Genomic DNA, 261,439 nt, shown 5'->3' with positions numbered 1-261,439 from the left:
TAAATCATAGTACTCTGGATATTTAAGTACATTTGAAGGCAAATACTTTTGTACTTTTACTCAAGTAAAAGTTTAAATGGACACTTACTTTTACTGGAGTCATATTTTACAGAGTGAATCTCTACTTGAACTCAACTATCAAAACATACATGTAAAAAAAAATAGAAACATCAAGTATTTTTATTTAGTTTATTGCACATTTTTTCAATGTTTTACATGAACTTACCTTATGTTAACTTTTTGCACAACCTTCAATGTTTACATTTTGTGTTTTATTTACAAGTACACTCCTGTGTCCAGTTCTGTCTTGCACACTTCACAGTATAATATATAGCAGGTTTACTGGCGGCGCTATTTTGTGTTTTGTGTATTTGTCTGTTTGTCTGGCAATGTTTGCACCAGGTTGCACACGATGCACTTTATGTGGCGAGGACACTTACTAGTCCTTAGCTCTGTGTTTTCTGTTATGTAGCTTTATGTTGTTTATGTAGCACCAGGGTTCAGAAGGAACGTCTCATTTCACTGTGTACTGCGTCAGCTATATATGGTTAAAATGACAATAAAAGTTTCTTGACTTAACTTGATTTTCATAATTTCCTCAATTTTATGATTTTAAAAATGACATGCAGGACAATCACAAATAGCTTTTTTATCAAAGCAGTACTCTGTTTAACAATAAACAAATGTAACAATAAAAAGACATGCATCTTCTTTAGCGCAATCTTAAAAATGAACACAACACACCACAGAACCACACCATCTGATTTATGTACACATAGTCCAAAAAATAGGAATAATCATAGTATTTTTTTCAAGGTTTCATGCTAATTTTATGGTTTAATGGTTTTACAGTAAAAAAAGGTAATTTTAAATCAATTAGTATAAGTGATTTTAAAGCAGCCACAACCTTCACTTTTCTAGCTGATGTAGCCTTCGGGTCTTAAAAGCAGATAGTCTTTTAATATTTTTGGGATAGGAAGCTTGGGGATTAATAGGTAACAGTATTTCCCAAAGTGCTTTCTTATTGCAGATCTGCACAGGTGCTGCAGGCAGCGTGGTTTAAATTCCAGAGCAAAAAGAGAGTCATAAAATGACCTGTGAAGCTAAAGAACAATAATCCTATCAACATATAATGTGTTTTGTTATAAAGAGTTTTTGAATTCTTAAAAGTACTTACTTTGAAAATCTCTTCAGGTATGGCTTCCACCCATGTATATGTTACAGGAACAAGCGTATAGGAGTTGAACAGAATCTCCACTGTTTTCGGAGCAGCTGCACAGGCTGTTAATACCTTAATTAACAAGACCACATAAATAAAGCATGTCTTTTATCAATTATATTGTAGCTACTATAGTTCAAAATGTAAAAAAGCAACAGAAGTAGATACAGTAAAAAAAAAATAAAAACAATTTCAAGTTTCAGACCTTGAGCAATGCCTGTGGCCACACTTTAATTGATCCATGGTTTAACAGGGTCTGAACCACAATATCTGGCTGACACTCCTGACGTAATATAGCATTTTGTAGCACATTCGACAATGGTGAACAACCATTGTAATCAATGGCATTGATGTCTGCCCCATGATCCAAAAGAAGCTGCACCAATCTGATCTGGACATTGCGAGCTGCCTTGTGTAGAGGAGTGCGTCGTTCATTGTCAGCTACATTCACATTAGCTCTGTATCTCAAGAAAATAGTGCAGACTTCAAGGTGTCCCTCATCCTGATCTTCTCCCAGCTTTTGCTGAGCTTCCAAACATGCAGCCCCTAATGGCGTTTCTCCTGAGCTGCTGGTGTGGTTGATCTTCGCGCCATATCGCAGGAACAGCTGGGCGTGGTGTGGCAGCCCATGCCTCGCAGCTATAATTAGTGGAGTTTCCTCTTCTTCTTCAGTAGGAAGGTCAACATTAGCACCATGACGCACCAAGGCTTTGGCACATCTGTTTTGGACAAGTGATTACTATTATATCAGTTTTATTATGGTAAATATGAAGTACTTTGTAACAGTCACAAAAATAGTGTCTCTCTTAGGTTGTAATGATTGCAGTCATATATTCACCAAAAATATTGACATTTTAGATGCATGCTTTCATAGTAGTTCTCTGAAAAGTGTTAAAAATGTGATCCAGGTGTGGTAAAGAAAAGATCTAGGTTTTATTTAGGGTTAACCTAAAGTGAATTTGTGTGCAGAATGTACAATGTATTTAAGCACAAAACTGTCCCTGAAACGGAGCATTAGATGTACATTTGAATCAGGTCTCGGCCCATGCTTCGCATAACTGACCAAATGGCATAGATTATTCAACATAAATGATTTGAATGCTTAGAAATAAATGAAATTACACCTGAGTGACTGAGGTGTCCTGCACAAATGTAAAGGTGCCAGCCCCTCCTCTGTCAGCTGATTGGGATTGGCTCCATGCTCTAGGAGCAGCTCTGCACATTCAGTGTTGCCATTTGTGCATGCCTCATGAAGCGCTGCCTTTCCTCCTGCACTGAGATTAGGATGTGCTCCATTCTCAAGCAGGTACACAAGGCAGTCAGTAAAACCCTGTGCTGCAGCAATGCACAGTGGACTTGTCAGCTCTTGCTTGTATTCCAAAGACCAGAGGCCTATAATGGGGTATAATTACTCTGTAAGTTTATTAATTAAAAGCAATAGTAATTCATGGGAATAATTTGTAATAGCCTTCTTCTAGGTCATGCAGGTGTGTCTCAGTTATGCAAGATTTTGAACTTGGACTTAAGTGCAATTTTGTTGAATGATATCATGAGAAGAACTACACCACTATCTGATTATCTCATGTAACCAATAAATGTCAAATTTAATTTCAGCCCAAAACAATTTTCCCCCACGATTTTCCCTAACGAATGACATTGCAGGCCAATATTAAATTACAGAAATAAACAATAATTATTTTTGAGTATTATCTATTTCAGGTGCATAGCGCAGCAGAGGACAGCATGCAGCAGAGGACAGCAGAGGGGAAAAATTGGAACTCACAAGCATTCTTGCATGTGTAATTCCAAGCATGTGATCTCTATTCATGTGATTTGACTCATAGCCTGTTTTAATTGAGCATTGCTTTGTCTGGTTTAATTTGGTCTGTTTGAAGATCCTGACTCTTTAAATTGGATTATGGTTTAGATTAGTCCTCATCAGCATGACTTTCAAAACACAACCTGCATCCAACCCTCTTCCTCATACACAATGATTCTGGAAAAAGTTATTAGAAATTATATGCTTTTTTGCATATAAATCACAACTAATTTCATCGCATGATAGTGTTAAAATAAAAAGCTCTCCATGTTTTCTGAAAAGATGACCCACATTAAGTATCTTAAAAAATTTATAAGACATGCACACTCAACAATGACATATTTACATGTATAAAGAATACATGGCTCTAGTTAACAGTTGATTACACATAACACTGTAGAGAACACTGCCATCTAGTGTATAAATGTCCTCTGCTTATGAAGTTAGTGTCTTTTATTTATTTATTTATTTTGTTTATTTTATTTAACCTGTTGCTAATACAATATAAAATCTTCTTATGCACTATGCCATTTAAAACACAATAAAAGGAAAAAAAAATTTGCATTAGATAGGGTGTGTGATTAGCTATTCCTATTGTATCAAGAAACCAATTTATGTATAATTTTTCATTATGACTTTAATAATAAGTTAATGGCGTCTATTCTGGTGGTAATCCCTGTGCCAGCAATGCTTTTGATTTCTATCACATTGTCATCACATTTTACTTCAGTGCCAAATGCATGCTTGATAAAACAGACCATGGAAACACCCCACCTCAAAATGGATGTTTCTTTCTGTATATAGTATGAAATATTGCTGTACCTCTGGTCTTGAAGTCTCTCCCCAACATATTTCTCAGCCTTCTTCTTTCTTCTCAAATTATACTTACTTGCATACACTCTTCAATAATCAGATCCTCATTCACTGATTGTTTATTGCTTGTACTATAGTTTTTTAAATTGTCAACGTCCCAAATATGTTAAATGCTTAACAAAAAAATTAAAGTTTTGTTTGCTTTACATTTTCTCCCACATTTCCTTCCACAAATAAACATACATTTCCTTTAAATTCATTGTCTTTCTATTTTTTACCATTATTTTATTTATTTTTTTCAATTATTAAGATTTGCTTTTTCTTCATTCAGCTCAAACTCACCAAGTTTCTGTGCAGTCCACCTCAGTTCATCACTTTGGAACACTAGAATCATATTGAGCTCAGCAGGATCAGAGAAGCCATCCTGTAAGTCCCTCCAGTGGTGACTGAGCATGTCGACTAGCACTGGGGGGCACAGAAAGTCTATCCCTGGCTTCTTGATGCTTCTTATTTCTTTGATACTTCTAGCCTTTGTACGTTTTAGTGCACACTTTTTTGTGTCTGTGAGGCATGTAGAGGCAGGTACATGCCGCATAATGTACGTCTGTCCATCCTGGTTGATCATAATTATGAAAGAGGAAGCTTGTCTGTGTGATTCTTACCTGCTTGTCTTCATATTTATATTCCTATAGTTTTTTTACACTATGTATTTTTAGTTCACATGACGTGATTGTAGGAAGGTCAAACAATTCCAGTGACAGACATGGACAATCATTTTATCCCTCAGTGTTTTGTATTGGAAACAATATAAATAAATGGGCAGAGCATAGTTGTAAACATGTAAGGTTAAGTGGAGTGCATTGGTGCTGATATCACCGTTGCATTGCTCTGGAAATAGTAACACACATGTGAATAAATACCACTGGGACAGAAATGTAGCCCAATCAGATTGGCCAAACAGCTGCTGAGGAATATAGACTGTGATCCTGGCACATATGCCACATTCTGACCTCTCATTTATCAGGACTTAAAATAGTCAAAATCACATTTCAGTGAAAAGTGAAAGCCTATATTTGACATGTAATTGCTTTGCATTAAAAAACAAATTAAAATATTGTGCATTAGTCAGAATTAGTCACTACAGTAAATCATTAACCATCACGGGATGGGAATGTTTATATATATATATATATATATATATATATATATATATATATATATATATATATATATATATATATATACACATACATACAGTATAAATAATATTGTCATATCCTGTAATTAATAAGGGTTTTCTCTTTGCCACTATAAACATTTTGCTACTCAAATATAGCAGCAACTGAAATATGTACAGTATATGGCTGTGTTTTTATCATGCTATTCTAAATTTAGTCCACCCTTTGCTGTAATAATAAGCTCCATTCTTCTGGGAAGGCTTTCCATTAGATTTTGGAGCATAGATGTGGGGATTTTGCCCGCCACAAAGCATTAGTAAGGTCAGGCATCAACACACACACACACACACACACACACACACACACACAGACAAAGATGCACACTCTAATCTTTCCTAGATAGGTTAAAAATGTATGCATTAAAACCCAACTGTACAAAAACAATAAGTACAGGAATACCTGACAGATATTAATTAATGTAAGACATTCAATAGCTGTGTATTAGCTGTATTACTAGTAGCTCTGTGTATCAAAACAGACATGTAAGAGAAGCTCCCTTCAAACAGGATGGGCAGCTAAACAAGAAGAATCCATGTCTATTAGGTTCTATAAAAGAGTGGTTACAAAACCAATGGGTTCCTGCCTACTGAAATCACAGCAATGGTAATACTCTGATACTTAGAACCAACCTTATAGCCAGCCTCTTAAGAAAAGTTCTGCTTGTACATGTTTGACAGGATGTCAACAGTCTTAGTGTCCTTCTGCAATGTTCTTCATGGTGTAGACAGATAGATCTTACTGAATTTGGAAGGTTTAAGCCTCTGGACCTCTCCTCCTCATATAGCACATTTATTGGAGGCATACCAACATGTTAATCCCTGCATGCTTTCTACATGGGCTGTTGGACTTTACAGTTAATTGCCATTTTTAGACAATGACACTCAAAACAATACAAAATGATGGTCACTATCATTCCTGCCTTCTAGTCGGCCCCCAGCAATGAAAAACAAAAGCATCGCAAGGAAGCAGAGTAGCGAGAGACTACTGTAATATGTACAGTACCAGTTTTGTTTGGACACACCTTTTCATTCAGTGTTTTTTCTTAATTTGTTATTGTTTTTAACTTTGTACTTTAATGCTGAATACAACAGCATTAACCACGCAAAAACATGTATGAAATGATGTAGTAAACAAAAACATGTTAAAATAACACAGAACAGTTTTTGTATTTTCGATTATTTAAAGTATTCACCTTTTAACCCAGCAATTAGGGTTGCACGTGCCAGTCCTAAACCCGGATGAATGGGGAGGGTTGTGTTATGAAGGTCATCCAGCATAAAACATGTGCCAAATCAAATATGTGGCTCACGAAAGATAAATTAATTCACCACACTGCCACAGGTATCATTAGCCAACAAGGTACCAGTGGAAATTGGGCTACTGTTGGCCGAAGGAGGAGAAGGAGAGGAGGACGACGTCTACAGAGACAGCAAGGAAAGGAGAAGTGGAGAAGAGTGGAGGTTCGGGTTGGTACTTTAAATGTTGGTACTATGACTGGTAAAGGGAGAGAGGGAGCTGATATGATGGAGAGAAGAAAGGTAGATATGTTGTGTGTTCAGGAGACCAAGTGGAAAGGGAGTAAGGCCAGGAACATTGGAGGTGGGTTTAAACTGTTTTATCATGGTGTGGATGGAAAGAGAAATGGTGTAGGGGTAATTCTGACGGAAGAGTACAATAAGAGTGTAGTGGAGGTGAAGAGAGTTTCTGATAGGGTGATGAACGTGAAGCTGGAGGTTGAAGAGATGATGATAAATGTCATCAGTGCTTATGCTCCACAAGTGGGTTGTGAGATGGAGGAGAAGGACAAATTCTGGAGTGAGTTAGATGAAGTGGTAGAAGGTGTACCTAGAAATGAAAGATTGGTAAATGGGGCAGATTTAAATGGGCATGTAGGTGAAGGGAACAGAGGTGATGAGGAGGTTATGGGTAGGTATGGTCTTAAGGAGAGGAATGTGGAAGGGCAGATGGTGGTAGATTTTGCTAAAAGGATTTGCTAAATGGCAGTGGTGAATACTTATTTTAAGAAGAAGGAGGATCATAGGGTGATGTATAAAAGTGGAGGAAGGTGCACACAGTAGCATGTAGGAGATGCAACCTGAAGGAGATTGGAGACTGTAAGGTGTTGGCGGGGGACAGTGTAGCTAGACAGCATTGGATGGTGGTCTGTAGGATGGGTTTGAAGGTGAAAAAGAAGAGGAGAAGAGTGAAGACTGAAAGAATAATAATATGGTAGAAACTGAAGGAGGAAGACTGTAGTGTGAGATTCAAGGAAGAGGCCAGACAGGGGTTCGGAGGTAGTAAGGAGATGCTGGATGATTGGCCAACGACTGCAGAAGTGATGAGGGAGACAGCTAGAAAAGTACTTGGTGTGATCTGGAAATAGACAGGAAGACAAAAAGTTGTGGTGGTGGAATGAGGAAGTGCAGAAGAAAAGTAGGCAGGAGTACAAAGAGATATAAATAAATTTGACTTGACTTGTGAAGAGATGGAGACGGTGAAGGTGTTCAGGTACCTCGGGTCAACATTGCAAAGTAATGGAGTGTGTTAGAGAAGTGTAGAAAAGAGTGCAGGCAGGGTGGAGTGGGTGGAGAAGAGTGACAGGAGTGATTTGTGATAGAAGAGTATCTGTGAGAGTGAAAGGGAAAGTTTATAGGACTGTGGTGAGACCTGCGATGTTGTATGGATTAGAGACAGTGGCAGTGAGTTAAAGACAGGAGGTGGAGCTGGAGGTAGCAGAGCTGAAGATGTTGAGGTTTTCGTTGGGGGTGATGAGGATGGACAGGATTAGGTTTAGGAGGTTTATGGATGTGGTGAGGGAAGACATGCAGATAGTTGGGTTGAAAGAGGCAGATGTAGAGGACAGGGAGTATGGAGACGGATGCATGCTCGTGGTATTCTCTCAGTCAGCCTCATAAAGTAGTCACCTGGAGTGGTTTTCAACAATATGGAGGACATCCAAAAGGTGTTGAATGCTTCTCCTTCTGTCCAACTCATCCAAAACCATCTCAACTGGATATTGATCAGGTAATTGTGGAGGCAAGGTCATATATTTCAGCACTCCATCACTCTCTTTTTTAAACACTGCTGGACAGTAATGAAGTAATTGTAATTCTTTACTGTACTTTAGTAGCTTTTTTAGTGTATTAGTACTTTACTGAAGTATTTCAATTTGGCAAAAGACATTTACTTTAACTTCACTACATTTTAAAGACAAATATCTTACTTTTTACTCAACTACATTTTGTAAAATCAATTGTTCCTTTTTATTTATGAGTGTATACAAACTCCCTTTTACTTTTAATTAAATAATAATTTACCTAGTGTTTTTCTAGTTTAACTCAAGTACATGGTTTGTGTACTTTGTCCACCTTAGACAAAAAGCCAGAGGTGTGTTTGGGGTAATTGTCCTGTTGGTAAACAAATTATGGTCCCACTAAATGCAGATGAGATGGCATGGCATTGCACAATATGGTAGCCATGCTGATTAAGTGTGCCCTTAAATTTGACCACGTTATCAACAGTGTCTCCAGCACCTTCACACCTTCTCCTCCATGCTTAACACTGAGAACCACACATTCAGGAACTGTCTGTTCAACAACTGCATGTAATAAACGTATCCTCTGCTGCAGAGGTAGTTCTTGGTCTTTGTTTCCTGGGACAGTCCTCACGAAAGCCTGTTTAATCATAGTATTTGATGATTTTGGAGACTGTAGTTGGGGATACATATATGTTTTTGATCATATCTTAAATTAATGATGGACTTTTCTCTTTACTTAGGTGTGTTTCTTGCTAGATTATGGAGTTGGATTTGGATGGATTTGTACACTGGTTGTGGTAGCACTAATAGGAATATTGACTTTACTCAGCCTTTGCACAAAATGGTCTATAACACAGCAAGAGATGTCACAAATGAATTCTTCAAGAAACACACATGTGAACTGAAAACCATTCTAGGTGACCTCATTATGAATCTGTTGAGAGCTTGCATTTTCCAAACAGTCATCAAAGCTAAATTATATTCATATTTTGCATGTCTTCGGTATTTATGTTCAACGTTGAAAATAAGAAGAAAAGACACTGAAGGTGTGTCCAGACTTTCGAATGTTACTCTATATATAAAATAAGTTTATACATAAATATGTGACTGAGTAATGCTTTTTAGACAAAAAAACAATGCTGATTTATTTGGCTTGTTTTTCCAAATAAAAGGCTTTTAAATCCCACCAAAGGATAAATAAGTGCTCAAAGTCATTGTTTTGATTTTTTCATCCATTTAACAGTGTTGTTTTTTTTTACATTAATTATTGCATATAATACTGGGGAGATCTTCACAGGATGTCTCCTCTGTCCAAAATAAAGGCATAGTACTATTAAAATGCAGTAAGGTGATTGTAACAAACATTATATGAAATATAATTGATTGACTCTATCAGCAGTAGCCTGACTTCAAATTCATGTTTTATCAAATCTGTTGGAGCGCTGGCTAAACAATCATTATATTAACCCTGTCAAAATAATACAATTGTGTATATATAAACGGGGACCTAATGATAGTGGGGAATATTGAATATTAAATATCAGAATGTTAAACATTTACTAATGTTTTAAACTAAATTGAGTAGCAGTGGAATTCTAAGACTTACCCACCAATACAGCTGGTGGAAGCTGAACATTAGGGTCTTTTATCCAATCATCATTGGACAACTCAATAACAGCATCTGGATTTTTCTTTGTCAGCTCTTTGAGGAGGTTTTCCACACATTTGAAGTCCTTCCTGTCCTGGGCATCTTTTAGTGTCCGTACAATTTCTGAGTGAAGTGAGAAATCCACCTTTATTCCTGAAGACATAATTGTACAGCTGTACTTTTTATTTGCTGTAATATTTAAACATTAGTTCATTAAAAATGAGACTGAAATGGTTTTAACATTGTGAAGATTTGTTTTCATTCACTGGACATGCAGCTAAGAATAGCACAAATCGAAAGTCAGCTGAGCAGATGTCTCAAAATATCACTGGTCTGGTTTAGGCTACCCAAACACTACAACATTGCAACATGTACTTGGTACATATAATCTTCAATTCTATACACAAAGTACCACTGTTATACTCAGAACTGATAATCTTGCTTAGTTGTAGTTCATTTTCTTAAACCACTTGGTCCAAAAAAACAAAACAAAACAGGATTACATATACATTTAGTCAGACATAATGTATACTGTAGATACAATATTCGATCTAAAGAACGCATTAATTAATTTGTACTACAACGAAATAAATATATAGAAAATAAGTAGAACAGGATAAAAATGTTTAAACATTGGCCTCTGCACAAGTGTACATGTTGCTGAGAAAACCAGCGTTATTGAGGGTCCATAATGACATTCTTGGAGCCTTGGATGGTAAAAGCTCTGTGGTTTTGGTGTTACTGGACCTTACCGCTGCATTTGACACCGTGGATCACGCCATCCTCATCTCTCGTCTTCAACATGTTGTTGGTCTGCAGGGTGCAGTACTAAATTGGTTCTCTTCATACCTCACTAACAGAACTTTTTCAGTAATGCTGGATGATCATCCTTCCTCGGTTGCTCCTCTGTCATTTGGTGTGCCCCAAGGATCTATTCTTGGTCCTATTCTGTTCTCACTCTATATGCTGCCACTTGGTCAACTCATCTCCAATCATAATGTTCAATTTCATTTCTATGCTGACGACCTCCAGATCTATCTTCCTGGACCCTCTCCATAGATGCCTTCAGGATGTTAAATGATGGCTTTCCCAGAACTTCCTTCATCTAAATGATAACATCCTGTTTAGCTCGGACTTACCCAGCAGTTCTCTGAGTTTTGGTCTTCTTACACCTCAGTTTGCACCTACCGTGCGTAACCTGGGTGTTATTTATGACCAAAGTATGCACTTCGATAAGCAGATCAGTGCAGTAGTGAAGGCGAGCTTTTATCAGCTAAGGCTCCTCAGCAAGGTCAAACCATTCTTGTCCAAAGCTGACCTTGAAAAAGCTATACATGCCTTCATCAGCTCGAGGATTGACTATTGTAATGCCCTTTACACTGGACTTAACCAATCACTTTTAAATAGGCTCCAAATGGTACAAAACGTCTTCTCACCAACACCTCCAAGTGCTCCCACATCACCCCTGTCCTCTGCTCGCTTCCGGTGCAGTTTAGGGTGGAGTATAATGTCCTGCTGTTTGTGTTCAAGGCAATCAATGATCTGGCCCCGCCATACCTCGCCGAATTATTAAAGGTCTACTAACCAGCCAGAACTCTCCGCTCCTCAGGACTTACCTCTCTGGTTGTTCCAAAATGCAAGTATAAAAAGTTGGGAGGCCGGTCATTTGTTATTTATTCAAGTATTTATTTATTTTTTTATATATTACTTTTAAATCAATTTTTATTTTATTTTTAATATTTATTTTTTGCTTTACTGGAAAGCGCCTTGTGCTCCTGTTGGTGGTTGTAATGCGCTTTATAAATAAAGTTTGATTGATTGATTGATTGAAAACCTTGAAAACTACATGTATAGGCAGTTTAGCCAGCTCATTAGAGCTTATTAACAATAAAAAAAGAAGATACCAAAGGAAAGAAATTCGATAGAACAACGTAGCGTCAAGGAAGAACACCTCTCCTTCCAACAACCAGGTGCTCTGTCTAACCATGGCTGAAGTGAGAAAAACTCACCTAATTTACGGAAGTCTGCTGGACTAAACAACATTCCTGGCAGAGAGCGAAGGGAATGCGTAAAATAACTAGCAGATGTCTTCACTGACATCTTTAACCTCTCCCTGAGCAGCGCCGTCTTGTTCCTACATGCCTCAAGACAGTGATCATTATCCCCATGCTAAAGAAGTCTACAGTCTCCTGCCTCAATGATCACTGGGGCCCCTCACAGCTGTGTGCTCAGCCCACTGTTGTTCACTCTGCTGAATGCACAGCTCGAACCACATTATCAAAGTTGCCGATGACACAACTGTGGCGGGTCTCATCAGCAAAAACGACAAGTCAGCATACAGAGAGGAGGTTCAACAGCTAACAGCCTGGTGTAGAGCCAACAACCTGTCTCTAACCATTGACAAAACCAAATATATGATTTTTGACTTTAGGAGAGCACAGAGCGACCATTCTCCACTGAACATCAATTGATCCTTTGTGGAGATCATCAAGAGCACCAAATTTCTTGGTGTTCATCTGATGGAAAACTTCACCTGGTCACCAGCTCCATCAGCAAAAAAGCCCAGCAACATCTCTACTTCCTGAGAAGGCTGAGGAAATCCCATCTCCCTCCCCCCCATCCTAACCATGTTCTACAGCAGGACCATTGAAAGCATCCTTAGCAGCTGCATCACAGCCTGGTTTGGGAACTGCCCCATCTCAGACCGCAAGACTCTACAGAGAATAGTGAGGTCTGACGAGAAAATCATTGGAGTCGCTCTCCTATCTATCATGGACATTTACACCACATGCTGCATCCACAAAGTCAACAGCATTAGACGACCCCACACACCCCTCACACACACTCTTAACCCTTCTGCAATCAGGAAAAAGTTCAGAAGCTTCTAGGCCTCACATCCAGACTGTGCAACAGTTTTTCTTTTCAAGCCATCAGGCTCCTTAACACACAGAACTGAACTGGAACTCTCTCACACAAACACACTTTCTCACTCAAATGTGTGTTACTGAACTGTTACAAACCGAAACTCAAACACACACTCAAATACACATCCATCACACTTTCTTTATTGCCTCTGTTGCTGTTTTGCACAATATTCTGTGTTTCTATTTTCTAGTACACACTTGTTTACAGTGCTCTTTTGCACATTGGACCGTATAGCACATTATACAGTAATATTATCATATTTGTTTAGTTGACATACGATTTTGACGTTGATGTCTGTTTTACCAATAACTGTATCAGAGTGACATGTTTAGATTATGCATCTGAAAATTAAATGTAATAGCATAAATTGACAAAAGCAATAAATGTACATGAACCTTAAACAAAAATAATCTATAGCAGGGGTCTTCACCTTATATTGCTTGAGGTCCATTAAATGAACCTTCCTTGCCAGCTGAGGTCCGGACACTTCTTCTTCTTCTACTACCTTTTCTTCTTTCGGCTTCTCCCATTAGGGGTCGCCACAGCGGATCATCCATCTCCATACTCCCCTGTCCTCTACATCTGCCTCTTGTAACCCAACTACCTGCATGTCTTCCCTCACCACATCCATAAACCTCCTCCTTGGCCTTCCTCTTTTCCTCCTTCCTGGTGGCTCCATCCTCAGCATTCTCCTACCGATATACCACATGTCCCTCCTCTGCATATGTCCAAACATCTCAATCTCACCTCCCTTACCTTGTCTCCAAAATGTCCTACATGCGCTGTCCCTCTAATAAACTAATTTCTAATCCTGTCCTTCGTCACTCTTAACGAATATCTCAACATCTTCAGCTCTGATACCTCCAGCTCCACTTCCTGTCTTTTACTCAGTGCCACTGTCTCTAAACTATACAACATCTCAGGTCTCACCACAGTCCTATAAACTTTCCCTTTCACTCTCACAGATACTCTTCTATCACAAATCACTCCTGCTATCACTCTTCTCCACCCACTCCACCCTGCCTGCACTCTTTTCTTCACTTCTCTAACACACTCTCCATTACTTCGCACTCTTGACGCCAGGTACCTGAACTCCTCCACCTTCTCCACCTCTTCTCCCTGCAACCGCACCACTCCACAGCCCTCCCTCATTTACGCACATGTACTCTGTCTTACTCCTACTGACTTTGATTCCTCTTCTCTCCAGCACGTACCTCCACCCCTCCAGGCTCTTCTCAACCTGCTCCCTACTCTCACCACAAATCACAATATCATCCAAAAACATCATAGTCCATGGAGACTCCTGTCTGACCTCGTCCGTCAACCTGTCCATTACCACTGCAAACAGGAAAGGGTTTAGAGCCGATTCTTGATGCATTCTGACAGCTTGAACCAGTCTATCGTTCCTACTGCACACTTTACTGCTGTCACACTGTCCTGATACATGTCCTGCACCACCCTCACATACTTTTCTGACACACCTAACTTCCTCATACAATAACGTATCTCCTCACTTGGCACTCTGTCATACGCTTTCTCTAAATCCTTGAACACACAATGCAACTCCTTTGACCTTCTCTATACTTCTCTATCAACATTCTCAAAGTCTGTGGTGCTCTTCCTCTGCATGAAGCCATACTGCTGCTCACAGATGGTCACCTTGTCTCTCAGCCTGGCCTTCACTACTCTTTCCCATAACTTCATGGTGTGACTGATCAACTTTTTTCCCCTGTAGTTACTGCAGGTCTGAACATCTCCCTTATTCTTGAAAGATCGGTACAGAACACTCCTTCTACATTCCTCGGGCATCTTCTCACCCACCAAAATCCTGTTAAACAATTGTTAAAAACTCCACTGCCATCTCTCCTAAACATCTCCACGCTTCTGCCGGTATGTTATCTGGTCCAACCGACTTTCCACTCCTCAGCCTCTTAATCGCTGCTCTCACTTCCTCTTTACTAATCCTATCCACTTCCTGCTTCAACATCTCCACACTATCCAACCTTCTCTCCCTCTCCACATTCCTCTCCTTGCCACATCACCACTGGCTTGCTCATTAGAGACAAATTTACAATTATAAAGAAGCCACCTAAATTATTATCAATTAAATTTTTTTAAATACATATATGTGCCAAGCTGTTTGACTGGTACAAAGGACTGTAACCAATTCTTTGCTCTCTAATGAAAGCAATATTTTCCTTAAATAGAGAGTAACTTCATGAGAAGAAAAAACAAACAAGTCGTGGTCAGTAAGCATTACTGATCACTAGTAATCGGAGAAGCAGGTATCTAGATATATATATATAAATCCCATGATTTGTTGCCAGCAGGACACTTAATGTTATTTTTCTTAGTTTTAATTTAAAATCAGAAAGCTGAGATTTTTTTTTAGGTTAAGATGAATTGACAGTAATTTGTGATCTTGCAGCATTTACCACCTCAGACATATTGCTTTGACTACTTGCCTCCTAGGTATTGATTTTAAGATATTACATAGACTCACATAGATTTACTATAGATTTCTCATACACTCATAGATGCACTGCAGTAATTAGTTATGATTACAACTCTCATCTGAAAGTGAATAGATTCATACATTTGCTCTACAAGTGACCTGATTAAACATAGAATTTTGTTTTGACCTATAAACTGTCATCAAATCCGCACTCCATTAATTTGACAGTAGACTTTGCAGTAATATAATCCGTTTTTGCTTTGGAGGTTAAATGCCTCTCGAATATGTTACTTACCCATAAAATTGGTGATTTTGTACAAGACCCCTCTTCATTTCATCTCAATATTAACTAAATAAATTAATTTGGTTTGTATAATGCTTCACCTGAAAAAATAGAAGATTATTGGCACAGTTCACAAATAGTACTTGGAGCCTGTAGTTTGGCAGCTGGCACAGAGACTGACTAAATGCATTGTTTGACTGAAGCAGATAAGCCACAGTGTCACATGAATCGTTAATGATTCATAGTTTTGAACTCTCAGACATGAACATCTCCTGGAAGCCCTATCTCTCATAGGCTCTTAACTAGACTCATTCCATTCAAGGTTGTCCAATTTTGGACAGTTGCACTTTATTAGATAATAATTATAAAAAAGCAGACTGTTTTTTGCCTTCCTAGAATGTGAATGTATATGGTGCCACAAATGATTATTCCACATTCTTGTAGTTTTGTGCTAGACCATTTGTCCTCAGATGTAACCCTAGGTTAGGGTTGCAAAAGCCAGCGCACTCTTAGTGCCAGTCCCAAGCCCGGATAAATGGGGAGGGTTGCTTTTGAAGGGCATCCAGCATAAAACATGTGCCAAATCAAATATGCGGATCACAAATCAGAAATTCATACCAGATCAGTCGAGGCCCAGGTTACCAATGACCGCCACAGGTATTGTTAGCCAACAGGGTACAGGTTGAAATTGGGCTACTGTTGGTCGAAGGAGGAGAAGGAGAGGAGGAAGACATCTACAGAGACAGCAGAAAAAGGAGAAGTGTAGGGGAGTGGAGGTTTGGGTTGGTACTTTAAATGTTGGTACTATTACTAGTAAAGAGAGAGAGGTAGCTGATATGATAGAGAAGAGAAAGGTAGATATGTTGTGTGTTCAGGAGACCAAGTGGAAAGGGAGTAAGGCCAGGAACATTGGAGGTGGGTTTAAACTGCTCTATCATGGTGTGGGTGGAAAAAGAAATGGTGTAGGGGTGATTCTGAGGGAAGAGTTTAGTAAGAGTGTAGTAGAGGTGAAGAGAGTTTCTTATAGGGTAATGAATGTGAAGCTGGAAGTTGAAGGGGCGATGATAAATGTCATCAGTGCTTATGCTGTGTGAGTTACATGGAGAGGTAGAAGTTGTTTTCTATGAATGAAAGATTACTGATTGGAGCAGACGTTAATGGGCATGTAGGTGAAGGGAACAGAGGTGATGAGGAGGTGATGGGTAGGTATGACCTTAAGGAGAGGATTGTGGAAGGGCAGATGGTGGTAGATTTTGCTAAAAGGATGGAAATGGCAGTGGTAAATACAAATTTTAGCAGGAAGACAATAGGATTAGTGAGGATGAAGTGTGAGCAGCGATTAAGAGGATGAAGAGTGGAAAGTTGGTTGGACCAGATGACATACCGGTAGAAGCATGGAGATGTTTAGGAGAGAGGAGAGGCAGTGGAGTTTTTAACCAGGTTTTTCAACAAGATTTTGGAAGGTAAGAGGATGCCTGAGGAATGGAGAAGGAGTTTGCTGGTACCGGTTTTTAAGAATAAGAGAGATGTGCAGACCTGCAGTAACTACAGTATGGTTTCATGACAAGAAGAGGTCAGAAGGAGTTGCATTGTGTGTTTGTGGATTTAGAGAAAGCGTATGACAGGGTGCCGAGAGAGGAGTTGTGCCAGGCTGAGAGACGAGTTGACCATCTGTGAGCAGCAGTATGGTTTAATGCAGAGGAAGAGCACCACAGACTTTGAGAATGTTGATAGAGAAGTATAGAGAAGGTCAAAGGAGTTGCATTGTGTGTTCGTGGATGAGAAGAGGAGTTGTGGTATTGTATGAGGAAGTTAGATGTGTCAGAGAAGTATGTAAGGGTGGTGCAGGACATGTATCAGGACAGTGTGACAGCAGTGAAGTGTGCAGTAGGAACAACAGACTGGTTCAAGGTGGAGGTTGGATTGCATCAAGAATTGGCTCTGAGCCCTTTTCTGTTTGCAGGGGTGATGGGCAGGTTGACAGACAAGGTCAGACAGGAGTCTCCATGGACTATGATCTTAGCGGAATATATTGTGATTTGTGGTCAGAGTAGGGAGCAGGTTGAGAAGAGCCTGGAGAGGTGGAGGTATGCGCTGGAGAGAAGGGGAATAAAAGTCAGTAGGAGTAAGACAGAGTACATGTGTGTGAATTAGAGGGGGGGCAGTGGAGAAACAGGGAGGGCTGTTGCAGGGAGAAGAGGTGAAGAAGGTGGAGCAGTTCAGGTACCTGGGGTCAACAGTGCAAAGTAATGGAGAGTGTGTTAGAGAAGTGAAGAAAAGAGTGCAGGAGTATCTGCAAGAATTAAAGGGAAAGTTTATAGGACTGTGGTGAGACCTGAGATGTTGTATGGTTTAGAGACAGTGGCATTGAGTAAAAGACAGGAGGTGGAGCTGGAGGTAGCAGAGCTGAAGATGTTGAGGTTTTCATTGAGAGTGACGACGATGGACAGGATTAGAAATTAGTTTATTAGAGGAACAGCACATGTAGGACATGTTGGGGACAAAGTGAGAGAGGCCCGATTAAGATTGTTTGGACATGTGCAGAGGAGGTATAAGGGGCATATCAGTAGAAGAATGCTGAGAATGGAGCCACTAGGAAGGAGGAAAAGCGGAAGGCCATGGAGGAGGTTTATGGATGTGGTGAGGGAAGACATGCAGGTAGTTGGGTTGAAAGAGGCAGATGTAGAAGAAGAAGAAGAAGAAGAAGAAGAAGAAGAAGAAGAAGAAGATTTATCCTTAAATGTCTATCTGCAGAAAAAACACTGTTAGGTTCACAGTATGATATCCATCTCCAGTTGTAGAGTGAAAATTACAGTGTCTCCTCAAGACTACTACAGCATACAGTGGTTTGACAGTATATCAACAATATATTGCATTATGCAACTACTAGTAAAAGCCATGCTACTCTGAGGAGTGCTAATTCAAGTGAAGTGCTAATTGAACATAGGGCTATGAATAATTCGAGGCACAGAACAAAGTAGTGTTGCCAGGATTGTATCAGGCTTTAGATCTAGTCTGCCATTAACTGAGGTTTAAATTAAGAATGTGAAGCAATGTGTTGTATTTTGGAGTCAGTTTGTCATATGATAAACCAATACGTATTTCCTTTGCAATGGACCTTGTTTTTCAATCTTTTATTTAAGTGGCAGTAAATCTTTATAAACAGACTTTGTTGACTGCCTCATTGCAAAGTAGCACTCAGTGTCTCTTACCAGAATGTATCAAGTCTTTTGATTCTGTGATTTATTATCTTGTTTTTGACTTTGTAATGCTTTCTTGTCTTAAAATCTTTTGTAGATTTGCCTATTGCTGATAGCTGTTGTTTGCTGATCAACTGATCCTGCCTCTTCCTGATTATAATTTTTGCATCACATTTTTTATTTATTTGCCAATTTCTTAATAAAATCCATACTGTACCTGCATCCAACTCTAATTCAGACACACAGCTGATTTACTGGCAGCAGCAAAACCAAAAAACACAAATCAAAGCTCACAGAGTGATAAACTTTGTTTTGACTCACATAAAAAAGCAGCAATCCTAAAAATGCTGTCTTGCAAACGCAATAAACAATCACTCAGACTGGTGAAGGGCATTGCAGCAACTCTAAGAGACATTAATTCCATTTTAATGCAAATATGGCAATGATTGTAAAAATGTGAAGGTAAAATTTGCTATGTAATCTGAACAGAGGGCTGAATTTCTTTCTTTACAAATAACAGATAGATATTGACATAAAAAGACATCGACATGCATTAACCTTGTCTTCACTAGAGTCTTTGTTTAGGGCTAGGAGGAAAATGCACTGTGATGAATTCAGGAACAAGCTGAAAAGCCTATAGCAGTGGTCCCCAACCCCCGGGAATGCGGACCGGCACCGGTCCGTGGGTCAATTGGTAGAATACATAACACATTATTTCTGTTTTATTTATTATCAGATTCTGAACGATGATTTATTTTGGAAAATTACCGGATTCTCTCCGCCACATCTGTCTATGACTCACTCACTTGGTCACATGTCTTACCTCCATCTGCTACCTTCTTAAAGGTGCTGCTCCGCCCGCTAACACATAATACATTACCGCTAAATTGAAACCCCCAAGCGAGCAAAATAAACAAAAACAACACAAAAATTCACTTTAACAATTTTATATTTAAGTTATTATAATACCAGTTTTTATGTCGTTGTATGATTTTATTTTGTTGTATTTATCCGCTACACCTTAAAGGCCGTGAAAATATTGTCTGACATTAATCCGGTACGTGGCGCAAAAAAGGTTGGGGATCACTGGCCAATAATACAATTACAAGTGTAAACTCAAAATGGTAACTGTAAGGAATCCAAACACTCAGGAATCTTGGACAGGCACAGGATTAGCTGACTGAATTAGCATTGGGCATAAAGTGTTGCACAGCATTCGAAGCAGATGTTGTGACAAACTAAATTGATTTGTAAAACAGCTTTCATCCTCCAAAATAACAACATTCCATTCTGTAAATATCTATTTCCTTCTTAAGCTCTCTCTACCCACACCTCCTACCACAAATGCTGCATTTGCAAGACCACCAGCATTGGGGAAAAACCAGACCACCCCTCATATGGCTATAGTTTCCAGAGAACAGCTGGCAGTAGTTTCTTCTCTTATATACTACTCTGATGTGAAGTAAATGTGCACTGTTCTATGTACCTATTTATACTAGAATTGATTGCCTTTTTTTTGCATTTATCTGAAACTCTATTTGTATTTTATTCAGTTTCATCTACCATTCTGCTTCATTAATATATGTAATAGACTGATAGGGAAAAAAGCTTTGTAGGACTGTCCAAATATTTTTTCAGTGTTTTCTTTTTATTGAAACCTTTCCTTCAATACATTTTAATACATAATATTTTAGTATGAAAAAAACATGGGAAAAAAAAAGTAATGGTGATACTACAGAGAATGGAACAAGGAATTACACACATTAGTGTATTTACTTCATTTCAATTCTGTTTTACAATTGAATGGACAATGATTATTGTCCCAAAGAAGCTTTATGTTGAAAAATATGTTATAAAATATACATTTATATATCAGTGCCTAAATGTATAGTGTTGTTTATGTCTGTACTTTTGAAATTCACCAACAGCTGGAACTAATTTTGTTGTGTCAACACTTGCCAATAGATCTGATTCTGATAAGTTTATCCCTAATGAGCAGGTCAGTGTTGACAGTGAGAAGGAAAAACTCCCTGAAATGAAACAAAGAGGAAACCAGATTCAAAATCTGGGTGGCACCAAATGTCCGAATGTGTTTTGTAGATTAATACTTTTACTTTTGATACTTAAATAAATTTAAAAGATACTACTGTATTATATTGCCATTCCAGGATAATAATTATGGATAAGGGAATGTTCGGGGAATAAGAACTATAGGTGTTACACAGATGAATGAGGAGGGTATAAAGACTGTGTTTTTGTTTGGGTACTTTCACAGAACTGCCTGGCTTTTTTCTGCTGATTAACTTGGTTTAGTTTATGTTACTATTGATAATAATCGGCCACGACACGATCAGAGTAATATTTTAGCAAGTGTTTGTAATTGAAAGGTTTCCTTCATCCATCTTCCCACACATCTATTTCTCTTCCACACTCCAGCCCAGGCGGGGGCGATAATGTACCAGTGTTACGAGTAAAAATCAAGAAACACAAAGAAGTGCCCGTTGTGGGTACTGTTAGTTCTGTTCAATAGGTGGCGATACTCACGAATGTGATAGTGTTCGTAAAATAAAGAAGAAAACGACAACATCCGCTAGCAGTTCGCTTTAGTTTACCGGTTAGCAGGACCACAGACGTCTCGTGTATCGGTGTAAGAGGTTTCTCAAAGATGCCAGTGGCAGTCATGCTGGGAGAACATTATGAGAAGCTTCTGGAGCAGTGTGAGACTCAGGAGCTGGAGGTAACACCGAGAGGAGAGAAGCCTGGTGTCCGGGTTCCTCTATGATTTTCACTTACACAGAGCTTCAAATTCGCCTGTTCACTTCAACCCCATGTTCATGAAGTGTGACTTCAGTGTCATTACAGCATCAGCCGGCCTTATAGTTAGTGAACTTAATATTTAAACTATTATTTTGAAATATATACTCTGGACGAGCTATTTAACATAACAGATGTGATGGTATGGACAGGAAAAGACAGATTTGACAGTGTTTGAATGAAGAATGAAGGCAGATCTCATAATACAGAGGAAAGAGAGCCATAATATAAAGCTTTTGCAAAGAAATCCTACATATGGAGCAATTTTACATGCTTTAGTCATTTTCATTGTTATTTCTCTGTGGACACAGGGGTGTCAGGAATTAGGACTGGGATATACTGTAGAAGTATAGTCTGAATGCTGCACAGGCATGAGCAATACAGGAAATAAAACACACCATGACCCCCCAAAAAAAGCAAAGTAGAATTTATGGTTCAACATGTAAACAATCCTGAGCAGCAGTACACACATTTGTTAAATATTAATTTGCTCTATTAAAGTGATCAGTCTGTAGGAATGAACTGTTCCTGAATCTGTAAACCTCTTGCAGTTAAAGGAATGTGATCTGTCTATGGGAAGGATGAGAGAAATCCAGTTCCTTGTGCACATCTTAATGTGGAACCCCTTAATGTCAGGAAAATGTAATCCAGTACAGCAGTGATAAGAGTTACAAACCACATGCTTTGACACACTATGAGGTGGAAATAATTGTTGGGATCTTTATCATAATACATATTCAATGTGATCAGTGAGATTTTTAGACAGGATTAACTGCATAGGAAATGATACTTGATTACATCATATCAATCGTGTTTTTCAAACCAAATCAAATCAAATTTATTTGTCACATACACATACATACAGGGTACGACATGCAGTGAAATGCTTATTACGACGGTCCGGCATGAGGGAATAGGATGGAGAGAAAAATAATACATAATAATAATATAATAAAAAGACTGATAAATAAAGTATAAAAACTATATAAAATAAAATATAAAAATATAAAAATATATATATATATATATATATATATATATATATATATATATATATATATATATATATGAGAGAAAAACTGTCTTAATAGTTAAAAAATATAAGAAAAACATTCAAAATAGACACTAATAATCATTTTTTTCCCGTTTTACCCGTTCAATGAAGGGTTTTCCGTTAGAATATTTTCAACAAGATTTAAATGAAGAAACGTAAAACAACCATTGCTGAATCAGAAACACGTTTGGATTTACCATTTCTTATAAATTACCAAGTGCATTTATAAATCTTGACCGAAATTGGATTGAATACATGAAGTGTCTGAACAGAACGAGATCAACTCCATAGCGTTGTCTGAGGCATCATGTTTACCAGAATTAGATCGGCCAAAATGTCCCACTTTCATGGAAACATTGTAGATTAAAGAAGCGTGGGGATGGTGGTGTTTAAAAGAGAATTAAAATCTCTGTTTTTATTTATTACAGAGTGCAACCACAACATATTTTAATGATGCATGTTTAAGTAAAGTTAGATGCATGTTTTTCGTTTATTCAGGCTGAAACTGATCATTCGTCTGATTATAATGAGTTTACAGATACTGACACCATGTCATGTTTTATTGTTTTATAAATAATATTTTTAAAGTAGGTTTAGCCGTCCCTCATCTTTGTCCACAATTTATATTGACATGCACGATATCTGCTATTACTTGCTCCAGGCTCCAGGTGGCATTGCAACTCCACAAGTGTATTGCCAGCTGCTGTCTCTCTACCTGCTACACAATGATATGTGAGTGCTTGATCTTTATTATTATTATTATTATTATTATTATTATTATTATAAAATTTTTTAATTACTGTTTTTATTGCTTATTATTGCTATTTTTAATTTTAATTTTTTTTACAATTTCACAGGAACAACGCCAGGTATCTTTGGAAGCGGATTCCACAAGCAATCAAAACGGTAACACATTTAGATATCTGTTCTAATGAGAGCCTCAGGTTGGCTATTATTAAAAGAATAAAGGAAGGTAGCTAGCTGGCTGTTTGTTTACACGTTTATTTATGTATAGAAATCATGGAGGGGTCTGAAATTGTCATCGTAGGTGCATGTCCACTGTGAGAGACATAATCTAAAAAATAAAATCCAGAAATCACAATATATGATTTTTAAACTACAGTGGAATCCGCTTATCTCGCCCTCGGTTACCTCGACAACCCTATTAAGTCGACGTTTTTTAAGTGGAACCGCCAAATTCTCGCTTTTTCTAATCATTTTTTATCAGTTATGTCGACTTTTTTTTATGTCGCTGAACCCTGATATCTCGAGCACAAGGGGGAAAAAATTTGCCATTTAACGTCGGTTATCTCGGTGCAGCCGCAGAAGAACTCGCGAAAGTGGCGGAAAAATCAAGTCTTACAGCTGCTACAGGTGTTGTATTGTATACTGGTGAATCTCTGCTGTTAGTTAGTGCTAGTGTCCGTAGTGTTAGTAGGGGCGCGGCGCGGTGCACTTTGGGAAGAAAAGAGCAGCCGCTGAGAGAGTGCCGGTGGGAAGGCACGTACCAGGATACACATAAGCGATAACAACGACCGCCGTGAACCAACATATACCAACAATAATGGACAGTGAGAGTGTGGAAGTTTAAATAAGAGCTGGTGATGATGCTAAACGAGCACCATATGTGCGCGATTGAAGCCGGGAGCTTCAGAGAAAGCGGCCGAGAAAGCACCTGACACGCTGAAGGGGGCCGAAAGGGGCGTGGCAGGTGGATTCCTGACAGATAAACATGTACTGTATGTATTTTTATAGCATGAGTTCATCAAACAAATCGCTGCAACGCTGTTGTGTAAAAAACCCTTCAAAAACACGTGCATGCACATTCTCATTTATTAACGCACATCATGTACATAAAGAAATTTAAAGCACGTTAATATACTGTTGCCATTTTGATTTTCGTTTATCTCGATCATCGGTTACCTCGATGCTTTTTGGCGACCCCCTAGGACATCGACATAACCGGGTTCCACTGTATTTATTTGTATGATACAGCTGCAAATAAGTATTTGAACACCTGTCTATCAGCTAGAATTCTGACCCTCAAAGACCTGTTAGTCTGCCTTTAAAATGTCCACCTCCACTACATTTATTATCCTAAATTAGATGCACCTGTTTGAGGTCGTTAGCTGCATAAAGACACCTGTCCCCATACAATCAGTAAGAATCCAACTACTAACATGGCCAAGACCAAAGAGCTGTCCAAAGACACTAGAGACAAAATTGTACACCTCCACAAGGCTGGAAAGGGCTACGGGGAAATTGCCAAGCAGCTTGGTGAAGAAAGGTCCACTGTTGGAGCAATCATTAGAAAATGGAAGAAGCTAAACATGACTGTCAATCTCCCTCGGACTGGGGCTCCATGCAAGATCTCACCTCGTGGGGTCTCAATGATCCTAAGGAAAGTGAGAAATCAGCCCAGAACTACACAGGAGGAGCTGGTCAACGACCTGAAAAGAGCTGGGACCACCGTTTCCAAGGTTACTGTTCGTAAAACACTAAGATGTCATGGTTTGAAATCATGCATGGCACGGAAGGTTCCCCTGCTTAAACCAGCACATGTCCAGGCACGTCTTAAGTTTGCCAATGACCATTTGGATGATCCAGAGGAGTCATGGGAGAAAGTCATGTGGTCAGATGAGACCAAAATAGAACTTTTGGGTCATAATTCCACTAAATGTGTTTGGAGGAAGAAGAATGATGAGTACCATCCCAAGAACACCATCCCTACTGTGAAGCATGGGGGTGGTAGCATCATGCTTTGGGGGTGTTTTTCTGCACATGGGACAGGGCGACTGCACTGTATTAAGGAGAGGATGACCGGGGCCATGTATTGCGAGATTTTATGCAATGAATGGGAGGTGAAAGCCGAAGTGAAAGCAAAACAGTTTATTGCAACACAGGGCAAAGCCAAACACAAACTTGCCTTGAAAGTGAATATTCCGGTGGTGCGCTCTGGGAGCGCGGTCCACTAAGTCCCAAACTGAAAAGAGGCAGTCTGTATATATAATCCACGGGTGTGCGTGGTAGAAGCGCGGCGCTGAACAGCACACGGGAGAATGTGGGATGAGCAGCAAACGCATAGAATTAACAACGGCAGGATCGGGGGAATCCGGGATGCGCTTTGGGAAGAAAAGCGCAGCCGGTGAGAGAGTGCGGAGTCCGAGTGGGAAGGCACGTGCCGGGATACACATGAGCGATAACAACGACCGCCGTGAACCAACATATACCAACAATAACAGATGGTGAGAGTGTGGAAGTTTAAATAGGAGCTGGTGATGAGTGCTAAATGTGCGCGATTGAAACAGGGAGCTTCAGAGAAAGTTTGACAGCCGATGAAGGGGGCGTGGCAGGTGGATTCTGACAGTTAACAAACATTTTTGTACATTTTATAGCATGCCTTCATCAGTTTATTGCCCTGTGTTGCAATAAACTGTTTTGCTTTCACTTCAGCTTTCGCCTCCCATTCATCGCATAACATTTAACAACAAAAGGCATATGTGCACCAACTAACAGCAGAGATTCACCAGTATACAATACAAACCACCGTCGATTCTCCATACAAACCTTTATTATATTCTCCAACATTGCAAACACAAAGATCGCTCACAAAATCACTAAAAACGTGCGGGGTGTAGTTCTTTTCACAAAAAGCTAACCAGTGTCAACATTAAATTCTCAAGTCATTTCACTCTGACACACAGCTCTGAAAAGTGTCCTACACCTGTAGCATCTGTAAGGTTCCACTTCAAAAATGTCGACTTAATAGGGTTGGCGAGTTAACCGAGGTCTAGATAAGTGGGTTCCACTGTAATATTTTTAAACAAACTTACTTCAAATAACAAAATATAATTTTTGCATTTTTATTTGCACAGGCAACCCCAGAACTGGCCGCTATTTGGACAGTAGGACAGTGTATTTGGCAGAGAGATTTCCCAGGCATCTACAGTGCAATTGCTGCCCATCAGTGGTCTGAACCGGTTCTCCTGTAATGGAGTCTCTAAGAGGTACTTTTTTAAAAGCTATGTGTATGTATAACTGTGCACTTGGAGTATGTTGATTATAAGGTCTTTGACACCATACACCAAATACTAATAAGCGATCTATAGAAGGTGATGTGATTTGTTTTCTCTTGATTTGTCTTTGCTGCTCATGAATGCTCTTTTGTAGGCTGTAGACGTTATTTGACAAAGTTAACAGCAAATATCAAAAGAGAAAAGCACGGTCAACGTTATTTAACAAGAAATGTGATGTCAGAGCATTCTATTGAAAATATGAAAAAAGTTTATTTAAATTGTTATTTATTTTCAACAACATATTTCATGATGATCTACACTTCCTGTGTTAAGTCGGTCAAGTGCTCTGTTTTTACAGAGGTCAATTTACACATAATGACTTAGAGATTTATTTCAACTCTCATTTGCTATATATAAGTTTTCACTTGGTCAGTATTTCATGGTGTTGCCATTCCTCCTGACAGGTCTGGTGTAACTGAGTTTGGTTTGTGCGGCTTGTTGCTCAAATACACCTTTTCAGTTTAGTTCACAAGGATTCAGGTCAAGGCTTTACTAATGTTTTTTTTTTTTACTTTGGAGACTTGCTTAAGAAGTCCCTGGCTATCTTCAAGCGACAGGTGAAGACCTTCATCTTCCTGAAACACTTAACAAAACAAACTTGGAAAGTGTTAGTTTAAAAATCTGGCTGATTTATTGTAAGTTCCAGTGTAGATTTATTCATTGATAGACACTCTAAGAACTTTTTTACGTTGCTCTGGAAAAGGGCGTTTGCTAAATGCCGTAAATATAAAAGTAAATCCCTGTCCTGCTGGAGGAACCAGTTCAGAGCAAGATTTAATGTCTCAATGTCCTGTAATTTTTCTTCAGAATTTCTAGATAATCCTCATTCCTCATGATGCCTTGACACAATATGTGAGTGCTTTCCCAGTATTTTTCAGTCCCCACGTTGTTCCGCCCTGATTATTATTATTATTATTATTATTATTTATAATAACCTGCAAGTTCAGGAATGCTACAGACCAGACTGTAAAAAAAAAAAAAAAAAATTAAATTCTATCTAATGCTGCATTTGGCTAGACATTTGTCTATAACTCCTTATTCTTGACATCTGACCAGAATTTATTTGGAAACATTGAACAGACTCCTCTAAGTTCAACAAGAGTTCAGCAAATGATGTATGATCAACACGGCAGCACACATCACCAGCAGTAAACAAAGTAGCAGATCTTATCTTTAAATGACTTATTGCGTATATACAAATATTTGTTTTTGATCAATCAACTTGCTGCCGATATTTTTTTGGCTTAATCTACAACGCTGACTGTACAGTCCAGGAAAACTATCACTCATGTCAGTTAGTTGATAACAAAAGAAAAGGTAAAGGCATTCATGTTTTTCCACTTTGTAGCTGAAATGCACAGAGGATCCATTTTGTATTGTGAAGCAGCTCTGATCTGAACACTGTTTCATTTTCATCTAAATTTGTAAATGTTTGATGAGTGAAGACATTCACTGCTTTATCGGTTAGACAGCACAGACAGAGGAAATATTCAGGCATCAGAGAAAGTTTTTTTTTTATTCTTTGTGTGTTGGATCACTGAATGGCTTAAGAAAACCTTCTTCTTCTTTCGGCTGCTCCCATTAGGGGTCGCCACAGCGAATAATCCGTCTCCACACTACTCTGTACTCTACATCTGCCTCTTTTTTTATTTATTCGTGATCTGCATATTTGATTTGGCACATGTTTAGGCAGGATGCCCTTCCTAATGCAACCCTCCTCATTTATTAGGGCTCTGCTTGGGACCAGCACTAAGAGTACACTGGCTTGTGCAACCCTGATGGCTGAGTTTGCTCAAGGAAACCTATATTATGATTATACAACACAATTCCAAACCATCATCTCAAGCATACACTACATTGTTTACAGGTTTTTTTAACACTCAAGTTCTGCACATAAACGTTATATCATAAAACAAGTATTTGCGCTAAACTGAAATTCCATACGCCAGACTACAGTGGTAGTGTACATCATTCTCTCATGCTGAAAGAAATCCCTAACCCTAACCCATTCCACCTCACACTGGTAATGCACAGACAATGAATTTGTGTGATGGAACACAATAATTTAAATTAAATGTAATAATATTCATATATATTTATATTTCAGATTTTAACATTGCTACAAAGTTAGTTTATAGAAATCCCGTTTTTACAATGAACAAACCAGAGGTAAAAACACTGACATGTCAAGATGAGAAGGAGGCATTGAGAGCTGTACCACATCACCATATTTGGCAACAACCAAATAGCAGAATGAAGCACCCCAGCAGGGTTGAGAGAAGGAATGACTTGGTGTGAAACTATTGTGTCATATGTCTTGTGGTAAACTCTAGAGACTGTTGTGTATAAAAATCTAAGCAGATCAACAACTTCTGACATATGCAAACCAGCCCTTTTTGTACCAACAACATGTCACAATCACAGGCACAGAGATCATGTTTTTCCCTCTCTGATATTTGATTAACTGAAGCTCTTAACAGGTATCTAAATGATTTTGGGCATAGCTGCTGCCACATACTAGGTTACTAGGTTAAAGTGCAACGTACTGTTCCTAATAAAGTGGAGATTGAGTGTATATTATCATTATGTCTAAGTAAGAATTTTTGATCACAAATAAACTGTTCACCTCATCTTTTGCAATCAGCACTTTGTTTGTGGTTTATCAAACCTCATCAAATTAGCTTCAAAGTAAATTAAAATGTTTTTTTATGTCCAATTTCCTGCTGATTTTCAGTGCATTCTTCAGCAATCACAACATCCCGAAATAACCGTGACTGACTGATGAAAGTTCAAAGCTTGTACACAGGTCTGGGTGTGTGGCTGAGTCATGTTACACAAAGTGTCCTGAACAGAACAGTTTAGAGCAGCAGATGGTGGTGTAAACCCACGTCGAGGCTTGGGGACATGTGCTTTGCAGCTCCTTCGTTTGGGATTTGTTATGTTTTTCTGTGCTTGTGCTAAACTTTGGGATTTTTTTTGGCGGATATCTGTTATCCATCAGTGATGTCAAGTTTTATGCCTGCAACTGTTTAAAACTGTTCAGTTCTTGCTCTTAACAAAGTTCAGTCCTTCTGCACTTAGTTATTTCACAATTATACAAGTTGAATGGAGACCCTTGTGTAGCATTTTAAAGTGTGTGAGGTTATTTCTCATTTCAAAACTCAGTCCTGCAGTTTCTTGCTTTTGTTAGGTAGGTTTTCTGCAAGACCAGGTTTTCTGATAAATTATATAGGTAAAGCATGTGTGTTTACCAAGGAGAAATTATTACATGTTTGGAACAAGAGCACAACATTTCTCTGAATATTAGTTCTGTGCTAAGTGGAGGAATCACTTACACACACTATTCACTTGATCCTCATGTGCGTGCATGTGATTCACCCAGACTATGGCAAGAAGTTAAAAATAGTGCTTTGCCCAAGTAGCAGTGTGTTCCCTATGTATTTCTGTAGACGTTAAAATGTTTGTTTGTTTCTGAACTGATTGAACATTGGTCAGTTTGACATAATGTGACGATGAGGATGTTTATGTAACAAGTATACTGTTTAGTAATATTTACACTTTTTTTCACAATTATTTTTATAGTGGAGATATAAACCATAATAAAACTAGTTAATATATTTTTCCACTTCTTTAAAGTCAACAAAAGATGGTAACAAAAGATGGTCACTATTTAATGTTTATTGTTTTTCTATTTAAATGTAAGATCTGCCTTGTTTTTTTATAGGCAGTGGTACAAATGCAACAAAAATCTTTTGAACAAAAGTAAACATTTTAAAGAGTTATTTGTAATGGCTATTATTATAAACATTTGACAGGCTTGAGTCCAAGGTTCAACAGATGGTCCTTGTTCATCACTTCACAAATATTTATTCTGTAGAAATTTGTCACATTTGTCCCTGGAAGGGCTAAAGTTGTGTCCCTGACTTTCGGAGCCATGTGACCTGTGGAGGCTGATGGGAGGTTGGGGGTGTTACTTCTCCAAAAAGAGACTCAAAAACAAACCATCTGCCCTAATTGGTTGGTGGGATTGAGCGTCACTGGCAACAAGACGATGGTATAAAACCGTTGGCCTCTGCGCCTCAACAGAACTGACAGCTGATGGGACATACCTCTGTTGTGTTGCTATAATTACAACAGACATCGCACCCAGCATTAGACACCAGCGGTAGTTAAAATGGAAATCCAGAGGACTGGCTCCCTGATGGGATCACCGAACTCCATGGATAGTCTGGAAAAACAACTTAGTTGTCCAATCTGTCTTGATATGTTCACCAAGCCAGTAGTGATCCTTCCCTGTCAACATAACCTGTGTCGTGGATGTGCTAGCGATCTTTACGACTCGCGAAACCCGTACAGATTTTCAGGCGGGGTGTTCAGGTGTCCAACATGTCGTTTCGAGGTGGTTCTTGATCGTCATGGTGTACATGGACTTCAAAGGAATCTTCTAGTTGAGAACATTATCGATCTTTACAAACAGCAGCAAGAAGGTAGTGGAAACACCACAGCACCTGTAAAGGCTAAAGTCTCCACTGAACCATTATGTGAGGAGCACCAGGATGAAAAGATCAACATCTACTGTGTGACCCACCAGACTCCCACTTGCTCGATGTGTAAAGTGTTTGGACAGCACAAGGACTGTGAAGTTTCCCCAATTGCTAGTGTTTACCAGGCTCAAAAGGCCGAGATGAGCAATGCCATTGATACCCTGGTTGCAGGAAATGGGCGGCTGCAGGCCCTGCTAAAACAGATGGAGGAAGCTTGCAAAGCTGTTCAGGACAATGCTCAGCATGCTAAGCAAAGGCTAGGGGAGCGATTTGATGGTCTATATGTAGCTCTAGAAGAACGAAAGAACACACTCTTGGAGCATATCAGCAAAGAGCAGGAAGAGAAAGTGGCATCCTTAAGAAAGCTAGCTAGACATTATGGAGACCGTCTTCAAGCAGGCACGGATCTCACTGACACAGCAGTCCAAGCCCTTGAACAAAGCAGCGCTGCAGAGTTCCTGCAGTCCTCTAGGAGTCTTATTGCACAGACAAAGGATACAGCCAAGAGTTCTCTGGCTGAAGAAAGACCTGAACCTGGTTTTGAAAGGATGGACCATTTTACTCTTTTTACCGACCATATTGAAGCATTGTTGTCCAAGATGGACTTTGGTGCAGACAATACTGGAGAAAGTGAAGAGGGAGAGGAAGAAGAAGAAGAGGAGTGATCTAGATACTTTGTGGTTGAAGAGTTAGAGTCTAAAAGTAAAAGTAAAGGACAGCATCAACGATGTTGCTAAATAATGTATTTTAACATATTTAAGAAGGTTTTACCAGGTGTGCTAAAACTACACTATGAGTAGGAATATGATTAAGTGCCATTTTATACTTTTATAATGAGAGTTTATATTTGTGTCTCTATGAGAATCATATGTTGAGAGTATACTCTGTATTCTGAAATAATGGAAATGATTATATTGTTAAATTAATATACAATAAAATAACACTGTAAAGGTTGTTGTATAAGTGTATATGACTGTATTTCATTGTTTGATTTCTTTGGCTATTATGCTGCATTAGAGTGAAATCTTTAATAAAACATAGATCTGAGATCTAGATGCATTTTCATTTATGTGTAAGAAGTGTATTGATAAAGAAAGCTTAGTTCTTTTCTCTCTTAAAATCACTTTTATTTGAGCTTGGTTTACATAGGACAGACATCATGGCCTATTTTTAGGAGGCTTTGGAGTAGTATGTCAGTGTAGGACAGATGAACCAGCTCCTATTTCTGCCCTCTGATTCTCGAGTAACTTATACACCAAGTTAAAAAGGGATCATAAGCAACCAGATTTTTTTAATCATGTTTTATTAACACTTTGTTAGTTGAGTTGAAAAACTCACCAAGCAGCAATGAACATTGAGTTGACCTGAGAGACAACGAAAGGCAAAGCTGCACCAAGCAACTCAAATTGAGCTTGTGTGAGTCATATAGGTTATACATGTACATGTGTATTATGTGACGAATATATTTCTGTATACAGTACAGTGCAACCTCGATACTCACGAGTAACAACAAAATGGCGAGGTTTTGACTGTCCTTTTGATGGTTCCTTTTTCAAGGGGAATTGTACATGTACTGTAGTGTAAACTCACTAATAAACTGTAAACTGAATTAAACTGAATTACTTGTAATGTTTTATTTACTACTTTGATTGAATAATAGAATATTTTTTCAAACATTTTTGTCATTCATTAGTACAAACTCTGTTTAGAAATGTGTTTAGAAATGTTACTGTACTTTATGATCCGATTCCAAATGATAACTCGCAAACTATCGAGGTCGCGAGTGTCAAGGTCACGAGTTTCGAGGTTTCACTGTATATAAAACACAAGTAGACTTGCACTGCGCAGAGCATTTTTGAACCTTGCACACCAATAAGGTCATCTGGATTTGTGTTTTATCCCCAACCAGAGTCTACCCGTAGGAGGGCATATGGCCTTGTAGCTCAAGCATACACCTCAATCAGTGCAGAGGACTTTGCCTCCTTTGTGGGATATTCTGTGGAAGAAGCTGTAAAGGGTAAGATATTATTTATAATCAAACAGCACATTCATTTAGAAGCGCATTACAAATGTGTCATTATGTAAGTGCAGAAAATGTTATATAAAATATAGTAAACATTTAGATATTTAAAACTCTTTTATGAATTGTACTAATTATACATAATCTAAAAATATAAAACCACAATTCCAAAAAAAAAAAGTTTACACTGTGTAAAATGTAAATGAAACCAGAATTCAATGATTTGCAAATCAAACAAACCCATATTTTATTTAGAATAGAACAGAAAAAAACATATCAAATGTTGAAACTGAGGAATTTGAGGGTCCTGGGTCTTCTTTGTTGTATTATTCATGCTTTTTTGTTGTATTATTCATGCTTTTTTGTTGTATTATTCATGCTTTTTTGTTGTATTATTCATGCTTTTTTGTTGTATTATTCATGCTTTTTTGTTGTATTATTCATGGCAAATGGTTTCACTTGTCCCTTGCACATAAAGATTTTCTCCAGATTCAATTAATCTTTGGATTATATTTTATATTATAGATGAGGTATTCAAAGTCTTTGCAATTTTATGTCGAGGAGCAGTATTAAAAATTGTTCCAAGACACTGTTTTTCGCTTACCCGTTATATTTTACCTGATATTATTTGCCCTGATCGTGTTACTGACCTGTTGCCAATTAACCCAAATAATTACAAAATGTTTCTCTAGTTGTTTCTCACAATTATTTTTCCAGGCTTTTGTTACCCCGTTCCAACTTATTTTTTAGATGAGTTGCTTTATTTTTCTTTCAAATGGTACATTTCCTCACCTTAAACATTTGTTCTATTTCATAAATCATAAAGTATTATTATTTTTTTTATTTTATTTTACCCAGCATTCGACTTTATTACACTCAACCTATTAGTCATCAGGACAGATAGCAGAATACTTGATCCCCATTTTTTGGATTTATGTTTTTCAGATTCCCAACCCACACTTTTTTTTTTTTTTCTTTTTTTTTTTTTCTTTTCACTTTTTATTGTAAAATAACAGTAATTTTCCATTATGTTCTTGTTTAAGACAAGACTTGTTTTTCTCTCTCTCCTTTAAATTTGCTGTTGTGTTATGGTGTGACATCCTTTTACAACTTGCTATAATTAAAAAAAAGGCAACATTTGCATGTTTGAAACAAATCTTGTTTGTTCTGTGTCAAAAGGCGTTATCAGTCATGGGTGGCAGGCGGATCCCAACGCCCGGATGATAATTCCACAGAAACCAGGTGGGGGCACTGTTTCTTTTTGGTTTTAAGAAAGTTTTTTTCCTCTTTTGCCCCTCATGTAGGTCTGAATCATCTGTATGTAATGTTCCAGTTAGACTCCCCCTCCTATGTAGAAAAACAAACTGTTGGTTGTCCATGGTAACCACATAAAGTATTGCCCACACACTTTACCCTTTTATTCTCTGGTCTCTGGTTTAATTGTATTCATGACTCTGCTGTTCTGTGGATATTTAACAAGGTTAGTTTAACACACAGTTCAGCTGTATGTGTTTAATTCCATCATGTTCACAGGTTTCTATGTGGTCAGAGGTGATTGAGAATGTGGAGGTTTAATGAAACGTATTATCTCATGTCAGGCTCATGCTCCCTTCTTTGCTGTTCTTTCTCTTCAGATCCACCCCGGTTTCATTGGTTCCAAACGAGCAGCAGCTGGCCAGACTCACTGACTACGTGGCCTTCCTTGAGAACTGATCCCCCCCTACTCTTACCCCCACCCTCTTTTAATCTTCACAGCTAAACTTTGTAATTTCGAAGGTCTTAAGTATGTTCTTCCTGTTTTTGACTGAGTGACATGCAGGACTTTCCCAGATGCTAGTCACACTATGCATGTGTTGCTTGATTTGGATTTCATTTAGCAGTGGTTTAACTTTATTTAGCCCACGCTCCTTTTTTTTTTTTCTTTTCTCATTAATTTGCACAGAACAATTCCTTTGTTCTACACGTCACGATGGTTTCCATGTTTTATGGTGAAGAATTTCTTCTTAAAGCTCAGGCTATGATGCCCGGGCGAAAAAAATTATTCATTTTGTATTCGTTTCTGAAGGTACAATATAAAAGTATAACGAGAGTGCACATTTGGCAAAATCAAACCATGCGCGTGTTAGGTGTCATACATACACTGACGTTTGTGCACTAGGAATAAACCCAGTAGTGTTCAGTGCTACATGTATTGAAATAAGGTTTAATCGGCCAGAATTCACTAAAGAAATAAAGACCATATCCAAACTTTCTTTAGGGAAGTTCTTTTTTACCGGTTTTCCTGCCTGAGATTATCAGAGTTCTTGTTTGTCTGTTGAAGTTTTTTTCAACCACAGGAAAAGGACAAAATAAAAATGAAACATTGACACTCTAGAAATGCCATTTTACATATCAGGATGTTTTTTATCTTCTGCATTTATTTTCTGAAGGGGGCTCGTGTGGCTTGGACATAACAAAAACATCTGGCGTTGACAAGCAAATCTGTCTTCTAGCTTGCAAAATATAGATGTGTTTCCATGTGATAAAGGCATTATGATTACTAGAATTTACTAGAATGGACTTTTTGCAGGTTCAGCAGAAGCAATAGATGTTACACACATATCTGTTTTCAATGATGAGTTCATCAGTTCATGAAGTAATGTACAGTACACATTTACAAAATCTGGCAGTTGAACTACTCTGTTTTCCCATGCACACCTGCAACATGTTCACTATGTCATACACGATTGCCTGTGCTATAGTTTATTATGCTATAGTAAACCTAGAGACAGCGCTACAGAGTTTGCAACCTTAGAAACACTCTTAATGGTTAACAGTAAAAGAGATTTCAGCATGGCATTAAACGTCTTTATGAATTAGTGGCCTTCAATGTTTGAGAAAATACGCATTGGATGCCAATTTATTGTACTGCAAATCATAAAGTGATCAAAGAAGAGTGCAGCTGACAAGGACTTTGAACTCCGAAGATGTCATGGGGTCATAGACAGCTGAAGCATCTGGTACATGTGTGTGTGTGTGAGTGTGAGTGTAAAGGATGTTCTGCCACAGGATTTTATTTAAAAAGTTTGTCCAATATGGTCTTGGTTATTGTAGACAAAAGTATATGCATCACCCTTTGAATTTTATCTGTTGCAAGATGTTCATTATAAAAAAAAAAAAAAAAATCTAAATTAAAATTAGCTAATTACTAGTTTAGGTTCCAATTGCTGTTCAAAAGTCAAGTACTGTTTAAAAAAAAAAAGAATTGAGTGTCACCCTGATGAGGATGGGCATCCTTTTGTGTCTGGTTTCAATCAAGGTTCCTTCTTTCCACAGTATCTTCTCTGGGCGTTTTTGCCATGATCACCTCTAAGTTGCTGATTAGGGAAGAAATTTTAGTGATAAATGTATTCTTTTTAAATGTATGTCAAGCTGTTTATGTAACTAAACTAAACAAATAAAAATGGATTCCTTTATTATTGCATCAATATAAATGCATTCTATATATTTCACATTGCTTTGTAATGGTTTATTCTTGGAGCTGCCAGAATAATTGTTCCAAAAGACAGTTATGCCAATATATAAGATGTAACAACGTGTCAAGGAAGTCATAACTAGCAGACACTTCATTTTCTCATTTTCTGTCTGTGTCCTACAAAGGAGTAGAGTTTTAATGTAGTTAAAATTGTGCTACATCAGTATTTTCTGCCTCAGTTTATAAGATCTTAACAGTTTTATAATTTTCGGTCAAAGTGCTGACGATGCAGATTGCTTGTATATACAAAGAAGCATTAATATCCAATTTTTTCAGAATGAATGAGTAAACTCTCCCTTTACTGCATCATACAGGAAAATGTTTCCATGTGGAAAGATGAGTCACGGGCAGAAGCTGGAACTAAGTAATGAGCAGAAACAGAGTTTGAATGATTTTGGGTATGGACAGAGTTAATCATTACATTTTGTTCCCCTCTCATGCCTGTTTTAATAGCCATAAGTATTTTAAATGCATTAATTTAGTTTCTTTATCTCTCAAACTTTATATGTTACAAAAGTATAAATCTGTAAGTGCCTGGCTTTACATATGTGTAATCACATCCAGATGATTCCAGCTGTGTAGCTTGATGTTATTCAGTGTGTAGGCTATTCTCTGCACTATACTACTCTCTGTGCTATACTAGGGAAAGGTTTGCTATTGAAATGCTCTGGAAAAGAAACAGTTGCACTCTACACGATTTTGGGCCATCTTGCTTTTAAAGTAAATACAATAAAACATTCAGATAAACAGAAGTGAAGGCATCTACCTTATATGGAGAGTTATTCTAACATCCTTTATTCTTACATCCTTCCTAATAATCATAATCAAACTAATATTTACATGAAACCATGATACACTCATTTATGTTCATTAATTATTGAGTATATCGAGTTGAACTTTCTTATACTTAATTTAGACTAAGGCTGTCAAAAGTAATGTGTTAATTATGCGCAATGCAAATTTATTTGAACGGCTTTAATTGTATTAACGCTATTAATGCAGCACCCATTTCTGTTTGACCATTTTTTATCATTTTATTTATAGATATAAAAGAGGCAAAATTAAAACCTTAACATTTTAAAACGCAACCCACATCTATTCACGGCGTCCTTTCTGTACTTTTTCATTTTTAATCACTAAAAATTTGTTTTACTGATGCGCCAAGTCTCAAATCAAGCACCTAATCAATATTTGTCCGTACCCACCTTTATTAGAGTATTAAAAACTTGAAAAGAATTAAGGTACATTTGAAACCAGAGGTGGCAAAAGTACACACATCCTTCAAGCAAGTAGAAGTACAGATACTCATGTTTTAAAATACTCTGGTAAAAGCTGGAGTCCTGACTACACATTTTTACTCAAGAAAAATAATGACGTTTGGGCTCTGAATTGTACTTAAGTAAAAAAAGGGTTTTAACCATCACTACTGTTCCCCTTTTAGTGTCACACTGGTAACTGTACGGTGGCCGAGAAGTGCAAAACACATTAACAAATCAGAAAACAAATGCAAAAAAAAAATAACAAATCCGAAAACACAACGACAATTCAGACAAACCGGAAAAGGTAGGTATAGTTTGTGAATGGAAACTTAACAATCATTCGATGAGACACCTGTCATCAGACTAGAATACTAGAGCACAGGCAAAACGTCTAAAGCGCAAGACAGATTTCATTATTAAAGAAAGGAACATACAACACAACAAAACCTGATCAGGAATGTCTCTGTTATCAGTCATGTTTACTTCACTGACTCCCTCTGTCTTATCCACGTTAACCCCAGACTTCTTGTTGCCTTTTGCCCGTTCATTGTTAACTTTGTAAAACCTCTGTAGCCTACATATGTGGTGAGTGAAAGCCAAGCAATTATACACCAGTGGGAGATTTAAAAAGCCACAAGTAAAATGAAATGACAAGAAATAGGTTGACAAGCTGAAAACGGTGCACAGTGAGAAGAAATATTGATCATGTCACCAAATAGATTAAAACTAAAGTAATGAGTCTGGTTTGATAATGTAACTCTTGACGATTGTGTGATTAATCACGATTCAATTTTTTATAATCAATTTGCCTGTAACCTGTAGTCCTGGATCAGTGTTGCAGACTGTTAACGTCAAGTACAGTCCAAATTCATCCTCAAAGCTCCTGTTTTACAGAGAGAATCTTATCCGGAGTACACTGTACAGTGTGATTAGGGTGCAGTTGAGGACCGCGAAAAGACTCGCAATGGCAGCATAACTCAAAGGGAGCTCCAGAAGGTAACACAGAGATCACACAGTGCAAACTCGAGTAAACATGTGAGAGAAGGGGTTGACAGCATACAATTATTCCAGTTCACACTTTATATCCATGTACCTCCAGATCTGTTCCTTTACCTAAGATCAAACGATAAAAGGCTTAAATATATACATATGTTTCAACACTGAGACTGTGAGTCCTGAACATTAATTGGAAGGCTTTTCCATAACTGTGGGGCTTTGTAAGAGAAAGCTTTGCCTCTGCTGTAGTCTTCATTATTTAAGGTACCAACAAATAGCCTGCACCTTTTGTTCTAAGAACTCAACTCAACTCAATTCAACTCAACTCAACTCAAGCTTTATTATCATTCTTCCACAGACGCAGTATACAAAAGAATTAAGTGGCATTACTACGGACCAAGGTGCATAGAGAGAGAAACAGTAAGAGTAGCATTAAACATAAATAAATAAAGAGTAAACATTAGACATGGCATAGTTAAGGTGTAATACATATGAGGTAGATGTGATAGATATGAGGTTGGAATGTAGGTAATGTAAGTAAAGTGCAAGTGCACAGTCAGAGTGACTGTGGGCAAGTGGGTGCAATGTCCCCATGTGCAATGTATGCAGATGTGCTACAGTGTCCAATGTGCATTTTTAATGCACAGTAAAGTGGCTGAATGTGAGTGTGGACTTCTGAACCAAACTAAAGCTTATTTATGCACTTACCTGAACATCCAGACAGTAAAGCGATACAGTAATCTAGTTTTTCTGCATCCTGTGATAAAATTATATTTCTGAAAAGAAAACATTTTAAAGAAGCGTTATCATACATCCTACCAAATTGCAAAAAATTGTTCAAGAACAAGGTTTTTACTTGGCCTCCTAATTCCCCAGATCACTACCTAATCTACCATATTAGATTAGGTAGACTCATCCATAGAGGTTCCATCTCACAACTAACAAGACTTAAAGGATCTGTTGAAAAATGTTGGTGATACAGCTGTTTTGGAAGCTCTTTGAAGAGCTACACTATTAGGCAGGTGTACAAGGACATGAAATAAAAGTAAAACTACTCCAATTCATTATTTGGTATGGCCACCTCAGTTTTATATAGGTAGGTACACTGTTGTGTTTTTAAATAAATGTTTTTTTTTTAATTATTGAATTAAACTCGAAAACCCAGCCATTAGGGGGGCACAAGCCAGTGCACTCTTAGTGCCGGTCTCAAGCCCGGGTAAATGGGGAGGGTTGCGTTAGGAAGGGCATCCAGCGTAAAACATGTGCCAAATCAAATATGCGGATCACAAAGGAGAATTTCATACCGGATCGGTCGAGGCCCGGGTTAACAACGACCGCCACAGGTATCGTTAGCCGACAGGGTACCGGTGGAAATTGGGCTACTGTTGGCCGAAGGAGGAGAAGGAGAGGAGGAAGATGTCTACAGAGACGGCAGGAAAAGGAGCAGTGTAGGAGAGTAGAGGTTCGGGTTGGTACTTTAAATGTTGGTACTATGACGGGTAAAGGGAGAGATAGCTGATATGATGGAGAGGAGAAAGGTAGATATGCTGTGTGTTCAGGAGACCAAGTGGAAAGGGAGTAAGGCCAGGAACATTGGAGGTGGATTTAAACTGTTTTATCATGGTGTGGATGGGAAGAGAAATGGTGTAGGGGTGATTCTGAAGGAAGAGTACAGTAAGAGTGTAGTGGAGGTGAAGAGAGTTTCTGATAGGGTGATGATCGTGAAGGTGGAAGTTGAAGGATGATGATAAATGTCATCAGTGCCTATGCTCCACAAGTTGGCTGTGAGATGGAGGAAAAGGAAAGATTCTGGAGTGAATTAGATGAAGTGGTAGATGGTGTACCTAGGAAAGAACGATTGGTGATTGGGGCAGACTTTAATGGGCATGTAGGTGAAGGGAACAGAGGTGATGAGGAGGTGATGGGTAGGTATGGTTTTAAGGAGAGGAATGTGGAAGGGCAGATGGTGGTAGATTTTGCTAAAAGGATGGAAATGGCAGTGGTGAACACGTATTTTAAGAAGAAGGAGGATCATAGGGTGACGTATAAGAGTGGAGGAAGGTGCACACAGGTGGACTATGTGCTATGCAGGAGATGCAACCTGAAGGAGATTGGAGACTGTAAGGTGTTGGCGGGGACAGTGTAGCTAGACAGCATCGGATGGTGGTCTGTAGGATGGTTTTGGAGGCGAAGAAGAAGAGGAGGAATGTAAGGATTGAAAGAAGAATAAGATGGTGGAAACTGAAGGAGGAAGAGTGTAGTGTGAGGTTCAGGGAAGAGGTCAGACAGGGGCTCGGTGGTGGTGAAGAGGTGCCGGATGATTGGGGAACTACTGCAGGAGTGATGAGGAGGCAGCTAGAAAAGTACTTGGTGTGACATCTGGAAATAGAAAGCAAGACAAGGAGACGTGGTGGTGGAATGAGGAAGTGCAGGAGAGCATTAGGGGAAAGAGGTTGGCAAAACAGAAGTGGGATCGACAGAGTGATGAGAAAAGTAGGCAGGAGTACAAGGAGATGCGGCAGCAGGTAAAAAGGGATGTGGCAAAAGCCAAGGAAAAGGCATATGAGGAGCTGTATAAGAGGTTGGACACTAAGGAAGGAGAAAAGGAGTTATACCGATTGGCCAGGCAGAGGGACCGAGCTGGGAAGGATGTACTGCAAGTTAGAGCAATAAAGGATGGAGAGGAAATGTGTTGACTAGTGAGGAGAGTGTGTTGAGAAGGTGGAGGGAGTATTTTGAGCAGCTGATGAATGAGGAAAATCACAGAGAGAGAAGGTTGGAGGATGTGGAGTTGGTGAAGCAGGATGTAGATAGGATTAGTAAGGAGGAAGTGAGAGCAGCGATTAAGAGGATGAAGAATGGAAAGTCGGTTGGACCAGATGACATACCGGTAGAGGCGTGGAGATGTTTAGGAGAGATGGCAGTGGAGTTTTTAACCAGATTGTTTAACAGGATTCTGGAAGGGAGAGGATGCCTGAGGAATGGAGAAGGAGTGTGCTGGTACCGATCTTTAAGCATAAGGAGATGTGCAGACCTGCAGTAACTACAGGGGAATTAAGTTGATCAGTCACACCATGAAGTTATGGGAAAGAGTAGTGGAAGCCAGGCTGAGAGAAGAGGTGACCATCTGTGAGCAACAGTATGGTTTCATGCCGAGGAAGAGCACCACAGATGCCTTATTTGCTTTGAGGATGTTGATGGAGAAGTATAGAGAAGGACAGAAGGAATTGCATTGTGTATTTGTGGATTTAGAGAAAGCGTCGACAGAGTGCCAAGAGAGGAGTTGTGGTATTGTATGAGGAAGTCAGGTGTGTCAGAGAAGTATGTAAGGGTGGTGCAGGACATGTATGAGGACAGTGTGACGGCAGTGAAGTGTGCAGTAGGTACGACAGACTGGTTCAGAGTGAAGGTTGGACTGCATCAAGGATCGGCCCTGAGCCCTTTCCTGTTTGCAGTGGTGATGGACAGGTTGACGGACGAGGTCAGACAGGAGTCTCCTGGACTATGATGTTTGCAGATGATATTGTGATTTGTGGTGAGAGTAGAGAGCAGGTTGAGAAGAGCCTGGAGAGGTGGAGATATGCGCTGGAGAGAAGGGGAATGAAAGTCAGTAGGAGTAAGACAGAGTACATGTGTGTGAATGAGAGGGAGGGCAGTGGAGTGATGCAGTTGCAGGAGAAGAGGTGGAGAAGGTGGAGGAGTTCAGGTACCTGGGGTCAACAGTGCAAAGTAATGGAGAGTGTGTTAGAGAAGTAAAGAAAAGAGTGCAGGCAGGGTGGAGTGGGTGGAGAAGAGTGACAGGAGTGATTTGTGATAGTAGTGTATCTGCAAGAATGAAAGGGAAAGTTTATAGGACTGTGGTGAGACCTGCGATGTTGTATGGATTAGAGACAGTGGCATTGTGTAAAAGGCAGGAGGCGGAGCTGGAGGTAGCAGAGCTGAAGATGTTAAGGTTTTCATTGGGAGTGACGAGGATGGACAAGATTAGAAATGAGTTTATTAGAGGGACAGCACATGTAGGATGTTTTGGTGACAAGGTGAGGGAGGCGAGATTGAGATGGTTTGGACATGTGCAGAGAAGGGACATGAATTATATTGGTAGAAGAATGCTGAAGATGGAGCCACCAGGTAGGAGGAAAAGAGGAAGGCCAAGGAGGAGGTTCATGGATGTGGTGAGGGAAGACATGCAGGTAGTTGGTGTGAAAGAGGCAGATGTAGAGGACAGGGTGGTATGGAGACGGATGATCCGCTGTGGTGACCCCTAATGGGAGCAGCCGAAGAAGAAGAAGAAGAAGAATTAAACTCGAAAGGACAGGCACTCAAGCCACACACCAGATGAAAAAATAAATCTGAAAATGGAAGCAGAGTTAGCATATGTGGATAATTACTCTTTTTTGGGAGTTTCAAATGGATTCAAAAAGTCAGAGATTAATTTTATCCATGTGCTGTCTGCATTCTTTACTCCTTTCTCCTAAAAGCCAAAATAAAACCACAACATGTTAAAAGCTGTATTGTGAGTGAATTTGTTTGCAGCATATGAACAAAGAACAAAAAAACAAACTAGCAGAATGTTCTTGTAATTTAGCGTGATTTTTAAGCCTAATGATTACTCAGCTTAATTAAAAAAGAAATCACAGATCAGTTTGACGTCTGTTTAACATGCAATCTTAACCACAACAGACTACACTAGCATTTTTTTTTTTTTTTGCTTAATCAAGATGTGAGATGTGCATTGACTCAAAAGCTGGCTTCTGCAGTCTCTTCTGTAGTATGTTTGGACAGTTTTTTTTTGTTGTCTTCACAATCTGCACATCTGTTCAACAATTACATGGTGTTTATAGCTAGTTAGATTTGTCTATTTCTTGGGGGATGAAAATGGCTACATATGTTTGACTGCCAACATTAAATCATAAATTTGTTATGCAAAGAACATAATTCTGTTCTTATTTTTCGTATTAGCATTATGTATGCTTTTTAGTCTTTAATATATGAATTCAGAAAAAACAACCTTTTATATCAGTAATTATTTTTACTCACTTATAAACTGTTAGAAGTGTGCAAAAGATACATAACAGATCTTAGTTTGCATTTAATAATATATTTTTTTTATGTTAGAATTATTAATAGTTGACTATGTAGAGTAAGAAATGTTAGCAGTAATGAGTACCGTTTAAAATCTTAAATGTCATAGATGAAAAGTTAATTTCTCCTGTCTTGAGCACATAAAATAAATAAAGTACTTAAGGCTTTATGGGATCTGCAAAACCCAAAATGCCTGAGCAGTGAGTCATGATTCAGAGGCCTGGAGGAAGTCAGGGTGAACAGATGTGCTGCAGAAAGACCAATTTCTGATTATAACAAAGCAAGCAGAGGAAAAACATTATGTAACAGCATTTGCCTTGTGATTTCTTACTTCTTGGATGTTACTTACTTTATAGCTCTCTTTTTATCATTTAAAAAAAAAAAGAATCTGACTGAGTATTCATGATATAAGGCACTAAATATACTGGATTTACACACTTTTGGCATCTGGGCAGTTCGTTTCTCCAAATATTCAGCTGAAATTCGTCATGCCGCTTCTAAAATTTGCCAAAAGTGTTCTTTGCTAGTTAGATATTTTTTTCTGACTTTGTGATCCAGCTCATCCCATAGCAATTACATAGGATTTGCAGTGTAGTGAATTACTTTTTTTGCATATTTGCCACAATTAAATGATTTAGATCATTAAGCTAATTTTAAAATTACACTGAAAAACCCAAATAAATACATGGATTTTATTAATTAAGGGGAAAAAATATGTCCAAACCTGCCTGGCCCTATACGAAAAAGTAATTGCCTCTAAAACTAATAGCTGAATTTGCCACCCTTCAAGGCAACAAATGCAATCAAGCTTTTGTGAGTCTTTTACATGACTGTGGAGGAATTCTGACCCACTCTTATTTGCAGAATAGTTTTAATTCAGCCACATTGGAGGGTTTTTGAGCATGAGCGGTTCTCTTACAAGTTTATGCCACATGCCGCATTTCAATTAGGTTTTAAGTCTGTACTTTGACTAGGCCACTCCAAAGCCTTCATTTAATTATTTTTTTTTTAAAACATATAGAGGTGACCTTGCTTGGTGTGTTTTGGATCATAGTCTTGCTGCATAACCCAAGTACATTTGAGTTTGAGGTCATGGAACAGTGCCCGGACATTCTCCTTCAGGATTTATGACTTCATATAGAAAGTCATCCAGATCCTAAACCTGCCCCAGACCATCACACTACCACCACCATGTTTAACTGTTTGTATGATGTTCTTTTTATGAAATCCTTTGCCAGTTTTTGTAACAGGGTGCACACTTTCCAAAAAGTTAAATTATGGAACTTTGGATTCATTTGTCCAAAGAATACAGTATTTGCTCAAAGGTCTTGGGCATAATCAACATGATTTTTGGAATTTTGTGTTGTTTTTGGTCAGCAGTGGGCTTTGCCTTGAAACTCTCCTATGGATGCCATCTTTACCCAGTCTCTTACTTACTGTGTATAATGAACCTCAACTGAGGCAAGTGAGGCCTGCGGTTAGATAGATAGATAGATAGATAGATAGATAGATAGATAGATAGATAGATAGATAGATAGATAGATAGATAGATAGATAGATAGATAGATAGATAGATAGATAGATAGATAGATAGATAGATAGATAGAACTTTATTGTCATTGCATTGTACAGGTACACAGCAACAGTTTGCTGCAGTTTGCAGTTTGGCATCTACCAGAAGTGCAAAATGTACAAGTCGTGCAAAAGTGCAGATAACTATCTAGCATATTTACAGCAAGTGGTATATATAAAAGCATATACAGTGGATAAATATAAAGTTTATAACAGTGCAGAGATGTGTGGACATCATTAAGAATGACAGAATTACAGAAATGGTTCTAAGGCTATGGCATTGAAGAGGAATGTGCAGAAGTAAAAGGTTACAAGATTAAAAGATTATGGCATTTAAGGAGTTAGCAAGCTGACTAAACAGTCTTATACATATATAAGATAAGTACTTATATATATATATATATATATATATATATATATATATATATATATATATATATATATATATATATATATATATATATATATATATATATATATATATGTATATATATATATATATACAACTGTATATATATATATATATATATATATATATATATATATATATATATATATATATAAATACAGTTGTGTTCAAAATTATTCAACCCCACTGAAATTGATTGTTTTGGTCGGTTTGACATTGATTATGATCATTCAGTCATCCTGCTTACAATTAAATCAAAGAGGCACGTGTAGGTCAGACAAATATAACATAACATTTATAATGAAATAACCACAAATGTCTTTTCTGAGCTCACATCATTATCAGTTTTATTCAACCCCAAGTGACATTCAATCTTAGTACTTAGTACAACATCCTTTTACAGTTATAACAGCTTTTAAGCGTGAAGCATAGCTTGACACAAGTGTCTTGCAGCGATCTACGGGTATCTTCGCCCATTCATCATGGGCAAAAGCCTCCAGTTCAGTCACATTCTTAGGCTTGCGCACTGCAACTGCTTTCTTTAAGTCCCACCAGAGGTTCTCAATCGGATTTAAGTCTGGTGACTGCGATGGCCACTTCAAAATGTTCCAGCCTTTAATCTGCAACCATGCTCTAGTGGACTTGGAGGTATGCTTGGGATCATTGTCCTGTTGAAAGGTCCAACGTCTTCCAAGCCTCAGGTTTGTGACGGACTGCATCACATTGTCATCCAATATCTCCTGGTACTGAAGAGAATTCATGGTACCTTGCACACGCTGAAGCTTCCCAGTACCTGCAGAAGCAAAACAGCCCCAAAGCATGATTGACCCCCCGCCATGCTTCACAGTAGGCAAGGTGTTCTTTTCTTCATAGGCCTTGTTCTTCCTCCTCCAAACATAGCGTTGATCCATGGGCCCAAACAGTTCTAATTTTGTTTCATCAGTCCACAGAACACTATCCCAAAACTTCTGTGGTTTGTCCACATGACTTTTGGCATACTGCAGTCGACTCTTCTTATTCTTTGGGGACAGCAAGGGGGTGCGCCTGGGAGTTCTGGCATGGAGGCCTTCATTACGCAGGGTGCGCCGTATTGTCTGAGCAGAAACTTCAGTACCCACATCTGACAAATCTTTTCTCAGTTCCTCAGCAGTCACACGGGGACTTTTCTCCACTCTACGCTTCAGGTAGCGCACAGCAGTCAAAGTCAGCATCTTCTTTCTGCCACGACCAGGTAGCGTTTCAACAGTGCCCTTTGCCTTGAATTTGCGAATGATGCTTCCTATGGTGTCTCTTGGTATGTTTAACATCTTTGCAATCTTCTTATAGCCATTGCCCTTCCTGTGAAGAGTAATCACCTGTTCTCTTGTCTTCCTGGACCATTCTCTTGACCTCACCATGTTTGTAACCACACCAGTAAATGTCTAGAAGGAGCTGAGTATCACAGTCATTTTAAAGCTGCCTAATTGGTGCTTATTAGGCTTTCTTGCTGCTCCCTGATATCCACAGGTGTTTTCAATACCTGATTGAAAACACTTCATTGAACCTCTGTTCTTCAGAGTGGTAGTCTTTAAGGGGTTGAATAATTATGTCAATGAAGAATTCACAAAAGAAACATTTACTACTGTATTACAAAACTAATTGATGTCATTTTAGTTGCATATGGTTCTTTAAGAAGTCCTTGTAGGATTTCATTCTGAATACAATTACAAATGTACACTAAATTCCCTAAAACCATTTACAGCATTGGGGGTTGAATAATTTTGAACACAACTGTATATGTACTGAGGAGTAAAAAAAATACTATGTAATATGTACATGTATTGTACAGAGGTTATATAGTGTTTTGTTTTGTGTTTGTTTTGTAGTGATCTAGCGAGACGCTGGGCCTTGCGTTGTGCACGTGCCACCATCTTGGTTATTATTATAGATGTTGTTCTGGGTTCTTTTATAGGCTCCTGGATGACTCTGGTTGTGCTCTTGGAGAAATTTTGGTTGGCCTACCACTCCTGTAGAGGTTCTCCACTGTTGCAAGTTATTTCTTGATTAAACAAATCCAACCTCCACCTTGAACCAGTCTGTCGTTCCTACTGCACACTTCACTGCTGTAACACTGTCCTCATACATGTCCTGCACCACCCTCACATACTTCTCTGACACACCTGAGTTCCTCATTCAATACCACAACTCCTCTCTCGGTACTCTGTCGTACGCTTTCTCTAAATCCACAAACACACAATGCAACTCCTTCTGACCTTCTCTATACTCTTTCCCATAACTTTATGGTGTGACTGATCAACATTATTCCTCTGTAGTTACTGCAGGTCTGCACATCTCACATAACTATCTCCTTGTACTCCTGCCTAATTTTCTCATCACTCTGTCTATCTTATCCTGATTGGCCAACCTTTTTCTCCTTATGCTTTATATATGTACTGTGAACTTGATTTACAGATGAACAATAATATACAGATAAATATATATGTACTATGAACATGATTTACAGATGTGAACGGAGAACATAATATAATGCTATTACTATAAACAGAAAACGGGTATATATACAGTGGTAATAAGTTAATGGTGAGCACCAATACAAAGTGAGCAGTGTGCAAATGAGCAAAGTTTTGTGTAACCAGTCCATTAATGCAATAATAAAGTGTGAGGTAAGAAATAAGCAAGTGTCTAAGTGAGCATAAGTTTTTGTGTAGACAGTCCATTAGCGAAATAACGAAGTGTGAGGTGTGGGGGGAATGTGGTAGTGTATCAGCGAGGGGCAGAGTTCAGTAAAGAGACAGCTCTAGGAAAAAAGCTGTTCTTTAGTCGGCTGGTCCTGGTCTGGAGGCACCTGAAACGCCTGCCGGAGGGCAGAAGAGAAAACATTCTATGGGCGGGATGAGAGGAGTCCTTAAGAATGCTGCAAGCCATGTGCCATGTAAACTGCATCTTCTGTGCTCCTATTGCTGGGGTAGGCAAACTGGTGAGGGTCTAATGTGGTGTGCCAACACCAGCCGCTCAAGCACTTCATGACAATGGGTGTCAGTACCACAGGGCGGTAGTTGTTCAGGCACGTTGGGTTTGAGTGTTTTGGCACTGGCAATAATGAAGGTGCATTTAAAGCAAGTGGGAACAGCTGCTTGGGCAAGAGACAGGCTGAAGATTTCAGTAAAGACCCCAGCGAACTGCTCAGCACATGCCCTGAGTATGCGTCCAGGGATGTTGTCTGGTCCAGCGGCTTTGTGTGCGCTGATCTGGCTCAGTGCTCAGTGCAAGTACCTTTCTAGCTGTCTCCCTTATCACTTCTGCAGTAGTTGCCCAATTATCCAGCACCTCTTCACCACCACCAAGCCCCTGTCTGACCTCTTCCCTGAATCTCACACTACAGTCTTCCTCCTTTAGTTTCCACCATCTTATTCTTCTTTCTGTCCTCACTCTCCTTTTCCTCTTCTTCAACTCCAAAGCCATCTTACAGACCACCATCTTATGATGTCTAGCTACACTGTTCCCTGCCAACATCTCTTTCAGGTTGCATCTCCTGCATAGAACATTGTCCACCTTTGTGCACCTTCCTCCACTCTTATACATCACCCTATGATACTCCTATTTCTTAAAATAAGTATTTACCACTTGTCTAAGTTTTGTGTGTGTTTTGCCTTGTTTGTGCAATATAACCAAAAGAAACAAGCATTTGTTTCAAAAACCAAATGTGTTTCCAAACTTTTGGCAGGCTCTGTAGAGCATGAGTATATTTTGTTATTAAAACAATTGTTTTCAATAGCAGAATTATTTATATGTTGAAAAGTCCAATTATATCATTGTCAGAATATATATATTTACATACAATACAACATATTTTGTTACTTTTTTAAAATTTGTCTTAGTTTTTTCTCTTTTCATAAGTGGTAGGCCATGCAATTCACAGCTAGGCCTTCAACTGTGTGTCCTACCCGATTCAGTTGACCTATAAATAAGATCATTACGATGCCACGGGTATAGAAAACATTGATATTATGTGGAAACCCAATGAACAAAATTCAACCTGTCTCCTTTCACTTTAGCCACAGATGTGCTGCCAGCATATATTGTTTAAAGCAGAAGCATAAATATTGACCTTATAGATTGACCCTGGATTTTCTGGCTATTTTTATGCATTTCTCCATGCATTACTGTATTTATAGGGATGTGAAACAAAAAAAAATTTACAGAAAAGAAAACATAAAAGTATAAATTGGGTTTTGAACTTTCCTCACAATGTCCAGTTTTTCTTAAAAAAAATTCTGTCTTATAAATGCTCTTGTAAATGTACCTGAGAATAAATCAATTAATTCTCCTCTGTCAGCCATTGTTCATTTAAAAAAACCAACAGCGACTAATTCCGCATAAATATATTTGAGCTTGTGCAGTTTGCTACAGATGCAGGCTGGATAGTGTGCTCTCAATCAAAGGCTGTAAAAACGCAGATGTCACCTGCTAGATGGCCTTATTGCCACCAAATCAAAACCTGATTGGTTTAAACAACATCTTAGTTTTCATGTATTTTACACTACCAGGTGCCATGATTTTTAAAGACCTTACATCACATAATATGTCTGATTGGATAGAAACTCTAATGTAAATAGACACTACTTGGAGCAACATACTTGAGAGAAAAGAAGACAATAGACTATTTGGAATGATTTAACCTATAATAATGAACACTAACTATTAAAACTTGATCCAGTGATTGTGATAGTGTGTAGGCCAGCGGAGAAGGACTGCTAGCCCTATGCAAGCCACTGCTTTTCAATATTTACTTTATTTTGATTTGTGGGTGGCATGGTGTTGCTTAGATACAGTTAAAACCTCATAGTTCCAGTGTTCTAGGTTCAACCCTGATTTCTCGTTAGTGTTAGTGTAGGTTGTGTGCATTCTCTGGTTTACTCTGATTGTCTAAAAACATGCAGTTAAGCATCTTAACTATGTTTGATTTTTCCTAGTGTGTACATGGTGCTGCTGCTCCGAATCAGGAGGAACAAATGAGATGGTTGTGTATTCTTGTAAATCTGCATTTGGCATGTCCTAGTGGAAGAGGACCGCAGGGCAGACCCAGGGCCTGCTGAACTTATTCAACTTCACAGTTGACTTGGAAGCATCAAGAGTGTGGGAATACTGAACAGTTCAGCTAAGTAAAAAGGAGTATTTATATTTTTAGTAGTTTTAGTAATTTAACATTTGACGTGTTTTATGTCTAGAACACTCTTATGAGTGAGAAAGGTGGAGAAGAAGTGAAAGATATGTGTATAATATGCATTAATATAATACTTTTGGCTATGACTAAAGGTATTGGCACCACTAGCGAATGTATAAATGCTAAATATTAACGGCTACATTTTTGGAGATTTTTGCATTGTTTTACTAAAGACTAAATTTGGACAGTCTGAAACTATCATTTACCAAAAACTGTCGGTTTTAAGTTTTTTTATGCATGGACAAGCATGCATACTTTTGAAGATGAGAGAAAATCCAGGATGTGGGTTTGGTTAAAAACAATCTTTTCCAGCAAATCGTCCCAAATAAATAAATGCTCGAAGAATAATCAGTGGGAAATACACTATACAATAGATTTTAAAATAAATGTTTTTTCCATTCAATTTTTTTCTCCCTGTAAACTCCATCTGGCTTTCATCCATCACTTTTTTTTTTTTTTTGCAAAGTTCCAGAGCCAAGTCCAAAGTGTTCACCATAAAAGGGCATTCCATTTAAAGCAGGTCACTCCTTTCGCAGTCTAGCTCAACACATGCTGTGGAACAGATTTGTTCCACAGTTCTTAAACAGGCCATCTAATACACAGTAATGGTAAAAGGCACTCTTATCCTGTCTGAGGTTTGCTGTGTTACAGATTTCCCAAACCCTGAAGGCAACTCCCACTAGTCTAAAAAAAAAAAAAATCTAGGCTGGGTATCATAGAAGTACTAATTTATTAATGTCTTCTGATTTCTTTGTGAAACACAATGATGTACCTTACACACACATACACACACACACACACAACAAAAATAAGTAGATTACTCTAGATCAGTTTTGACTTTTTACTGTTTTTTGCATGTTGCACATTATTTACCAAAAATTTATACAGTTTGATGTTGCCAAATTCAGTTAAACACCTATTACAACATTCAGAGAGGGTTTTTTCAATGAAAACATTTTGATAATTTATGAATGAATGTGGTTCCAACACAGAATACAAATAAGGCATTGTGCAAACAAGCAGTGAAAGCGTAATAAGGGGACTTGAGAATGTCTTTGTGTGTTAAAACAAACATTAATGACTAAAAACTAAGCAAAAAACACTACCAACAGCAAAAACAACAACAATAAAAAACAAGATGATCCCAATAACCACCAGAAGATAGAATGATAAGCTTTCATCAAGCAGTTCATATATGTAAATGAAAAAAAAAAAACAGCAATAACAAAATATCTTCTTTTTCTTTCTTGCTTTCTTTTATTTAACTAATTAAGGCATTGTACTGTATTTGGGGGAAATATACTGTACAACGTACAAACACACAAAAATGCTATCTAGCACCAGTACAAAAATATCATGCAACAACATCTTTGGCATTTTTTCCAAAAAAAAAAAAAAGAAGGAAAAGAAATTAAAATGCCTATTATAAAGGTTCCTCTGGCAGAATCCAGTGCAGGCAGCTTGGTTTTTTTTAATCATTTTTCCCTCAGAGGTGAACCTTGAATCATCAGTGTGCCTTCATGTCCTCACTGCAGCAATGACTTGTGCCTGCTCAACAGTGACTGTTGAAAAAGAAAAAAAAAATCATTATGATTTGCTCATGTAGCAACTTTTATTTAAAAAAAAAAAATCAAATATATATATATATATATATATATATATATATATATATATATATATATATATATATATATATATATATACACGGTACAGTACATTCCTAAAGTAATTATTATATTCGGTTAGCACAAAGAGCTTAGAAAGTATTAAAACTAATAGTAAATTATAACCAAACCATTGGAGACCTTCCACTCATGATTTTGTTGAAATATCTGTATATGTAACTTTTCATTTGAAATGACCTTTTAAGTTTATGTTTTTCATGCGGTTCCAAATATATGTGACTTGTTATTGTCTATGAAATTGTGAAATTATAAAACTTCACTTTTTCATAGACAACACGTGTGCACATGCAAATGTCCTGCCAACCTGGAAACACTTCCACAGCTTTTATATCTGACTCACTTTGTCCAAACTGTATCACGTCCAGGCTAAACAGAAAAAAATGTGCTGCTGTGTGGAATTAATTATACTACCAGTGGCTCTGTGTTTGCTTTCTGCTGCACAAGAGTGGAAATGTATGTGCATTGAACAAATCATATCCATAGCAAATATAATCAGTGTAAGCAGCACTTTTCTTTCATGTTTTAGTTCCCATCTAAACAAGTAAAACAAATGTTAACAAGACCAGATTAATGGAGATATGAAATTAAATATTGTACCTAAATGGATCTTTTTCAGTAATCTTTGTTCTTTTTCTTATTAAGAGTAAGAGTTAGTGATCAGTTTACCAGTTGAATTGCTTAGAATTCTCCAAATCTTAAGATCCTTCTAAAAAATAATGACTCTAAACTCTAATGTTATTGCAACTGGTCACAGCATTGTTTCAATATTTTTTGATTTCTATGAAAGCTAAAGCAAAAGTATTTCATTCAGGTTTACATGCTGAATGAAATGCTGATAAAAATGAATCAGCCAGAGTTTTGGAAAGAGAGGCCAGTGCAATTTCTGATTTCAGCATATCTTTGTCAGTAAATTAAAAGTGCACTCTTGATATAAATCTCACACCATAACATATACATTATAAATCTCATGCAAAAAAACAGTAAAAAACACATCTATTTTATATTTCCTATTATACGCTTATGATAACAAAGATATTTCTTTTTAATGATTTTAGGAAAAAATATTTACATTTACACAATTCAGTCAGTTAAAGATCAATGTGGTATATCTCACCGGCATTTCCACATGCTTTTTCACACTCCTGTTGTGTGTCAAAACGATTGAGGTTGCCACCACAGCCTCCATACCAGAATCGTGTACAGCTCTTGCTGACGGAGTCATAATGCCATTTAAGTACAAACTTAGCACATGTACCTTCATCCTTGGAAAGTTTACAGATGTCCAACACTGACGTTTGGGCAGCTGTTTAAAGAGAGCAGAACAGAGAAAAGTGAGTATTACAAACAGTGATAGCTTTAACAAGTTCACCACAAAATATGGGCCAATGGGTTTGCATTACAATGTCACTATAAATGTTGTGCTGAATAACCACAGAAAATGATTTTAGGATTAGCTCTCTTTCAAGAAATGGAAGACTGGAAATTACTGTGAGAAGATGACCTCAATGTTTTTCCCTCCTACTCCTTAAACAAAACGGACTAATTCTTACCACTTCTGAAATGTTCTCAACATATGATGTATATCGTCCCATCCCCTAAAAACGGTCTTTTCAGTGAGCAGCCGTTATTTTTTTCCACAAGCAATAAACATTTATATGATGAATGAGAGCACATAGGGCTTATTGTTAGCTGTGGAAATTCATGGTGGCTCCAAAATAATTTCTTCCATAGAGACTAAATTACTCAAGAAATAACACTTCAAACTTCGTTAAAAAAAAAGAAAAGAGAACACTATACAACTAATCTTTTAGAAAAATTGAAGTGAAACATTTTAGTTTTATGAAACATTCTAATTTCAAAGCCCATATTATATAAACAGAATGACACCAGAAACGTATGCAAACTTCAAAAAAACATCATAAAAGCACGTTTTCTTTTGATTTTACATGCCATAAATAGCACTCATGTAATCAAAAGAAAAACTTCTGTGTAAATGCACTATGCTATCACTTAATTATTTGATATGCATGGTTATAACGTGTGTATAAAGACACAATGATTTTCCAATTGCCATAAATGATAATTGTAACTGGGAGAGAAATCCTAACCTGAAACTGGTATGTCCTGTGGTTTGATTGTTTCAACACTTTGCTGGTCCACTGTGGAGTAAGAAAATAATTATAAAAAAAAATTCTTTTGATATTAGAAAGATTAGAGAAATACCAGAAGAAAATATTTTGACGTTTCAGGGAGACTAACGTCCCTTAAATGGGCCTTACATTTACACTGGCCCATCTGAGTTGCTGCAGTGTTATTGCAATGGCAATTACGTTTAGTAAATTTAATTTAAGTGCGTTTTTGCTCTCTTATGCTGCTTTGACACAATTATGTCACTGTTCAAAAACACCCATGTATTTTTAACTGTATATTCATCAAGTAAGGCCTTCCAAAATCTCAGTGCATTTCCCTAAGGCTGTAGACCCTGAAGCACTTGGTTCTGTGGGGCAAAACACCTACCTTTATTGAAGCAGTGTTTAAGGCATTGTGCCTCAGTCTCAAACCTATTTTCATTGCCTCCACAACCTCCATACCAGAAGCGGGTACAGAATCCATTCTTTTTGTCAAAGTACCACTTAGCCTCATAGTCTTTGCATGGTAGTCCAGTGTCAAAGTCAAGTGAGCATGGGTCTGCAAACTCATTAACTAGAACATGCAAAAAAGTAGGTGTTACAGTAGATTATGAAAAGGAGTGTGTTAGTGATGTCAGCTGAGTTTTTCAATATGAAGGACATTTAAAGACAAATATTACAAGCGTGTGCATTTAGATGAGCTGAAATGCTAATCTTATGTTAGCATAATGTAACTGTTTCATTAGGTTTTCAGTAGAGGAGCTACATTCTACCATACTTTTCTATAGAAAACATGCCATTCTAATTTTCCATAATCAAACATTATTTGAATAACTTATTTGATTAAACATATGAATTTAACCACACTTAAATCCTGACCTATGTTTGTACAAAAAGATTAGAGAAACATGAAATAAAAACTGAAACATATACACATACAGTCCTCTCCAAAAATATTTTAATGGAAGGTTGATTTAAAAAATTATTTAATTTTTGCTATACACCAAAGACATTTTGGGGTTTTTCGGTAAAAAAGATTATTGAGATAAGAAGTCCGCTTTTATTTTTAGAAATAGGTACTAAACAAAACACCTATGTTCGGACATACCCATTTTTCAAGTGTTCAAAAAACATTGGAACACAGAACTAACAAGTGTTTAATAAATAATTAAGAGTTAGATTATTAGGCATTATAAATATCTAAACATATGCTCGGTTGTTCAACCATGCTTTCGCCTGTGAAAACTGCATTTGTTAATTATAACCCAATATGATGACCAGAGAGCGATCTATTGGAGAAAAGAATGGCATCACAGGACCACCAATTTGTTTATGCTTAATGTAATATTGCAAACCATTAAATTGCAACCAAATATTAAGTATTATTAAAATCACTAAAATATGGCACTAAAATACATCACTAAAATAGAGTGGTCTGCTAGATTGTTATCACCCAGATAAAAGAAATATCAGGAAATGAAAGCTGAAATTAGAATCTATCATATGATAGGATATATCTCACACTCAAAATGTCTTATAATCATAGCATATAGCAAACAATAAAGAAGGTGGTGCAAATCGTACAAATAAGTGTGTCTAAAACATTTCACAATATTGAAAGTGTCTAGACATTCAGCTCATCTCAAACCACCTGATCACATGACAGTTTAAAAACAAGAAGAATAATTGTTTCCTTTTGCAAAAATGCAAAAAAATTGTATCCTTTAGCTAAAGCTATGTAAATCATGCAGCAAACCCACCACCTGCAACTCATTTGACTTTTGTGTTTGTTTATTGTAGATAATTAGAGGACGTAGTGCATGCAGCTTACAAAGATTAAAGATTTTTTTAGGTTATTGCTGTAACATGTTAGTGGTAGTGGTAGTGATGTGTGCAAAGGTAGTGGGACATTTTTGCATTTCTGTTTTCCAAAAGAAAAAAATTTGGTGATAGGCTAATGTGGTGTTGATCCATGTGTGGAATGACCTTACTGCTTTGGTATGCCTAATGCCTTTACCACAGAACACAGCTGGTGGGAAAGTCAAGAAAAGTTATATTGCATTATATAGTGCAAATTAATTTATATAATAAACATGCTGATGTATTGTTATTAACTGCTATGAATTATTTGCGTTTCAGGCAGAATTTGATTTTACACACAGATTTCAAGAACCTATAAAGCTTATAGGAAACTGTTAAGAAACTGCTGTAGTTTGGGAAGTCACTCTTCCACTGATCATGATGGTCATTTAGCAAGTAAATATATAAAAACCTTTCTCTGAGAGAGGAAGTAAGCATTTTCTTAGTTGAGAAGAAGATGGCTACCAAAACAATGAAAAGTTTTCTTTGTAAAATAAGTAGACATGATATGAAAAGCAAATGTTTTTGTTGTAAACTTTTTCGCAAACAAAATAAACCACAGATAAAATTGCTAAAATGAATCTCTAATACATCATGAATTCTGGTGATGTATTAACTTGATGCGATTTGGGTTTTAATTCTGAAGTTTTAAAATGTGATAAAATCATCTTTTAACAATTTGGGGAAAAGTTTGGGATTGTATTGGTTAGTCATCGAAAGTGGTTTGATCATCATCTGTCATAATTCTAGACAGTCACAAGCTAGTTAAACTAATAACACATAAAGAGTAGCATTTTACAAATCTTTATTCGCAATATCCGCCAATATTTCCTGTAGCTGCTTAATGACGAATAATGATGAGGAGAGAATTTTAGACCATTCCTCTGTACAAAACTGTTTTAAATAATGAGTATTTTTTGGCCTTCATAATTTAAAAAACATATTGAGGTTATTCCACAACATCTTAACTGGGTTAAGGTCTGGGCTCTCTTGAAGTCATTAACTGTTGCCTTGATATCATCCTGTATGCCTTGATGCAGGTTTTTTTTTTTTTTTACCTCTTTCAGGGCTGCTCATAGAGCTTTGGTGTGACCTTCAACAGTTTGTGTCATTATGGATCAATGATCATCCAGGTCTTTAAAAATTTTAGTTTTTTTATCCAGGTTTATGCATCATTATAATCTGTATTCTGAGGTCCTACAAAAGCTGATTGGATTCTCGGGGTTCTTGAGAAAAAGAGATTTGTCAGTAACCAGACGTTTTGCCTCTATTTAAAGAGCAAAGCAGCCGTGTAACACAAACTTCCAGTCTCAACTCCTGAACTGAACACCTGACTCGAATTAGCAACTGGCAAAATTGTGAACTCAGAGGTTTACCTGATTTTTTGCAATAAAGCTCTGAAAAAAAACACCACTCTATGTGTGTTATTAGTTTAGTCAAATTTTCTATATTGTGACCTACCTGAAAATAAGACTACATGATAATTCAATGTAAGTATCCATGTAATTTCAAAGGGGTTCACAAACTTTATCTTTCAACAGCTTCTTTCTAGCCTGTAACGTGTTTTAAGCACTATACATTACATTTTATTTCCATAGATGCTGCTTTATAAAAGGTTAAATAAAATTATACACATTGCAACATAAATAATCTTTCGGCTTCTCCCGTTAGGTGTCGCCACAGCGGACCATCTGCATGTTTGATTTGGCACATGTTTTTACGCTGGATGCCCTTCCTAACGCAACCCTCCCCATTTATCCGGGCTTGGGACCAGCACTAAGGCTTGTGCAACCCTAATGGCTGGGGTTGGTTCCCTGACCGGGGATCGAACCCGGGCCGCAGCAGTGAGAGATTGCAACATAAATAATGATTTGCAAAAATATTTGTTTTAATTACTTCGGATCTCAGTGAATCTAACTGTTCAGAAAATCTGTCCAGAAAGACAATCTTGGTGTTATTTATAGTGAAGAATGCCACATTATTATATTATATATTTTATATTTATGTGTATGTATATTATATATATCCATTTATTATTATAAGAAAAAGCTAATACTGACCATAAAGTTAAATTTACTCACCAATTTCTGGTTTGCTCAGTGGAGATGTAGTCAGTTCACCTATGGAACTTGTGGCAAGATGTTCTGCCTCTGTTAAAAACATATTTTCTCATTTACAGCATAAACCTAACAATGGTGCATAGTTGTTTTCAATGGTTTGGGCACCCCTGGCCTTATAACAGTATTTTTCTTAAAGTGAAAATAAGTAAATATTATCAAATATTTTAAAACATAATATGTTCTGCAAATATTATGCAAACATACTTTTTTATTAAATGTAAAACAATTAAGGCAAAGTTTTGGAGCGTTAAACATTATAGAATTTAGTTAACTCCTTAAGCCTGTTGTCAGATTAAAACCTCTCACTAATATTACATCCCCATTTAAAAAAATGTCTGAATCTTAAAAACTTGTGTTAAAACAAAAAACTATGAGCTGACAAAAGAGTGCTTTAGTACTATGTTGTTGCTTGCAGAAATCTGATCTGCAGAACATTAAATTGTTGGAACTGTGCAGCAACACTCTTTTGTCAGCTCATAGTTTTTTGTTTTAACACAAGTCACCAAAGAATGAGTCACCAAAAGGAAAGTGATTTCATCACAAAAGTCAACATAGGAAGTTTGCATAAATAATCTCGAGGCAGTTTGGTGCTGTGTACTGATAACGAAATAAAAAAAGGAAACTATCAAAAGCTTTGAGATTGGCTTTCCAAGTGTTCTGAACTTCGAATTTCGAATATGCTGTTCATGCAAGATTGTTAATAATATCTTAAATTTAAAAGGAGAGTGCTTTAGGGTGTCGAAACTTTTGAACATGCCACAATGAATGGATTCAATAAACATATTTATATCAAAATATTTAAATAAAATAAAAGTATACTGCAGAGAATGCATTCACTTTTTGACGTTACAACAAAAACAAAAACTAAAAACAAAAGTTACACAAAAGTGTAATTTGGTGAGAGTTGGTTAAACATTTGCCTATAAAATTATTAACCCGAGAGAGAGAGAGAGAGAGAGAGAGAGAGAGAGAGAGAGAGAGAGAGAGTAAAGTACTAATAAATTGATAAATTAAATTAGATTTAGGGTTTTGTTTTGAAAAATACAAATGGAAATGGTTTATACCATACATGCAGTTTATACATCGCATTTAGTTTACTAACTTACAAAATGTACAAAGTATTGTAAATAAAACTTGAATCAAATGCAAAAATTACTTTGACAGCAGATATTGAGAGCAGCATTAAAATGTACAGATCGTAAGCTTACTTGTGGTAATTATGCCTTTGTAGGTGCTGGTAGCCTTTTCTTTAAGACTGTGGCTAATGACTACCACGTGATAGGTTTGACTGGGTTCCAGGTCTTGGAGTGTAAGATGGGGACCGGTCATGTTCCTCTTCAGTATTAAGCGATGATCCTTTAGGTGAGTCACTGTTACTTCATGGATTGCTTTTGGATCATTACTGACCCATAACAAAGTGAAACTTTTGGAAGTGACATTGACTAGGTGTGGATCCTCAGCATTTATTTCTGGGAGCACAAAAAATACAGATTAGACAGGTTTATATATATATATATATATATATATATATATATATATATATATATATATATATATATAAAAAATATCAATATAATGACCAAACCTTTCAGCTTTTGTTCCTTATCCTCCTTCTGTCCCTGATCATCATGTTTATTGTTGTTCCTACAGTAAAATTTTGTAAAAAAGTAGAATATAAGGATTCTGCTGTATAAGTAAAATGTTAATAATTCTAACATTCTGAATCTTATGGGCATAAATTACTATTTCTCTTAGGAATAATGTCAGAAGGCTTACTTGTAAGTGCTTGCTTGGTCACTTTGGTACGACTGGCAGTGCTTTGACATTTCAGCAGACATGTAGAAGGCATTCTTCACTGTGTTGTGTGTTTCAAAATGTAAAATTAAAAACATGACTACTCATTAACTCTCAATTTTGCAAAAGAGTTATACTTACAACTAAGGTACTTGGGCAGTAGTTGGGCAAACCTCTGAAGCTGATCATTGTAGAAACCTTGAGGTCCATCTATACTCTTGTAAAATACATCTGAAGGTTCACTAGCAACCTGGGCCAGGATACGAGCATCTCTGGCACTGATCTGCTTACCTACTCCTATCACCACAATGAAATAACCTTTACATTTTACATCAATGGCTGCCTTAAGCAGTTTTTCTTCATTCTCTGCCACTGGTCCAGTCACAAGGAGAACGAGCACCTTCAGTTGGCGTGGATATGGTGCTTTCTCAAACACATTCTCTACTGTACTCTCTAGTGCAGCTGCCAGAGCACGACCCCCTTCTAGTTGTTGCACCTTGTGCAGTAAGAAGCTCTGGATATCAAGAACTGACTTGTGGTCTGTCAGGCCAAATGCCATGCGAATAGGTATCTTGCTATCATTGTACAAATACTCATATGGGGAATGCTGAACCAGTGCTACTCTAGCATGATTGGCACTTGTGGCTGGTTCTGCTGAGATCTCCAGGTGATTCACCATGTCAGCAATATATCGTTGCATTTCTGTAAAGACAGTCGGCCAAGTGCTTTCAGAGCTGTCAATGATGAAAGCCATATCAACATCTAAGTCTGTGGTTGAGGCCCTTCTTCCCCTACTTCCTGCGGAAGGCCTATAATCACATTGCTGATTAGGAGTACATATATCTGCAGAAAAAAAACATTTCAGTGACACCACTGTTCATTAAATGTTGGTATATGTTTTTAGGTTACTGTACATAAGCCATGTATTTAAAGGTGGATGCTTTTTATTTTAAAATGCACTGCATGTGATAAAGCTTTACCTAGGCAGATGTGGCAGTCATGTATCTCCTTAATAATTGTGTTGATATTTGCACTTCCTGAAGAGGGCAGGTCTTTGAAATATGCTAAAATTGTGTTATTTACCTGAAAGATAAACCAATATAAGAAAAATTAGGAAAAAAAATTGGAGTGCATTTAACAAGCAAGCTTAATAATGTCTTTGTGTATAATTTGTCTTAGGACAGATTTATTTGCATTGTCCCAAGAGTTTTTGGTGCTGACCCCACCTGCAGGAATTTCTGTGTCGGACGAGGCATGAGGAAGACACTAGTGATTCCAGCATCGTAGAGTCGCAAAGCAGCATTTGTGAACTCTGTTGTAAAATCCACAGGTTCATTCACAAAGAATACAGCTAACTTGCGCACCAAGAAGCCACTGCGCACCCTCTTAAAGGTGTTTTGGGCCAAAAAGTTCATAGCTGATTCCAGGTTGCGCTTTTTATTTGTTCTCAGAGACTGCAAGCCTTGCACTCGTTCCAACAACATGCGTTTCCTAATGGCATCCGAAAAGCGTATGTCAGTGGTGACTTCACTGTTGTAGAGTGTTAGGGCTACTCGAGCTCCACGTGGACAGTTGCTCTCAGTGATGGTAATGCCATTCACCAGACTGTGTGTGATGTTTTTCATGACATCAAAATTAGCCCTTGATACCCCAGTCGATGTATCCAAGGCAAAGGCCAGCTCAGTGGGATACAGGGGACATTCCAGAGCTCCTGAAGAACAGAGAGTTTCATGGTTTGAGAATTGTCAACCTATAAAACTAATAAGCCAGTTCTTGTTATGTGTTTAATTAAAGTGCTGGTTCACTTACCATAACAGCATGCTACAAAAGAAAACAAAAAGTCAGGTTAATTTTTTTTTTACAACAAGAAACACTCTTGGAATGTAATACTACTACTATATTATATACATACGACAGTTATCTCTGATTTTCTTGACCAAGGCACAAGCCTGCAAAAAAACAACGGATGTAGTAGTTTAGCAAAGAATTCCCATGTTTTCCCACTATCATAAAGTTCAATTAAAATAAGGACATATCCTTACTGATTCAGCTGGTCCTCTGGGTCCCTTTTGGCCCTGTGTGAACAAAAACATTATTTTCCAAGAGAATTCTTTATCTGTTTTAGGGCTGTTTAATCTGTTTAATCAGCACTGGTCACATTCCAAAACATTTTTCTTGTCCCTCTTTGCGTACTGATTGCAAATTTATAGTTTGTAATTTGCTCCAATACAATTCAACATTCATTAAAAAAACATCCTGATTAGTCACTATGAATTGACTTCCTTACTGATAATAAAATTCATTAATTTAAAGAAGAATACTTACATAAGGTCCTGGATAGCCAACCTCTCCCTTCGGTCCAGGATCACCAGCACCTCCTGCAATACCCTAGAAAATAAAGTGCACAATTTATTACATATACTATATAGAATAGATATAAAAATATATTAAATATGCAGTAGTTGTAGAGCTCACTCTCTGGCCACTGTTTCCTTTGGGTCCTGGTCCGCCACTGGTTCCAGGATCACCAGATGCCCCCTGTGAACAAAGAAAAAACCCACTAGTTTATAATCTTTGTGCTATTTTAGAGACATTTAAGCAGCCAGGGAAAAACACTTATAGCTTTGTTGTGATGACCAGATCTTACCTTCGGACCTGGATATCCAGGGAAGCCCGGATCACCCTGTAAAAACACATCATTAACTTTTTTAATAATTGATGGTGTTTCATGTATTACATATGATTTCCTCTATTTAATATAATTATAGACAGGTATACAAACACAAAATTGTATTTCTTTAATGGTTTATTGCCCCTTAAAATTCTAGCATTTCTTAGGAAAAACATCCTATATTAAATTAGCTGGTGCTGACAATCATGCAAAAGCATGTAATTATGTCTTACAGACCTTTCTTCCATCAGGACCAGGTTTTCCAAAGCCATCTCGCCCATCTTCTCCCTAGTAAAATGACATTTAATTTTAACTACTTTGATATGAGGCATGTCAATAAAGACATGAAGTAACATCATGGAACATACAAATGTTCCACTTATACAGTGTTACTTACTGTAACATATTCCACCATTCTCATTATAATAAAATATACATTACTAATTTAATGTTTGCTATCACATGTTTAAATGTCTGAACATGGTTTTACAGACTTACAGGTTCTCCTCGAGGTCCAAGTGGTCCTATAGAACCCTTAGGTCCTGGTTCTCCAGGTTCACCCTACAATCAAATTAGAGAGACTACTCACCCAAAAAAACTATACAGTGAATGCTTTGGGGTGAGTTTCGGGATCCACAGGATGAAATCATTAGGTAATTTATTAGATTAGAATCATTCATAGATGAAATATCAGTACATTTTCCATTTGCAGCTATGTGACATACCTTCCGACCAACAACGCCTCGTCTCCCCTTTTCCCCAGATGGTCCTTGAGGTCCTCCTGGGCCCTAAAAACATACATCCCTGTTACAATTGCAGTTTTTCATGGTGTAAAAAAAAATCCCTAGGTAATTCATGTTATTAATTTTTCATCACCTTTAATGTAGAACAGCAATCAACAGAATTCAAGTGGACATCAAACATAAAAGTTTGTTAAAACCTGCTATCATAGTGATTTACCCATGTATATAATTAAAACCTAAATTAAATATAAAAATTGGTGAAAAATCTTCCAGTGTGATGAATATAACATACATCGACCTCGCATAACTTTATGACCACCTGCTTAATATTTGTGTTGGTCCCCCTTTTGCTGTCAGAACAGTTGTGACCCGTTGAGCATTAACTTTAGCAATTTGATCTACAGGAGCTCGTCTGTTGAATCAGACCACACGGACCAGCCTTTGCTCATCACGTGCATCAATGAGCCTGTTGCACACTGGGAACATCCCACAAGAGCTGCAGTTTTGGAGGTGCACTGACCCAGTTGTCTAACCATCACAATTTGGCCCTTGTAAAACTCGCTCAAATTCTTATGCTTAACAATTTTTCTGCTTCTAACATGTTGACTTTGAGGACAAAATGTTTACTTGCTGTCAAAAGTACACTATATTGACAAAAGTATTGGGTCACATGACCTTTCCTGCTATATGTGGTTCTTTTCCAAACTGTTACCACAAAGCTGGAGGCACTCAATTGTATAGGATGTGCTATAGATTGGATGTGCTATACTAAAATTTCCTCTTTACTTGAACTTGGAAACCCAAACCTGTTCCAGCATGGCAGTTCCCCTGTACACAAAGTGAGCTCCTTGAAGATGTGGTTTACATGCTTTGGAGAGGAAGATCTTGAGTGACCTGCTATTGAGTTTTGATCTCATCCATACTGAACACCTTTGGGATGAATTGGAACACTGACTGCACCCCAGGCCTCCTCACCTACATCAGTAGGCTTTTGTAACACCCTTGTGGCTGATGAACATAAATATCTATAAGCACACTCCAAAATCTAGTGGAACATCTTCCCAGAAGAAAGCAAATTGGGACTAAATGTGGAATGCAATTGTTAAAACAAATCACATAATATACTTATGACCAGGTGACCCAATACTTTTGGCAATATAATGTATCATATCCACTAACAGGTGCCATGATGAAGAGATAATCAGTGTTATTCACTCGTTGTTTAAAATGTTATAATATCATGATGTTATGCTTGGTCGGTTTAAGTTTTTATATTAATACTTATAAAATATTTATAAATGCAGTTTCACAAAATAATGAAAACATTTACGACTAATTAAAAAATACCCAGAAGTACAAGAAGTTATGTTCCTAGCCCGAGATAGAACAAATGAAGAGCAAATAAATGTCATTTTATGATTTAGTGCAAAAAAATTCGGAGATTTAATCTACACCAAATACAAAGAGCACTGTAGTGATGTGTTGTATTTTTAAAGAAATATAGCACCTATAGAGTACAGATTTACAGAATATCAGCATTGATGTGATTTGGCTTCAGGTAATCAGAGACATGGTGATATTTGTCATGTTATATCAAATGCAAGTGAAGACTTCATATTTATAGTTGAATCTTAAAAACATGAACACACAAAATAACTTGAATAAAAATAACAAAATGACAAAATAAAGCAAACATATGGAGCTTAAGCAAACATCAGGACCATAAACTGTAAAAAATTTACATGACTGACATCAATGACTAGGAAAAACAACCATGGAAAGACAAATGTGAGCCGAACAGTGCAGTGCATAGTAAGGATATGTGCTAATTATCTATAAATCAGATGCAGAGAAACCCCCAACATAAGCTATACAATAATCAGTTTAACAGCACAATTTCATGCACTTACTCTTGGTCCTGGATTTCCGTCTTCTCCCCTGGTTCCTGGAGCTCCAACTGGCCCACTGGGACCCTGCCACAAGAACCATATACAAGTCAGCCTTATTTCTTATTAAGTCATTAGTGTCAAACCACCTAAAAATAATGTAAAGTCTTCTTTTCTTCACAGAAAAGAAAGAAAATCTGAGTCATATGTCATTAATTCTAATGATACAAAGGTTTTTGGTCTTCTCTTCATTTCTCTGTTTTTTGTGTTGTTGATATATAAGCATCAAAGGATGTCTCCCTGTCCTAGCAGAGGATTGGAGCGAAGATTTAATTGCATTACTTCTCTTATTAATGCTAGCACAGTCCACAGGAAAGATCTGTTGAAAATTTCACTTTGAAAAACAGTATCTATTACAAAATAAAAATGCTTATTCCTACTTGCTGTAAAACTCTTTACATCTCGAACACTGCAAAAATCTGCCTTTACAACTAATAAAATTCATCTGCAGTGGGAGAAACCTGGAAAACCTGAAGGAAGATCCTAGTGGCAGTTGAAAAACCTGCCAAATTATAACCCTTGCTTCAGCTGAAGTGACTTATAAAAACTCACTCTAGACCCTCCAATTCCGTTCTCCCCTGCAACGCCATCTGCTCCAGGCTTTCCAACAGAACCCTAAAACATGGAATTGTACAATCTTGTAAAATCTGGTAAACGTAATCATGTACAAAGTGTTTGGTGATAAAAGTAACAAAGCCAAAGTTAAATTTACTTACAGCTTGTCCAGATGGACCCCTCCTCCCATCAGGACCCTGAAAAAAAGAAGTTTGTAAGATAAGTTGAAAATAAGAGAAAAGAAAAGGGAAGAAAAATAAAACGTAATAATATGTAAGAAAAGAGAGAAAATCAAGAGAAAATGAAAGAATTAGAAAACTGAATGTGAGTTAAAACTGGAGCTTTAATGTTTTTTTTAATGGAAACATTTTAACTAAAATTCTTAGCACTATTTATATAATTTTTTCAAAATTATTATTATTATTATTATTATTATTATTATTATTATTATCATATCAGTAATATAATATTATACAACCATTTTGTTTTCTAGACAGAGAAAACATACCCGTCTTCCTGCTTCTCCTGGACCTCCTTTCTTACCATCTTCTCCAGGCTCACCCTTGGGAAATAAAAAAGTTGGCAGATTTAAGCAATAAATATGGCAAAGATCATTAAAAAATGTTTTTATCTTTCTCTCATGCAGACACACATGTAGTGTTAAACAGAATAACAAGGTGTTAGATCATCTATTATACGTGTCAGATTAAAAGCACATATTCCGAATTATTATCTCTTTCAAGCCATTTTTGTTGGTTGTGTAATAAAAATCATTAAAAAAAATCACAGATAAAAAAGAAAAAAAATCCCCATGGGTTTTACACATATGACATAATAGCTATAAAAGTGTATATTGCATATGTGTGTGTACTGGAATGTGTATGCAACTAGTTTATGTTGTGGATGCATGGAAAAAATAAGAGATTTTACTGGTGGACCAGCATCGCCTGGATCTCCTTTTGGTCCTCTTAGGCTATTGTCCTTTCCTGTAATGCCCTATTTAACAAAAAACATTTATAGTATGTATTGTTTTTTTAACACCAGCATGTAAACTGCATAATGCAGAACATTATTTGTCTAATATATTTAAGGCATATTATGATTTTAAATGGAAACACACAGGAATGGAATTTTCATTGAAAACGAGTTTGTACAACAAAAAATGTACATGCATTACAACTGATGTCATATTTTTGAGAAAACATTTAAACAACATTTTGCTGACTCAATAAATATTGATCTGTTAAACAAATGGCATTAGTACTGTGAATTCAGCACTCTTAGTTTGCAGTTAATAGACTTATTATAAATATTGCCTTATTATAAACTGCCATTAAAAAAATTACACAGAACTTACTGGATCTCCATGGATGCCAGTCTGACCAATATCTCCTGCCTGGCCTTTGGTACCTTTAGGACCCTAGATTTACAAAGGTTGTAAAACACCATTTTTATTTAAAGGTGAAAGATTAAATATTTCATTATTTTTAGTCATAAAACAAATTAAATATTTAAATAAATAAAATTAAAATACCCTTTGTCCAGGGTTGCCTCTGTCACCTGGTGGTCCGGCAACTCCACTCCTGCCCTAAAAAGTGTATATATTTTAATCAATACAACTTCATATCTTAATAATGTAATAAATTAAAATTAATGATTGCATTAAATACTCTATAACCTTAAAAATCTCAGACATCAGAACTTACATCGTCACCGTTGATGCCGTCTAAACCAATCTCTCCAATATCTCCCTGGAATAATTCAATAAATACACATCATATAAAATAACATATCATCTAATTATATGAAAAAACATATATCAATTAATATGATTAATTTTAATAATATACATTTTTCTCTTTTTAAAACGAATTCATTACCTTTTCACCATTGTATCCATGTGCACCCTGAAAGGCAATAAAAACGTTAATTATGCTTAAAAATATGAGAGATTGTAATTGTGCTACATTTTAGAGGTTTAATTTAATAATTTCAATAAGATATTTTCACGTGGGTGATTAATGGTGTTTAGCTCTGGATTAACTACACAAGTAAAAATAAACACACCTTAGCACCTCTTGGGCCTGGACATCCTTGAAAACCTTGAGTTCCATTCACACCTGGAGGACCTCTTTCTCCCTGAAAGATTATGTTTTGAGGGAAAATACTAATGAAATATTGACTAATAAAATACTCAAATAATAATTCTTGTCATGGATTCACTAATAGTGAAACACTTTAAGCATCAATATTAATGTTACACACCGGTCCACCTTCATCTCCAGGATGTCCTCTGTAGCCCTCGCTTCCAGGTAATCCCTTATATGAAAAAAACCCACAGGCAAAACTGACATAAATAAATATGATGGATAAATAAGACAGTCTGTAGACAACTCAAGGTGAGGGAGGCGAGATTGAGATGTTTTGGACATGTGCAGAGGAGGGATATGGGGTATATCGGGTGGGAGAATGCTGAGGATGGAGCCGCCAGGAAGGAGGAAAAGATAAAGTCCAAAGAGGAGGTTTATGGATGTGGTGAGGGAAGACATGCAGGTAATTGGTTTAAAAGAGGAAGATATAGAGGACAGGGGGTATGGAGATGGATAATCCGCTGTGGCGACCCCTAATAGGAAAAGCCAAAAGCAGAAAAAGTAGACAACTCAGTCATTTCACTGAATTAAAATATTAGTTAAAACAGTAAATGCTGGACCTTTGTTCCGGATGGACCAATAGCTCCTCTGTAGCCTCTCTGGCCAGTGCACTTGCATGGGACTGAGCAACACTCCATTTCAGCAATATTGTCCTACACAAAATGATAAATGTACATTAAGGTATTATTTTTAAAAGAAACATTTTAGAGTATTTTTTAAGCAATTTATAAACATTCGATTTATAGACAAAGTTCTAAACATACCAATTCCTCTACCAGTTCATATTCCAAGTCTATCAGATTCACACGCAGAGGTTTGGACCTAAAACCCCGTCCAAATTCCAGTAACACTGCATTCTCAAAGAGTGGAACCCTCTCCAGACCAACCAAGATAAAAGCATGGACTCCTAGAGAATATATATCTATAAACAAACTGTACTTGCACAGCTTATGAAGGACATTTGCTTCTAATGCCTATTTGATATTAAACATAATAGAACAGCACAAAATCACAAATAATATCTAGTAATGTTTATTTTTTATATTAGACACAAATAGAATGGCAAGCCTTATTAATTTACTTTTGCTATACACTGAAGAGTGTATAGCATATATCTACTGGCCTCTGATGAAGGTTGGTTTATAAAAGTTAGTTAATCTGCAATACACTGGTTCACATTATAATTTTGCATAGGGTATAAAATACTACCAACAACCTGATAAGTTCTGATACTCATTCCTCTGTACCTCAATAAACCTTTGTTCTATTAAGATGCACAATGTCTGCTTTAATCAATAGGTCTAGGTCCTTTATCAGTGAAGTGTACACTAGTGGACATACATCTTTACCACAATACTCTCAAATATGCTATTTCTTTTTAATGTGTGTTTAGAAATCAAGAGACAGGCTTGATATTTAAATCTAGGATGAAAACCTATTTTTAGTCATGCATTTATTAAAAATAGTGGTCTGCTTGCTCTCCCCTTTTGTTAAAATGCGATTGCTGGACTTGCAGTTCACAGATTCATCTAAATCACATTTTATTTTTTAGATAAGAGCAGAACTTAGAGACTTTCATACATGAAAATTTGTATATACATTTGACTTATTTTTTTATAAAGCTGCATTGAGACAATGTATAATAAAAGCACTATACAAATACAAAGTTTTATTTAATTGAATTTAACTAACTGGAGCATTCTGTGATGGCTGGTCCTGCTGTGGCTCCTTTTTCCCCTTCAAACCTGACTGATTCATCCTGATGCTCTACATAGTTTTAGTTCTTCTGCATTTTTGACTATCTGCTTTTGTGGATGGTCCAACATTACCATGGATCTCACCTCGATTAGATTTGTACAGTACATACCAAAAAATTGCTGCAGCATTAATAAAGACTGTGCTGTGATAATTCCAGAGTGCTCATTCACAATTGTTCATATTGAACAATTGTTTTTAGGGATTTTTATTTTATCTTATTTTGGCAAAATGGATTTTTGACAATGACTATTCTAGTTTTAAAAGTTTATGAGTGACTATATACATATATAAAAAAGTAATTTTTAGCATCATATAGGTTTAGTATATACAATACATAATAAAGAAAACCTAAATTTTCTTACCCCCAATACGCATCGCCTCAACTCGCTCTTTCATTACATTATATTGGGCATCCAATCCATCAGTGAGGTGAATAACAATCTTAGCAGGCAAATAATAAGAACAGTAAATTTATGTTAGTTCTCATATCAAAATTCCCCAACACTACATAGCAGTGTATTACTTAAAATATATTTGATTTTTACAAAACAAATTGTAAGCTTACAGCAATTAAATTCAAAAGCATATGCATGTATACCTTAACCCTGTCTGCAGGACGGTTCTTGAGCCTTGCAGCATAGGCATCAATAGTCTTTCCATTCAATATGTAGGGTCCTCGGCTCTGTAAAGACCTGAAGGCTTCAATGAGCTTTGTGTTGCTATCTGTAAATTCAAGATGAACAGGCTCCTGTGCAGAGTCCAATGCTGATATTCCCATCTGCACTGATGGAACCTGACCAGAAGTGCAGCTAATGGCTTCCATTTGGGTTATTCGCTGCAGAATGTCAGACATCTTGATGTCTAATGATTTCTGAGTAGCAAAGATGTTCTGAGCAGACACATCAAAGCCCAGAAGAACATCCAGGTTGCAAGCTAGCATTGTTGGAAAAGTGATTTTTTCATTACTGAATTTATGATGAAATACTTATTGAGAAAATTTTATGTAAGCAAGTGAGATGGGTAAATTAAAATGTTTTCATTGTGTCTCACCTTTTGTTACAGTTTTATCACCTGTACAGAGTTTTCCCATGACATCATCTACAAGAGTATCCAAAATCCGCTCATTTAATTCGGATAGCTCTTGGTAGGTACTGGCCCGGGCCACAGTGGTGGGCTCACTGCCCAAGTCATTTATCTCATTCTCATTGTCACCCACACCAATGGCATAGACACGTACACCAGTACTTTTAAGGGCTAATGCTGCAGATTTACTATCATCTTGTGAACGTCCACCTGTCAGCAGCATCAGGATCTGGGGAATTCCCTCCTCCTTCCGGCTACCTCTCTCCTTCACAAAGTGTTTTTGCTGAACATGCCTAATGGCATTTCCTGTATTGATTTTCCAACCACCCTTGTATTCAGTTTTGGTAATTGCCTTCAAAATGTCATCCTTGTTGTTATATGTGTTAAAGTAGAAAACATCTGTCACATCTGTGGCATAGTGAGCCAGCCCGATCTGAAGGTTGTCACTCTCTGTGACAAAAAGGTCAATAAGCTCTCTGATAAATTCCATGGCCACATTAAAATTATTTTTCCCAAGGTTCATTGAACCATCAACCAAAAAAACTATGTCAGCAATCTTGGGCATTGGACCAGAAGCTACAGAAAGATGTGAGAGAACAAACCAATGTTATACATTGTTATAAATTGAATATTGTTAGTAACAAAATTTTAAAACAGTTGTACTTACGTGTAGGGGGTGCAGGGGTTACAATCTCAACTGTTCCACTGAGTCTCGCAAGAAATTGGCTCTCTATATTTTGCAGTGCTGGGAAAGTTGCCACTTGGAAGACATCATCTAGGGTGGTTGCAATCTCCCTGAGTTGCCTTGAATCTGCTGCCCCAGCACCAATTCCAATACAATTCACCTGAGATCTCTTAAGAACTGATCCATAATTAGAGACATCAGAGGTAGATCTTCCACCTGTGAGTACCACCAAATGTTGAGAGGCTTTGTCCAGCCGAGCTCCTGCAGACTCCTTTAGTTCATTATCAATCACATACTGAATAGCCTCTGCTAAGTTTCCACCACGACCTTTCATTTGACGCAATCTTTTAATAGATGAAATTACTGCCTTCTTGTTGCCATGGGATATAAGAGAGAACTCAGTCTTAGGTCTCTCTGCATACTGTACCACAGCCACACGCACTTGGTCAGGGTGTATACTGAGTTGTTGAACAATCTTCAGGATAAAGTCACGGATGTGAGCAATTCCGTCTGGACCAACATTATCAGAACCATCAATAAGGAAAACAATGTCCTTTTTTCCAAGATTTAGTCCTAAAGAAAAGCAAGCACTTGAGTACAACAAACCTTTACAGAATTTACATTTATAAAAAAATATACAGGTGGTTATGTTCCCAAACCGCCCACGATAAACTCGATAAACAAATGCCACAAAAAATATGCTATTTTATGTATATAGTTCTGTACTGTATTAACATTTTACTTTATTTTATAATGAATAATTATATTTTTATTAATAAATTTCATTATTTCAACATAAAACTCCATTAAACAATTCCCTATAAGTTTTCTGGTCTATCATGCTATCCTTGAGAGACCGGTAAAATCAGCTAAACAAATTAGTTATGTAGTAAATGCAACTATCCATGATAACCGGGGATTAGTGTAGCAGCTATTGATTTCGGCTCAGTAAAAGTAACAGAAAAATAATTCTCATGCAGATTTCTTGCTTTTGTTATTTTGCTCGTCCGTTATGCTAAAAACTTATTTATAGTTCAATTAAATACTCATGTTGCATATAAAAAACACTGATGTACCTATATCCATTGTTTCAATAGCTTCTTCAATCTCTTTAGTAGTCAAGGTTTCAATGGAAGTTAAAAGTTGCTGTTCAACTCCTGGTTTCTGTTGGAAGTCTCTAATGATATGTGCCTGTTCTGGCCTTAAAGAAATCAGTTTCAGCTCTTCAGAATCAGCATTTTCCGACCCAACAGCCAAAGGAGCCACATAACTCAACTTCAGCTGGTTAGCAGGACCAGACACATCATCATTAGATTTTCCTCCAGTCATTAAGATAAGAAACTGTGGAACACCATCTTCAATTCGGCTGCCAGCTGATCTCTGGTAGATGTTTTTTGAGACCCAGCTCAGTGCTTGGCCAGTATTAAGTATTCTGCCACCTTTACTTCTCATTCTTCTGACTGACTGGCGAACCTCTTCCTTGGTTGAGCGCTCATTGAGAAGGAATTCCAGTTTGGGGTCTTCACTGTACTGTACTACTGAAACCCTCACTTTGTCCAACCCAACATCTAGCTTCTCCACAATATTCAGAATAGTGTCTTGAATAGCAGGGAAATCTCTCTGCATCATAGTTGTTCCATCAATGAGGAAGACCACATCCTTCTTTTCATTGGTTGATACTGTTGTTACTATTTTTGAGAAACACAAGACAAACACTTATGGCATAAAATTCCTTTTTGACATATCAAAAAATTACACATTAATTTATTCATTACATTTGACACATCTTATTGAAATAACACATTTACATTAGCAGGTAAATTGTTTAATGTTTATATGCTTACAATAATAATTATATCAAGACAATTTATGTCATAGTTTGCATACAGTAGTTATGCTATATACACAAAGTGTGCCACAGGCTCACACTTGTAAAAATAAACTATATGTTGTAACAGAAGACTTCATAGCAATCCACATGCTTAATAAATACAATGCAAATAATAACTATATAATATAATAATTTTCACATAGAACAATAATGGCATCATTACCTGTGTGATAAACAGGTTTCAGTGTCCTCAATTTGTCATCAGTCAACTCTTCAAGTGTATTAATGAACTGCTCTTTCACAGTATAAAGGCCAGGCAAATCTTCCACTTCGTAAGCAAATGTGGGCACATAGGAGATTAACCGAAGCTCTTGAAGACCAGTATCTCTTGTCCCGATACTGAAAGTTACAATTCCTAAATCTTTCAATTTATTTACTGATGCTGCTACATTATCCGTTGCTTTTCCTCCTGAGATTGCTATAAGAAATTGGGGGACACCCTCCTGCTTCCTGCTCCCACGAGTTGAATCAAGGACATTAAGACGGACAAAATCTATGGCCCTACCCAAGTTTCGTTTTTTGCCTCCCTGTTGTCTGATGTTTGTGATTGCATTTAAGACCTCCTCTTTTGTCTTGTGGGAATCGAGGTGCATATCCACATGTGGATTGTCTCCATACTGCACTACGCTTACTCGAATTGCATTTTCACCTATAGTTAGTTGGTCTACAAATCCACGAATAAATTCCTGAATGATGGGAAAATCTCTACCAACACCTTCAGATCCATCAATCAAAAAGATGATATCCTTCTTAGGACCATAAGATATTCCTGAGGAAAAAAACAGGGAAAAATACAAAATATCAGTGATTTTTCCTAATTTTCATTCAGTTTATATACAGATCTGGTTCACACCGCAATAATGGTCAGATTATTCTGTACAATACTCTTGACACCATTGTGTTGCTGCTGTTGAAGCCATCCTGCAACAAGGTAAAATTAATTATAATTGTTCATTGACCAGGCATAACATTATGACATTATAACATTATGACCACTGAAGTGAACTGATCACTAATTATCTCTTCCTTACGTGCCATGGGTGGGATACTGTTAGTGGGTGGGATACTTTGGGCAGCAAGTAATAATTTTGTCAAAATGACAAAGTTGATGAGTAAAAAGCAGGAAAAATGGGCAAGCACAAGGGTTTGAGTGAGTTTGACAAGGGCCAAATTGTGATGGCTAGACGAATGGGTTAGAGCATCTCCAAAACTGCAGCTCTTGTAGGGTGCAATGGTCAGTATCTATCAAAAGCGGGAGTGAAGGCTGGCCAACATGGCCAGTTAATACTGTTATTGCTCGACAGGTCAGGACTGTTTTGGCAGCAAAAATAGCACTAACACAATATTAGACAGGTGGTCAGTATGTTATGCCTGATCGATGTATAATGTATTGGTAAAAAGTACTGAACAGGAAAAGTGGTCCAGAAGAATTTCCAAAATATTAGATGTGCCATGGAATACCATCAGCTATCATTAAAATGTGGAGAAACTTGGGCACCACAGTAACAACACGAAGAACAGGACCTTCCTTCAAAATTAATTTATAAACATACTGAAACTTTTAGGAATCTGCAGGAATATATGGAAAATAAAAAACATTTCCGGCATGGTACAATCTCTTCTAAGTTTCTAGGGGATATGATGGCTAGGTTCAAGCACTCTCACTCCAGGAAAAAAAAAAAAAATTTCTATAAAAATAATAATAAAAAAAAAAAAAAATATATATATATATATATATATATATATATATATATATATATATATATATATATATATATATATATATATATATTTTTTTTTTTTTTTTGGGGAAGAAAAAAAATTATATGAAAAATGAAAATGGTCTGCTCTAATGAGAAGGGATGGACATAAAACAAATGACTTCATCATCCTGCACAATAAAGACCAAAACATAATGCACAAATCATATTCAGAAAAGGAATCACTTTAAGAGATTATGATAAATATTTTGGAATGGGCAAAAGCACCGGTAATCATCGTACAATAATTGTACCATGTAAAATAATTGAAAAATCTGGAGATGTTTAACTAAAGTTGATCGATACGTTGCAAAAAGACAGAGTGCTGTATTACAAACATATATGGCTAACAAAATATGCTTAAACAAAGTATACAAAGGGTGTGCACACCTACAAAAAGGAGAATAATTTTAATATGTAGTTTAAATAAATATATAGCTTGTAGGTTGCTATTTAACATTGAAAGTGGATGCAAAATGATTAGTACAGCCGTAAACAACCAACAGAATCAGATTATTTTACTGATTAGTACTGGACATGTGAATAATATCATGTTTCCAATCAAAACATAAAAACTGTATGAAAAAATAAATAAAAAAATATTTAATGACAGCCTATGACATGTACTCAATTCTGACATTTTATTTAACACACATAGACTTTATTTATTTAATTTAGAAAATAGTAAATATACCATTTCTTAAATGAGACAATGCAAAAAAAAAACGATTAACTAAGATCACATATGTCTGTAAAAATATTTAATACAAAAAGAAAGAAATAAAAAAAAGTGATAAAGAAAGAAACATTTAGGTATTTGTCTCTGGAGTCATTTTGATCGCTGCTGTTAAAGTTTGTCTTACCTATAACCGTAGGCATCACTGGCTTTATGTCCAGAAGTGCACTGCTAAGAGAGGAGTAAAATTGCTGCTGGACATTGGCTAGGTCAGAGAGCTCAGAAACAGTGTGAGCATATGAAGGACCATTTGCAATTTTCTGAATTTCACTGCTCAATTTCCTGGGGCCAACACCAAAAATTAACACTCCAATCTCTTTGAGGGCAGAGGCAGGTTGATCAACCTTATCTGTTGACCTTGATGCCCTGAGCAGTATGAGAATATTAGGCACACCATTCTGACGTCTACTGCCAGCAGAGGCAGTGAAGACATTTTCTCTCACATATTGAAGAGCTGAGCCTGTGTTGACACGCCTTCCACCTTTTGGCTTTACAGTGCTGATAGCATTAAGGATTTCCTCTTTTGTTGAATACGTATTCAGATAGAAATGCACCTCAGCATTTGTACTGTACTGTACCACTGAAACACGGTCCATGCTCTCCCCAATGTTAAATGTTTCCACTAATCTTTGTACAAAGTTAAGCATGGCAGGAAATCCATTCCTTGCCCCGTCTGACCCATCCAGCAGGAAAACAACATCCTTTCTGGAAACCTCATAATCAACTAAGAAAAAAACAAATCCATTAACACCACAAGTAGTTTGGTATATACAGACATTTTCATTAAGTAATATACCAATTCCCTTTTTTTATAAATGTCAGATATGTTATTGAAGATGACACACAATTTGATAATAAACACATCCATGTAAATTAATATAATCACTTGGTTTTACACAGTCATACCAAGAGAAGGTGGGAAGGATGGAGTGAGGGGAACTGCCAGAGTGTCTATAGAAGTCAGAAGTTGTTCCTGGACATTTTGGAGATCAGTAAAATCTGACACAGTCAGAGAGAATCTGGGGTCAAATGAAATTCGCTCGAGCTCATCAGAGTCCCTTGATCCTATCGAAAAAATCATGATACCCAAATCCTTCAGTGCCGCAGCTGGGATATCGACATTGTCAAAAGACCTTCCGGCACTTAACAGGATCAGCATCTGTGGCACACCCTCCAGACGTCTGCTACCCGAAGAGGTAGTAAATACGTTGTCTTTGACATATTGAAGAGCTGCCCCAATGTTTATTGGGCTTCCACCTTTGTGCCTCAAAGCACTGACTGTGCCAAGAACATCCTCCTTTGTCGTGTATGTCTTAAGATAGAAATGGACATCAGCATCTCTGCTGAATTGGACTACAGACACACGGTCTTTGTTCTCACCCACTTTCAAACTCCCCACCATGTGTTGGACAAAGTCTTTCATTGCTGCAAACCCATTTCTATTGCTGTCCGACCCATCCAGCAAGAACACAACATCTCTCCTCGGTACATGGGTCTCAACTAGGGATAATCACGGAAGAAAAATGCAGAACGTTGTAAACAAGGTCGCAATAGACTTCTTGGGCTAAGCAACAGCCTGCCATGAGCTGCACAGATTATACTGCCTGCTCTACATGTCTCATAAAAATTTGGAAAAACTTTGGGGAAAAAATAATCCTATAAAGTTCTTCTTACCTCTTGTGGTTGGAGATTTACTTGTGACTCCTACAAATCCAGTGTTAATGATGGAAAGAAGCTGCTCTTGTATATTGGGGAGGTAAGTAAAGTCTGTCACTGAGAGTTTGGCACTAGGGTCATTTGAGATCTTTTGCAATTCATCGGTATCTGAGCCTACCAATCCCACAGAAAAGATCAAGATTCCAAGCTCTTTCAGGGAAGAGGCTGGTACGTCAACGTTATCAAGAGACCTTCCTCCACTCAACAAAATCAAGACCTGAGGAACACCCTGTAAACGTCTGCTTCCAGAAGACGCAGTGAAAACATTGTCCCTTACGTACTGGAGAGCCATTCCTGTGTTGAGAGGTCTCCCTCCTTTATGTCTCAGACCTCTAATTGCATCAACAATGCTCTCCTTTGTTGTGTATGTATTGAGATAGAAATGCACCTCTGGATCTCTGCTGTATTGGACTACAGAGACGCGGTCTCTCCCATCTGACACATGCAACCTGTCTGCAAAGTTTTGAACAAAATCGCGAATTGCTGGAAAATAACTCCTTGTGCCGTCTGAACCATCGAGAAGGAATACGACATCTCTCCCCTCAAGCCTTTGGTCAACTACAGAAAGTGAAATATAAAACATTTTATATCAACCCTTCTTGGACAATTTTCAAAGTAGCCTCTATCCCATTCACAGTCTGTACTGTAAGATAGTTGACCGTCTTATCTTTCTTTTTATGCTTTTCAACCACTTTGGTGGTCTTAGCTTGGTGACCATGCAAGATAGCTGAGACCTGATCGCAAGGGAGTTGCACAAAACTGCATTTTGGCTAGAATTGCAGACATGGCCTCTAAGATTTAGGCTGTAGGTGATAGCAACTTTGTCAACAAAACTGGGATAATCTTAGAATTGACTAAATCAGGCTACAACTGTGACAAAGCATCTGTACAATTACTTCATGTGTGATAGATAATTGAAATAACTAATATGGTATGATGGAATTCCATAAATGATTGTGCAGTCAGAGTGATCACTGCTGTTAAAGTTTGTCTTACCTATAACCGTAGGCATCACTGGCTTTATGTCCAGAAGTGCACTGCTAAGAGAGGAGTAAAATTGCTGCTGGACATTGGCTAGGTCAGAGAGCTCAGAAACAGTGTGAGCATATGAAGGACCATTTGCAATTCTCTGAATTTCACTGCTCAAATTTCTGGTTCCAACACCAAAATTAACACTCCAATCTCTTTGAGGGCAGAGGCAGGTTGATCAACATTATCTGTTGACCTTGATGCCCCGAGCAGTATGAGAATATTAGGCACACCGTGCTGGCGTCTACTGCCAGCAGAGGCAGTGAAGACATTTTCTCTCACATATTGGAGAGCTGAGCCTGTGTTGACCCGTCTCCCACCTTTGTGCTTTACGGTGCTGATAGCATTGATGATTTCCTCCTTTGTTGAATACGTATTCAGATAGAAATGCACCTCAGCATTTGTACTGTACTGTACCACTGAAACACGGTCCATGCTGTCCCCAATGTTAAATGTTTCCACTAATCTTTGTACAAAGTTAAGCATGGCAGGAATCCATTCCTTGCCCGTCTGACCCATCCAGCAGGAAAACAACATCCTTTCTAGAAACCCCATAATCAACTAAGAAAGAAACAAATCCATTAACACTACAAATAGTTTGGCATATACGGACATTTTCAGTAAGTAATATACAGATTAACTTTTTTTTTTAACTGTCAGATATGTTATTGAAGATGACACACAATTTGATAACAAACACATTTGTGGAAATTAAAGTAATCAATTGGTTTTACACAGTCATACCAAGAGAAGGTGGGAAGGATGGAGTGAGGGGAACTGCCAGAGTGTCTATAGAAGTCAGAAATTGTTCCTGGACATTTTGGAGATCAGTGAAATCTGACACAGTCAGAGAGAATCTGGGGTCAAATGAAATTCGCTCGAGCTCATTGCTATCAGAGTCCCTCGATCCTATCGTAAAAATCATGATACCCAAATCCTTCAGTGCCGCAGCTGGGATATCGACATTGTCAGAAGACCTTTCGGCACTCAACAGGATCAGCATCTGTGGCACACCCTCCAGACGTCTGCTACCCGAGGAGGTAGTAAATATGTTGTCTCTGACATATTGAAGAGCTGCCCCAATGTTTATTGGGCTTCCACCTTTGTGCCTCAAAGCACTGACTGTGCCAAGAACATCCTCCTTTGTCGTGTATGTCTTAAGATAGAAATGGACATCAGCATCTCTGCTGAATTGGACTACAGACACACGGTCTTTGTTCTCGCCACGTTCAAACTCCCACCATGTGCCGGACAAAGTCTTTCATTGCTGCGAACCCATTTCTATTGCTGTCTGACCCATCCAGCAAGAACACAACATCTCTCCTCGGTACATGGGTCTCAACTAGGTGTAATTACGGAAGAAAAATACAGAACGTTATAAACAAGGTCGCAATAGACTTCTTGTGCTAAACAACAGCCTGCCATGAGCTGCACAGATTTTACTGCCTGCTCTACATGTCTCATAAAATTTGGAATAACTTTGGGGTAAATATAGACCTAGAAAGATTTTCTTACCTCTTGTGGTTGGAGATTTACTTGCGACTCCTACAAGTCCAGTGTTAATGATGGAGAGAAGCTGCTCTTGTACATTGGGGAGGTAAGTAAAGTCTGTCACTGAGAGTGTGGCACTAGGGTCATTTGAGATCTTTTGCAATTCATCGGTATCTGAGCCTACCAATCCCACAGAAAAGATCAAGATTCCAAGCTCTTTCAGGAAGAGGCTGGTACGTCAACGTTATCAAGAGACCTTCCTCCACTCAACAAAATCAAGACCTGAGGAACACCCTGTAAACGTCTGCTTCCAGAAGACGCAGTGAAAACATTGTCCCTTACGTACTGGAGAGCCATTCCTGTGTTGAGAGGTCTCCCTCCTTTATGTCTCAGACCTCTAATGGCGTCGACAACGCCTCCTTTGTTGTGTATGTATTGAGATAGAAATGCACCTCTGGATCTCTGCTGTATTGGACTACAGAGACGCGGTCTCTCCCATCTGACACATGCAACCTGTCCGCAAAGTTTTGAACAAAATCGCGAATTGCTGGAAAATAACTCCTTGTGCCGTCTGAACCATCGAGAAGGAATACGACATCTCTCCCCTCAAGCCTTTGGTCAACTACAGAGAGTGAAATATAAAACATTTTATATCAACCCTTCTTGGACAATTTTCAAAGTAGCCCTCTATCCCATTCACAGTCTGTACTGTAAGATAGTTGACCGTCTTATCTTTCTTTTTATGCTTTTCAACCACTTTGGTGGTCGTAGCTTGGTGACCATGCAAGATAGCTGAGACCTGATCGCAAGGGAGTTGCACAAAACTGCATTTTGGCTAGAATTGCAGACATGGCCTCTAAGATTTAGGCTGTAGGTGATAGCAACTTTGTCAACAAAACTGGGATAATCTTAGAATTGACTAAATCAGGCTACAACTGTGACAAAGCATCTGTACAATTACTTCATGTGTGATAGATAATTGAAATAACTAATATGGTATGATGGAATTCCATAAATGATTGTGCAGTCAGAGTGATCACTGCTGTTAAAGTTTGTCTTACCTATAACCGTAGGCATCACTGGCTTTATGTCCAGAAGTGCACTGCTAAGAGAGGAGTAAAATTGCTGCTGGACATTGGCTAGGTCAGAGAGCTCAGAAACAGTGTGAGCATATGAAGGACCATTTGCAATTCTCTGAATTTCACTGCTCAAATTTCTGGTTCCAACACCAAAATTAACACTCCAATCTCTTTGAGGGCAGAGGCAGGTTGATCAACATTATCTGTTGACCTTGATGCCCGAGCAGTATGAGAATATTAGGCACACCGTGCTGGCGTCTACTGCCAGCAGAGGCAGTGAAGACATTTTCTCTCACATATTGGAGAGCTGAGCCTGTGTTGACCCGTCTCCCACCTTTGTGCTTTACGGTGCTGATAGCATTGATGATTTCCTCCTTTGTTGAATACGTATTCAGATAGAAATGCACCTCAGCATTTGAACTGTACTGTACCACTGAAACACGGTCCATGCTGTCCCCAATGTTAAATGTTTCCACTAATCTTTGTACAAAGTTAAGCATGGCAGGAATCCATTCCTTGCCCTGTCTGACCCATCCAGCAGGAAAACAACATCCTTTCTAGAAACCCCATAATCAACTAAGAAAGAAACAAATCCATTAACACTACAAATAGTTTGGCATATACGGACATTTTCAGTAAGTAATATACAGATTAACTTTTTTTTTTAGCTGTCAGATATGTTATTGAAGATGACACACAATTTGATAACAAACACATTTGTGGAAATTAAAGTAATCAATTGGTTTTACACAGTCATACCAAGAGAAGGTGGGAAGGATGGAGTGAGGGGAACTGCCAGAGTGTCTATAGAAGTCAGAAATTGTTCCTGGACATTTTGGAGATCAGTGAAATCTGACACAGTCAGAGAGAATCTGGGGTCAAATGAAATTCGCTCGAGCTCATTGCTATCAGAGTCCCTCGATCCTATCGTAAAAATCATGATACCCAAATCCTTCAGTGCCGCAGCTGGGATATCGACATTGTCAGAAGACCTTTCGGCACTCAACAGGATCAGCATCTGTGGCACACCCTCCAGACGTCTGCTACCCGAGGAGGTAGTAAATACGTTGTCTCTGACATATTGAAGAGCTGCCCCAATGTTTATTGGGCTTCCACCTTTGTGCCTCAAAGCACTGACTGTGCCAAGAACATCCTCCTTTGTCGTGTATGTCTTAAGATAGAAATGGACATCAGCATCTCTGCTGAATTGGACTACAGACACACGGTCTTTGTTCTCGCCCACGTTCAAACTCCCCACCATGTGCCGGACAAAGTCTTTCATTGCTGCGAACCCATTTCTATTGCTGTTTGACCCATCCAGCAAGAACACAACATCTCTCCTCGGTACATGGGTCTCAACTAGGTGTAATTACGGAAGAAAAATACAGAACGTTATAAACAAGGTCGCAATAGACTTCTTGTGCTAAGCAACAGCCTGCCATGAGCTGCACAGATTTTACTGCCTGCTCTACATGTCTCATAAAAATTTGAAATAACTTTGGGGTAAATATAGACCTAGAAAGATTTTCTTACCTCTTGTGGTTGGAGATTTACTTGACTCCTACAAGCCCAGTGTTAATGATGGAGAGAAGCTGCTCTTGTACATTGGGGAGGTAAGTAAAGTCTGTCACTGAGAGTGTGGCACTAGGGTCATTTGAGATCTTTTGCAATTCATCGGTATCTGAGCCTACCAATCCCACAGAAAAGATCAAGATTCCAAGCTCTTTCAGGGAAGAGGCTGGTACGTCAACGTTATCAAGAGACCTTCCTCCACTCAACAAAATCAAGACCTGAGGAACACCCTGTAAACGTCTGCTTCCAGAAGACGAGTGAAAACATTGTCCCTTACGTACTGGAGAGCCATTCCTGTGTTGAGAGGTCTCCCTCCTTTATGTCTCAGACCTCTAATGGCGTCGACAACGCTCTCCTTTGTTGTGTATGTATTGAGATAGAAATGCACCTCTGGATCTCTGCTGTATTGGACTACAGAGACGCGGTCTCTCCCATCTGACACATGCAACCTGTCCGCAAAGTTTTGAACAAAATCGCGGTGCTGGAAAATAACTCCTTGTGCCGTCTGAACCATCGAGAAGGAATACGACATCTCTCCCCTCAAGCCTTTGGTCAACTACAGAGAGTGAAATATAAAACATTTTATATCAACCCTTCTTGGACAATTTTCAAAGTAGCCCTCTATCCCATTCACAGTCTGTACTGTAAGATAGTTGACCGTCTTATCTTTCTTTTATGCTTTTCAACCACTTTGGTGGTCGTAGCTTGGTGACCATGCAAGATAGCTGAGACCTGATCGCAAGGGAGTTGCACAAAACTGCATTTTGGCTAGAATTGCAGACATGGCCTCTAAGATTTAGGCTGTAGGTGATAGCAACTTTGTCAACAAAACTGGGATAATCTTAGAATTGACTAAATCAGGCTACAACTGTGACAAAGCATCTGTACAATTACTTCATGTGTGATAGATAATTGAAATAACTAATATGGTATGATGAATTCCATAAATGATTGTGCAGTCAGAGTGATCACTGCTGTTAAAGTTTGTCTTACCTATAACCGTAGGCATCACTGGCTTTATGTCCAGAAGTGCACTGCTAAGAGAGGAGTAAAATTGCTGCTGGACATTGGCTAGGTCAGAGAGCTCAGAAACAGTGTGAGCATATGAAGGACCATTTGCAATTCTCTGAATTTCACTGCTCAAATTTCTGGTTCCAACACCAAAATTAACACTCCAATCTCTTTGAGGGCAGAGGCAGGTTGATCAACATTATCTGTTGACCTTGATGCCCCGAGCAGTATGAGAATATTAGGCACACCGTGCTGGCGTCTACTGCCAGCAGAGGCAGTGAAGACATTTTCTCTCACATATTGGAGAGCTGAGCCTGTGTTGACCCGTCTCCCACCTTTGTGCTTTACGGTGCTGATAGCATTGATGATTTCCTCCTTTGTTGAATACGTATTCAGATAGAAATGCACCTCAGCATTTGAACTGTACTGTACCACTGAAACACGGTCCATGCTGTCCCCAATGTTAAATGTTTCCACTAATCTTTGTACAAAGTTAAGCATGGCAGGAATCCATTCCTTGCCCGTCTGACCCATCCAGCAGGAAAACAACATCCTTTCTAGAAACCCCATAATCAACTAAGAAAGAAACAAATCCATTAACACTACAAATAGTTTGGCATATACGGACATTTTCAGTAAGTAATATACAGATTAACTTTTTTTTTTAGCTGTCAGATATGTTACTGAAGATGACACACAATTTGATAACAAACACATTTGTGGAAATTAAAGTAATCAATTGGTTTTACACAGTCATACCAAGAGAAGGTGGGAAGGATGGAGTGAGGGGAACTGCCAGAGTGTCTATAGAAGTCAGAAATTGTTCCTGGACATTTTGGAGATCAGTGAAATCTGACACAGTCAGAGAGAATCTGGGGTCAAATGAAATTCGCTCGAGCTCATTGCTATCAGAGTCCCTCGATCCTATCGTAAAAATCATGATACCCAAATCCTTCAGTGCCGCAGCTGGGATATCGACATTGTCAGAAGACCTTTCGGCACTCAACAGGATCAGCATCTGTGGCACACCCTCCAGACGTCTGCTACCCGAGGAGGTAGTAAATCGTTGTCTCTGACATATTGAAGAGCTGCCCCAATGTTTATTGGGCTTCCACCTTTGTGCCTCAAAGCACTGACTGTGCCAAGAACATCCTCCTTTGTCGTGTATGTCTTAAGATAGAAATGGACATCAGCATCTCTGCTGAATTGGACTACAGACACACGGTCTTTGTTCTCGCCACGTTCAAACTCCCCACCATGTGCGGACAAAGTCTTTCATTGCTGCGAACCCATTTCTATTGCTGTTTGACCCATCCAGCAAGAACACAACATCTCTCCTCGGTACATGGGTCTCAACTAGGTGTAATTACGGAAGAAAAATACAGAACGTTATAAACAAGGTCGCAATAGACTTCTTGTGCTAAGCAACAGCCTGCCATGAGCTGCACAGATTTTACTGCCTGCTCTACATGTCTCATAAAAATTTGAAATAACTTTGGGGTAAATATAGACCTAGAAAGATTTTCTTACCTCTTGTGGTTGGAGATTTACTTGTGACTCCTACAAGCCCAGTGTTAATGATGGAGAGAAGCTGCTCTTGTACATTGGGGAGGTAAGTAAAGTCTGTCACTGAGAGTGTGGCACTAGGGTCATTTGAGATCTTTTGCAATTCATCGGTATCTGAGCCTACCAATCCCACAGAAAAGATCAAGATTCCAAGCTCTTTCAGGAAGAGGCTGGTACGTCAATGTTATCAAGAGACCTTCCTCCACTCAACAAAATCAAGACCTGAGGAACACCCTGTAAACGTCTGCTTCCAGAAGACGAGTGAAAACATTGTCCCTTACGTGCTGGAGAGCCATTCCTGTGTTGAGAGGTCTCCTCCTTTATGTCTCAGACCTCTAATGGCGTCGACAACGCTCTCCTTTGTTGTGTATGTATTGAGATAGAAATGCACCTCTGGATCTCTGCTGTATTGGACTACAGAGACGCGGTCTCTCCCATCTGACACATGCAACCTGTCCGCAAAGTTTTGAACAAAATCGCGAATTGCTGGAAAATAACTCCTTGTGCCGTCTGAACCATCGAGAAGGAATCGACATCTCTCCCTCAAGCCTTTGGTCAACTACAGAGAGTGAAATATAAAACATTTTATATCAACCCTTCTTGGACAATTTTCAAAGTAGCCCTCTATCCCATTCACAGTCTGTACTGTAAGATAGTTGACCGTCTTATCTTTCTTTTATGCTTTTCAACCACTTTGGTGGTCGTAGCTTGGTGACCATGCAAGATAGCTGAGACCTGATCGCAAGGGAGTTGCACAAAACTGCATTTTGGCTAGAATTGCAGACATGGCCTCTAAGATTTAGGCTGTAGGTGATAGCAACTTTGTCAACAAAACTGGGATAATCTTAGAATTGACTAAATCAGGCTACAACTGTGACAAAGCATCTGTACAATTACTTCATGTGTGATAGATAATTGAAATAACTAATATGGTATGATGGAATTCCATAAATGATTGTGCAGTCAGAGTGATCACTGCTGTTAAAGTTTGTCTTACCTATAACCGTAGGCATCACTGGCTTTATGTCCAGAAGTGCACTGCTAAGAGAGGAGTAAAATTGCTGCTGGACATTGGCTAGGTCAGAGAGCTCAGAAACAGTGTGAGCATATGAAGGACCATTTGCAATTCTCTGAATTTCACTGCTCAAATTTCTGGTTCCAACACCAAAATTAACACTCCAATCTCTTTGAGGGCAGAGGCAGGTTGATCAACATTATCTGTTGACCTTGATGCCCCGAGCAGTATGAGAATATTAGGCACACCGTGCTGGCGTCTACTGCCAGCAGAGGCAGTGAAGACATTTTCTCTCACATATTGGAGAGCTGAGCCTGTGTTGACCCGTCTCCCACCTTTGTGCTTTACGGTGCTGATAGCATTGATGATTTCCTCCTTTGTTGAATACGTATTCAGATAGAAATGCACCTCAGCATTTGAACTGTACTGTACCACTGAAACACGGTCCATGCTGTCCCCAATGTTAAATGTTTCCACTAATCTTTGTACAAAGTTAAGCATGGCAGGAATCCATTCCTTGCCCGTCTGACCCATCCAGCAGGAAAACAACATCCTTTCTAGAAACCCCATAATCAACTAAGAAAGAAACAAATCCATTAACACTACAAATAGTTTGGCATATACGGACATTTTCAGTAAGTAATATACAGATTAACTTTTTTTTTTAGCTGTCAGATATGTTATTGAAGATGACACACAATTTGATAACAAACACATTTGTGGAAATTAAAGTAATCAATTGGTTTTACACAGTCATACCAAGAGAAGGTGGGAAGGATGGAGTGAGGGGAACTGCCAGAGTGTCTATAGAAGTCAGAAATTGTTCCTGGACATTTTGGAGATCAGTGAAATCTGACACAGTCAGAGAGAATCTGAGGTCAAATGAAATTCGCTCGAGCTCATTGCTATCAGAGTCCCTCGATCCTATCGTAAAAATCATGATACCCAAATCCTTCAGTGCCGCAGCTGGGATATCGACATTGTCAGAAGACCTTTCGGCACTCAACAGGATCAGCATCTGTGGCACACCCTCCAGACGTCTGCTACCCGAGGAGGTAGTAAATACGTTGTCTCTGACATATTGAAGAGCTGCCCCAATGTTTATTGGGCTTCCACCTTTGTGCCTCAAAGCACTGACTGTGCCAAGAACATCCTCCTTTGTCGTGTATGTCTTAAGATAGAAATGGACATCAGCATCTCTGCTGAATTGGACTACAGACACACGGTCTTTGTTCTCGCCCACGTTCAAACTCCCCACCATGTGCCGGACAAAGTCTTTCATTGCTGCGAACCCATTTCTATTGCTGTCCGACCCATCCAGCAAGAACACAACATCTCTCCTCGGTACATGGGTCTCAACTAGGTGTAATTACGGAAGAAAAATACAGAACGTTATAAACAAGGTGCAATAGACTTCTTGTGCTAAACAACAGCCTGCCATGAGCTGCACAGATTTTACTGCCTGCTCTACATGTCTCATAAAAATTTGGAATAACTTTGGGGTAAATATAGACCTAGAAAGATTTTCTTACCTCTTGTGGTTGGAGATTTACTTGCGACTCCTACAAGCCCAGTGTTAATGATGGAGAGAAGCTGCTCTTGTACATTGGGGAGGTAAGTAAAGTCTGTCACTGAGAGTGTGGCACTAGGGTCATTTGAGATCTTTGCAATTCATCGGTATCTGAGCCTACCAATCCCACAGAAAAGATCAAGATTCCAAGCTCTTTCAGGGAAGAGGCTGGTACGTCAACGTTATCAAGAGACCTTCCTCCACTCAACAAAATCAAGACCTGAGGAACACCCTGTAAACGTCTGCTTCCAGAAGACGCAGTGAAAACATTGTCCCTTACGTACTGGAGAGCCATTCCTGTGTTGAGAGGTCTCCCTCCTTTATGTCTCAGACCTCTAATGGCGTCGACAACGCTCTCCTTTGTTGTGTATGTATTGAGATAGAAATGCACCTCTGGATCTCTGCTGTATTGGACTACAGAGACGCGGTCTCTCCCATCTGACACATGCAACCTGTCCGCAAAGTTTTGAACAAAATCGCGGTGCTGGAAAATAACTCCTTGTGCCGTCTGAACCATCGAGAAGGAATACGACATCTCTCCCCTCAAGCCTTTGGTCAACTACAGAGAGTGAAATATAAAACATTTTATATCAACCCTTCTTGGACAATTTTCAAAGTAGCCTCTATCCCATTCACAGTCTGTACTGTAAGATAGTTGACCGTCTTATCTTTCTTTTTATGCTTTTCAACCACTTTGGTGGTCGTAGCTTGGTGACCATGCAAGATAGCTGAGACCTGATCGCAAGGGAGTTGCACAAAACTGCATTTTGGCTAGAATTGCAGACATGGCCTCTAAGATTTAGGCTGTAGGTGATAGCAACTTTGTCAACAAAACTGGGATAATCTTAGAATTGACTAAATCAGGCTACAACTGTGACAAAGCATCTGTACAATTACTTCATGTGTGATAGATAATTGAAATAACTAATATGGTATGATGGAATTCCATAAATGATTGTGCAGTCAGAGTGATCACTGCTGTTAAAGTTTGTCTTACCTATAACCGTAGGCATCACTGGCTTTATGTCCAGAAGTGCACTGCTAAGAGAGGAGTAAAATTGCTGCTGGACATTGGCTAGGTCAGAGAGCTCAGAAACAGTGTGAGCATATGAAGGACCATTTGCAATTCTCTGAATTTCACTGCTCAAATTTCTGGTTCCAACACCAAAATTAACACTCCAATCTCTTTGAGGGCAGAGGCAGGTTGATCAACATTATCTGTTGACCTTGATGCCCCGAGCAGTATGAGAATATTAGGCACACCGTGCTGGCGTCTACTGCCAGCAGAGGCAGTGAAGACATTTTCTCTCACATATTGGAGAGCTGAGCCTGTGTTGACCCGTCTCCCACCTTTGTGCTTTACGGTGCTGATAGCATTGATGATTTCCTCCTTTGTTGAATACGTATTCAGATAGAAATGCACCTCAGCATTTGAACTGTACTGTACCACTGAAACACGGTCCATGCTGTCCCCAATGTTAAATGTTTCCACTAATCTTTGTACAAAGTTAAGCATGGCAGGAATCCATTCCTTGCCCGTCTGACCCATCCAGCAGGAAAACAACATCCTTTCTAGAAACCCCATAATCAACTAAGAAAGAAACAAATCCATTAACACTACAAATAGTTTGGCATATACGGACATTTTCAGTAAGTAATATACAGATTAACTTTTTTTTTTAGCTGTCAGATATGTTATTGAAGATGACACACAATTTGATAACAAACACATTTGTGGAAATTAAAGTAATCAATTGGTTTTACACAGTCATACCAAGAGAAGGTGGGAAGGATGGAGTGAGGGGAACTGCCAGAGTGTCTATAGAAGTCAGAAATTGTTCCTGGACATTTTGGAGATCAGTGAAATCTGACACAGTCAGAGAGAATCTGGGGTCAAATGAAATTCGCCGAGCTCATTGCTATCAGAGTCCTCGATCCTATCGTAAAAATCATGATACCCAAATCCTTCAGTGCCGCAGCTGGGATATCGACATTGTCAGAAGACCTTTCGGCACTCAACAGGATCAGCATCTGTGGCACACCCTCCAGACGTCTGCTACCCGAGGAGGTAGTAAATACGTTGTCTCTGACATATTGAAGAGCTGCCCCAATGTTTATTGGGCTTCCACCTTGTGCCTCAAAGCACTGACTGTGCCAAGAACATCCTCCTTTGTCGTGTATGTCTTAAGATAGAAATGGACATCAGCATCTCTGCTGAATTGGACTACAGACACACGGTCTTTGTTCTCGCCACGTTCAAACTCCCACCATGTGCCGGACAAAGTCTTTCATTGCTGCGAACCCATTTCTATTGCTGTCCGACCCATCCAGCAAGAACACAACATCTCTCCTCGGTACATGGGTCTCAACTAGGTGTAATTACGGAAGAAAATACAGAACGTTATAAACAAGGTCGCAATAGACTTCTTGTGCTAAGCAACAGCCTGCCATGAGCTGCACAGATTTTACTGCCTGCTCTACATGTCTCATAAAAATTTGAAATAACTTTGGGGTAAATATAGACCTAGAAAGATTTTCTTACCTCTTGTGGTTGGAGATTTACTTGTGACTCCTACAAGCCCAGTGTTAATGATGGAGAAGCTGCTCTTGTACATTGGGGAGGTAAGTAAAGTCTGTCACTGAGAGTGTGGCACTAGGGTCATTTGAGATCTTTTGCAATTCATCGGTATCTGAGCCTACCAATCCCACAGAAAAGATCAAGATTCCAAGCTCTTTCAGGGAAGAGGCTGGTACGTCAATGTTATCAAGAGACCTTCCTCCACTCAACAAAATCAAGACCTGAGGAACACCCTGTAAACGTCTGCTTCCAGAAGACGCAGTGAAAACATTGTCCCTTACGTACTGGAGAGCCATTCCTGTGTTGAGAGGTCTCCTCCTTTATGTCTCAGACCTCTAATGGCGTCGACAACGCTCTCCTTTGTTGTGTATGTATTGAGATAGAAATGCACCTCTGGATCTCTGCTGTATTGGACTACAGAGACGCGGTCTCTCCCATCTGACACATGCAACCTGTCCGCAAAGTTTTGAACAAAATCGCGAATTGCTGGAAAATAACTCCTTGTGCCGTCTGAACCATCGAGAAGGAATACGACATCTCTCCCCTCAAGCCTTTGGTCAACTACAGAGAGTGAAATATAAAACATTTTATATCAACCCTTCTTGGACAATTTTCAAAGTAGCCCTCTATCCCATTCACAGTCTGTACTGTAAGATAGTTGACCGTCTTATCTTTCTTTTTATGCTTTTCAACCACTTTGGTGGTCGTAGCTTGGTGACCATGCAAGATAGCTGAGACCTGATCGCAAGGGAGTTGCACAAAACTGCATTTTGGCTAGAATTGCAGACATGGCCTCTAAGATTTAGGCTGTAGGTGATAGCAACTTTGTCAACAAAACTGGGATAATCTTAGAATTGACTAAATCAGGCTACAACTGTGACAAAGCATCTGTACAATTACTTCATGTGTGATAGATAATTGAAATAACTAATATGGTATGATGGAATTCCATAAATGATTGTGCAGTCAGAGTGATCACTGCTGTTAAAGTTTGTCTTACCTATAACCGTAGGCATCACTGGCTTTATGTCCAGAAGTGCACTGCTAAGAGAGGAGTAAAATTGCTGCTGGACATTGGCTAGGTCAGAGAGCTCAGAAACAGTGTGAGCATATGAAGGACCATTTGCAATTCTCTGAATTTCACTGCTCAAATTTCTGGTTCCAACACCAAAATTAACACTCAATCTCTTTGAGGGCAGAGGCAGGTTGATCAACATTATCTGTTGACCTTGATGCCCCGAGCAGTATGAGAATATTAGGCACACCGTGCTGACGTCTACTGCCAGCAGAGGCAGTGAAGACATTTTCTCTCACATATTGGAGAGCTGAGCCTGTGTTGACCCGTCTCCCACCTTTGTGCTTTACGGTGCTGATAGCATTGATGATTTCCTCCTTTGTTGAATACGTATTCAGATAGAAATGCACCTCAGCATTTGAACTGTACTGTACCACTGAAACACGGTCCATGCTGTCCCCAATGTTAAATGTTTCCACTAATCTTTGTACAAAGTTAAGCATGGCAGGAATCCATTCCTTGCCCGTCTGACCCATCCAGCAGGAAAACAACATCCTTTCTAGAAACCCCATAATCAACTAAGAAAGAAACAAATCCATTAACACTACAAATAGTTTGGCATATACGGACATTTTCAGTAAGTAATATACAGATTAACTTTTTTTTTTAGCTGTCAGATATGTTATTGAAGATGACACACAATTTGATAACAAACACATTTGTGGAAATTAAAGTAATCAATTGGTTTTACACAGTCATACCAAGAGAAGGTGGGAAGGATGGAGTGAGGGGAACTGCCAGAGTGTCTATAGAAGTCAGAAATTGTTCCTGGACATTTTGGAGATCAGTGAAATCTGACACAGTCAGAGAGAATCTGGGGTCAAATGAAATTCGCTCGAGCTCATTGCTATCAGAGTCCCTCGATCCTATCGTAAAAATCATGATACCCAAATCCTTCAGTGCCGCAGCTGGGATATCGACATTGTCAGAAGACCTTTCGGCACTCAACAGGATCAGCATCTGTGGCACACCCTCCAGACGTCTGCTACCCGAGGAGGTAGTAAATACGTTGTCTCTGACATATTGAAGAGCTGCCCCAATGTTTATTGGGCTTCCACCTTGTGCCTCAAAGCACTGACTGTGCCAAGAACATCCTCCTTTGTCGTGTATGTCTTAAGATAGAAATGGACATCAGCATCTCTGCTGAATTGGACTACAGACACACGGTCTTTGTTCTCGCCCACGTTCAAACTCCCCACCATGTGCCGGACAAAGTCTTTCATTGCTGCGAACCCATTTCTATTGCTGTCCGACCCATCCAGCAAGAACACAACATCTCTCCTCGGTACATGGGTCTCAACTAGGTGTAATTACGGAAGAAAAATACAGAACGTTATAAACAAGGTCGCAATAGACTTCTTGTGCTAAGCAACAGCCTGCCATGAGCTGCACAGATTTTACTGCCTGCTCTACATGTCTCATAAAAATTTGGAATAACTTTGGGGTAAATATAGACCTAGAAAGATTTTCTTACCTCTTGTGGTTGGAGATTTACTTGTGACTCCTACAAGCCCAGTGTTAATGATGGAGAGAAGCTGCTCTTGTACATTGGGGAGGTAAGTAAAGTCTGTCACTGAGAGTGTGGCACTAGGGTCATTTGAGATCTTTTGCAATTCATCGGTATCTGAGCCTACCAATCCCACAGAAAAGATCAAGATTCCAAGCTCTTTCAGGGAAGAGGCTGGTACGTCAACGTTATCAAGAGACCTTCCTCCACTCAACAAAATCAAGACCTGAGGAACACCCTGTAAACGTCTGCTTCCAGAAGACGCAGTGAAAACATTGTCCCTTACGTACTGGAGAGCCATTCCTGTGTTGAGAGGTCTCCCTCCTTTATGTCTCAGACCTCTAATGGCGCCGACAACGCTCTCCTTTGTTGTGTATGTATTGAGATAGAAATGCACCTCTGGATCTCTGCTGTATTGGACTACAGAGACGCGGTCTCTCCCATCTGACACATGCAACCTGTCCGCAAAGTTTTGAACAAAATCGCGAATTGCTGGAAAATAACTCCTTGTGCCGTCTGAACCATCGAGAAGGAATACGACATCTCTCCCCTCAAGCCTTTGGTCAACTACAGAGTGAAATATAAAACATTTTATATCAACCCTTCTTGGACAATTTTCAAAGTAGCCCTCTATCCCATTCACAGTCTGTACTGTAAGATAGTTGACCGTCTTATCTTTCTTTTATGCTTTTCAACCACTTTGGTGGTCGTAGCTTGGTGACCATGCAAGATAGCTGAGACCTGATCGCAAGGGAGTTGCACAAAACTGCATTTTGGCTAGAATTGCAGACATGGCCTCTAAGATTTAGGCTGTAGGTGATAGCAACTTTGTCAACAAAACTGGGATAATCTTAGAATTGACTAAATCAGGCTACAACTGTGACAAAGCATCTGTACAATTACTTCATGTGTGATAGATAATTGAAATAACTAATATGGTATGATGGAATTCCATAAATGATTGTGCAGTCAGAGTGATCACTGCTGTTAAAGTTTGTCTTACCTATAACCGTAGGCATCACTGGCTTTATGTCCAGAAGTGCACTGCTAAGAGAGGAGTAAAATTGCTGCTGGACATTGGCTAGGTCAGAGAGCTCAGAAACAGTGTGAGCATATGAAGGACCATTTGCAATTCTCTGAATTTCACTGCTCAAATTTCTGGTTCCAACACCAAAATTAACACTCCAATCTCTTTGAGGGCAGAGGCAGGTTGATCAACATTATCTGTTGACCTTGATGCCCCGAGCAGTATGAGAATATTAGGCACACCGTGCTGGCGTCTACTGCCAGCAGAGGCAGTGAAGACATTTTCTCTCACATATTGGAGAGCTGAGCCTGTGTTGACCGTCTCCCACCTTTGTGCTTTACGGTGCTGATAGCATTGATGATTTCCTCCTTTGTTGAATACGTATTCAGATAGAAATGCACCTCAGCATTTGAACTGTACTGTACCACTGAAACACGGTCCATGCTGTCCCCAATGTTAAATGTTTCCACTAATCTTTGTACAAAGTTAAGCATGGCAGGAATCTATTCCTTGCCCGTCTGACCCATCCAGCAGGAAAACAACATCCTTTCTAGAAACCCCATAATCAACTAAGAAAGAAACAAATCCATTAACACTACAAATAGTTTGGCATATACGGACATTTTCAGTAAGTAATATACAGATTAACTTTTTTTTTTAGCTGTCAGATATGTTATTGAAGATGACACACAATTTGATAACAAACACATTTGTGGAAATTAAAGTAATCAATTGGTTTTACACAGTCATACCAAGAGAAGGTGGGAAGGATGGAGTGAGGGGAACTGCCAGAGTGTCTATAGAAGTCAGAAATTGTTCCTGGACATTTTGGAGATCAGTGAAATCTGACACAGTCAGAGAGAATCTGGGGTCAAATGAAATTCGCTCGAGCTCATTGCTATCAGAGTCCCTCGATCCTATCGTAAAAATCATGATACCCAAATCCTTCAGTGCCGCAGCTGGGATATCGACATTGTCAGAAGACCTTTCGGCACTCAACAGGATCAGCATCTGTGGCACACCCTCCAGACGTCTGCTACCCGAGGAGGTAGTAAATACGTTGTCTCTGACATATTGAAGAGCTGCCCCAATGTTTATTGGGCTTCCACCTTTGTGCCTCAAAGCACTGACTGTGCCAAGAACATCCTCCTTTGTCGTGTATGTCTTAAGATAGAAATGGACATCAGCATCTCTGCTGAATTGGACTACAGACACACGGTCTTTGTTCTCGCCCACGTTCAAACTCCCCACCATGTGCCGGACAAAGTCTTTCATTGCTGCGAACCCATTTCTATTGCTGTCCGACCCATCCAGCAAGAACACAACATCTCTCCTCGGTACATGGGTCTCAACTAGGTGTAATTACGGAAGAAAAATACAGAACGTTATAAACAAGGTGCAATAGACTTCTTGTGCTAAGCAACAGCCTGCCATGAGCTGCACAGATTTTACTGCCTGCTCTACATGTCTCATAAAAATTTGGAATAACTTTGGGGTAAATATAGACCTAGAAAGATTTTCTTACCTCTTGTGGTTGGAGATTTACTTGTGACTCCTACAAGCCCAGTGTTAATGATGGAGAGAAGCTGCTCTTGTACATTGGGGAGGTAAGTAAAGTCTGTCACTGAGAGTGTGGCACTAGGGTCATTTGAGATCTTTTGCAATTCATCGGTATCTGAGCCTACCAATCCCACAGAAAAGATCAAGATTCCAAGCTCTTTCAGGGAAGAGGCTGGTACGTCAACGTTATCAAGAGACCTTCCTCCACTCAACAAAATCAAGACCTGAGGAACACCCTGTAAACGTCTGCTTCCAGAAGACGCAGTGAAAACATTGTCCCTTACGTGCTGGAGAGCCATTCCTGTGTTGAGAGGTCTCCTCCTTTATGTCTCAGACCTCTAATGGCGTCGACAACGCTCTCCTTTGTTGTGTATGTATTGAGATAGAAATGCACCTCTGGATCTCTGCTGTATTGGACTACAGAGACGCGGTCTCTCCCATCTGACACATGCAACCTGTCCGCAAAGTTTTGAACAAAATCGCGAATTGCTGGAAAATAACTCCTTGTGCCGTCTGAACCATCGAGAAGGAATACGACATCTCTCCCCTCAAGCCTTTGGTCAACTACAGAGAGTGAAATATAAAACATTTTATATCAACCCTTCTTGGACAATTTTCAAAGTAGCCCTCTATCCCATTCACAGTCTGTACTGTAAGATAGTTGACCGTCTTATCTTTCTTTTATGCTTTTCAACCACTTTGGTGGTCGTAGCTTGGTGACCATGCAAGATAGCTGAGACCTGATCGCAAGGGAGTTGCACAAAACTGCATTTTGGCTAGAATTGCAGACATGGCCTCTAAGATTTAGGCTGTAGGTGATAGCAACTTTGTCAACAAAACTGGGATAATCTTAGAATTGACTAAATCAGGCTACAACTGTGACAAAGCATCTGTACAATTACTTCATGTGTGATAGATAATTGAAATAACTAATATGGTATGATGGAATTCCATAAATGATTGTGCAGTCAGAGTGATCACTGCTGTTAAAGTTTGTCTTACCTATAACCGTAGGCATCACTGGCTTTATGTCCAGAAGTGCACTGCTAAGAGAGGAGTAAAATTGCTGCTGGACATTGGCTAGGTCAGAGAGCTCAGAAACAGTGTGAGCATATGAAGGACCATTTGCAATTCTCTGAATTTCACTGCTCAAATTTCTGGTTCCAACACCAAAAATTAACACTCCAATCTCTTTGAGGGCAGAGGCAGGTTGATCAACATTATCTGTTGACCTTGATGCCCCGAGCAGTATGAGAATATTAGGCACACCGTGCTGACGTCTACTGCCAGCAGAGGCAGTGAAGACATTTTCTCTCACATATTGGAGAGCTGAGCCTGTGTTGACCCGTCTCCCACCTTTGTGCTTTACGGTGCTGATAGCATTGATGATTTCCTCCTTTGTTGAATACGTATTCAGATAGAAATGCACCTCAGCATTTGAACTGTACTGTACCACTGAAACACGGTCCATGCTGTCCCCAATGTTAAATGTTTCCACTAATCTTTGTACAAAGTTAAGCATGGCAGGGAATCCATTCCTTGCCCCGTCTGACCCATCCAGCAGGAAAACAACATCCTTTCTAGAAACCCCATAATCAACTAAGAAAGAAACAAATCCATTAACACTACAAATAGTTTGGCATATACGGACATTTTCAGTAAGTAATATACAGATTAACTTTTTTTTTTAGCTGTCAGATATGTTATTGAAGATGACACACAATTTGATAACAAACACATTTGTGGAAATTAAAGTAATCAATTGGTTTTACACAGTCATACCAAGAGAAGGTGGGAAGGATGGAGTGAGGGGAACTGCCAGAGTGTCTATAGAAGTCAGAAATTGTTCCTGGACATTTTGGAGATCAGTGAAATCTGACACAGTCAGAGAGAATCTGGGGTCAAATGAAATTCGCTCGAGCTCATTGCTATCAGAGTCCCTCGATCCTATCGTAAAAATCATGATACCCAAATCCTTCAGTGCCGCAGCTGGGATATCGACATTGTCAGAAGACCTTTCGGCACTCAACAGGATCAGCATCTGTGGCACACCCTCCAGACGTCTGCTACCCGAGGAGGTAGTAAATACGTTGTCTCTGACATATTGAAGAGCTGCCCCAATGTTTATTGGGCTTCCACCTTTGTGCCTCAAAGCACTGACTGTGCCAAGAACATCCTCCTTTGTCGTGTATGTCTTAAGATAGAAATGGACATCAGCATCTCTGCTGAATTGGACTACAGACACACGGTCTTTGTTCTCGCCACGTTCAAACTCCCACCATGTGCCGGACAAAGTCTTTCATTGCTGCGAACCCATTTCTATTGCTGTCCGACCCATCCAGCAAGAACACAACATCTCTCCTCGGTACATGGGTCTCAACTAGGTGTAATTACGGAAGAAAAATACAGAACGTTATAAACAAGGTCGCAATAGACTTCTTGTGCTAAGCAACAGCCTGCCATGAGCTGCACAGATTTTACTGCCTGCTCTACATGTCTCATAAAAATTTGGAATAACTTTGGGGTAAATATAGACCTAGAAAGATTTTCTTACCTCTTGTGGTTGGAGATTTACTTGCGACTCCTACAAGCCCAGTGTTAATGATGGAGAAGCTGCTCTTGTACATTGGGGAGGTAAGTAAAGTCTGTCACTGAGAGTGTGGCACTAGGGTCATTTGAGATCTTTTGCAATTCATCGGTATCTGAGCCTACCAATCCCACAGAAAAGATCAAGATTCCAAGCTCTTTCAGGGAAGAGGCTGGTACGTCAACGTTATCAAGAGACCTTCCTCCACTCAACAAAATCAAGACCTGAGGAACACCCTGTAAACGTCTGCTTCCAGAAGACGCAGTGAAAACATTGTCCCTTACGTGCTGGAGAGCCATTCCTGTGTTGAGAGGTCTCCTCCTTTATGTCTCAGACCTCTAATGGCGTCGACAACGCTCTCCTTTGTTGTGTATGTATTGAGATAGAAATGCACCTCTGGATCTCTGCTGTATTGGACTACAGAGACGCGGTCTCTCCCATCTGACACATGCAACCTGTCCGCAAAGTTTTGAACAAAATCGCGAATTGCTGGAAAATAACTCCTTGTGCCGTCTGAACCATCGAGAAGGAATACGACATCTCTCCCCTCAAGCCTTTGGTCAACTACAGAGAGTGAAATATAAAACATTTTATATCAACCCTTCTTGGACAATTTTCAAAGTAGCCCTCTATCCCATTCACAGTCTGTACTGTAAGATAGTTGACCGTCTTATCTTTCTTTTATGCTTTTCAACCACTTTGGTGGTCGTAGCTTGGTGACCATGCAAGATAGCTGAGACCTGATCGCAAGGGAGTTGCACAAAACTGCATTTTGGCTAGAATTGCAGACATGGCCTCTAAGATTTAGGCTGTAGGTGATAGCAACTTTGTCAACAAAACTGGGATAATCTTAGAATTGACTAAATCAGGCTACAACTGTGACAAAGCATCTGTACAATTACTTCATGTGTGATAGATAATTGAAATAACTAATATGGTATGATGGAATTCCATAAATGATTGTGCAGTCAGAGTGATCACTGCTGTTAAAGTTTGTCTTACCTATAACCGTAGGCATCACTGGCTTTATGTCCAGAAGTGCACTGCTAAGAGAGGAGTAAAATTGCTGCTGGACATTGGCTAGGTCAGAGAGCTCAGAAACAGTGTGAGCATATGAAGGACCATTTGCAATTCTCTGAATTTCACTGCTCAAATTTCTGGTTCCAACACCAAAAATTAACACTCCAATCTCTTTGAGGGCAGAGGCAGGTTGATCAACATTATCTGTTGACCTTGATGCCCCGAGCAGTATGAGAATATTAGGCACACCGTGCTGGCGTCTACTGCCAGCAGAGGCAGTGAAGACATTTTCTCTCACATATTGGAGAGCTGAGCCTGTGTTGACCCGTCTCCCACCTTTGTGCTTTACGGTGCTGATAGCATTGATGATTTCCTCTTTGTTGAATACGTATTCAGATAGAAATGCACCTCAGCATTTGAACTGTACTGTACCACTGAAACACGGTCCATGCTGTCCCCAATGTTAAATGTTTCCACTAATCTTTGTACAAAGTTAAGCATGGCAGGAATCCATTCCTTGCCCCGTCTGACCCATCCAGCAGGAAAACAACATCCTTTCTAGAAACCCCATAATCAACTAAGAAAGAAACAAATCCATTAACACTACAAATAGTTTGGCATATACGGACATTTTCAGTAAGTAATATACAGATTAACTTTTTTTTTTAGCTGTCAGATATGTTATTGAAGATGACACACAATTTGATAACAAACACATTTGTGTAAATTAAAGTAATCAATTGGTTTTACACAGTCATACCAAGAGAAGGTGGGAAGGATGGAGTGAGGGGAACTGCCAGAGTGTCTATAGAAGTCAGAAATTGTTCCTGGACATTTTGGAGATCAGTGAAATCTGACACAGTCAGAGAGAATCTGGGGTCAAATGAAATTCGCTCGAGCTCATTGCTATCAGAGTCCTCGATCCTATCGTAAAAATCATGATACCCAAATCCTTCAGTGCCGCAGCTGGGATATCGACATTGTCAGAAGACCTTTCGGCACTCAACAGGATCAGCATCTGTGGCACACCCTCCAGACGTCTGCTACCCGAGGAGGTAGTAAATACGTTGTCTCTGACATATTGAAGAGCTGCCCCAATGTTTATTGGGCTTCCACCTTTGTGCCTCAAAGCACTGACTGTGCCAAGAACATCCTCCTTTGTCGTGTATGTCTTAAGATAGAAATGGACATCAGCATCTCTGCTGAATTGGACTACAGACACACGGTCTTTGTTCTCGCCCACGTTCAAACTCCCCACCATGTGCCGGACAAAGTCTTTCATTGCTGCGAACCCATTTCTATTGCTGTCCGACCCATCCAGCAAGAACACAACATCTCTCCTCGGTACATGGGTCTCAACTAGGTGTAATTACGGAAGAAAAATACAGAACGTTATAAACAAGGTCGCAATAGACTTCTTGTGCTAAGCAACAGCCTGCCATGAGCTGCACAGATTTTACTGCCTGCTCTACATGTCTCATAAAAATTTGGAATAACTTTGGGGTAAATATAGACCTAGAAAGATTTTCTTACCTCTTGTGGTTGGAGATTTACTTGTGACTCCTACAAGCCCAGTGTTAATGATGGAGAGAAGCTGCTCTTGTACATTGGGGAGGTAAGTAAAGTCTGTCACTGAGAGTGTGGCACTAGGGTCATTTGAGATCTTTTGCAATTCATCGGTATCTGAGCCTACCAATCCCACAGAAAAGATCAAGATTCCAAGCTCTTTCAGGGAAGAGGCTGGTACGTCAACGTTATCAAGAGACCTTCCTCCACTCAACAAAATCAAGACCTGAGGAACACCCTGTAAACGTCTGCTTCCAGAAGACGCAGTGAAAACATTGTCCCTTACGTACTGGAGAGCCATTCCTGTGTTGAGAGGTCTCCCTCCTTTATGTCTCAGACCTCTAATGGCGTCGACAACGCTCTCCTTTGTTGTGTATGTATTGAGATAGAAATGCACCTCTGGATCTCTGCTGTATTGGACTACAGAGACGCGGTCTCTCCCATCTGACACATGCAACCTGTCCGCAAAGTTTTGAACAAAATCGCGAATTGCTGGAAAATAACTCCTTGTGCCGTCTGAACCATCAAGAAGGAATACGACATCTCTCCCCTCAAGCCTTTGGTCAACTACAGAGAGTGAAATATAAAACATTTTATATCAACCCTTCTTGGACAATTTTCAAAGTAGCCCTCTATCCCATTCACAGTCTGTACTGTAAGATAGTTGACCGTCTTATCTTTCTTTTTATGCTTTTCAACCACTTTGGTGGTCGTAGCTTGGTGACCATGCAAGATAGCTGAGACCTGATCGCAAGGGAGTTGCACAAAACTGCATTTTGGCTAGAATTGCAGACATGGCCTCTAAGATTTAGGCTGTAGGTGATAGCAACTTTGTCAACAAAACTGGGATAATCTTAGAATTGACTAAATCAGGCTACAACTGTGACAAAGCATCTGTACAATTACTTCATGTGTGATAGATAATTGAAATAACTAATATGGTATGATGGAATTCCATAAATGATTGTGCAGTCAGAGTGATCACTGCTGTTAAAGTTTGTCTTACCTATAACCGTAGGCATCACTGGCTTTATGTCCAGAAGTGCACTGCTAAGGGAGGAGTAAAATTGCTGCTGGACATTGGCTAGGTCAGAGAGCTCAGAAACAGTGTGAGCATATGAAGGACCATTTGCAATTCTCTGAATTTCACTGCTCAAATTTCTGGTTCCAACACCAAAAATTAACACTCCAATCTCTTTGAGGGCAGAGGCAGGTTGATCAACATTATCTGTTGACCTTGATGCCCCTAACAGTATGAGAATATTAGGCACACCGTGCTGACGTCTACTGCCAGCAGAGGCAGTGAAGACATTTTCTCTCACATATTGGAGAGCTGAGCCTGTGTTGACCCGTCTCCCTCCTTTGTGCTTTACGGTGCTGATAGCATTGATGATTTCCTCTTTTGTTGAATACGTATTCAGATAGAAATGCACCTCAGCATTTGTACTGTACTGTACCACTGAAACACGGTCCATGCTGTCCCCAATGTTAAATGTTTCCACTAATCTTTGTACAAAGTTAAGCATGGCAGGGAATCCATTCCTTGCCCCATCTGACCCATCCAGCAGGAAAACAACATCCTTTCTAGAAACCCCATAATCAACTAAGAAAGAAACAAATCCATTAACACTACAAATAGTTTGGCATATACGGACATTTTCAGTAAGTAATATACAGATTAACTTTTTTTTTTAACTGTCAGATATGTTATTGAAGATGACACACAATTTGAAAACAAACACATTTGTGGAAATTAAAGTAATCAATTGGTTTTACACCGTCATACCAAGAGAAGGTGGGAAGGATGGAGTGAGGGGAACTGCCAGAGTGTCTATAGAAGTCAGAAATTGTTCCTGGACATTTTGGAGATCAGTGAAATCTGACACAGTCAGAGAGAATCTGGGGTCAAATGAAATTCGCTCGAGCTCATTGCTATCAGAGTCCCTCGATCCTATCGTAAAAATCATGATACCCAAATCCTTCAGTGCCGCAGCTGGGATATCGACATTGTCAGAAGACCTTTCGGCACTCAACAGGATCAGCATCTGTGGCACACCCTCCAGACGTCTGCTACCCGAGGAGGTAGTAAATACGTTGTCTCTGACATATTGAAGAGCTGCCCCAATGTTTATTGGGCTTCCACCTTTGTGCCTCAAAGCACTGACTGTGCCAAGAACATCCTCCTTTGTCGTGTATGTCTTAAGATAGAAATGGACATCAGCATCTCTGCTGAATTGGACTACAGACACACGGTCTTTGTTCTCGCCCACGTTCAAACTCCCCACCATGTGCTGGACAAAGTCTTTCAATGCTGCGAACCCATTTCTATTGCTGTCCGACCCATCCAGCAAGAACACAACATCTCTCCTCGGTACATGGGTCTCAACTAGGGATAATTACGGAAGAAAAATACAGAACGTTGTCAATGAGAGATTCCGTCTGACACATGCACCATCTCCGCAATGTTTTGAACAAAATCACGCATTGCCGTAAAATAACTACTAGTGTCACCTGAACCATCCAGTAAAAGTATTATATCATGCTTTACATTTATTATTCCTAGAACATGAATAGCAATAAGTAATTACATTAACAATATGGATTTATTTTTACATCTCCGCTTCTCAAGCAACAGAAAAGTAAATTTTTTAGCATTGAGATTACTCACCAATCTCTGATTCCTTTTTTGTTGTTCCTTTTGACCAGTCTTTTGTCAATGCCTCTATTACTTTCTCTTTTATACTGGGTAGGTGATTATAATCGTTCACCGACAACGATGATATTTCAGCTGAAATCTTTTTTAGCTCCTGTGCATCTGAGTTTTGTATGCCTACTCCAATTATCAAGACTCCAGATTGTTTGAGAGCAGTAAGTGGCTCATCGATACTATCTTTTGATTTTCCCCCCACCAGGAGAATTAGTATTTGAGGGACTCCTTCATACTTTCTACTGCCCGAATTTGCAGCAAATATATGATCATTAACATACCAAAGAGCAGAACCTGTATTCAGGGGCCTTCCTCCTTTGTGTGTTAGACCCTTAACAGCATTCAATACATCTTCCTTTCTCAGAAATGAATTTAGATGAAAATTCGGAACCGCTATGTTGCTATACTGAATTATTGATATTCTGTTCTCATTTGGTCCAATAGTGAGATTTGCAATAATATTGTACAAAAAATCACGTAATTCTGGAAATCCTCTTCTAGTATTGTCTGAGCCATCCACAAGAAAAGCAATGTCTTTTTTCAGATCTTTACTTTGAAACTGATTTGCTGAGGAGTATAAAAGTATAGGGAAAAAAAATTAAAATTATTTCATAAGTTTGATCAGCTACATTGATATGTACAAAGTCTACAAATTCTCTCACTCTATTCCTTTCACCTACCACTTAATCTTGTTAAACTCACTCACTCATTTATTAACTCTATCATGACCAGGGTTGCATTGGATCTGGAGCCTATTTTTGTGAGGCAAAAATTCACCCTGCACCCTGCCATGCACACAAATATTTACACAGAATTTTACATCTGAGCATGATTTAGAACACCTACTGGCCTTGCAAAAACCATCACAAAAACCCCTCTAAATAATATAAGCTCTAAACAAAATCTCTTTAAATAATGCAATCTTTTTAAATTGATCTTCTGTTCTTTCTGCCTATGACATCAATGTAGACTTCTTTTGATTTAGTTTCTTTTATAAGGTTTGTCATCATATTTTGTTGAATATTTAAAAATTTCTGGAATTTAAGGACAGCATATGTGCATCATATCTTAGAGGAAATTAAGGCATTATTTCCTCAGGAAATTGTGCAAATCACTACTGCAACCTTATGGAGGGTGTGAACTATGTACAAAAAAATCTATGTGCTGTATTTATACAAGACTTCTTACCCTCAAATGTTGTAAATTCCATTGAACTTCCTTTAACACCAGTGATAGAGGCAACTACTTGATAGATGTTTTCAAGGAAGTTAAAGTCAGGGATTATGAAGGCATATGTTGGGGTAGAAGACATTGTTTGCAATTCCAACGCATCAGCATTTCTTGTCCCAAAGGTAACCACTATGACATTACTTTCCCTTAATGCTTGTGAAGCACCTCTGATATCGTCATTTGATCGTCCACCAGAAAATACGTAAAGTATCTGACGTGCTCCCTCAAGATGTCTGCCTCCAGATGATGGAATGAATATATAATCTTTAATAAACTGGAGGGCAGCACCACTGTTCAGTGGCCTCCCTGCTTTGTGTTTAACAGATCGTACTGAATTCTGCACTTCGTTTTTGCTTGAGTATGAGTTGAGATAGAAATTGGCAGTAGCATCCCGACTGTACTGGACGAGGGCAACCCTGTCACCACTTTCTTCTACATTTAGATCTTCAACAATTGTTTGCACAAAGGCACGGATTGCCTCAAAGCCATTTTTAGTATCATCAGATCCATCCACAAGAAATACAACATCACTTTTTATAGTGTCTAGAATAAGAGAATGACAAATTACACAATATGAATAATTACAGTATAATGTACAAAAGAAGGTAAATGAAATAAATAGAACACTATCTCTTACCTAAAGCAGATGAAATGCTGGGTGCCACTTGTGTGTTTGAAACCTCTTTTATTAAAGACAAAACTTCCTCTTTAATTGTGAAAAGGCTATCAAAGTTAACAATAAAAAAATGATTTGGTTGGTAAGATATTGTTTGTAGTTCAAGAGTATCTGCATTTGGTGAACCTATACTTAATGGAAAGACTCCAATTTCTTTTAGGGCTTCAACTGGACCTCTAATATCATCTCTAGACCTTCCAGCACTCAGCATAAGCAAAATCTGTGGAACACCCTCTAAACGTCTGCTCCCTGAAAGGGCTGAAAAGACGTTATCCTTTACATATTGCAAAGCTGCCCCAGTATAACGTAGTTCTCCACCTTTGTGGTGCAGGTGTTTTATACTGTCAAAAACTTCATCTTGTGTTGAGGAATGTGTATTCAAAAAGAAATCAACTGTTGCTTTGTCACTGTATTGCACCACAGAAATGCGATCTTTGTCTTGGCCCAAGCTTAACCTTTCTGCCAAAAGCAGAATAAATTGTTTAATATGTAAGAAACTTTCCTTAGTGCTGTCAGAGCCATCGATTAAAAAAACAATATCTTTTTTTTCCCCATTTGCTGTAGAAGACAAAAAAATAAAGTCAATCCACACAAAACAATTGATTGAGAATTAGAAATTAAATCACACAATTATGCTTTCTATTATTTTCTATTTAGTGTGTGATAGTGAGGCTCATGGATATTCAGGGAAAATTCAGACCGTGAATGCATTACCCAAATTTCCTAAACCATTTTCCTATTAGTTAGTTGTTTTATTATCCTGAATAATTTCTGATTGAAATGAAGTGTGCTGTAGTGCTAATAGAATGGGAAATGGCAAAAGGCTTGGATTGTCTGAATAATCTAAAATGTAATGTAATACTGAATTAAGTAATATAACAACTAATGGTTTTAAATGTTGAGTGGCTTAATACATGATTGTTTTAGTGCTGCTGCTGGACCACATCATCTTGAGATCTTCCACCAGGTGCCAGAAAAAAATCTATGAAACATATGTCTAGTCATATATGACATACTAAAAATGTTCAGCTACAGTGTTAGAGTTGGTTTAGCAGGATTTGGAAGTTTAGCCATTTGCTTTAAGATTGGGTCATTTAGAAATGGGGCTGGAATTGGGCCAGGGTTAGTGTGATGCACTGAACCTTAAACACTACTCTCTATTTAATCCCTCACTGTATTTTTAGCTATTGACTGAAATGGACACATTATTAAATACATTTTAGTGTGGTTAGACACATTTAAGTTAGACAATGTTAATGTAAATCATCTTGAATGTAGGTAAAACATTTGTGAAAAGTTTCACATGTTTTTCTCATGGAAAATAAACAATGATTAGGAATTTCTACACTGTAGAAATGAATTACCAAAAACAAACAGATAGCAAAGAAATGTAAGCGGATTATATGCTCCATCTTTGAAACATTTTTGTAAACCCAGGCGGAATAAAAAAGAGTTTTGAAATCCCCAGAAAGCTGTTCATTTCATGACCTTCCACTAGTCAATGGCAAAAATATATTACAGAAAAAGTAATTTTAAGATTTTGTTCTAATTAACAAGTCCTGAAAATGTTATTTCCATGTAGATAAGGTAAATAAGGTAGATCAGTTTACCCCAAATGCATTCAACTTATTTGAATCTGCATTCTCAAATGTAACACAGAAGGACAGGCTAAAGGGTATGAAACATCAGAAAGACAATCCAAATTGAATGCAAATCCAAAACAATGTTGAAATAAAACAGACACACATCAGGCAGTCAACAAACCCAAGAGCAGTATGAATATGAACCAAACTAAAAAAGAAAAAAAAAACAGAAAATAAAAATCTGAATTAAACTCTGGCCCAGCTGCAGTGTAGGACAGGACAAATGTTTGCACAACTCCCATCCTTGTGTTAAAGTGCTCATAGTGATTACATAATTTTGTTTTGACATTCACTGAGATGATATAAAAGTGAAATTGTAAAATCAGGTTTTCTTACCTGTTTTAAGAATTTTAACCAGTTCTGTCCTTGGCAGACTCACATAGCTATTAAGCTTTTGCCGGACTGTATCAAGCTGGCTGAATTCTTTCACACTGAAGGCAAATGATGGATTATGAGAAATAGCTGCAATCTGTTTGGAATCCGCATTTTTCACCCCAATACCAAAAGGCACAACTCCTTCAGTCTTTAACACACTGGCAGGTTCATTTACACTGTCCCTTGACTTTCCTCCAGTCAAAACAATTAAAAACTGAGGCACATTTTTGTCTGCTCTGCCCCCAGCAGATGTTGATAAAACTGTGTTCTTCATGTAGGTTAATGCAGCTCCTGTATTCAGACTCCTGCCACCAATCGGGCTAAGCTGCGGTATAGCCCTCAAGACTTCTTCTTTTGTTCTGTAGGTGTTTAGGAAGAAATTAGGAGTTGATCTCTCACTGTGCTGGACAACAGCGATTCTTACTTTATCACTAGCAATGTCCAGGGGCTCAATAATCTTAAGTATGAAGTCACGAATGTATGGAAAATCTCTTCTAACAGCATCAGAGCCATCTATCAGAAATGCAACATCTCTCTCACCATGGTCAGCAGTTGCAACATCTGAATAGAGAAAAAAAGAAAGTTAAAATTGCTCCATTATATATATATATATATATATATATATATATATATATATATATATATATATATATATATATATATATAAAAGAAATCATAATCAACACAAGCTAGAACTCACCAGACACTACAGTGGTAAGCGGTGTCATAATAATTTCAGCAACACTTGGCAATTGAGCAAAGTCGTCGTTATAGTATGCCAGACTTTCAACAAAAGCAACTTTCTTTAGTTCACTTTCTTCCACCTGGCCAACTCCAACAGAAAAAGTCAATATTCCAGCTATTGCTACTTGGTCTGCAATGCTGCTGACCTCATCTTGAGATGGACTAGCAGTGATTAGTACCAGAACCTTCTGGATCTCTGGTCCCCTCCGAGAACCAACTGATTCCTTGAAAAGGTTTGTTAGAGCAAAACGAAGGGCTGCCCCAGTATTCACTGCATTTCCTCCTATTAATCTTAACTGAGCAATGTTATCAAGCACTTTTTGTTTGCTGTCATGAGAATTCAGATAGAATTCTATCCTTTGCTGCTCAGCAAACTGCAAAAGGCCAATGCGCACTCTCTCAGGTCTCACATCCAGCTTGTCAACAATACTAGTAATGAACTGTCGTACAGCAGGCAGATTAGCATTTCCAACATTGTTGGATCCATCAACCAAGAAGACAATGTCCCTAATTATTCGCTGGACCTGTATGGTTGTTGTTTCTGTTACTGTAAAGATAAAATGTAATTAGAATTTTATTAGTGGTTATTTGAATAGATTCTGAAAGTAGATTTTACAAATATGGCCTTTTTTACAACAGTTGCTAAATTAGAAAAGAAAAAAACATTATATACAGAATTTTTAAACAAAAGAAGAAAAGAATAATTTAAGGTCAATAATATGTAAGGTTAAATTTAATTATTTAAAGTTAATAAAACAGATATAGTAATATTTAGAAAGTAAAGTCAAAATGGATATGACATAATGTACATTTGTGTGTTTAAATAAGGGAAATTAAGGAACAGACTTGTTTATAAAGAGTTTGTTTGCACTGGACAATGATATGCCTAGGTGTCTATCACACAGCATCAGTGCACCTATGACAAAGCACCTGCACAGATACTATGCATATATTTTCCTTTTTAGCCTAGTTGCAATGTCAGAAAGAAAGAAAAGAGAAGAAAGTAATAAGAAGAGACATCTGGCAAATATGTTGGATATGGTGCAATAACCAAGTGGAAGCAAAGGTGCACTGATCACGACCTGACATAAATTTTTTATGCAGTTAAAACAAGTACTAGGACATGGTGGCCTGAAAAGCTTCACATCAATTGCACTAACCAGTATTTTTTAGTTTACCATAATATGTAAATGTCAATAAAGTACTTAAAATCAGAACTAAGGGTTTTTTAAGTAAAAAAAAATATATATATTACCAGGGTCAGTTGGTGGAACAACACCTGCAACTGTTGATAGTGCAGACACAACCTCTTTGGGGTTGCGTAGTAACTGACGAAAGTCCTTAAACATGAAGACAAGTTTATTAGCAATTGCTAACTGTTGAAGTTCAGATTCTTCCGCAGCCCGTGAGCCAGCAGCCATGGTCAAGACGCCCATATTTTGCAGGGCCTCAGCTGGTTCCACGACACTGTCTTTGGACTTTTTGCTTGTGATCAGCAACACAAGCTGGGGTACACCTTCTTGAATTCGGCTTCCTTTTTCAGGGATAAGCATGTTGGTTCGTACAAAGTCAAGTGCGGCACCTATGTTTACATCAAGTGATGGTCTTGGTCTGATTCGGGCAAGATCAGAAATTAGGGTCTCTTTGATGTCATGTGCGTTCAGGTCAAATTCAAGTCTTGGTATGTTGGCAAACATAGCCACTCCAATTTGCACCTGATTAGGTCCAACTGGAATTGTGTCAATGAAATTTTTAATGAATTCACGGATAGCATTGATTAATGTGGAGCCCATGGTGCTGTCAATGAGAAATATTATGTCTCTTTCCGAAACAGGGATTTCTGAAATGAAAAATGGCAAAATAACATTAAATATTATCTCAAAATATATTCCCAATGTTACAAATTTGGTTTCCATTTAAATTGGGTAGGTTATTAGCATAACCCTTAAAAAAATATTTATTATTTTTTATAAGGTTATGTTTCTGTATATAGCATTTGCATTGATATACAGTAACAGACAGTAATATATTTCTTTAGATATTGATAGTGATATTATTATTGTTATTGTTATGAAACATTTACATTTTATTCAGCATTAGAATGAAGCTCTATGCAGATGTAACTAAAGAATTACATATGGGGTTTCTCAGTAAAGCACACAGCTGGTTCTAGATTTATGCAAGTAGAATATTTATGTATTATACCAATATTATATTGATTGTTAAGTCCAGCACCACTGTCTAGCAGGTGGCTGTGACTACAATACTTATGAAATACATATTTGTATAGAAGTAGTAAAAATTATAGATTAAATGCAATATTAAATACAATATATGGCCAAAGGCAGATGGAGCTGCTAAACCAGCATTTACATATTTGATGGTTAAATATTCTATTCAATGTTGGTTCAATTCTATTTTTCTTTTTTTTTGGCTAACAGCCAGCAGTCTTCTGAGGTTTTCAGCAGATTTTGCAACCATGCTATGGGGATTTGCCTTGGCAAACCATTTTTTCATTGACATCGCTTTGTACAAAGTGGGGTTGTCATGCTGAAACAGTTCATTCCAGGGAAGATACATTTATCCTAAATGAGGCCAATTCATGCATCTCAATCTATTATTAAGCTCTGGGTTCTCCTTGCAACATGTGTATTTATACTGAGCTCATAATTACACAAAGGTGACAATCAGCATTCAATTAATTTAGGGGTTTCAAGCATAAGTACAGAATATAATAAACTCAAATTAAATGTAAATAATGATTATAATTGTTGCAAAAGAATTCCTAAAATATGAATGGTTCAATTCTGACATTATTTGTTCACTTTGGAATCCCCCCTCGAATGATTACATACCTGTGATGTCATTGTGAAACACAATCGTGCGCTGGGCCACCCCATTAATATATGGAAGTAGCTGATCACCCAAACTTGCCCCTGCTCTGACATCAGGGATAAATAAAACAAAGCTTCTGTCACTTGTCATAGCCTCCAGCTGGGCTCTAGCTGAATCACCAATCGCAGCACCAAAAACAAACACGTTGGCCTGCTTTAGCTCTCTCTGAATCTCACTGACATCATCAGTGGACTGCCCAGCACTGATAATTACCACGACTTGGGGCACTCCCTCCTCTGCCCTGCCTCCTGCCTCTGGGCCCAACAGTTTTTCATTCACCAACTCCAAGGCTGCCCCCAGATTAGAATCATATCCACCGGTGAATTTAACATTTTGCACAATATTCTGCATGGCCTCTTTGTTGTAATTGTCACCAAGATTGAACAGTACCACTGGGGCAGCACCATACAGCACCAGGGCTACCCGGACCATGTCCCTGCCCACATCAAGCCCTTCGATCACTTTGAGCACCAACTCAATGATGATATGGAAGTTGGCGGCTTCAATGTTGTCTGATCCATCAATTAAGAGCACAAGGTCTGCTGATTCTTGGGCTTTGAAAGAAGACAATAACACAAAGAAACAAAGAATAATGCTAGATGTGGGGTTAAAAACAGAAGAGAGGAAGAGTAGACAAGGTGCAGGCACATGACTACATGTCTAGATATACAGTAGTCATGGATATTACATTACAAAGCATTACATAAACACACCATGCTGCATGAGGACTGAATGATTCAATGAAGACACTAATTTATGATAAATTTTGATTTTAATTTTGTGCAATTTGAAATTGTGCGTTTTGATTTAAATATAGATCTTGTTTATTTTTATAGTGTTACAAGCAGAAATAACCTAACAGAGCTGTAGTTGAAAGCAAAACCAATAAAATAACCTGTTCAGTTACTATAGATCCTATAGATTTCCTTTTATTATTAACAATAAAAATACACCCGAATGTCAATGCCTGAAATACAAAATTTTAAATGAGAATTTTTTGGTGCATCAGTAAAGTACTTGATATATTTTTTATACACACGTGGTGCGTCAGTAAACTAAGGTTTAGTGATTAAAAATAGATTTTCTGTGGAGTTTATTATTATTTTTTATATATCTGAGTAAAAAAAGAATGTTGTGAATAAATGTGTGTTGCTTTGGAGTTTTAAATTTCACCTCTTTTATATTTATTTACATTTTAATTAAAGCCATGTGTTAATAAAATAGGTGCCGTTAAAATAAATTTGCCTTAAAGCGTTATTAACATGTTAAATTTGACAGCCCTAATTTAAACCAAGGAAATGTTTTGAAAAAAAAAATTTAATTGAATGGAATTTTGAATTTGATGGCTGCTAAAAATCGCAAAAGAAATTTGGAACAGGAGGAACAAAAGGCTGGAAAAGTAAGTGTTACTCAAAACAAACAACTAGAGGAACATTTTGCAACTAATTAGGATAATTGGCAAAAGTTCAGTAACATGATTTGGTATAAAACGTATATCATTGAGAAGCACAGTCTCTCAGATGTAAAGATAAGTGGCGGTTTACCAATCTGCAAAAAACTGTCTACAAATTGTCGAACAATTTCAGAATAATGTTCTTTAATGTCAAATTCTGAAGACTTTGAATATCTTATTATCTAGAGGTACATAATATTAAAAAGATTATGACAAATAATATTGGATGCCTGTGATCCTCAGGCCTCAGATGGCATGCATTAAAACAGGCAAGATTCTGTAATGGAAATCACTGATTGGGTTTATAAACACTGCTAGAAATCATTGCCTATGAAAACAATGAAAACCCTATAAAAACTAGTCACAGTGTCAAGCAGATTAAAGCTCTATTATGCAAAGAAGATGCCATATGTTAACTTCTTTGGGCCAAAGTGTATTTAAAAAAGACCTAGGCAAAGTGGAACACTGTTCTTTGGTCGGAAGAATCGATATGTTAAAATCCTCCATTAAAAATCCATCCTCCACTAAAAAGGAGAAAGACATCTAGCATCCAGAGGGCTTTGCATATTTCAGCAAGACCATGCTAAAATGCATACTGCAACTATTACAAGTAGCATGGCTTCATAGTAGAAGAGTCCAGGTGTTGAACTGGCCTGCCTACATTTTAAACTTCATCAGTTGAAAACATTTGTTGCATCATGAAAAAAATAAATAAGTTGTTGAGCAGCTAGAATCCTGTATTAGACACAAACATTCCTCTACCAAAACCCCAGCAAACTGGACTGATCAGTTCTCAGATGTATACAGACTGATGTTATATTTACAGGGGATGCTACACAGTGGTAAACATGGCCCTGTCCCAAAATTGTGGGATGTGTTGCAGCCATCAAATTCAAAATGACCTTTTTAATATTTCTTAAAATTGTACATCTTCTTAGTTTAAACATTCGATATGTTTTTAATGTTATATTGTGAAATCGGGTTGCTCCAAACATCTTGGAGAACTAATCGCAGATCTTCTGTTGAAGAAAGCTGCCTTGAACCCTTCTGTCTCTCAATGTAATCTGAGACATCTTAATGTATCCATGATATACTAAATAGTGTAATTGTAATGTGTAGGCTATTTGATTTTCTTTTGTATTTTATTTTAAGATGTTGGATTAATAATGTTGGATTAATATAATAACAATAAGTGATTTAGAATAAGTGATTTAGATCACATTCAGTGATTTAGATTTGTTTGATTTCTTTTACAGCAGATTATTATTATTATTTATTTATTTATTTATTTATTTATTTTTATTTCATGTTCTGATTTTCCGACTTAGCAAACTAACAGATTATTGTAAAAAGCATGTAGTCTATGTAACTGGAAAAAGGGTTTACTTTAGTAACTTAATCATCTTCATTCTGTATTCAGTCACATCATGCAGACTCATGTTACAGAATTTAAACATAACATTACCAGTCATGACACTGTCTTTCATCTTTACAAACCCAGCGATACCAAGACAAATGAACATTGAATGCTGATAACACTTCAATCTTCTTTAAAACTAAGCCTGCATCCAAAAGGTTTTTGTGAGGAGCTAGTAGCAAACTTGACTCCCATAACACAGTGGTTAAATCTTTTAATTCAATACTTTAATTCTAAATTGTTCACAACCATGATTTTTGAGGTTACCAAGCCTGATTAACTGTGGTGTGACCTACCATTACCAAAAGGCCCAGATACATAAAACTATACTGATATTAATTCTATGATGGTAGGAAAAAACTGATCTTTATGTTATGCAGCAACATGAGCAATTAACTAATTATGTGCAATGCATTTTCTAATGCTTGCCTTCTCTTTTATCCCACTTTTAGAGGGACAATGCACAGTTTCTGCTAGTAAATTTATCATGCACATTTACAACATAAAATACAATTGCTCTTAATTCGATAATGGTCTAATGTTTGAGGCTGATATCGTAACAGACCAGTGTACAACCCAATAATTTCTTTAAACTTCTGATGAAAATCTTTATTTTGTATTTTACTGCTACTTTGTAAAGATGAAAGAAAGTTCATCACTGTATTCATTTGCAGAAGACAATCTTCACAAATATGCTTTTACCAAACACACATACAGAATAAGACATTGAGCTCAGAAGACAAAAGCTGTGGTGGATAGTTAGCCATTACCAGTAGCTTGAATTTGTAAAGTTATACTGTATTTATCTAAATATAGACTTCTTTATAGAGTCTTATATTTTTTTGTGGTAGAAAGTGAACAGTTAGACTGAGTGAGAAAGAAAGACAAGACAGATGACATGTAGATGGTTGAAACCCATGGTAGATGGTTAAGACCCTAATACTAGATTTTTTATTTGGCTGAAATACCATTTCCATAGAAAGTATGACAATATAATGCTACTGTAATAAAGAGAAAGAACACTAAATATGAATAATTAAAACAATAAATAGGATCTTAAATGTTCTACCAATATATAAATGTGTTATTAACTATTACACAAAAGATGAGTTTCATCTTGCAGCAAAAAAGTGACATTAGCAGTGCAGGGAAAAGGCTTGCATGTAATTCAGTATTAATAATTTTCTGTTTTCAAATTCAAAGTCCTCAGGCCTTGTCCAAAATCTGTACCATCCCAATGTCATTTAGTTTCAATTGAATGTACCACCACAATTGATCAAAACCTTGGACTGTGTTAGGGTGGACTTACCATCCTGAGCATTAAGGTTTGGGAGAATGCCCAAAAACAGGACTCCCATAAGGGTGTACAGCAGCAACCAGTTTGTCCCCATTGTTCACAAAAACACCAAGAACACACCTGCAAAATAAAAGTCTGTCATTTAGAATTAGAATGTCAATTTTGGAATTACTATTAAGCAGAATTATCTGGTAATGCTCACACATTTCTGTAATTTTGGGATTTAATTGCAATTTAATTATATTCATATGACCTCAACATAAACTTTATACTGCATTTAGAGTCAAAGAGATTTGATGAAATGTAAACATTGTCTATAAACAGTGTTTTTATGAGGTATCTAATGAATCTGCCTTAATATTTATATTAAAAAGGTTCTGACTCCACTTGGTTCTTCAAGTTTAAATGACTATAATGGCATAAGCAATAGGCATTTTAAACACTCGAGGAAAAAATTGGAGGGTAGACCTTCCGAGTGCAATATCAGTATATTCTTGAGGAATTCTTGAAAATTCCACACTGGAACAATCAACACAAGAGAATTTGCAGGAGACACAAGAACATAAATTCTGGCTGTTTAATGCAACTATCTGAGCATTCAGATGCTAGTAAAGTGATCAGCCCTCATTTGAGTAAAAAAAATACAAATTCAACAAGTTACAAGTGTCATACACACTTTGGTTGGGAATGTCAGCTATGAGGTAATGCAAAAGTGGGGCAGTAGGAATGGTTGTAGATATATTACATCAATTTCCTTAAAACAGGTAAATGTTACCTCTTAATGTCTAAAATCATGAAGATTGTAAACTGACTAACATGTTTTTGTCTCTACCCTCTAATCACACTAATCTCATATTACATCATATCTAATCTAAATTTACATCATATCTAATCTAAATTACACAAATCTCATAAACATTATATTGAGAGGACACCAGGTGTGATGTCACCTCAACACTTGCTTGAACAAAAAAACAAATAGTGCTCGATATGGGACTAAACAAGGAGCACCATAGTGACTAGGCAAATTGCTTGGTCCAGCTCTGTGTGGAACATTCTTATGAGTCATCTGTAATTTCACAAGTTTTAAAAAGCTAAAAAGCAAGTTCCCTTAAGGAACTTGAGCTGCATCGAAAACGCTTTGGAAACGACTTGAGTTGTTTATGCTCTGACTCACATAGGCAGTCCTGAAACCCAAAAGCAGAGCATTGCCACCCAGACCCCTTAGATGATAATTCTCCAGAGCTGCCTCCGCAAGACGTTTTGGAGACAAGGTAAGGGAGGCGAGATTGAGATGGTTTTGACATGTGCAGAGGAGGGACATGAGGTATATCAGTAGGAGAATGCTGAGGATGGAGCCACCAGGAGGAAGGAAAAGAGGAAGGCCAAGAAGGAGGTTTATAGATGTGGTGAGGAAGAACATGCAGGTAGTTTGGTTAAAAGAGGCAGATGTAGAGGACAGAGGGGTATAGAGATGGATCATCTGCTGTGGTGACCCCTAATTGGAGAAGCCAAAAGAAGAAGAAGATGACTGTATTTTAATGTTTAATTTCTACAGTATTGCCCATTGAAAGATATAATACTTCATAAGACAAATCCAAAAAAATAATTTTGTGAACTGTTGGCCTTTTTTAAAAGAATGTTAATTTACTGTATATGTACTTAATACTTGGTAGGGGGCTTTTAATACTGCCTTAATCCGGCGTGGCATTGAGGTGATCAGTCTCTGGCACTGCTGAGGTGGTATGGAAGCCCAGATTTCTTTGACAGTGGCCTTCAGCTCATTTGCATTTTTTTGTCTCTTGTTTCTCAATTTCCTCTTGACAATACCCCATAGAGACTCTAGGTCAGGTCTGGTAGGTTTGCTGCCCAGTCAAGCACACCAACATCATGGTCATTTAACCATCTTTGGGTGCTTTTGGCAGTGTGGGCAGGTGCCAAATCCTGCTGGAAAATTAAATCAGCATCTCCATAAAGCTGGTCAGCAGAGGGAAGCATTAAGTGTTCTAAAACTTCCTGGTAGACGGCTGTGCTGACCTTGATAAAACACACATGACTCTACAAACCACCACTGACTGTTCAATACTGGACTTCAAGCAACTTGGATTCTGTGCCTCTCCTCTCTTCTTCAGACTCTGGGACCTTGATTTCCAAATTATATGCAAATTTTTCTTTCCTTTCATCTGAAAAGACAACTTTGGACCACTGAGCAACAGTCAAGACTTTTTTGTCTTTTACCCAGGTAAGACACCTCTAGCATTGTCTCTGGTCAGGAGTGGCTTGACACAAGGAAATTGTCAGTTGTAGACAGAGGATAAGTCTGTGTGTGGTGGCTCTTGAAGCATTGACTCCAGCTGCAGTCCACTCTTTGTGAATCTCTGCCAAATTATTGAAATGTCTAATGCCTACCACATTATTATCCTTTCATTCAACTTTCCATTAATGTGCTTGGATACAGAACTCTGTGAACAGCCAGCTTCTTTAGCGATGACCTTTTCAGTCTTACCCTCTATGTGCTCCATATACTTCAACGCTCTTCTCTGTTCTGGCACCGAGGTGGTGGAATGAACTTCCCCTAGATGTCCATACAGCAGAGTCTCTGAATATCTTCAAGCGACGATTAAATACCTACCTCTCTACCTGAAACACTTAAAGTAGCACTTTCCAAGTTTGCTCTGTAGAATTAAGGAGTTATATTTATATTAAGTTTGTAATCTGGCGTACCAGTGTAGATTTATTCATTACTAGAGACTCAAAGCACTTTTGTACGTCGCTCTGAATAAGGGCGTCTGCTAAATGCCGCAAATGTAAATGTGATTGTAAATCTGCAGGTTGTAAATGATCGTCTTCTGGACAACTGTCAAGTCAGCAGTCTTTTCCCATGATTGTGTAGCCTGAACCAGACTAAGACACCATTTAAAGGCTCAGGAAACCTTTGCAGGTGTTTGAATTTATTAGCTGATTAGAGCTAACTGAGTCTCCAATATTGACCCTTTTCACAATATTCTAATTTTCTGAGATAATGAATTTTGGGTTTTCATTAGCTCTAAGCCATAATCATCAAAATTAAAAGAAATAAACACTTGAAATATATCAATCTGTGTGTGATGAATTTATATAATATACGAGTTTCACATTTTGTATTGAATTACTAAAATAAATAATCTTTTAAATGATATTAAAATTTATTGAGATGCATCTGTGTATATATATATATATATATATATATATATATATATATATATATATATATATATATATATATATATATCAATCGTTTAAAATATTGAATCGTGATTATTCCCAATTGTCATGAGCAAATTAAATGCACATTAGTATCTGTTCTAAATGTACCTTAAATTAATGAAAGTTTAAATTAATTAAATTAAATTAAGTTTTTAATACTTAATACTTAATACTTTAATACTTAAAACATGGGAATGGACAAATATGGATGCTTTATGCAAATGTATGTTTATCTGTAGTGAAACCATAGTCAGCATAGAGCATAAAGACAAAATATTCTTGTAAATGTTTCAAAATTAATTATGGTGTTTTAAATTACGTAAATCATCAGGACACCAAACAAAACTTTTGCTGAAGAAAGTACTTGCTTCAGTACATATAGTTCTACATATAATTTATTATGTTAAGATCTTTTAAAACTGTTTATAAATTACTTGTTTAAAAGCAGCACCAAGAATTCTGTATCTATCATCAAGTAATAAAAAAAATCATAGGAACTGTCAATGTTGATTCTGGTACTGATTATTCTCTTGTATTTAAGCTTTTTCTTTACAGCACAGTAGGTTTTTTGTACACTGTAGACACACTGTTTTTATTTACCAACAGATGGAAATAAAAACACGAATAAATTGACATTGGGTCCTGCCAATAAAAAAAGAGGCCTGCAAACAAGCACTTCAATATTGATTTTTTTCTCTTCAGCCCAGACCATGAAGCAATTTTACAAACAGGGTTTGGAACACAAGCCACATAAAAAAAATCCAGCTTTAAGTCTATTATTAGGGATCCCTGATTAGCTGTATTAAGCATTAACTTCTATTGAACAATAAATTGGATCCTTTATCATTGCACTACAGGTTTTATCAGTTGATCTGGATTTTTTGCTTAGCTAAGCAGATTTACTTATGTATGTATTTACCTTGTAATATTGTACAATCAAAACGAGAGGATAACAACTTTAATTTTAATATAATGTTTAGTATAATGTAACATTTATTTTCAGCCCACAGTCCTCAATCAAGTTTGACACACCCCATAAAAAATGAAGAAAACTTATCATAGTACCATAGTCATAAGCCTTAAAATAAACACAAAATTCGATTTACTAAAAACATTTTACATTGAAAAGAAAATGTGAAACAATGAAAACATAAACAATGACTAGAAATGCATATGCTTCCAGACATGCGTACACTAAAAAACCATGTCCCATTTTAATATGCATTTGGCTTAAGTCAACATTACTCACTACAATCTTTTTTATTTTTGTGGGTTTTTTAAAGCTTTGTTAACTTTGCAAAATAATATCTAATTTAACCCAGTAAAGTAGTATGCTAAAGTAGATTATGCTGCAACTTTTACATTTAGCCATTTACAAATACAACCCCAATTCCAAAATTATTGGGACCCTGTGTCAAATATATATATATATATATATATATATATATATATATATTATATAGCTTCTTCATTGCATGATAGAGCTTTAACCTGCATTAGTTCATTAGTTGATGACATGGTGAACTCACTGCTCAAGGTGATTCTAAGCCCATGCTGTGATTTCCGTTACAGAATCACACATGTCTTTAATGCAGTGATAGAGCTTTAACCTGGAGGACTGAAGAATACAGGCATCCATTATCGATTTTTTGTTGATCAGTTTATAAGGTTTGCAAATCATTGCATTCTGTTTTTTATTTACATTTTACACAGTGTACCACTTTTTGGGATTGGGGTTGTATTTTGATACAGAAGTTATATATTTAATAATAAATATTTATTAATAATTTAATAATAATTTTTTTTTTTTTAACTAGTGAATCATAGTTTTTCATTCTAAATGAACCCAATGGATTTTGGCTGTATTTCCAAAGTTTAATTACAATCTAATGCTTTTGGAAAGTAGATTTTATTAGCTATACCACTAATAGAACTCACTGCACCCCTAAATGGTATGGAAATTTGTTTTAAGACCTGAGATTCTTGAAATTAATAAGTTTTAGAGAATCCTGCAGAGTACTGACCAAAATTGTTGAGTAAGTACAAAGTAGTAAGTAAAAGCTCAAAAAAAAATTTGTTTAATATTTTTGCAATTCAAAATAATTAAATTAATAATGAAATATTCTCTAAAAAAACAATTAAATTAATTTACTAATTTCAATTAGTCTTCCTAGTACAGTTTTCAGTGTACAAAGCAGTAAACTTGTATTGAAATAACTAAAATGAATAACTCCCCAGTTGCAAGTCAAACTCTACAACACCCCCTACTGTCACAAGGATAGAAGTACAGTTGTTGCCGCCCCATGGCCACACTTGCACAGTCCTGATTATAGTCATAAAAAAATCTGTAACTTGTAAACCAGTAAATTGTAACTTGGTTATCATTCACACAACTGTGCATGCATGACTGTGATATCTTATGGTTTTCATAGATTTTTGGTCTTTTTAGCTACTTTTGTCACCTAACCATTTGTAGAATAGCAAATTGTATTACTTAAATTGTCATAATTTAATATGAATATCTCACCTCATAACGACAGCCTAGCTCCAAAATATAAAATTTAATAATTCAGATATCTCTGAAACATGTAGGAAAATAAAGCAACTTGTAAAAAAATTCCAATACTTCTTAAAAAAAAAAAGGACTAGTGGGAGAGAGCTACTCAAACATCTGTTTCTGTTTACCATGGCTTTTTATTCTTCCCTCTTAACTTTCCCAGGTTTCTTTGGCCATCTGGATAAGGATATGGAAAAAATCTCTCATGGCAGTCTCTTTATTGCCCAGAGCATTATTTAGCCAGCATACGTAGTGGCACACAATAAGTAGCACATCGAAACGCCAAAGATTATCTCTACCTTCTAGCACTTGCAATATACCAGATGTAGATGTTTTGGTTTAAAACTGAGCTTGGTCTCGTAATAAACAAACAAACAAATAAAAAAAATTATTTAGGCAAGGACATTAAGCTATTTTCATTTATTCTATTCAAATTCTTGCTTTTGCAACAACTTTTGCAAAAAAATAGATTCAGCCGTGGAAATTATGTGCATGGAGCTTTTAACATTTATGACATACCAGCATATGCTGCACTGCTTTGTGCTGCACACAGAAATAGACTTTACAGGGCAATGCTCACTTTTTTGCAGTTTTAAGACTTGTAGTCTTAAATTAAATTACAGACTATATGCATGCTATTAAACAAATACTCCTGTGCATTCAATAGGATTTACTTGCTTTAGTAAACCATACCTTATTTGCCACATGCTATTACTTTTACTTACCCTTAGTGATAAATGGTGTATTCTGCAGAGGATTTTCAAAAAATCTGCGAGTCACTAATATATTATCTTCCTACTGTGTCCCATTAGTCAGTTTGATGCATTATTAACTCCAAGGCAGTGATAAATAGGATGGGTCCTAAGAAATTACTGAGAGACACCAGTGTATGGCACCAAGTTACTCATCAGGTCATCCAGTTCTGTTCTCCAAAAGTGAAGTTGCACAGCCTCCAACCCTAAGACACGGCACATGGAAAACTGCCATAGAACTCTTCTGCACCTCCCACTTTCAGTGGAAGGAAGGGGACGCAAACTCAAAGAGCAAAAAAACACAGGGAAAACTTTCAAATGAGAAACAGAAGCCTGTATGAGGAAAGTTATGTCACAGCCAATGCATCCTTAAACTCTTTTTTTTCCAGATGACGTTAATTCTCTTTGGGTTTTGTTAAACTTCTAGGTTTTTGTACAGCATATTTCTAGAATAGTTCAGAACTGTAGACAATGTCTTCAAACATTTGTAAATGATGTTCATTTTAATACAACTGGAAAAACATGCTTCCATAAATGCATTTCTCAGTGAAAATTATTTAAATTCAGATTAAAGTATAAGACCTTCACAAGCATGCAGTAGAAGCTCTAATAGTCATATGTCCTTATTCTCCTTATAAAGAGCTCAAAACAATTCCACAATGAAACAATATCCTCTTCACCCAATTATCTGTCCTTGTCAGGGTTTTCTGGGCTCATAGCACTCTTTTCCAGTTACACGGCACGCACTTCTGGGTCGGCGGCCATCTTGCCATTTTTCCTGTGCCACCCAGTATTAAAGCACACAAAGGACATATACTTTGGGTCATATTATTCTACTGGCTCGTCATGTCTTTGGGAATATTCTTGCCACCCTGCCTGCTCTAGATCCTGTACCTGATCCCTGATCCCTGTTCTGCTCTGCCACCCTAGTTACTGTTTTGAACTCTGGACTGTTTTTTGGTTTGTGTTTTGGACTGTTTTCAGATCTCAGGTTTTGGTTCTCCATGTATTGCTCTGTCTTCTGGCTCTCGAATTTTGGACTGTTTTTTCAGACTCCGTTTTGGCTCTTGGAATTTGGACATGTTTTTTTCCCCTTGCCTCTTTTATCATTAAAAACTGTTTTCACTATTCCCCTGTCATGTCCTGCATTTACACTGACCGCTCCTGACAGTCCTAATGTGAGCTGATCTTCTGTGCCACTGGATATTTGATCCCACTGACATACCCTGGTCTAAGATCCACCACAAAACACAAGAAGGAAGTAACTGTCCCACTAGTATTTCCTTGGCTGTGTATTATTGTAATCCACTCTAGCTGAACAAATACCACAAAAACCACTAGGAGCAGTCTCCCATGAACAGTCAGTAATCTGCACATGGTTTAACAGTCCATTATCATTCCTGTCTCAATAAAATATCACTTTGCCTCTCACACTGTAGCTCTCACCTTAAGTGTTTTGAAAGACTGGTCAAAGACTTTATCAGCGTTTTGACACCATATACCCATTACAGTTTGCATACCATCCCAGTCACTTTACTGATGATGCCAATGACACCTCGCCTGCATCCTTGAAAAATATAGACAACCAAAAAGGGATATTAAGTTAAGATGTTGTTTTATGATTACAGTTCAGTATTTAACACTATAATCCCAGCAAGCCCAGCACCAAGTCGGAGGACCTGGGACTTGTCCCATGCTTCTGTTAGTGAATCTTAAAATTGATGACCAGCAGGATGCAAACAGACTGACCTCTTTTTCATAAACATTCTAAAAGCAAATGTGTCTGTGGTGCTCTTCCTCGGCATGAAACCTCACTGTTGCTCACAGATTGTTACCTCTTTTCTCAGCCTGGCTTCCACTACTCTTTCCCATAACTTCATGGTGTGACTGATCAACTAAATTCCCCTGTAGTTCCCTGCTGCTGCATCTCCTTGTACTTCTGCCTACTTTTCTCATCACTCTGTCGATCCCAATTCTGTTTCGCCAACTTCTTTCTCCTTATGCTTTCCTGCACTTCATCATTCCACCACCACGTCCCTTTGTCTTCCTTTCTATTTCCAGATGTCACACCAAGTACTTTCCTAGCACCTCTTTACCACCAATAAGCCCCTGTCTGACCTCTTCCTTGAATGTCACACTACAGTCTTCCTCTTTTAGTTTCCATTATCTAATAATTTTTTCAGTTCTTGCTCTCCTCCTTCTTCACCTCCAAATATTTCAGCAAGAGTGTATTGATATTGAACATTGATATAATAACAGCCAATCATGGCTTGTCCATGATTGCTCTTATATATGTTAAACGTTAAATACTTCACACTCAGCTTTTATGGCAAAAAATAATAAATTCCTTAAACAGCTCATTTATATTTTAGTTTTTTATAAAAAAAATACTTAATTTTAATTCATTTGCCACTGACATATTTCATAGATTTTGCATTGGATATGTATTTTGTTTTCAAAAAAACGTTTGTGGAAAAAAAACATTTGTTTTACTGTGGGCTTCTTAAATACACTTTCAAATACTAATTATTTTTAAAGCACCACTAATCACTTTTTCATATAGATTGTGGAAGAGAATTCCAAAGATGAAAAGCAACCCAGACAGAAGGTACACCAAGGGAAATGGATAAAGAAGATATGAGAGTACACTTTGTGATGTAAGTATTAAGCAAATCAGAAAGATATGAGGATGCAAGATTATGAAGATTATACAGGCAGCTTAGTTTTGGACCAATTGAAGTTTAAAACGAAGTTTGTGAGGTAGCCCAAACAGAAGAGACTTACAATAATCAATGTGTGAGGTAACAAGAGCATGTACAAGAAAAACTGTGAAATTGGATATCAGGAACGGACGAAGACGGCTGATGTTCAGTAGATGGCAGCATGCAGACTGAGTAATATTGTCAATGTGCTTTTCAAAAGACAATGTACTATCAAGGATTGCCTTTCCTCACAGAAAGTAAAAAACTATTGAATTTTGACTAATTAGATTTAGTGGCAACCAGAAGAATCTCTGTTTTGTCATTATTCAGCTTGAGAAAATTGGGTGAGAACCAAGATTTAATCTCTTCTAAACAATTCAGAAGAGAGGAGAAAAGAAGAGTGCAATCTGGCTCTGAAGACAAATAGTATCATCTGTGTAGCAATGAAAATTAATGCTATATTTACTAAAAATATAACTAAGAGGTAATAAGTAAATGATAAAAAAAGGGCCCAAATCGGAGCCTTGATGAACACTACAAATGTTTTAGTACCACAGACTTCTTTTTTTTAATCAAAAACAGAATCATACCCTAAAATACAATCAATCAATCAATCAATCAATCAATCAATCAATCAATCGCAAATTTGGCTGTCATTTCCCACCCATTAATGTGGCCAATAGTCAAAATCGGCCAATGCATCACTGGCAACCAACATCATTGAGCACCTTCACCACAGCAGATGTCTGCACAGAGCTCACAACACCATCAAGGACTCTTCACATCTCAGTCACAAACTGTTTAACCTTCTTCCATCGAGATACAGGAACATACGTACCAGAACCAGCAGGTTCAGGGACAGATTTTTTCCATCCAAAGTTACACTACTCAACTCTACACTACACCTTTAGATCACTGTATAAAACTTATGTACATTTATACATACAATGTACATATTACATAATGTATTTTTTATACTCCTCATTCTCTACACATAGTGTGCCTCACATACATCTGCACTATATTTAGCACAATATTTAGTGTACTTGTATATTCAGCTTTTGCACTTTTTTTTTCAATGCTATAGCCTTATATCCTTTTACTTGTACCTTTACAACAGTCTGCACATTTTCACTGCCATAGACTTTATATTTATTCACTGTATTTACTTTCTACTTATCTACTTATCTACTTATCTACTTATTTATCTATCTATCTATCTATCTATCTATCTATCTATCTATCTATCTATCTATCTATCTATCTATCTATCTATCTATCTATCTATCTATCTATCATCATCTCAACTCAACTTACTGCAGCTGTTATTTTAATGAGCTCTACTGCCACCGGCTGGTTATTTATGAATCTTCAACTTGCATTAATTCACTCCGTTAAACTTCTATTCTGAAGTAAGCCCACCCGGCAATTTAGTCCCATCATTATTGCAGTGTACTCCCTGGTGGGTTAGTGGTTAGGATGTGGCGCTCTCACCGTTGTGGCCCGAGTTCAATCCCCGGTCAGGGGATTGGTTCAGGGAACCAACCCCAGCCATTAGGGTTGCACAAACCTTAGTGCAGGTTTGTGCAACCGCACAAACCTGCAGCGGATCATCCGCATGTTTGATTTGGCACATGTTTTTACGCTGGATGCCCTTCCTAACGCAACCCTCCCCATTTATCCGGGCTTGGGACCGGCATTAAGAGTGGCTGGGGTTGGTGTAAGGTCACATTCTGCCATATTCTATTAACTCATGAGAACCACCAGCTGCAGTGTTTTATACCCTGGATACTTTCATAGTGCATTTAAATTCAATTTAATTCAATTTAATTTCTATAGCACTTTTCACAATGGACATTGTCTCAAAGCCGCTTTACAGAATATACGAATTATAGAAAAAATAAAATAAATGTAATTATCCCTGATGAGCAAGCCTAGGGTGACTGTGAGAAGAAAAAACTTCCTAAGATGGTTTGAGGAAGAACCCTTTAGAGGTGCCAGACTCAAAAAGAGAACCCATCTTCATTTGGGTGACACCAAAAGGGTGATTATAAATCATTACATTACAAACACTGGAAAACAAGAAAAATCATGAGCATGAGAGCGTGTAAATATGAGTAATTACCTTTATACAGTCAGTTGGAGTTATGGAACCAGGCACTTCTGAGCAACTCATAAATTATAAATTCCACAAAAATTCCTCCATGGCATACCCTCTAAATGTTCAATGATGGGGTAAGAGCATATGTCAAAAGTTATTTTGATTGTTAATTGGTTGTTTATCCTCAAAGCCCAATGACTGAAATCATCATGAATTAAAGATTTAAAGATCTTTAACATTAATTATTTACTAATTTATTAATAAATTCTCTTCTTCGGCTTCTTGCCGAGTTTGGCTTAGGTTCCAAGTGAGAGGAAACTATGGTGGTTATCTAGAGTTTCTAGAACATAGATAAATAAAACACTTTATTCATCCCAAAGGGAAAATCAACATCACATGCAGAACCCAATGTTCTAATTGACTCTCCTGATCACCAGATGGCAGTGTTTCCACATTCTAATAACCTGAAGCAATAGGTCACAATGGGTGTCACACACACACACACACACACACACACACACACACACACACAACCTGTTTGGAAGGGCATTCTGATATGATAGTTACACTTTTAGGACATCCTTTTGTGGCCATTTAGCTGTTGATCAATGTGCAAAATGAAGGTGTCTATTAAAACAGGGATGATTCTGTAATGAAATCACTGCATGGGCTCAGAAAAGTCACAGCACAGTTCACCTGCCATAAAGGCAAAGGAAAAAACACATATGGATATGATCGAGAAATGTGCCATTTTCTCTGGACCAAAACAAACCCCAAAGAAAATCTAAAAAGAAATCAAACCATCCAGCTTGTTATCAGCGCTCAGTTTCAAAGCCTGCATCTGACAGTAAGGAGGTGAATTACTGGATATGGAATGGGCAGCATCGATGCTGAAAGGTGTATACAGGATTTAGAGCAACATATGCTTCTATTGAGATGACATCTTTTTCAGAGAAGGCCTGAAAATGCTAAACAGCATACTGCATCTATCAAAGTAACATGGCTTCATTGAAGCTGAATTGGTCTGCCTGCAGTCCAAACCTTTCACTAATTTAAAACACATGAATACAACAAAGAAGACCCAGGACTGTCTAGCACATGCAAGTGTTTTGAAGTCCCCGTAATAATTAAAATTCTGTTCATCATGTTTTGCACATGGTTCAAGTAAATTACACCTCACTTCTATACACAGTGCTCCACACCGCTCTCTCTTTCCTGCATATGCACATGCACACCAATGGTGTAATATAACAAATTACAAATACTCTTCTTACTGTAATTGAGTTCTCAGTAATTGTACTTTATTAAGAATTTTAAAAACAGTGCACTTTTACTTTTTAGTGCTGTATCCGTTTTTTTAACGTGCTACTTTCCCTCAACCTTCCGTTGTGACTTTATTCACCTGATTCCTGGGGGTCCTGCTGAAAAAACATTTATGGTATAACTTCCACTGGAAGTAGTAGCAGCGTTGACTGACTTTTCTTTATGTGCGATTTGCTTTTCAGTCAAGTATTTTCAAAAGACATTAAAACACTCAGAAACATGTGCTGTTCATGGCTGCACTTATAACCAGAGAAAGCTTAATTACTGGTATAAAAACAGTGCTAAAATTTATACACAAAAAGTTAGAGGGGACTTCACTTGCAATAGTTTTAAACTGTTTTGCTGACAGCTATTATACACACACACACATATAATGTATATTTGAGCTTATGCAGCTACAGATGCAGTATGCGAGTTCTGACTAGTAAACTTTCTGATGACCTAATCAAAGGATGTGAAAATGGCTGTGTTTTTGTGATTGGACACCTGGTAGATGGCCCCAGTGACTCCATTTCAAAATCTGCTTCTCATGTACAAACCCGATTCCAAAAAAGTTGGGACACTGTACAAATTGTGAATAAAATCAGAATGTAATGATGTGGAAGTTTCAAATTTCAATATTTTATTTAGAATACAACATAGATGACATATCAAATGTTTAAACTGAGAAAATGTATCATTTTAAGGGAAAAATAAGTTGATTTGAAATTTCATGGCATCAACCCATATCAAAAGAGTTGGGACAAGGACATGTTTACAACTGTGTGGCATCCCCTCTTCTTTTTATAACAGTCTGCTAACGTCTGGGGACTGAGGAGACAAGTTGCTCAAGTTTAGCAATAGGAACAATGTCCCATTCTTGTCTAATACAGGCTTCTAGTTGCTCAACTGACTTAGGTCTTTTTTTTGCACATCTTCCTCTTGATGATGCGGCAAATGTTTTCTATGGGTGGAAGATCTGGACTGCAGGCTGGCAATTTCAGTACCCAGATCCTTCTGTTACGCAGCCATGATGTTGTAATTGATGCAGTATGTGGTCTGGCATTGTCATGTTGGAAAATGCAAGGTCTTTCCTGAAAGAGACGACGATTGGATGGGAACATATGTTGTTCTAGAACTTGGATATACCTTTTAGAATTGATGGTGCCGTTCCAGATGTGTAAGCCGCCCATGCCACACGCACTCATGCAACCCCATACCATCAGAGATTCAGGCTTCTAAACTGAGCGCCGATAACAACTTGGCGTCCCAGTTTTCCACAAAGAACTTTACAATATTTATTCGTCTGGCGACAGAACAGTTTTTAACTTTGTCAAAGTACATTTTAAATGAGCCTTGGCCCAGAGAAAATGCCTGCGCTTCTGGATCATGTTTAGATATGGCTTCTTTTTTGACATATAGAGATTTAGCCGGCAGTGGCGAATGGCACTGTGGATTTTGTTCACCGACAATGTTTTCTGAAAGTATTCCTGAGTCCATGTTGTGATTTCCATTACAGTAGCATTCCTGTATGTGATGCAGTGCCGTCTAAGGGCACGAAGATCACGGGCATCCAGTATGGTTTCCGGCCTTGACCCTTATGCACAGAGATTGTTCCAGATTCTCTGAATCTTTGGGTGATATTATGCACTGTAAATAATGATAACTTCAAACTGTTTGCAATTTCTTTTTGAGAAACTCCTTTCTAAAATTGCTCCACTATTTTTTGTAGCAGCATTGGGGGAATTGGTGATCCTCTGCCCATCTTGACTTCTGAGAGACACTGCCACTCTGAGAGGCTCTTCTTATACCCAATCATGTTGCCAATTGACCTTATAAGTTGCAAATTGGTCCTCCAGCTGTTCCCTATATGTACAGTTAACTTTTCCAGCCTCTTATTGCTACCTGTCCCAACTTTTTTGGAATGTGTAGCTCTCATGAAATCCAAAATGAGCCAATATTTGGCATGACATTTCAAAATGTCTCACTTTCAACATTTGATATGTTATCTATATTTTATTGTGAATAAAATATAAGTTTATGAGATATGTAAATGATTGAATTCCTTTTTAATACACAATTTGTAGTGTCTCAACCTTTTTGGAATCGGGTTTTTATTTTATGCTATCGGTTGCCTGCAGAGCTGATTTCTGAAAACCTTACAATAGATACTTTTGACCCCAGCAACATGTGATGTGATGGCAAAAATCTGACTGGACAAAAACTTCAACTCTAGGCAAACTTTGAATCCATAAACACATTTAACAGCATTGTAAAATTTCTTCTGTCTTCTTTGATTCATATTTCCAAACAAAACCATTAGAAAGTGTTATAACCAGTGTTGGGCAGTAACGCGGAGTTACTTTTGACAGTCACTAATACTGTAATGCATTACTTTTTAAATAAAGTAACTCTGTTACCGTATGGTGCGTTACCCGTCACTTTTTTAAATGAATGAATTTGGACTGAAGTGTAGACTACAGTCTAATCTGTTTACAGCAGACGCATTGTAGGATTGGTGGATGAACCACTGTAAACACGAAGAAGACGCGCTGTGGGCGTGTCTCCGTTTATTCAGGTCTGTGCGGCAGTAATGGCGAGTCAGGGCGAGAGCAAGACGAGTTTCTCAAAATGGAAATATGCTCATTATTTCACTTTAGTTAAACATAAAGACAAAAACTTTTCAGTCAAATGTAAGCTGTGTCTTTCTGGTTCGAAGCTCGTGTCTACTGCTATAAACAGCAACTCCAATCTGTCGACGCTCCTCCAGAAACTCCATGCCTCGACGAAGCTAGAAGCTAGAAGCTAACCCGGTGTTCTGTTGTACATTGTTGATAGTTTTCATACTTAAGCTGTGAAAGGAACATTTTTAAGAGCTCAATACAACAGCTTTTATGATGCAGAAGCCACTTTAGTTTTTGATTCTGAATATATTTTGTTATTCATTTCAGAAATCCTTGTGATATATTCAGTTACTTTTTAAATGAAGTAACTAGTAACTGTAACTAGTTACTATTTCTTAGTAACTAGCACAACACTGGTTATAACCTTTATTATTCTGTGTCTGTATTCTGTTGTGTTTGTTGTAGGTCATGTTGTGTGCAGGTCTCATTACAAACCAGAGTTTCCATCCTGCCCTAGTCTGCATAGATCCCACCTCCACACTGATGACATTATGATTGGTGATCCTATTTAAGGAAGATGAAGAGCTGCAACCTGAAAGGGTTATTTTAGTGGTGTTTGGTGTGCTATTTTGTGCTTGGCTTAGTTTGGAATCTGTTTGTTCTGATTTTGACTTGTGCCTGTATGTTGACCCTAAGCTTGGTTTGCCCTTTTGGACTGGTTAACCTTTTCTGTATTTATTTAATACTGTACAAAATCACTTGGTTCACTGGCAGTAGGGGTGTGGCTGCTATTTGCTTTGGAGTGGGGTTTGGTTTTCATTTCTTTCAGGTAAGGGAGCATCAAAAATTAGACAATTTTTGGTTCATTATTTTGGCCTTGGCCTACCCTGAAGGCATACCAATGTACAGTTGTGTATATATGTAAATACTACTACTTGTGTTAACAATATACAAACACCTTGTGTAGCAAACCTTGTGTGCATTTTTTTGTTTTTTTGTTTTGTTTTCACAAAAATATCAAATGCGTTGAATCCTGAGCTAGTTACTCTGTGCTGCCTAACCCTAGACTGGGTCATAACAAAAGCCATCCCCTTTTACTTAAAAATGTAATAAGACTATGATTATTATTTTATGCTAAGATTTTGAAAGCAGTGAGTTAGCATTTGAAAAATTGGCTGAAAATGGTGTTTTGCAGGTGGTTAAATAAGAATTATGAGAGTCCAAGGATTTTGGAACATGTGGTTATTAAATGCATTTAGTGTAAGGCAGCTGATTCACTTACTCACACATCTTTGGTTACTATGTCTTCTTACCCAATCGGGAACAGTAATAGTGCAGTGGGGCAAAAAAGTATTTAGTCAGCCACTAATTGTGCAAGTTCTGCCACTTGAGAGATGAGAGAGGCCTGTTTCATCATAGGTACACTTCAACTATAAGAGACATAAGGAGAAAAAAAGAATCACATTGTCTGATTTTTAAAGAATTTATTTGCAAATTATGGTGGAAAATAAGTATTTGGTCACCTAAAAAAAACAAGATTTCTGGCTCTCACAGACCTGTACCTTCTTCTTTAAGAGGCTCCTCTGTCCTCCACTTACCTGTATTAATGGCACCTGTTTGAAATCGTTATCAGTATAAAAGACACCTGTCCACAATTTCAAACAGTCAGACTCCAAACTCCACTATGGCCAAGACCAAAGAGCTCTCAAAGGGCATCAGTAACAAAATTGTAGACCTGAACCAAGCTGGGAAGACTGAATCTGCAATAGGTAAGCAGCTTGTAGTGAAGAAATCAACTGAGGAAGCATCTATTAGAAAATGGAAGACATACAAGACCACTGATAATCCCCCTCGATCTGGGGCTCCACAAAAGATCTCACCCCTAGTGAGTGACCTGCAGAGAGCTGGGACCAAAGGAACAAAGGCTACCATCAGTAACACACTATGCCGCCAGTGATTCAAATCCTGCTGTGCCAGACGTGTCCCCCTGGTTAAGACAGTACATGTCCAGGCCCGTCTAAAGCTAGAGAGCATTTGGATGATCCAGAAGAGGATTGGGAGAATGTAATTTGGTCAGATGAAACCAAAATAGAACTTTTTGGTAAAAATTCAACTTGTCGTGTTTGGAGGGAAAAGAATGCTGAGTTGCATCCAAAGAACACCATACCTTCTGTGAGAGACATCATGCTTTGGGGCCGTTTTTCTGCCAAGGGACCAGGACGACTGATCCGTGTAAAGGAAAGAATGAATAGGGCCATTTATCGTGAGATTTTGAGTGAAAACTCTTTCCATCAGCAAGGGCATTGAAGATGAAACGTGGCTGGGTCTTTCAGGATGACAATGATCCCAGCACATCGCCCGGGCAACAAAGGAGTGGCTTTGTAAGGAGCATTTCAAGGTCCTAGAGTGGCCAGTCTCCAGATCTCAACCACATAGTAGGGAGTTGAAAATCCGTGTTGTCCAGTGAATTGAAACTATTCAATTCAATTCAATTAATTTTTTTTGTATAGCGCTTTTAACAATGAACATTGTCTCAAAGCAGCTTTACACAGATAATGTGGTGATTAAAAGTGAATATGTTCTTTATAAGTAAGTTTGTTACTGATGAGCAAGCCAGTGGCGACTGTGGCAAGGAAAAACTCCCCGAGATGGCATTAGGAAGAACTACCAGCAACAGTGTGTAAAAACCTTGTGGAGACTTACAGAAAATGTTTGATCTCTGTTATTGCCAACAAAGGGTATATAACAAAGTATTGAGAAATTTTTGTTATTGACCAAATATTTTTTTTTCCACCATATATTGCAAATAAATTCTTTAAAAATCAAACAATGTGATTTTCAGGATTTTCTTTCTCATTTTGTCTCTCATAGTTGAAGTGTACCTATGATGAAAATTACAGGCCTCTCTCATCTTTTTAAGTGGGAGAACTTGCACAATTGGTGGCTGACTAAATACTTTTTTGCCCCACTGTATACTTGTCTGTTATCTACAATAAACTGAAGAATCTTTGCACCTTGGGCATTGTAGATCACATGGAAAACCTCTCCAAGAATTAAGTTTGGGTTGGGAATGATAAATAATCTGCACCTATATTGCCAGTATGTACCTTGCATTTCCAGAACTTTCTGCATGTTTGCATTTACCAAGCAAACATATCCATAAATACCTGCACAATGAGTGCAAGACTTGTGAAATGCAAAGCTGCCTTATATGTTCATTTACAAAGCTATTAAAAAGTATACAAATGTATTTTGGTGTCTTACTGCTTGGCTGGCTGTTCTGTTGGGAGAAAATCTTTCTCCTCCCTCTACTGGTAATTAGACATGTGATAAGCTGTGCTTTAGTCTTTTCTGCCTGCAGCTGTCCATTTGAACTCCTAAGGGATTTTCCCACCGGTTGTAGTTCAAAATGTAAGTTATTTGTGCAATTTATTGTTTCACATGGTAAAGAAAATATCTTTAAATATACAAATATTTGTATATATGTACTGTATATGTATGTACTGTATGTAAGTGTATTGTGTGTGTAAGAATTTCAGGGTATATACCTGTACTTTACATTGTTCTTTGCTTACTTTTTCACATGTGCATGAAAAATGTTAAACAAAGGGCCAACATAATTCCTGAAGCCTTGTGTCTCAGCACAAGGTAATGCTGCTGCAGTTGACTGAGGGTTTTTATTTTTATTTTTTATATATTTTTTTTCCAAGGAATGATGGTGAGAAGGAACCCTTTTTCTTCTTTTATATTTTATTATAATTAATTTTTCTGCTACCTCTTTTATCAGAACCGTGTGAAAATTGGAACAATGAGCACTATCTAACAGCAAAAGGCAAATCGGCATATTTATTTGTGAAGTGTTTCATTATGATTTTGCAGTATAGATTTGTTTGTTTGTGCCACTCCAAAAATAACAATTAACAATTGATGTTAGTATTGATAATCATTGCTTTTTGATAACAGTGAACTTGCTGAATGGTCTGAGGAATATAGTCAGATTGGTTTCCAGCTGCAAGAAAGAATATGGTAGGTTATTACTCATCAGTAAATCACTGTTTACAACCATGGTGAGAGAAAAAAAAGCATTTCAGCATACACAAGACCAGAAGTTTTTATACCATTCTGTGTAGAAAATGTTGTAGGAAAATCCTAAGAATTAAGCAGTTTCCGAAAGACTTAAACAGCTTATTTGGCATCAACCATGCCAAGGGAACAGGGATCGGCACAATTTTATGTATTGTGCCAATTAAATAATTGGGCAGGCCAGGTGTACATGTATTTTAATTAAAGTGAACAAAACCTGTACCGTTTTACAATAATTTACATTATGCATGACAGTGTATGTACCCTGTTTGTTTACTTGACAGACATCTTTCTGGACATATTGATACTGGAGTTCTTCCACATGTGCACCTCAAAAAATATTTGGTTTTTCACTCCTCTGGAAGGCAACCTTTGGATCCTTAAAGACAATATCAGTATTGTAAGATGCATCAAAATGTTAGTACATTTGAAAATGTAAACATATTGTATTGTAATGTTGGAGGATGCACATCTCAGTTGTTGTTTTTCAGGAATATTTGTGGTATTGATGCAACAGTTAAATGGTGCACATTTGGTTGCAGTCTTAAAGTGGCCTTTCAAAAAGAGACCATGATTTACAACATGGTCTCCATTCATTTTTTTCTTCTCTCTACCACTTCGCTTACCTCAGCAACTTGTCTTCTTTGATTCATATTTTCAAGAAGAACTATTTAAAAACCTTCCTAAGTCAGTGTATATACTCATAGAATCAATGCAATTATTATTATTTTTTGTCATTTTTAGTATATAGTTTTATATAAATTATTTTTTATTACACCACCTTTATTCCTCTAACTAGGGCTTGAAAATAATGACACAAAATATTAATGAGCAAGCAAAGCTGGATCTCTCAAGACTCACTGATGAAGAGGCCAGACACATCTGGCAGGTGATCCAGAGGGATTTTAACCTACGGAAAAAAGAAGAGACCAGACTTGGGTAAAACTGTTGTCCTATTGGGGAAAAATGCTTAGTCATATCAATATATTAATCAAATTGCATGTATTAACTTAAGCCAGTACACAGTGTGTGTGTGTGTGTGTGTGTGTGTGTGTGTGTGTGTGTGTATGTGTATGTATATATATATATATATATATATATATATATATATATATATATATATATATATATATATATACAGTGCCCTCCACAATTATTGGCACCCCTGTTTAAGATGTGGTCGTGGACTTCTAAAAATTCTCCTTTTTTTTAAAACAACATAGAACCCAAATGCAAAAAAAGAGAAAAATCCAACCTTTCATTTAAGTACATAACTTTGGTGGTAAAAAAAAAATCATACATTTAGAAAAAAAAAAACTTGAAATCATGTGTCCCACAATTATTGGCACCCCTAACAATTCCTCTGAAAAATTTATTTATTTATTTATTTATTTTTATATATATTTTTCTGTAGTTGCTAAGGTTGGTCAGGGTATCTAGGGACTTTTAATTAGTAATTCATGATTTCCTGTTTCCTGGGGTATAAATATGACGTGACACAGAGGCCTAATTCTCTTACCCATTTGTCAACATGGCAAAGACAAGAGAACACACCATTCAAGTAAGGCAGATGTGTGTCGACCTTCATAAGTCAGGCAATGGCTACAAGAAAATAGCCACTCGCCTTAACTTGCCGGTATCTACAGTCAGAGGAATCATTAAGAAGTTTAAAACAACTGGAACAGTGACAAACAAGGCTGGAAGAGGTCCCAAGTTTATCTTGCCACAACGCACAGTGAGGAGGATGGTAAGAGAAGTAAAAATCTCCCAAGCTCACCGTCACAGAATTGCATCAAAGAGTGGCATCTTGGGGTCACAGAGTCTCCAAAACAACCATCAGACGCTCTCTACATGCCAACAAGCTGTTTGGGAGGCATGCAAGGAAAAAGCCTTTTCTCACTAACACTCACAAACGAAACGCCTGGAGTTTGCTAAGCGGTACTGGGACTTCAACTGGGATCGTGTGCTTTGGTCAGATGAGACTAAGATTGAGCTTTTGGCAACAAACACTCTAAGTGGGTCTTATGAAACAAAAGATGAGTATGCCGAAAAGCACCTCATGCCCACCGTGAAGTATGGTGGAGGATCTGTGATGCTGTGGGCCTGTTTCTCTTCCAAAGGCTCTGGGAACCTTGTTAGGGTGCATGGCATTATGAACGCTTTGAAGTACCAGGATATTTAAAAAAAAACCTGATGGCCTCTGCCAGAAAGCTGAAGATGGGTCGTCATTGGGTCTTTCAGCAGGATAATGATCCAAAACATGTGGCAAAATCTACACAAAAGTGGTTCAGCAGTCACAAACTCAAGGTCCTCCCATGGCCATCTCACTCCCCAGACCTCAACCCAATCGAAAAAATGTGGGGCGAGCTAAAGAGAAGAGTGCATAAGAGAGGACCCAGGACACTGGATGATCTAGAAAGATTGTGCAAAGAAGAATGGTCAAAAATCCCTCTCTCTGTGTTCTCCAATCTTGTGAAATGTTATAGGAGGAGATTAAGTGCTGTCTTGTTGGCAAAAGGAGGTTGTACAAAGTATTAACATCAGGGGTGCCAATAATTGTGGCACACATGATTTCAAGTTTTTTTTTTCTAAATGTGTGATTTTTTTACCACCAAAGTAATGTACTTAAATAAAAGGTTGGATTTTTCTCTTTTTTTGCATTTGGGTTCTATGTTGTTTTAAAAAAAAGGAGATTTTTTAGAAGTCCACGACCACATCTTAAACAGGGGTGCCAATAATTGTGGAGGGCACTGTATATACAGTGAGGAAAATAAGTATTTGAACACCCTGCTATTTTGCAAGTTCTCCCACTTAGAAATCATGTATGGGTCGGAAATTGTCATCGTAGGTGCATGTCCACTGTGAGAGACATAATCTAAAAAAAAAAATCCAGAAATCATAATGTATGAATTTTTTAACTATTTATTTGTATGATACAGCTGCAAATAAGTATTTGAACACCTGAGAAAGTCAATGTTAATATTTGGTACAGTAGCCTTTACAGAGGTCAAACGTTTCCTGTAGTTTTTCACCAGGTTTGCACACAATACAGGAGGGATTTTGGCCCACTCCTCCACACAGATCTTCTCTAAATCAGTCAGATTTCTGGCCTGTCGCTGAGAAACACGAAGTTTGAGCTCCCTCCAAAGATTCTCTATTGGGTTTAGGTCTGGAGACTGGCTAGGCCATGCCAGAACCTTGATATGCTTTTTACAGAGCCACACCTTGGTTATCCTGGCTGTGTGCTTCGGGTCATTGTCATGTTGGAAGACCCAGCCTCGACCCATCTTCAATGCTCTAACTGAGGGAAGGAGGTTGTTCCCCAAAATCTCGCAATACATGGCCCCGGTCATCCTCTCCTTAATACAGTGCAGTCGCCCTGTCCCATGTGCAGAAAAACACCCCCAAAGCATGATGCTACCACCCCCATGCTTCACAGTAGGGATAGTGTTCTTGGGATGGTACTCATCCTTCTTCTTCCTCCAAACACATTTAGTGGAATTATGACCCAAAAGTTCTATTTTGGTCTCATCTGACCACATGACTTTCTCCCATGACTCCTCTGGATCTTCCAAATGGTCATTGGCAAACTTAAGATGTGCCTGGACATGTGCTGGTTTAAGCAGGGGAACCTTCCCTGCCATGCATGATTTCAAACCATGACGTCTTAGTGTATTACCAACAGTAACCTTGGAAACGGTGGTCCCAGCTCTTTTCAGGTCATTGATTCCATGATTTCTAAGTGGGAGAACTTGCAAAATAGCAGGGTGTTCAAATACTTATTTTCCTCACTGTATATATATATATATATATATATATATATATATATATATATATATATATATATATATATATATATAGAGAGAGAGAGAGAGAGAGAGAGAGAGAGAGAGAGAGAGAGTACTTCACAAACTGAAATGAAGTTGTCTGTTTATTTCAACTGTACATTGCAGAAATCTTAAGTCAAACATACTGACAGAGGACACAAAGCGAAATCTGCTGACCTACCAGTCCAACCTTAGCAACTCTTTCTGCATATATTGCATGCAGCCATTTAAGTTCCTGCTCAAAAGAAAATGTCAATGCAAGAAATGCAAAACCTTTACCTGCAAAGCTTGCAGCTGGTTCAACAAAAAAGAACGTGGCTGGTTGTGTGATCTGTGCCATATGGCCAAGTAAGTTCTTCAACACGCTCTCTCATTCTACCCCAAAAGGGCCTTGTAAAAAAAAAGATGGTTTGGACAGTGCCTGTCAAATGATTGGAAACAAATAATCTTTTAACATTTTTAGTAACATATGCAGGTTACTTTTGTTTATATGCAACACCAGTTAATAAGTATTATAATAGGTAATAACACACAAGTATTAGAAAGTAAATTACTGGAATGAAGTTTGGACAGATGAGTTCAAATTTGACATATTTGGCTTTACAGTTAAACATGGAGGTTGGAGGTTCAATGGTCTGGGGTTGTTTTGGAGCAAGGAATGTTGGCAACTTATTCCAGGTGAAAAGAATACTGAAATAAATTTTCATAAATTTCAACACCATGCAATTTCACCTAGGATTGCAGCTTCACCATACAACAAGACAATGACCCAAGGCATCTGTCCAAGCACTGCAATTGTTATTTAGAGAATAAACAATCTGCTGGAGTGTTATCTATCATGGAATGGTTTTTACAGTCACTGCACCTAAATGCTATTTAACTGCTCTGGGATGCAACTAATGTTCAGAAAGAAATATCCAACTAGCAAAGAATTCCTTTGTCAATGTATTACAGTGTAACCGGTTATGTCGCCGGCCTAGGGGACGCCAAACAGCGTCGAGATAACCGATGATCGAGATAAACGAAAACCAATATGGCGGCAATATATTAACGTGCTTGAAATTTCTTTATGTACATGATGTGCGTTATTAAATGAGAATGTGCATGCACGTGTTTTTGGAGGTTATTTTACACAACAGCGTTACCGCGATTTGATTAATTGGTCATGCGGACTGAGATAACCTGTAATGCGGATAAGAAGGCGGAAGCCGAAGTAAACGCAAAGTTTATTGAGAATACTCAGGAGATAATCCACCAATACTTGTAGCGAAGCAGTAATATCCAGTGGTGCGCTCCGGGAGCACGGGCCACAAAGTTCTGTGAAAGCAGAGACAGTTCGTGTAGAGAATCCACGGATCCGCGCTATGGAAATCGCAGCGCTGGGCAGCAACGGATAAACGTGGTGCAGACAGCGTGAACATGAAAAACAGCAGGATCGGGGTAATCCGGGGTGCCATTGAGAGAATGCAGGGTGTCCGAGAAGAAGGGTATGTAGTGGGATACGTATACGTGATTACACAGACTGCCATGAACCAACACATACGATCATGCACAAACAATAACCGACCGCGAGTGTGTGGAGGTGAGGGGCTTAAATAGGAGATGGGATGAGTGAGTGAATGAGAGTCAGGTGTGTGTGATCAGCATGACTGCGACGAGCTCCGTGCTCAGAGAAGAAGCAGGGAAATGCAGCTGCCAAAGGGGGCATGGCAGGTGGATTCCTGACATAACCGACGTTAAGTGGCAAATTTGCCCACCCTTGTTCTCGAGATATTAGGGTTCGGTGACATAAAACAAATCGACATAACCAATTAAAAAATGCTAAGACAAAGCGAGAATTTGGCGGTTCCACTTCAAAAACGTCGACTTAATAGGGTTGGCGAGTTAACCGAGGTCGAGATAAGTGGGTTTGAATGTATAGCTAAATGTTTGGAGAAACTAACTGTGTGGATGCCAAAAGTGTGTAAAGCTGTTATGCTAATGGAGGATTTTTAAATTAAAATGTTTTACATTGGTAACTTTATGTTTGTTTGGTTAAAGAAATTCTACATACAAATAGAATTATCAAGTTTTTTGCATATAAACAAAAAGAAAAAGCATGTCTCACTCACAAACCTTTGAAAATTTTCAATAATTACTAGGCTACAATAAATGCAGCATGTGTACATATAACGTTTTATATTTACTGAAAAACTCTCTACCTAGAGTGTCTGAAGTATACTTGTATATTGATATAATATATATTTATTTATTAATGAAAAACCTGTATGCCTTTAATTGCAGAGTCTTGATAATTGGTCAATTTGAGTGGTTCCATCAGAATGTATATGATCGTTTTAAGCAATCAGGCAGTGCAAAAGTGATGATGTCACTGTCCAACAAACTGCATGGAGGTCAGTCCTGCTTTTAGTTTGACCTAAAAGGTAGGTTTATATATGTCTCAAATAAGGGTGCAGTACAAACATCTGTTAAAGGAGATGGAATGGTAAGGTTGTTTATATGACTTGAAATAAATTGTATACAATTACATTTACAATTATACAATTACAAAAATACAATTACAGAGGGTTTCTACAGTATTTTTCCCTATATTCTCATTAAATGTTTGTGTCTCCTGACAAAATATCCCAGATATAGTTTAGGTACCATTTTACATCACAATTAATTTACAAAATGCATCATGCAAATCCCACTTCAAAAGAATCAGTGGACTATGCTGAAAGAAGAATTATTAGCTATGCTTCTTTGTCCATGTGACTAGCTCCCTGACCTAGTCACATGTCCACCTTATTTTCCATGTGCTTGGAACCTAGTTAATCTGCTTAATCCAATTTTCTAGCTCACACTGCCCTGAAAAAGACTTTTCCAATGCAACTGTATCAACTCAAAATCAATTTTGCACTACATCCAACTCACTCTGTGATACATTAGATACAAAATTTCAGATTTAATTTCCTGATATTTCTAGATGTGTTTAAATTGCAATTGTTTAGTTGAGCAAAATAAAAAGAACAAAACCTTTATAATGAAAGGTAAAAATTTAACATAAATATTTGGTTGTGTATTCCTTACTTGAAATAATTAGACCTGAAAAACCCGCTGGAATCTGTAATTGTTGTAAGCATTCACTCATGTTAAAAAGGCATATGGTAGGTGTTTAATAAAACTCTTTAGGTTGAATATTAAAGATTTCTTATGCTGAAAACATATACTGCTCATCAAATGGCTAATACCATGCCTACACTGATAGCTAAGGAGAGACAAGTCAGCCTACTCTGCCTTAAGCTTACTAAAACATTTATAATACTTTTACCAATTCAAATTTTACTAATTCTAAATCAATAGAATCAAAGGAACGGCTTCACATAAAAAGAAGGGGTTTATAATAACGGTGCTTGAAAATGGCTCAGTCAGCATCCAGATATACATCCAACATTGGCTGGCCAATCTGAAAGAGTTTAAATTCTTTGTCAAGGAAAAGTTTTTTCAGGACAAGATGTGCCACATTAATGGCCTTTGTCTATATACTATAACTTGGATGCCAAGTTTGATTCTAAAAGCACCATAAGTTGTATGTAATAGATTTAGTGAGATTTTTGAACTGATTTTTTCAAGACATTTTACTCCATTGAAAAATATATGAACCACTAGTGATAATGATTTAGGTAAAACAATACTACAGATTTTTTACTACTAATTACACTGCTTGAATTAGGGACTATATAGAGTTGGCAGAAGATACAATTTATTAAAAAAATATATAAGAAAAAGTATAAAGCGCTGTTAACGATTGTATCATACTTAATTACTATAATTAGACTAAAAACCAATGTCTCACTCAAAAGAAAAAAAAATAGAAATACATAAAAATGTATCTTGCAATGCTGTGCTTTATCTTATATTACATTTATATTAATGCATTTAATTTATACATGTTTCTAATGTGAAACAATAATTTTGGTTTAATTGTCTAAATAGATTTGGGGAGCAATACAGATCATTTTTTCAGTTTGTTGTCCATCCCAGATGTAAGACACTCAAAAAGCACTGTGGGAGAATGCTGCAAACAGGTACTTACATATTTAAATAACTAAATTATTAATGTGTATATTTCTCAGTAATAAGGTAATCTTATTATGTAGGTAAGACAAGTATTATTCTGTCATCCTTCTTAATCCTTCTACTCCAAATGCAAGAATTGTGTGAACCAAAATCTTGTATTGCGGTATATATTAAAGATTGAGATATTAATAAAAGAATTCATACAAAGCTAAAACTAACTGAAAGATTTTATGCTTTATATGCATATTGTGATTATGAAGAAAATCAATAGCACTTCCAGAGGGACATATGTTTATAGGTTGTACTCAATCACTCATAATTAATGTACTCAATTATGTACTCAGAATTCTCTCAAGATGTGCATTTCTTAGGGATAATAATCAACAATTTATTTATTTACCTGAAGCTGCTTACAAATTTGAAAAGGTATGCAGAAGACATTTTGTTGAAAAAAAAAACAATTACACAATGATTGTGATTATGGATAGAATGCAATGATTTGCAAATCTCATGAACCCAGATTTTATATGTATCATGAAAAAAAAGCCGACTTCTGAATGTGATCCACAACACGAATGTGTCCACAACACGTCTCAAAAAGTTGGGACAGGGACAGCAAATTGCTGTAAAATTTGTTAGTTAGAAGAGCATTATGCACACTAATTAGGTTAATTGGCAATAGGTCAGTTACATGATTGGATAGAGAAGAGTATCTTAGAGAGGCATTGTCTCTCATGAGTAAAGATAGGCAGATACCAAATAACATAACGCAGTTGATTTTGTGCATGGTAGCAAAATAACAAACTAACTGATGTTAATATTAATATTGGTATTTTGGTTGCTTCACTTTTGTAATGTCAGCTGCAATCTAAGCTACATGTTTCTTACCCTCAGCAAACTTTTTACTTCCTGCTGTCTCAGGCTGAAAGCGCAGAGGAAGCATTGTCTTTAGTGGACCTAGTAGAGCTGGAGCTCAAGCAGAGGCTGAAGAAGCTAACTGAAAACATCAGTGACAAAGAAAAAAGTTCTGATGAAGAGGAGGACAATCAAGGAATAGATTACATGAAGCCTCTGAAAAGTAAACAGCCATATTTTTCCTCAGCCCTCAAAAGAAAAAGGGCAACGTCAGCTGATAGCAACTTGTGTAGAAATGAGCTGACCTCTTTGAGGGTAAGATCACATAACACAATTTAGTTGTATTGTGCTTTCATTAACATACCTTGCCAGAAAGCACTTTTATAAACATGTGTATCAGCATGCAGTGAATGAGCAAGACAGAAGTGACAGTGGAAAAGGAAAATCTCGCTGAAATGACATGAGAAAAAACATGCAAGTCTTACTGAACTCAGATAATGGGATTACAAATGATTATAGAAGGGTAGATGAGTATAGTAAATCAGCAATAAATATGATGAAAAAATGTTCACTGTAGGCAAATTGTTTAAACAAGAGTGCAGTTTGTTTAGTGTACAAAATTTTAATTTCTTTAGGCAGTTTGGCATGTTTAGCAGCTGCCAGGTCGCTCTCTGTCAATCCAGTACTAGGAATATGTCTTCATAATAAGTCTTGCTGTCTTAGGCTGGAAGAAAGAGGAGACAAAATGCAGGACAGGTTTATGCACGTATGAACACGCTTTTCATAGTTTACTTTCACTTTTTAGAGTTAAGTTCTTAAGATGTGTGTTTGTACATTTGTGATCCCAGTGCTGCCACTCAAACAAGGCCCTTAACCACTCAGTTATATAAAACAGTAAATCGCCCAGCATTGGGGCACCTGCCAAAGACTTAAAGCAAAACTTAAAGCTGTCATAGTTGTTAGCATTTCAAAATGTAAAATAATGCTCCCTATTATATACAGTTGGTATACAGGTATATAAAAAAAGCAAACCAGGGCCACATTTAAGTAGTGTCAGGCGAAAGAACGTGCCGGAAAACCGAAGTGCAATCCACAAAGGTTTTTAATGGAAGAAATATAGAGCAAGGCAGAAAACGGCAAAACCACAACAAAACTCCAGGTTCAACAATCCTGGTGAAAACTATGGCCAAACAAAACCAATCCTGTAACCAATAATTATCAGAAACAGAGTGTTAGAAGAGTCCGACAGTGTTCGTAAGCCTAAGCTGTAGAACGGACAAAGAACTGGTGGGAGAACGGGGTTTAAATAGAGTGCAAACTGATAAGGGCCAGGTGTAGCTGATTAGTATGTGGGAGAGCTGCTTGGAGTGATAGCTGGAGGCGTGGCTGGTGGATCCCTGAAAAGTAGATTAATATGCAGATGTCTGGCTTTGTGTGAAGTGCACTTAAACAATACGATACAATACCTCTGATAAAGTGGAGGAATTTACAGCATGAAACAGGGTATTGCTTCTCTTTTTTTATGTTATGTAATGCCTTGTAGTCTTTATAACAAAGAGGGAAAGTATGATAAGATTACACATTGCTTGTGGACTTTCTTCAGTAAATTACAGAATATACTAGTCCTGTCCATATAACCTGTCTGGGATCAGGGTCAGGGATTTATACATAAAGATGAGATGACAATCCAGGATGAGAATCAAAAGGCGAAACTAAAATTAAAGCATGTTTAGTTTACAGTGACACCATGTAATGACATCATTTCTCTTTACTGTATATAGACAGCGAATATGCTATAAATATCATTTGACTTTATTGACCTGACACACAATTCATATTTGAAGTGTTTTATGCCATATTATTATAACATTTCAAATACATCTGTAGTTAACATTAGCAATTTGTTCTAAATGTGTTCGGGCTAATTTCCGATTTTCTTAAGAAATAAGTTGTGAGTCAAATACATGATTTACAATGATTAGCTACTAACACTTTGTTCTTTGAATGAAACAAGAAGAAGTTACCTCTAATTACATGAGAAAAGGGCCCCAAAACATTATTATATAATAATCGCAACAAAATGTCAAAAGTGTCAAGTATTTATTTTATTTTTTTTAAAGAGTAAACAATTTTGGGGTTTTTTTGTATTATTCTGGTTTTAGAATTAAACAAGGTCAGGGTCAGAACAAGGTCAAGGTTTGTTAAAAGAATAAAACAGATTCAACAACATTTTAAAGGCATTTGAGGCATTGACATTTGTTAAAACAAGACTTGACTTGTTGGGAGTAAAAAAACCCCACTGACACCTTTGGCATTGAATATTTCTTGTTTTTCTTTTATAGACCACATTCAACTTAAACATTTAAAAATATCTGTAAATCCATTCGGTATGAAACATAATTTGTTCATGCATTAATTTCATTTTACAGTTTTCTGTTGATATTGAGAGACACTCTGTCACCCAAAGGAGGCTGAGTTTGTATGAGTTCAGTACTGCAAGATGTGAGCTGTCTCGATTGGAAAATGAAGTAGCAATGGCAGTGGCTAGAGTCCAGAGTGCTCAAAGTGTGGTGAGAAATTTCTAAATTGTGATTTCTCCAATTTACATTTTCCAGATTGCAACTTTTCTTTAAAACTTTATGATACATTTGATTGCCTGTACTTCCTTCAAGATTTCAGACATTGAACACAGAATTGCTGCCTTAGGAAAGAAATATGCGTGAAATTTCACCAGCAAATGGTATGTATTCAATATAATTATATTGTGTAAGCATAATATTTTAATGAAAAATTTAAAGGTGTGTAACTGTCTCTATAGTTTGTGAAAGCCAAACAAAACTTCAGGTCACTGGAGAATGGTCAGACTGAATGAAACTAACTGGGAAGTCATGGCAATTTAAATACTACTCTTTAAAACTGTGGTTAGCAAAACAAAAGAAACTACAACAGCAACAATTAAAACAAAATAAAAACACTTTGGGCTCCACTCAGAACAGGTATGTGAGGCTACAGTGGGCCGAGCTGCACCGATCAAAGAATGGAATAACAGTGCGTGGGGTCTCATTTACAAATGTGGTGTACACACAAAATGCGGCTGGAAATGTGTTTACTCCACTTCCCACGTAAAGGCTGTGATTTCTCAAAAGAAAACTTTACGGGAGAATGTGCGCACTTGTAAGTAAACTGAGCCATCCGTACGAACATTCTGGAGGCAAGGTTAATGTTGGTACTATGACCGACTAAGGGAGAGAGTTATCTGATAGGCTAGGAACATTGGAGGGGGGTTTAAACTGTTCTATAATGGTGTGGATAGAAAGAGAAATGTTGTAGGGGTGATCCTGAAGGAAGAGTTTAGTAAGAGAAGGGAAGGGAACAGAGGTGATGACGATGTAATGGATAGGTATGGCCTTAAGAAGAGGAATATGGAAGGGCAGGTAATTGGTTTGAAAGAGGACAGGATGGGACGGGGACGGGGGTAATGGAGATGGATGTCTGAGTTATAATTGTTTTATAAACAAATTATTGTAAAATCCAACTCAAATCTTAAGTCAAAATCAAGTATACATTTTTAATCAGCACTCACATTGTCCACTATGGGAATGCAGGAGGAAGAGATGGCCCAATTGCATCGAATACAGGATAGCATCAAATACCCCACTATTAAATAACTGCAGAAGACTGTGTAAATAATTCAGTTTTTCCCTTTCCATTAAATGTCAATGTCTGGAAAAAAAAAACAAATTAACCTCTTGCACAATTATTACCCTCCTGTCAGAATAGGATGTGGTTCCCTCTCGAGTCTGGTTCCTCTCAAGGTTTCTTCCTTATGCCATCTCAGGGAGTTTTTTCTTGCCACAGTCACCACCAGCTTGCTAATCGGGAACAGCTTACACTTATAAGGAAGTCTTATTCATTCTTTATTGCTGCATTATCTCTGTAAATCTGCTTTGAGACAATGTCCATTGTTAAAAGTGCTATACAAATAAAAATTAATTGTTCATAACAAAACCGGCATTAACAAACAAGTTCACCCATTTTGGAAAAGATGTTAACGATCACTCTAATATCTGTAAACTTATAAATGTTGTGGTGACCTCTGTGCTTAATGTTGCATGATGGCACTGCTGGAGCATTATGCCAATGAAAAAATAAGGATACGAATGAAAGAATATCTAATGGTAGGGTGATGGTATCCTGTTTTCAATGCAGTCGAGCCATCCCCTCCAACTGATGGTGAGACAGCGCTGATTAAATATTTAGAATTAATTTTAATTTAAGATTTGAGTTATCATTCAGTACAAGTGCAAGAAACACGTTTTTTCTTTATGATTACCTGGATCAAATGTATGAAATAAAGTGAAATGTGTTAAAAGTGTGTGAGCTTATAACCGTTCTACAAAAATGTACTTCCTAGGGTCTGACTTCAATTCAGACAAGTGCTGTATATATATATATATATATATATATATGAGTGCTATATATAAGTGGCTTATTGGTGTTCTATAATGATATAATAATAATTTATTAAAAAACAATCAGATTATCTTTCCTTTATTTAAAATATCTTCTTTTAGTAATTTTATTTTTTTTTTGTTGCAGTGAACCTAAGCATTCTGCCTCTAAATTAGTAATTAGTCAATGGGACTTGGTGAACACAAACACAAATGAACTAAATCCTGAGCCTGTTACAATAAAGCAACATTCCATTGAATAAAATTTTGTATAGAACTTAGTAAAGAACAAACATAATACAAATGTTAAAACTACAAATGTGTATTTTGTCAACTTAATAACTTTCTGAAACCCAGAATTCTTCAAATGAAACCAGACAAGGTAACATCAGTGCACCAACATGTGCACCTGTAGAGGAACTGATAAGACATTAGATGGTTGCCAAATTGGATCGTCTACTTCGAGTCCAATTGCACATTAAAATGCTCTGGCAAATGATACAAAGAAAATATATTTTTCTTTTTCTTTTTTTTTTTTTTTACAATTGCAAGATTATCCACTTTCAGAGCACTTGGATTACAAAATATCTTTAATTATGGTTTATGATCTGGCAACCCTGTATCACTTTTCCTGATTAATTTCAGTAAAAAATAATGTTAATAATACAGGAATAAGCTAGACATATTCATCCTTTCTGTAGCCTTTAGCTTTCTTAGTCCTCCCAGACTTCTTTCTTTCAATGTGAGGACGAGCTGAAGGTTGACGTATAGTTGCTGTTTTTCGTGGCTCTGTTATTGCAATGGAGGGTCTGCCATATGCTGAATATTTCACCTTCTTTTTTTTAGTTGACCTGAAATAACAAATGTACACAATATAATAAAACCATAAAATATTTCCCTTACATTTTTAAATTAGTTTGAAAATATAATTAGAAACATTTGAAAAAGGAATTAGGGAACAATGAGTATGATTTAACATGCTATTACATTTATATACAAAAACATTAATATTATGCATCAAACAATTGTGCATGATTACATGTGCTCTTATGCTGTGATTTTATAGATCTGAGGCTGATATATTTATTGTAAATATTTAAGATATTTGTACAATATTTAGCAAGATCATTTTTATGGTATATTGTGAAATGTACTTTGCTCTGTATTACTATGAGAGTTTTGAGGGTCTCAGAAAGGTAGTAATTCGGTTTTGGGATTGTATGTGGGCCAAGAAACTTTGTATCCTAATGTCACAAACTATATTTTTTTGTGAATGGACCAAGACTACCTGGAATGACAACCTTCCCTTCCTCCAAAGATGCTGTAAATCACTCCTCCAGATATGAGAAGCAAAGAACCCATCCACCCCATATACAGTGGTGCTCCAAGCTCAAACCTTTAAACATGGAAAGTCAACTGTAATTATTAAGCAAACAGTCACTCAGTTTGTGTAGCAATCCTGCATTTTAACATCTGAAGATCTAGAGTTTTCATTCAACTTAAAAATGTCAGCTAAACCAGTAGACATGTAAATCTGGAATGACTGACATTTGTGCACTTGTATTAAACATGCATTCATGTGTATACAGTGTCTTTGTTTACTGATGAAACACACTAGGATCCTTTATACACACAGAGCTGAAGAGCCAGTAGATTTTGTGCTCAAATATTATAAAAAGTCTCCAGAGTATAAAGGTTTTGTACAAGATTTGTTTCTTTTTATAATGAGATTCTGTAAATTAAAATTGGTTGTCAGCACTATAGGCTCACAAGATAAAAAAAAAAACTATGTAAAATGCTAAATAATAGTATGTGCTAGATCATGTACTATTTGAGACACTGCTGCGGTGGCATTAGACTCTGGAATGAAAGGTCACAATAAAAAAAAAAAAAAGTTGCCACTGCTAGGCCCTTGAGCAAGTCCCTTAACCCTAGACTGTTTTAAGCCACTCTGGCTAAGGGCATCTGCCAAATAATATAAATGCAAATGTAAATAAATAATGTGGAAGAACAAATTGTCAAATTAAACCAAATTACTGCAATGATTCATATAATATTTCCTACCAGATTATGCAGAAATATCATGTCGATAGTCTAGATTCTTATAAAATTTTTATTTTAATGCATTTGCTTATTTCTTTCATATATGCCTAAAGTATTTTTTTCTTTATTTTTACTTATGTAATTGTGCTTTGTATTTAATACATTTGACAAGAGATATAAAAATACAGCTTGCACAACCTCATAGACCCAAACTAAATACAGGCAGTGTTGGGCAGTAACTAAGTAAGTTACTGTAATGCAGTTACTTTTGACAGTAACTAATACTGTAACACATTACTTTTTAAATAAAGTAACTCCGTTACCGTTACTGTATGTTGCGGTGTCTGTTACTTTTTTAAATGAATTCATTTTGTCTGAATTGTAGACTACAGTCTAATCTGTTTACAGCAGTGATGCATTGTAGGATTGGTGGATGAACCACTGTAAACAGGAAGAAGACGCACTGTGGGCATGTTTCTGTTTATTCAGGTTTGTGCGGCAGTAATGGTGATTCAAGGCGAGAGCGAGACGAGTTTTTCAAAGTGGAAATATGCTCATTATTTCACTTTAGTTGAGCATAAAGACAAAAACTTCTTAGTCAAATGTAAGCTGTGTCTTTCTGTTTCGAAGGTCGTATCTACTGCGATAAACAGCAACTCCAATCTGTCGAAGCTCCTCCAAAAACTCCATGCCTTGACGACGCTAGAAGCTAACCTGGTGTTCCCCTTCGGGAACTCGAGCTGCATCTAAACGCTTTGGGAATGCCTCTGCGTTGTCCACGCTCTGAACCACGTGTGAAATCTAGCCAATAGGCAAGACGTGACGTCATAGACAGGCAACGTCGCATAAACCAGGAAGCTACAAGATGGCTGTGCGGTGGTAGCGACATTAGCTTCTGCTAAGCGCTTTGTGTGTGTTATCTGTGCAGTCATGAGTTTAAATGCAGGCAGAATTCCATCTGCGTTGTTTGCTTAGCTTAGGAGCGTGCTTAGTCGGCTCTCGAGGGTATCAGTTGTTAGCATTTTTAGCATTTTAGCCGTGTGGCTATGTGGGGGAAATTTCGGGGAAGCATTCAGTGAGCTGGATGAGCATTTCCTGCGCCCTGTGTCACAGCCTCAGTAGACTAAGTAGCGCAGATACATGCCGCTTGTGGTATAGATGCTAGCTAGCTATCTCTCCCTGAGTGCTGCATCTATAAAGGCTATCGGTTTGCCTACGAAAAACCACTTGGCTCTGGTAGGTAGGGCTACGCGGCAGGTCAGGCTGTGGGTTGCTTTTACACGATGAGTGTGTTGCAGGCATACCAGGCTGGCCTGCTATGGGGAAAGGGAGCGTTGCCACACTCTAACACTCTAAGTCCGAGGAGGGGCTGGACGACCTGAGGTTCGTCCTTGCCTCTAGTGAACAGGCTGTGGTGCTTAACCCTGACGGCTTGCATCTTGGAGGGCGGTGTGCACCGCATGCTATGGTGCCTGTCCCTCCCCAGCACCACCGGGATGCCGGTCTGTCGGCCCTGCCACAGGGTGTTCAGGATGCTGCCTCCCTACAGAGGTTAACTCCCTTATTCCACCCGAATGTTTGTTGCGGATGGGGGTCATCCGCCGCCTATCAGGGGGCTTTAACGGCCGCAGTACGCTGCTCCTGCCATTCAGGTTCCATGGAGGCGGTCGGTACAGCTGTTCGTCTGCTGTGGCCCTAATAGGAGGTGGGTAGTGGATGCCATCCTTTCAGCTACGAGTCCTGGTCTCCCCGCTTCACTCGGGGTCAGGGCTCGCTCCACCGGAATGTGGTGGCCCCTACGTCCTGGTCTGCTGGAGTATCACTCCGGGACATTGCGACGCTGAGGGCTGAAGGGGAACGTCTCTATGTTACGAACGTAACCCTAGTTCCTCGAGGGAATGAGATGCTGCATTTCCGTGCCACACTCCCTGCATCCCTGCGGCGCTTACCTTCTCTCTTTGCAGAAGCTAATGTTGCTACCACTGCACAGCCATCTTGTAGCTTCATGGTTTACGCAGATTTCAGGTTAGATTTCACACGTGGTTCAGAGCATGGACAACGTAGGGGCGTTCCCAAAGCGTTTAGACGCAGCGTCTCGTTCCCTCGGGGAACTAGGGTTACGTTCGTAACCTAGAGACATCTGTTCTACATTGTTGATAGTTTTCATACTTAAGCTGTGAAAGGAACATTTTTAAGAGAGCAACACAACAGCTTTTATGATGCAGAAGCCACTTTAGTTTTTGATTTTGAATATATTATTCAGCTTGTTTTGTTATTTATTTTAAAAATCCTTGTGATATATTCAGTTTGTGCTGGTTTGTCTTAAATAAAATAGTGTTTAAAAATTGCTTTGCGTTTAAGTCAGTTTTGTGTTTGTAGACCATAATGGATAAAAGGGCATTAATGGGAACATTAAAAAACGTTCTTTAAAAAAGTAACTGAAAAGTAACTTTTAACAGTAACGCATTACTTTTTGGTTTAAGTAATCAACAAAGTAATTGAGTTACTATTTGAATGAAGTAACTAGTAACTATTTCTTAGTAACTAGCACAACACTAAATACAGGTATTATTAATGGCCTCCCAGAAAATTAAGTTTTAAGCAGCTGATTAATATGACTATGTGTAACTATGTAACATTTGAAATCAAGCCATGAACTTAAATGCCAAGATGTTTATATACTTCTCTAGATGACTGACTGCAGACAGAATGTGTTAAACTGCAAAAAAAATCCCTAATTCTTCCAAAGTTAAAGAGAAACTGGGATCATTCAATATTAAGCTTAAAATGAAAAAAAAAAAAATTCTAGAAAATGTTTATTAATATTATATTTGGCTTGTTTTTAGAGGTACAAGATACTTACTTTTGGTTCTGATAGTTGGGATCAAGAAACTCTTCGACAACTTTTATTCCATACGAGGTGTAAGCAAACAAAGAACAAAGACCTAAAGAGAGATGAGAGAGTAATCTTGATAGCAGCACAATCAAGAAAACAATAGGATTTCATAATAGTTATTACTAAAACTTCAGCACAATTTACCTGATGCGATATAATTCATTCCTGCAGCAAAGGTGACTCTTGCATTCGCAATTTCTGACCCACCAAGTTTCGTGCATTTCATCCCTACCAAGGCTAGAATGGCTCCAAATATTCCCAAAAGTATTGAGAGGATGATTAGAGCACGGCACATTTGAATATACGCTATTTTACAAGAGAAAGTATAAGTACAAATTAAATTACAGTACAGCACACATGGCGATTAAACTTAAATGAAACAGAAAACCTGTCTTAATGTTGTTGTCAGTATTTACTCTTGTGTGTAGGTTTCAAATTGACATGAGCACATACTTTACACCACTGCCATAGAAAATATGGGCATCAATTGAATAATGTGCAGTTCTTTATTTAGTGTATACTTTGCTGTCATTTGCTTTCTGGTTACATCAAGTTGTACAGTAAAGTTGCTCACACTTGCTGCACACAAACCCTGACGTCAGGACCCTCAACTAACAAAATATCACATTGGAAAATGCACACCTTTCGAGATGGCAGGGAAATTGTTTTATTAGCATGCCCCTAAACTAATTGACAAAGTCTATATGTGAAATCTACACGTATTTCCTTTAAATCTAAAATATACACAGTATAATAAAAAGTGTATAGACACCTGATTATCACAGGCATATGTGGGCCTTCCTTAAAACATTTGCTAAGTTTTAAACTAATAATTGTTTAGGATGTCTTTGCTATGCTAGAGCTTTATAAATCTTCTTAAGACCACAAATGGATTCCTAACCTCAGCCTAACCTTTGAAAGGAACTGTAATGCCAACTGTGGACAAGACCCTACTAATGCTCTGGTGGCTGTACAAATTCGCAAAAACGGTGGCCACTGCCAAAATTCAAAACTAAGAAAGCCTTTCCAATTTGATGTCATAATTACAAGCACATATGGGTATGATAGTTTGTGTCCACACACTTTTAGTTGTGTAATATATATTTAATATGTGTAATGTTTTTGATTTAAAATGTAAATATATTTATTGTACATAGTACAGGTATATATGCACTTGTGTGTCCTACACACTAGTGCATACTTTTTAGTTGCACACCCTTTTATATTTGTTTGTGTTTAAATGTTTTATGCACTTAACATTTCAGGTTTATGTGTTTATTGTATGCTACATAATAACTAAATGAAAAAATCATTGAATAACAGTTAAAGAGACTTAGGAGACTTACGTGGCAAAGCAAGCAATGTTGGAAACATCTTGCAGTCAACCATACCGGTTGAATCGGAAGTACAGTCTTTCCACAGGTTGGAATGGAAGTAATTGGTAGTGAGGACTGTAGATGCAACCTCTGAGTATGTCCAGTATTCCATTGGCAAGGTGGAAAAAATCAAGATCCATCCAACCACACAGGCCACAAAGCAACCTATTTCTATGTACATTACAATTGTCCTGTACTTCATAGTTTTATTCCTGGGCCTTGTCTTTTGGCATAAAAAGAAGAATCTACCACTTCAGCTCTAAGACTCTCTTCAGTTGAGATGACTGTGTACAGTTGTCACATCCAGCCTTCTTCAGGGAGGGAGAAGGTGTTTTGGTTTCCATTGTCTCAGATTTCAAGGACAGTATGACAATCAGGCTTGTTTATAATAATTTTTTTTTTAGTAAACCTTGAGTTGTGCTATTATTAGCAGTACCCATATGCCGGTGATGTTTTCCTTCTAACGAGTTATTTGTTGTATTCAACAGTCTATTTTTTTCAACATTATGTCCAAAGACTGTAAGTTACAATTTTACACTGACAGGCAGATAACCATTTGGGGCAAAATATGTCCTTGTTTACAAGTCAAGTCAAGATACTTTAATTGTCATTTCCACATAGCTGATAAAGTACACAGTGAAATGAGACAACATTCCTTCAGAACGCTGCATTAAACAACATAGAGCTACATAACACAACATAAAGCTACATAACAGATCAAAGAGCAAGGACTAATGCAAGTGTCCTCGCCACATAAAGTGCATCGGGTGCAACCTGGTGCAAACAGTGCAGACAAACAACACTAGACAGTGTGTGACAGATACACAAAATAGCGCCAACCAGAAAACCTATTGTATAATTTGATTATACAGTAATGTGCAAAAGAGGACTATAAACAAGAGTGTGTTTTTAAACATAAACACAATGATGTGCCAAAACAGCAGTACCAGTTTCATTTACTGGCTTCCAGTAGCCAAGTAGCCAAAAATCCTCACTATCCTCTGTAGGGTCTTGCAATCCGAGACGGTGCAGTTCTCAAAAAACCAGGCAGTGATGCAGCTTTTCACGATGCTCTCAATGGTCCCTCTCTAGAACATGGTTAGGATGGGGGGAGGGAGATGAGCTTTCCTTAGCCTTCTCAGAAAGTACAGACACTGCTGGGCTTTATATCTGATGGAGCTGGTGATGAGTGACCAGGTAAGTTTATCCACCAGATGAACACCAAGGAATTTGGTGCTAGGTGCTGAGGGATGATTAAATTCAATTCAATTCATTTTTATTTGTATAGCGCTTTTAACAATTAACATTGTCTCAGTGCAGCTTTACACAGATAATGTGGTGAATAAAAGTGAATATGTTCTTTATAAGTAAGTTTGTCCCTGATGAGAAAGCCGGTGGCGACTGTGGCAAGGAAAAACTCCCCGAGATGGCTTAAGGAAGAAACCTTGAGAACCAAATTTAGGAGGGAACCCATCCTCATCTGGGTAATTGTGTTGAATGCTGAGCTGAAGTCTATGAACAGCATTCGTATGTACGTGTGTACGTGTCGTAACATTCGTGAGTAAGCAGAGTGAACAGCAGTGGGCTGAGCACACAGCCCTGAGGGGACCCAGTGTTCAGTGTGGTGGTGCTGGAGATGCTGTTCCTGATCCAGACTGACTGAGGTCTCCCAGTGAGGAAGTCCAGGATCCAGAGGAAGATGTTCAGGCCTATTAGGCTCAGCTTCTCAATCAGGTGCTAGGAGATGATTGTGTTGAATGCTGAACTGAAGTCTATGAACAGCATTCGTACGTGTGTGTCCTTATTTTCCAGGTGGTTAAGGGTGAGATGAAGGATTGTGGTGATGGCATCATCTGCGGAATGCTTTGGACGATACGCAAACTGCATAAGGGCCTTGATGTGCCTCATGACAAGCCTCTCGAAGCACTTTATTACACTCAAAAAAAAATAGACTTTGGATTAACTTAAAAAAATCATGGAAAGTATTTCCACATGATTACATTTCTTATTTTAAACACAAAGCCATCATTTTCAGCCAACTTGTAATACTTAAGTTGGTTCAACTTAATTTTTTAGTCTCCATTATACTTATTTGCAAAGTTTCCTTCCAACTTTATTTGCTTTAGCTGGGTTAACACAATTTATTGGTGTTGATTCAACTTTTATTTTCATGTTTAGTTATACTTAATTTATTTGTGATGATCTAACTCAATTGTATTAAGCAATTAAAACTAGAGTTAAACAAGTTGGCCAAACAAAATTAGGTAATGCTGAAAGAGAGCCATTGAATCACATGGAAATACTTTCCATGATTGATTTAAGTACATTCTAAGTAAAGTATTACATTTGAATTTACATTAAAAGCTTTACGCACAAAGTCTACTTGGTGTTAAGTGTAGAAATATGAACACAAATCCACTGGTCATCAAGTTTAATTAACAAAGGGCAATGAGTCACATAAGTGCACACCATTCTTTGCACAAAGTTGCTGGTTTTGTAACATTTTTACATTACAAATTTTTTTAAAACATGAAACATAGTACATTAAAAAAAAAAGAAATAAAAAAAAAACTTTTTATTTTTATTACTATATGGATGAACTATAATACTTGGTATTTTTAAACTTAAAATTGTTTTAAAGCAAACCACTATAAAATGATAAAATCTGAAAAAAGAAATAATGCATGTAAAAAAAAGTTACCTGGTACATTTAACTTTTCAAATGTTTTATAGCACCCCACCTCAAATAATTAGACCTGTCCCATGAAATGTCAGTGAACTTAAACCTTTAACAAAGGAACGATTTAATAATATTCACTTTACTTGAAGTGGACAATCTTCAACGCAACAGAATTGTTTTAAGAGCCTGTATTTTTGCAGAAAGCCTGTTCCCATTCAGCTCCAAGATTATTTTTTGCAAAGCTTCAAACGTATATTTATGTTCTGGAGGGTAGCATAGATTTAAAGAATATACTAAGGCAAGCAATATGGCCAATGCAAAAGGTACATTCCCCAGTTCACAGAGTACAGTCACCCCCTCTAGAATGACACCCACATCCTCTGGGGGATCAGTAAGCTCATCACCTTCATGTCGAACAACATAGATGCCAAAGACGGTCTCTTTCATGGCTGTGTCTCTGCTTACATCATCTGCCTATAAAAAAAAAAATCAGTTCTTTTAAACCCCGATGTTAATTACATCCCACCTCATCCCTTAATTAAATCCCTTTTCATAACATGTTATAAACATATTAATGTACAACAGCTAACAGTTAAATTATCACAAAATATAACCAGATCTTTGAAATGCCTCTCTTATACATATTTAAAACTGATGTGAACCACAAGGAACACCCTTGAATTATCACAGAGACTATTCCTTACTGAAGCTAAAGGTATAACAACATACCATGTATTCCTTCACCAGCTTCTCCGGATCTTCATTTAAGTACACACAAAGTCCCTTTAGGATGCATTCACGTCCAATATCAATGCTATTGTTCTGCAAATTAGAAAATAATTGTAAATTGTAAATAAGTGCAAAATGAAATTATATAACTAGTTATAATATAACATGAAGAAATATGGCCTATCAAGGAAATAATTTCTGGAAAAAAACCATGCCGCTTGCTTCTTCCCCATAAAAATTAAATTAAGATTTCACAATATGTTTAGACATACATGTTTTGTAAAAAGTTTTTTTGAAAAGTTTTTTGGACCCCCTTTTAAAATATTCTCATTCATTATTTCTTCTTAAATGTTTTGGACAACAATTAAATGAACCCAAATATGTTTAATAGATTTAGAGAGTCCACAAGACCTAAGATTCAATATCTTTTACACTAGTATATGAAACATAAAGATCCGCTTGTGCTAGATGTTAAGACTTAATAGCACAAGCTGGCTTGTACAAGTATGACTTGACTTGAGACACAGACAGCATGTGTAGTTTATCTCTAAATCAAGAGATTTTGTGAAGGTCACATTTAGAGCTGCTTCTAAACTTTGATCATGGCAACTCACACATGATGTGTGGCTTTTCTCCTAATACCATATAGAGCAATGTCAGTAAGTAAGAATGTCATCAAATCATCTCCCTAATCAAAGCAAAAAAGACATTTCTGTGAGCATGTGTCTTATTTTTAAAACTCAATACCTGGGTCATAGGTGTCATGATGCTCTTGAGTCTCCTTCCTATAAATCCACCCTTCTTACTATATGCCTTGATTAGATTTGCAGAGTGAACATCCAGCTGGGAGAAAAACTTAGACTGCAAATGGACTGTAGTAATCCTTTTGAATTCTGCACACACCTATGAATAAAAATGTTAATACATAACCCATTAAGTGATTGCACAATTACAACTGCTGAAGTGTGACCATCAGCAAATCATCCGTTCATGGGTCTTTTCATTGTATTCTAAATCCTCTAACAAAAAGTAGTATGTTGTTTCACTTACCTCACGCACACTGAAGAGTGCTGGCCATCTTGTTTTGAAATCTGCTATCATGGGTGCATCTCGAACCACTTCTTGCCTTCTGTGAGCAAACGACCTCTCCATTAACATTGCCACCTTATTTTCATTGTTTCTTTTTTCCACTTCTGAAAGAAGAGCTACTCTTAGAAGTTCTTGAGTCTCCTTTGTTTCACCAGATGGATAAGCAGGGCAGTAATTGACTTCTGCTTTTTTGGGCTTTTTTACACCATAAGCAGGACTGCATCTATCATTCGGTTTGTTTACAAGAGCATTTACTGATACTTCTGGGCATCCAAGACGTCTCAGCTTTGTTCGGTAGTTACCGAGTTTATACTTCAGGCTTGTCTTCCAGCCGTCATATCCAGTGGCTGAACCAGGCTCTTTCAAACAAGGATGGGATGACACAAGAGCTGCAGCTACATCCTTAAACTCTGCATCAGAGAGGTAGACTTTGTACTGAATAATTGTTTCAATTAAGCCATCAAGAATGGCAGACTTAAGTTTAGTATCAGGACTCAATAAAGTTCCATTTTCTTTAAATGCAGCATTGGCCCTTTCCAGCTGTACTTCAGCATCATAAGAGAACCTGGGCACCTTGAAGACCAACGGCCATGCAGAGAATCTTGAGGAGATCGACTCGGAGAAGACAATATGTCTGTATCAAATGAGGTACAAGATGAAAGGGACACAGAGTCATCTAAAGAGTGAGCGGAGGCAACAGTAGAATAGGGCTGGGGGGCAGAGTCACCAGGCAGGGCAGGATGGTGTGAGGCTACTGTATTAAAGATGACTTTGATAGTGCTTTTGTCCTTAACATCAGACATTGAGGTCAGGTTGGTAAACTCATTATTAAAATCTGCATCCATGAACTGGAGTCTGATGTCCCCTTCTACTCCACATTGCCTCTTTATATGCTGTATGAGTTCACTGACAGATTCTGGTAACCCGTCTTTAAGGATCAATCTCTGAATCATTTTCGCCCAGAATAATTCTGAGAATCACTGTGGCAGGAACAGCCATTTCACAACTGTAAATGTGTAAAGAGTACATGTTAAGAGTACATAAAGCACTGGGAGTTCAATAACATTTAACATTTAAAATTTAACCTGAAGACTGCTACACTTTATATGATTATGTATCTTTTTAATGTCACCATTCTGACTGGACCAACAAAATAGTCTGCCAAAGGGTATGCATCTGCCAGTTCATCATGCTCAATGAAAACAGTTTCTCTTGCTGGAGATGGACTTAGCTCAAAGGCTCTGAAGTGCTCCCTGTACCACCCCGACAGAATTCTTACCATGAAACACAGTCTTTCTTTTACAATACAAATCTGAAGAATCTCTCCAAAATCAGGAAGTCCACTTGTAGACCCATAAACCACAATCATGCCGTTTTTGAAGCTTACACCTTGGCTTGATACACATTTAGTAAGGTGAACGTTAGTTGTACCAGGAAATTTCTGTTCAATAGTCTGAGCCATTTCTTGTTTCAAAACATCCACAGGAACTAGTGAGACACTTGTGATCTCAAGACCAGGTTTTTTATAGCTGGATGAACACAGGTGATAGGACATCATTAGCTGATGCTTACTGGCAAGTGAAAGAGGCACATTTTTAAAGCAGTTGGTGTGTCGAATAACCTGCTTAAAAAAACTGTGCTTTGCCTCAAAACGCATTGTCCAATGTCCCACAAGGGGACCAAACATCTTAATCAGTTGAGGATAGTGCTCCAAAAAATGATGCTTTGGTAGCAGTGTCACATCAGGAAATAGTTCTTGATATTTATGTCTGTGCTCTGAAATTTTGCACTCAAGATAGGCAATTGACTCATCTGTGTGTGCTGGAGCAACCACAAGCTCCACAATGTCTTTTAAATCTAACAATACCTGCCATGCTATTTCACCATCAGGCACCAAATGCCCAATTACAAATGGGAGCAGTCTAAGAAGGGCCCAGTTTTCATGGGCATTCCCACCTATTGTTTTTCTTGTTGAAAATGTGCGTGGGATTACATGGGGCTTGTTCGTCTTGTCTCCCCACTTGTAAGGGAAATGCATGATAAATCTGTTAAGGATTTCAAGATCAAAATATTCCTTAGATATCAGCAATGTCAAACAACGTGCGATCTCTACTGGCACTATGCCCTCAAAACATCATGCATGATATCTGGAGGATAACCTGTCTGAACGCTGAAGTGGGTAAGCATTTTACTGATAACACAATAATTTTTTACCCCAAAACAGCTTGAACCATTTGTCTTAGCCAACTGAACATGAGATTCATGAAGTTCTTTTGTCCTGAGTCTAAATAAGCCTGACTTAACCTCCTTGGTTTGAATGTCCGTTTTTGTTCCTGTACAGAATCTGCACATATACACACCAGAAAAATTCTCATTAAAACCAGCTATGCTGTGAGCACTCAAGTTATCTGCCACAACAACCTGAATTGTGCCTTTAAGACTTTTTCCAAGTGATGGAACAAAAATCCCATCTTGTTCCAGAGTTTTAACATCTTGGAGAAGTGGACATAAAATCCTGTCATAACCATACTTGTTCATATCAATGGTTTTGCATAAGACTGCCAAGTAAATGGAGTTCAGTGATGAATGTGAACCAAGAGGTAAATTACTTAAAGTCCAGTAGATACCACAAAGCTTATGTTTTTTGCGAGAAGTTCCCAGAGGATTGCAAACCTCAAAATCATCTATGTATAAGCTTAACAAAATTCTCAGCTCATTACCTGACAGAAAACTGTTTTCCTGAAAGTGTGACCCATCATGAAATGATCTGTAAATATGCTGCTCACCAGTTGCCCTTTTAATCTGTTGTGCTTTATGGTTTTCAACTACTTTGTCTACAACATCTCTCCTATCAAAGAGCTGCTGCAAAGATTGTAGAATAGGCACATACTGAAAGCTTCTTTTTTCTTTGGAATCAAGAATGTATTCAATGGGTTCAACCACTTTGAAGCTTTCTTTGTAATACTGTTTGCGGAGATGACATGTGCTAAGCGGGCCACCCTTCCCAATGGCTTTCACCAAGGGGTTAGATGCAATGAGAGCTTTGGCTACCTCTTTTATTATGGACTTATCTGATGTCTTACTATGTTTCTGAAAGAGGTCTTCAAGAATGTCAATTGAGAGGGGCAGTGTAGCAGAACTTAATAAGTAGTGCAGCTCATCTAAAAATCATCAATTTTGTGCCAGGCACATGTGCAAAATGCTCTAACTTGAGCAATGCTGCAGCAAAATTTTGCTCAATTTTTTTAGACAAGTGTATAGGTCCATTCAAATCAATACTTGAACACCCACTATCTGATTCAACAACATTGTCATCTTGATCATTTAAATCCTCCAGATCATCAGGTAAGTCTTGTGAAACTTGAGTGGTTGTAACTACTCCTGGCTTGAAATCTTCTAATGTATGTGGGTTGTGTTTTCTGTTTTGTGAGAGTGAAATGTTCCATATATGTTTGTTTGAAAAAGCAACCCCTAAACATACATGTAATAGTTTCATTATTCTTTAGATGACTGCCAATGTGAATAAAATAATCTCTCTCTGTATGAAGATCACAACAAGCACACAAATGGCAACTCAATGTTGACAGTTCCAGTAACTCCTGAGAGTTTTTTGGGATGGACTCTACTCAAATGAATGTGCAAAGCATTCCACGTCCTAAAGGAACACAGACAATTTGTGTGTAGGCAAGGGTAGCGTTGCGGTGACAGTGCTCTAATCTAATATGTTTAAGTAGCTCATATCTACTAGATAAAGTTACACTACATGCCTTACACTTCCACATCCTGATCCTGATGAATATTTCTTCCTCCTGTCCCCCTACTTAAATCTCTTATACAGACATTAGTACAGTCAAAAATCAAATAAAAAGAAACATTTCAATTATAAATCTAAATTTAGTAAATGATGCCTATAACCTGTAATGACTGATGCAGATGGACTTCAGAGTGCAGGGTGAAGGCACACTTGCAGCTGGACAGACGATCAGAACACTATGGCAGTAATTGCTGTGATAAACAAAGACAGGTGAATTAATATCAGTGATTAAAATTATTATTATTATTATCAACATTACTATTATAAATATTATTAGTAATAATACATTATTATTATATTTTTCTTTTATTGTTGCATTTATACAACCAATATAATTTTTATATGGAAGTTTACACACTCCTACCAGCTGTTAGACATGACCTCTGATGGTACTGAACTTGATCTCATCTGGTGTTTATTTACAATGTACCAACTCAACTGCACTAATGCACAGCCCAGTACTACACTAACATAACCAACACAACTAGTATGCACTAACAAATTGACAAGGTATTTGGTGACTATTCTAATTATAGCTAATTTATTTCTCCTTAAATTATTAGATTTTTGTATATAGTTCAGCCTCTGTGTGGTGTTTCTTTTACCAAAATTATAATCTTTCTGTATGTTTACTTATATCAATTCCTGTAAAACTTTATTTCCCCTTCCTTATTTTTATCATGTAAATCATTATGGCTATCATACTTTGGCTTTACTGCTGGTGAACTTTTAATACTGTGTTATTCGTTCTGTTGAAAATCGTTCCATTTTATTAGTTCTTTCTTTCTTAACAAGCAGAATCACTTGTGCAAGGTCTCTCCTCTCCTGTTGAGTTATGTGTGAAAGATTCACTTATACCACACGTGTAGTTTAGACAAGCGACAGTTAATGCTAATCTGACTACTGCCCTGTTATTGGCAAAACAACGGACAGCCTCATTTAAACAAATATGTGGAAATTAAACAGAGATGGTTATTTAAATTTGTGTATTTGTTTAATGAGTAAACGCATTGTGTTATAAAATTGAACTGCTCATGCCATTACCTGCAGTAAAGTCCACCATGCTAATCGTGAACTGTACAGTAATTAGCTCGCTTTCTTAACCTGAATGAACGTTACATCTTGTCGATTGACAACGAAAAATTGTTGTTCTGTTGTTGTAATTGGTGTATTATCAACAAAAAAGACTAACACGTTTAGTTAAAAGTTATTTAGTTTACATTTTAATTAATTTTAAAAGTGTATAACAAGATTTGCTCTTACCTTTTCACAAGAGCGCGAAAAACAGGTGAAATCCCGAAGCCAGGCGTTGCTTAAATCTCGCGATATCGGCGGTGAAGTTCCCGGAAGCGTGAGAGTTTGATTGTGTTACGTTATTTTGACATAAGTAAATCTATTAAAATCTAAGTAGTTGACCTTATAGAAAATCCTACATGATTTATTTGCGTTCATTTAGTAAACATAAAATTATATTGTACGGAATGTATGTTACATTTAAGTAAATTTAACATGCAGCAGAATTCATTTTTTTGAGTGTACAATGGGTGTGAGTGCGACGGGGCAATAATCTTTGAGGCAGGAGACTGTAGATTTCTTTGGCACAGGGACGATGGTAGTTGACTTGAGGCAGGATCAACAGCGCTGCTCAGGGAGATGTTGAAGATGTCAGTAAAGACATCCATTAGCTTTTCTGCACATTCCCTAAGCACTCTGCCAGGAACGTTATCTGGTCCAGCAGACCAAATACCAGTTAACCAGGGTTAACTCTGCTTAGAGTTTTCCTCACTTTAGCCGTGGATAGACTGAGCACCTAGTCACTGTGAGGAAGGGTTGTTCTTAAGGCTGTCTTGTCCCCTGCTTTAAAGGCAGAGTCACTAGATTTTAGCAGCGCATGCAATTTTGCAGTCATCCACGGCTTCTGGTTGGAGCGTGTAGGGACAGTCTTGGAGATAGTCACATCATCAATGCACTTGCTAATGTAGCTGGTCACTTTGTTGCAGCCTCCCTAAACATGTTTCAGTCAGTACACTCAAGTCCTGATGAGCAGAGGTGTCTCCTGATGGCCAGGTTTTCACCCATTTCAGAACTGGTTTAGAGCATCAGACAAGCAGTCTGTATGCTGGAATTAGCATAACAGAGATGTGGTCTGAGGAGCCGAGGTGGGGGCGGAAATGTGTGTGTTAAATGTGTGTTACCGAACTGTACAACCTGAACTTAACACACACTCATTACTTATTACTCATCTCAATAATTTTTTTATTATTATTTATACTTGACTACATTACACTTTTTACATGCTGTTTTTTGCACCTCTTGACTGCTGCTACTGCTGTTTTTTGCACTGCATTGTGTCTATTTATATTCACTCCCAGTTATAGTTTTTACAGTTCTCTTTGCACAGTACTGTATAACCGAAGTATACGGTAGGTTTACTGGTCAGCGCTATCTTTGGTTATGTGTTTTGTCTTGTGTTGTCTTGTGTTGTCTGTCTGCACTGTCTGTCTGTCTGTACTGTTTTTCGTCTGCACTGTTTGCACTAGGTTGCATTTGATGCACTTTACGTAGCTTTGTGTTGTGTTGTAGCTCTATGTTGTTTAGTGTAGCACCAGGGTTCTGGAGGAACATTGTCTCATTTTTACTGTGTACTGTGTACCACTGTGTATAGTAGAAATGACAATAAAAGCCACTTGACTTGAATCTCTCTTCCCTGGGCTCAGTTCAGAGGTAACAGCAGCAGCGACAGATCAGGCAACGACTCCTAGATCATGACTAAACCCAAGAATTCTTTTAGATAGTGTAGGTGAGAAATGGCACATCAGACCATATATTGATATTTATATTGATAATTAGTAGTGGAAAGCATTGTTACTGTCATAAAAAGCCACATCATTAGTTAAAATTTTATTTGGTTTATTTTCAATTTAGCTTTTATCTAAAATGGAAAAGTGAAAAATACTGATGTAAACACCACCTCCATTAGCTAGATTAGTTGCAAACATTACAATGGTTGTTGGTTCTCAAAGTTTACAGAATTTAAATAGGCATAATTCATTTGGGATAATCCAACTTGGTTCATGATATGTTGCATGAGAAAAATGCTTTATTTTTGATTGAATGAGTTTCGGTCATGAATTGTCTCAAAATTAAAATGTGAAATGTATTATTTTTCTCTCTGTAATGATGATAAAATATGCAACATTAATACATGTATTTTTAACTATAATGCCATATTTTATCATACAAAAATTAAAAGTGCTATAATTGTATTATTCTCACAAAACTTACAGTTACAACCATTGCAGTGAACTAGATTGGATACATAAAATACACACTACTCTGTCAAATGTATAGGCTGTTATGGGTTTTTATTGTGATCCCTATATGAATATATAGAATATTCTATTTCTATTTCTATTCTATTTATGTATTATATTTATATATAAAATACATTGGAACAAAATGTCTTTTCTCCAGTACTAGAATGCAACACATAACAGGACATGTTAAAAAAAAATTACTTTATTGTGATTATAGCAACTGAAAAAATGTAACCAAAAGCAACAAAGAACCTTCAAAGGATAATGTATATTAGGCTTACTGAACACGTGTGTACCATTTAACTAATCATTTTTTAAAAGAGCTTTTTGCAACAAAACATTTTGTGAAAGATTCTTTCAGGACTACAAAATTAAAATATACATATCCTGAATGAAAAATATGATTGACATTTTTTTATTTTATTTATGAGTCGTTTACAAAATGCCCCATATCTATCCAATAGAATTTTCAAATAAGTGTCCTGTCTATAGTTATGTTATAATAAGTTTATATCTGGGCCTTCTAAGGAGCTTTTTTTTTTTACTTAAATTTGTACTTCAGTTAATGCTGAAAAATATCCTTATGAAGAAGGTGTGCAGGATTTGTGCCAGAACAGAATGGTACTTGCAGCTATTTATAATTCCATCTATTGTGTCTAGACCACAGTCCCACCTAAAGAAAAGCAGCCACATAACATGATTTCATCACCACCATGCTTCACCATGTTTTTTTTTTGCATCATTAAATCCTGAAATTGTAACTGAAGTGTGTACATTTATATAAAAAATGTTTAGATCAGTACTGTACCAAGCTTTATAACTATAAAGCTTGGTACAGTACTGATCTAAACATTTTTTTTTATAAATGTACACACTTCAGTTACAATTTCAGGGAGAAAAATATTTCAGCGGAGAAAATATTTCCAACACTGTAAATATTATTTGTTAACATTAAAGGAAAGCAACAAACTTGTTGCTTTCCTTTAATGTTAACAAATAATATTTACAGTGTTGGAAATATTTTCTCTGCTTCTGCATTCAAACAAAAGAATCTTCATCAGACAGAACAAGAGAACTTCTCGATACTTGGCTACTCGAAGCTTGGCTGGAGGTCATTGATTGGATGGATGCTGCATTGTCACTGTTGTATAATGTTTGACTTTTCCTCTGTGCCTTGTATGTCTTAGAAGTCCAGTATTTTCTTGAAGCAGAAATGTCCATCTCTCTGCAGTTCAAAGATTAACACACGGGTGAGCATCTTTGCATCTCAATAAAATAATCCATAAAGTTTCTTACTTTAGTAACTTACATAAAGTTACTTTATTGCTTACCTTACACCAATACAATAAACATTTTCAATAAAGATTTATGAATTCAAGTTAAAAATGTGTTCTTTAATGCATTGACAATAATGCATAATGCATGAAGAGTAGAATAATTACCGTATTTTTCAGACTATAAGCTGCTACTTTTTTCCCACGTTTTGAACCCCGCGGCTTAAACAAAGAAGCGGCTAATATATGGTTTTCCCGGTTTCACAAACTTCAAACCAAAAAACTGAGAGACATATGAAAGACCAATGAAATTTCTGAACGGAAACGAAAAAACGCACTTCACCCGTGTTCTGAGCTGCACGGCATCGGGAGAAAAAACTTCCACTGGTGGCGCACGACGATGACAAAAAACTCCCCAGAGTAATACAGTAGTACCTTGACCTACGAGTTTAATTCGTTCCGTGGACGAGCCCATATCTCAATTTGCGCGCACATCAAATCAGTTTTCCATATTGAAAATACTTAAAATGGCATTAATCCATTCCAACCCTCAAAATGACACCCTGTTTTTATCTTTCATGTTATTAAATTGGAAAATAAATTTCTAAATAACAAATCTTGTATAAAAACATAATAGAAAGAGTATGTAAATATATCTTCTTCTGCTTCTTCTTTCGGCTGCTCCCATTAGGGGTCGCCACAGCGGATGATGATCTAGAAGAAGAAGATATCTTTACATACTCTTTCTATTATGTTTTTATACAAGATTTGTTATTTAGAAATGTATTTTCCAATTTCCGTCTCCATACCACCCTGTCCTCTACATCTGCCTCTTTCACACCAACTACCTGCACATCCATGAACCTCCTCGGCCTGCCTCTTTTCCTCCTACCTGGTGGCTCCATCCTCAGCATTTGTCTACCAATATAACTCATATCCCTCCTCTGCACATGTCCAAACCATCTCAATCTCGGCTCCCTCACCTTGTCACCAAAACATCCTACATGCGCTGTCCCTCTAATAAACTCATTTCTAATCCTGTCCATCCTCGTCACTTCCAACGAAAACCTCAACATCTTCAGCTCTGCTTCCTCCAGCTCCACCTCCTGTCTTCTACTCAATGCCACTGTCTTTAATCCATACAACATCGCAGGTCTCACCACAGTCCTATAAACTTTCCCTTTCATTATTGCAGATACCCCACTATCACATATCACTGCTATCACTCTTCTCCCCCCACTCCACCCTGCCTGCACTCTTTTCTTTACTTCTCTAACACACTCTCCATTACTTTGCACTGTTGACCCCAGATACCTGAACTCCTCCACCTTCTCCACCTCTTCTCCCTGCAACCGCACCACTCCACTGCCCTCCGTCTCATTCACACACAGAGCACATCTTACTCCTACTGACTTTCATTCCCCTTCTCTCCAGCGCATATCTCCACCTCTCCAGGCTCTTCTCAACCTGCTTACTACTCTCACCACAAATTACAATATCATCCGCAAACATCATAGTCCAGGGAGACTCCTGTCTGACCTCGTCCGTCAACCTGTCCATCACCACTGCAAACAGGAAAGAGCTCAGGGCCGATCCTTGATGTAGTCCAACCCTCACCCTGAACCAGTCTGTCGTTCCTACTGCACACTTCACTGCTGTCACACTCATACATGTCCTGCACCACCCTCACATACTTCTCTGACACACCTGACTTCCTCATACAGTACCGCAGCTCCTCTCTCGGCACCCTGTCGTACGCTTTCTCCAGATCCACAAATACACAATGCAATTCCTTCTGACCTTCTCTATACTTCTCCATCAACATCCTCAAAGCAAATAAGGCTTCTGTGGTGCACTTCCTCGGCATGAAACCATACTGTAGCTCACAGATGGTCACCTCTTCTCTCAGCCTGGCTTCCACTACTCTTTTCCATAACTTCATGGTGTGACTGATCAACTTAATTCCCCTGTAGTTACTGCAGGCCTGCACATCTCCCTTATGCTTAAAGATCGGTACCAGCACACTCCTTCTCCATTCCTCAGGCATTCTCCCACCTTCCAGAATCTTGTTAAACAATCTGGTTAAAAACTCCACTGCCATCTCTCCTAAACATCTCCATGCTTCTACAGGTATGTCATCTGGTCCAACCGACTTTCCACTCTTCATCCTCTTAATCGCTGCTCTCACTTCCTCCTTACTAATCCTATCTACATCCTGCTTTACCAACTCCACATCATCCAACCTTCTCTCTCTCTGATTTTCCTCATTCATCAGCTGCTCAAAATACTCCCTCCACCTTCTCAACACACTCTCCTCACTAGTCAACACATTTCCCTCTCCATCCTTTATTACTCTAACTTGCAGCACATCCTTCCCAGCCCGGTCCCTCTGCCTGGCCAATCGGTATAAATCCTTTTCTCCTTCCTTAGTGTCCAACCTCTCATACAGCTCCTCATATGCCTTTTCCTTGGCTTTCGCTACATCCCTCTTTACCTGCTGCCGCATCTCCTTGTACTCCTGCCTACTTTTCTCATCACTCTGTCGATCCCACTTCTGTTTTGCCAACCTCTTTCTCCTTATGCTCTCCTGCACTTCCTCATTCCACCACCACGTCTCCTTGTCTTCCTTTCTATTTCCAGATGTCACACCAAGTACTTTTCTAGCTGCCTCCCTCATCACTTCTGCAGTAGTTACCCAATCACCCAGCACCTCTTCACCACCACCGAGCCTCTGTCTGACCTCTTCCCTGAACCTCACACTACACTCTTCCTCCTTTAGTTTCCACCATCTTATTCTTCTTTCAGTCCTCACTCTCCTTCTCTTCTTCTTCGCCACCAAAACCATCCTACAGACCACCATCCGATGCTGTCTAGCTACACTGTCCCCTGCCAACACCTTACAGTCTCCAATCTCCTTCAGGTTGCATCTCCTGCATAGAACATAGTCCACCTGTGTGCACCTTCCTCCACTCTTATACGTCACCCTATGATCATCCTTCTTCTTAAAATACGTGTTCACCACTGCCATTTCCATCCTTTTAGCAAAATCTACCACCATCTGCCCTTCCACATTCCTCTCTTTAAGGCCTCGACCGATCTGTTATGAAAATCTCATTTGTGATCCACATATTTGATTTGGCACATGTTTTACGCTGGATGCCCTTCATAACACAACCCTCCCCATTTACATTAGGACCGGCACTAAGAGTGCACTGGCTTGTGCCTCCCCAATGGCTGGGTAAGTATGTAAAGATATAATAAGTTTTTATTCAGTGTATTTACCTTGGAGATGAGACGACTTAAGCTAACGAAAACGCCGGTGGGGTGTGTGTGTGTGTGTGTGTGTGTGTGTGTGTGTGTGTGTGTGTGGGTGTGTGGAGGGGGGGTAGAGGTGATAAGCGGAGGCGGAGGGAAAACTCGTTTTTTACTATCACTCCTGAACACTACGTGTCCCTTAACTTTAACATTTTTACTTTTTCTTCTTTGCTTATCTTAATTTTCGTCACAATCTTCGCTTTCTGGCTTCGCTTCGCTTTTTTATTTTTCTTGGCAACAGCATTATGGTTTAGTCAAAGAAACTTAGAAATGAGCATCAGAAAATAAAAAGGGCATAATCCTCAGTCTCCACACGCAGTAATACCGGAATTATGCAGTGGCATGCTATTCCCAAAATACCGCTATGCTCCTAATAGAAGCGCAACATATTGCATTTAGTGTCTTTTGTTAAAGCCTGTGTAAAGTTCATTAGTTTTAGTGTAGACACCTGCAGCTTATAGACAGTGCGGCTATTTATGTTAAAAATAAAAATCTTTGTCAAATTCAGTGGGTGCGGCCTATATAAGGGTACGCTTTATAGTCCGGAAATTACGGTAGATTAAAATGATTGAGATGACAATTAAGAATCAGAAGAACTCCCAAATGCCATTTTTTTTTTACAATCCCATTATATATTAAACTGTAAAATTTACAAATGTGAGTGGATTTAAACAAATTTCCTGGCAGAAAAAAATTAAAAAATAAATTAATAAAAGCTGTAACACAAAGTCTGCAAACATGACCATCAGATTTGTTTACATTTCATTTGAGAAATTGAAGCTAAATGGCTGGATATTAAATGTGGTTTTGGTGGTAGTTTAGTGAGGTTGAGATCAGGTCTCTGTGCACGACTCTCATGTTCTTCCACTCCCAGTGAATGGAACTTGTAATACTACAGCATTCCAAGACATTCTATGCAACTATGTGTTTTCATCTTGTTGTAACAGTTTGTAAAAGAACCACATATGGATGTGATACTTACAGTATATAGTAAATGCCCTAAAGCTGAATGCTTAATTTCTGAGTTGTTGAGCAATCTGTAAAATTGAGGTAAAAGTACCTGTGTGGCTCGGTTCAGTAGCCCTCAAAAGGCCATTTTAATGGCTAGCCTTGCTACTTTATGTTTCTATAAATAACTAAAGGAGCAGCCTATTTAAAGATGTGTATAACAGTGGTTTTTCTTGACCAGTGACATTTTATTTCAATACAGGATGTTTCTGGAAATATGATGTATTAAAATGTTACCTTTCTGTTCGGCAGATCCTGCAGAGAGTCACAAAATACAGAACAGAGCCTAGGATTATGGAAGTACTGCCTATCAAACCAAAGAATACTGGAAGACCTATGTAAAACCTATTAAAAAAAAAAAAAAAACATCCTTAATGAATGGCTTTAGAACATAACTCTTTTTCGGGTAAAAAGAATAACATGTACATTCAATCTCATATGGTATTGACTAAACCAAAAAATATATACATTTATATAATATAAAATATCCAATATAAACTTTCTTTCGGCTTCTCCCGTTAGGGGGCGCCACAGCGGATCCTCCGCACGTTTGATTTGGCACATGTTTTTACGCTGGATGCCCTTCCTAACGCAACCCTCCCCAATTTATCCGGGCTTGGGACCGGCACTGAGAGTGGCTGGGGATGGTTCCCTGACCAGGAATCGAACCCAGGTCGCAGCGGTGGGAGCACTGCGGCTTAACCACTAGACCACCAGGGGACCTAATATAAAATATCCAATATAAATATATATAAATGCAAACATTAACTGTATCAAAACTGTTTCCTTCTTATTTGCTCTGGATGTGAATATTTCACAAAACCCACAGTTCGGTTCTTATCACGGTTTAGGGTCACGGTTTTCGGTTCTGTACGGTTCTTGTTATTTTTTCTTTTAATCTTCAACACTCCAGAAATTTCCGTCAGCATTTGATATATAGCTTATTAGCTTTATTAATCACATTATTGAAACCATCTCTGAGTAAAAGCTAGGTGAGATTTTGATACAACAAGAGAGAAGACTTTGATGATGACATGCTTTTCGTTTATTTGGCAAAAAAAAAAGTGTTGGCGAGAGGGAATATTAAACTGCGGCTCGAGTACATTCGTCAGCTGACAAATCCTTCACACTCATTCACGCTGCAACCGGCTCTCTCCTGTTTGTGCTGTTTGTATCGACACATTGGCGTGATGAAATAAACTGTTATATTAGAAGTGTTGCCATTAGCATATCGAATGCATTTTGCACAATGCTTGCACAGTCACAGTTCTATCTACTGTTTTATTTCCGTTGTCATAGTAAGTAACATTAAAAATGTTCCCACACACCAGTTTTGAACGACGCGGGCGCATTCGCCAACTCCGGGCAGCCTTTATTATCTCCTCCACTTGCCATTTCTGCAGCACTCCTTACTCAACTTTTACTGTCTATATGTATATTCACGTGAAACTGTCTGAGGCTAAACTCAAACCGTGCGACGCACACACGAACCGAACCGAGACAAGCGAACCGAACGGTTCGGGTGTTTTTCCATGTACCGTGCCACCTAATATATATATATATATATATATATATATATATATATATATATATATATATATATATATATATATATATATATATATATATATATACACAATATATATATATATATATATATATATATATATATATATATATATATATATATATATATATATACACAAAAAATTATGTATATATATAAAATGTATATAATTTCCCTACATTGTATTTGTAATCGATTTAATATTTACAATGGTATTTGTTTGTTAAAAAAAAAAAAAAAAAGGTCCCTTTGTATCTCTATCTTTGGCTTCTCTGTGACCTTATATGTCTAGTGCATACCATCAGGGACCAATAGATGACAAATACTTCACATGTTGGTACTGGACACTGACAGGGAATATAAGAATACCATTAAGCCTCCAGATTCCAGTAAGTTTCTTCACTGCATTTTTTTTATAATGATTTAACGATTTACACAAAACAAACTATGTAATGGAAAATGGGGGGAAAAAATTGTATGATGTTCCTATTGTGTTTTTTAGGAGGGTAATCATAAATTCCACATCTGTGACAAATTAGATCTTACAGTACAGACAGAGATGAATACCTTAAGATGCGTGCATCAGCCATCTGTGTAAATAGTACTGTGCCCAGTCTAGCAGTGTATAAGCAATAAGCAGCAAAGCAAGACACACCTTGTGGAGAAAAAATAAAGCATCACAATAGGCATGAAAAAACATCTTGAGAATATTGAATATTTAAGTTTTAATATTTTGACTTTCATACCTCCAGTAAAATGAAGAACAGATCCTATTAACAGTAATCTGCACTTTTTTCTCTCATGTCCACCAATATATGTGCAGTCCATCCCAATAAAGCAAAATATGGCGGCAAAAAATCCCACAAACATCCCAACAAGCAGCAAAGCCCGCACAGCCTGCAGGGGTCCTGTTCATAGGAAAGAGGAAAAAATGGTCGGTGTCAACTGAGCTAGGCATTTGAATCATGATATATTTTTTTTTATGTGTGTAATAAATCTACATGGTTTTAAATGCTGAGAAATGAAACACGTCACAGAGTTTGTCCTGCTGCTTAGCCTCTCAGTAGCTATAGGTTGCCGCTATACATATAATGATAAATCCATTATAATTTTGTTCATGTCACTGAATGCTTTCTTCATTTATAAATAGCTGGATAAATAGCTAAAATTGTATATTTTAAATAATTACATGTGAAACATCAAATATATCAATAATCTGTCAAACATTAAATATACATTTGGGGAAATCAAATAATAACAAGAGTTGTTTTGTTGAGGATCAGTGATGATTGTTCAACTACACGCTGAATTCATTTGCTTCTAGCAGCTGTTACATCAGCCATTCATTGTGCCAAAGTATAAAACATAACATTAAAAAACTTTCTTTAATTATTACTAGACTGCAATGTATAACCATATTTAAAAAAAAAAGTTTGATGCAACAGTAGAGGAACATTTCTTTTGCCCAGTTCTCTTTGTGAAGCAAATGAGTAGCTGTGCATACTGTGTGGGAAAAAAATTATATTACTCACTCCAGCATTATTTCTATTCTGTAACTTACAAATAAATTGTGGTGCATATGTCCGATCTACTTACTCTGGTCTGTTCTAGTTTCAGGCCTCACAACCCACATGGTGTCATAGTCCCTGCAGTTGGCCACATCACTGGAGTCTGTATAGCACTCTCTCCATAGAGTGGACCAGTACCATGCAGCATTAATGACCCAGGAGCCTCCTTGACCACCTATGTAGCTAACCCTCCAATAATCCATCACCGTGGTGCAGCAGACCAAAAACCATCCAACTGTGGATATCAAGAAGCCAAACACTTGTATAAGCATTATGTTCATTGTAATCTTCTTGGATCTGATCGTTTAGGAATAAAATGTGATTGCTTAAAAGATGTCTTCTGCTGTGGAGAATAACAGGTTTAAACCTGAGAAGACACAGCCTGTGGGCGTGCTTATGTGTGTTTATTAAACTTGAAGAAAATGTGTGAGTGCAGTATGAGTTTGTGTTTGTTGTCATGCTAATCACAAGGCATGTTTACTGTAAATGTGAAGGAGCATGCATCCAACATAAAATGAGGGTAGTCTTACAATTGTCCTTGTTCTCTGAAATAACAATACTATAATAAATAATACCTATAATGAGATGCACACATGACTTCTGTATTTAAAAGTGTAGTTAATAAATAACAAGCAATATTAAAGATAATGTATTTACTATTTTGTTTTATTTTGTTTGTTCTCTATGGGCAATATACTATTACTGCCCATATACAGTATTCACATGTATTATAATACACATTTTATGTTTAGATTTTTTTTCTGAGAAAACTGGATAACCCAGAAATAAACAAATAATAAATACATACAGACATAAGAAAAACATGTTGTGTACATCTGAATATTCTGGATTCCTTAGAATACAGAACCCACGCATCATGCTCAATGTCACATTCAGATTAATCAGATTACTCACTGCACACACTGGTATCTAGCAACACTCACCTCTCTATAAGCACACTCCAAACAAACACTCACTGTGAAGTATCTATTCAGCTATGTTTTTACAACGGACACACCAAGTTAACAGTTAATTATAGGCAGAATAATTATAAGCAAACAAATAAATAAATGTATGTGTACACATTTATTTGTTTCTCCTATTTTTGTTAAACTTCACAGTTTTGTGTGTGTGTGTGTGTGTGTGTGTGTGTGTGTGTGTGTGTGTGTGTGTGTGTGTGTGTGTGTGTGTGTGTGTGTGTTAATTTGTTTGTTCATTGGCTTTGTGTTACTGTAGTGATTATTTTGGGTATAATAAAAAAAATGTTCAATCTCCAGCTTGGTTCCAAACTGCTGGATGCTCTTATTTGTTCATTAACAAATGAAACTTCTGTAAATTTCAGTTTATAATAATAGCCATATGTATATTTTGTTTACAGTACATACACATCTGTAAATTTCTCCTATAATACCATTTTATTTAATTCATGAAGCTTATTTAAACACTGTTTATACTGCACTTGCTGCTATTGCACTTCTGGTTAGACCTAAACTGCATTTCGGTGCCTTGTACTTGTACATGTGTAATGAAAATAAAGTTGAATCGAATCTAATCTAATCTAATCTAACAGGTAGACCATGAACTGACCAAGATGAGCAGAGAAATTATGCTCACACTGTAAATGAATGTGCTTTAATATATTCAGTAGTCAGGCAAGAACAAAACACACCAAAATTCTCAGTCCTTTAATATTAGCTCAGTTCCATATATGCTCCATGATAAAGTTTTCATTGCCTCTAGCATGTTTCACCTGTTGCACTAGTGATCTAAATCATCACTGACTGATATACTTTAAATATTTATGTATAATGCTAAATTGTATACTTTTCAAAAAATGTCAAAACAGTATGATAAGCACCCTTACTAAAAGTTTTGCAAAAGTGGGAAAAATATTGGGAGGGGAATTCAGTTCACAGTATACCTGCTATATGGTCTGGGAAATGTCTGAAAACGCAATGGAAGCTGTTTTAATGTCTGAACATTTGATTTTGAAGTGTGAAGTGTTATGTGTGGAACTACTGAGTAGCTTTTCCAAGTATTGAGCAAGAAATCTTTGGTTGCTGATCATTAACTACAGCAGGCATTTTGTCAGAGTCCCTGTTGCTAAAGCTGGCAAATGTTTTATCTCATAAGTTATTTGACCCTGGATCATTTCCTTCAAATGACCTTGAGAGCTAAATTTAAACCTATAGACTTACCTGAAAAAAATTCACAACCTTCTAAAAATGTTTTAAGCTTTATATTGTTTAATTATAAATAATTGTATAATCTAATTGCATATTATGAGTGACATTTTATGGGAATTAGTGCAAATCATATACAGTAACTAAGTCAATTATTATATATTATTATAAAAAAATGTTTAAAACAGCATTATTTATTGCATTTCATATTTATTATATTTTTATATTGAACTTGAAGTAAGCATCAGTTACTAATATATTATACATCGAAAAGAAATAATATATTGCTTTGGAGTAATAAATTCCCAAAAGATTATTACAAGTTTATGACAATTTCAGTAAAAAGCTCTTTTGTTTGTTTTCACACTGCACGCCACTGACTGCACATTGACTTATGAGAATGCATATTTAAGCTACTTTACAAGTTACGAAAAGTTAATAAAAAACAGATGGAAAATAAATGAATGGAACATATAAACCTAAAGTTTACGGTCTATTGATCAAGTGTTTTTTAACATGTAGGAAACAGGTTACAAATCATTCACAGGCCAGACTCAAGCTTGAGAGAGCTTTTAATTTGTTTTGCGGATGTTGGCACTCTGACACTGAGCTGGTGTTGACTACTCTGTTTTCACTCCAAATATCACTACATTATATACAGTATTATTAGAGTAAAACATAATTTATTATTAATTCAGCAATTAAAAACTTTAATAATTTTGTACAAAAGTTCTTCCAAGCAAAATAGTTTTCATACACAAATGACTTAGCAAATGATTTTAAAGAAAACAAAAAAAATAACCCAAAAATATATTATTTTAATTCTGAAAGATTCAATACACAAATAAAAGGTTTGTCATACTTTGATCGCATACTGATGTAATTAAATTTCAGCTACTCATTAATCCATGACAAAATACTTAATCTAAAACTAAGTAATAATTATATTTGATGAATTGTCAACTAAATATATGAATGAGTGGTAGCTGATAACTTATTAACATCATAAAAGCAATATTAAAATAGAGCCTTTCATGTAGTGTTACCTCTACATTTTAAATGGGAAATATAATATCTGTGTTTGTTTACATATACTCTTGTTCATAAACTTTCATAGTTCTTTGACAGTCCAATTTCTTCTATTCAAACTTTTCCCAAAAGCATTTTACACTACAACCATAACAGCCACTTTTGGCAGAACATTTGACAAGATAAAATGTTAAATATGAATTTAGTTCAAAAAAATAAAAACAAAAAATAAATCTGGGTTAAAATCTGCAACTCCATGAATAAACAGGGTACATGCTTCAAATGTAATCTATGCTTTGCAAAAATTAATAATAATTTCTATAAGTAAATTGTCAGACAAAATAATTTTTCAAATAATTTAGTTTTTAAATCTGTCTTAAGTATTCCTCCCAAAAAAATATTTTTTTTAATGATCAATGTTACTAGTCATGTGAAAATGAAGGACGTCCACTTCTGAAAAGATTGCCCATTGTCTTGAATCTTTTACACTTGTTACGATTTCTTCTCTAAAAACTTAGGTTTGGGGATGATCCCACTGGTTTTCCTGTTATATCAACTCTTTAGTAGATTGTCTTTGACGGAAGAAATGTGGGTTTTTTTTTTGTGTGTGTGTATCACACATAGGCATTTTTATCAAAGTTTTTTGAGGTGCTGCTGTCTTCTGTTGGGGACCTCCTGACATTTGTTGAATGGATTTGTTTCTTCTCAGGTTTAGAAACATAAGAGGTTGCACTATAGACATATCGATTCCTCTCATTCGAGCTGTGGAAGAAAACAACACTTTAGTAAACCTTAATGATTCAGTTAAAACTAATTACTAATAATATGAATATTATATTACTTCCACATTGGTAATGTGCTTATTTTTTATAAACCTTTTTGGAGTCATAATATAGTTCCCTTATAGGAACTCGAGCTGCGTCAAAACACTTTGGGAATGTGCCAGAGTGTTCAAGCTCTGAAATAATGTGTGTAATCAGTCAATAATTGGACACTGGCTGTCACCGGTGGGTGTCATATTGTTTGTCAAAAAAGAAAAAGAAAAAAGAAAAAAAATTTAAAGCAAGCAAAAAATGCACAGCTTGTGTGTTGCTTGCTTGGGAGCGAAGCATGCAGAGTCAGGAAAGCCGAGGAGCTTACAGAAGTTGTAACGCGTGGCGTTGCCAAGCTCGATATTACTTGGCCGGTTCATGAGCAGAAAGTGCTTTCATCTAGTAAATTAGATGAACGCTTTCTAACACCCATGTCACAACCTTCGCGTTGGTGTCTTCCCTTTTCTCCTGACCTGCACACCGAGGTGTCCAGGTCATGGGTTAAGCCTTCTTCTGCTTTTTTCCCCTTCACCCCCAGTTCTACTGTGTATTCCCACATTATGGGGTGGAAAGAACATGGTTATGAGGCGATGCCGTGGGTTGAAGAGACACTTGCCACCTATCTCTTTCCCGGAATCGCCTCCTTTCTTAAGACCCCGACATTACCCACGAAGCCCCTACGCAATACATCAGCACTTGTGTGTAAAGTCTATGCTTCGGCAGGTCAAGCCGCTGCATTCCTGCACACCATGACGGTGTTGCAGGCATATCAGGCTGACATGCTGCATGAGTTGGATGTGGGAGGTGCCCCGGGCAGATAAGCTTATTCATAAGCTTTACTGTGCGGATCTGGCTCTCAAAGCCACTAAAGAGACTGCTAGGGCCATTGGGCGGTCTATGGCTGCCCTGGTGTCCACACAAAGGCACCTGTGGCACACTCTGTCAGAGATCTCTCCTCTGTAAGCTCAGTGGTTGAAAGGTTTCAGGAGAATAAGAAACAGGTGTCGATGTTCCAAATGTAGCGTTGTGACTCGCTCGCCCCCTTTGAAGGATCCTGCATGGCACCCGTGACGTGACAGATCTGAGGACTGTCATCTTCAACAGAAAGGCTTCAAGAAAAGGTCATGACACAGGACTTTCTGGGGATCCGACGATGAAGGGGTGCGCTGCACCACTCTATTTTTTGCCCGCCCTGTCCCGGCCCCCTCAGGGACCCTGAGGGGGCACAGCTCCAAGGTTTTGGTCTCTCCAATGAGATGGTAGAGACCATTCTCCACTCCAGAGCTCCCTCTACAAGGAGGTTGTATCCGCCAAGTGGCGTCTTTTCTGCTCGTGGTGTGAGCACCACCAGCTGGATCCAGTTGACTGCCCGTTTGGTTCAGTGCTGGATTTTTTTCAGGGACAGTTCACCAAGGGGTTGGCTAAGTCCACACTAGTCTACGCGTCCGCCATTTCAGCTTATCACGCCACTGTGGCCGGGCAATCTCTGGGCAGAGACCCGATTGTAAAGCGTTTTCTCCGCGGCACCTGGCCATCGTTTTAAACCTCTAACCGAGGCACCTTTCAATTAAGACCATGTTCTTGTTAGCCATCTGCTCTATCAAAAGAGTAGGGGACCTGTAGGCCCTTACCATGGCCCCCTTCTTCCTGGAGTTTACCCCAGGTATGGCTAGTGCCTTCCTGTACCCCTGTACAGGTTACATCCCCAAGGTGCCCTCGGGTGTCTTATGACCCGTAAGATTATTCTATCCTCCTCCTTTCTAGGCCCCAGACCAGGAGAAACTGAACCGGCTCTGTCTGGTGCAGGCACTCAACACCTACGTCCACAAGACGAATCCTTGGAGAAGAACCGATCAGCTGCTCATCTGCTACAGCCCTTCCAAGAGAGGCCATCCTGCTAATAAGCAGACTCTGAGCAGGTGGATTGTTGATGTTATCACATCATCTTATGAGTCCTCTGGTCTCCCCGCTTCGGAGTCAGAGCTCACTCCACCCGGAGTGTGGCTGCCTCAAAATCTTGGTCCTCTGGAGTTCCCCTCCAAGACATATGTAACACTACGAGTTGGTCCACCCCGCTGACCTTTGTGTGGTTTTAAAACCTAGACTGCAGTGCCACTCCTGGCCCCTCAGTCCTCCTCTAGCTGAGTTGACAGACACACACTAGGCATGGACTGGTCAGTCTGGCGTGATTGGACACTCATTCCCAAAGCGTTTCGACGCAGCTTGAGTTCCTGAAATGGAACGTCTCTAGGTTATGTATGTAACCATAGTTCCCTGAGGGAACGAGACACTGCGTCTCTGTGCCACACCTCTGGCATCCCTGCAGTGCTTCCTTCTCCCTTACAGAGGCTGCTGCTGCCCTCACTCATATGCGTTTTATACTTCTGGTTTGTAACGTCAACCCACCGGTGACGGCCAGCGTCCAATTTTTTAATGATTACATGCATTCTTTCAGAGCATGAACACTTGGGCGTGTTCCCAAAGCGCTTTGACACAGCGTTTCTTTCCCTCAGGGAACTAGAGTTACATACGTAACCTAGGGTCGTTTTCTCCGATACTATTTCATTGTCCAGTTCTATGTTTTCTTTGCGTTATTAATTGTTTTGTTTTTTATATCAAAAGATGAATATAGATTGGAATTTGAGCTTCAAATTTCTGATTATTACATCTGCATCAAGTGTTAAACAACTTAGAACCATGGCACTGTGCGCAAGCGAATGTTTAAACAATTAATAGCAGTTGATATCTGTTACTGGTTCAATTCTAAACATGTTTCAAATGTAAATACTTTATTTGTTCATAACAGAAAAATAGAGACCATCCCACAAGATGAAAACCACTCATCATCAAATTAAATAAGTTCTGATACCAACACTAACCTCTAACAACATGATGGAAATGGCAAAATGTAAAGATAAAAACTATCCGCTCATGATAAAGGATCTGCTTATGATAAAAATCTGCAAAACATGCTGGAGATATTGGGTGGTCTGCAGCTGAAGGTGCCAAGTTATTCAACACATCTAGATGTATCTATCAGAAAAATAAAGCAGACTCATATTCATGTTTTGATTTTAACACCAAATGCCTTTAGTCTATAGCAAAATCCATTGAACTGGGTTGTAATTTATCTTAAACATAATCATTAGGTGCTTTTACAGATTCAATGCAATTTTGTTTACAAGTCATAAAATCTGATAAATCATCAATTACAATAGAATGTTCAAGGAATAGTAGCATTGAGTCTGATGATTGTGTTTTCAAAAATTTTTAAATGTGTGAAAACATTAACATAACACTTAAATAATTAAATAATAATTTATACTTTAAAATAGAAAAGTACTTCCTGTTTCTGACATGACACTTTCTGTAAAATGACAACATTGTGTTGTGTTAGAAGTAATACTACAGTACGAAACCACAGATATATAAGTTGATTTGTGTGCAGAAAATGTATACGGTTATCAGAAGTTAACCTGTCAAATGTAAGGTTTTCATGTTTCACCAATAGGGGACATTTGTTTGTCTCTCCATATTACCTTTTGCTATTACCATCAAACAGTGATGAGAAGAAAACAATCCCTCCCAGAATGCACAGGGCAGATCCTGCCCAACCTATGAATAATGCTGCCCCCAATTCATACCTGAGAAGATACAAAGCAGTTGATCTCAAATCATCTGTTTGACCTCAAATAAACTCGTTACATCTTTATATGTTGTGTCAAATTATCAGGAACATACTTCTGGTCCACAAACATGGGGTCAAAAAATTCAGACATGATCCTGTTGGCATACAGAGAGCAGGCAGTCAAAGAGCAGAGACCTGCAATTATAATAAGTTTGGTTTACCTGAGCAGAGTTTCATTCATCATTGCAAGCACATTGCAAACACAGCTGGCTCAAAGAAAAGTTTACACACCACCAAGAAAATACTGAAGTCCAGAAAAGCATGCAATTCGAGCTTTAAGTTGATCACTTCCTCCAATTTTGGTACACTTCATTCCCACCAGAGCACAGGCAGTTGCAAAGAAACCAAGACACACAGCTGAGATCATCAGTCCTCTGCACACCTGGATGTAACCTTTCACAAAATAGTTACATATTTGTATTTTCAAATATGAAATTATTGTAGTTAATGCATGCAAAATGTAAATAATAATGACATAAATAATGGCAAAGTCAGAAAATTGATGTTTGGAGGGTATCACATTTAACATATGCAACAGACTGCTATCTAGTAAATGTTTAGATGAATTCTATAATATGCAGGCAAGAATAACATGCAATCAGCCAATGTAGTATAGCAACTGGTTTTGTATAATCCTATTGTATTGATTCCCAAACATAACCAAATTATGTGCTGGTTAGAAAGTTAATTTCATATAAATCCTACAAACATTAAGATATTATCTTAATGAGGATCCCAGTCAGACAGGAGGGCTGTGACAGGACGACAAAATGACAGACAGGAGGACAAAATGTGCATAAAGGCAGAATCTTGTGTCTTCAGTTCCTGCAAATAAAAGTGTATAGTATGTAGCATCTCTATATGACAAACCTGAAAACCATTAAAGATAAACATTTCAGACATTTGCAAAAATTTGAAACCTCTTGTGACCATGACCCTGTTTGCATTAGTAATAATTCCATATCTTTGAGATATTACACTAACATGAATCTTCGACAAATGCACAGATATACATAAATAGACAGACAACCCAAAGACATAATGCCTTTGATACCAACAAATTCCAACTGCAATTAATTACTCAACATTAGTACATCACGATCTGTGCAGAGTTTTTGTGTCCCAGTGGGGTTTCCTTGAAGGACATAAAGGTCTGAGTGTTGCTTTATTTTTAATATTTGTTTCTTGTTCATAAAACATTAACCAACTGTAATGGAGAAGAAACAGAAAAGCTAATTATGCCTTTAAAAAGGATTAAAAGAAACTTGAAAGTCATGCATTCACACTCTTGTGCATTGGGTGTAACAATTCTGAATTTAATGAGATATGCATCAGCAGGCAAACTATTTCTCACTGCCCATTTGAAAACCCCTTTTTCTTATCTTCAGCCTTGTTAAACACAAACCGAAATGCAGAAATCCTTGAACATTATTTTAGGTAAATGGGTTAGAATAGGGTGGGAATTGCTTTTTATATTTTGTTTTGTTTCATGAAAACTTAAAGGTAAAGTCTACAGTATTGTGTGCACTCTTTATATTTACCAGTATTTTTTTTTTAAATACACATACCACAGTAGTAAAGCAATGTAAAACTGAGCAATGTATGCCTGATTAAACATGCTATAATAATGTAATTAAGGTTTGGCAGATAACAAGCCATGTTTGAACATTTGTTTTAAGTCTTTACACCCTTCATTTCTCCACATCTACTTTGAACCTGTATCATTTAAAGCCATCCTTTAAAAAGAGAATCAACATGGGTCATTTCTCATGAGTGTACATTAAATCAGGTTTTCCAGCTGGAAAATGATGTTCATTAGTTAACAGGCATCACAGTTGACCTTAAAAAAAAAAACTAAACTAAGCAATACATGACAACATGACTGATCATTTCTACTTTTAACTGCACTCATCTTCTCATTCATTTTTACCTTCATTTGGTTATTTTTTACACTTTTGTGTTAAATTTTATTTAAGTTTCTTTGTCATTCTAGAAGAAACATTCTCTGTTACTCTTTGACTAACATATACTATCTCTCTTTCACTTATATGAGAAAGTATTTCAGTGAAAAGAGCTGGCTAACCGTCTAACGCGAGCATGGAAGGAAAGTCTTTGCAGTTGGAAACTCCAGTAGAATCGGTCACGCAAATCTTCCAGAGGTTACACCAGAAGGTAGCTGTAGTAATTACTGTGCCATCATTTGAAGACACTTTCCAGTAGTCTGTTGGTAAAGTGGAAGACACCAGCACCCATCCAGCTGTGGCTACAAGAAATGCTGATATTTCTGTGACCATTTTACCCATTGTTATTTTATAATAGTTATTTTGTCAAAGTCTGTTTGCGTACAAAACAGGTCCTCACACAGGTAATCCAGGATAACCCAGGTTAAATAATGTAAGTGTACCTGAGTCATACATTGGCTGCTCTTTAGGGAGGGTTTTGGCCACCACTCGTCACAGATTTTCAACAAATCGGTCTTTAGGACATTGTGTGACCATGGTATGCAAATTGGTCCTACAGCTGCTTATAGCTAATAGACTGTTAAAGTGTGTTTTATTTTTTTGTTTACACACAGTCAAATGTTTTTTAATAAACAAGACTCACTTTTTAATTTAAAAACTGATTACACATGTATAACTTATGAAAAACCTATTTATAGTATTCACCAGGTAAAAACAAATTTCTTGAATAATAACTATTTCCCTTTTTTTTTAAACTAAACCAGAACAAATAGAGATTTTTGTTAGACTCTTGTGTGGTTCTTTAGACCACACCTCATGTATATAATAGAAGTTGAATACATAAAATTTCCTACATGGAATTTCTTAAAGATTATTTCTTTAAAACATAAGACTAATAATATGTTCTTCCAGCCAGCTTTCTGGGGACAGCACATACTCCTTCTCTTCTCTCTCTCGCTCTCTTGGTCGAGTTAAACATGTTCCTGAAGTTCCAGTGACCACTCTTCCTGCCCCTCTCCCCTCCTCGAATCTGCCCACTTTGTCCTGGCCTGCTTCTGGATGGTGTTCTCCTTGATTGGAGGCCACTCTGTGCAGCTGGGGACGGTTTCTCATCAATGCCCTGGGGTTCCATGAAATTACGGAGTTAGAACGGGAAATTTGAGAATAGATTTGGACTGTAGTTAATGTAGTTAACAGTCTGCTACACTGACTCAGGACTACAGTTTTCTTCTGATCACCATCACTGTACCCCGCAACATCGTTTATCCGTAATAAATGGACATTCGGTGCAACCCAGATGAGGATGGGTTTCCTCTTGAGTCTGGTTCCTCTCAAGGTTTCTTCCTTATGCCATCTCGGGGAGTTTTTCCTTGCCACAGTCGCCACAGGCTCAATCATCAGGGACAAACTTACACAATTATAAAGAACATCTTATTCATTCTTTATTACCACATTGTCTGTGTAAAGCTGCTTTGAGACAATGTTCATTTTTAAAAGCGCTATACAAATAAAAATGAATTGAAATGAATTGAACATAAACATGCATGAATCAAAACTATAAATCTGTTCATCATTGCCACCTATAGATAAAAGAAAACAGATGCTCAATTGACACAGTACAGAAATAGGTGGAGTGAAAGTAGCTGGAAGTTTCAATTAAACAATAGACACATTTACACAGAAATGTAAGTCTAATGGAAAAAAAACAAACAAACATAGACATAGACATAGATTGAAAACTATTTAAAAAAAAGTAATGATAGTTATTCGATCACGCTAATAGTATCAAGAAGACACCATGGTGCAGTTACTTGAGATGTCACTCATAGTGTCCTCTGCAGAATATGTGGTAACCGAATGGGTTCAGTGGAGTGAGGAAGCAGAGAAACTTCCCACATGGGCTGGGAATGTGGAAGATGACTCTAGCCAGGATAGGAGCCCCTCCCCAAAGATTTTAGAAGAGGCACAAGAGAGAATGTGAGACAAATGCTAAACAGTCATGTAACATGATCCAATTATGTGTGGCTTATGAGAAATGTAGTCTAGTGCCATTTTAAATAACACTGAGAGTATGGGAGTATTGCATGAGGTACACTTGTATGATATAGCATTAAGATTTCTCTTTACTAGCACTAAGTGATTTAAACCCAATCCACTACAACAAAGAGAACAAAAGTGAGCCATACATTTCCATAAAAGACATTATTTCTTTGTGGAACACAGTGACTGCTTGACTTCAACCCCACTGAACACCTTTGGGATAAAGTCAACAAAACCTTTTTTCAACACACATTTGCTAAAGTATAATGTGGCTCATTAAAATTATATATCTTAATAAAATGAACAGAAAACCTCGCAATGCATAGAGCAGAAAATATTTTTTGCTGAGACTGTAGCCCCCCCTGGAGAGGAACTCTGGTAAGAGCTATTAGTGCTTTGACACTATTTTTTATGGAGAGGCCAGGTGAACTTATAACAACCATCTTCCAGTCTCCCTCCCCTGTTATATAATTCACTCTTCCTTACTGCCCAACTAAAGACATTTCTTGTCCTTACTGCTCTGTGAAGAGAGTCTGGCATAGACTCTCTCTCTGCATCCTTGAAGATGAAGATAGGCAGGATGAATATGTGAAGAGGCGGGGAAAACAAGCAGCTATATCTACAGATGGTTAAGTGGTCTAAAGCACCAGACTCAAGATTCTGACCATTCTCCTACTTAAAGGGGACTCTTCTCTCTAAATAGGGGTTTTGTTGTTTAGGTCTCATTCCACACAGGAGTGCTGCTCTCTTTATTAAGACCTAGTATGCTAATATTAAATAAAACACATTAAGAACAAAGCTTTTATTATGCATTTTACATTATGTAGTAAACAATTTTTTTAACAAATGGTAAATTCTTAACTTTTTGTTTGCACTCTGACTGCATTAAATAAAAGCATTTGCCAGAAAAGTTAAATAGTTAAAATGTCAGTTTATTGAGTCTTAGTGTTTTTGTCAATAAGTGTACAAAAATGAAAAAAGTGTTCATCTGGGTCAGGTTAACTGATTTGTCAAATCTGACAGCCTCTAGATGTTCAGATGTTACCCTGGTTGAAAGATGGGTTTCATTCTCCAAATTAATATGTGGGTTTTAATCCCAGTTTTAGCACAAGATTTGTGCATATTGAATAAAGTACACGAGTATTTCTATAACCATATATTGAATATCATCACATCCAACATTGAAAAATATATGAATACATATAAAGATACTTCTCCAAAGTTTTTTTTAACTGAAATGAACCTGAAAGGCCATAATCCAAAACATATAAACTGTTTTGATAAGCGCAGTTCAGGTAGTGTCACGGCTTGTTCATGCATGGCTGCTTTTAAAACTCACTACTCTATTGTAAATGGAAATTATATTAGCAGCAGAATTAAAACAGAAGTCTACAGACACATTCTTTCTGCTAATTTATAGTTAAATGTGTACAATCTAATCGTTTCATTATGCAGCAGACCTATAGCCCAAAAACACTGCCAACTTAACAGTTTATTTGAAACTGTGAGGGTTCTCTCTCTCTCTCTCTCTCTCTCTCTCTCTCTCTCTCTCTCTCTCTCTCTCTCTCTCTCTCACACACACACACACACACACACACACCTGCTCTTTCCAGTCTTTCTTTCACACATAGCTAATTTCCCTTTTACCCCTTTTGAGGATCAGTTTTCTTTTGCTCAGAGGTTTCCAATATTTAATTATGTTAGAAACACTACTGTTGTTATAGGAAAAGTATCCATGGCAGGATGGATTGATAGAACAGGCAGAGGCTTTACTTGGCTTTGTTTGAGCATGAAGATGCAGACAATGCATTTTTCATATATGATTCATTGAAATTGAGGACATAAAACTACTACCATATCTGTGAAAGCCTGATTCTGCTTTCCTCAGAGTGTACAGATGTGCAGTACAGATGCTGGCTTAGTCATGCTTTGTTATATCATTCACATCATGTTGCGCTACCCAGCAGCTGCAGAGAGCAGATTGCTCCACCTTCATTACCATGATCTCATGGGCCTAGATACAGCTAGATAACTTTCTTCAGGCTGCTTAGAAGCAAGTATTAAACAAATATACCATTGTGAGCCTTGTTTTGCAGCCAACTGATTTGGGAAATGTTAAATACTGCTGCCCTCTGGCCGGCACTACCGAAAACCATTCACAAGAACTACAAGCCAAAGGAACAGATTTTCCCCCCAAGCAATTCACCACATGAACAATTAAACTTACCCCAGTAAGTGCAATATATGCAAGCACATTCAAGTGTAACATGTGAACATGTACAATATACACTATATACTTTTCATTTATTATTACAGAACATTCTTCTTCTTTCGGCTGCTCCTATTATGGGTCGCAACAGTGAATCATCCATCTCCATACAGTTACGGTTCACGAACCAGAACTTTCCACTTGCACATATCTGTAAATTGACTGATCTGTAAATCCTGCATATTGACTGTACATTGTGAACAAATCATTCATTTTCTTTTTTTATTTAAACATTAAAGTACCTAGATGCTTTTGTTAACAAAAACAAATTATATGTGTATGTGAGCACACATGGCAGTAAGACCCCTTCTGATTCAGATGTTTTAAATTAATATAAGTGTACCTCGAGTATAACAATATACCTCGTCCTTCCATGGGGCACTTTTGGTAGTCATTAACCACTGCATACCACAAAATAATGAGTGTTATTTACTTCACCTGTCAGTGCTTTTAACTTCATGGTTGATCAGCAAATATCCAAATTAAAAAATAAAAAATTAAACAAATATTCTGATAATATACAATCTTGACTTTATCATTAGGTCATCATCATATTTTGCAGAATAGAAAATAAAGGCTGAAATCACATGTACCCTATTTATTTAAATGTGGCTGGTCAGAATGTAATTTCCAATAAAAATGTATAATGTTTCAATAAAAAAATAAATAATAATAAATAAATAAATGTATAATGTTATCACAGATCATTTTCTAATATCATTTTGTAAAATAAAATAATGATTTTGAGTTTCTATTGTGATTCTATTTGTAAATGAGCAATTAAGATGGCGTTATCAAATCCTTACATTATTTGTATTGTCATTAGTATCCTGTTTCTTTCCCTTTTCTATCTTTATTATTACTCTCACATATTTAATATAATATTTGGAAATTTCGTGTCAACTAAGTTACACCTTACATTCTGTTACGTCTTTTGTTTTTCCTACAAATATGATTAATTTGCAGATATATTAAGTGGATAATACATGACAGGTTTGGGCTTACCCTGTAATTTGAAGATTGTGTGGTGCTGCCTGCAATGCACAGCTCCAATGGCATTTCCAGCACAGCTCATCCAAAGTCCTTGAAAAACCCAGGTGGCTGTAATTACAGATGAAGCTCTGCTCGTGCTCTTCCACTCGTTAGACACAGTAGCACCAATAGTAGCACCCAAGCCCATTAATCCAGCCAATAATGCCATAATTTGCTTGCATGACATTGTTTAAACAAAACTCTTTTAGGAAAGATTTCAAAATCATCCAAAATCAGATGTTCCCAAATGCCAACGAGGCGATGGAATTACAAAAGAGACATGTGTTACAAAGTGATTATTTACCAGTGGACATCTTGGTCAAGCTAAATTTTACTGTAATAAGCAAGAGAAATACCTGGACCTGTGTAGAAATATATGGAGGCTGAACTGGCGGTTAGTCATTAAAAGAACTCTTTTAGCTTGTGATAATGCTTTGTCATTTCTTTGCTGTTTGGTTGAGTACATCATATGTTCAACATTAACAAATTGGTCAGCCTTTAAATGTTAACATGACAAAGTTCATAAACAGATGTACCGTTTCTTGTTATACAGCGAATTACATAAATTCATCAACCATCACTTGTATGCAATATAATGCAAAGAATTTTACAGTGCCTTGCGAAAGTATTCGGCCCCCTTGAACTTTGCGACCTTTTGCCACATTTCAGGCTTCAAACATAAAGATATAAAACTGTAATTTTTTGTGAAGAATCAACAACAAGTGGGACACAATCATGAAGTGGAACGAAATTTATTGGATATTTCAAACTTTTTTAACAAATAAAAAACTGAAAAATTGGGCGTGCAAAATTATTCAGCCCCTTTACTTTCAGTGCAGCAAACTCTCTCCAGAAGTTCAGTGAGGATCTCTGAATGATCCAATGTTGACCTAAATGACTAATGATGATAAATAGAATCCACCTGTGTGTAATCAAGTCTCCGTATAAATGCACCTGCATTGTGATAGTCTCAGAGGTCCGTTTAAAGCGCTGAGAGCATCATGAAGAAGTTTAAAGCCGGATTTGGATACAAAAAGATTTCCCAAGCTTTAAACATCCCAAGGAGCACTGTGCAAGCGATAATATTGAAATGGAAGGAGTATCAGACCACTGCAAATCTACCAAGACCTGGCCGTCCCTCTAAACTTTCAGCTCATACAAGGAGAAGACTGATCAGAGATGCAGCCAAGAGGCCCATGATCACTCTGGATGAACTGCAGAGATCTACAGCTGAGGTGGGAGACTCTGTCCATAGGACAACAATCAGTCGTATACTGCACAAATCTGGCCTTTATGGAAGAGTGGCAAGAAGAAAGCCATTTCTTAAAGATATCCATAAAAAGTGTCGTTTAAAGTTTGCCACAAGCCACCTGGGAGACACACCAAACATGTGGAAGAAGGTGCTCTGGTCAGATGAAACCAAAATCAAACTTTTTGGCAACAATGCAAAACGTTATGTTTGGCTTAAAAGTAACACAGCTTATCACCCTGAACACACCATCCCCACTGTCAAACATGGTGGTGGCAGCATCATGGTTTGGGCATTTTGTTTTTTTCAGCAGGGACAGGGAAGATGGTTAAAATTGATGGGAAGATGGATGGAGCCAAATACAGGATAATTCTGGAAAAGACCTGAGACTGGGACGGAGATTTGTCTTCCAACAAGACAATGATCCAAAACATAAAGCAAAATCTACAATGGAATGGTTCACAAATAAACATATCCAGGTGTTAGAATGGCCAAGTCAAAGTCCAGACCTGAATCCAATCGAGAATCTGTGGAAAGAACTGAAAACTGCTGTTCACAAATGCTCTCCATCCAACCTCACTGAGCTCGAGCTGTTTTGCAAGGAGGAATGGGCAAAAATTTCAGTCTCTTGATGTGCAAAACTGATAGAGACATACCCCAAGCGACTTACAGCTGTAATCGCAGCAAAAGGTGGCGCTACAAAGTATTAACTTAAGGGGGCTGAATAATTTTGCACGCCCAATTTTTCTGTTTTTTATTTGTTAAAAAAGTTTGAAATATCCAATAAATTTCGTTTCACTTCATGATTGTGTCCCACTTGTTGTTGATTCTTCACAAAAAATTACAGTTTTATATCTTTATGTTTGAAGCCTTAAATGTGGCAAAAGGTCGCAAAGTTCAAGGGGGCCGAATACTTTCGCAAGGCACTGTATAATGTTTTCATTTTCAATTTTCAAGATGATTTCACTTTCATTCAAAGACAAATGCAGTGTTGAATCAAAATGCTACAATTAGCATATAACAATAGAGTGTAAGTAAAACAGTAACGAACAGAACAAGTCAATAAGCACAGTAAATACTCACTAGATGGTGAATAAACTAGATGGGGTGATCAAGAGGCCACTCTGTGCAGCTGGGGATGGTTTCTCATCAATGCCTTGGGTGGTTCCATGAAATTCCTGAGTAAGAACAGGAACGTTGAGGATGGATTGGACTGTAGTTAATGTCAACAGTCTGCTACATTGACTCAGGACTACAGTTCGCTTCTGATCACCATCACTGTACCCCGCAACATCTGCAATAAATGGACATTCGGTGCAAACCAGATGAAGATGGGTTCCCTCTTGAGTCTGGTTCCTCTCAAGGTTTCTTCCTTGCCACAGTCGCCACTGGCTCGCTCATCAGGGACAAACTTACTAATAAAGAACATATTCATTTTTCATCACCACATTATCTGTGTAAAGCCGTTTTGAGACAATGTTCATTGTTAAAAGAGCTATACAAATAAAAATACATTTAATTGAATTGAATCAAGCAAATTGGTATGTAATATAACCCCAATGAGACTCGGCTGCTGAGGAATCTAATGGGATGAAGAAACGTCTGAGTGATGTTACAGGTCATGTTGCTAAACAGGCCAAGTAAAGAATCCTGTTTGCCTTCTTCACTTATTACAAGATGTTAAGAGACCATACTTTTAGACACACCAATACGCCGTCTGAAAGGAGGGCCTAGGAGAGACAGGAAATGATTAACTCAGGGGAGAAGAAGGAACGGTACAGTATGCTTAGATTATGACACCATCATGAAAATATTCTTCAGTGGATGCCATAGTGTCTACTGAACTTTTGTACAATTTGTTTCTTTTATAATAAATAATCAATATGTTGCATATTGTTATCAATTTTTCACAAATACAGGGTCTTATGGACCACTCTGTAGATATACAGATTTGTACAGTATAATAAAATGTAGTTTGGCTAACATAAGGTGTTATCTTTTAATTAAATTTTATCACTATCATATTTTTTACAGTCAACACTGAAACTTTGAAGGAATCAGTTAAAAAAAAATGCTGAACTGAATCATATCAAATTAAATCTTAAGAGTCCAAACAGCATCTAAACATTTCAATACATCCAAACACTGTGTACCCATAAACCATTCAGATCTGTGCTTATACATATGTAAAAAGGTTTTAACAAAGGTACTGACTAAAAAAGTGAGTCTAAACACCGACACAATAAACATTATGTATTGGAAGTGAGCCATGAGCAGCTATTCAATGCACTTCAAGACAACCGTGGAGATAATAAAGACATGTCTGTGAGGAAATTGGTCTTTTTGTGTATACAGGTTGTTTTTCAGCATACAAGCAGACATTGTCCAGGAGAACAGATTTCTTTGGCTTCACCATCAGCAGGATATTCCTTGCATATGCTGCAGTCACAGTCATCACCTGCTTCCCAGGTGAGCTGTGATTCTTACTAATGCTTCTGTGCTGGAGGCTTTAAAATGCACACAGAAGCCATTTAATTTGTATTTGGAGTCTATATTAAGCCACATTTAGCTGGATCTTTAAACACGTTCTATTGAATGTGACTGATTCTACAGTTCTACAACAATGAAACATACACATTCATTTTGGTTACTGGGTTAATGGCTATTTCTTAACAGAGAATCTGCATTGAATCTAACAGAGAATCTGCATCTCTTGCTTGTAACTATGTAGAGTGAGTACATAGTTACTTACATTTAAATCAATGGAGATCCTCTGTTGTTGTGTGTGTTCCAGGAAATCAGCAGTTTCTGAAATACTAACTCAACAAGAACAATTGTTTTGGACACATTTTCTTTATGACTGTTCACATGATGAATATTTACATTTTTTTTTGTTTTCACAGAATGATTGGATGACGAGATAACTGCATAAATAAGTAGTAAATGTGTTTATAATAAAGTGGACAATTGGTGTATAATATAATATAATATAATATAATATAATATAATATAATATAATATAATATAATATAATATAATATAATATAATATAATATACTGTAACGCATATCATAATAACTCGGTAGATGGCGGTAGCGCACCGTAACCTCCATAAAACATTACAGAAGAAGAAAGGAAATTCAACATGGCGGCCGACAAATCTACTAAAGAAAAGCTGTTGTCTGTACTAAATGATATAGAAGTGCTATCCAGGTTGGATTTATGGCTGATTTCTGATTTTATTATATTGTTATTCTTATTGTACAGCAGTGTTAAACGTTCTGGAGAAAGTTTAATGTATCACATCTAACGAACGGAAGTTTACATAATATGGCTAGTTGTGCTAACTTAGCTTTATATGTACGCCGAAAAAAGGTAACGATTGGTTATTAATTTCTAATTCTCACCGCTGATTGGCCAGTATGAAATGATAAGCCAATCATAATGCAGTTCATAGGCAGCAGGGAAGAACGTTATTACTAAAACTACTCATAGGTGTTTATTAACATTCTGAACGGTTTATTCTAATTATAATGTGTCGATGTGGGCAGCTTTCACCAGAAAGTCTGAAATCTGATGTTAGAACCAGAAAAAAAAAGATTTAATTTTGCTTCTCTGGCTGAAAGATGATGACTTTTTGTTTCTGCAGAGAGCTGATAGAGATGCTTGCATTGTCTCGAAACCAGAAGCTTCCCCAGCCTGGAGAGGACACTCAGGTATTCTTCACTTTAAATATATATTCTCTATAAATATATATTATACTGAAAAGCAGTGGTGGGCCGTCAGGTCCCAGTGGACCTTCTCTCCTGCCATGAACACTATTAGAATCTAAAATAAAATGAGATATATATATTAAATGATACCCAATAGTCAATTCTCTTCATTTCATAGTGTTTCTCTTGCTTGTGCTGCTTCCTGTAGTGTCAGGAAAGGTAGAGTTTTGATCCAATCATATTTCAGCCATGAGGCCTTCAGAATCAGCAGTTCTGGTGCCTGTTGTGTTGAAGTTGTTGCTTTAACCAATTAGATTTTGAGTCACCAGGGCCACCCAGCAAGCATACAATAACCGCAGCATTTCTACCTCCTTTGATTGGCTGGTAAGAGAGCGCATGGTTTGAATGGGCTGCGCTGTGCAATCTGTACAAGTTATACTTGTATTGATTAAAAGCTGTTTTTTTTTTTCTTCTTCTCCATTTTACAATTACTGACAAGAGGAAAAGAAAGTGATAAGGTCCCAGGCATACTCACAAGATGGACTGTTCATGTGAGGTGTGACAGCATGAGGAACCATTTATTCTTTTGCATGTTCTTTCCTGTAGAATTTGCACAAGTTGTTTTAATTTCAAATAGCGCTGCTATCGAGCAACTTATTTTGATAATATATTGGGGAAATAATCTTTTGATGACTCAAGTAAAAAATATGATCTTTTTAAATTAATGTTTTGCTCATTAGAACTATATAAAACCCTAATTCTGGTTATTTATGTATAAAAATTTACTTAAAAATTGCAAAAGCCTCATATTAAGTTTAACTGTCTTTAATTTAGAAATTTTAAAGCTTATAGAAATTTTAAAGCTTATAGTAGCTGCTTGTTGTTCAGTGCATAAATTTGAACAAATTTACTCATGCTTGGATGCTTCTTTCTGTAAAAAAAATAAATAAATAACATGAGTATGCAAGGTGAAGCAATTTGTGTAAATCAACATTCGTATTGTATTTTGCAAATGGCAAGTTGACACCATGCTTAAAGAAATCTATATTAAATATAATCCAACATAGTTTTGACCACTTTTGTTTAAAAAATTAAATTTGTTCAGGTGTGAGGATCTAAGCATCTAGAATATATAACATAATCTTGTATAATAATTTAATGATATGCACATAAATTAAATATTCAGACATTGAAAACAAGCATTTGAACGTAGTAAAGCTGCAGTAAATCATGTTGGATCTGTTGTAGTAGACGAATGCTGAGAAAAGAATAAAATGAAGAACCGCAGCAAGCTAACAGGCTTAATTAAAAAAAAAAATGCTCTGGTGTACAAATGCATAATCATTAGCTGAAAACCACAACAGTGACTAAAAATGTGATAATTTACTGCTGCTGTAATTTGCAGCTTTTAGATTTAGTGTTTGTTGGCACCATTTTAATTGAATCCATCACGGTCACGGGCGAGCTGATTGTGCAACCTCGTGAGTCACAACAGATCCAGAACAGTTTATACAATAACACTTCACTAAACTATACAATTTTCACATGGTGAAATTAAATCAAACCAAAATGCATGAAACCAAAAATCCATGAAAAGAAATTAATTGTTTTATTTAAGATACAGTGGGGGAAAAAAAAGTATTTAGTCAGCCACCAATTGTGCAAGTTCTCCCACTTTAAAAGATGAGCGAGGCCTGTAATTTTCATCATGGGTACACTTCAACTATGAGAGACAAAATGAGGAAAAAAAAATCCAGAAAATCACATTCTGATTTAAAAAAAAATTATTTGCAAATTATGGTGGTAAATAAGTATTTGGTCAAAATCAAAAGTTCATCTCAATACTTTGTTATATACCCTTTGTTGGCAATGACCGAGATCAAACGTTTTCTGTAAGTCTCCACAAGGTTTTTACACACTGTTGCTGGTAGTTTGACCCATTCCTCCATGCAGATCTCCTCTAGAGCAGGGATGTTTTGGGGCTGTTGCTGGGCAACACAGATTTTCAACTTCCTCCAAAGATTCTCTATAGGGTTGAGATCTGGAGACTGGCCACTCCAGGACCTTGAAATGCTTCTTATGAAGCCACTCCTTCGTTGCCCGGGCGGTGTGTTTGGGATCATTGTCATGCTGAAAGACCCAGCCATGTTTCATTTTCAATTCCCTTGCTGATGGAAGGAGGTTTTCACTCAAAATCTCACGATACATGGCCCTATTCATTCTTTCCTTTACATGGATCAGTCGTCCTGGTCCCTTGGCAGAAAAACAGCCCCAAAGCATGATGTTTCCACCCCCATGCTTCACAGTAGGTATGGTGTTCTTTGGATGCAACTCAGCATTCTTTCTCCTCCAAACACAAGTTGAGTTTTTACCACAAAGTTCTATTTTGGTTTCATCTGACCATATGACCTTCTCCCAATCCTTTTCTGGATCATCCAAATGCTCTCTAGCAAACAGACGGGCCCGGACGTGTACTGTCTTAAGCAGGGGGACACGTCTGGCACTGCAGGATTTGAGTCCCTGGCAATGAAGTGTGTTACTGATGGTAGCCTTTTTTACTTTGGTCCCAGCTCTCTGCAGGTCATTCACTTAGTCCCCCAGTGTGGTTCTGGGATTTTGATTACCGTTCTTGTGATCATTTTGACCCCATGGGGTGAGATCTTGCGTGGAGCCCCAGATTGAGGGAGATTATCAGTGGTCTTGTATGTCTTCCATTTTCTAATAATTGCTCCCACAGTTGATTTCTTCACACCAAGCTGTTTACCTATTGCAGATTCAGTCTTCCCAGCCTGGTGCAGGTCTACAATTTTGATTCTGGTGTGCTTTGACAGCTCTTTGGTCTTGGCCTTTGTGGAGTTTAGAGTCTGACTGTTTGAGGTTGTGGACAGGTGTCTTTTATACTGATAACGAGTTCAAACAGGTTCCATTAATACAGGTAACAAGTGGAGGACAGAGGATCTTCTTAAAGAATAAGTTACTGGTCTGTGAAATCTTTCTTTTTTGTAGGTGACCAAATACTTATTTTCCACCATAATTTGCAAATAAATTCTTTCAGACTTTGTGATTTTCGGGATTTTTTTTTTCCTCATTTTGTCTCTCATAGTTGAATTGTTCCTATGATGAAAATTACAGGCCTCTCTCATCTTTTTAAGTGGGAGAACTTGCACAATTGGTGGCTGACTAAATACTTTTTTGCCCCACTGTATCACTGAAGGCTTAGGTGTGAAGTGCACAAGCCTGCCTTTGCTGAAATACCAGTAAGGGCAAATGGCTCTGTGAGATCAGCGGCGTTGATCTAAATCTAAAGCCCAACACAGATGCATATGTTTGTCGTTTGTGTGAGCAGTTGCTGGAGTTGCTGGTGCAGAGGGACAAAGAGTTCCAGGAGCTGATGCGGACAGCCTTGAGACAGGGCAGGACCCATGAGGAGATGCAGAAGCTGGAGAAAGAGGTAGACAAGAGGGATGGTGACATCCAGCTGCTGCAGAAGCAGCTCAAAGAGGCGGAGCACATCCTGGTGAGCTTGTTTATGTGAACTAGAACTAGAATATAAAGAGGTCAAACCATACAATGACAAGTTGTTATATTACATGTTGTGGGATCTGCTGTCCCAATGTAGCAGGATGGTTTAACATGCTCTTACAGGAGATAATCTATTTATTTATTTATTGATTTGATTTGATTTGTTTATTTATCTTTTAAAGATTTTCTAGATCATCATGATGCTGTTTGCATTCAATGAATATCAACACTATCTCACAATAAAATTGCACCATTTAACCATTTCAGTAAACCATTTAACCAACAGTAAAAGTAGTACTTAAGTTTAAGCCTTTTTTTTATAACCATAAATGTAAACATGGTGCTAATAACATTAGAAGAATGAATTGTGCATGAAAAATGTACTAGATACAGATTTGTAAAAGCTAAACATTCATTATAATGTTAGCACAGGCTAATGTTCTGGTACTTTTAATGAAGCTACAAATGATAGTCATCTAACAGATTACAATATGTATTGCTGTTTTGTTGTATCATACTTAAAGCCACTATTATCTTAGCATATACAAAAGTTGCTTCTTAACTAGTAGTATATTATGGTGTTTAGATAGGAAAAGTTAATTTTTCCAGCACTATTTCATACTATTGGACGGTCAAACATAAAGTGCGACTAATTTCACTGTAAAAAAAATAAATGAATGAAATAAAAAGAAATAAGGAGAGAACTGGAGATGCTTGTCAGAAAAAGGTTAAACTATGAGCTTTAGAAACAACAAGCAGGAGAACTGAGAGATTCAGAAGAATAAAAGGAAGAGCAACAGGAGGATATTCATCTTAAGTGCTGTCATTTATGCCCTGTGTTCAAGCACCGACTATGGGTCGCTAAATCTAATGTAGTCTGTTCTATCAATATTGTGTGTATATAATATTAAACCCCAAATTGAAACATTTGGGATGCTGTGTAAAAATTTAAATAAAAACAAAATGCAATGATTTGCGAATCTCCTAAATCCATATTTTATACACAATAGAACACCAAAAACATAAAAAGTCGTCCCATTAATGTCCAATACAAAGTTGTAGCTAATCACCAGTCCTGGATCTTCTTTGTCATATTTATAGTTTCACAAATGTTTTCCATTGTTGAAGGGTATTGGGTTTTGTTAATAATATAAGGCATGACTGTATGTGGAAACCTCTCATCTGTCAAATGAATTAATCTGGCTGTGATGTCAGGGATGAAAAAAAAATCTATAGGATAAACTGGTCATTCAGTACATTTAAATATCCAGGTGCATAAATGCGCAGGTGTACAAGTGTTCCCAATAAGTGGACGATGAGTGTGTGTATGTACTACATAAAGCTTTGTAGCAAAACCGGACATATTGGTTATTCAGCAAGGCTAGAATCCTCCACGGCATAGCAAGTGCTTGTAACATTTTTCCCCGCCTGTTGCTAGGCTCATCTGTGCCTCCCATTTAAACTGTATCTCTCTAACCATCTGCACACAAGCAATATTGATTGATGCAAAATCAATTTCTCTTTTTCCTTGTCCAAGCAGGATGGCATGTTAGTTTGGCCTGCAGAGATGCCTACTCTATTAAATGGTAGAAAAAATATTAGTGAAAAAAATTGCAGTAAGTTGCCCTTCACCCTGAAGCCTGTTTCTGTCTTACTCCCTTTTATTCTTGCTCTCTTTATGTATTTATTTATTTATGTATTTATTTATTTTACAGGCCACTGCTGTATACCAAGCCAAAGAGAAACTCAAATCTATTGAGAAGGCGAGAAAAGGTATTGCATGCTTGTCTGAGGCCAGGGCACACCAAACTTTATTTCACACACCCTTGACTTCACTACCTACATCCTGTATCAGAGATTTACACAAACTGCATCCGTCTTTTTTTTTTTTTTTTTTTCCGCACACAATGAAGCCACATCTAATTAAATATCGATAACAAAATGCAGCTTGAAGGATCCTGTTAATGCCCCTATGGTGTTAAGAGATCTTAAAGTTGATCTCTTGAGTGATATTATCTCATTTTTTTTTTTTCTTCTCACATGTAGTTTCAGCCACCTTGTCGCTTAGTACTTGTGGAGTTTATTTTCCATGTAATGTTTTCTTCCAGGCAGCGTCTCTTCGGAGGAAATTATAAAGTACGCACACAGGATAAGTGCCAGTAACGCAGTGTGTGCTCCTCTGAATTGGGTCCCAGGTTTGTTTTTTCTCCAATTTTCTGTCATCCAGTTTTTCATTGCTATAAAATAAAAAGCACACTTTAGCTTCATTTATAAATGATGCGCCTAATATCAGTTTTCAGATTTTTTTTGTTAGCCACATTTATTTCTTACATGAACAATTCATTGAAAATGCATTCTCTCATTGTGTTCTATCAGAGAGTCTCTTTTGCTCAGATTGTATCCACTGACTTGGATTCAGATGAATGTGCATTTTTCGTGTGTGTGTGTGTGTGTGTGTGTGTGTGTGTGTGTGTGTGTGTGTGTAAAGGTGATCCACGGAGGCCGTATCCCACTGACCTTGAGATGCGTAGTGGAATGCTTGGGCATATGTGTAACCTGCCCACCAATGGTGTAAATGGCCACCTGCCTGGTGATGCACTGGCTGCTGGGAGATTACCAGGTTTGTGTGTTCTTTTTTCCAAAGAATGCATGTATACAATCTGATACACTTTTTAATCGTTAGTTCAGGGAAGTGTTTATTTTTAATTAATATGCTTGTATACTGAGGAAGAAACATGTAACAAACATGGCATGCCTTAATAGTTGCAGTGAGCCAAGCTTTAAAAAAATTGTGGTAATGAACCAACACAAGGCTGGAATGCGAAGAATATGTAGATCAAATTTCATGAAAATCACACCATTCTACATTGACTGTATATTCATTTTTTTTTCTTTTTTTTTTTTTTTACTACAACTAGTCAACAAGTAATGATTTCTGTTGCTTTCTATAGTGTAGGAGCCTGAGCTGCACAGACATTAGGCTTTTGCTGGGTCTTATTTATAGACATATCTCATCACTGGCTAATGAAACATGTATCAAATTAATTATAATTTTACTAAAAACAGTTAAACATGAATTATTTGCATATCATAAATATTGATGAGAGATTATATAAGAATGAGCCTATATTCCGTCTACTCAGGAGTAACTATGTAACGTTTGTTGTGTACGGGCATCAGCAGATATTTGCTTTACTTACCTTTAAGATTTCTTTTATACTTGGGGCTGTTATGTGACCTTGAGATTCTGTAGCAAATCAATAATCGCTCTTATATCAGTGGGAGATTTTGATTTGTATGGAGATGTATGGAAAGGTAGATTTTAAAAAATGTTAATTCAAAAGTGGCATCAGTAGTCTTTAGATTTGGCTGTTAGACTACATACATATATATTTACTCCTATTGAATGTTCATGATGCCAATAATTGTGCCATGTATATTTAAGAAAAATGTAATAATTGTTTTTTGTATTTTATTTGAGAATAGACATTGAGGCAAAGCAGCTCATGCGTTGACTGATACTTGCTGTCACATACCGGCGCTCGTTTAATTTAAATTCTTCAATTCCATTCCTGTGTTGTTGAACTTCCTCCCTTTTTAAGCTTAATGTTGACAGTGATGGTTCTTTCTTATTTCCCTCCCAAGATGTACTGGCCCCTCAGTACCCATGGCAGTCTGCAGACGTTGCTATGGCGATGCCTCCACCACCTCACCACGGTAACGACCTCGGCTTGGAGTTGCCAGGGCATAATAAGGAGAACGAGGATGACGTGGAGGCCATGAGCACAGACTCGTCCAGTAGCAGCAGTGATTCAGACTGAGAAAGGCATGCATGCATGAGTGAGGGGCAAAATAAATACAAAATTCTCCAAAAGGACTTGGTGTAATCAGGCTTCATAACCATAACTGAAGACATTTTTACAGTTGTTATTATTATTATTTCCACTCCGCTTAAACCATCCTGACCTCAGCCATCTGAAAACATCTCATAGTACCAAGCTAAAACAATACAACAAATGTAATTTGCAGCTGGTTTTATACGCATCAGCTGTAGATTTTTATTTTACTTCTTGTTACTATACACAAAAAGCACCACTTTTGAGTACCTCTGGAATTATCTCCCACTTTTTTTGTCAAAATTCTGTTTGCTTGAAAGCGTGGATGTGAAGATTGGCTTAGTTTGATGGACTTGTATTTCAGTATAATGTAGGCTCTTGTAGAGATGCTGCAAACCTTTACTGCAACTCAGCAGTTGTGTAAATAGAGCTGTATAAATGTTTGGGTTTCAGACCTTGTAAATAAAGATTATTTGATAAAATATCTGTCTGTTTGGTATGTTTAGAGTGTGATAAGCAGAGAGCCTTTTCTATTTAAATTTCACTTTAATATGGTAAAAAAATAATAATTTGGTATTGACATTGTTTGTGGTTTTATACCACAGTCAAACTACACGTTTCACTCATTTGACTTTTATTGAATGTATGCGTATAGTCGTGATTTGAAATGCAAACTGTGTGATGAAGGTTTAGATTTAAGCCAAAATTTCAAGTTTGGTTAATTTTGACCAACAAATTTGTATCACATGATGATGATGCACCAATAGAAGTTGTCATGGTGTATCCTCTACAGAAATTACAAGATGAAGAAACAGTCATAATCATCATAAAGTCTTTTGTTTGCAGTGTCTGTGTCTGTGTGTGCTTGATATATGTTATGTTGGGCTTGGTATAATTAATGACTACATCATTTGAATTCAATGAATTCAAGTCAATGTGCTGATTTTCAACATGTAATCAAATTCAAATTTTCAAATTTAATTTTACACATATGACATGCGACTGTCCAGCATTTAAGCATAAAAAGGGCTTTCATCCCTAATGTTGAAATATATAAAACGCATGCTTGTACAGTTATATATTATAAAATTTTGTCGTAAGCGTAATGTGGTTTGACACATGATACAGGTGACAATAACGGCAGTATGTGTGGAATAGTAAAATGTGTAAAATTGTAAATGAATATTTGTTTGCCTCTATGCACCTATATACAGTGGGGGATATGATTTTGTGAGTTTACCCCCTTACCAAGAAATTAACAGTCTAGAATTTCTATGGTACGTTTTTATCAACAGAGAGAGACAGAATCTAAAAAAAATCCTTAATGTTTATAAATTAATTTGTATTTGATCGAGTAAAATAGTACCTGATCCCGTACCAAATTAGCAACAATTCCGACTCCCACACACCCAAATTAGTGGTGTCCCTTTAGAACAACTCGTTATGTGTACAAAAAGACACCCGTCACAGAATCAACCTCTTCCATTCGAACCTCCCACCACCATGGAAAAGACCAAAGAGCTGTCAAAGGACATCAGAGACAAGATTGGTGAACTGCACAAGGCTGAAATAGGCTACAAGACCATCAGATCGTTGCCTTGGCAGAATGTTTTTGGTCATTATCATGCTGGAAGACCATCCACGGCCAGAAGGTTTTCATCCAAGATTCTACAGTGCATGACCCTGTTTATGTGGTGAAGTGGTAAAGTCCTCCTGTACCCTTAGCAGAGAAACAGCCCCGAAGAAGAATGTGTCCTCCTCCATGTGTGACACTGGAGATGGTGTTCTTGGGGTCATATTCAGCATTTCTCTGCTGGCGAGTCTAGTTGATGCAAAAGAGCTCAATTTTGGTCACATCTGACCACATCACATCCTCCCAAGCCTTCTCTGAATCATTCAGGTGTTTGTTGCCAAACTTCAGATGGGTCTGTTCATGTGCAATCTTAAGCAGAGAGATCGCGGTGTGTTACCAATGGTTTTCTTGGTGACTCCCTTAAGATCATCAACAAGCTCCTCCTGTGTTGATCCTTTCTCAGAATCATCCTCACCCCATGAGATTTTGCATGGAGCTCCAGAACGAGGGTGACTGCACCCCACAACATCGTTTATCTGTAATAAATGGACATTCGGTGCAACTCAGATGATTCCCTCTTGAGTCTGGTTCCTTTCAAGGTTTCTTCCTTATGTCATCTCAGGGAGTTTTTCCTTGCCACAATCGTGACTGGCTCACTCATCAGGGACAAACACACTTATAATGAACATCTTTATTTTTATCACCACTTTATCTGTGTAGGATAAGAATGTTCATTGTTAAAACGCTATACAAATAATTGACAAATTGATTGACATTTTGTATTTCTTCTTAATTTTTTTTTATTAATTACAGCAATAGTGATCTTTTTCTCACCAGGCGTCTTGATAATGGTCTTGTAGCCCATTCCAGCCTTGTGCAGGTCTACAAGCTTGTCCCTGGCATCATTTGACAGCTCTCTGTTCCTGCTTATAGTGGTGGAGAGGTTTGAATGGAAGAGGTTGATTTTGTGATGGGTGTCATTTTATTTATTTATTTATTTATATATTTTTACAAATAATGAGTTAATATTAGGAGCTCTTTCCTGCTGGTTGGTACGGGATCAAATACTTATTTCACTCGATGAAATACAAAATAGTTTATAACTTTTCTTTAAATGAGTTTTTATGGATTTATTTTTATATTCTGTCTCTCCTTCTACCATAAAAATTCTAAACTGTTCATTTATTTGTAAGAGAGTAAATTTACAAAAGCAGCAGCGGATCAAAAAATTATTTGCCCCACTGTACATTATAGCAACCGGTCACAATAATCACATAGTGAGTGTAAGCTACAGCTGAGCGCTCGTTCATCAAGATTTGTTTAGTGTAAAGCTGAGGCAGCACCAGGAGAGTGCACCAAGGCTATTACTGTAATATTCGCAAACTGAATTTTATTTTCCTTCTACCTTGCTTTCACACACACAAACATACACTTGGCTCAATGCTGTTCAGCTCTCTATTATAGACGCTCCCTTGCCTAGCCACCACGCACTGAAACAGAACACTTATTACTGAAATTCTGCACATGAGCCTTATCACTCAATTTTTCTAGCTCTACCTTCCAAACGATGCTCAACCAAACCACTGCTGCTACATACCAGTACTGCCTGAATCAAATAATGCTGAATATTTCACTGCAAAACTTTGATATTAATAATAATTTCATATAAATAGGCAGCGTGCAGGCAGAAGACTCTGTCCAGAAGCCAAACGGAATATTACAGATACTGAAGTCAAGGATACCTGCCAATATGTCAGAGCAAATGTTACATAAAAGCAGGTCATCACTTTCATCACTGCAGTAACTTTTCTACAGTCCACATAGAACTGGATTCTTAATTACCACCATATGACCATGAGCTCATCTGAAAATTTAGTGTTTTTTTTTTTTTATTTAAGCAAACAATAAGGACAGATGCCTACATCTACATTAACAGCTTTTCTCAGTTGCTTTGGAGCATTTCTCAGATCAGAAATTAAATTTTAAAAACTACTTGTTCAACCTCCACATCATTTATTCACTTGTGCTCATCATAAAAACCTTTCTTGTTGCGTTGATCAAATTACAAATGTTCATTCATTTAATCGATTGTGTACGAGTGTCTGCTGTTTCCTAGATTATCAGTTGTTTATGTTCATGTTGATCAAAATATATTATACTGGTTTCACCTGAATAGTTTTAAACCCCAAAACATCTCAGTTCATTGCATAAATCATTGAATGCAAAATGGTTAAACCAGTTTTCATCATCCGTCATCGAAAATTTCTTTAACTTTTTTTTGTAAATGTCATTTGATGAATTGGGCAGATGAATATTGAATGTCAATAATGAAGGAGAGTGAATGGCATCAGATCAACTGATAATCAACCAGTTCTCTAAAACAGGTCAAAGGTGATTCTTGTGAAACCTTCATTTGGAGACAGACAATTTCTAAAAAATGGATAAACAACTAAGAAACGAACGAACACTTGTACAGTACAGTAAAAGTGTGAATCCTGTCTGGTCTCTTGCAATCAATCTGAATCAAATATGCAATCAAATAAATACATTTGTGCTGCTAAAATTCATAGATGCCAAACAAAAGAAATTAAAATTTTGTAAATTTTCAGTCACTGTGATCCAAACCATATATTTTACATAAAATATTCAGTGTCCGAAAGCAGGTCAAGTCAGTTAATTCCACTAATTATTATTTATAGACCCCCAGGGCCCTACTCTGATTTTCTGATAGAATTTGCAGATTTCATTACAAATCTAGCTACTTCTTTAGACAAAGCATTAATTGTTGGAGACTTTAATATTCATTTTGATAATCAGGAAGACTCCTTAAGAGCAGCAGTTATGTCCATTCTAGATTCAGTTGGAATTAATCAGAATGTTATAGGACCCACTCATAGTGGTGGACACACTCTCGATTTGTTGTTAACATTTGGATTAAAAATAAAAAACTTAGTCATAATTCCACAGTCTGAAGCTATTTCAGACCATTATCTAATCTCGTTTAAAATTTGCCTTAGTCATTGCATTTCTACGTCACCACGTTACCGTGTTAAGCGTACTTTCACGTCAGCTACAGCAGCGTTTATTAATAATCTTCCGATATTACGATATTAGATAGATCTCCGTCAGACCCAGAGCTCGACTGGGCCACTGAACATCTAGAAACAACGTTACGTTACACTCTAGATGATGTAGCTCCCTTAAGACCAAAATGATCAGGGAGAAAAAATTAGCACAGTGGTATAATGATCATACGCGCACCTTAAAACAGACCACTCGAAAATTAGAACGTAAATGGCGTCAAACAAAATTAACAGTATTTCAAATAGCATGGAAGGAGAGCCTCCTAAATTATAGAAAATCTCTTAGTGCTGCCAGATCAGCATATTTCTCCACCCTCATAGAAAATAACAAGCATAATCCTAGATTTTTATTCAGCACGGTAGCAAAATTAACAGGAATAAAAGCACTACACTAACATGCACACCATCAATAGGTAGTAATGATTTCATGAACTTTTTTAATAATAAAATTGAAAACATCAGGCAAGAAATCCAGGCGGTTAATATAAATCCAAATTATTTTACAAGTAACCCTGTAGACAGCAGTGTAATTATAACGGACAATCAACTACAAAGCTTCACTCCTATTCATGAGAGTGACTTAATTTCATTAATCTCCTCATCAAAATCATCAACCTGTATTCTCGATCCCTTGCCTACAAGTTTCTTTAAACAGATAGCTCCAGAGGTAATCAAACCTGTTTTAAAAATAATTAACTCTTCCATTAGCACTGGTTATGTACCTAAATCCTTCAAACTGGCAGTTATCCACCCCCTTATTAAGAAACCTGACCTTGACCCATGTCAGTTGTCCAACTACAGACCGATATCAAATCTCCCCTTTATATCCAAAATTTTAGAAAAGGTTGTAGCACAGCAGTTATGCTCACATCTGCTTATGAATAACATTTTGAAATGTATCAGTCAGGATTTCGGCCTCATCATAGCACAGAGACGGCGCTAGTTAAGGTGGTAAATGACCTGTTATTGGCCTCTGATCAGGGTTTTGTCTCCTTACTTGTTTTGCTCGACCTTAGTGCAGCTTTTGACACCATTGATCACACTATACTGCTTGCTAGACTTGAGAACGTTGTAGGAATAAAGGAACAGCTCTCTCTTGGCTCAGGTCTTATTTGACTGATCGCTATCAGTTTGTGGATGTAAATGGTGAGTTCTCCACACTCTATGAGGTAAAGTTTGGTGTTCCTCAAGGATCTGTCTTGGGCCCACTGCTTTTCTCTTTATATATGCTGCCTCTTGGTGAAATCATTCATAAACATGGGATTCGCTTCCATTGCTATGCTGATGACACACAGCTGTATATTTCAGCAAAGCCAGATGAGAGATCAGCTTAACAATGTTGAGAAGTGTGTAAAGGACATTAGACAGTGGATGCTTAATAACTTTCTTCTGCTCAACTCAGATAAGACGGAAGTACTTTTACTAGGACCACATGCAGCTAGAAATAAACTTTCCGATTATGTAGCATCTCTGGATGGTGTTTCTGTTTCAGCATGTACGGCTGTCAAAGACCTTGGTATGATTATTGACCCGAGTCTTTCCTTTGAGTCTCACGTGAATAATATCACCAGAATCGCCTTCTTTCACCTTAGAAATATTGCTAAGATTAGAAATATGATGTCGTTACAGGATGCAGAAAAACTAGTTCATGCTTTTGTTACTTCTAGATTAGACTACTGTAACGCTTTACTGTCTGGGTGTGCGGTAAGTGCATAAATAAGCTTCAGTTAGTCCAGAATGCAGCAGCAAGGGTCCTCACTAGATCTAGGAAATATGACCACATCACCCCTGTTTTAATCAGTCTACACTGGCTCCCAATCAAATCTCGCATTGATTATAAAATATTACTACTGACGTATAAAGCACTTAACGGTCTCGCACCGCAGTATCTGAGTGAACTTCTGTACCAGTATGATCCTCCACGCCTACTTAGATCAAAAGGTGCTGGCTATCTGTTGGTTCCTCAAATAATGAAGACTACAGCAGGGGGCAGATCTTTCTCTTATAAAGCCCCACAGTTATGGAACAGCCTTCCAATCAGTGTTCGGGACTCAGACACAGTCTCAGTGTTCAAGTCGAGGTTGAAAACTTATTTATTTAGTCAAGCCTTTTATCAGTAGATTTTCTTAGGTAAAGGCACAGATCTGGAGGAACATGGATATAGAGTGTTTGGTGAACTGGTATATTTGTATGCTGTCGTCCCTCACATTCACACGCTCACTCAGGTTTGTTGACGGTGGTGTGGTGGGTCGTCTCTTATCCCAGAGATCCCTCATGTCTGTGTTACCTTCTGGTTCTCTCTTTTAGTTATGCTGCCATAGCGAGTCTTGCCGGAGTCCAAACTGCACAGTGACATTAACTTTCATACACCAATAGTTACACTTAATAATCCATATCCTTCTCTTCCCATCACCCTCTCTCTCTCTCTCTCTCTCTCTCTCTCTCTCTCTCTCTCTCTTTCGGTCAAGTTAAACATGCACCTGAGGCTCCAGTGACCACTGTTCCTGCCCCTCTCCCCTCCATGGATCTTCACACTTCTGTGCAGCTCGGGACGGTCTCTCTTTTTAATCACCACATTATCTGTGTAAAGCTGCTTTGAGACAATGTTCATTGTTAAAAGCGCTATACAAATAAAAATGAATTGAATTGAAAATTGAATAGTTTATATAAAAAAATACTGAAACTCTACACCATCATGACAACACGACATAAACATTTTTGATGATTTTGTTTGCACACAATGACTGTAGGACTTTTCATTTTGATGGGAATGAGATGTTAATTGACACAAATTCTTACTTTTGAGAGATGAAATAAGGATTTTGAGAAAAGTACAGGCTTTTTGTAAAAAATTGTTTTGAGAATGCACTTACTGGTTTGCACATATGTTAAAACACAATAGTTTTTCTCAGCTGCTTTGGAGCATTTCTCGACTCAACCTTATCATCCATATTTACAAACCAGTAAGTGCATTCGCAAAACAATTTGTACAAAAACACAACACATTGAATTTCTTGCAAAGCCTGTACTTTTCTCAAAATCCTTATTTCATCTAAGTATTTGTGTCAATAAACATGTCATTCCCATCAGAATGAAAAGTCCTTCAGTCATTGTGTACAAATAAAATCATCAAAATGTTTAGTTATGGTGTCAGTATAATGGTGTAGAGTGTAGAGTGTAGAGTATTTCTTGATATAAACTATGGTTTGGATCACAGTGAGATGGTGTTCAAAAAAGCAGAATGAATTAAGTCATCTTTTTAAGCCACATTTTCTTCTATCTCCTTCCTCATTCCAGTATTTTAGTAGAGGTGGTAAATCTGCAATTCAAAACTCTGGCAGGCATAAATTCAGTGCTTCAATATGCAAATTTCCTCCCATGATTAAGCGGGGATATGAAGAATACCCATAAGTAACAAAGGGGCGGTACTGAAGAGAGCATCACAAGGTGTGTACGTGGGGAAATGAATGAATACCTGTAAGCACCCATTACTATTAATTTATGGGACCAAACCTCTAAAGTTGATTTAGAAGTTAGTCCTCACCTATTTATCCACTAATACTGGGACATTAGATTTGCAGATGTTTGGAAGGGGAATGTGTGAGGATGGATCTTCCTGTAGCAAAACAAGGTGTATGTGCCAAAAAAGGTGGTGGTTGTTAGAGCAGGATTCCACTGTACTGGTTATTTGGGATTAAGTTGCACCAGTGTTTACCATCCCTAAGCGGATGGCTTGGTTGAGAGGTTTCATCAAACAAATTGTTTATACACAGGGATGCTTGGTATTGGGAAAGGTGGCTGTTAAGAATTATAAATATATCACCTCACCTCCCTAAGGCCATGTGAAGAGTTGGTCTTTATGAACTTCTAATGTAAATTCATAGAATCTGGAATTGCTGGTGAGCAAACAAACAAAAAAAGATAATAATACTGCTACTGTTAGCCTGAACATAAACAACAGGTAGTTCCTAAAGGGCTTAAGGGAATGCTTGACATGGAGATAATTAGAAGACCCACAGTGATTGGTCTAACCCTGTGGTCCTGTTTCCCAAGGCAGATGGTTTGATCTTTTTTGTGTGTGGACTTTTGAAAGGTTAATGTGGTGTCTAAATTTGACACATATTCAATGGCATGCATTGAAGCACTGCTCAATCATTTACGCATGTCTTGCTTTTATTCAATACTGGCTTTGACAAAAGGATATTGTCAGATCTCCTAAACACCACCCATGTTGGAATGACTCATGGACAGAATCCTCTGCTCACTTGCTGCTTATGCTGCTGATTACCCTGAAAAGTAATGATTGGCAATTGGGCGTTACATATCTGAGAGCATTGTGAAGAGTTGTGCGCATATTGTGCTCATATTGCGCACAGTGTTTGGATCACGTCTCACTCCACATGTGGCTTGAACACGTAAATGAAAAGCTGTTGGTATTTGGCACTTCAGCCATGTATGTTTAAGCTGGTCCACAGATCTATTGATAAAATGGCTGTTGCACATTTTCTTTGTTGTTGGAAAAGGTGGGGAAGTGTTAACTTGTTGATTGTTAATAGGGTTGATTTTAAATTAGCTTATTTTGCTAATATTGAAGTTCAACAAAGCACAAGAAAGAATATATAGACATATACATACACATACACACCCATATATATATATATATAATGTAAATATAAACCTTGAATAGAAATTTGCAAGATCTTAATGAATTCTGTAGATCTCTCTCAACTCTATAAATCTTGTAACTATTTATGAACTTGTTATTAGGTTCCTCATGAGTTGTACTGGGTGTGACAGATAACCAAATAATAAAATTTTAATCATTTTAATCATCACTAATCTTTTAGGAAAAAAAGTATTTTTGGATAATATATTATAAAACACAGACGTTTTTTTTTATTTTATTTTGCTTCAAATATATACATGACGAATTAGGTGTGACTCATATAGTTTTGACGTTTCTAGATTGTCCTGCTGAACAATTTATAAAAGTAATTAACAACCAGCAAATAGGGGCAGAAAGTCTTAGATATGCATCTGTTTAGTACTTGCTTATTTAATGAACAGTCATTTGTTGTTAAGACCATTAAAATCAAAAGAAACCTCGAATGTTACTTCTGAAAGTGTGCAAATATGTCAAACATATATAATGTATTTGTCTATGTTTCATTTTCTAGATTTCAAAATTGAAAACTTTTTTGTATATTCCATACCATATTCCTCAGTTTGTGCATGTGTGATGACAGAGACAGAGGCATTTTACTTCACAGTAAACATCTGGCAATTTCAGTTTTTGGTGCTTTGTTGTTCTTCTAAAAGCAAAATAAAATAGACATTTTACAGCATGACTTTAGAGCATGACAATGGCTGAAGGATGCTGTTATCTATGTGATTCCAGGACAAGTGTGATTTTTTTTTTTTTTAAATGAGATCTCTATCTTTGCACCACATGCTAGGATGTGTTATTAAATATTTCATGTCTACTCACTTCCCTGTGTTAGTCCATCATAGGCTTTTGCTCCTACTGTTTTCCTCTTTCTCTTGAAACGATGTAGAGGGGAAAAAGAGGGGTTTTATCTCCCCAGAGACCGATGCCTGATGACTCACCTCTGTTGTGTGAGAGTGGGTGTACAACTGAAATGTGTCTGACCAGGCTTCAATAAAGGGAATCATTTTGTTGACAGAAAAAGCTTGAAAATGGAAGGAAAATTAAACACTGAGAGGCAGAACAGCTGAAAATGATAATGACAAACAGTAATTACATCTACAAAACATGCCCCTTTAAAAAATACATGAAAAAAACATATTTGTCCATGTCTATATTGTTGATTTTAGCAACCTGTTGGAGTGATTTGAACTGATAAACTTGGATTGCTAAACCTAAGAAAACTGATATTCCATTGTATTTGGCATTATTAAACATTATATTATAAATTGACTGGTCTGCTTTTTCTTTAATTTTATTCAAACTGTTGAACATGCCATTCAAATTATTCTATTTGCTTTCCCTTCTGTGCTTTATACAAAAGATGATAAATCAAATAGTCTTTTTTTCAAATTATAATAAAAGACAAATATAGATATCAGCTAGTAAATCTGCAGTAATGGTTGCTGTAGCATAAGATTTACTAATAGAACTAAACCCTGACAGATGTAGTTTAGCATCTGCTAGAAGTGCAAATAGTAGTATTGTGCAAAGTGCCGATAAATATGCAAATATATGCAGAGTAAATAAATATAACCACTATGGCAGTTAATAAAATGTGCATTAGCTGTAAATGCTGTGTCCTTATGATGCCATATGTTTTTTTAATTGGTACACACACTGCTGTGTTACTTTCAACAATGCAACTCTTAAAGCGATCTTTTTTTGTTATTTACTAATATATATTTATAATAAAAACAATTATTTATGATATCATGGCCACACAGTTCTAATAAAGATCATTTTTGTAGCTTTTATTTATAATGATATTTTAGGTGGTTATACACTCACTATCCACCTGTACACCTGCTCATTTATTATTTTTTATCAGCCAATCATGTGGCTAAAGCACACAGAATAAAATGATTCAGATACATGCTACTACAGACAAACTCAAATGATCACTCGTTACAATGACGCAGAAAACTAGAGAACTTTCAAGTTCTTAGCTGATTTTCTGTACAACATGGTTGTAGAAACTGCTTATTTGAGTTATTATAGACTTCCTGTCACCTCAGACCAGTCTAGTCATTCTTCTCCACCCTCCCTAATCAATAAAATGTTTTAACCTGCAGACCTTCTACTCATAGGATGCATCATTGTTTTTCACTTAATTCTGTATATAAAAATCCCTGGAGATCAGCATTTTCTAATATACTCAAATCAGCCCATCTGTTACCAATGACTATGCAGCGGTTAAAATCACATTTATCACACTTTCTCATTCAGATGTTTGATGTTAATTAATTAATAAATCCACATCTTACTGATTGTGACAGGATTAGCTGATTAGGTAGCTACATAAATGTGCCATTTTACAGGTGTTCCTATCAGAAAAGGTAAAAGAAAATAAAAATGCTTTAAACTTGTCACATGTACTTTACAGTACAGCAAGATGCTTCTTTGTCTAGCCAAGTGATGTTAGGAACCTAGAGCCAGAGCCAGCACCCCTGGAGCACAGAGGATTAAGAGCATTGCTCAAGGGCCCAAAGAATGGTGGATTGACAATACCAGGGTTTGAACTGACAACCTCTCATTCAGTAATCCATAGCTTTAACCACTGTGCTACCACTTCCCAGGCAGTAAAGTGGTTAGGTTGATGTGTAAATCGTTCATTTCATGTTCAGTAATGTATTATATTTTCATAAATCAAAAAAGTGTCAGTAGTATAACCCATTTTCATTTATCTAATGAAAGATTCACAGCTCACCTGATGGAAGTTGTTTTTCTTTCATTTTTGATCGTTGGAGCTCATGGCTCATTAAGTATTATTATTAGTAGTAGAAGAAGTAGTAGTAGTAGTAGTAGTAGTAGTAGTAGTAGTAGTAGTAGCAATAATAATAATAATATTAATAATAATAATATGATAATAATATAATAGTAGTAGTAGTAGTAGTAATAATAATAATAATAATAATAATATAATAATAATAATAATAGTATAGTAGTAGTAGTAGTAGTAGTAGTAGCAGTGGTAGTAGTTATAATACAATTTTAACATTTAACAATAGAGTCACTGTCATCTTCATCTTCATCTTCATCTTATTATTATTATTATTATTATTATTATTATTATTATTATCAGCTTTTCCAAAACAACATGATGTGTATGTGTTATCTCATCAGTGTGTGAGATCTTGCAGGCTATTTCTGTCCACCTAATTATTCCTGTTGCCTGCATGCCTGTGTTTGTGTGAAAGCATGAGACTATGGAAAGGTCAGGCCTGAAATTGACTATTATAGAACTGTTTGTAATGTCTGCTAAAAAAAAAAGCATTATGACTTGACTGTGTTTTTATGAGAGAGAAAGTATTAAGAAAGCATTATAGTGTTTGCAAGTGAGTAAGACATGTTAGTGTTACAGGTGCTGTCAATGCTCATGTTAGTGTTACAGGTGATGTCAATGCTCCCATTGCATGCAGTGATGTATGTTGAAGGACCTGCAGCTATTCGCCTATTCCAAACCACAGTCATACATATACAGATCTTTTTCATATTCCTTGTTGAATGTCAGACCCCACTGTGGGTTCTAAATTAATTGATTTACTACATGCACTGGCAATGTGCAGTCACTTTGTTTAAAACATGTAATTGCATTATTAAGGTATCTTAAAATATGCAGTGACTATTATGCATGTTCTCCGTCATTATTCCTATTAAAATGCTTTACTAAACTAAAGGCTACACATTAAATTAATCAGTATTAAATAAACACATGTAATTAAGCATAATCATTTTAGCACATATTGTTACTACAGAGAGAACTACTTCAGACAGGCATTGGTGGGAGAAGGCCAATGACCATGCGGGTAAATCCATGGAAATTACATTCAATCCCATCATAGCCTTCATTGATTACTTAACTGTAACAGATGTGTAGCAAACCTGCCAAATCCAATTGGCTACTATGAAAAAAAGAGAGGTTGCCATGAGAGACTTTATCTCTAAGAAACTAATTAGATTCCTGGGGAAGACCTTCAACTGCTCCCAGATGGACACTGCATCAATCCAACACACCAGCTGGGAGTTAAAGTTATGGCTGGTATCAGTGGACAAGTCAGGTTTGCCAAATAAGTTCAAATATCATGCAGTCTTTGCTGGTTGGCGAGATCACTTGAATTAAACCTGAACAGTATTATTCTAGCACAATATAAACTGCTATTAAACTTTTACAGTGGCCCAAGTTTATTGTTACCAATGCAACAATGATGCAACACTCATCGTTCATTGACTTAGCTCAGTATTCAAAACAATCATACCTCAGCACCTGTTTAAAAAGCTGAGCATACTGGGCCTGAACACTTCCCTTTGCAACTGGATCCTGTACTTCCTGACTGGAAGACCTCAGTCAGTCCCGATCAGAAACAGCATCTCCAGCACCACCACACTGAGCACTGGGGCCCCTCAGGGCTGTGTGCTCAGCCCACTGCTGTTCACCCTGCCGACTCCTGACTGTGTAGCAATTCACAGCTCGCACCAGATCATCAAGTTTGCCAATGACACGACCGTGGTGGGTCTAATCAGCAAGAACAACGAGTCAGCATACAGAAAGGAGGTGCACCAGTTAACAGCCTGGTGTGGAGCCAACAAACTGTCTCTGAACATTGACAAAACTAAAGAGATGTTTGTGGACTTCAGGAGAGCACAGAGCGGCCATCATCGTCAATAGATCCTCATTGGAGATCGTGAAGAGCACCAAATTCCTTGGTGTTTTCTGGCGGATAACCTCACCTGGTCACTCAACACCAGCTCAATTACCAAGAAAGCCCAGCAACGTCTTTACTTCCTGAGAAGGCTGACTAAAAAATAGTTCATCTCCCTCCCTCCATCCTGACCATGTTCTACAGAGGGACCATTTAGAGTATCCTCAGCAGCTGTATCACTGCCTGGTTTGGGAACTGCACCATCTCAAAACGCAAGTCCCTACAGAGGGTAGTAAGGACAGCTGAGAAGATCATCAGAGTCTCTCTCCCCTCCATCATTGGCATTTACACCACACGCTGCAGCCGCAAAGCCAACAGCATTGTGGACGACCCCACGAACTCGTCACACACACTCTTCACCCTCCTGCCATCAGGAAATCGGTTCCATATTACACCTCTTGACTGCTGCTACTGCTGTTTTTGCACTGCATTGTGTATGTTTACATATACTCTTGGTTATAGTTTTTATAGTCCTCTTTGCACATTACTGTATATTCAGAGTATACAGTAGGTTTACTGTTCGGCGCTATCTTGTGTTATGTGTATTGTCCCACACTGTTTTGTGTTGTCTTGTGTTGTCCGTCTGTCTGTACTGTTTTTTGTCTGCACCGTTTGCACTAGGTTGCACTCAATGCACTTTATGTAGCTTTATGTTATGTGTTGTAGCTCTAGGTTGTTAAGTGTAGCACCAGGGTTCTGGAGGAACGTTGTTTTATTTTTACTGTGTACTGTGTAACATTGTGTATAGTAGAAATGACAATAAAAGCCTCTTGACTTCACTTGACCATAACGAACTGAAGATCTCTCAGGGCCATCAAGTTGAGAGCCAGGAAAAGAAGGTGCAAAGAAATTTAGTTAACCTAGTCTGGGTAGGATGTCAACACCTTAATATAATAAAAGCATGCCAGATTCTGCACCTGATGCACCCAGCCATCAGGGTTGCAAAAGGCAGTGCACTCTTAATGCCGGTCCCAAGCCTGGATAAATGAGGAGGGTTGCATTAGGAAGGGCATCCAGTGTAAAACATGTGCCAAATGAAATATGCGGATCACAAAAGGGAAATTCATACCGGATCGGTCGGGGCCGCCTCAGGAATCGTTAACCAGCAGGGTACCAGTGGAAATTGGGTTACTGTTCGACAAGAGACAACAGGAAAAGGAGAAGTGTAGGAGAGTGGAGGTTAAGTACATTAAATGTTGGTACTATGACTGGTAAAGGGAGAGAGGAAGCTGATATGATAGAGAGGAGAAAGGTAGATATGTTGTGTGTTCAGAAGATCAAGTGGAAAGGGAGTAAGAAACAATGGAGGGGGGTTTAAACTGTTCTATCATGGTGTGGATGAAAAGAGAAATGGTGTAGGGGTCATCCTAAAGGAAGAGTACAGTGAGAGTGTAGTGAAGGTGAAGAGAGTTTCTGATATGGTGATGAACAAGAAGAGGCAATGATAAATGTCATCAGTGCTTATGTTTCACAAGTAGGTTTTGAGATGGAGGAGAAGGAAAAATTCTGGAGTGAGTTAAATGAAGTGGTAGAAGATGTACCTAGGAATAAAAGATTGGCGATTGGGACAGTTTTCAATGGGCATGTAGGTGAATGGAACAGAGGGGATGAGGAGGTGATGGGTAGATAGGGCTTTAAGGAGAGGAATGTGGAAGGACAGATGGTGGTAGATTTTGCTAAAAGGATGGAAATGGCAGTGGTGAACACTTATTTTAGGAAGAAGGAGGATCATAGGGTGACGTATAAGAGTGGAGGAAGGTGCACACAGGTGGACTATGTTCTATGTAGGAGATGCAACCTGAAGGAGATTGGAGACTGTAAGGTGTTGGCCAGGGACAGTGTAGCTAGACAGCATCAGATGGTGGTCTGTAGGATGGTTTTGGAGGTAAAAAAAAGAGGAGGAGAGTAAAGACTGAAAGAAGAATAAAATTGTGGGAAATGAAGGAGGAAGACTGTAGTGTGAGATTCAGGGAAGAGGTCAGACAGGGGCTCGGTGGTGGTGAAGAGGTGCTGGATGATTTGCAACTACTGCAGAAGTGATAAGGGAGGCAGCTAGAAAGGTACTTGGTGAGACATCTGGAAATAGAAAGGAAGACAAAGAGATGTGGTGGTGAAATGAGGAAGTGCAGGACAGCATAATGAGAAAGAGGTTGACAAAACAGAATTAGGAACGACAGAGTGATGTAAAAAGTAGGCAGGAGTACAAGGAGATGCAGCAGCAGGTAAAGAGGGATGTGGCGAAAGCCTAGGAAAAGGCATATTAGGTGCTGTATGAGAAGATGGAAACTAAGGAGGGAGAAAAGAATTTGTACCGATTGGCCAGGCAGAGGAGAGTGTGTTACGAAGATGAAGGGAGTATTTTGAGCAGCTGATGAATGAGGAAAATGAGAGAGAGAGAAGGTTGGATGGCGTGGAGATGGTGAAGCAGGAAGTGGATAGGATTAGTAAGGAGGAAGTGAGAGCAGCGATTAAGAGGATGAAGAGTGGAAAGTCGGTTGGACCAGATGACATACTGGAAGTAAGTTTAGGAGCGATGGCAGTGTAGTTTTTAACAAGAATGTTTACCAGGATTTTGGAAGGTGAGAGGATGCCTGAGGAATGGAGAAGGAGTGTGCTGGTACCGATCTTTAAGAACAAGGGAGATGTACAGACCTGCTGTAACTACAGAGGAATTAAGTTGATCAGTCACACCATGATGTTATGGGAAAGAGCAGGTTTTATCTCGAGCAAAGAGCACCACAGGTGCATTATTTGCTTTAAGAATGTTGGTGGAGAAGCATAGAGAAGGTCAGAATGAGTTGCATTGTGTGTTTGTGAATTTAGAGAAAGCATATGACAGGGTGCCAAGAGAGGAGTTGTGGTATTGTATGAGAAAGTCAGGTGTGTCAGAGAAGTATGTGAGGGTGGTGCAGGACATGTATGAGGACAGTGTGACAGCTGTAAAGTGTACAGTAGGAACGACAGACTGGTTCAAGGTGGAGGTTGGACAGGAGTCTCAATTGTGGTGAGAGTAGGGAGCAGGTTGAGAAGAGCCTGGAGAGGTGGAGGTACGCTTGACAAAAGGGGAATTAAAGTCAATAGGAGTAAGACAGAGTACATGTGTGTGAATGAGAGGGAGGGCAGTGGAGGGGTGCGGGTGCAGGGAGAAGAGGTGGTGAAGGTGGAGGAGTTCAGGTACCTGGGGTCAACAGTGCAAAGTAATGGATAGTGTTTTAGAGAAGTGAAGAGAAGAGTACAGGCAGGTGGAGTGGGTGGAGAAGAGTGACAGGAGTGATTTGCGATAGAAGGGTATCTGCAAGAGTGAAAGGGAAAGTTTATAGGACTGTAATGAGACCTGGGATGTTGTATGTTTTCGAGACAGTGGCATTGAGTAAAAGACAGTAGGTGGAGCTGTTTCAATATAAGTTTCAATATTGGTGGAGGGCACTGTAGGTGTTTTTAATAAAGTGGATGTTCTCTAATGGCATTGTTGAAAATATATGGTGATAAATTTACAGTCTAGACAATAAAGCAATTAATAGCAGCCTTGCTCCTTTGTAATTTTCTCATGAACAGTGGTAGTACTGTTGTTCTTGGTCCTACAAATGTCTAAATGAATTTGATCTTAGGCATTTTATAGCACTGCATAATCTTCTGTAATGACTAAAATGTAATCTTATGCTTTTTTATATTTGAATACACTGCCTTTTCTAATTGTTTCCAATTCAATAGCATTAAGCTGGTTTAGATCCTACCTGTCTGTTTGTTACCATTTTGTAGACTTAAATGGATAGCTATCCAGGGTAGTGCAAGTAAATTATAAGGGGGCCACAAGGTTCAGTTCTAGGACCCCTGCTTATCACAATATACATGCTTCCCTTGGGAAATATTTTTAGAAGACATGGGATTAGCTTCCATTGTTATGCTGATGATACCCAACTATATATATATATCTCATCGAAACCAGACGATACAGCTCAATTGGCTTGTATAACTGAGTGTGTCAAAGAATTAAAAGATTGGATGACTCATAACTTTCTATTATTAAATTCTGATAAGACAGAGATTTTGCTCATTGGCCCAAAAATCAGTACACAGACGCTCCAGCATTTCAACCTGCATTTAGAAGGATGTTCTGTAAATGCTAGTTCAACAGTAAACGACCTAGGAGTTATTTTAGACAGCAACTTTTAAAAATCATATCAACCATATTACAAAAACAGCCTTCTTCCACCTCAGAAATATTGCTAAGCTAAGAAACATGTTGTCTATATCTGATGCAAAAAACTTGTCCATTACTAGGTGGATGTCCTGCATCATTAATAAACAAGCTACAGTTATTCCAGAATACAGCAGCCAGAGTCCTCACAAGGTCGAGAAAATATGACCATATAACCCCAATCCTATCATCCCTACATTGGCAACCTGTTACGTTTTGAATCGACTACAAATTACTGCCACTTACTCACAAAGCCCTAAATGGTTTGACTCCTATGTATTTATCCAGTCTTCTAACACGCTACAATCCGTCATGCTTCTTGAGGTCTCAAAACTCCAGAATTCTAGTAGTTCCTAAAATAGAGCCAAAAAAGTCCAATAAAGGCGGTAGAGCATTCTCACATTTAGCTCCTAAACTTTGGAATAGTCTTCCTGACAGTGTTCAGGGCTCAGACACACTCTCTCAGTTTAAGTGCAGATTAAAGACATATCTTTTTAGCGAGTTCTTCACATAACACACATCACATATCATAATCTTGTGCTCCAGTACATTTGATCACATGCACATTATCAACTTGTGAAACTTCATGTAGAGTTTGGACATTGGACCTGATTGAGTGTTTAAAGGCTCTGGCATGGAGAAGCTGGTGTTGGATCTGTGTTGATCACAAATGTTGAGCTATTTTATGAGTTGTTCACTAGCTCTCGGTTCCATAACCTCAAATGACTGTATAAGACTGTAGAAAGAACATTACTTATAATCTTACATTCCAGTGCTCATGTTTGTTCTCACTCTCCAGTGTTCTGTATTGTTTAAAGATTTATAATCACACTCTTGATATCACCCAAATGAGGATGGGTTCCCCTTTTGAGTCTGGTTGCTCTCAAGGTTTATTCCTCATAACATCTAAGAGAGTTTTTCTTGCCACAGTCGCCACGGCTGCTCTTCAGGGATAAATAGACATTGTTCACCTTAACTGTTAAATTCTGTAAAGCTGTTTTAAGACTATGTCTGTTGTGAAAATAAACTTGACTTGACGACTTGTGTGTTGTTCTTGCAATTATTCACAGGGGGTTTAGAATATAAGATTATTGCTGAGAAAAATAAAATGTTTTATAAAATGTACTTTGGTATTTAACAAGTATATGTATCAAAGAAAGGGAAAAAGTCAGGGCCAGCATCATGAAAGCAACTGCCAAATACAGCTCTCGTTGCTCCTGTTGGCCTTGTCAAAGTGGCATAATAATACACATCCTATGTGGAACAGCCTAGTAATTAGATCACAGCTCTGTTTTATTGGAAGACATAGATGTCCAGATGGCAAGCTGTTAGCACAGACAGCAACATATTTCCTCTTTTGCAGCATTGCTCCAGATGGAGATTGATTTAGCAATGATTGGTAAAGAATGGAAAAGATTTGTGGGGAATGAAATTTTGGTAACACAATGTAAGGTTAACATAGTATTTTGAGAAAAGAATGTCTGCCTGTTATCACAGTTACTCTTTTTATTCTGTTTGTCTTCTAGAAATGCAGCATGATCCACTTTTATGGTGGGTTTAAATTTCTATCAATGTATCCATTAAAATGTAATTTTCATAGCAGTTTCTTGCAGATACCTCATAGTATACATTATGGGCCAAACCAGATGCTACCAAGTTGAGGTAAACATGATTGCTCTGGCAAAAAAGGCTTTTGCCAAAGACGTGTCCAAAACTTCAGTTCAGTTACAAAATAAAAGGTTTACAATATTTCATAACATCATTTGCACTTTACAAATGCAGCCACTATGATAAAGTGGCTAAAGGGATGCCAGTTATAAAAAAGGCAACGTTAGAACATTTTTGTTCTAATTGTGGTCGAGTGGTCTAAATCCTAAACAAAATGTTTTGGTAGTATTTGGCACAAAAGAAATACTGCCCAACACCCAGGTAACACTATTCCTGTGATCAAGCATGGTGGTGGTAGCATCATACTCTGTGTTTTCTTTTCAGCTTAAGGAATTGCCTGTTTCCATCACAGGAATAATAGATCAAGCCAAATGTCATTAAATTAATGTTTTCGTTAGCTTGCATTTGCATTCCTTTGCATCTATGGTAAATATACACAGTATCATGCACAAGTGAGTACACCCTTCACATTTCAGCAACCATTTTAGTATATCCACTTAAGGGACAATACTATAGAAATATGCACCTTGTCAAATGTCAACACTGTGTCCAAAGTGTCAATATTTTGAGTGAGCACCATTGTTATGTAGCACTGCCCTAATCCTCCTGGGCATTGAATTAACCAGAGCTGGTTAATTGCCACAGGTTGTTGCTGGGATCCCCTTCCACTCCTCCATATTGACATTTACAGAGCTACTTGATGCTAACATCATGGTGCTTCTACACCTTCGGCTTGAGGATGTCCCACAGGTGCTCAATAGGGTTCAGATCTGGAGGCACAATTGCCACTCCATCACCTTTGCCTCTAGCAAGGCAGTAGTCATCTTAACAGAGTGTTTGGGGTTATTTTCATGTTGAAAAATCCATGCAGCCGTTTCTGAAGAGTAAGCATCATGTTTTGTTTCAGAATGTGACAGTACATGTTGGAATCCATGTTTCTCCTCACTGAACTGCATTTTCCTAGAACCAGCAGCACTCATGCAGCCCCAGACCATAATGCTACCACCACTATGCTTGACTGTAGGCAAGACACAATTTTTTTGGTACTCCTCACCAGGGCGTCGCCACACATGCTGAACACCACCTGAGCCAAACAAGTTTATCTTAGTCTCATCAGACCAAAGGACATGGTTCCGGTAATTAATGCTCCTGTATAGGTTGTCTTCAGCAAACTGCGGGCTTTATTGTGAGCCAGCTTCAGAAGAGGCTTCCTTCTGAGACGACGACCATGCAAACCGACTTTTTGCAGTGTGCGGCGTATGGTCTGAATACTGACAAGCAGACCTTCCGTTTCTGCAACCTTCAAAGCAATGCTGGCAGCACTTCTTCAGGCTTCTGCACCTGACACACAGCACGATGACTCAACTTCTTTGATGAACCCTTGCAATGCCTGTTCCGAGTGGAACCCGTCTTGGTAAACGTCTGTATGACCCTGGCCACTGTAATGTAACTCAGTTTCAGGGTGATACTGATCTTCTTATAACTTAGGACATATTTGCAGAGATCAACAATTCTAATTCTCAAATCCTCAGAGAGTCTTTACCCTGAGGTGCCATGTTGAACATCCAGTCATCAGTATTGATTTTCAAATAAGTTCATGGACATTAAAATTCCTATTTTATCAACAATTGTCAATTACTTAATTTCAACTTCAGTTTAACCCAAACCTATATGTATATAACATATAAATCTGTGTAAAATATTGATTAAGGCTAATAACACATTTGCAAAGAAAGGTATTGGTGTGTGACACATTTAAATGTGTTTGAACGTAAAGCCCTGCAAAGGGTGATTAAAATCGCCCAACGCATCATTGGTACCAACTACCTGCCATTGTGCACCTTCACCACAGGAGATGTCTGTGCAGAGCTCACAACACCATCAAGGACTCGTCACATCCCAGTCACAAACTGTTTAACCTCTTTCCATCAAGAAGGATGGTCATTGGTGTAATTCATTATAATACTCACTACTTCCCTGTTGAGTCATTCTTTATTCGTTTTTGAATTTTCTGTGTCTTTGTGACCAATCTCAAAGTCTTGTTCAGTGTATGTGCATTTACATGTCTAGTTTCCAGTTTATGATTTATTCTCGCTACATTCTGCAATAACTTCATTCCCTCATGGTCAAGTGGCTAATTTGCCCTCACTGCTGGGGCCTGGGTTTGAGTCTTGAGTAGGGAACCACCCCTTCCACTGGGAGAAATGTGCACTCTCTTCAATTGACCAAAATTCTACTTATTTCTAATTGAAACTAGTTTTGTAATGTTTTCAGCCTAAGAAACACTGGAACCTGAATGCATGGACCCTTAGATTGCAGGCCTTTTATACCTTTGGATGGAAATTGTTTCATTAACATTGATCACCATATCAGCTGTATCCAGATCATTTTCTGCCCATGGGTGTTACTTAAGGTGTGCCCCTTCAGAAAGCCTGTGCCTCTGACAATTTGTGTGTCAATTTCCATTATATTCAAAGTTAACACCGCCCTTGGAGTAAGTGGTGCAGCTATACTTATTACATGTCAAGGTGGCTTGACATGATTAAGGAATACTGATATTGGATGTTATTTATGTATGTAACTATTGTTCTTACTAAATCTGGACAAACCACAGTTACCTACATATCTATGGTTTGACAAGTTAATTGAAAGTTTTGTCACTATGTGTTGTAAGTTTGTTTATTACATTTAAATTTAATCAGGCAAAAACACACAATAATAGTTAAAAAAACACAAAATAATAATTAAAACTCTTCATGAGGTCAGACCCCAAGAACTACCATGCAACAAAACAATAAACTTTCTAATCTGAGGAAAGGATCTCTTTAATCTGAGGAAAGAAAGCGATTCATTCAGATGCCCTCTCACCCATCCTTGAACGCCCTCTTTCCCTCCGTTCCCGGAATTCAAGATACTATACTTGCATTCTGTAATTGTTAAATTTTAGGAATGTATGAATTTTACCTTTACATGTTTAGTATCATTTTAAAGGTCTCATGGAAATATGATCTCAGTCCCATATCAGCAGATCAGACCAAAAATAAAGATCTCAGGCTTGGGGAGAATTCTGTCTTACTGATGATGAGGTGTTGTTTTTTACCCGAGGTGGTATTTGGTTTTTAAGTTCAATTCAATTCAATTCAGTTTTATTTGTATAGCGCTTTTAACAATGAACATTGTCTCAAAGCAGCTTTACACAAATAATGTGGTGATAAAAAATTAATAACATGTTCTTTAAAAGTGTAAGTTTGTCCCTGATTAACAAGTTGGTAGCGACTGTGGCAAGGAAAAACTTCCCGAGATGGCATAAGGAAGAAACCTTGAGAGGAACCAGACTCAAGAGGGAAACCATCCTCATCTGGGTTGCACCGAATGTCCATTTATAGCAGATATACAATGTTGCGTGGTACAGTGATGGTGATCAGAAGCAAACTGTAGTCCTGAGTCAATGTAGCAGACTGTTTCATTAACTACAGTCCAAATCCATTCTCAAACCTCCCGTTCTTACTCCGGCATTTCATTGAACCACCCAAGGCGTTGAAGAGAAACCGTCCCCAGCTGCACAGAGTGGCCTCCAAACGAAGGGAAGACTCCTAAGTCACCTCCTGTCCCAACAAAGGGTTTGCAAACCCTTTATTACTTTGAATTTATGAGTGTTTATAGTGGTTTGAGTATTTAAGGACATTTGGCGAAACACTCAGGGAAGCATTCTGTAGCCAAAATTTCCCACACAGCATTTGTGTGTCTCTTTTGCCAGGTAACGCTTCAACAATTCTTATGTAAACTGCATTGCTAAACTATTTGTTTTTTTGCTGATCATGTTGTGTAACCTTTTCACTTTCTTCTATTATTTGTTTTAGATTTGAAATTTGTTTATTGAGTATTGCCTGGCAATATGTAAAATTCTTGATTAACTGAAATTTTCTGAAATCATTTATATCTAGTAGATTATGTAGTCTGGTGTTACCGCAAATCTATGACCAAGACAGTACCAACCAGCCAGAACTCTCCGCTCTTCTAAACATACCTCTCTGGTCACTCCCAAGTTCAAATATAAAAAGTTTGGAGGCCGGTCATTTGCCGTCCAGGGACTGAAGCTGTGGAACGCACTTCCAGCACACCTACGAAGCATCACTGTGCTGAGTGTTTTTAAATCGCAGCCTCTGATTCGACTGCTATTTTATTGTGTTGTTATATTTTGTTGTCTTTTGTTGTTTTTACTGGAAAGCGCCTTGTGCTCCTTTTGGCTGCTGTAAGGTGCTTTATAAATAAAATTTGATTGATTGATTGATTGATTGAGTACATACTCGGATGGAGCATAGAGTCTGGGACCTTCGGATTTCTGACTATCAGTGACTTAGCAAGTCATAACAAAGTGACTAAATCAACTATTCTTTATGCATGAGCACGCATCGAGCGGTCTACTTAAAGAATATTAGTTTACGGTTATATACTCTGACTACGATTTGGACTGGAAAATGTGCCTCTGTGAGCAGTTATAGTTAGCCTCTAAGTGACTCCAGGTTTATAATGAATAATTTAAAGATAGAATGCTTAGAACAATCTATTACGATTAAAGAAGAAATACAACCAATAAGGTGATCAGTTTCAATTAGATTTATTTAAGTTAAATCTTGATTAGAAATTAACATTAGATTAGAGGTTAAAATTTTGATTTTCATAATAAATTGCAATCCATTTCAGTAATGTTTCACAGCAGCGTGAGAAAGACTAACCCGCAGTATAAATTCACCCACGTCAGTGGATTCCATTGTTGGGCCATTGGGTGGGTCACCCTACACTGTTACAGGAAGTTTTTGTAGTAGAAATTTGTAGTAATTCTCATCTTTCTTTGCGTCTGTGCCAATGTAATTTTAAAATGTAATTAATTTACACTGTTAAAGTAAATGAGGTTTATAAAGCAAATTATAAAGACTAATGCAGAAATCCAGGCATAATGGAACAGACTGAGTCAATATGTTTAAAATTGTAAACACAAAACAGTTTGTTTTAATTGTTTTAACACTGTGTTTGTGTTTTGCCTCTTTATGGCAGAAGCATAATTTACAAATCTTTTAAATATTATGCCTCAGCCTATATATTTGTTGAACAGTCATGTTTTTATTTACTTCAATATCTCATATGTGTACAAAAAAAACATAATTTAACTGTATACATATGAATTATGTTGTACTGTAAACATAATCCCAACTTTCAGATCAGAATATTATTTTGGATTTTGGATTTATTAACAAGGTTCAAAATGTTTTTGACAATAAATGCAATCACCCAGATATAATCACCAACTTTATTCAGACATTTCTTAACTTATGGAAATGTCAAAAGACAAGTAGAGAAAACATAGTAGAGAAAACAGTTAGACAAGTAGAGACAAGTAGAGAAAACATTTCAGAGAAAATATAGAATGTAAAAAAATCTGCTCCATATTTTCCCATAACCTAATTTACACGGCCACTGTGGAGAGACTTTTGAACACAATGTATTTGTATTTTGATGTAATATGGCAACTAAATGCGATAAATGGGTTTAGTTTTCACTGATATTCTTGTTTGCAATTTCAGCAGTAAAAATGTAAATTTTTCTAAAAAGCAAACAAATTATTTGTTCATTTTAAGAGACCTGTCTTATTTTCTCTCTCTTATTTAGCATTGCTCTTTAATAAAGAAAAAGTACTTCTTATTCAATTACTCGATTAATCGATAGCAGAAGCCCTAATGACCACTGATGCAAAGCAAATATATATATATATACTGTAGATAAATAAATAAAAATAATTTAACAAGTCATGTAATCCAGATTGTTCGTTATACCTTGATGTTGCCATGGCTACATGCTCACTCAAAGAGTTGAATTTTCATCTTTTTCCATATTTCACCTTGATACACAGAGTATCATATCCTGGTTTAAATAGAATCTTCTGAGAAATGTTAAATGCAGTCATGTCTATCATTACCACCTACAGGTTTGATCAATATCTATAGTTGTTAACAGTTTCTTCTACTACAGGATTGCAGTAATCTATAGTCATAGTTGTTGTTGATTGTAACCCCTTAGGAATGATGTTCTTTCTTAAACAGCATCAGTTATAAACTAGAGATGGTAGAGTCTAATCAGTTGGGAGGTTGCACAATCTTCTTAGTGCACTTAGATTATTTGCTTGATGGTAGTTGTTTGCAGTAGAAAAATAAAGAATTCAGGGTGTTATTGCAGATTATTTAAAATAGATCATTCAGTTTCTAAACCTGTAGAACAGTTTATATTTGACATGGATGATGGCTGTTAAAAAACTCTTTGAGGTTCTTGACCCGAGACTCTAGAGAAATAGACATTTCTCTGACATTTCTAGACAAAGGTTCAGTTAAAACAACATTAAATTATTAAATTATACAAAAACAGGTGTGTGAACATCCATGCGGTTTCATGGGCATTCACTAAATTCCATGGATTTCATTATCACTGCGTGAAATAGATGTTTCTAGAGGTTTTGGGGAAACACCCCCTTTTCCAAAAAGAATAAGTAAATTAAGAGGTCACCCATCATGCATGCTGTGTTTTTTTTTTTTTTTTGCCTGCAAACATTTCCAAATCCAGGAGCATTTCCAATGGATAAAAAAGGAGAAAAGCATACCTGTGATGGATAATAAAGAATATATGATTGAATATGATTTATCTATTTCTCTTTCTCTGTAGTGTGACAGTGTGACATTTCACTCTTAAAAAAGCCCTTAATCAACCAGTTCTTCAAACATCTCATATCTCTTGTTCTTTTTGTGTAAATTAAATAAAGTATGGAATTATGGGTAGATATGAGGGTTTTTAATGGCAAGGGCTGTGGAAATAACTAAGATTAATAAAACTTTAGCTTTAACTGAAGATTGCTTTTGGTTATTAGGGGGACATGATTGAACTAATGTAAAGCTTATTAAAGTGAAGAGGGTATTCCATAACTGAATAGTATATTGTAAACATGGAACAATCAGGACAGGTGTCGGGATTTATAACAATACAAATGTAATTGTAACAGTGTAAATGTACTCTGACATGAAACACGTGATCAAGCCGAAACCCCTGTAATTATCTGAAGCAAGCAGCTTTCCTTCCAAAACTTCGCATCATCAATGACCTATGCAAAGTAATCAAATCAAATGGTTTCATGAGTGAGAGGAAATGCATACGTTCATAAAAAGGGTCCTGTATTTCTCAGACAGCACCCTCTTGTGGTCTGGTGGTGAATTGTACTAGGCAGCTAAACAGCGATTTTATAATGCTGGAAGTTACTAGCATGTAATCCGTCATTTTCTTTATTTACACATATTTTGTGGAATTCTAAAATATGTCTTTTGCATTGGTCAAAAATAAATCTAAAAAACAAAGGCATTGCTTTAGGTAAAATAGTGACTAAACTATTTTATATTTTATTCACTGTATAAACGAAACACTAATAATGTAATCCATCTGCTATGATTTCATATATTTATTATATTTAATAATATTTACTTAGTAATATTTTAAAACATCTATGCATTCATTATTTCATTAAAGTATAATTGCTCAGTGCTTTTTTCAGCCCTGTGTGTAATTTAAACAAGCAGCAATATATGCAAGCATGGTAGATCATTCATAACTGCTAAATTGGACTTTGGGATGAAGAACTTTATTTGATGAGAAGTTGATAAGGTGGATAGGTGATCTATATTATTCAGTAAGGTACTGCTCTTATTTCTTGAACATACAGTAACTAATGTGAAGTTATACATGATTACTGATTATACACAGTCAAGCAGCAGTCAATTGTTGTGTTTTTGTTCTCCAAATTGAACATAACTTTGATATCATTTTATTTTTTTTCCTGCATTTTCTTCTAGCATATTTGCCATATTCCTTTAGGTTTAATACTTATTTATGTGAGGTTTAAATACTAAGAAAGATGACATCTTACACCACACAGAAGAGGAGCCTCTAAAATGAGAAATCTAGTTAACCTTATTATACCACCCTGCAAGTCTCCTTGTAATTAAATGTCAGCAGCTAATTTGACGTAATGTAATAGTAAAAAGTAAATGTACTGTATTCTAAAAGGTTGTACAGCTAAATGAGTGAATGAAAATGCAGTTGCATTGTAGGGGAATGCAGTGCACTCTGTTATACAGAAAAAGCTGAATTTTTCATACTGTAGATTTGTAGTGGTTTAGAAAACTTGTCTGTTTAAATTAAGATATTTTTTAGTCATTGTTTGCAGTATTTATCTGTGGTACAGGTTTTGATGCACACATCTTTGTTCTACCAGATCTTCTTCAATAGATATCAATCAAATTCCCTTTCTCCCAACCTTTCCCTCTTTCCCATTCTCTCATGTTATGTCTCACAAGGAAGGTAATATATAGAGATAGAAAGATATACAGAGAGGCAATGAGATGGTTAAAACACCTACAGGAGGAGGAGAAACCTAATAAATAGGAAAAGAGCAAGAGAGAGTGAGGGGTGGGAGAGAGAGAGAGAGAGAGAGAGAGAGAGAGAGAGAAAGAGAGGAGAGTGAGGGATGGGAGAGAGAAAGGGAGAGTACAAGCAAAGAAAAGGAGTGAAAAACAGATCAGTGCTGGTGTGATCACTGGTGTGTTTGAGGAGCGCGTTCTGAGTATTTGTCTTGAGAGTGTGTATGAATGTAGCAGTTTGTTACAGAGCAACCTCGAAAGACAAACAGCCTTTATAGTAAGTTGGTGAGACTGTTTTTTTCTATCACATTGTTTTTTTATTAGTATTGTGTGGTTTGTGTGTGTGTGTGTGTGTGTGTGTGTGTGTGTGTGTGTGTGTGTGTGTGTGTGTGTGTAAAAACTAAATGTGTGTGCACTGTATATTCTGTAATTATATTTATTGATGTTTTTTTTTTTCTTTTCATCTTAGACTGTAGGATCACAGAAGACCAGACAAACACCTAAGGAGCTCCAAGTCTCGGATTCACTCTCAGTAATGCAATGTAATGCTATGTTTGTGTGTCTCCATCTCTTTGACCCTCAGCATGGCAGGATCAAGTCCATTGATCAAATTCTTATGGAGAACTGAACACAATTATGTTGTATTTCTTGTCCTGATCTTATGACATAAAATTTCTAAAATAAAGTGGGAGAGAGTTTGTCTCCTGTTAGAGAAAAAAGTTTTTATGTAGGCTTTCAGCCATTTAAAAGAATATCCATAAAAGGAGGACATTGTGGGAGGTCTTCTGGAGCAAGACACATAGAGACCTTAAATCTACGCTGTGTTATTTCTAGAAGTATTTCTCCAGCAAGGTTACACTTTTATAAGCACAATTAAGTGGGCTGACTTTAAACCTGACTTATAGAAGATGCAAGGCCACAAGGACAACAACTTCTCTCTCAGCTGCAGTGAAAGCATGGAATACTTAAAGCTCAGCAACCTCTCAAATTTGGAAACAAGTTTATGTCTGGGCCAGGAATCGGAGCTTGGGCATGAGAAGAACTGGGCAGCACTGTTGATCATGCTAATTGTGGTCGTCACCATTACGGGAAACATCCTTGTTATCATGGCTGTAACACTGGAGCGTAAATTGCAGAATGCCACTAATTACTTCCTCATGTCACTGGCTATAGCTGACATGCTATTGGGCATCCTTGTCATGCCCATCTCCATGGTGACCATCTTGTATGGTGGGTTGGCTATATTTTATTTCTTCATTTTTGTAGTATAGATATTATGTGCTAGCTTTTTAATTTGTTTACAAATGGCTAGGATTATAATATATATTTCTTATATGGATATAATATATGTAATATATAGATATATTTCTATGCTGTTTACAGTAGAAATAATTATTTAATTTAGTAAATTTACCCCTTACAAAGAAATGAACAGTCTAGAATTTTTATGGTAGGTTTATTTTAACAGAGAGAGAGAATATAAAAAAACCTACAATTATAAGAAAGGTTATAACTTAATTTGTATTTGAAAAATAATAAATCAATATATATATATATATATATATATATATATATATATATATATATATATATATATATATATATATATATATATATATATATATATATATATATATATATATATATATATATATAAAATCTTGTTTATGATCGAGTGAATTAAGTATTTGATCCCGAACCAAATTGGCAAGAATTCTGAATCCCAAAGACCCAAATTAGCGGTGTCCCTTTAGGAGAGTGCTCCCAATATGAACTTACTATGTGTAAAAAAGACACCAATCACAGAATCAACCTTTTCCATTAAAACCTCTCCACCACCATGGGCAAGACCAAAGACATCAGGAATAAGTAGACCTGCACAAGGCTGGAATGGGCTACAAGACCTTCAGCAAGAAGCTTGGTGAGAAAGAGTCCAAAATTTAGCTCTTTGGTATGAACTGAACTCATGCCATGTTTGGAGGCAGAGAAATGCTGAATATCTCCCCAAGAACACCATCCACACTGTAGAATCTTGGACAAGAACCTTTAGGCCTCAGCCAGAACTCTGAAGATGGGTCGTGGATGAGTCTTCCAATATGACAAGGCTACAATCTGATGGTCTTGTAGCCCATTCCAGCCTTGTGCAGGTCTACAATCTTGTCCCTGATGTCCATTGACAGCTCTTTGGTCTTTCCCATGGTGGTGGAGCGGTTTGACTGGAAGAGGTTGACTGCTCATTTCTTTGTAAGGGGGTAAACTCACAAAATCAGCAGGGGATCAAATCATTATTTCCCCCACTGTACTTGAAATGTGGCTGTAGGTATTTAACAATTGTTCTTAAGCACATTAAGTGAAAGAGAGTTCAATCATTAAATCATAATAATAATAATTTAAAAAAACATTATTTGTACATTATATGTTATTCATGTTTGTTTTTCGCACCATTGTGTTTAAATTCCAGACACTCGAAATGCAAGCAGTTTGTGTAAAATCCGACCAGATTACTGTAGCATTTAAATTGGTCAAATGGTCAACTGTTAGCTAAAAAGATTTAAGTACTTAGCCAGTGATAATGGAATAGTTTATTATTTTTGGAAACAGTTCAACTGATCTGGAATTATCATCATGTTAGGCATCTAGAGCAGAGGTTTTTGGCTTTTTACTGCTGATCTGATATAGTTATTTTGTTTTCTACAGAGTAATTTATTATATTGTCTTGCTTTAAATAAGTAATCTGATTTTTTCTTTGTTTAATAAGCTTATAGAAAAATAGAATAGCCATTATTTGTCACATACACATTACAGCACAGTGTATATTTTCTTCACATATCCCAGCTTGGTTAAGAGCTGGGGGTCAGACATGATGGCAGAGGGTAAAGGGCTTTGCTTAAGGGCCCGAGAGTGGCAGCTTGGTGATACTAGGGCTTGAACCCCTAAACTTCCAAGCAGTAACCCATCATCTTAAACACTTAGCAACCACTCTTTTGAAAAATAAATCATGAATGAATCACTGCTACATATTGATGGTGTGCATATTACTGTGGTGCTCCTATTACATGTTCATTTTGCTACAGTATTGAATAAGAATCATAATAGTATTATGCTTGCTATTTTTATTAAGGTGGACAGATGTTGATCATTAGCATCTAGCATTACTAAAAGCTTGGCTATGGAATCAGAATCAGAATCAGAATTAGAATCAGGTTTATTGGCTAAGTGCATTGACACACACAAGAAATTTGGTTCCAGCTGTTAGTGACTCTCAAAGTACAGACATAAATTAAACTATACATTCAGCTTGGACTAGACAAGACAAAACAGACTATACAAAACGATGCAGACAATGTAACACAATATAGACAGTATGAATATTAAAGTAGTGCAAATGACATTATTGTGTGTCAGGTATGATAAATAGTTACTTTAGAACTTTGTACAATATACAGCAGCCATAGTGTGTGTAACATATAAGGATATTGTGATGACTGACAGTACTGATAGGGCAGTACTTATAGATATGATATGAAGCAGGGAATATATTAATAGTGAGTTGTTAATGAGACTGATTGCCTGGGGAAAGAAACTGTTCCTGTGTCTGGAAGTCTTGGTGAACAAAAGTCTGTAGAGCCTGCATGAAGGGAGAAAAAGATGTTGTAAAGATGTTGTGTCCATGGTGCAAAGGGTCAGTAGTGATTTTTCCCCAGATCAGGAGGCTCAGACTTTTTCATAAAGTGGACAGGACAATAATAATAATAATAATAATAATAATAATAATAATAATAATAATAATAATAATAATAATGTTGTGCCAATTACTTTCTACATAGGAACCAAGTTGTCATTTATTCTGCAGCCTAAAAAGTGTCCCCTCTGAGACATACCTATGTATGTAATGCCGGCCACTGCTTTTCAAACTGTCACATAACAGTATACCACATGCAGTGAAAAACCCTACCTGCCCTCTTTAACAATTACCTTGTCTATATGAGCTTTTGGTTACTGAAGTTAAATTTGATATTAGGGTAGAATTACCAACACATATAAGGCTGCTGTATTTCTCTAAAGGAAGTGTTTGTGTGTGTGTGTGTGTGTGTGTGTGTGTGTGTGTGTGTGTGTGTGTGTGTGTGTGTGTGTGAGGTTTTTGTCATAATTAGATCATTGATTTTTGCAGAATAGTAAAATGCACACTGCTGCATCAAACTGCATTTCTTTTTTGAATGGCTTTATAGTTTTCCTGTAGTACTGTACCATTCTTTTTTTCATTTCTTTTATTCTGTGATTTTCATCCCATCTCTATATTTGTGTTCTATTTTCCCCTCTGTGTATTAAAGATAAAAAAATAAAAAAAATAAAAAATCAATGTTTTGATGGGTAAGTGCTTACTCAAACTGAATGTGTCAATTTATTTGTTCTAATGGTTAACATTATTTGTACAGAATAATGGCGAGCAAGTACTCCCACACACGCATGCACACCCAAATATTGATTTTATTCAACATACCTCAATTCACACCCTTTTGCTCTCATCTTCTTTTCCAAATATTGTTTATTCTTTTTTCTTTAGTGCATATAAACACAACATATATCCATATTATTTATCCAGTCATCCATTACATATAAAAAAAACTCAAGTGGCTTACAAACCCACAGAACACCTTTGAGTTAGGTTAGCTGGAATGCATCAAATATAAAATAATACACAAGATAAGACATAAGACATACACCATACCATTAGGTCCTATGTGCTTTTTAAACATCCCATTCCACATTTAGTGGAATTATTCTGTTATAATAACCCATTCTTCTGTAGATGTTCTCTAGAGTTGTTCAATAGAGTTGAGCATGATAGCAAGACACTCAACATCCTCCAATCCAACCCATGTAAACCATATCTTCTTTGAAATCGCATTGTTGCGTTGTCATGCAGTTTTTGGACTCTTAGTTTAAATGAAGGGAAAATGTTATGATACAGCATCCTAATACATCCTTTATAATTGTGTGCCTCTATCTTTGAAGTTACAGTTTGGGAAGAACTGCATATGGCTGGATGAGTCAGATGTCCTAATACTTTTGTCTGTAAAATGTATAATAAGATACTATATTATTTTATGTACTATATATTCCATTGTGATAGAAGAGTATCTGCAAGAGTGAAAGGGAAAGTTTATAGGACTGTGGTGAGATCTGAGATGTTGTATGGAGACAGTGGCATTGAGTAAAAGACAGGAGGTGGAGCTGGAGGTAGCAGAGCTGAAGATGTTGAGGTTTTCGTTGGGAGTGACGACGATGTACAGGATTAGAAATGAGTTTATTAGAGGGACAGTGCATGTAGGACGTTTTGGAGACAAGGTGAGGGAGGCGAGATTGAGATGGTTTGGACATGTGCAGAGGGTATAAGGGGATATATCAGTAGAAGAATGCTGAGGATGGAGCCACCAGGAAGGAGGAAAAGAGTAAGGCCAAGGTTTATGGATGTGGTGAGGGAGGACACGCAGGTAGTTGGTTTGAAAGAGGCAGATGTAGAGGACAGGGGGGTATAAAGACGGATCCACTGTGGCAACCCCTAATGGGAGAAGCCGATAGAAAAAGAAATAGATACTATATATTCCATTATTTATTTGTTGTCCATAGATTCCACCTACTTCTAGGGAAGCTGTGCGATTTAATTTAATCTATCCAACAGCTACTTGATCTGCACAGTGGGAGGGGCCTGACACAGTTCATTCAAAAACTAACCAGAGGACATCCTTATAAAACACCCAAACCAACTAAACTGTTACCTCTCAAGTTACAGGAGCAAATATGAGCAGCTTTAAAATTGACAAGTTTCATGTTTGAGAGTTATATGATTGACAGTTGTGGCTATCAGCTGACAACTTTATCAGCCTTCTCTTTAGTTAAATGTCCAAAATATATTTCCGTAAGTTTGATGATACAATCACAAAACCATTAGGAAATTTGGAAAAGTCTAATCTTATGTATTACGTCTTTTGCCAAAAAAACTAAACTTTTTTCATGTTATCACTTTAGATCCCTTTTCCCACATTTTAATTTCAAGGACCTAATATGTATTAGTGTCTATCACATCACTTTCACATGACTGGCTTTGCCCCTTCACCCATTGAACCACACGGTGGCTTCCTGTGATCATTTTAGCTATTAACTGTGTCTTTTTATGTCTGAGAGCATTTCAGAGTCTAAGTGTGCTTTTGAACATCACTGCATGATTTCACAACCATAATTAGGTTCAGCTCTAACCAAGGATAATGAGCCCCACTGGCCCAGTGTCTGAGTTGGTGATTATCAGTCATGTGCCACCTGACAACTTGAATCTTTTTGTTAACAATTCTCAGTGGTGGACAGTTACGGAGTAAATGTAATTCATTACAGCACTTAAGTATCCTTTTCACATATCTCAACTATACTGAAGTATTTTCGTTAGGGGAGACTTTTACTTTACCTTCACTACAATTCAAAGTCAAATTTCTTACTTTTTACTTAACTACTATTTGCACCTTTTTATTTATGAGTGGATAAAAACATAACTGGTCAAGCACACAGCCAGCCACCAATTAGGGTAGAGTTTTAAACTCGTTTTGACTGGTTTTAAACTCGTTTTGTCTGGAGCTTGGTGTATCTATTTACCAATAACATACAGGTCATCATCAGTACAACAGCAAACATTTAGAGAGGAATAAATAATGGAAGAATCTCCGGACGCTAACTTGCCACAACACTCATGGCCTTAACTGGTACAATTTTTTGGAAGTAGTTGGAAAAAAGGTTTTCAGGCTCATGATAATTGTAATAGATATCAATCAGTGTTTGACTCATTAATATCATTCTATTAATAGATTGTTGTGCTGAGAGTCACATAAGAGTCTTTTCACATAAACTGAGTTAATTAATCAAGGAGTCTTGTGACAAAAATGATAATAGGAACATTATAGCGGTAATGAATCATACTACTTTGGATACTTACGTACATATGAAAGCAAATACTTTTGTACTTTTACTCAAGTGAAAGTTTAAACGAAGCACATTTACGTTTACTGGAGTCATATTTTAAAGAGTGAATCCCTACTTTAACTTAACCACATAGTCTGTGTACTTCTTCTACCACTGTCAATTCCAAAAAAAAAAAAAAACCATTATGGCACTATTTTTAGATAGGTAAAATTTTGCTGCCTGATATTTGATAAATGCATTTGCCTTTTGTGTTTGTGTGTGGTAGGTTACTCTTGGCCTCTTCCTGCCATCCTGTGCCCACTGTGGATCTACCTTGATGTACTGCTTTCCACAACATCCATCATGCATCTGTGTGCCATCTCGGTAGATCGATATATTGCTATCCGCAATCCATTAGCTCACAGCCGTGCCAAATCTGCTTGGCGTGCCCGTGCAAAGATTACCGCTGTCTGGACCATCTCTGCCAGTGAGTTATGTACAATTCATTGCTATTTTAAAACCTCACTGTAACTCAATAATATTTTTATCGCTTTTTGCTTTCCTTATGCTAAATAAATTTGAGATGGCCAGTCAAACAGTTTAGGAGGTTGTTTATGATGAAAGATTTTTAAAAAATCAAAAAAAGACAAGCATAAGGACAACAAAATAAGATATAGACATCTTAGAAATATATTAATAATAAGAAAATGGAATCGCAATACATGGATAAAAGAGTGAAAGCAGTATCTCCCCAATGGCAAAATATGGATTTAAAAACAATTTATTACAACCAAAAAAATGTCTGCAAATGGTTAAGGATTCTAAAAAAAGAATCCCATGGTTTTAAAACTGTCTCCGAATACTTTAAGTGGTCATCAGTGTGCTTTGACCTTGGGCCAAATTTTTCTGTTGCTGTAGGGGACAAATCTGCTAAACTGTATAACCTACTGCAGGAAAGAGGTGTATCCAAAGGTTAACTGCATGTGGTAATTTTATTAAACAAATATTTGACTCCAATTTATAATTTTGTTAACCTGAATCTGGTACCAGTTTATAAGGTTAATGTAACTAATCTAAACAAGGAACATACATCAATGAATCAATGTGTTGGAAATGCATTCTGCCTCTCAATGTTTCGTTTCTAACATGTGCCTAGGATTATATAACCTGCTTGATCTATAATAAAAAGCTTTTTAATACAATGAATAATTTCATTTACATACTGGGCAAAGGCTTTTGCATATTTTCTATACAATGAACCATTTCAGTGTAGGAAATACTTACACTGTTTAATGAATGACTTATTTTAAACATAATAACCGATGTAAGCCACCATTTTGGCAGCTGCCTTGTCTGGAGATTTCTAATTGCATATTATACTCCACGCTTCTAAAAATAAAAACAGCTGAATTATTTTGGAAGAAATTGATAAAGAGTGAAGTTGATAGATCTGAAACATCAGATACACTATATGGAAGAAAAAGTACTGGGACACCTGACAATTCCAGCCTTATATATGGTTCTTCCCAAAACTGTTACCACAAAGCTAAAGGCTTTTATACGATGTCTGGTTGAATGGATTCTGTAGCATTAATATTTCCCTTCCTATGAATCAGGAGACCCAAATCTGTTCCAGGATGGCAATGAACCCTGTGCACAAAGACAGCTCCATGAAAATATGGTTTACATAGGTTCAAGTGGAAAATAATCAGTGGCCTTCTATAGAGCTCTGAACTTAACCTTAGAGAACATTATGAATTGGAATGTTTCACCCCAGGCCTCCTCACCCTTCATTAGTCCTTGACTGCTGAATGAGCACAAATCGTGGCAATCACACCAAAATGTAGTGGAACATCTACCCAGATGCACTCATAACTGCAAATAGAGACTAAATTGTGAAATGGGATGTTCGAAAACTATTTACCAATTTTAGGAACAGGTGTCCATAAACTTTTGTTCATATAGTGTATCCCCAAATGTCTCTACCAGGCTCTACCATGGTATAGGAAGTGTATTTTTATTTAATGCATTATATATTGACAAAAAAAAGGTTGCAAAATATAGGCTTCTTCACAGTAATAGGAGAAGGGGAATAACCTGAGGTGCTCTTTCAATAATAAAAATAATAATAATAACAGCAAACAAATTTCAAACATTATTTTATGAATAGCAGTAGCCCTTCTCCTTTCCTCTTCTTTAAATTCAAGGCACAATCATACAATACCAAGCAACACTACTGAATCATATAAACTGTAAACAAATACACTAAAAATAAAGAAATATGAAACATGGTTCCTTAAATAGGACAAACATGGATATTTTAGTGATTTATTAAAAGAAAGAGTACTGTAAATATACAGTAATAAATAAAAATAGTCAACACTACACTAATGTAGTGTTCATTATATGTATAATAATATTCACTGCAAATTTCATTTAACAATAATCATATTATTCCAAATTAACCCCAATGTGTGTGCAGTAAAAAATGCTCACTACATGCATGTAACTGAACTCTAAATATGATCAATTATCAGTGTCTAATTCTAATTTCCTTTCGATTTTCCTCGCAGGTATCTCGATGCCAATCCCAGTCCTAGGCCTTCATGACCACACAAAAGTGTTCAAAGAAGGAAGCTGTTTCCTGACAGATAGCTCATTTGTGCTCATTGGCTCCTTCATGGCCTTCTTCATGCCATTGACGATCATGGTGGTAACATACTTCCTGACTATCAGCGCCCTTCAGAGCGAAGCAACACTTTGTTTGGATCGGTTGGTGCCACGCCCGAGGTGGAGTGGTAGTTTAGCATTGGGCTTCCTCCCTTATGAGAAGAAGCTTTTCCTGCGCCGCTCATTGACCCTCAGCAATGAACAGAAGGCAACCAAAGTCCTGGGAATTGTGTTTATCCTTTTTGTCGTCATGTGGTGCCCATTTTTTGTTACAAATGTATTGGTGGCCGTGTGTGACTCCACCATCTGCCACAATGACATAATCAGTGGACTTCATAATGTTTTTGTGTGGGTTGGATACCTTTCATCAGCTGTCAATCCACTGGTCTACACTCTATTCAATAAAACGTATCGTTCTGCCTTTGCTAGATTTGTAAAATGCCAGTATAGAGAGGAGAGGAAACCACTGAGGCTCATTCTAGTCAACACTATCCCTCCATTAGCGTACCAGTCAGCAATAGCTGAGGCTTTGGGAGATTTCTCTTCACCACTTAAAAGGCAAAAACTAGAATATTGTAAAAGAATCACTGAGGAAAGTGTTAGTTGTGTCTGAACATAGTGTATGAGCTGAAAGTTTGGTGGTTATGCTGATGCTTTAGAGTTTTTTGCAATGTCAACTTTCTAAAAATGTGGAAGCCAGGTAACTGAAAAATGTTTTCTATTCATCTTGGTCTATGTCTGAGGATGAAATCCCAATATGGTCTGCTCTGTTGCATCGAAAGAGCTAAAAACAGATGTATTCATGGAGAATTATGTGGAGTCATTATATTTGAAAAGAATGATGTATGAACAAACCAGCCTTGTGGAAAAACTTCAAATTGATTTCAAGTTCACAGAACCGTAAATGCTGTGTAAAAATTTTAGGTTCTTAGAAAAAGTCCTTTCAAAAAGATCACGTCTATAGAAAGAACTTAATAGTGTGGAAGTGATTGGATATAATTATTTTATATTAAAAAAAAAAAAAGAAAGAAAGAAAAGGTTCCAGTCTGGTCAAACATCCTCTCTAACTCAGCCTGCTTAGTAAATGCAGTTTCTGACAAGCATTTTACCTCCTGTCTTATGGTTTGTTTTACAGGTATGTAAATGTACCACAAATACACAGTATATTATAATATTCTTTTCTAACATACCATAGAAACTTACAAAATGATTTCCATGTTATTCTTAATAAAGAGTCCCAAAGAATACTTTCCATATATGACTCCTAAAACTGCTTCCTTGCTTAAAGATCATGTTATTGTGTTATTATGTCATAAAGTTATACTTGTGATTGCTTTGTTATTTATTGATAGGTTAAATCATTAAAATGTCAAACTCACCTATAGAGATCTGATAAAAGAAGCAATAGTACTACCTGTTGCACATATACAAGTAGGTTTACACCTGATTTTATAGAGCAGCCTTCATAATTTCACTTTATTGTGTTTGGGTTTTAGACACATTCTCCCAGTTTAAGTGCAGATTAAAAACATATCTTTTTAGCAAGGCCTACACTTAACACACATCACATATCAGAACCTTGTGCACCAGCACATCTGATCTCATGCACATTATCAACTTGTTAATATCATGAACAGCAGCTATGCTAACTTCTCTCCACTGCTTCTCTTTCTCTACTCTTCCCGAGGCATCCTAAGGTTGCTCCAGCCCCAGTCACGTCCCACCTTATGGACCATTAAAGAAGTAGATGCCAACTATGCAAACATCCTGAAGCATGTAGAGACGTACCAGTGCCTATTGGATTCCACTTCATGTGTGGAGTTTGGACATTGGACCTCCTGGAGTGTTTAAAGGCTCTTGCATGGAGAAGCTGGTGTTGGATCTGTGATGATCTCAAATGTTGAGATATTTTATGAGTCGCTCAGTAGCTCCTAGTTTTATAACGACAAAATAACTGTATAAGACAGTAGAAACGACATTACTCATAATCTTACATTCCAGTGCTCATGTTAGTTCTCACTCTCCAGTGTTCTGTATTGTTTAAAGACTATAATCACACTCTTGATGTCACCCAAATGAGGATGAGTTCCCCTTTTGAGTCTGGTTCCTCTCAAGGTTTCTTCCTCAGAACATCTAAGGGAGTTTTTCTTTGCTACAGTCACCATGGCTGCTCATCAGGGATAAATACACATCATTCACCTTCACTGTTAGATTCTGTAAAGCTGCTTTGAGACAATGTTGTGAAAAGCGCTATAGAAATAAACTTGACTTGACTTAATGTGTCTGTGTTAGACTGTCAGCTCTAACGTACTTGTGTGCCTCTATTTTATTAATAAACATATACATTAGTGAAACAAACCAAATGAAGACATTTCTAAATATTAACACAAGTATAGAACTTAATGAATACTATTGTGGGTATGTGTTTGTATGTGCTCTCAAATGCTTTTCTAAAATGCCAGATATCATCAAGTTTGGAAAGAGAGGAACGGATCTCTGTTTAGTAAAACTAAATCATTTATATATGACAAAATCTCTCTCTAATCCTAATTAATGAGCACTTAAAAAAACACCTAATGAATCTGATAAATGAAGGTTGTCACTGGATAAAGGGCATCACAGGCAGCTCACATTGGGAAACAGTCACAGACCCAGCACTTTGGAAAGCTATGGTATTTACCATTAAACCCATTTCACGGCAGGCAAATCGATGATGGGACAAATTACTTTCAATAACAATCATTCCTTTTACAATCCCAATTCCAAAAAAAGGTGGAAATAATGTAAACTATAAATAAAAACAGAATGCAATGTTCAAAATGCATATCCAATGTTCAAACTAAGGAAAAATATCGGAAAATATAAGGCAATTTTTTAGTGATGCATGCAGCATGTTTCAGAAAAGTTGGGACAAGGCCATATATTTTTGTTTCATGATCTGCTAAATGTTTCCATTTGTTAAAAGGTATTTACTGCAGATAGGCCAGGTCAGTTAAAAGTCACTTCTACTATGAAGCCATGCTGTTGTAATAATGCAGTGTGCGATTTAGAATTGTCTAGATAAAATATGTAAGGCCTTCGGTGAAAAAGATGATTTTTTAGTGATGCATTTGTTGGTCTAAAACAGGGGTCACCAACAGTGACAATTCACAGCAACAAACATGCAAATTTGCACACATACACAGGTATTTAGAAACCTGAACACATAAAAAAATAAAGCAGGGGACAGATCCGACATGTCACACACAAGTAAAAAACGCAGGTTCTGGCCTGTGTTTGTCCACTTTTGAATGACGTGACAAATCTAGATGTGGCTGTGTAAAGAGGGACTTAATAATCACCTCGGATAAAATACACAACATGGTTAAAAAGGAGTTTTGCCCAAGTGCTTGCAGAAAGGCAGACCATTTCGCCCGCAAGGACCACATGAGTCGCCCGCAGGCCTTTTCTAAAAATTGCTGTTTCTTACCTTGTTAAACATTGATGATAATTATTGTGAGAAATCATTAACATGATCAGTGGTACACATACATCACATCCACATACATCAGGGGTGTCAAACTCAAGGCCCGCGGACAAATTCGGACCGACGTACAATTATATCCGGCCCGCAAGATGATTTTATATAGATCTATTATTATTATAATCAATGTCCCGGCGATATGAAGCTCTGATAACACAAACTACAGATCCCATAATGCAGCGCTTTAGCTGCCTTACCGAACGCTAGACTACCTGAGAACATTCCAGCATCAATCAAGTCGAGCTTCTGTTGATGTATTTAACCCTATTGTACAGTTATTGTGAAACAGCGCCTCACAGTGGCGAAGAGAAAAGTTGATTCTGAAAACTGAGCCTTTCAACACCGATGGGATTCTGAGTAAATGTTTACTGACCCTGGCGGTAAACACGTGTTTCTTTTATTTGTGGAGCAAATGTGGCTGTAATTAAGGAATTGAATCTAAGACGATCTACGAGACAAAATATCATGAGAAGCTGAAAAACCTGAATGCAGAGCAGAAGATACAGAAAGGAGAAGAGTTAAAGAAGAATCTGACATTTCAGCAGATGTTTTTCACCAGAGCAAAATCACAAAGTGAAGCTGGTGTGAAAACAGAGGAGAAATCAGAGGCACATCAGCAGGTTATTTACTGAGGGAGAGTTTATGAAGAGCTGCATGATGAAGCTGTGAGACGTCTTGTGTTTAACAGGAGATATTTTTATGGAGAGCAAAATATTTCAAGTTATTTAAAGTTTAAGATAATTTTTAATAAAATGGCATAAAAGCAAATAAATCTGATTGTTTTAATTTGCTGTTGTTTTAACGTTTACTTAAAAGCACAATTTTTATTTATTTGTTCAGGGTTTTTTTGCAGCATGTTCATATTTCTAACTTGTATAATTTTGACAGGAGAGCAAAATATTTTAAGTTATTTAAAGTTTAATTTTATTTATTCTGGAATAATATTCCCCTCTGTTTTTATTCATATTTATGTTTTAAAAAAAAAACATTGTTTTAGTGTGTTTAATAAATGTTTATCCTGTACGGCCCGTGTCCTAAAGTGTGCTTTGAGTTTTGGCCCCATGTGCAATTGAGTTTGACACCCTGATATAGATGAATATCATTAATTATTAATAATAACATATAATTAAAGGTAAATTGACCAAATTTGTTATTTCAGAAGTGTGTATCAAACTGGTAGCCCTTCACATTAATCAGTACCCAAGCAGTCTGATTCTCTAAGATACAATTTTTATATTTAACCATGTTAAGGCTTTTTTTGTTTAGAAAATTGTATAAGATTCAATAACTCAAATACAAGTAGCCTATACATAATGTCAACAAGGACCAATTTCTGTGAAAAAGTTATATGGCTGAAATAATATTTTATGATAAATGATTATACTATGTTTATTAACCCAGCCATTAGGGGGGCACAAGCCAGTGCACTCTTAGTGCCGGTCCCAAGCCCGGGTAAATGGGGAGGGTTGCGTTAGGAAGGGCATCCAGCGTAAAACATGTGCCAAATCAAATATGCGGATCACAAAGGAGAATCTCATACCGGATCGGTCGAGGCCCGGGTTAACAACGACCGCCACAGGTATCGTTAGCCGACAGGGTACCGGTGGAAATTGGGCTACTGTTGGTCAAGGAGGAGAAGGAGAGGAGGAAGACGCCTACAGAGACGGCAGGAAAAGGAGCAGTGTAGGAGAGTAGAGGTTCGGGTTGGTACTTTAAATGTTGGTACTATGACGGGTAAAGGGAGAGATAGCTGATATGATGGAGAGGAGAAAGGTAGATATGCTGTGTGTTCAGGAGACCAAGTGGAAAGGGAGTAAGGCCAGGAACATTGGAGGTGGATTTAAACTGTTTTATCATGGTGTGGATGGGAAGAGAAATGGTGTAGGGGTGATTCTGAAGGAAGAGTACAGTAAGAGTGTAGTGGAGGTGAAGAGAGTTTCTGATAGGGTGATGATCGTGAAGGTGGAAGTTGAAGGATGATGATAAATGTCATCAGTGCCTATGCTCCACAAGTTGGCTGTGAGATGGAGGAAAAGGAAAGATTCTGGAGTGAATTAGATGAAGTGGTAGATGGTGTACCTAGGAAAGAACGATTGGTGATTGGGGCAGACTTTAATGGGCATGTAGGTGAAGGGAACAGAGGTGATGAGGAGGTGATGGGTAGGTATGGTTTTAAGGAGAGGAATGTGGAAGGGCAGATGGTGGTAGATTTTGCTAAAAGGATGGAAATGGCAGTGGTGAACACGTATTTTAAGAAGAAGGAGGATCATAGGGTGGCGTATAGAGTGGAGGAAGGTGCACACAGGTGGACTATGTGCTATGCAGGAGATGCAACCTGAAGGAGATTGGAGACTGTAAGGTGTTGGCGGGGACAGTGTAGCTAGACAGCATCGGATGGTGGTCTGTAGGATGGTTTTGGAGGCGAAGAAGAAGAGGAGGAATGTAAGGATTGAAAGAAGAATAAGATGGTGGAAACTGAAGGAGGAAGAGTGTAGTGTGAGGTTCAGGGAAGAGGTCAGACAGGGGCTCGGTGGTGGTGAAGAGGTGCGGATGATTGGGGAACTACTGCAGGAGTGATGAGGAGGCAGCTAGAAAAGTACTTGGTGTGACATCTGGAAATAGAAAGCAAGACAAGGAGACGTGGTGGTGGAATGAGGAAGTGCAGGAGAGCATTAGGGGAAAGAGGTTGGCAAAACAGAAGTGGGATCGACAGAGTGATGAGAAAAGTAGGCAGGAGTACAAGGAGATGTGGCAGCAGGTAAAAAGGGATGTGGCAAAAGCCAAGGAAAAGGCATATGAGGAGCTGTATAAGAGGTTGGACACTAAGGAAGGAGAAAAGGAGTTATACCGATTGGCCAGGCAGAGGGACCGAGCTGGGAAGGATGTACTGCAAGTTAGAGCAATAAAGGATGGAGAGGAAATGTGTTGACTAGTGAGGAGAGTGTGTTGAGAAGGTGGAGGGAGTGTTTTGAGCAGCTGATGAATGAGGAAAATCACAGAGAGAGAAGGTTGGAGGATGTGGAGTTGGTGAAGCAGGATGTAGATAGGATTAGTAAGGAGGAAGTGAGAGCAGCGATTAAGAGGATGAAGAATGGAAAGTCGGTTGGACCAGATGACATACCGGTAGGCGTGGAGATGTTTAGGAGAGATGGCAGTGGAGTTTTTAACCAGATTGTTTAACAGGATTCTGGAAGGGGAGAGGATGCCTGAGGAATGGAGAAGGAGTGTGCTGGTACCGATCTTTAAGCATAAGGAGATGTGCAGACCTGCAGTAACTACAGGGGAATTAAGTTGATCAGTCACACCATGAAGTTATGGGAAAGAGTAGTGGAAGCCAGGCTGAGAGAAGAGGTGACCATCTGTGAGCAACAGTATGGTTTCATGCCGAGGAAGTGCACCACAGATGCCTTATTTGCTTTGAGGATGTTGATGGAGAAGTATAGAGAAGGACAGAAGGAATTGCATTGTGTATTTGTGGATTTAGAGAAAGCGTCGACAGAGTGCCAAGAGAGGAGTTGTGGTATTGTATGAGGAAGTCAGGTGTGTCAGAGAAGTATGTAAGGGTGGTGCAGGACATGTATGAGGACAGTGTGACGGCAGTGAAGTGTGCAGTAGGTACGACAGACTGGTTCAGAGTGAAGGTTGGACTGCATCAAGGATCGGCCCTGAGCCCTTTCCTGTTTGCAGTGGTGATGGACAGGTTGACGGACGAGGTCAGACAGGAGTCTCCTGGACTATGATGTTTGCAGATGATATTGTGATTTGTGGTGAGAGTAGAGCAGGTTGAGAAGAGCCTGGAGAGGTGGAGATATGCGCTGGAGAGAAGGGGAATGAAAGTCAGTAGGAGTAAGACAGAGTACATGTGTGTGAATGAGAGGGAGGGCAGTGGAGTGATGCGGTTGCAGGGAGAAGAGGTGGAGAAGGTGGAGGAGTTCAGGTACCTGGGGTCAACAGTGCAAAGTAATGGAGAGTGTGTTAGAGAAGTAAAGAAAAGAGTGCAGGCAGGGTGGAGTGGGTGGAGAAGAGTGACAGGAGTGATTTGTGATAGTAGGGTATCTGCAAGAATGAAAGGGAAAGTTTATAGGACTGTGGTGAGACCTGCGATGTTGTATGGATTAGAGACAGTGGCATTGAGTAAAAGGCAGGAGGCAGAGCTGGAGGTAGCAGAGCTGAAGATGTTAAGGTTTTCGTTGGGAGTGACGAGGATGGACAAGATTAGAAATGAGTTTATTAGAGGGACAGCACATGTAGGATGTTTTGGTGACAAGGTGAGGGAGGCGAGATTGAGATGGTTTGGACATGTGCAGAGAAGGGACATGAATTATATTGGTAGAAGAATGCTGAAGATGGAGCCACCAGGTAGGAGGAAAAGAGGAAGGCCAAGGAGGAGGTTCATGGATGTGGTGAGGAAGACATGCAGGTAGTTGGTGTGAAAGAGGCAGATGTAGAGGACAGGGTGGTATGGAGACGGATGATCCGCTGTGGCAACCCCTAATGGGAGCAGCCGAAAGAAGAAGAAGAAGAAGAAGATTATACTATGTTTATTAAAAGAAGAGGTGATGCTACACAGTGGTAAACATGGAGGTGGAGCTGGAGGTAGCAGAGCTGAAGATGTTGAGGTTTTCGTTGGGAGTGACGACAATGGACAGGGTTAGAAATGAGTTTATTAGAGGGACAGCGCATGTAGGACGTTTTGGAGACAAGGTGAGGGAGGTGAGATTGAGATGGTTTGGACAGAGGAGGGACATGGGGTATATTAGTAGGAGAATGCTGAGGATGAAACCACCAGGAAGGAGGAAAAGAGGAAGACCAAGGAGAAGGTTTATGGATGTGGTGAGGGAAGACATGCAGGTAGTTTGGTTAAAAGAGGCAGATTAAGAGGACAGGGGGGGTGTAGAGACTGATGATCCGCTGTGGCGACCCCTTATGGGAGAAGCCAAAAGAAGAAGAAGAAGAAGAACCCTGTCACCGGTTCACCAGTTGTCCTTCCTCAGACCACTTTTAATACAAAAATGTATATTTCTTATATATATTTTATATGTATAAATATTTGTATTTGTATCTATTTATTTCTCTAAAGCTGCTTTGGGACAGTGTCTATTCGTAAAAGTAATAACAAATAAAATCTAATATTTCATATACTGCATATTGAGAAAGCCCCACACGATCTGCTGCATGTATACTGTTCTAGTGCAATTTGTTTGTAGGGTTTTTAGACCATTTCTTATTAACTAAATATTAGTATTGCATTTCTAAATTGCATCTACAGTTAATGAAATAAGTAGGTGATGCTCCTGCATGAGTACTTCTTCCTGCACACAATCAAGGGCATTTGTGGCCTTTATTTTGGAGGCCAATGTGGTGACGAAATAACACTGAAGGAGCTGTAGATTCTAAGAGCACTATCATCCTCACATTGCCAGCAACCCTGCTCTAGCAAATAGATGCTCCTGGCATGTCTGGTGCCTGAGTTACCCATACTTCTCAAGAGAAACTGAACAGAAGTTCCCACAGGATCCCAAAATTAATTACAATCTCTGTCTATGGACTTCCTAATGTCCTCACCCCATGGCTACAAAGAGTGTCTCAAACATTGAAGGATTTTATCGTCCTCACCAACAGTTCACAGATACCTATTTGGACAATATTATCAAGTCCACCTCATGGCTAGACCAGCCACACTCTCCTGAGGAAGGTCCAGGGATAAAACTCAAAGTAAACAAGGGGCACAATAGATACAGCAAGGTGTGCAAGTTCGATCTTTATGTGACTATTTGGATATTTCTCTCACTTTACTGCAGAGACCTCAACCCTTTTTCCCCAATCCTGGATGACCAAGACACCCCAGTGTTCACTCATACACTTTGTACTATTCACACTCTCACATCCACTGAATTGATTAAAATTGCCTGATGTAGCTTCAAGGTTCCCCTTTGACATGAATTTGGCCAAATTGTTGAATTGTTTAAATGTTCAAATACAGGGACAGAATCATTAACAGCACAGTTATCTGGAAAAAAAAGCGTATATCATTAATTAGGTAGTGAGTGGTAAGAAAATATAAAACTTAAGCAACATTTCCAAATGTTTTCAAATTTCTAGCTCATTAAAAGGGTTTACCTCAGAGATCAAATTTTGCACTTGTACTGGAGGTTGCTTGCCTCAAGAGTGAGATAATAGGAAAAGACCATGAAACAGAATTAAGATATTATTTCGCACCTGGAAACCCGCTCAAATACCTCACACTTTTGAGCGTCAACATCAGTACGGATCAGCACATGGAGGCCTCCCTAGAGCTTTCTCATGCTGAATATAATCAAACATTAATCCCACTATTCAATTCATGGTGAAATTATAGTAAACACTTTAGCAGTAAATTCATTGGTTCCTGCCCTCCTTATGTTGTTGTTTTTGTTCAGATTGTTGTTAGTACAGTTAGTGACCTGACAGGAAAGCAAAGCAAATCGATTTGGCTACAACCAACTTAACTTACCTCAGAGAGTATTATTTCACTGTAACATCCAATTTAAAAACATCGCCTTTGATGGCAAAATTTGGAATTGGATATGAAGATGGCAAAGGATATTTGCAAAAAAATGTTTGGTTTTAAAGAACATATTCTGAAATGTACTGCCACACATGAAATTTTATAGGGGTATTTAATGTGTAACCATATCAATGACTTAATATGTTTTAATGGATTTAAATGTTGACTACCAGCAGCACTGCCAGGTCTAAAACAACTAAAATACACATTAAGAATGAAGTCAGCCTTTAGAAACTCACTGTCTATGTAAAGATTATTACAAGGACATAAATTAATTTTATTTCAATTAGATTGAAACTGTTTTACACCTACATATTATTTTGGCAGACTGCTGTCAAAACCCTATTGCGTGACCTGTCTAAAATAAAGATGAAAACATTTTACAATATTTTAAGTACCTAATACATAAAATACATTTGTTTATATACCATTGAATAACCTACTATTAATTCAGGATTGTACATATTTTTGATATTTCACAACATTGCTGACAAATGATTTGCCCAAAATAAGACTCGGTTTAATTCTCTCATACTCTGCTGATATCACAGCTCCACTGCAGTCTCCTCCTGACTACTACTGGATAATGATTATGTTTAAAAAAAAAAAAGTGTTTTTTCTGTAACTAGAAGTTTTGTAAACTGCTTATATTATATCTCTTTCTGCCATAAAATATAAAATGTTGCAAAAAATGTTGCACCTATTATTCTGCATTTATTGTAATTAGCAATTATATATATTCATAAAGAATATATATAATTGCTAATTACAATAAATGCAGAATAATATGTGCATACTAATGTGCAATAAATATGCATACTGTGGCTAAAGTAAATATTATAGAAGTAGAAAGACAATGCTAAATAAAATATGAGCTATTTAATCTAGTAGTTATCTGTTCTCATAAATTAAAAGTAGAAGAACAGATTTCTGCCAATAAGAACAAAATAAAGGGAGTTAAAAAGAATATAACATTCACAAAGATTTTATTCTCGTACTGTGCACTATAAATCTGTTGTGTTTTGCCACATCTGATGTAAACATAAACAACATCTAGGCTTGAGGTCTAAGTCTCACAGCAGATCTTGAGGTGTGTTTAAATGAATCACCCCAGATTAAGCACCATAAACTCAGTCTTCCCAGGCATGGAGCACTCCACATGTGTAAATGATTCCTGTTTTGGTAAAGACAGAGTGCACACAGAGTGGTAAGTTGCAGGAAAAGGAGACAAAAAAATCAAGTGACACAGGATAGGTGCAAGTAATTTATCATTACTTTATTCCACTCTTGCAAAATTATGATAATCCATGTTGGCATGAGCAATATAAATACACGGATGTGGCCAAGCACACAGCTGTCACTCACATACTCTAATTTTACAAAATTGTTCCACTCAGGTTTATTATGTTCATACCTGCTTAATTAATAATGAGTTTGTGATGATTGGCCACATAATCATCATGACAAACATGCATTGACTTTATTACTTATTACATTGACTTAATATATACTAACTATAGTATATGCTTCATAATGATGAGTTTGTGATTGTTGGCCTCTTAAAGTAAAACCATGAAGATACAATAACACTCATGAGCTGACATTATTGAGCAAATAATTAACTATGCATGTACTAACACTATTTAAAAATGTGAGGTGAATGAAGGTTACGCCCAGGAACTTGTGTTTGGATGAAATGAAATACAGTGGAACCCAGTTATCTCGCCCTCGGTTACCTCGACAACCCTATTAAGTCGACGTTTTTTAAGTGAAACCGCCAAATTCTCGCTTTTTCTGATAATTTTTTATCGGTTATGCCGACTTTTTTTATGTCGCCGAACCCTAATATCTCGAGCACAAGGGGGGAAAAATTTGCCATTCAACGTCGGTTATCTCGGTGCAGCCACAGAACAACTCTGGAAAAGTGGCGGAAAAATCAAGTCTTACAGCTGCTACAGGTGTTGTATTGTATACTGGTGAATCTCTGCTGTTAGTTAGTGCTAGTGTCCGTAGTGTTAGTAGGGGCGTGGCGCGGCTTTGGGAAAAAAAGAGCAACCGTTGAGAGAGTGCCGGTGTGAAGACATGTACCGGGTAACGCATGAGCGATAACAACGACCGCCGTGACCCAACATATACCAACAATAAAGGAGCTGGTGATGATGCTAAAGGAGCACCATATGTGCTTCAGAGAAAGCGGCCAAGAAAGCACCTGACACGCTGAAGGGGGCGAAGGGGCGTGGCAGGTGGATTCCTGACAGATAAACATGTACTGTATGTATTTTTATAGCATGCCTTCATCAAACAAATCAAACAACGCTGTTGTGTAAAAAACCCTTCAAAAACACGTGCATGCACATTCTCATTTATTAATGCACATCATGTACATAAAGAAATTTCAAGCACGTTAATATATTGCCGCCATTTTAATTTTCGTTTATCTCGATCATCGGTTACCTCGATGCTTTTGGCGACCCCTAGGACATCGACATAACCGGGTTCCACTGTATGTATGTATATATATATATATATATATATATATATATATATATATATATATATATATATATATATATATATATATATATATATATATATATATATATATTATACACACACACACACACACGGTGGGGCAAAAAAGTACTTAGTCAGCCACCAATTGTGCAAGTTCTCCTGCTTAAAAAGATGAGAGAGGCCTGTAATTTTCATAAGTACACTTCAACTATGAGAGACAAAATGAGAAAATCACATTGTCTGATTTTTAAAGAATTTATTTGCAAATTATGGTGGAAAATAAGTATTTGGTCACCTACAAAAAAGAAAGATTTCTGACTCTTACAAACCTGTAACAACTTCTTGTGTGTACATGTACTGGCTTAAGCAGGGGGACACGTCTGGCACTGCAGGATTTGAGTCACTGGCGGCGTAGTGTGTTACTGATGGTAGCCTTTTTTACTTTGGTCCCAGCTCTTTGCAGGTCATTCACTTAGTCCCCCAGTGTGGTTCTGGGATTTTTGCTCACCGTTCTTGTGATCATTTTGACCCCACAGGGTGAGATCTTGCGTGGAGCCCGAGATCGAGGGAGATTATCAGTGGTCTTGTATGTCTTTCATTTTCTAATAAATGATCCCACAGTTGATTCCTTCACACCAAGTTGTTTACCTACTGCAGATCCATTCTTCCCAGCCTGGTGCAGGTCTACAATTTTGTTACTGGTGCCCTTTGAGAGCTCTTTGGTCTTGGCCATAGTGGAGTTTGGAGTCTGACTGTTTGAACTCGTTATCAGTATAAAAAACACCTGTTCACAACTTCAAACAGGTGCCATTAATACAGGTAACAAGTGGAGGACAGAGAAGCCTCCTAAAGAAGAAGTTACAGGTCTGTAAGAGCCAGAAATCTTTCTTTTTTTTGTAGGTGACCAAATACTTATTTTCCACCATAATTTGCAAATAAATGCTTTAAAATTCACACAATGTGATTCTCTGGATTTTTTTTTCTTATTTTGTCTCATAGTTGAAGTGTACCTATGATGAAAATTACAGGCCTCGCTCATCTTTTTAAGTGGGAGAACTTGCACAATTGGTGGCTGACTAAATACTTGTTTGCCCCACTGTATACATATATAAACATGCTGTACATATGCAACATATTTATCTGCACTATTGTTAACTGCATGAGTGAGTGAGCGAGTATCTATCTATCTATCTATCTGTCTGTCTGTCTGTCTGTTTACGCTGAGAGGACCAGATGATAGAATCTATTCTGAAGCCCTTCATCCAGGATTTAGCTGTCAGCCCCCCATTCGAGCTCTGCTTCTTGGAGGTCTCCCAACCAACTTGGGGCAGATGTTCCTCCCTTTTGGAGGTTTGCAGCGATACATACAAAGTAAAGTGTCTCCTGCACAGCTGGTGGCGGTACAGTAGTCATTTTGACTTGCAAACCTCCCTTCTGTACAGTGTAAACCGACAGTGTCTTGACTGTTTTAGTTTTTATCTGCTATTCGCCGATATGGGAAACACAATTGAAAAAGATCCAACGCCCTTTTTCTCTCAATTGTTGAATGCTGCTGAATCATCTGGAACAATGCCTGATATTGGGATCGATACCTCTTTGATTAAATACTCCGGATTAAACGCAGCAGCTGAACTTGAGGCCTCAGTTAGCCAGATGTTGAGTAAGAGTCCTGGCTACATTGGTAGCCTGGGCTCTTCTTTATCTGCTTTCAGTAATGTACCAAACGCGGTCGGCTTATGCGCACTGGTCATTTCTATACTGCTCGATATCGCGATCGGGTCTTTGGTGAAAAGCGGGAATGTGGACAACAAGCTGGGAATGATGCGCCGTGTGTTCGCCGAGGAAAAGGCTTCGGGTGTGAGAGACTCGATGGAGGAGTATATCAAACGCCTGGGCATGTATTTACACCAACCCACAAAAGCTTTAGAGGAGACTGAACGCCTGGAGAGACAACTGAGTGAACAGCTGACCCGTCTGAAAAACTCATGCTGCATGATAACCAGATGAGCTCACGCTCCATGAAGCAATGGACTAACGGTGCAGCTTTCCATCTGCAGATGCTCATCCATGCAGCAAGACTTAAGATGAAGAACACCACGAAACGCAACGCACAACTTCAAATCCATGTAGTATCCATCATCAGCGTGATCCACCGCTATCAGCTCGACTTAGATGAGCTCTTAAAGCTGTACAAGACCTACAAAAAACAACCATCACCATTGACATTCCCAAGAATATGGCATATCCTTCTGTTCATCTTTTGTTGTACTGGGTAGTCGATGACTATGAGCTTAAAATGAGAAGCTCTGTAATATACTACGATGTTAGGAATATTCACAAAACATCAGAAGATTATGTTGACTACATGTTCGTCAACTGGAGCCTGATCAAAAATTTGAAAAACTATTTCAGTGATCTCAAAGACAATGTAAAGGAACTGATCCTCCTGAATAATGACTTTAACCTGCATAACCGTGGGAAGAAGGGGTGAGGGTGCTGCTGGGGGAGTGCGGACGTGCGTCACCACGTGCGCATCCAGATTTGAAGATCAAAAACACATCAATCAAAACGCATTTCTGTTCAAACAAAGTACAACAAAAACTACCAAAAAAACGTTTTAACACCGATTGCACACAAACCCAGTGGCTAAAATTCTCACATGCGTGTACAGGCATTATGCATGATGGCCCGTTATTATAGGTATTCATTGCATATATTTGAAGAATTGTGAAGCAGTCAGGGTTTATTATAGTTCAAGTCGCCCCAGCTGTGTCACAACTATAATTATTCAATATTTATAATATTATAGATGGTTATGGCAAAAATGACATTTTTCAACCTATGCATAAACAAGCACTGCAATCTTCCATACTCACTTTATCCTGGTCGAGGTTCAGGTTCAGGCTTTTCTTGTTGCCCAGAGGTGGCCTGGTGGAGTGAATGGGGTTTGGGTTATGGCCCTGGACAGAGACCTGTCTAGCAGTCCATAGTTTTCTACAGTGCCTTATAAAATATTCACTTAAAAGTCATCCAATTTATCTTGAATATATAAACATGTACACAGATTCTCTCAGACAGTTAATATGCTTTTAAAGTACATTTTCAAAGTCAAAATCATTTAAAAAAAAATGTAGCTTGCATAAATATTCAAACCCTTCAGACTATTTTTATTTTTATTTTTTACTGAAACTTGCCTAGTATCTTAATCCTGGTCGATCACACCAAAAACATCATTTGGTCACGTTCATGTTTTTATAGTCACGTTTGCAGCTTTTTACAAATGCCCTTATCCATGCTAACTAGACTAATAGCTATCTCATGTTTCATCTAATTAGCTGATGGACAAGGGGCCAACAGTGGCAGTATGGCATTGCTGGGATTTAAACATATGACCTTCTAATGTCTATTCCTTATTTGCAATTAACTAAATTGAATCGAAATGAGAAACCTGAGATTGCAATGAAATTAGTGACAGGTAGAAATATTCCAGGGGTGATTATTGTGCAGGGCACTGCAAAGCCTTCACAAAAAAATCGATTTAGAACATTAATGCATTTCATATTTAATGTAAACCAATGCACATTGCTTTTACTTTCTAAGAATATCAATATTACTTGCTGTTATATTTGTATTCATATAACACTCATAAGTGCTTCATATATCGAAGTCGACTAATTAATTTCTCCATCTAATAAGTGAATTATAGTCATTAAAGTTATTCACTTTTGTATCTTTTACAGTCTAAAATGGCAGGCCAAAGACTAAATATTAGACATATTTTGTGTTAATCTTCAATTTCTGGTTCATAGGTATTAGAATGCTGCATGCGTTTTAGTATTATTTGTGTTTCCTTAAAGTAAATTTGTATTAATATACCACATTGCACTTGAATATCTGATATAAAAAATGTAAAAAAAAATATATATATATAAAAATGTAACAATCCAAAAAAATGTTTCAATGATATTTTTATAAACATGGCATTATAAAGCTATATACATTGATATATAATGTTCAAATTTTGTAATGAACGCTGCTTTGAAACGCATCATTGTTTTGTGTTTTTCTGAAAGATTGAGAAAATATACAAAAGTATATAATATTCCAGGTGAATGAGGTCATCCGATTCACTTATCTGAATTTATTTGTAATAAATATTTTTATTTCCTTATAATCGCATCAGTAATTCCACTTGCCCACTCTTATAGTCATAATTTTAGTTTCATGATGCATTTTTTCATGTTTGTGATACATGTTTGATTCATTACTGAGTAAAGAATTTGATCATTCAATTTCTATAAAACGGTGGCAGTAGCTTCCCAGTTCTCTCTCTCTCTCTTATGGTTTGGTAGTAATGTTGCTTTTACGGTGTGTTTGGACACAGCGTGTTGAGCAGAAACAGTACTGTAGATATTCAAATGGAACTTTCCCCAGCAGAGACTCTCCACACTGCCAGCACCGCCTACAAGGAATAAACACACAATTCTTTTAACAGCTCAGTTATAATAATTCTGTTTTCAATAGTTAGGACGTTTTTAAACCACAAAACACAAGCAATAACAAGCTACCTGATATTAGTGATTGTTCCTCCGTTTTTGGCTACCTGCTCAGCCAATCGTCTTTCTGCAACCAGTGCTCGCTAAACAACAACAAAAAAACAACACACGATGATTTATACAATGCTGAAAGGACAAACAGCCAAAAGACAAACAAAGGAGGTCCTTTGGGTATGAAATGTGCTGTATATACTGTACACTGCATATGTAATGTAATAATGGTTATAACATTTGATAGGTCTTCAGTCCCACAATTATTCCTGCTGTTTCCACAGACGAGTTTTAAGCCTCTCACAATACCTTTTCTCGCTCACTCAGCGCTAAAAACCTCCGCTTCTCCTCTTGCTCTTCCTCTTCTTTTCTTTTCTCCTCTCGCCGCTCCTTCTCACGCTGCTTCTTCGCTGCCTTCTGCGCCTTTTTCTTTTCTGCTTTCTTGCTCTCTATTTCAGCTGTCAGTGGCCCTGGGACCTTTAATACACAGACTGCTCAACTCCAAAGTTTGAACTGCTAAGCATGCGCAATCTTTTATCAAAATTCAAATGCATTAAAAATTAAATAAAATAAAATAAAGCCTTCTTCTGGCCAAGGGGTGAAAAAACATTGTCCAGGCAAATCATTTGTAATTAAATGATGATAAAGATATTAATGTAATCAAACAATGTTTAAATGTAATATTTGTGTGTTGTATTGAAAAGTGTAGTAACATGTTTTAGTTCTTTTTGTGTGCCTGTGTATGTCTAAGAATTAGAGTGCTAAAGAGAAAATAAAAGACAAAGCACATTTATTTCAAAAATGTAATTAAGTGTAATGATGCCACCTGATTATGTCACTCGTGTCCTACCTGAGCTTTAGCATAGTCGTATTTGTCTGGATGTTCAGCCATAAATTTTCGGAACATATTTCTGCTTTCTTTGTCTGGTGCAACTGCATATGGTGTCTGGCCTTTTCTATCCCTGTGTAGAAAGTGCAAGTCCGTCATAGAAGTGAAACAGACAGTTTATATCTGTGAATAGAATAAACTCATAGCAACTAATGTATTTTTTTATTAACGAAGCAAACTCTCTGATAATATCCTGCTCTAACCTATAGCCTTGATATGGTTATACCGAACTTCTTGGGGTTTTATTCCTCCTGTAGAATGACGTGTCTTTCTTGCTTCAGAGTTTGACAGACAAAATCCCTTTACCATGTTTGCAAATTTAATTTATGCATATGTCTTAAAATGACAAAATGTTATTAATTGTATATTCTAAATGCTTAGATCTTCACACCTGAACAAAATGCCTGGGTATTTTATTAAACAAAAAATGGCAAAACAATGTTGTATTAGATTATATATCGTGTTTTTACGCATGGTTGACTACTTGCCCTCTGCAAACATCATTAAAAACGAGTAAGAAAAAAGTACACTTTTATACATAAACACTCTGAATTAGGGTTTATATAGTTATAATAAGCATAATTTTCAATTATAAAAACATTTTTAACTGATTAATTAAAAAAAAAAATTATATATATATATATATATATATATATATATATATATATATATATACACACACACATTTATTCAAAACAATTAATCCAGTAATATTTTTGCCTCTGTGCATTAAATTTTGTAGCAGATGTATCAATGTTACCTGCATGTCGGGTCGCTTCCCATCTCCAATAACAGCATAACAGCATATTTCTGTGCAGCTGCTGATGCCACGTGTAGCAGTGTGTATCCGGCTGAGTCAATCGCCGTGTTAAGGAGTCGGATTAATGTGTCCTTTTCCTGTTGCAGGAGTGTGTGCAATGCCTCTGTGTCACCGGTTTTACATGCTGTGTAGAGAGCGTCTTGGATGCCAAACTCCCACGATACACAAACCTCATCTACCCGTACATAAATGAATCGACAAAACATCCATCTAAAATCCTATTACACATAAAAGCTCACATTTTATAGCATAGCATCTATTTAAATTAACATATAGCTTGCTGATGTTAACTATATTCCTATCTAATATTAAGCAAGTAATGCACTTAATGGTACTTTTTCACAATAGAAATACAATAATCATTTTTATTTTATATTAATGGTTACAATGTTCAGTTTCCATGCAAATATTAGAGATTACAAAGAAAGCTTAAAAATACACTTTACCTTCTTCATTAGGTTCGTCGTTCTTTGGATTTTTCTTGTCTTTTGTTTTCACTTCTCTCGCCTTATCGTCCTTTCTCTCATTCTTTTGCTCTCTGCTGCCAAAGTCTAACAATGCATGCATATAAAATAATAAGTAAAAAAATAATAATTATTATATATATATATATATATATATATATATATATATATATATATATATATATATATATATATATATACACACCATAATGGGAAATATGTTTCACTTAAAACGTTTATATGTAAAGTCAGTGATCTTGGTTTGAAGAATAATACCTTCACTTTCCATAGTTTTCTCCTCCTTCTCAGTTGCCTCTGTTTTTTTCTCTTTCCTCTTTTTCCGTTGCTTCCTGCTGGGTTTGATTTCATGTTCCCTTAAGTCCAAAGTGGACATGGTCACATACTCCATTTTCATCTGTACAGAGATGTCATCATCCTCTTCTTCCTCCTCCTCATCATCCTGCTGGTCTACCTGATGGGCTACTGACACAAAGACAAACCAGGTGTACTGCTCCACATCGTTCAATCAGCAAATAACAGTTTGAATTTATTCTAGACAAAGACACACCGACCACACGAAGCATTTTGGGTGATTAGAGCTGTAACCCACCTGCTGCATTTTCTTTGGTTTGATTTGAAGGTTTTTTCTGCCACATTCTTTTGGACGAACTCAGAATGCTGCATACGTCTGTGGTTTTATCTGTAAATACACGCACAATGTACATTAATTGTGTATACACAGTAACTGATAAACAGGAAATAGGTTCAAACATTTAAACATTTAGACTTTGGCACACACAGTCACATTTGTTTGTGTGTGTGTGTGTGTGTGTGTGTGTGTGTGTGTGTGTGTGTGTGTGTGTTTGATTACTCTAAGGCCTGTTTAAAACATTTAAATGTCCAAACTTCTTTCCTTTAGGTACAATGATCTGATGTTCATCATATAGCATAGAGTTGATTGCTTTGCATTTTGCAACATGTACTGTCAAGGTTTATTCTATACAGTACTTCTTATATCTAAACAAAACATTAATAACTACTAACTATCAATAAAGATGAATAAAGAGATGTATACCATAAATCTGTAGCATTGAGAGGACGCCATGCACACGTGCTATTTCGCTGAACGTGGCTCTGCGAGTAGCAAAAGGAATTGACTGAATTCTTGGGTCTTTTTTCTCCAGTGGCGCTCCACGACCTCCAAAAAACACACTCCGGTTATATTTTGGGGCGCGAAGGAAAATGGTGTTGGCGTGAGTTAAATATTCAGCCCAGTTTTTCAGCAGCTCCTGAATCTCCTGATGAGGAAGTGGTTGTGTTTATGCGTTGTATTAATAAGTGAACGGCAGATATTGAAATTCTAACAGTAAATGCTACTCAACCTGTGCA

At 37.6% G+C, this 261,439-nt stretch overlaps 12 protein-coding genes and 1 pseudogene across 26 annotated transcripts in view; 5 read left to right on the top strand and 8 right to left on the bottom strand.

The window, feature by feature from the left end:
• Window positions 1–99: 99 nt before the first annotated feature.
• On the bottom strand, window positions 100–4,977 carry asb18 (ankyrin repeat and SOCS box containing 18). Its single transcript, XM_046846012.1, has 5 exons — window positions 4,194–4,977; window positions 2,344–2,611; window positions 1,425–1,938; window positions 1,178–1,291; window positions 100–1,103 (listed from the first exon to the last, which is right to left on the bottom strand). Exons 1-5 carry the CDS (start codon window positions 4,474–4,476, stop codon window positions 918–920), a joined length of 1,365 nt encoding a protein of 454 aa, XP_046701968.1. The 5' UTR covers window positions 4,477–4,977; the 3' UTR covers window positions 100–917.
• Window positions 4,978–21,183: 16,206 nt separating this feature from the next.
• On the top strand, window positions 21,184–35,396 carry cops8 (COP9 signalosome subunit 8). Its single transcript, XM_046845067.1, is given in 9 exon segments — window positions 21,184–21,374; window positions 23,167–23,237; window positions 23,363–23,411; window positions 26,381–26,486; window positions 26,489–26,512; window positions 33,035–33,142; window positions 34,325–34,387; window positions 34,780–34,782; window positions 34,785–35,396. Coding segments are annotated over 9 exon segments (570 nt in total). The 5' UTR covers window positions 21,184–21,302; the 3' UTR covers window positions 34,859–35,396.
• Window positions 30,293–33,000, top strand: trim63b (tripartite motif containing 63b). Its single transcript, XM_046845054.1, has one exon. It carries the CDS (start codon window positions 30,756–30,758, stop codon window positions 31,788–31,790), a length of 1,035 nt encoding a protein of 344 aa, XP_046701010.1. The 5' UTR covers window positions 30,293–30,755; the 3' UTR covers window positions 31,791–33,000.
• A 16,632-nt stretch (window positions 35,397–52,028) lies between the features above and the next one.
• col6a3 (collagen, type VI, alpha 3) lies at window positions 52,029–90,332 on the bottom strand. The gene is given in 70 exon segments (XM_046845069.1): window positions 52,029–52,763; window positions 54,001–54,189; window positions 54,995–55,045; window positions 55,404–55,589; window positions 58,957–59,025; window positions 60,204–60,464; window positions 60,581–60,639; window positions 60,772–60,850; window positions 60,931–61,632; window positions 61,770–61,872; window positions 62,016–62,500; window positions 62,599–62,610; window positions 62,702–62,738; window positions 62,832–62,864; window positions 63,115–63,177; window positions 63,265–63,327; window positions 63,437–63,472; window positions 63,698–63,748; window positions 63,959–64,021; window positions 64,186–64,248; window positions 66,114–66,176; window positions 66,702–66,764; window positions 66,866–66,901; window positions 67,213–67,266; window positions 67,635–67,700; window positions 68,062–68,124; window positions 68,239–68,292; window positions 68,411–68,455; window positions 68,585–68,611; window positions 68,772–68,843; window positions 68,970–69,023; window positions 69,415–69,507; window positions 69,619–69,761; window positions 70,975–71,053; window positions 71,211–71,545; window positions 71,663–72,271; window positions 72,363–72,953; window positions 73,457–74,068; window positions 74,435–75,040; window positions 76,895–77,491; window positions 77,674–78,267; window positions 78,442–79,041; window positions 79,480–79,653; window positions 79,656–80,005; window positions 80,007–80,073; window positions 80,257–80,750; window positions 80,752–80,854; window positions 81,028–81,228; window positions 81,231–81,419; window positions 81,422–81,625; window positions 82,842–83,422; window positions 83,580–83,910; window positions 83,913–84,133; window positions 84,135–84,210; window positions 85,425–85,730; window positions 85,733–85,923; window positions 85,925–86,021; window positions 86,196–86,396; window positions 86,399–86,491; window positions 86,494–86,544; window positions 86,547–86,790; window positions 87,236–87,402; window positions 87,405–87,766; window positions 87,768–87,822; window positions 88,006–88,605; window positions 88,779–88,907; window positions 88,910–89,298; window positions 89,300–89,375; window positions 89,814–89,987; window positions 89,990–90,332. Coding segments are annotated over 70 exon segments (14,574 nt in total). The 3' UTR covers window positions 52,029–52,719.
• Window positions 90,333–92,904: 2,572 nt separating this feature from the next.
• LOC124382729 lies at window positions 92,905–122,950 on the bottom strand (annotated as a pseudogene).
• An 11,841-nt stretch (window positions 122,951–134,791) lies between these two features.
• mlphb (melanophilin b) lies at window positions 134,792–150,152 on the top strand. Of its 11 annotated transcripts, XM_046845046.1 has the most exons (12): window positions 134,821–134,868; window positions 135,067–135,175; window positions 135,421–135,483; window positions 135,825–135,957; window positions 136,340–136,479; window positions 139,494–139,715; window positions 141,651–141,760; window positions 143,346–143,437; window positions 144,324–144,599; window positions 146,714–146,854; window positions 146,957–147,024; window positions 150,019–150,152. In XM_046845046.1, exons 4-11 carry the CDS (start codon window positions 135,946–135,948, stop codon window positions 147,005–147,007), a joined length of 1,044 nt encoding a protein of 347 aa, XP_046701002.1. In that variant the 5' UTR covers window positions 134,821–134,868; window positions 135,067–135,175; window positions 135,421–135,483; window positions 135,825–135,945; the 3' UTR covers window positions 147,008–147,024; window positions 150,019–150,152. The 11 variants fall into 11 exon arrangements, with proteins under 11 accessions (XP_046701003.1, XP_046701002.1, XP_046701005.1 ...); XM_046845047.1 differs by lacking the exon at window positions 135,067–135,175 and having other exon boundaries at window positions 134,792–134,868; XM_046845049.1 differs by lacking the exon at window positions 135,421–135,483.
• On the bottom strand, window positions 149,042–155,388 carry LOC124382798 (claudin-10). The gene is made up of 5 exons (XM_046845063.1): window positions 155,021–155,388; window positions 153,819–153,980; window positions 153,642–153,723; window positions 150,024–150,131; window positions 149,042–149,586 (listed from the first exon to the last, which is right to left on the bottom strand). Exons 1-5 carry the CDS (start codon window positions 155,250–155,252, stop codon window positions 149,412–149,414), a joined length of 759 nt encoding a protein of 252 aa, XP_046701019.1. The 5' UTR covers window positions 155,253–155,388; the 3' UTR covers window positions 149,042–149,411.
• Window positions 155,389–157,466: 2,078 nt separating this feature from the next.
• LOC124382728 lies at window positions 157,467–160,501 on the bottom strand. Its single transcript, XM_046844936.1, has 5 exons — window positions 160,350–160,501; window positions 159,510–160,182; window positions 159,207–159,362; window positions 158,460–158,552; window positions 157,467–158,204 (listed from the first exon to the last, which is right to left on the bottom strand). Exons 1-5 carry the CDS (start codon window positions 160,499–160,501, stop codon window positions 157,890–157,892), a joined length of 1,389 nt encoding a protein of 462 aa, XP_046700892.1. The 3' UTR covers window positions 157,467–157,889.
• Window positions 160,502–167,655: 7,154 nt separating this feature from the next.
• Window positions 167,656–175,796, bottom strand: LOC124382796 (claudin-10). Of its 2 annotated transcripts, XM_046845059.1 has the most exons (5): window positions 175,440–175,796; window positions 174,590–174,751; window positions 174,411–174,498; window positions 172,514–172,621; window positions 167,659–167,904 (listed from the first exon to the last, which is right to left on the bottom strand). In XM_046845059.1, the coding sequence occupies exons 1-5, from the start codon at window positions 175,690–175,692 to the stop codon at window positions 167,718–167,720; spliced, it is 798 nt and encodes a 265-aa protein (XP_046701015.1). In that variant the 5' UTR covers window positions 175,693–175,796; the 3' UTR covers window positions 167,659–167,717. The 2 variants fall into 2 exon arrangements, with proteins under 2 accessions (XP_046701016.1, XP_046701015.1); XM_046845060.1 differs by lacking the exon at window positions 172,514–172,621 and having other exon boundaries at window positions 167,656–167,904.
• Window positions 175,797–177,836: 2,040 nt separating this feature from the next.
• Window positions 177,837–190,815, bottom strand: LOC124382799 (claudin-10-like). Of its 2 annotated transcripts, none has more exons than XM_046845064.1 (5): window positions 185,207–186,309; window positions 183,355–183,516; window positions 183,177–183,258; window positions 182,975–183,079; window positions 177,837–179,385 (listed from the first exon to the last, which is right to left on the bottom strand). In XM_046845064.1, the coding sequence occupies exons 1-5, from the start codon at window positions 185,424–185,426 to the stop codon at window positions 179,238–179,240; spliced, it is 717 nt and encodes a 238-aa protein (XP_046701020.1). In that variant the 5' UTR covers window positions 185,427–186,309; the 3' UTR covers window positions 177,837–179,237. The 2 variants fall into 2 exon arrangements, with proteins under 2 accessions (XP_046701020.1, XP_046701021.1); XM_046845065.1 differs by lacking the exon at window positions 185,207–186,309 and adding an exon at window positions 190,399–190,815 and having other exon boundaries at window positions 177,838–179,385.
• A 3,953-nt stretch (window positions 190,816–194,768) lies between these two features.
• Window positions 194,769–203,227, top strand: med4 (mediator complex subunit 4). The gene is made up of 7 exons (XM_046845062.1): window positions 194,769–194,887; window positions 195,324–195,390; window positions 198,734–198,904; window positions 200,625–200,682; window positions 201,018–201,104; window positions 201,398–201,529; window positions 202,555–203,227. Exons 1-7 carry the CDS (start codon window positions 194,820–194,822, stop codon window positions 202,728–202,730), a joined length of 759 nt encoding a protein of 252 aa, XP_046701018.1. The 5' UTR covers window positions 194,769–194,819; the 3' UTR covers window positions 202,731–203,227.
• Window positions 203,228–231,215: 27,988 nt separating this feature from the next.
• htr2aa (5-hydroxytryptamine (serotonin) receptor 2A, genome duplicate a) lies at window positions 231,216–242,425 on the top strand. Of its 2 annotated transcripts, none has more exons than XM_046845040.1 (4): window positions 231,216–231,405; window positions 231,598–232,358; window positions 238,363–238,563; window positions 240,650–242,425. In XM_046845040.1, the coding sequence occupies exons 2-4, from the start codon at window positions 232,037–232,039 to the stop codon at window positions 241,357–241,359; spliced, it is 1,233 nt and encodes a 410-aa protein (XP_046700996.1). In that variant the 5' UTR covers window positions 231,216–231,405; window positions 231,598–232,036; the 3' UTR covers window positions 241,360–242,425. The 2 variants fall into 2 exon arrangements, with proteins under 2 accessions (XP_046700996.1, XP_046700997.1); XM_046845041.1 differs by having other exon boundaries at window positions 231,216–231,413.
• Window positions 242,426–257,470: 15,045 nt separating this feature from the next.
• The window catches only part of ankzf1 (ankyrin repeat and zinc finger peptidyl tRNA hydrolase 1), a 15,153-nt gene continuing 11,184 nt past the window's right edge, over window positions 257,471–261,439 (bottom strand). The window contains exons 8-16 of one of the 2 annotated variants that reach the window (XM_046845031.1): window positions 261,126–261,348; window positions 260,661–260,750; window positions 260,327–260,533; window positions 260,033–260,137; window positions 259,527–259,761; window positions 258,728–258,839; window positions 258,187–258,354; window positions 257,899–257,969; window positions 257,471–257,792 (exon numbers count right to left, since the gene is read on the bottom strand). In XM_046845031.1, the coding sequence (XP_046700987.1) occupies window positions 257,669–257,792; window positions 257,899–257,969; window positions 258,187–258,354; window positions 258,728–258,839; window positions 259,527–259,761; window positions 260,033–260,137; window positions 260,327–260,533; window positions 260,661–260,750; window positions 261,126–261,348 (1,335 nt within the window). In that variant the 3' untranslated portion in view covers window positions 257,471–257,668. The remainder of the gene's footprint in view (window positions 257,793–257,898; window positions 257,970–258,186; window positions 258,355–258,727; window positions 258,840–259,526; window positions 259,762–260,032; window positions 260,138–260,326; window positions 260,534–260,660; window positions 260,751–261,125; window positions 261,349–261,439) is intronic. The other variant, XM_046845032.1, reaches the window with a different exon arrangement.

Source organism: Silurus meridionalis, chromosome 3 (assembly GCF_014805685.1).
Source record: "Silurus meridionalis isolate SWU-2019-XX chromosome 3, ASM1480568v1, whole genome shotgun sequence".
Classification (NCBI taxonomy): domain Eukaryota; kingdom Metazoa; phylum Chordata; class Actinopteri; order Siluriformes; family Siluridae; genus Silurus; species Silurus meridionalis.
This window is presented reverse-complemented; position numbering and strand designations above follow the sequence as displayed.

Bases quoted from the DNA above. Each gene is read 5' to 3' on its own strand.
- LOC124382796 (XM_046845059.1), bottom strand. From the start codon at position 175,692: ATGAACATAATGCTTATACAAGTGTTTGGCTTCTTGATATCCACAGTT. The intron at 174,752-175,439 runs GTAAGTAGATCG...TCCTATGAACAG, and splicing joins TGAAACTAGAACAGACCAGA to GACCCCTGCAGGCTGTGCGG. The intron at 172,622-174,410 runs GTATTCATCTCT...TTTTTTTAATAG, and splicing joins GCTGATGCACGCATCTTAAG to GTTTTACATAGGTCTTCCAG.
- med4 (XM_046845062.1), top strand. From the start codon at position 194,820: ATGGCGGCCGACAAATCTACTAAAGAAAAGCTGTTGTCTGTACTAAAT. The intron at 198,905-200,624 runs GTGAGCTTGTTT...TTTATTTTACAG, and splicing joins AAGAGGCGGAGCACATCCTG to GCCACTGCTGTATACCAAGC. The intron at 201,530-202,554 runs GTTTGTGTGTTC...TTCCCTCCCAAG, and splicing joins GGCTGCTGGGAGATTACCAG to ATGTACTGGCCCCTCAGTAC.
- LOC124382728 (XM_046844936.1), bottom strand. From the start codon at position 160,501: ATGATTCAGAGATTGATCCTTAAAGACGGGTTACCAGAATCTGTCAGT. The intron at 160,183-160,349 runs GTCTGATGTTAA...CATTTGATACAG, and splicing joins TTTACCAACCTGACCTCAAT to ACATATTGTCTTCTCCGAGT. The intron at 158,553-159,206 runs GTATTGAGTTTT...TCTAATTTGCAG, and splicing joins TCATGACACCTATGACCCAG to AACAATAGCATTGATATTGG.
- asb18 (XM_046846012.1), bottom strand. From the start codon at position 4,476: ATGATCAACCAGGATGGACAGACGTACATTATGCGGCATGTACCTGCC. The intron at 2,612-4,193 runs GTGAGTTTGAGC...ACCCCATTATAG, and splicing joins GTGGACTGCACAGAAACTTG to GCCTCTGGTCTTTGGAATAC. The intron at 1,104-1,177 runs GTAAGTACTTTT...ATTGTTCTTTAG, and splicing joins TACCTGAAGAGATTTTCAAA to CTTCACAGGTCATTTTATGA.
- LOC124382798 (XM_046845063.1), bottom strand. From the start codon at position 155,252: ATGAAGTACAGGACAATTGTAATGTACATAGAAATAGGTTGCTTTGTG. The intron at 153,981-155,020 runs GTAAGTCTCCTA...CTTGTAAAATAG, and splicing joins AACATTGCTTGCTTTGCCAC to CGTATATTCAAATGTGCCGT. The intron at 153,724-153,818 runs GTAAATTGTGCT...ATCTCTCTTTAG, and splicing joins AATGAATTATATCGCATCAG to GTCTTTGTTCTTTGTTTGCT.
- mlphb (XM_046845047.1), top strand. The intron at 141,761-143,345 runs GTCAGTCCTGCT...TTGTCTAAATAG, and splicing joins GTCCAACAAACTGCATGGAG to ATTTGGGGAGCAATACAGAT. The intron at 146,855-146,956 runs GTGAGAAATTTC...ACTTCCTTCAAG, and splicing joins TCCAGAGTGCTCAAAGTGTG to ATTTCAGACATTGAACACAG.
- trim63b (XM_046845054.1), top strand. From the start codon at position 30,756: ATGGAAATCCAGAGGACTGGCTCCCTGATGGGATCACCGAACTCCATG.
- LOC124382799 (XM_046845064.1), bottom strand. From the start codon at position 185,426: ATGGGTAAAATGGTCACAGAAATATCAGCATTTCTTGTAGCCACAGCT. The intron at 183,080-183,176 runs GTATGTTCCTGA...GTATCTTCTCAG, and splicing joins CCCATGTTTGTGGACCAGAA to GTATGAATTGGGGGCAGCAT. The intron at 179,386-182,974 runs GTAATATGGAGA...TTTCTTCCACAG, and splicing joins TTTGATGGTAATAGCAAAAG to CTCGAATGAGAGGAATCGAT.
- htr2aa (XM_046845040.1), top strand. From the start codon at position 232,037: ATGCAAGGCCACAAGGACAACAACTTCTCTCTCAGCTGCAGTGAAAGC. The intron at 232,359-238,362 runs GTGGGTTGGCTA...TGTGTGTGGTAG, and splicing joins CATGGTGACCATCTTGTATG to GTTACTCTTGGCCTCTTCCT. The intron at 238,564-240,649 runs GTGAGTTATGTA...TTTTCCTCGCAG, and splicing joins TGTCTGGACCATCTCTGCCA to GTATCTCGATGCCAATCCCA.